At 43.3% G+C, this 288358-nt stretch overlaps 1 protein-coding gene across 6 annotated transcripts; it reads left to right on the top strand.

Moving 5' to 3' along the window:
- Window positions 1-109574: 109574 nt before the first annotated feature.
- LOC124553733 lies at window positions 109575-270778 on the top strand. 6 transcript variants are annotated; one of them, XM_047127661.1, is made up of 11 exons: window positions 109575-109796; window positions 119674-119766; window positions 143786-143935; window positions 158720-158854; window positions 175265-175342; window positions 181863-181940; window positions 198952-199005; window positions 211127-211219; window positions 241499-241600; window positions 251871-251911; window positions 266155-270778. In XM_047127661.1, the coding sequence occupies exons 2-11, from the start codon at window positions 119740-119742 to the stop codon at window positions 269708-269710; spliced, it is 4314 nt and encodes a 1437-aa protein (XP_046983617.1). In that variant the 5' UTR covers window positions 109575-109796; window positions 119674-119739; the 3' UTR covers window positions 269711-270778. The 6 variants fall into 6 exon arrangements, with proteins under 6 accessions (XP_046983617.1, XP_046983618.1, XP_046983615.1 ...); XM_047127662.1 differs by having other exon boundaries at window positions 109575-109936; window positions 211130-211219; XM_047127659.1 differs by having other exon boundaries at window positions 109575-109936; window positions 266155-270777.
- Window positions 270779-288358: the final 17580 nt, after the last annotated feature.

Genomic DNA, 288358 nt, shown 5'->3' with positions numbered 1-288358 from the left:
CGGAGTAGACAGTATTCCATTGGAACTACTGACGGCCGTGGGACAGCCAGTCCTGACAAAACTCTACCATCTGGTGAGCAAGATTTATGAAACAGGTGAAATACCCTCAGACTTCAAGAAGAATATAATAATTCCAATCCCAAAGAAAGCAGGTGTTGACAGATGTGAAAATTACCGAACTATCAGCTTAATAAGTCACAGCTGCAAAATACTAACACGAATTCTTTACAGACGAATGGAAAAACTAGTAGAAGCCGACCTCGGGGAAGATCAGTTTGGATTCCGTAGAAACACTGGAACACGTGAGGCAATACTGACCTTACGACTTATCTTAGAAGAAAGATTAAGGAAAGGCAAACCTACGTTTCTAGCATTTGTAGACTTAGAGAAAGCTTTTGACAATGTTGACTGGAATACTCTCTTTCAAATTCTAAAGGTGGCAGGGGTAAAATACAGGGAGCGAAAGGCTATTTACAATTTGTACAGAAACCAGATGGCAGTTATAAGAGTCGAGGGACATGAAAGGGAAGCAGTGGTTGGGAAGGGAGTAAGACAGGGTTGTAGCCTCTCCCCGATGTTGTTCAATCTGTATATTGAGCAAGCAGTAAAGGAAACAAAAGAAAAATTCGGAGTAGGTATTAAAATTCATGGAGAAGAAATAAAAACTTTGAGGTTCGCCGATGACATTGTAATTCTGTCAGAGACAGCAAAGGACTTGGAAGAGCAGTTGAATGGAATGGACAGTGTCTTGAAAGGAGGATATAAGATGAACATCAACAAAAGCAAAACAAGGATAATGGAATGTAGTCTAATTAAGTCGGGTGATGCTGAGGGAATTAGATTAGGAAATGAGGCACTTAAAGTAGTAAAGGAGTTTTGCTATTTGGGGAGCAAAATAACTGATGATGGTCGAAGTAGAGAGGATATAAAATGTAGGCTGGCAATGGCAAGGAAAGCGTTTCTGAAGAAGAGAAATTTGTTAACATCCAGTATTGATTTAAGTGTCAGGAAGTCATTTCTGACAGTATTTGTATGGAGTGTAGCCATGTATGGAAGTGAAACATGGACGATAAATAGTTTGGACAAGAAGAGAATAGAAGCTTTCGAAATGTGGTGCTACAGAAGAATGCTGAAGATTAGATGGGTAGATCACATAACTAATGAGGAAGTATTGAATAGGATTGGGGAGAAGAGAAGTTTGTGGCACAACTTGACCAGAAGAAGGGATCGGTTGGTAGGACATGTTCTGAGGCATCAAGGGATCACCAATTTAGTATTGGAGGGCAGCGTGGAGGGTAAAAATCGCAGAGGGAGACCAAGAGATGAATACACTAAGCAGATTCAGAAGGATGTAGGTTGCAGTAGGTACTGGGAGATGAAAAAGCTTGCACAGGATAGAGTAGCATGGAGAGCTGCATCAAACCAGTCTCAGGACTGAGGACCACAACAACAACAACAAACATTTAATTTTATATCACAGAAAAGAGAAAATTATTGGTTAACAGGCAATAAAGGGAGCAAATGTTCTGAAATTGCCGCCCGGGGCAGACACCCAGGTTTGGCACCCCACGCCACAACCATCCCACCACTAGATCCGTGCCTGTCTTCGGTTAACAAAATCGTACAACGAATCTGGTTGGGTGTGATTTGGAAAATGCCTTGTCTGTATCATCGAGCTAATACTTTGTTATTAAAATGTTCTATGCTACTTCTTCTTCACGGTGTAAGTACATTTCTCTGCCTGCTTTGCACTTCCTGAGTACTGTTCCCAACGACACACAGTATTTTTCCTCTTACCCAACTTCCTCGAGCGCCAAAATTAACAGTCTTTTAGATCGAGCACTTGGCTGCGTCTTCGGCCTTCGCATTCGTTGCAAAATGTTGCCTGCAGGGCGCTGGCGCGACAATGGACTGCATAATACTGCCCTCGTCTAGAAGAAACTGTAGCACCCACCAACTTCCAACAAACTCTAAAGATAAATTCAGACCATTCTGAAGCTTTTTCTCGCTTTCATCTCATAAAAAAGATGTAAAGAAATGTGATTTATCGCTTACTACATTTCGGGTGTTGGTTTGACAATAGTTCTGTATCACACGTGAGATTTTAATTTATTCTTCACTATTACTAAGGCAATTGGCCGGAAAGTTTGCAGACGTTATCGACGTATATAGGGTGTCCCAAAAAGAATGACCCGATTTTAAACAGAATTATTTATTAGGAAGAAGGGCTTAACACCAACAAATTACATACTAAGTTACTCAGAAAAGACAGAAGTTTGTAAAAATCCATCATAAATGTTCAATATATCCTCCATTGGCTGCATGGACGACATCTAGCCGATAGCCGAATTCATCCCAAACTGAGCTTAAAGTGTGTTCTATCACTGAAGCTATAGAAGCTGATATTCTGGTTTTTAGATTTAGCACGAAATCGAATACGAAAAGCCTGCTGAACTGCGATCACTGATGAGTACGACTAAATTCAATAACACAATACGCCTTCTGTTGCGCGGACGCCATATGGCGCGAGACTGGCTGCACGCTCCAGGTCAGCGCTCGTAGCGACATCTAGCGGAATTTTTCTGAAACTCTAGACCGTGCCGATTTCTGTATCAGTTACCTAGTGACATTTGTATCAATATTATTACGAGTTAAAATCGGGTCATTCTTTTTGGGCCACCCTGTACTATTGAAGACAACTATTAAACTGCACCGTTGTGCGACTCACAGCTTTGGAGGTGTGCCGTGATACAAAGCGCAGCGCAAAAAGTAATTAATGTAGAGTAAACAAATTTCGGAAATACATTTGTCTAGGTAGCATATGTAACTGACTCTCTCTGCAATACACCTATCCTTCCGGCTCCTGGATTTCTCCCTTACCATCTGTGCCCACCCTGTCTGCCTCTCCCCCACCCCCACCTACCTTGGCCTCACCATTGACCGTCGCCTCACCTGGATCCCTCATCTCCGCTCCATCCAATCCAAAGCCCACAACCGCCTCTGTCTCCTCAAAATCCTCTCTGGCCGGACATGGGGGTTGCACCCCTCTACCATCCTCCACACCTACAAATCCTTAATCCGTCCCATCCTCTGTTATGCCAGTCCTGCCTGGATGTCTGCCCCCCCCACCCCAAATTCTATAAGTCCCTCCAGATCCTTGAGCGTCATGCACTCCGCCTCGCCTTCCGTATACGTCTCCCGTCCCCCACGTGGATCTTCTATGACCTCATCCCTTTCCCCCATCTGCTCCTGTACCTCGGACATATCCACATCCTCTACACCTCCCGCCGCCTTGAACCCCCTCACCCCCTGGTTGCTCCTCTCCTCTCCCATCCCCGCCCCCTGCCACGCCTTCACTGTTGTATCCCCCCTACCCTCCATCTCTACACCCTTCATCTCCTTTCCCAAGGTGGCTTCCATCAACTCCCCCTCCTGGATGATGTCCTCTCTCCCTGTATTTATCCCTCCTATCAACTCTGATTCTCACTCCCCCTCCTTTCCTCTGTCCTTTTCCCGGGCTCCCTCTTGCCCCCTTCCATCCTCTTTTTTTCCCCACCTCCCCTCTCTCTGGCCCCCTCTCTCCCCCGAGTCCTTTTGCATTTGCCTCCTCTGCCTCTTCTCGTTCCCTCTCGCATCTGCCCTACCCCCCCCCCCCTTTATGTGTCCTCTCCCTCCTTGGTTCCCCCCCCTTTTCGTTTTTCCTCTCCTTCCTCCTTGTTTTTTCCCCTCCTCCAGGTCGCCCCCCCCCCCATCTGCCTTTGGCTCAGCAGTGTCATATTTGTGCCGCCATTTTCGTGCAGTGTTTTACAGTGTGTGTTTTTCCAGTGAGTGTTCCGTGTTGTGTCTTTAAGGAAGTGTAGTGAACTGTCGCTGGGTGTGATTTTTTTATCTCTTGCGAACAGAAACCAGACTGTCGCTATGTTTGTTAATTGTGTGTCTACTATGTTACTTGTCTGATTCCTGTGTATTTTATCAACACTGCCAACCCCTTTTGCTTTCTGTTTTAACTTTCCGCATTTTTACGCCATTTTACACTTTAAGTCACCATTTTATCAGCTGTTTTTCTTTGTTTCTTTCTTCTTCCTTTTCTTAAAAAAAAGTCTGTAGGCTGTAGACAGCGTACTAAGCTGCTGCCAGCCCGCCCCCTTCGGGGGGAATTGAAAATCAATAAAGAAAATAAAAACAATACATCTAGAGTGTTGGATCCCCTTCTTCGATAAGGACAGACTGCAGAACCTGGGCTACCCTCAGGGTGGATGGAATATCCGTCTTGGAAACTTTGTTGCTGTTGCTGGTGGAGCTTCTGTCTGTCTGCCCATCCATCCGTCCATTGTCCGCCTGTCTGTTTGCCGGATTCAGGGCCGCCACCTTCGTGCTGACATCGTCCAGCTGCTTCCCCGGAGAGATTCACCGGCCCACTTTCATCACCTGCCGGAGGGGCTGCTGCCCCCTCGCGCCGCCGCCGCCGCAGCCGTCACTGTCACCTCTGTTGCTACCTTGCCCCCCCCCCCCCACTCTCGCGAGCCGCCACCATGTACGAACCCACCACCTCCGCTGCTCTGACCACCGCCATTCCCTTCCTTCCTTCCCTCCCTGTCCACCCCACTCATGCGCCGTTTTTGGCTGTAACTACCCCCAACTCTCCCTCCCGCGTCACTGTCACCCCGTCGACATCTGCAGACTTTCCACCGCTCCCTGCACCACCACCGACGGGCTCCGAGCCGGCACAGATTTCGGCTCGCTGTTCCACAGTCTCTGTGCCACTCGCGCCCCCTCCCCCTGCGTCATCCGCTCCTCTGGGCGGTACTGCTCCCCGCCGTCTCCCCTCGCAATGCTCGTGACCCACCCACCCCCGTGTGGACGTGACCCCGGCCCCACCCCTGCCGCACCTGTCGCCCACACCTTTATCCTCTCCAATCCTGACCCTCAATTCCTAGATACCTGCACCCTCACCCTGGCTGTCCGTAAAGACCACCCCGATGCCCGTGTCTCCCTTCTTATTCCTTACGAGGACTCGGTCCTCATTAAATCCCCCAATCCTGCCAAACCGATCTCCTCTCCCGCATCCCACGTATCCAATTTGGCCGACCTGCCACCCTCACCCCCTACCACACCCCATCATTTCCCCGTCAGCCTCGACCCCCCAACGTCCGCCGTGATCACACAGCTTAACCCAGTGGCCACGGAGGCTGACATGTTCACGGAACTCGACTCTCGCCCAGACATCGAAATCCACTCGGCCCGTCGCATCTTTAATGATTCCGGGCCATCTTATCTAATGCGGATATTCACCGAATCCTCCTCATTCATTGACCGCCTCCTCACTGAGCGAGCCCTCAATTACAATTGCCATCACAAAGTGAACCACTCCTGTTCCCCAGTCCAATCATACCACTGCCAATGCCACCTCACGTACAATGACCGAGTTACCTCTGCCTGCAAGAACCCCCTTACCTGTCCCCACTGCAAAGCTTCCCACTTCCTCAAGAACTGCTCGAACCTCACCTCTCCCCCCTCCTTCAACACCTGTAATGAACCACATCCTACCTACTCCTCGAAGTGTAAAGTGAAACCTCCTCCAGTCGCTGCTGCCCATTCCATCTTCCACCTTACCACCTATGCCACCTACTCCCACAACCAAGCCCACTTCACCCCCTCACCACCCTCGTCTAACTGTCCCCTCCCACTCAGTATCCTGTACCACAATATCTGCTCCCTACCCACCCACAAACTCCTCTTCCTCCACACCTTCTATCAGCACCGCATGGGTGCCTTCATCTTAAATGAAACCTTCCTTCAACAAAGTATCTCCATCTCCACAGCTCCTTACACCCTTCACCACACCAATAACCTGTACCCTCTTGTGCGTGGTGGAGTTACTATAGGCCACCTCAAGCTGTTCATCCCCAACCTCTCCTTAATAATCCTGCTGAGCATCTCACCCTCAGCCTCTTCTTCCCCACCCTTACTGTCACCTCTGCCACCATTTATGTCCGCCCTTGCATCCCCATCCCGTACGATTTCCTGGCCCACATCGACCGCACCTTCTCCACCTACGTGATTGCTGTCAACCTCAATATCCACAGCTGTGCTCCTGCCAACCTCCAGTGGTGGCATTGGTTTATAACCACCCTACAGGGAGACCTGGTTCCCCTCCCCCAGCACACCCAACCTGAATTCAACACCACTCCCAATGTGGTCCTTGCCTCTCCCAACCTCCTTGGGCGCATCACCGCAGATGTCCTTGACCTCATGGGCAGTGACCATGCTCCTGTTCTCCTCACTATCTTTAATGGTCACCCTCCCCGCAACACTCCTCGCTCCGACATCCCTCCTAAACTTGTCCATGATTACTCCCGTGCCAATTGGGATGCCTACTGGGACTCCATTCACACCCAGGTTGAAGGCCACGGCCTTACCCTCCAAGCTCCTGATGACATCTCTCGCACTGACGCCGTGGCCACCCATATCCCCACCAAAGCCATCCACCCTCACCGCCTAGCTCTGCCACCACAGGCCGTCCTTATCCTTCGAGAATCCCTATACTGCTCTTTTCTCCACACTCATGACCGGGACACACTTACCCACCACCGGCAATTACAACGACACATCCACAACCAGCTTACTGGGAGGAAACGCCACGCCTGGTGCCAGACATGTACACAACTCAACACCACGCTCCCAATAAACTCTTCCAAGTATTGGTTTGCTTTCCACCGGGTTACTGTAACAACTCCACCCCCTAGTATCCTCTCCTCCTTGATGACTGTCCCTTTCCTGACAACCTCAGTTAAGGCCAACCACTTTGCATTTCATCTATCTGAGGTTTTTTCTATCCCAGATGATCCCCAATTTGATTATTCCCTCTTCCCTCATCGACCGTACCAATACCTCTCTTCCTCCCCTTGCTCCTAGCTTCCAGTACTTGGGCCACACACCACCATCAGAACTTAACACTCCCATCACTACACAGGACATCAGCATCACACTCCGCACTAAACGCAACACTGCTCCCGGCCACGACCACATTACCAACTGCTACCTCAAACACTGCCCTCCCTCCTCCCTTGCAGTCCTTGCCACCCTCTGCAATGTCATCCTTGCCACTGGCTTCTACCCCGACCTGTGGAAAACCTGCCGTATCCTGATGTTCTCCACACCCAACAAGCCTCCATCTGATGCTTCTTCCTATCATTCCGTATGTCTCACCTCAGTGTTCAGCAAGCTCTTGGAATCCATTCATATCCAGTGCATCCATCACCAACTGCACCGAAACCACCTCTTCCCCAACACCCAATGTGGCTTTTGCCTTCCGCTGGGCCTCCCATGTTACCATCCATAATGCCAATTCCCACATCTTCTACCCCTCTGCAGGTGTGCCCCAGGGCTGTGTCCTCTCCCATCTCCTCTACCTCCTGTACACGGCAGATATGCCCCAACCCCCCTCCAGTACATCTCTTGCAGTATGCCGATGACACTGCATTGCTTGCCCTCGCTCCTACCCTCCAATGGTCCCAACGCCTTCTCCAGAATCACCTTCACCTTTTTGCTGCATAGTGTTACCAGTCGCTCCTGAAAATCAATCCTTCCAACACCCAGGCAATCATCGTAGGTCATACCACTCGCTCCTTCCGGCTCCTGGATTTCTCCCTTACCATCTGTGCCCACCCTGTCTGCCTCTCCCCCACCCTCACTTACCTCGGCCTCACCATTGACCGTCACCTCACCTGGATCCCTCAGCTCTGCTCCATCCAATCCAAAGCCCATAACCGCCTCCGACTCCTCACTGGCCGGACATGGGGGTTGCACCCCTCTGCCATGCTCCACATCTACAAATCCTTAATCCATCCCATCCTCTGTTATGCCAGTCCCGCCTGGATGTCCGCCCCCCCCCAAAATTCTATAAGTCCCTCCAGATCCTCGAGCACTACGCACTCTGCCTCGCCTTCTGTATATGCCTCCCGTCCCCCAAATGGATCCTCTATGACCTCATTTCTTTACCCCATCTGCTCCTATTCCTCGAACATATCCACATATTCTACACCTCCCGCCACCTTGATCCCCGTCACCCCCTGGTTGCTCCTCTCTGATCCCTGTCCTCTGCCATGTCTTCACTGTTGTGTCCCCCCTACCCTCCATCTCTACACCCTTCACCTACTTTCCCAATGTGGCTTCTGTCAACTTTCCCTCCCAGTTGATACCCTCTCTCCCTCCAATTATCCCTCCTATCAACTCTGATCCTCACCCCTTCCCCCCCCCCCCCCCCACCTTTCCTCTGTTCTTTCCCTGGGCTGCCTCTCCCCCCCTTCCATCCTGTTTTTCTCCCCAACTAGCCTCTCCCTGCCTTCCTTCCCCCCGAGTTCTTTTGTGTTCCCCTCCTCACCCTTTCCCCACTCCCTGTTGCATCTGCCCAGCCATCCCCTCTTATGGGTCCTTGACCTCCATTGGCTCCTTTCCCCCCTCCTTCCCTTCGTTTTTCCTCCCCTTCCCTCTTTTCTTTCCTGTCATCTGTCCAGGTTCCTCCCATCTGCCCTCAGCTGTGGTATGCCATATTTGTGCCAACTTTTTAGTGCAGTGTTGAAAGGTGGCTACACTGAGTCACAGCGCCAGAGATTGCGCCAAAGAGTATTATTCTGCCATCTCTACTGTAGTAGTAGTTCAGAGGTTGCCGTGGGCAGTGCTTGTTGAGAGGATGTCGATAGCAGTACCAGTTGAGGGCATGTCGTGTGCAGTTGTTCTGTTGGGCGAGATAGCAGATGCTATTTGATTGGGGATGTTGTAATGATCACAGTGTATTTTTCGTCAATATTTCTATGTGCAATTGTAGTATTTATGGTTTTTTAATTACTTCATTGTAAATGGTGTTTAATATATCTTGTCGCATTGAGGAAGAACTGTGCCAGATGTGTACGCTGAATCACACTTCTACACACAGAACAGCTACACTTGCGCTTTGTTGTTTCGTAGCTTTTATAGTTGCTGGTGACTTAATTAATCAATTGTGTTAACGCAAATTTCCTTTCATCCTTTGTTGTTATTCTATGCAGTCAGATTGCGTACTATACCAGACAGGGCCAACCGGACATACAGCTACGACAAATTATTTGCATTTTATTTAGCTAAGCCCCCATGCAGTGTTCAAGTGAATGTTCAATGTTGTGAACAGAAATCATGCTGTCGCTGGGTGTGAATTTTATATCTCTTGCGAACAGAAACCAGACTGTCACCCTGTTTTTTATTTGTCTGTCTATTATTTTACCTGTCTGCTTCATATGTATTTTATTAGCATCATAAACCCTTTGTTCTATGTTTTAAGTTCCACGCTTTTCCTCCATGTTACCATTTAAGTCTCTGATTTTATCGCTTGATTTTACTAGTTATTATCTTCATCTTTTTAAAACAAATTCTGTAGATTGAAGAGCGGCATACTAAACTGCTGCCAGCCCGTCCCCTTCAGGGGGGAATCGAAACTCAATAAAAAAAAAAAGAAACATTGCAATATCGCAGGGTAAGCGTAAGATAAGCCATTGCAAATGTGAAATGCTGGTACATTAATAATCGATGAAACCACCAGAATGTTAAATGCAAGCATACAGATGTGTATGCCTTGTGTCGTACAATTGCCGGATGTCAACCTGTGGGCTGGAGTTCCATGCCTGTCGGTCAGTACAGGGACGGTTACTGCTGTTTGCGAATGACGCTGGAGTTGTCGTCCAGTGATGTCCCACATGTGCTCTGGAGATGGAGCTGGACACACTGTATGTGACATACGCCTGCGTTACTTCGTCGTTGATAGCAGGGCGGTTGTAGTAGTTGGTCAAGGGGGGGGGCTAATTGGAGGGAAGGGGGTCTGGGGGAATGGAGTATCGCTTAGCAAAAGGAGAGCTCGGGTCGTCCACCGACAAATTGATAAAATGTGGTGTTGCTCGAAGCAGTTTGTTTTGGAGTTCAGGGTAAAATGTGTATTATTAAATAATAAGACGCCTATTTTAAGTTTAATGATATTTATTGGTTTAGAGAGTAAGCTATCTGCCGCTCTTATTCGTTTGTTAAAATGTGAATTACATATCGCCTATGTTGCTACATAATTATTTAAAAATGATTGAATCTGTTGGTGTAATATATTCTCTCATTTTTGATGTCATTTTATCCAATGAAATATGATACTCTATTGGAGAGGGGGTGGGCTATAGCTCCCATGGCCTCCCCCACCCCCTTAGCCACCGCCCTTGGTTGATAGTCCTCGGTATCGACATAAGGGCTGAAAAATGGGGGGTGGAAGTTCAACACTGACTACCGTAACTGATGTAGCCGACAGTTGCACAGTTGCGTTTCACACTCCTTTACTTTCACTGTTCACAACCCCCTCCCCCCATATTACACAGTTATGTGGCCAGTTCACTATTGGTAAATGATAAACTGCATTAAATAGCTTGCAGGCTAACATCAGCAAACTGCTAGAACAGTTTGCTGTTGACCATCTATGGGCAGTAAATACTTAACCATACAGTTCACAGCTCTTGCATAATAATAAGGTTGATGTGACACCATTTTTCAAATAAATTGAACAGACACTGTCATTGTTTTAACACACGGCCTGTTTCTGTTACACTAATTCCACCGTTAAGTTAATCCATTGTTGTTACTCTGATACAGACTTCCTGCCTGAAAATCGGCCGTGGACTGACTGTCTCGTGACCGATAATCAGGCGTTTATATATCCTCACAATAATAAGAACTGAAACTATACATTGTTCGATATTTAATTTACAGAAATTACAATTAAAAAACAACTCATTCAATTAGCTGAATACATCGAAGGATTCCTCCTTTTTAACAGTTGCTTCTATCACAAAGGTTAGGCCGACTTATTTGCTTAAATAATGAAACTCACAGATATAGTTGTGCAAATAATGCTTTTGACAAAGCTTTACAATTATTTTGGAATTAATTAAGGGCTGGCTTTGCTAATATGTTCTCGAATGGAGCCAAATAAACACGTTAGTTCTTCTTCCACATGTTCATAATCAGTACAGAATTTATATTTGTTTATAAGTGAACAATAGAATCTGTTTATTGTTGATGTTGTTGTTGTTGTTGTGGTCTTCAGTCCTGAGACTGGTGTGATGCAGCTCTCCTTGCTACTCTATCCTGTGCAAGCCTCTTCATCTCCCAGTACCTACTGCAACCTACATCCTTCTGAATCTGCTTAGTGTATTCATCTCTTCGTCTCCCTCTACGATTTTTGCCCTCCACGCTGCCCTCCAATACTAAATTGGGGATCCCTTGATGCCTCAGAACATATCCTACCTACCGATCCCTTCGTCTAGTCAAGTTGTGCCACAAACTCCTCTTCTCCCCAATCTGTTCAATACCTCCTCATTAGTTATGTGATCTACCCATCTAATCTTCAGCATTCTTCTTTAGCACCACATTTCGAAAGATTCTATTCTCATCTTGTCCAAACTATTTATCGTCCATGTTTCACTTCCATACATGGTTACACTTCATACAAATACTTTCAGAAACGACTTCCTGACACTTTAATCTATACTCAATGTTAACAAATTTCTCTTCCTCAGAAACGCTTTCCTTGCCATTGCCAGTCTACATTTTATATCCTCTCTACTTCGACCATCATCAATTATTTTGCTCCTCAAATAGCAAAACTCCTTTACTACTTTAAGTGTCTCATTGCTAAACCTAATTCCCTCAGCATCCCCCAATTTATTTCGAGTACATTCCATTATCCTAGTTTTATTTTTGTTGATGTTCATCTTATATCCTCCTTTCAAGACACTTTCCATTCCGTTCGACTACTCTTCCAGGTCCTTCGCTGTCTCTGATACAATTACAATGTCATCGGCGAACCTCAAAGTTTTCATTTCTTCTCCATGGATTTTAATACCTACTCCGAATTTTTCCTTTATTTCGTTTACTGCTTGCTCAAAATACAGATTAAATAACATCGGGGAGAGGCTACAATCCTGTCTCACTCCCTTCCCAGCCACTGCTTCCCTTTCATGTCCCTCTTATAACTGCCATCTGGTTCCTGCACAAACAGTAAATAGCCTTTCGCTCCCTGTGTTTTACCATGCCACCTCCAGAATTTGAAAGAAAGTATTCCAGTCGACATTGTCAAAAGCTTTCTCTGAGTCTACAAATGCTAGAAACGTAGGTTTGCCTTTCCTTAATCTATCTTCTAAGATAAGTCGTAGGGTCAGTATTGGCTCATGTGTTCCAACATTTCTACAAAATCCAAACATCGTCCCTGAGGTCGGCTTCTACCAGTTTTTCCATTCGTCTGTAAAGAATTCGCGTTAGTATTTTGCAACCGCGACTTATTAAAGTGATAGTTCGGTAATTTTTGCATCTGTCAATACCTGCCTTCTTTGGGATTGGAATTATTATATTCTTCTTGATTTCTGAGGGTATTTCGCCTGTCTCATACATCATGCTCACCAGATGGTAGAGTTTTATCAGGACTGGCTCTCCCAAGGCCGTCAGTAGTTCTAATGAAATGTTGTCTACTCCCGGGGCCTTGTTTCAACTTAGGTCTTTCAGTGCTCTGTCAATCTCTTTATGCAGTATCATATCTCCCATTTCATCTTCATCCACATCCTCTTCCATTTCCATAATATTGTCCTCAAGTACATCGCCCTTGTATAGACCCTCTATATACTCCTTCCACCTTTCTGCTTTCCCTTCTTTGCTTAGAAGTGGGTTTCCATGTCAGCTCTTGATATTCATACAAGTGGTTCTCTTTTCTACAAAGGTTTCTTTAATTTTCCTGTAGGCAGTATCTATCTTCCCCTAGTGAGATAAGCCTCTACATCCTTACATTTGTCCTCTAGCCATCCCTGCTTAGCCATTTTGCACTTCCTGTCGATCTCATTTTTGAGACGTTTGAATTCCTTTTTGCCTGCTTCATTTACTGCATTTTTGTATTTTCTCCTTTCATCAATTAAACTCAATATTTCTTCTGTTACTCACGGATTTCTACTAGTCATAATCTTTTTACCTACTTCATCCTCTGCCACCTTCACTACTTCATCCCTCAAAGCTACCCATTCTTCTTCTACTGCATTTCTGTCCCCCATTACTGTCAGTTGTTCACTTATACTCTCCCTGAAACTCTGTACAACCTCTGGTTCTTTCAGTTTATCCAGGTCCCATCTCCTTAAATTCCCACTTTTTTTGCAGTTCTTTCAGTTTTAATCTACAGTTCATAACCAATAGATTGTGGTCAGAGTCCACATCTGCCCCTGGAAATGTCTTACAATTTAAAACCTGGTTTCTAAATCTCTGTCATACCATTGTATAATCTATCTGATAGCTTTTAGTGTCTCCAGGCTTCTTCCACGTATACAACCTTCTTTCATGATTCTTGAACCAAGTGTTAACTATAATTAAGCTATGCTCTGTGCAAAATTCTACCAGGCGGCTTCCCCCAATCCATATTCACCTACTACGTTTCCTTCTCTTCCTTTTCCTACAGTCGAATTCCAGTCACCCAAGACTATTAAATTTTCGTCTCCCTTCACTATCTGAATGGGGGACTATGTTACCTCTGGAATTTTTACCCAAGAGGACGCCATCATCATTTAGCCATACAGTAAAGCTGCATGCCCTTGGGAAAAATTTCAGTTTTCATTACATTTAATGTTAAAATGCAGTACCACCACACTTTCAAACTGTAGGTTCCCTCAAACACCTCCATTTTCCTGCATTTATTTATTTCTGTTTATCTTATTGATATTGCTTATGTTCCTTATGTATTCTGTAGTTACATGGATAATTGTCTCTTCTTTTAATTGGTTTGTGTACCACTCTCCATGTTTCATACTTCCAGATGTAGACTTGTCTAGTACTAACTTTATTTTATATTATTAGTTTTGATTATTAATAGAAACTGTTATATAGGCATGGTATTCCTATTTTGTGCTAAAGGTTTTCATGTCTACTCCATTGTTATTTATGTACTGTTCAATATTTACTTTTTCATTGCAAAGATGTTATTGTGTGTTTCTACTTCAGTCTAGATGTGTTACTTCTCCTCAAATGTTGTTTGCAAACGTTTTAACTTCTTTGGTGATAATAGTCAGTAAATGTCTGAAGATGGCCTTGTAAGCCGAAAACTGGTTAACAGGAAAAGTTATATTGTAGAACAAAAGCAAACTGGTGCTTATTATTTCGTGTACGTCTCACCATTCCTCCTTAGTGTCGCGATTTTTTTTATTCCGTCAGAGTATACTGAACAGCGGGGAAAATCAACTTGTCTTAAAAGCTTAAATATTTAATAATTTTTCAGAACATTTCACTTGAAAAAACAGCAGTTTCTTTTTAAAAATGAACATGAACAGTCACAGCCAAAAGAAAATTCTTTTTTATGAGGTCACCACCACCGGCTACCATCCTGGTGGCATGTCTGAAGATGGTCTAAAGCGGACCGCAATCGGTAACCTCACAAAAAGAGAAGTTTCTTCTGGTTGTGATTGTTCATCCACATTTTTAAGCTTAAATATTTCTCTATTTCAACAGCACAAAATTTTCTGTGAATTAGGGAAACGTGTCAGAAGGTACACCCGGCCGTGAAACATGTTACTTGACAGCTCGCGTGTGGTTGGCTATACTGCAATTGCGAGGCTGCAACAGCTGCCACCACACACGCCCACAACTCCGACGTACGTTCTGTAAATGTAAGGTACAATCAACGTTTATACGTAAGTGTAACAAAGTACGTTTTCCTAACAATGGAGGGAACGACGGCGGAGATTAAGCGTATGGTAGTATATGAAACCGGGAAATAAAAACACGTGAAGTTAATGACAATATCTACGAAAAGTCGTTCCAAACTGTTACAGTAATAGCTGCATGTACAACGTCGTATAATAACGTAACCTAAGCATACCAAATAGCACTCTATCCACACTCATAGAAAGAAACAAAGCAAAACATGCATAGCCTACCCGATTGCAGAGAGAAAAAGAATTAATTCTGTATACATTTACACTCACTAATTTACGATGTCATAGGCGGAATTTCATCCAGTTCTCCTTTACTGTCATCGGAATCGGCGCCAAAACCGTTGTCTTCGTCATCATAATCATCGTTAAGAGATATCATTAATTGTTCGCTTTCATTTATAATGCCATCTATCGTCTGTGCTTCTCTTATTAGTTTAGCAATATGGTCTACTTTTTTCCTCCACGAGGTAGCATCTACAGTAGCAAGATCTTCACGCAGCAGGCTTTCCACTTCTGTATAGCAAAAGTCTTGTTGTTACTTCTAATGTACGCCTTGACTTAACTCCAAACCAATCCAATTGGATTAAAATGGCAGTGACAAGGCGGTAGCATAATTACCAAGTGATCCTGTTCGCTTGCAATTTCATCTACAATGTATTTAGGCGTCACAGGCTTATTTTGTTTCACGAGCGAGTATAACAGCAGCTTTGTCATGCTCATGTCTCTCGCCTGCAACCACTGCACCGTAGTTTCTTTACGGTCGCTAGTGGTCGGAGTTTTATCTAAAATCACAGAATGGTACAGTGCACCGTACATCACAAAAACTGTCGGAACACTAAACTGGTGCAACAAAATTTTAAACCACTGTAGAAACCGTGGGTGGTCCATATCCTCATGATAGTCTCCGGTTTTTTTCGATCGAAAAACTAGAAGTCCTTGAGGCACAAAGCCGTTTGAAGATCCTGCATGGGCCACAATTAATCGTGATCCTCTTCCTGTTGGCTGACGACCTCTGCTATTCGGAGTATCATGTGTCCAGTATTTCTCAACTGATTCTCCAGCGTTGACCCAGGTTTCGTCTAACCATATGAATGTCCTTTCCTACAATTTTGTGTAAGAAAATGGTATGAGCTGCAACGACCTGAGCTTTTTCTAGTACTAGTTTTCGTCCATCTCACTTTTTAAAACGGAAGCCCATACTTTTTAGATTAAATTAGATTAATACTTGTTCCATAGATCATGAATACGACACTTCGTAATGATGTGGAACGTGTCAGGTTAATAAAAGATGTCAGTACAAGATATTACATTACATGACACTACATGACACTAATGTTTAAGTTGTTTTTTTTTCCTTATTTTATATCTAAAAATTCAGCCAATGAGTAGAAGGAATTGTCATCTAGAAATTCTTTTAATTTATTTTTAAATGTTAGTTGGCTATCTGTCAGGTTTTTGATGCTGTTTGGTAGGTGACCAAAGACTTTTGTGGCAGCATAATTTACCCCTTTCTGTGCCAAAGTCAGATTTAACCCTGCATAGTGAAGATCATCCTTTCTCCTGGTGTTATAGCTATGCACACTGCTATTACTTTTGAACTTGGGTGGATTATTAACAACAAATTTCATAAGTGATTATATATACTGTGAGGTTACTGTCAGGATCCCTAGATCCTTAAATAGATGTCTGCAGGATGACCGTGGGTGGGCTCCAGCAATTATTCTGATTACACGTTTTTGAGAATGAATACTTTTCTACTCAACGATGAATTACCCCAGAATATGATGTCATACGAAAGCAGTGAATGAAAGTAGGCATAGTAAGCTAATTTACTGAGATTCTTATCACGAAAATTTGCAATAACCCTAATAGCATACGTAGCTGAACTCAGACGTTTCAGCAGACCACCAATGTGTTGCTTCCAGTTTAACCTCTCATCAATGGACACACCTAAAAATTTTGAAAATTCTACCTTAGCTACAGACTTCTGTTCAAAGTCTATATTTATTACTGAAGTTGTGCCATTTACTGTACGGAACTGTATATACTGTGTTTTATCAAAATTTAAAGAGAGTCCGTGTCTGAGAACCACTTAATCATTTTGTGAAAAACATCATTTACAATATGTTCGAGTATAATGACTTTTCTGGAGACTAGAAATCTACTCTGTAGGAATCAGCATGGGTTTCGAAAAAGACGGTCGTGTGAAACCCAGCTCGCGCTATTCGTCCACGGGACTCAGAGGGCCATAGACACGGGTTCACAGGTAGATGCCGTGTTTCTTGACTTCCGCAAGGCGTTCGATACAGTTCCCCACAGTCGTTTAATGAACAAAGTAAGAGCATATGGACTATCAGACCAATTGTGTGATTGGATTGAAGAGTTCCTAGGTAACAGAACGCAGCATGTCGTTCTCAATGGAGAGAAGTCTTCCGAAGTAAGAGTGATTTCAGGTGTGCCGCAGGGGAGTGTCATAAGACCGTTGCTATTCACAATATACATAAATGACCTTGTGGATGACATCGGAAGTTCACTGAGGCTTTTTGCAGATGATGCTGTGGTGTATCGAGAGGTTGTAACAATGGAAAATTGTACTGAAATGCTGGAGGATCTGCAACGAATTGAAGCATGGTGCAGGGAATGGCAATTGAATCTCAATGTAGACAAGTGTAATGTGCTGCGAATACATAGAAAGAAAGATCCTTTATCATTTAGCTGTAATATAGCAGATCAGCAACTGGAAGCAGTTAATTCCATAAATTATCTGGGAGTACGCATTAGGAGTGATTTAAAATGGAATGATCATATAAAGTTGATCGTCGGTAAAGCAGATGCCAGACAGATTCATTGGAAGAATCGTAAGGAAATGCATTCCGAAAAGAAAGGAAGTAGGTTGCAGTACGCTTGTTCACCCACTGCTTGAATACTGCTCAGCAGTGTGGGATCCGTACCAGATAGGGTTGATAGAAGAGACAGACAAGATCCAACGGAGAGCAGCGCGCTTCGTTACAGGATCATTTAGTAATCGCGAGAGCGTTACGGAGATGATAGATAAACTCCAGTGAAGACTCTGCAGGAGAGACGCTCAGTAGCTCCGTACGGGCTTTTGTTAAAGTTTCGAGAACATACCTCCACCGAAGAGTCGAGCAGTATATTGCTCCCTCCTACGTATATCTCGCGAACAGACCGTGAGGATAAAGTCAGAGAGATTAGAGCCCACACAGAAGCATACCGACAATCCTTCTTTCCACGAACAATACGAGACTGGAATAGAAGGGAGAACCGATAGAGGTACTCAGGGTACCCTCCGCGACACACCGTCAGGTGGCTTGCGGAGTATGGATGTAGATGTAGATAGATGTAGAATTACATCACTTAGTTCTTGATTTTTGAATGTTATTACCATACTTGTATCATCAGCAAAAAGAACTAACTTTGCATCTTCATCAATGTGGAATGGTAAGTCATTAATGTATATCAAGAACAGTATATCACCTTAATTGGTGTTTTTCCCCCTGAGAAAAGTTCACTTTCTTTTAAAGAAATTAGCAACTTCGCTATTGTGGGGTATTCTTTCCTTTTATAGTATCCGTATATGTGCCGACGAATTGCATCGGATTGCCTGGAGTACTTAAAAACGCACTGTTTCTTCCTCAAGGGCTTTTTTCCACACTGTTTACTTCACTGTCTTTCCTTTCACTGAATCCTAGAGTTTTCGAGGTACGCTCTAAAACTTTATCGGCAGAAATCGACGCAGGCCCATGAACAGATACAAATCCTTTATCTTGCTCGTAATAGTACCGCGTCATCCGTAGCAATTCCACAGCCTGACTCTTTAGTGGCACTCCACGGCGCAGCGGATTGTCGCTCGGTGAACGACATCGATCAGGTGACATTGTCTAACAAACAAAAACTGTAGCCGAGGCGGTGACACAACACAACAGCAAGCGTTGGCCCACTCGCGCGCAATGTTCACACGGAAGCCGGCAGCGTGGTATCGCCGGCTTTTGTTCGGTGCTTTTATTGGTTCAGAAGACGCGGCACCTCCCGTTCCTCTCTTGTTTGTTAGTTATACTACCAGCTCTACGGCGCTTGGGGAGTGACCTTGAAGTGACATGTTTCAGCGGCCCAGGTATAGCTCTCGCGTAATTCTATCGCTAGAAGTGCCAAATTGTAACACCAGTTTCATTGTAGACGTTGTGACGCCTTAGAAAACTCTTCACGCAGCGTCCTGCGGGCCGCATCCGACAACGGAAACGGCAGTCGTATTCCGCAGCATGCACAGAGTATGCACACCGAAGCGCCAGCGGAGGCATACGTATTCAAATACAGAGATATGTAAACAGGCAGAATACGGACCACGGGTAGGCAACGCTTGTGTAAGGCAAGTGCCTGGCGCAGTCGTTAGATCGGTTACTGCCGCTACAATGACGGGTTATCAAGATTTAAGTGAGTTTGAAAGTGGTGTTATAGTCGGCGCACACATGGGCCACAGCATCTCCGAGGTAGCGATGATGTGGGGATTTTCCCGTACGACCATTTCACGAGTGCACCGGGAATATCAGGAATACGGTAAAACACGAAATCAGCGACATCGCTGCGGCCTGGAAAAATTCAAATGTTCAAATGTGTGTGAAATCTTATGGGACTTAACTGCTAAGGTCATCAGTCCCTAAGCTTACACACAACTTAACCCAAAATTATCCTAAGGACAAGCTCACACACCCATGCCCGAGGAAGGACGCGAACCTCCGCCAGGATCAGCCGCTCAGTCCGTGACGGCAGCGCCTTAGACCGCTCGGCTAATCCCGCGCGGCGCGGCCGGGAAAAGGTCCTGCGAGAATGGGAACAGTGAAAGGTCTCTGTTGGATTCCTTTCATGTTCATTTCTGAAATCTGTTGTCATTTACGGCATAAATTCCTCTTCTAAATTTACTGTGGTGTTTCTGACTCTATCTGGGAGGAGACTGAGTAGTGGAACGTGTTACTTTTACACATAAACAAGAACGATCTGTCACACTACTACACTTTAAAACACAGTTTATATGTAATTCATGTCACACCGTCTCATACGGAACCTACATCCGCTTTGTTTTATATACTGTCTATGATAAGATACTGTCATCCCCCTTCCCTTCTGTGTGAGAGGATGAATAAGCAAATGTATTTGTAGTTGCATGCTTGAGGGTAGCAGACAAGCCTGTCTGCTAGAGAACAGTAGGACCAACGTCGGAACAGGTAGCTACGCTTTCTAAAAGCAGAGAGGTTTCTATTCTTAGTATGGTCCTGTCCGTCCCTTGTCATGTTGGTATAGGACGCTGCCTCTCTGGTCACTTCCGTTTGTATCTGTTAGCACGCTCGGTAGGAGCCCAGGTCAGTCTGTCCGTGGCGAACGTCTGAAGTGGTAAGATCTCCGGCTAAGCGTGTGTCTGCTGAGTCCGTAGGACAATGGATTTCTTAAGTTCATCCTAACTGAAAATTTAATCACCTTTATTTCAGGTTTAGATCTGAAATATCTAATGTTATTTTAAATTGCAATGCAGTGTAATTCGAGTGTGAAGTTCAGAATATCTTCCAGTAGTTGCTTTGTCACTACTTTGTGAGTAAAGTGGAACCACATGTTGATCAGTAACTCTAACTAAGATCATCAATCTTAAATGCGAATGTGCGTGAGATTATAACGTCTCGTCTTGACAGGGTGATTCAAAAAGAATACCACAACTTTAGGAATTTAAAACTCTGCAACGACAAAAGGCAGAGCTAAGCACTATCTGTCGGCGAATTAAGGGAGCTATAAAGTTTCATTTAGTTGTACATTTGTTCGCTCGAGGCGCTGTTGACTAGGCGTCAGCGTCAGTTGATGCTAAGATGGCGACCGCTCAACAGAAAGCTTTTTGTGTTATTGAGTACGGCAGAAGTGAATCGACGACAGTTGTTTATATGGGGCACTGAGAATCCGCGGGAAACAACTCAGTATGAACGTGACTCGCCTAAGGTGAACGTTTTCTGTGCCATTTCAGCCAATAAAGTTTTTGGTCCCTTTTTCTTCGAAGGTGCTACTGTAACTGGACTATAGTATCTGGAGATGTTAGAGCATTGGCTGTTCCCTCAGCTCGAACAAGAAGCACAACAATTCATATTTCAGCAGGATGGAGCGCCACCACATTGGCACTTATCTGTCCGTAACTACCTGAACGTCAACTACCCGAGGCGATGGATCGGCCGCGAGGCAGCCCTTGACAGAGCACTTCATCACTGGCCTCCAAGAAGCCCTGATCTTACCCCCTGCGATTTTTCCTTATGGGGGTATGTTAAGGATATGGTGTTTAGGCCACCTCTCCCAGCCACCATTGATGATTTGAAACGAGAAATAACAGCAGCTATCCAAACTGTTACGCCTGATATGCTACAGAGAGTGTGGAACGAGTTGGAGTATCGGGTTGATATTGCTCGAGTGTCTGGAGGGGGCCATATTGAACATCTCTGAACTTGTTTTTGAGTGAAAAAAAACTTTTTTACTCTTTGTAATGATGTATAACAGAAGGTTATATTATGTTTCTTTCATTAAATACACATTGTTAAAGTTGTGGTATTCTTTTTGAATCACCCTGTATTTTTCAATATAGCAACTTTTCTTTATGTTCAACGCACGTGGGGTGTACTTTGTGAGACCAGTACCACGTGCTTATACAGGGTTATTACAAATGATTGAAGCGATTTCACAGCTCTACAATAACTTTATTATTTGAGATATTTTCACAATGCTTTGCACACACATGCAAAAACTCAAAGTTTTTTTAGGCATTCACAAATGTTCGATATGTGCCCCTTTAGTGATTCGGCAGACATCAAGCCGATAATCAAGTTCCTCCCACACTCGGCACAGCATGTCCCCATCAATGAATTCGAAAGCATCGTTGATGCGAGCTCACAGTTCTGGCACGTTTCTTGGTGGAGGATGTTTAAACACTGAATCTTTCACATAACCCCACAGAAAGAAATCGCATGGGGTTAAGTCGGGAGAGCGTGGAGGCCGTGACATGAATTGCTGATCATGATCTCCACCACGACCGATCCATCGGTTTTCCCCTTACAGAGGCATCCAGAAGCTTTAAACTGCGCATACCATCGCCGAATGCAGTTAGCAGTTGGTGGATCTTTGTTGAACTTCGTCCTGAAGTGTCGTTGCACTGTTATGACTGACTGATGTGAGTGCATTTCAAGCACGACATACGCTTTCTCGGCTCCTGTCGCCATTTTGTCTCACTGCGCTCTCGAGCGCCCTTGCGGCAGAAACCTGAAGTGCGGCTTCAGCCGAACAAAACTTTATGAGTTTTTCTACGTATCTGTAGTGTGTCGTGACCATATGTCAATGAATGGAGCTACAGTGAATTTATGAAATCGCTTCAATCATTTGTAATAGCCCTGTACAATTGTTTGACCCATCAGGTTAACAGTAAGACGACAGTAACCAGTTCGAGTTTTTTTTTTTTGTAAATTGCGTTTCGATGTAATTTATTTTAATTATCAAAATTATTGTGGAGTTACACTCTTTGTGTAAACCAAGTTGACCACGTGAAGCATGTGGTGTAATCATCAAAGTAGCCCTCAGCTATTCTTTTCGGGAAGATTTCACAGAGAGTTAGTATGAATTTAGTGTACCAGTGTGTGGTATTTTCATGAGGGACAGGATTGCGCTACGAACGTAACTTCTTTGGGTGAAAATTGAATCGTTTGGTTGTGGCTAATTTCCTCTTGCATATGTTTCAACGTTCTTCGTGTGTTATTTTATGAATGCAGTGTTGTATGTAGTCTCCCAATCTTGGCTCCCTATTTGATGTGTTCCGTAAGATTACAAACTCACATTTTCACAATCCTAAATAAGGCACCAGTTTAGTTATGAATCAAGTTTGATATGCTGAAATTTTAACGGAACAATGATCAATGTTAAAATAAATGTCCAAATATAAACTGATTTATTTCTTTTTATTTAAATTGTCTTTTTGTATGTATATCACCGGTTATCGTAAGATGAGTACTAAAAGATTATAATTAATGTTAGTCTGGTTGGGAATTTGGTAAGCTAGACTGGATACCTGGTGAAACAGTTGCTCAGTAATGCAAGGTTGACTTCCCCAGACAGCTCACAGCTTTTAACCCACTTTTATTGTCTATCAGCACCGCTTTCATAGCAGATTAATGCAACAACATTACAACAGTGACGGGTGAAGAGAATCATTTAATGTGACAGAAGTGCAACCATTCCGTAAATTATTGCAGATATCAATTCTGGGCCATCAAAAAGTGTCAGCTGCGAACTATTCAACGAAACATAATCGATATGGGCTTTCGGAGCCGAAGGCCCACTCGTGTACTCTGGATGACGGGACGACGCAAAGCTTTCGCCTCGCCCGGGCCCGTCGACACCGACATTCGACTGACTATGACAGGAAAAATGTGAAGACATCGAAAAAGATATGATTGTCGGAAGGACAGACTCAGCATACAGGAAAGCCAAAACAACCTTCGGTGACATTAAAAGCAACGGTGGTAACATTAAGAGTGCAATGGGAATTCCACTGTTAAATGCAGAGGAGAGAGCAGATAGGTGGAAAGAATACATTGAAAGCCTCTATGAGGGTGAAGATTTGTCTGATGTGATAGAAGAAGAAACAGGAGTCGATTTAGAAGAGGTAGGGGATCCAGTATTGGAATCGGAATTTAAAAGAGCTTTGGAGGACTTACGGTCAAATAAGGCAGAAGGGATAGATAACATTCCATCAGAATTTCTAAAATCATTGGGGGAAGTGGCAACAAAACGACTATTCACGTTGGTGTGTAGAATATATGAGTCTAGCGACATACCATCTGACTTTCGGAAAAGCATCATCCACACAATTCCGAAGACGGCAAGAGCTGACAAGTGCGAGAATTATCGCACAATCAGCTTAACAGCTCATGCATCGAAGCTGCTTACAAGAATAATATACAGAAGAATGGAAATGAAAATCGAGAATGCGCTAGGTGACGATCAGTTTGGCTTTAGGAAAAGTAAAGGGACGAGAGAGGCAATTCCGACGTTACGGCTGATAATGGAAGCAAGGCTAGAGAAAAATCAAGACACTTTCATAGGATTTGTCGACCTGGAAAAAGCGTTCGACAATATAAAATGGTGCAAGCTGTTCGAGATTCTGAAAAAAGTAGGGGTAAGCTATAGGGAGAGACGGGTCATATACAATATGTACAACAACCAAGAGGGAATAATAAGAGTGGACGATCAAGAACGAAGTGCTCGTATTAAGAAGGGTGTAAGACAAGGCTGTAGCCTTTCGCCCCTACTCTTCAATCTGTACATCGAGGAAGCAATGATGGAAATAAAAGAAAAGTTCAGGAGTGGAATTAAAATACAAGGTGAAAGGATATCAATGATACGATTCGCTGATGACATTGCTATCCTGAGTGAAAGTGAAGAAGAATTAAATGATCTGCTGAACGGAATGAACAGTCTAATGAGTACACAGTATGGTTTGAGAGTAAATCGGAGAAAGACGAAGGTAATGAGAAGTAGTAGAAATGAGAACAGCGAGAAACTTAACATCAGGATTGATGGTCACGAAGTCAATGAAGTTAAGGAATTCTGCTACCTAGGCAGTAAAATAACCAATGACGGACGGAGCAAGGAGGACATCAAAAGCAGACTCGCTATGGCAAAAAAGGCATTTCTGGCCAAGAGAATTCTACTAATATCAAATACCGGCCTTAATTTGAGGAAGAAATTTCTGCGGATGTACGTCTGGAGTACAGCATTGTATGGTAGTGAAACATGGACTGTGGGAAAACCGGAACGGAAGAGAATCGAAGCATTTGAGATGTGGTGCTATAGTCGAATGTTGAAAATTAGGTGGGCTGATAAGGTAAGGAATGAGTAGGTTCTACGCAGAATCGCAGAGGAAAGGAATATGTGGAAAACACTGATAAGGAGAAGGGACAGGATGATAGGACATCTGCTAAGACATGAGGGAATGACTTCCATGGTACTAGAGGGAGCTGTAGGGGGCAAAAACTGTAGAGGAAGACAGAGATTGGAATACGTCAAGCAAATAATTGAGGACGTAGGTTGCAAGTGCTACGCTGAGATGAAGAGGTTAGCACAGGAAAGGAATTAGTGGCGGGCCGCATCAAACCAGTCAGTAGACTGATGACAAAAAAAAAAAAAAAAAAAAAAAAAAGACAGGAAACGTGTTGCCTGGTCCGACGAGTCTCGTTTCAAATTGCAACGAGCGGACGGACGTGTACGGGTATGGAGACCTCATGATTCCGTGGACCCTGCATGTCAGCAGGGGGAGGTTCAAACTGTTGGAGGCTCAGTAATGGTGTGGGGCGTCTGCAGTTGGAGTGATATGGGACCCCTGATACATATAGATACGACTCTGTTAGATAAAATGTACGTAAGCATTCTGTCCGATCATCTGCATCCATTCATGTCCATCGCGCATTCCGACGGACTTGGGCAATTCCAGCAGGACAATGCGACACCCCACACGTCCAGAATTGCTACGGAGTGTGATCATGTCTGGGATGCCCTGCAACGTGCTGTTCAGAAGACATCTCCAGCCGCTCCTACTCTTACGGACTTATGGACAGCCCTGCAGGATTCACGGTGTCGGTTCCCTCGAGCACTACTTCAGACCTGAGTCGAGTCCACGCCACGTCGTGTTGCGGCACTTCTGCGTGCTCGCAGGGACCCTACATGATATTAGGCAGGTGTGCCAGCTTCTTTGGCTTTTCGGTGTATATCTGTGTAGTGAGCACAGTGTATTGCGCATGTTCTCAGTATGAAACCGGGTTACTGTAATATTAGTATCTGATTCGATAGCTTAAATAAACTCACATTCGATAATCTAACCATGCAGGCTCATAAAAGCCATACAATTTGTGTAAAAATTTCTAAGATCGTGGCTGAGCAGTGACCACCTGATATTTCAAAGAATATCCTACGCACCACGGCGCAGAATACAAATTGTTCATAAATTGTATCGATAGCGATATTTTGTGTTTCTTATTTTTGGACAGCTGAAGAATTGTAATCCTCTTCTGTTACCACAGTCCTGACATGCTTTTTAAAGACGGCGGACGCGTATATGGCGTGGTCGGCAATCACTAATTAGTTGTTATAAAATATTACTATTGTGCAGTGCTGTGTAAGAATTTGTGTGTGCAGCTAAGATGAAATGTCGAAAATGCTAAAGGACTTTATTGAAAGAAACAGCCAGCAAGATATAAAATTGAAATGTACGGAGCCTATTGTTAGCAATACTGACTAAGGTAATTAAATTGGTTATTGTGCTCTCAAATGCTGTAGTGCCTGCTTAGTACTTAAAGTATTTGTATGCTATCCATCTCCTATTAATGCAACAGAAATAACGGTGTTTTTATAGTTTTCATACAGCTACCAGGGACCGACCGCATGTCGGCAAACGTCGCAGTTAAGGCAGGAGGCTCATTGCTATTTACCTTGTTTGTGATTTAAATCCAATTTCTTTTAACGTGTGGTGTAGTATAGCAAAGAAAATTTCCAGCTCTGTCTGGTCCCATAGGTTTCTCTGTTCGTAGTTGCTACGTCTCATATCCGTCCGTGATAGAACATGATCACGACACAAATAAATTAAGTGGCAACGCGAACTCTGTTGTTAAACTTGAGAACGCTACGCCTTCTGCAAACGATTTGAGGTGACATATAAACTATCACATACAGTAGTTAAGTTTTTGAAAAGTCTCTGCTCTTCCCGCCAAGAAGTGGTGCAAAACTCACAACAGATATCTGAATTTTCACAAGATAATAATAATTTAATCAAAATACAATTTTTTTTAAAAATAAAAGCACCACTCTACTCACGTGATTTTGGTATGACACTGCTTGTCTATAGTTTGCGGTAATAGCGAAAGTTGACTAGAACAAGTATTCGTTTTGTTTCGTATACGTTTCTGCACTTTTTAGTTGTAGCGACAGCTGTAGCGCAGTATTTTCGTTGCTACTGATGTAAAGAGAAGTATATGAAAGGAGGACCAGTTGCTTTTCATAGGTAAATACAACAAGTGTGTAATTATAATTGTCATATTGATATGAGGCCCTTTATATGTTGAAAAATATCAAATGGTTCAAATGGCTCTGAGCACTATGGGACTTAACTACTGTGGTCATCAGTCCCCTAGAACTTAGAACTACTTAAACCTAACTAACCTAAGGACATCACACACATCCATGCCCGAGGCAGGATTCTAACCTGCGACCGTAGCGGTCACGCGGTTCCAGACTGTAGCGCCTAGAACCGCACGGCCACTCCGGCCGGTTGAAAAATATCGAGACACGGTATTATAAGGACTCATATTGTGGAGATAATTTCTGCGATTTTATGTCTAGACAAGTGCTAGGTAAGTTTGCAAGTGTGACTGTGTGTGTGTGTGTGTGTGTGTGTGTGTGTGTGTGTGTGTGTGTGAGCAAACTGCTAGTCAGCGTATACATATTGCTGCTACGTTCATACGCAGCTCAAATTATGACAGCCTGATTAATTTCCTCCGATTTGTGCAGGTTCTCAAATTCTTGTGTGTATCTAAGAATTTCTACATGAGACATTTTCCTATGCAGTCTCATTGTAACGTAATTCACTAGAGCAGATTCGAATCTGGAATTCCGGAATAGTCCTGTACTCGGATCTCAGGGGGGGGGGGGGGGGGGACTACCAAGGGGGAGGTGACCGTGAGAAAAAATTTGAATAACCAACGAAAGGATAACGCTCTACGGGTTGGGGCGTGGAATGTCAGAAGCTTGAACGTGGTAGAGAAGCTAGAAAAATCTGGAAACGGAATTACAGAGGCTCAATCTAGATATAGTAGGGGTCAGTGAAGATGACGATTGACCCGCCAAGGCAGCCGAGAGCGCTAATCTGCTGCTTCCTGGACTCTGGTAGGTGCGCCGGCCCCAGATCGAATCCGCCCGGCGGATTAACGACGAGGGCCAGTGTGCCGGACAGCCTGAATGTGGCTTTTAGGCGGTTTTCCACATCCTGCTAGGTGAATACCGGGCTGGTCCCCACGTTCTGGCTCAGTTACACGTGTCGCAGACATTTGAAACACGTTCGCACTATTTCACGCTTTACACTAGACGCAGACAGCTGGGGTACACTGATTCCATCCCTGGGTGTACGGGGTGGCGGAAGGATGGGCATCCGGCCACCCCTAAAAATAACGTTACCAAATCCGCTCTAACCACACCGACCCTGCGATTGCTGTGGGACTATGGCATAAGCAAAAGAAGAAGAAATGAAGACGACGATTAGTTCGGCTTTAGGAGATGTAAAGGCACCAGAGGAACAATTCTGACTTTGCAGTTGATAATGGAAGCAAGGCTAAAGAAAATCAATACACGTTCATAAGATCTGTCGACCTGGAAAAAGCATTCGACAATGTAAAATGGAGCAAGACGTTCGAAATTCTGAGAAAAATAGGCGTAAGCTGTAAGGGAGAGGCGGGTAATACACGTTATTTACAACAGCCAAGAGGGAATAATAACAGTGGACGAGCAAGAAGTAAGTGCATGGATTAAAAAGGGTGTAAGGCAGGGATGTAGTCTTTCACCGCTACTGTTCAATCTGTACATCGAAGAAGCAATGATGGAATAAAAAGAACGATTCAGGAGTGGAATTACGAGGGTCACTCCAAAAGAAATACATACTATTTTTTTTTAATCCTTCTTTTATTCTACATGTTTGAAAGTTTTACAGTGTGTAGATACATCCTTTAGGAGCAATATTTTCATTTCTCCACACAATTTCCATCCCTATCAACTGCCTTACGCCATCTTGGAACCAGCGCCTGTATACCCGCACGGTAAAATTCTGGACCAACCTGTTGGAGCCACTGTTTGGTAGTGTGCACAAGGGAGTCATCATCTTCAAACATTGTTCCACGAAGAGAGTCTTTCAGTTTCCCAAAGAGATGATAGTCACATGGAGCCAGGTCAGGACTGTAAGGTGGCTGTTTCAGTGTTGTCCATCCGAGTTTTGTGATCGCTTCCACGGTTTTTTGACTGACATGTGGCCGTGTGTTGTCGTGCAACAGCAAAACATCCTGCTTTTGCCGATGTGGTCGAACACGACTCAGTTGAGCTCCAAGTTTCTTCAGTGTTGTCACATGTGCATCAGAATTTATGGTGGTTTCACTTGGCACGATGTCCACAAGCAAGAGTCCTTCGGAATCGAAAAACACCGTAGCCGTAACTTTTCCAGCAGAAGGTGTGGTTTTGAATTTTTATTTCTTGGGTGAATTTGCACGATGCTGCTCCATTGATTGCCTCTTCGTCTCTGGTGAAAAATGATGGAGCCATGTTTCATCACCTGTCACAATTCTTCCAATAAATTCATCTCCACCATTCTCGTACCGTTCCAAAATCCTGGGAACCCACCTGGCACAAACCTTTTTTAACGCCAACACTTTCAGTAATCTTCAAACACTTCCTTCCCCTATCCCAGCGTAGCGTGACAATTCGTTCAGTGTGATGCGTCTGTCAGCAGTCACCAATTGGTTAACTCTCTGCACATTGTCTGGAGTGTGTGCAGTACGAGGTCTGCCGCTGCGGGAACACTCCTCAATATTGCCGTGCCCGCTTTCATCACGTAACCTGCTTGCGCACCGACTAACTGTACTGCGAACGACAGCAGCATCTCCGTACACCTTTTTCAACCTCTTGTGGACGTCTCCCACTGCCTCGTTTTCACAGCACAGGAATTCTATGACAGTACGTTGCTTCTGACGAACGTCAAGTGTAGCAGCCATCTTAAAGACATGCTGTGACGGCGCCACTCACGGGAACAGGTTGAACTAAGTTTGAAAACAAGCGGGAAGGATGTATCTACACACTGTACAACTTTCACACTTGCAGAATGAAACCTGTATTTTTACAAAAATAGTGTGCATTTCTTTTGGAGTGACCCTCGTAAAATTTAAGGTGAAAGGCTATCAATGATACGATTCGCTGATGACATTGCTATCCTGAGTGAAAGTGAAGAAGAATTAAATGACCTGCTGAACGGAATGAACAGTCTAATGAGTACACAGTATGGTTTGAGAGTAAATCGAAGAAAGACGAAAGTAATGAGAAGTATCAGAAATAAGAACGGCGAGAAACTTAACATGAGGATTGATAGTCACGAAGTAGATGAAGTTGAGAAATTCTACTACCTAGGCAGCAGAATAACTAATGACGGACGGACCAAGAAGGACATGAAAAGCAGACCAGCAATGGCTAAAAGGGCATTCCTGGCCAAGAGTATCATTAGTATCAAACATAGGCCTTAATTTGAGGAACAAATTTCTGAGAAAGTTCGTATGGAGCACAGTATTGTATGGTAGTGAAACTTGGGCTGTGGGAAAACCGAACAGAAGAGAATCCAAGCATTTGAGATGTGGTGCTGCAAACAAATGTTGAAGATGAGATGGACTGATAAGGAATGAGGAGGTTCTGTGCAGAATCGGAGGGGACAGGAATATGTGGGAAACACTGACAAGGAGAAGGGACAGGATGATAGAACATCTGTTAAGACATCAGGGAATGACTTCCATGGTACTAGAGGGAGCTGTAGAGGAAGACAGAGATTGGAATGCATCCAGCAAATCATTCAGGGCGTAGGTTGCAACAAGTGCTACTCTGAGATGAAGAGGTTGGCACAGGAGAGGAATTCGTGGCGGGCCGCATCAAACCAGTCAGAAGACTGGTGACTCAAATAAATAAATAAATAAAAAGCGGAAGGATAAGTAAAGAAAAATGGACAAGCAAATGGTGCAAATCTCCTACTGCGTTTATTATAATAATTCCATAGTTCCAAATGCTTTGTTTTCTGGCGGCACTTGAAAGAAGCCGTCTATATTGTCATTAGCACTGAAAGACCTGAGTCGAAACAAGGCCCCGGGAGTAGACAACATTCCATTGGAACTACTGACGGCCTTGGGACAGCCAATCCTGACAAAACTCTATCATCTGGTGAGCAAGATGTGTGACACAGGCGAAATCCCCTCAGACTTCAAGAAGAATATAATAATTCCAATCCCAAAGAAAGCAGGTGTTGACAGATGTGAAAATTACCGAACTATCAGGTTAATAAGTCACAGCTGCAAAATACTAACGCAAATTCTTTACAGACGAATGGAAAAACTGGTAGAAGCCGTCCTCGGCGAAGACCAGTTTGGATTCCGCATAAATATTGGAACACGTGAGGCAATACTGACCCTACGACTTATCTTAGAAAATAGATTAAAGAAAGGCAAACCTACATTTCTAGCATTTGAAGACCTCGAGAAAGCTTTTGACAATGTTGACTGGAATACTCTCTTTCAAATTCTAAAGGTGGCAGGGGTAAAATACAGGAAGCGAAAGGCTATTTACAATTTGTACAGAAACCAGATGACAGTTATAAGAGTCGAGGGTCATGAAAAGGGAAGCAGCGGTTGGGAAGGGAATGAGACAGGGTTGTAGCCTCTCCCCAATGTTATTCAATCTGTATATTGAGCAAGCAGTAAAGGAAACAAAAGAAAAATTCGGAGTAGGTATTAAAGTACATGGAGAAGAAATAAAAAGGTTGAGGTTCGCCGATGACATTGTAATTGTGTCAGAGACAGCAAAGGACTTGGAAGAGCAGTTGAACGGGATGGACAGTGTCTTGAAAGGAGGGTATAAGATGAACATCAACAAAAGCAAAACGAGGATAATGGAATGTAGTCGAATTAAGTCGGGCGAGGCTGAGGGAATTAGGTTAGGAAATGAGACACTTAAAGTAGTAAAGGAGTTTTGCTATTTGGGAAGCAAAATAACTGATGATGGTCGAAGTAGAGAAGATATAAAATGTAGACTGGCAATGGCAAGGAAAGCGTTTCTGAAAAGGAGAAATTTGTTAACGTGGAGTATAGATTTAAATGTCAAGAAGTCGTTTCTGAAAGTATTTGTATGGATTGTAGCCATGTGTGGAAGTGAAATATGGATGATAAATAGTTTGGACAAGAAGAGAATAGAAGCTTTTCAAATGTGGTGCTACAGAAGAATGCTGAAGATTAGATGGGTAGATCACATAACTAATGAGGACGTATTGAATAGAATTGGGGAGAATAGGAGTTTGTGGCACAACTTGACAAGAAGAAGGGACCGGTTGGTAGGACATGTTCTGAGGCATCAAGGGATTACAAATTTAGCATTGGAGGTCAACGTGGAGGGTAAAAATCGTACAGGGAGACCAAGAGATGAATACAGTAAGCAGATTCAGAAGGATGTAGGTTGCAGTAGGTACTGGGAGATGAAGAAGCTTGCACAGGATAGAGTAGCATGGAGAGCTGCATCAAACCAGTCTCAGGACTGAAGACAACAACAACAACAACATATTCTCATTGTAACAAAGTTAATTAGAAAAGAGGTTCCGAGAGTGTAAACGTAAAAAAACAAACATTATTGGTTGTCACTTCTTATCCTGTTACTATAAGCTACGATACTGTGGTGAAAAAGCACAATACCATTGCTCTAATACATCTTTAAGGGGAAGTTTACCATCTTTGGCCCGAGACTTTTTCTCGGGATGTTTTATATGTATCATTGTCACATTTGGTCAAAATGTTTATTGATATTTCCTGTAAAAACTGGAATTTTTTCGACCGGAAATGTCGAAGAGCAAAGGTGGAAGTGCCGTCGGAACGAAACAAAATTTCGATGCTGAACTCCACGCGTGGTGTGTCACAGGTCAGCCGGCTCGTCTGAAATCAAAACTGAGTCAACGTTAGCGAAGTATATAAGACTCATCAGGAGCTGTACCTCGCTTATGTTATTTGGACCATAGGAAACGAAATGGCGGAAATTTGAAGAAAAATAGGGTCTTTTTCATCGATTTTTCGAATTCGTCTGCCAAGTAAAAATATTTATGGTTGATGGATCGGAATAAAAGTGGTACAGCTCCTAGACAATTTAGTTAGCTTCGTCGGAAACAAAGAATCACGCCAATCCGTTCAGTGGATTTAAAGTTACCATACCGCGCGATAAAAAAAAAGTCATTTCGAGAAAAACGCCTTTGAAGTTTTGACTACATATAAATGCAGCATTATGCAACTTACGTTCAGTCTGCTACTCCGGGTCAATAAACTAGTTGTTCCTCTTCCTCACAGAGGGCGCTCTGCTCGACCTGGGCCATCCTGCGCTGCTGCAGAGCCGCTCGTACGGCCGGGTTTCGGCGGCTCGAATCCGGTGGTCGTCCGAATGCTTGGCGAACTGCGTCGGATAGAGTCCCAGGGTGACGTCCATCGTTGTCACGGTCTTCAGAATTGCTAAATGCCCTTCGTTGAAGCTGCTCACTGCCAGGAAAGTCGCAATCTCCACAGTATTCGCACCAGAATGCAAATGCTCGGGGGCTAACTTCCAAACACACGCGTTCAAACTTTTTGTGTGTTTCCTTCCAAGCACCGGTACAACAAATCGTCCTGCGAAAGAAAAAACCTGGTGCGCGAAAAAGACCGATTTCCGGCAGGTGCATTCTTTTGTTCAACCGCGAATAACGAACATTTCCGTTCCGTATTCGGAAAAAGTTTCAGGGGTGGATTTTAAACACTTTTATGGATCCAAAAATACAATTTTTAAAAAAATCGATTTTTTGAACCAAACGATAGTAAACCTCCCCCTTCAGCTCATGGTATGAAATTTTGAAGATATCTGTAAAACGGTATAAGAAGTTTCACTGTAATTCTGCAGGAGATCTGTCTGTAGCAACGAAGCGATAACGCTCAAAATACGCTGAGGGCTATACGGGCTAAAATGCGCCGACCCAAAATGATGTGACTTGAGCTGGAGGAAATGTTGAGGACAGTATTCTCGTTCTGCCATCCGAATGCTCACTCCATGGATATTTATAATCAATGGTAGCACGGTGCAATAAATTTGTGCACGTAGTAAACAGGGATGGCGGTTATCGCCGAAAAAACCGGTTTTCGGTTATATCGGTTTCCCCCAATCCAGTTTTACTTGACTGTTAAAACCGCTCAAATTAACCGCTTCTGATCTAACTGGTTTTGGGTTGTCTCATTCCAGTTACTTCCTGTAATAAACGGATAAATCGAAGAAACAGTGAACATTTTTGGCTCTCAGTTTCGAAATACATATAATCAATATGTTAAATTAAGTACGCAAATAAAAGAAAACGTAGTCCGTCTACACTTCGTTGCTTTTCTATGAAACTTCTCAAAAATCATGTTTTAATAGGGGATCGTACCAGTATGTGGGCATTACGAATAGCCAATGTTGAAGCGTGAAAACTAAGGTTGAATAAGTAATCTTGGTGGTAATTTGCCCGTTTTCAAGAGCGTCAACCAGATAAAGGCAAATTGTGTAGGTACAGGCAGCAGATCATCTACCTTCTATATTTTTATTGCGTACTGTGAATGAACTGCTGTTAAGTTTTTAATTTGTTACTGACCCATAATTTCCCCCCTCCCTTATTATTTCATAGAAATGGCACAAAAATATTTACTCTTCTAAAGCAAATGAATCGTGAGTACTTCATTTTTACGTCACTTCGTAAAACTATTTCCAGACCAGGGTTGGTGCCATTCTGAAATACAGCGAATGTCCGCTGAGGACAGCGAGAAACTGCAGTAGATATCTACGCTGAAATTACACGTGTTACCTTAAGCCGCGACACACAGCAACAAGCACATTAATTGTCTCAGGAATGGTTGGCCAAATGCCATGTGTGTTGTTGCTCGTTTCTATCGTCATCATTCTTAAAATAGCATTCATCGCTTTTCCAATTTTCTGTAATAACGCAATATTTCAAACAACTAAAAATTTACGAATAAAAATTGCTCTTTTTCAGAATGATTTATTTAAAAACGAAAAATTTTTAACACTGCTGCTGTGATTATATTTCGGTTTTTTTATTCGGTTATTAGTAAAAAATAAAACAAATGCTATTTGTAACCGAGACCAAACTAATACCGAAGAATACCCGTTATTCCGAACAAAAATACCGATGCCTGTTTTAACCAGTCGGTTTTTCCCATCCGTGCTCTTCTCCGGTTCATCGTAAGAACAAACCATATGTAAACATTACACTCTGTATTCCCGGCGCTTGCTGCGAAGTCATTGGATTTAGTTTCACGTGGAACGGAATCCAAGCTGTCTCGAGTAATACAATGAGGATACGTTTTATGCTGTGCGTTTCGCAGACATAGACTCAGCGACGATACGGGACAACGGCTGTACCGGCGCATTTAACTTGGACAAAGTGGCCAGCAGCGATGTGAACAGGTGCAACAAAGACGTAAAAACAAACGACCGTAGAAACAATATAGCTTTCAATGTCATTTTATTTTTAAACAGAAGGAAATAATTTGTGGCAAAACTCAGATGATACGCTTCTTAGGCGACCGGACGGAAAAAATGACATGCAATCGATGTTAGCTAACGTAGTATTGTAATTAAAAACAAGAGTGGTGAAAATTCCTGACTTTAACAAGGGTAATTTTTCTCCATGAATTACGTGTGGCGTAAAAGCGCACTGCTGGGATTTCACCATGTAGTTAAATATTGAAGACAAATGAAGGTGTTACAGTCAGTCGTCTAGTAATCCCTGAACTCGTTCCATATCGGACTCCGAGGAGTACATTTCAGTACTGCTGCGTAGAAAACCAGGCTATCAGTAGCAGAATCCCAAACAACAAAAAAATCCACATTTCCTTCTCCTCTTTTACGAACTTGCTGTTCTGCATTTTGCTATAATTCGGCAGTGACGCGTCACAAAGCTTCGTACATTAGTTCCCGTACGTTTGGCAGCTTGAATGTTTTATTTCTCGCAACAAATCCCTTAACTTGGCTCTAGATCAGTGCTATTGGGTTCAGATAGCAGTGGTATGGTGACAACTGTAAACATGTGGCATATGTACATTGTGCTCTACGCCATGAAAATGATTGTTTTCCGCTTTTCTACGACATCATTGTGGCCCTTGTGGGATCACATCTGTCATACAAAACAATGGGCATATTCAGATAAAGAGTACTTGATTCTTCATTTTTCTCCAAAACATTTGATTGTGTATGTTTTCTTATCTTCAACTATCTTTTATAAAATATCGATACTTATGCATTTATATTTGCAATGAAAACCAGAATTTTGCGTGCAAAATGCAATTAAAAACTAGAAGGGCAGCATGTTTTTGAAAAACGATGCTTAAGTGTGAGTTAATTAACATATATTGATGAATCTGATATTCAAATGATCTAGGTATTCAAACCGCAAAAAAATTATACACCACAACTTGATTGGAACTTTTGCCTCATACAATACATAGTTGTCAGTCGACAACGTTACCCATGGTGCCTCGCACACAATTTGAATTGCCTTGCTATTTATTGCACAGCTTTTCTTGAGAAACGTCAGAGCTCTGATATTTCTCTGAAAGCATGTGAAAAACATTAAGAAAAATTTGTTTCTCGCCATTGACAGTGTCAGCACGTATGTTTCACTACGAATCAGGAAGCAGTGTCTTCAAATTTTACGGTACGTAGGAACAGCGGGACAATCAGAGCATAAGTAGCGTTAACGGAGACTCAGACTGTACAAGATTTTTGAAACAAAAAATTCGTAGCTGAAATATGATTAAGAAAAACGTCGACGGCTGTTAATAGCGCAGAATATCGCAAAGATTCATTTACAACGGCATAGTAATAAGATATCTAATACATACGTCGGACCTACTTCTAAGAGCGGAACAACACCAGTGTATGAGAGTTACGGCTGCTGACCAATTATCGCGCTTGTTTGTTTGCATCCTATTTATTATTCTGTGAATGAAGTATAGGAAGACGTTTAAACTTCACTCGGCGCACCTGCGCGCTTATATGCGCCTCAGGCAGTCGTGCAAAGTGATGGGATAAACTGCCATTTCCCGGTATCAGTGATTTCTGTGAATGCTACTTTTCAGACTCTGTTATTCTTAACAGTGATTTGTCGCAGTTGAGAATCGCAGTTAACGAATCCAGCTGTTGTATCCTTCCGCACTCCACCGCTGCTATTTCTGCGACTTCTGCGATTTATCACTGTATGAAAAAGTTACTCTTGTCCATACAGAAAATTGCATCTCAAGAAAACTGTCATTAGTAAGCACGTTTTACATTTGTCCTTCAGTTGGCGTTAATTTTGTATTAAACGAACAATTGTGAAAATATTAATAGTGTAATAAATACGTAAGTATCCTTACAGTACCGTTATAGTTCGTGTTTAGGAAACGAATTCTAACCTATTGTTATATTCACAGGTACCTGAACTACGTTTCAGTCACTCAGTATAGCGATAATTCATACCATTATCAATACATGGGGAGAAATTGCCACTGCGTCTTTAGACTGTCTTCGTCCGAGGAGACGTCAATTCCTAAGTGTTTCGATGAACTTAATTACTTAAGTGTTATCGTTCTTGCAAATGTGAAACATGCACCCTTCAGTGGCTTTCATTAGAGCAAATATTAGCAATCTACTCTGTCAACTATATTGCTTGTAATCAGTGACAGCAAAAATGTTTAATAATCCTTGTGATTTTGCAGATGCAGATCCGACTCTGATTACTGGTTGCTGTACGTATCTATCCACATCAAGGCTCTTTAGAGAGAACCGTGAAGATTCAAGACAACACTTGCACCTTAAAAGTGCCATAATTATGAAATAAGTTTGCGGAATGAGTGACTGAACTGTGTTAAATTGAAGTTTCATTTTCCCCATGTTAAGCCGTTCTACACCCATTTCCCATTTAATTATTGGCAAAGACTTGTTGGAGAGTGACAGGCCCCCCCCTCCCCCATCTTGGTGTGGTGGCACTGACCTGTAATATAACATAACCCGAGGTCTGGGGTATGCATTTTGAGGCTGTTGATATGAAAGTGGGAAGTACGTATCTTCCAGTTAAATCAGGAATAGCTTAAGTGCATTACTTGAAGGTAAACCAGGAAAAGCTTACTTATGTAGGTGGTTGTAGTGCCGCAAAAAGTTTTTGTGCGTGCAGTTGCCATGAAGAACATCAGGTGTAAAATTTTTCTCCAGTGTCTTGAACTATCTCGGAACAAACGTGAGGCGTTCATATGACTCAATAATATTGTTTTCATTTCATTACACTTATACAGATGTCGGAGTTCTGCTGAGTTAACATTGCAAAGTCCTGTAGCCATGTGGAGTATTAACCACAACTGTCATATTGGAAGCAGAATCAAACACATTTTTCAGCTGTCTCTAAATGATATTTTCAGGAGAAAAATGCAATGTTGCTTCTTATTGATATTCAGAAAAAAAAATGGTTCAAATGGCTCTGAGCACCATGGGACTTAACATCTGTGGTCATCAGTCACCTAGAACTTAGAACTAATTAAACCTAACTAACCTAAGGACATCACACACGAGGCAGGATTCGAACCTGCGACGTAGCAGTCGCGCGGTTCCGGACTGAGCGCCTAGGATATTCAGTCACAGCTGTGTTTGACCAACCGTAACTGGTGCTGAATGTGCGTGTCGTATTAGTATGCACACGCAGTACATCGATCTCGTGAGGCACAAGGTTCTTATCACAAAGTACGAACGTCGGTCAACAGATGACACTCTGCAAAGAATGTTAACTGCTCTGTTTAATTGCTACTTGCGACTTCTAGTTGCGATTTGTCACGGAAATCGCTCGATAGCGAATCGCAGAGAAAGAGCGTAGTACGAACTTTGGCCAACAGATGGCACACGGCGTTGACTGTTAACTGCGCTTTTTAGTTGCTACTTGCGACTTCTATAAACCGTTCATCATAAGAATACGGCTCGTCATGAAAGAAGAAGAGAAAATAAGTTGATAGGCTCGTTGTCAACGTAGCAAGTAACACTTCCAGAACTGAAATGTATTAACGGATTCGGGTAAGGAAGGAGCTAAGAGATTAGCAGACGACTGATTGTAATTCATACCTTCAGTGGCTTCAGTATTCAACACTACGGTGAAATCCCTGCAGTATGCTTCTGTATTACAAACAGCTCGCTCAGAAAAATTACCCTATGTTTAAGTTAGAAATTTTCATAACTCTTGTTTGTAATTAGAATTATATGTCAAGTGAGAACGAGTCCGGTCGCCTAAGAAGTGCGTGGTAGTGCTGGAGTTTCTCCAAATATTGTTTCACTCTCTTTAAAAATAAAGACATTCGAAGCTATATTGTTTCTTTGCTCGCCTCTTTTTACGTCTGAACTGCAACTGCTCACATCATTGCAAGTTAGTTGGACCGCTGGCTGGCTAGTGCTGTCCTAGTTTAATGCGCCGGTAAAGCATTATCGTTGAGTCTATGTGCGTGTGACACAGCATAAAACGTATCCTTTTGATCGTACTCGACTGTACTGGTCACAGCTTGGCTTCCGCTCCACGTGAAACGAAATCCAATGACATCCAAGCAGACGCGGAAGAATACATGGCGTAATGTTTACATCAGGTTTATTCTTATGATGAACACAGGATAACCGCTACTTGTCACTGAAATCGCAGCTAATTCCATAGCATAACACCAGGTTTACAGAAAGCAGTACGAAATTCGGCCAACAGATGGCACACGGCGTTGAATGTGAAATGCTACTTGCGACTGCTAATTGCGACTGAAATAGCAGTTAGATTCCGTAAAGTTGTTATTGTGATATCTGTGACTTCTCAGTCACTGTGATTTCTAACATAGGTGATTTCCTGCCCACCACTAGTCGTGCACTTACAATCGAATGCGTGAGGGCGCCTGTTCGGTAGCAGGCGTTTCATTGTCCTCTGCCAGGCACTTATGTAAGATTTGCAGAGTGATCATGTAGGCGTGGTTGGACGAAATGCCACTCTAGACACGGCACTGCTGGAATAGTTTGTGTTTACTGTCACAGACGGAGGGCCTTTTTTTTTCCAGTAGGGAGAGATACGAAAACAGCCGACTCACGAACTGGAAGTAGGCAGGTCACGTGCCATCCCCCTGAGAGGGATGTGATGCGGAGCGGTCCCCTCACCCCCCCCCCCCCCCATTACGGAAGACGAACTACTCGCTGTTGAGAGGAATGTCGTTACAGGTATTGCCAAATGCATTGAGGATGACGAACATTATTTTGAGCATTTATTGCATTAGTGGGGTATTTACAGGTAATGACGCTGTAACAGCATGCGTTCTCAGAAATGATAAGTTCACAAAGATACATGTATCACATTGGAACAACCGAAATAAAATGTTCAAACGTACCTACGTTCAGCCGCGAGTGGCCGAGCGGTTCTAGGCGCTTCTATCTGGAACCGCGCGACCACTACGGTTGCAGGTTCGACTCCTGCCTCGCGCATGGATGTGTGAGATGTCCTTAGGTTAGTTAGGTTTCACTAATTCTAAGTTCTAGTATGCTGATAATAGATAGTAACCCGCCAGGGTAACCTCCTGGACTCGGGTGGGTGCGCCGGCCCCGGATCGAACCCGCCCGGCGGATTAACGACGAGGGCCGGTGTGCCGGACAGCCTGGATGTGGTTATTAGGCTGTTTTCCACATCCCGCTAGGTGAATACCAGGCTGGTCCCCATGTTACGTCTCAGTTACACGGCTAGCAGGCATCTGAACACTTTCACACTATTCCACGGATTGCACCCTACGCAGACAGTCGGGTACACTAATTCCATCTCGGGGGGTATGGGGTGGCGGTAGGAAGGGCATCCGGCCACCCCTAAAACATTAACATGCCAAATCCAATTAACAATGGCTGTAACTGCAGGACAAGGCTCAAGCTATAGAATGGTGATAATAGATAGTATGGTATAAATCAAAACATGTGGTGCACACTGACAATTCATTTTGCAACCGAACAAAGTGATTTACAATGCAGTGCACCGTTTGTGACTGTGAAAATGCAAGCATCCTCGAGAATGTATTTCATTGCAAGAAAACTGCTAACACAATCGTGCCAGATGGACATTTCACGCCAACAAACCAATGTGTAATCTCTATTGAAGAAATCATGAAAAAATCATCTGATGATGAACTGTAAAAAAATTCAAAACGGTATAGGTACTTATTGAATAAAGTGATCTAAAATCAATATGTGGCTGGTTTTTGTTTCGCATCAACAATTTATTTTATACAACAGCCACGCTCTTGAATAATGTCTATATATGACAAAATTGCATGGAACTAAATTGCAATTTATTACTTATTATGTTTTTCCATATGATCCGCATTGAGCAAATTCCAAGCACAAGTTTTTCTTCTTTCTTACTCACACGTCTTTCCCTGAAGTTGCAGCATAATCAGTGGGTTTTTTTATTACCTTGCTATCAAATAACAGGAAAAATTGTTTCATATTATCTGTACATATAGAATACCAATTTTTAAGCAGATTACTCACAAATTCGAAATTTTTTACCTGGTCTTCGTGAACACGTGCTGTGGTTTCCGTGTTTTTCTTTATTTTGCGCCAGTTGTTTTTCTTCGGTAGTCTATCATCTGCAACCATAGAGAACATTTACGATGGGGAAAGTTACATTGCTGTGGTCCATGTTATTTTATTCTGTGTGAAACATTTGTGTGTGTATGTGTGTGTGCACTGAGCTTACATTTATTTTCGCAGGTTTCTGAGTTACGTTGACTGTGAAACTACACACACACACACACACACACACACACACACACACACACACACACAATGCTTCACATAGAATATAATAATATTGATCACATAAGTGTAAAGTTTCCTGTCTTAAGTTCTCTGTGGTTGCAGATGACATACTGGGGAAGAAAGCAGCCCTAGCGCAAAGAATAACACAGATACCACAGCATGTGTAAACGAAGTCTAGACAAAAAATTTCGAATTCGTGAACAATCTACTTGAAAACTGGCATTCTAAATGTACAGACAGTATAAAACAATTCTTACCGTTATTTAACAGAACGAAAATAAAAACCCACTGACGATACTGTAACTTCAGCGAAACACGTGTGGGTAAGGAGCAGCAGAAACTTACGTCTTCTAATCAGACTGCGTGCCTATGGAATATCGCCTCAGTTGTGCGACTGGATTCGTGATTTCCTGTCAGAAAGATCACAGTTCGTAGTAATAGACAGAAAGTCGTCGAGTGAAAACGAAGTAATATCCGGCGTTCCCCAACGAACTGTTATAGGCCCTCTATTGTTCCTGATCTATATTAATTACATAGGAGACAATCTGAGTAGCCGTCTTAGACTGTTTGCAGATGATGCTGTCATTTACCGTCTTGTAAAGTCATCAGATAATCAAAACCACTTGCAAAATGATTTAGATAAGATATCTGTATGGCGCGAAAAGAGGCAAATTGATCGTGAATGAAGAAAAGTGTGAAGTTATTCATATGAGTACTAAAAGAAATCCGCTAAATTTCGATTACGCAATAAGTGACACTAATCTGAACTCTGTCAATTCAGCTAAGTACTTAAGGATTACAATTACAAATAACCTAAACTGGAACCAAAGACTGCGATTCATTGGCAGACCACTTAGAATGTGCAACAGGTCTACTAAAGAGACTGCTTACACCACGCTTGTCTGCCCTATTCTGGAGTATTGCTGTGCGGTGTGGGACCCGCATCAGGGGGGACTGACGGATGACATCGTAAAACTGCAAAGAACGGCAGCTCGTTTTGTACTATCGAGAAGTTGGGAAGATAGTGTCACAAACATTATACTCAGGGCTCGCACAAAAAAATTAAGTACTCGTTTTTCCCGCGTGCCGTTCGAGAGTGGAACGGTGGAGAAACAGCTTGAAGGTGGTTCATTCTCTGGCAGGCACTTTATTGTGAATAGCAGAGTAATCACATAGACATAGATGTAATTATAGATGTGTCTGGTGTGTGCTCAAGGCGGATCTCCCCCCGAAAAGCAATTTATTTGTATGCAAACACGGCTACAAGAGTGAGCTTCAATCTCAAGGTGGAGTCTGTGAAATATGTTTTGGAGGTCTTACCACGGGAACAATGAGTAGCTTAATAATACACTTTTGGTTCACACTGAGTGTGTTGTGAATCCTACCTCTTTCCAGTCTCTCTTATTATCTTTGCCACAAAACAACTTGTTACTTTACAGTTGGCGTTGTATAAGGGCATTCAAAAAGTTTTGCACACTCGTCTCTAATTTTTTTCATTTTTTGCAGGAGGAGAATGAAATTTTTCGTGAACATACTTGGAACATTTAGCTATACACTGAGCCTACTCAAGGTAGCCTCCTGGCTGAGCGGTTGTAGGCGCTGCAGTCTGGAACCGCACGACCGCTACGGTCGCAGGTTCGAATCCTGCCTGGGGCATGGATGTGTGTGATGTCCTTAGGTTACTTAGGTTTAAGTAGTTCTAAGTTCTAGGGGACTGATGGCCTTAGCAGTTAAATCCCATAGTACTCACAGCCATTTGAACCAATGTAGCCTCCATCAGCTGTGGCGCATCCGGCCCAACATTCTTTCCATGATGTAAATGCACTTTGGTAAAATTCTGGGGCTTCCCTTTTACACCACCGCTCGACACAGGAAATAAGGTCTTTCTCGCTATGTTTTGCCGCGCTGCTGGGCCTTCAGACGACCAAAGAGGTAAAAATCAGACGGAGCCAAGTCCAGGCTGTAGGGAGGATGAGGAACAATTTTCCAACCCATTTTCGTGATTTTGTCCTGCGTCATAAGGGCTGTACGGTGTCTGGCATTCTCACGGTGTAGTCCGATGAGCTGACCCTGAAGCTGTGGTCTGTGAGTCTTGATGGCACGTCGCAGTTTGTCCAATGTCAAACAGTAACGGTCCCGGTTAATTGTGGAACCGGGTTCCAAAAAGTCAATGAAAATGACATCACACTGGTCCCAGAAGAAGGAGGCCATCACCTTTCGGCCTGCTGTTCGTCAAAGTCTCGTTTTGTTGTACTGAGGGGAACCCGGGTGACGCCATTCCGCAGATTGGGTTTTGCTCTCAGGTTCGGACAAAAACAACCGTGTTTCAAACTGGGTAATGACGCCATCAAAACATTGTTTCCACTCTCCAGTAATGGTCTTCACGAGACCCTCGCACACATTCTTCCTCATCGTCTTGATTTCTCTTGTCAGTGATCCAGGCACCAACGTACACAGATTTTTCTGTACCCTAGTGGCTGTACCAGTGATACCACGCTACCAAATGACAAACGAGTCATTTCAGCAAGCTGTCATATCGTCACACATATGTCATTTTGGATGATTTGCTCTCCTTATTCACATCACTCACTGCCATCGATGGTCTACCGCTTCGTGGATCGTCCAGTAGAGAGAAATCACCTTCTTTAAATCTCAGCAACCACCGCTGGATACTGCTGCGATCCACTGTGTCTTCCACATAAACAGGGAGCAACTTGCTGTGAATCGATGTGGCAGAGTCATCGCCAGTCTTGAAGATGAACTCCACCACCGACCGTTGTCGCAACCTGACATCTGCTTCACGGTCCATTATGGCTCACCTGTAAATCAAAGAAAATACTTTTATACACCACCTTATAGATAAATGTTCCAAGTATGTTCACAAAAAATTTCATTCTCCTCCTGCTAAAAATAAAGAAAAAATAGAGACGACTGTGTAAAACTTTTTTGAATGGCGTGTTTTACATGCATAAAAAGAAAAGAAAACGAATAAAAAATAATAATACGCTTCCAGAATGAAATTTTCACTCCGCAGAAGAGTGTGCGCTGATATGAAACTTGCTTTGATCTGCCAGCCAGTTTTAATAGTACGATTCATCACAGTGGCAGTCTGCACGGTTGACGGGTCTGTCCTCGCTGTGTTGCTGCTGCGCACGACTGACCGCACGCTCGTCGCAGTAGTGTGACCCACAGAAGGCAGGCGGCAGCACTAGCAGTGCAGGATATACAGGGAGTTTCCGCAAGAGCATGCAAAAATTTAATAGTACATAGATGAGAACTGTACCTGTGGTCTAGGGGTAGCGTCTTTGATTCATAATCAAAAACGTCTTCGGTCCCGGGTTCGATCCCCGCCACTGCCTAAATTTTGATAAATAATCAGCATTGGCGGCTGAAGACTTCCGGCATAAGAAGTCGTCAGCCTCATTCTGCCAACGGCCTTGTCAAAGAGGGCGGAGGAGCGGATAGAGGTTCAGGGCACTCTCTTGTCCTAGGGGTGGGAAATTGCCCCTAAAGGCGGAAGAATCAGCAATGATCAACGACATGAGGATGCAGATGGCAATGGAAACCACTGCATTAAAGACACGTAACGTGTATCCACAGGTAATTGAAGAAGTGTCATGATGATCTCTCCATTGGCAAAAGATTCCGGAATAGTCCCCCATTCGGATCTCCGGGAGGGGACTGCCAAGGGGGAGGTTACCATGAGAAAAAGATTGAATAATCAACGAAAGGATAACGTTCTACGAGTCGGGGCGTGGAATGTCAGAAGCTTGAACGTGGTAGGGAAACTAGAAAATCTGAAAAGGGAAATGCAAAGGCTCAATCTAGATATAGTAGGGGTCAGTGAAGTGAAGTGGAAGGAAAACAAGGCTTTCTGGTCAGATGAGTATCGGGTAATATCAACAGCAGCAGAAAATGGTATAACAGGTGTAGGATTCGTTATAAATAGGAAGGTAGGGCAGAGGGTGTGTTACTGTGAACAGTTCAGTGACCGGGTTGTTCTAATCAGAATCGACAGCAGACCAACACCGACAACGATAGTTCAGGTATACAACAGAAGTTGGGAAGGAAAACATAGGTACAAAGAAGGTAGCTGCAAAGAAACCAAGGGTAACAGAAGAAATACTTCAGTTGATTGATGAAAGGAGGAAGTACAAACATGTTCTGGGAAAATCAGGAATTCAGAAATACAAGTCGCTGAGGAATGAAATAAATAGGAAGTGCAGGGAAGCTAAGACGAAAGGGCTGCAGGAAAAATGTGAAGACATCGAAAAAGATATGATTGTCAGAAGGACAGACTCAGCATACAGGAAAGTCAAAACAACCTTTGGTGACATTAAAAGCAACGGTGGTAACATTAAGAGTGCAACGGGAATTCCACTGTTAAATGCAGAGGAGAGAGCAGATAGGTGGAAAGAATACATTGAAAGCCTCTATGAGGGTGAAGATTTGTGTGATGTGATAGAAGAAGAAACAGGAGTCGATTTAGAAGAGATAGGGCATCCAGTATTAGAATCGGAATTTAAAAGGGCTTTGGAGGACTTATGGTCAAATAAGGCAGAAGGGATAGATAACATTCCATCAGAATTTCTAAAATCATTGGGGGAAGTGGCAACAAAACGACTATTCACGTTGGTGTGTAGAATATATGACTCTGGCGACATACCATCTGACTTTCGGAAAAGCATCATCCACAAAATTCCGAAGACGGCTAGAGCTGACATGTGCGAGAATTATCGACAATCAGCTTAACAGCTCATGCATCGAAGCTGCTTACAAGAATAATATACAGAAGAATGGAAAAGAAAATTGAGAATGCGCTAGGTGACGATCAGTTTGGCTTTAGGAAAAGTAAAGGGACGAGAGAGGCAATTCTGACGTTACGGCTAATAATGGAAGCAAGGCTAAAGAAAAATCAAGACACTTTCATAGGATTTGTCGACCTGGAAAAAGCGTTCGACAATATAAAATGGTGCAAGCTGTTCGAGATTCTGAAAAAAGTAGGGGTAAGCTATAGGGAGAGATGGGTCATATACAATATGTACAACAACCAAGAGGGAATAATAAGAGTGGACGATCAAGAACGAAGTGCTCGTATTAAGAAGGGTGTAAGACAAGGCTGTAGCCTTTCGCCCCTACTCTTCAATCTGTACATCGAGGAAGCAATGATGGAAATAAAAGAAAGGTTCAGGAGTGGAATTAAAATACAAGGTGAAAGGATATCAATGATACGATTCACTGATGACATTGCTATCCTGAGTGAAAGTGAAGAAGAATTAAATGATCTGCTGAACGGAATGAACAGTCTAATGAGTACACAGTATGGTTTGAGAGTAAATCGGAGAAAGACGAAGGTAATGAGAAGTAGTAGAAATGAGAACAGCGAGAAACTTAACATCAGGATTGATGGTCACAAAGTCAATGAAGTTAAGGAATTCTGCTACCTAGGCAGTAAAATAACCAATGACGGACGGAGCAAGGAGGACATCAAAAGCAGACTCGCTATAGCAAAAAAGGCATTTCTGGCCAAGAGAATTCTACTAATATCAAATACCGGCCTTAATTTGAGGAAGAAATTTCTGAAGATGTACGTCTGGAGTACAGCATTGTATGGTAGTGAAACATGGACTGTGGGAAAACCGGAAGAGAAGAGAATCGAAGCATTTGAGATGTGGTGCTATTGACGAATGTTGAAAATTAGGTGGACTGATAAGGTAAGGAATGAGGAGGTTCTACGCAGAATCGGAGAGGAAAGGAATATGTGGAAAACACTGATAAGGAGAAGGGACAGGATGATAGGGCATCTGCTAAGACATGAGGGAATGACTTCCATGGTACTAGAGGGAGCTGTAGAGGACAAAAACTGTAGAGGAAGACAGAGATTGGAATATGTCAAGCAAATAATTGAGGACGTAGGTTGCAAGTGCTACTCTGAGATGAATTCGTGGCGGGCCGCATCAAACCAGTCAGTAGACTTATGACAAAAAAAAAAGAGGAGGCTCGACCCAACAATTTGAGGTAGCAAACCTGGAGTCGGAGAAGCCGGCTTAAGCAGATACAGAAGGAGACTTATCTACCACTTTGTCTGGCTTTACTGATTTCCACCTTATTTACAACTAGCATGCGTACACGTTTACACGTGCTGTGTTGTTTATTTACATGTGCAGGCTGACAATTACTGAACTCCAAGGGTGCTTTGGAAAGTTCTCGGAGTCACCACGAGAGGTCAGCGCTAGCGCAACGAGCTGTTCACGTGATATTCATTGGACTGTTGCCTGTAAACACGTGCCACGCCAGTGATCTCGGAAAGGAGCTGTGCCGGTGACGTGGCTCTGTTGTTGTTCTTGCGTAGTGATTTGCAAAGATGGGAAAAAAATCGAGATTCGAGCAGTGATTAAGTACTTCGGAAAGAAAGGTATGAAAGCAAAGGACATTCATGCCGATTTCCAAAATACACTGGGGGACTCTTCTCCTTCATATTCAACTGTTGCCAAGTGGACAAATGAATTCAAAATTGGTCGGGGGAGCTCAGATGAGAGGATCCGCGCAGTGGTCTGCCAAGATGTACCACTGCTCCAGAAATCAAAAGCGCACAAAGTGGTCACGGAGGATCGCCGATTGAAAGTGCGTGAAATTGCTCGCGATTGCCAGATGTCATCTGAAAGGGTGTATCACATTTTAACTGAAGAATTAGAAAAAAAATTATCTGCGAGATGGGTGCCGCGACTCTTGACGCTGGATCAAAAACGTACGAGAATGGACATATCGGAACAATGTTTGGTCCGTTTTAGGTGAAACGAACAAGATTTTCTGTCCAGTTTGTGGCCGCATATCAAACTTGGGTGCACTACTATACAACAGAGACAAAACAACGGTCAAAGCAGTGGAAACATGCTGATTCTCCGCCACGAAAGAAAGCAAAGACAATTCCTTCGCCTGGAAAGTTCTTGGCATCAGTGTTGCAGGATGCGAAGGGGATTCTGTTTGTAGATTATCTCCCCACTGGGAAAACAATTACTGGAGAATACTATACTAACCTCCTGGACAAATTGCAACAAAACATACGCGAAAAAAGGCCAGGTTTAGCAAGGGAGAAAGTCATCTTCCATCAAGACAATGCGAGCCCGTACACATGTGCCGTCCCGCATGACAAAGTTACACGAACTAAGGTATGAACTGTGGCCACAACCGCCTTCTTCACCTGATATGGCTCCTTCAGACTTCTATCTCTTCCCAAAACTGAAAATTTTTCTGGGTGGACGAAGATCAAACAATGAATTTATAGCCAGAGTTGAGAACCATTTTACAGGCCTGGAGAAAACTCATTTTCGAGATGGGATCAAGGCACTGGAACATCGTTGGACCAAATTCATTAATCTACACGGAGAATACATCGAAAAATAAAAAATTTTCAGTGATGTAAGTACTTTTTTTCTATACTGTTCTGAGAACGTTTCAAACCACCCTCGTATATGAAATAAAATTCGTCATAACTTCTGAACGATTCTAGTTAGAACATTAAAACTGTACAGTTAGGCACAGGGCATGATGGGAGTTAATATGTGATGTATGGTTTGGTTTAGCCACGAAGCCCACTTTCATTTGGATGGGTTCGTCAGTAAGCAAAACTGGCGCATTTGGGGGAGACTGAGAATCCGTATTTCGCGATCGAGAAGTCTCTTCACCCTCAACGGGTGACTGTGTGGTGTGCTGTGTCCGGCCACGGAATAATCGGTGCGATGTTCCTCGATGGCACAGTGACTACTGAACGGCATGTGAAGTTTTGGAAGATCATTTTATCCCCAGCATCCAAAGTGACCCTGATGTCGACGTGGTTCATGAAAGACGGAGTTGGACCCCACTGAAGAAGATGAGTGTTTGATGTCCTGGAGGAACACTTTGGGGACCGCATTCTGGCTCTGGGGTACCCAGAGATCACTGGGACGGGCCTCGAATAGCCGCCATATTCTCCGCATCTGAACATATACGACTCCTTTTTGTGGGGCTATATTAAACACAAGGTGTACAGGAATAACCCCAAAACCATTGCTGAGCTGAAAACAGCCATTCAGGAAGTCATCGGCGCCATCGACGTTCCGACACGTCAGCGAGCCGTGCAGAATGTCGCTGTTCGTCTGCGCCACATCATCGCCAATGGTGGCAGCCATATCGAACATGTCATAACCCAAATCCGAATATCTGTACTGACGTTTACATGTTCAATAAAGTGTGTGCAGGCCGTAGTATGTAACTGACTGACGTTTCTTTCACACAGTTAAATACACTACTGGATATTAAAATTGCTACAGCAAGAAGAAATGCAGATGATAAACGGGTATTCATTGGACAAATATATTATACTAGAACTGACATGTGATTACATTATCACGCAATTTGGGTGCATAGATCCTGAGAAATCAGTACCCAGAACAACCACCTCTGGCCGTAATAACGGCCTTGATACGCCTGGGCATTGAGTCAAACAGAGCTCGGATGGCGTGTACACGTACAGCTGCCCATGCAGCTTCAACACGATACCACAGTTCATCAAGAATAGCGACTGGCGTATTGTGACGAGCCAGTTGCTCGGCCACCATTGACCAGACGTTTTCAATTGGTGAGAGATCTGGAGAATGTGCTGGTCAGCGCAGCAGTCGAACATTTTCTGTATCCAGAAAGGCCCGTACAGGACCTGCAACGTGCGGTCGTGGATTATCCTGCTGAAATGTAGGATTTCGCAGGGATCGAATGAAGGGTAGAGCCACGGGTCGTAACACATCTGAAATGTTGTCCACTGTTCAAAGTGCCGTCAATGCGAACAAGAGATGACCGAGACGTGTAACCAATGGCACCCCATACCATCACGCCGGGTGAGACCCCAGTATGGCGATGACGAATACACACTTCCAATGTGCGTTCACTGCGATGTCTCCAAACGCGGATGCGACCACCACGATGCTGTAAACAGAACCTGGATTCATCCGAAAATGACGTTTTGCCATTCGTGCAGCCAGGTTCGTCGTCGAGTACACCATCACAGGCGATCCTGTCTGTGATGAAGCGTCAAGGATAACCACAGGCACGGTCTCCGAACTGCAAACGTCGTCGAACTGTTCTTGCAGATGGTTGTTGTCTTGCAAACGTCCCCATCTCTTGACTCAGGGATCGAGACTTGGCTGCACGATCCGTTACAGCCATGCGGATAAGATGCCTGTCATCTCGACTGCTAGTGATACGAGGCCGTTGGGATCCAGCACGGCGTTCCGTATTACCTTCCTGAACCCACCGATTCCATATTCTGCTAATAGTCATTGGATCTCGACCAACGCGAGCAGCAATGTCACGATACGATAAACCGCAATCGCGATACGCTACAATCCGACCTTTATGAAAGTCGGAAACGTGATGGGACGCATTTCTCCTCCTTAAACGAGGCATCACAACAACGTTTCACCAGGCAACGCCGGTCAACTGCTGTTTGTGTATGAGAAATCGGTTGAAAACCTTCCTTATGTCAGCACGTTGTAGGTGTCGCCACCGGCGCCAACCTTGTGTGAATGCTGTGAAAAGCTAATCATTTGCGCATCACAGCATCTTCTTCCTGTCGGTGAAATTTCGCGTCTGTATCACGTCATCTTCGTGGTGCAGCCATTTTAATGCCCAGTAGTGTATATTTTTCAAAGAAGTTGGATTTTCATAAACGTTTTCATTTATCAGCCGAAAGAATTTCGTGTGCATTTCAAAGTATTACAGCCAGCATTGCACACCTCTGAGCCTGTAGCTAGCATATTCATATCTTTTGTGAGAGACCAGAATATATCGCGTTACTCCGTTGCTGCTCTACAGGTAACACAATTAAATTTATTTGTTATGTGCACAGGGACCAAAATTTATCACCTTTGAACAGGACCAGAGGATTTTATTTTGCAGTGACTGTATTTCGTTATCGGTATTGGGAGTTGCATTGCCCAATCAATTCGTGTAAAGTTTTGCTAACAATAACTCGGAGTAAACACACCACTTGCACTTACAACACGCTATACTACAATTCGAGTTCAGTACTCATTCCACAGATCAGACATTCACTCAACGTAAAGTTTATTATCTCATTTTTTAAAGAACGTTACAAAGTACACAGTAATGTTATTTTATTCCTATCGTCTCCTTAAGCCGGCTTCTCCCTACTTCAAATTGTTTAGTGTAGTTTCCTCTCACGTCCTGTTAAATTTTTGTATGCTCTTACCGAACCACCATAATATTGTCCTCAATTACATCACCCTTGTATAGACCCTCTATATACTCCTTCCACCTTTCTGCTTTCCCTTTTTTGCTTAGAACTGGGTTTCCATCTGAGCTCTTGACATTCATACAGGTTGTTCTCTTTTCTCCAAAGGTCTCTTTAATTTTCCTGTGGGCAGTATGTATCTTACCCCTAGTGACATAAGCCTCTACATCCTTACATTTGTCCTCTAGCCATCCCTGCTTAGCCATTTTGCACTTCCTGTCGATCTCATTTTTGAGACGTTTGTATTCCTTTTTGCCTGCTTCATTTACTGCATTTTTATATTTCCTCCTTTCATCAATTAAATTCAATATTTCTTCTGTTACCCTAGGATTTCTACTAGCCCTCGTCTTTTTACCTACTTGATCCTCTGCTGCCTTCACTACTTCATCCCTCAGAGCTACCCATTCTTGTTCTACTGTATTTCTTTCCTCCATTCCTGTCAATTGTTCCCTTATGCTCTCCATGAAACTCTGTACAATCTGTGGTTTAGTCAGTTTATCCAGGTCCCATCTCCTTAAATTCTCACCTTTTTGCAGTTTCTTCAGTTTTAATCTACAGTTCATAATCAATAGATTGTGGTCAGAGTCCACATCTGCCCCTGGAAATGTCTTACAATTTAAAACCTGGCTCCTAAATCTCTGTATTACCATTAAATAATCTATCTGATACCTTCTAGTATCTCCAGGATTCTTTCATGTATAAAACCTTCTTTCATGATTCTTGAACCAAGTGTTAGCTATGATTAAGTTATTTATGGAAGTGAAACATGGGCAATAAATAGTTTGGACAAGAAGGGAATAGAAGCTTTCGAAATGTGGTGCTACAGAAGAATACTGAAGATTAGATAGGTAGATCACATAACTAATGATGAAGTATTGAACAGAATTGGAGAGAAGAGGAGTTTGTAGCACAACTTGACAAAAAGAAGGGACCGGTTAGTAGGACATGTTCTGTGGCATCAAGGGATCACAAATTTAGCATTGGAGGGCAGCGTGGAGGGTAAAAATCGTAGCGGGAGACCAAGAGACGAATACAGTAAGGAGATTCAGAAGGATGTAGGTTGCAGTAAGTACTGGGAGATGAAGAACCTTGCACAGGATAGGGTAGCGTGGAGAGCTGCATCAAACTAGTCTCAGGACTGAAGACCACAACAACAACAACAACAGCCGAGCCACCCTGTATAGAGTGAGATAAGGGGGACATAGACAACAATGCAATACTTGCGAAAACAGAGCGATTTATCTGACTCGCAGATGGCTGTGATCATTGGCTTTCGTTCCAAGGGTGGAAGCATTTGCGAAACGGCTACGTTTGTGAACAGATCGCATGCCGTTATGGTTAAAGTATGCCGTGTGTGACAAAATGGCGCTATCCAGAACCAGTGTCGAGGGAACTGTGGCACACCACGGGACATACACGGTGATTATAATACAAATTAAACTTTCAAAACGCTGTAGAAATAACACTACTGGTCAGAATGACGTCAAACTGCAACGAAATATTATTGTAGAAGGGGGAAAACGTATGGCAGAAGAAAAAGAATAGTGTGAAAATTGATCTGTATGTGTGAGAATACGTAAATGAAAACACACGTCATGCACACGACCCATTGAAGTAGGTATAAACTCACCGAATACACGGCTTTTCCTCCTTTAGCGGCTGCGACGTTCGCCGTGACTGCCTCAATGCAGGATCGCGCTCTGCTTGTAAACCTGTACTACTAGAATTACGACTGTGCACACGTCGCTCTGAAGAAGTTGCGGACACTTAAGGGTTTGAAAAAAGGCGTTGGTCCGATGACTGCCGTGGGTCTGGAGAAAATGATTCGGAAACTCGAAAAGACGGGTTCTTTTGGTGTGCAACCTGGTAGTAATATACGACAAATCATCGAGTAAAACTGAAGTGATATCAGATGTTCCGCAGGGAAGCGTCCTAGGACCTCTGCTGTTCCTGATCTATGTAAATGACCTGGGTGACAATCTGAGCAGTTCTCTTAGGTTGTTCGCAGATGATGCTGTAATTTACCGTCTAGTAAGGTCGTCCTAAGACCAGTATCAGTTGCAAAGCGATTTAGAAAAGATTGCTGTATGGTGTGGCAGGTGGCAGTTGACGCTAAATAACGAAAAGTGTGAGGTGATCCACACGAGATCCAAAAGAAATCCGTTGGAATTCGATTACTCGATAAATAGTACAATTCTCGAGGCTGTCAATTCAACTAAGTGCCTGGGTGTTAAAATTACGAACAACTTCAGTTGGAAAGACCACATAGATAATATTGTGGGGAAGGCGAGCCAAAGGTTGCGTTTCATTGGCAGGACACTTGGAAGATGCAACAAGTCCAGTAAAGAGACAGTTTACACTACACTCGTTCGTCCTCTGTTAGAATATTGCTGCGCGGTGTGGGATCCTTACCAGGGGGGATTCACGGAGGACATCGAAAGGGTGCAAAAAAGGGCAGCTCGTTTTGTATTATCACGTAATAGGGGAGAGAGTGTGGCAGATGTGATACGCGAGTTGGGATGGAAGTCATTAAAGGAAAGACGTTTTTCGTCGCGGCGAGATCTATTGACGAAATTTCAGTCACCAACTTTCTCTTCCGAATGCGAAAATATTTTGTTGAGCCCAGCCTGCATAGGTAGGAATGATCATCAAAATAAAATAAGAGAAATCAGAGCTCGAACAGAAAGGTTTAGGTGTTCGTTTTTCCCGCGCGCTGTTCGGGAGTGGAATGGTAGAGAGATAATATGATTGTGGTTCGATGAACCTTCTGCAAAGCACTTAAATGTGAATTGCAGAGTAGTCATGTAGATGTGGATGTAGATGTAGAAACGAACTGATTCGACGTCAGTGGAAGCAGTGACCACGGCAGTGCGGGAGGAGACGAGTGGTGGTGTGCAAACGTGTGGTGCACGGAGAACTGCCCGTACATTGGACACACCCGTGAGCACGGTGCGTAAAATCCAACGGGACAGCCTTCTTTACTACCAATACAAAACTACCCATGTGCATGAGTTGCTTCCTGTTGAGCTGCCAGAGACCTATTGTAACATCCACGTGATAAATTTTTGGCTACAGTGCGACGAGAGGAAATTATGCTTGTAACAGTTATAAACATTTTCTATTCGACATACGAAAAAATGTAATTGGACATATCGATGTGTATCATTCAAAGACCATGATAATTGTAAATTCCTTTTATGATCTGCGTTTGTCTTCCCCTTTTTTTTTTTACCTTTTGTTGGATGGCTTTTGTAGGTTCAGCACGCAAGACGCATATCAAACTGAGGTCTGTTCAGAAATTGTAATTATTTGTTAATTATTACTTGAAAATAGAGTTAATTATTATTATAAATATGAGTGAATAATTATTTGTAACTTTAATTCCTCTCTCAGTAACCATTATCTGTGTTAATTATTTCTTTCCGCTGCAACGAGCGCAGCCATTGATGATGGCGATTTGTATCGCGTTTTTGTCTGTGTTTTCCTTAGAAACAAATCAAATGTTTGCGTGATGAGGTCTAAATACTGCACAATACCGAAGTATAGTCTATAGAGTTTAATAAAAATTTTAAATATTTACTTATTTGCTCTAACAATAGAAAGCCTCTATCAATTGTCTGGCGCCATCTTAACAATTATCACAGCGGCAAATTCAAATTACGCAACTCTGCAGACATAAATGCTGAACGTAATACAAATGTGTAAAAATAAATGTGCACCGGTGGTTCCGAACTCATTTTAATGAAAATAATTCGAATCAGATTGGTTCTTTAAAAACAGTGCTCATAGCACGATCGTTATAACAAACTTTTCTAGCTGATATATGGAGCCGGAATTAATTACGCACGAGTTGCGAAGAATATTGTTTCAGGTAACATACGTCAGTGTTGTGCGCGGCTGATGTTCGGTGGTTTTAATGATCATTTTGCTGAGGATAACTGTTTCCATCATAATCTGTTGTATGAACTGTGATTTAGTGACACTTACACAACTTACAGACAACACTTTAACACGACGTTAACTTGGAGTTCTTTAGCAACTTGATCAAATCTTTAGCCGGGAGAAAAATTATTTAGTAATTACTCAATGTAATAAAATAAGATTATCATTTTCATTTACAAGTTAGTTAAATACCAAACCACTGAATAACACAGCGAACGCCACACTATGCTTTAGAATTTCTTGTTAGCATGGAAGAGCACAATGATTGGCCGTGGAAGATTTTGTGAACAGATGAAGCCCACTTCCATTTGACAGGATATGTCAATATGTCGACATGGGCAACGGAAAATCCACACGCGAATCAACCGGTACCACTTCATCCTGAGAAGGTCAGTGTGCGGCGCGGGTTTACGGCATCATTTATCACAGGGCCATATTTTTTTGAAGAGACAGCTGCTTATCGCCATGGTAACCACTACGAGTGCCTTTTGCACATCCACGTCATTCCAGCTCTCCAATATCGTGGATGTGTGGATGCGATGATTTTTATGCAAGATGGCGCACCTCCGCACATTGCAAATCCAGTTAAGCAGCTGCTGAAGCGCCATTTCGGAAATACTAGAATTATCAGCCGCCATTTTCCTACAGCCTGGCCGTGTGACTTCTGGCTGTTGTGCTATCTGAAAGATGTTGTGTTCAGTGTTCCGATTACAAACTTAGTTGTATTGAAGGCACGCATTGCGTAACACATTCTGAACGTGACCCTGGGAACACTTCGATCAGTTGTGGAACATGCTGTTTCTCTACATCTACATCTACATCTACATCTTCATGGATACTCTGCAAATCACATTTAAGTGCCTGGCAGAGGATGCATCGAACCACCTTCGCATTTCTCTATTATTCCAATCTCGTATAGCACGCGGAAAGAATGAACACCTATATCTTTCCGTACGAGCTCTGATTTCCCTTATTTTATCGTGTTGATCGTTTCTGTCCGTGTAGGTCGGTGTCAACAAAATATTTTCGAATTCGGAGGAGAAAGTTGGTGATTGAAACTTCGTGAGAAGATTCCGTCGCAAGGAAAAACGCCTTTATTTTAATGATTTCCAGCCCAAATCCTGTATCATTTCTGTGACACTCTTTCTCATATTTCCCGATACTACAAAACGTGCTGCCTTTCTCTGAACTTTCAGAGCCGAAGGCCCACTCGTGTACCCTCGGCGACTGCACGGCACAAAGCTTTACGCCTCGCCTGGGCCCGTCAACACAGACATTTGACTCTTGATGACTGGAAACATGTTGCCTGGTCGGACGAGTCTCGTTTCAAATTGTATCGAGTCGATGGACGTGTACGGGTATGGAGACAACCTCATGAGTTCATGGACCCTGCATATCTGCAGGAGACTGTTCAAACTGGTAGAGCTTCTGTAATGGTATAGTTGGAATGATGTGGGACCCCTGATAAGTCTAGATACGACTGTGACAGGTGACACGTACGTAAGCATCCTGTCTGATCACCTGCATCCATTCATGTGCATTCCGATGGCCTTGGACAATTCCAGCAAGACAATGCTACACCCCACACCTCGAGAATTGCTACAGAGTGACTCCAGGAACACTCTTCTGAGTTTAAACACTTGCCGCTGGCCACCAGACTCCCCAGACATGAACATTATCGAGAATATCTGGGATGACTTGCAACGTGCAGTTCGGAAGACGTCTCCACCCCGTGGCACTCTTACGGATTCATGGCGTCAATTACATCCAGCACTGCTTCTAAAATTAATCGAGTTCACGCCACGTCGTGTTGCGACACTTCTGCGTGCTCGCGGGGGCCCTACGCGATATTAGGCAGGTGTACCAGTTTCTTTGGCTCTTCAGCGTACTCTAGGGAATTTCTTTGTGGATTGCGCGATCTCGTCATTTTCGGAGGCACAGTGCATCAGAAGTACGCATCTATCCTTGAGGACTATGTCCACCCCTACATGCAGTTTCTTTTTCCTCGGCACAATGGACAATGCAACGTCTCACACAGCTCATAGAGTACGTGCGGAGTTTGGAGAGCACCAGCATGAGTTTGCGATACTCACTTATCGACCCACCTCCCCAGCTGAGAATCTGCAGGACCACCACAATTGGGTTGTTCATGTCGTGGATTCTCAGTTATTAAACCTACGGGTAGCGTCTTTCATTAGTCACAAAAGCGTCCTCGGTGCCGGGTTCGAAGCCCGCCACCGCTTAAACTTTGATAAATAATCAGCATTGCCGGCCGAAGACTTCCGGCGTAAGAAGCCACCCTCACTCTGCCAACGGCCTTGTCAAAGAGAGCGGAGGAGCGGGCAGAATTCAGGACACTTTCCTCTACTTGGGTTGGGAACTGTCCCCAATGGAGCGTCGTGATCAACCGCATGAGGGTGCAGAAGGCAATGGGAACCACTACATTAAAGACACGTAACGTGTATCCACAGGACATGTGGCCTGTAATTTAAGAAGTGTCATGATGATCTCTCCATGGGCAAAAGATTCCGGAATAGTCCCTCATTCGGATCTCAGGGACGGTACTGCCAAGGAGGAGGTGACTGTGAGAAAAATATTGAATAACCAACGAAAGGATAACGTGCTACGAGTCGGGGCGTGGAATGTCAGAAGTTTCGACTTGGTAGGCAGGCTATAAAGTCTGAAAAGGGAAGTGCAAAGGCTCAATCTAGATATAGTAGTGGTCAGTGAAGTGAAATGGAAAGAAATGAAGCCGGCCGCGGTGGTCTAGCGGTTCTAGGCGCGCAGTCCGGACCGCGCGACTGCTACGGTCGCAGGTTCGAATCCTGCCTCGGGCATGGATGTGTGTGATGTCCTTAGGTTAGTTAGGTTTAAGTAGTTCTAAGTTCTAGGGGACTGATGACCACAGATGTTAAGTCCCATAGTGCTCAGAACCATTTTTGAAAGAAATGAAGGTTTTATAGTCAGATGAGTACAGGGTAATATGAACAGCACCAGAAAATGGTATAATCGTAGTAGGATTCGCCATGAACAGGAAGGTAGGGCAGAGAGTGCGTTACTGTGAATAGTTGAGTGATAGGGTTATCAGAATCGACAGCAAACCAACAACAACGGTAGTTCAGGTATACATGCCAACGTCGCAAGCTGAAGATGAAGAGATAGAGAAAGTGTATGAGGATGCTGCAGCGAAAGACAGTACTTAAAGGGAGATAAAAATCTAATGGTCATAGGGGATTGGAACGTGGCTGTAGGGAAGGGAGTAGGAGAAATGGTTACAGGAGAATATTGGGAATGAGAGAGGAGAAAGACTAATTGAGTTCTACAATAATTTCAGATAGTAATAGCGAATACTCTGTTCAAGAACCACAAGACGAGGAGGTATACTTGGAAAAGGCCGGGTGATACGGGAAGATTTCAGTTAGATTACATCATGGTCAGACAGAGAGTCCGAAATCAGATACTGGATTGTGGCATACCCAGGAGCAGATGTAGACTCAGATCACAATGTAGTAGTGATGATGAGTAGGTTGAAGTTAAGAGATTAGTCAGGAAAAATCAATACGCAAAGAAGTCGGATAGGGAAGTACTAAGGAATGACGAGATACACTTGAAGTTCTCTAAGGCTATAGATACAGTGATAACGAATAGCTCACTAGGCGATACAATTGAAGAGGAATGGACATGTCTAAAAAGGGCCATCACAGAAGTTGGAAAGGAAAACATATGTAGCAAGAGGGTTGTTGTTGTTGTTGTGGTCTTCAGTCCAGAGACTGGTTTGATGCAGCTCTCCATGCTACTCTATCCTGTGCAAGCTTCTTCATCTCCCAGTACTTACCGCAACCTACATCCTTCTGAATCTGCTTACTGTATTCATCTCTTGTTCTCCCTCTACGATTTTTACCCTCCACGCTGCCCTCCAACGCTAAATATGTGATCCCTAGATGCCTCAGAACAGGTCCTACCAACCGGTCCCTTCTTCTTGTCAAGTTGTGCCACAAACTCCTCCCCAATTCTATTCAACACCTCCTCATTAGTTATGTGATCTACCCATCTAATCTTCAGCATTCTTCCGTAGCACCACATTTCGAAAGCTACTATTCTCTTCTCGTCCAAACTATTTATCGTCCATGTTTCACTTCCATACATGGCTACACTCCATACAAATACTTTCAGAAACGACTTCCTGACACTTAAATCTATACTCGATGTTAACAAAGTTCTCTTCTTCAGGAAGCTTTCCTTGCCATTGCCAGTCTACATTTTATATCTTCTCTACTTCGACCATCATCAGTTATTTTGCTCCCCAATTAGCAAAACTCCTTTACTACTTTAAGTGTCTACTTTAAGTGTCTAATTTCCTACCAAGAGGGTAACTGCAAAGAAACCATGGGTAACAGAAGAAGTACTTCAGCTGATCGATGAAAGAAGGAAGTACAAAAATGTTTACGGGAATTCAGGAATACAGAAATACAAGGCATGAAATAAATAGCAAGTGCAGGCAAGCTAAGACGAAATGCCTGTATGAATAATCTGAAGAAATCGAAAAAGAAATGATTGTCAGAAAGACTGCCTGAGCGCATAGGAAAGTCAAAACAACCTTCGGTGAAATTAAAAGCAAGGGTGGTAACATTAAGAGTGCAACGGAAATTCCACTGTTAAATGCAGAGGAGAGAGCGGATAGGTGGAAAGAGTATATTGAAGACCTCTATGAGGGGAAAGATCTGTCTGATGTGATAGAAGAAGAAACAGGGGTCGAATTAGAAGAGATAGGGGATCCAGTATTAGAATTTAGGAGAGCTTTGTAGGGCTTAAGATCAAATAAGTCAGAAGGGATAGATAACGTTCCATCAGAATTTCGAAAATTAATGGGGGAAGTGGCAACAAAACGACTATTCACGTTGGTGTGTAGAATGTGTGAGTCTGGCGATACACCGTCTCAGTTTCGGGAAAATATTATCCAGACAATTCTGAAGTCTGCAAGAGTTGAGTGGTGCGAGAATTATCGCACAATCAGTTTAACAGCTCATGCATTCAAATTGCTGACCAGAATAATACACAGAAGAATGGAAAAGCAAATTGAGGATGTGTTAGATGACTATGAGTTTGGGTTTAGGAAAGGCATAGACATCAGAGAGGCAATTCTGAAGTTGCAGTTGATAATGGAAATTGGAACGTTGTGGTAAGTTCCTATGGGACCAAACTGCTGAGGTCATCAGTTTCTAGGCTGACACACTACTTAATCTAACTTAAATTTGTAAGGTGGCTATAGTTTCGCACCTTACAAACACTCATCCACATACTTTGCCCTGATCTACAAATACAATTAGGTATCATGTGATAGGTTGCAGATCGTATATATGAATATATAAAGGAGACTGACATTGTCACGTGTGTCTTGTAAATAATTGTTAACGCTTATTGCATAAAAGGTGACGGAGTGTCTTTAAAAAGGCGTAATGAATGATTGCCTATACTTGTAGAGGTTGGAACGCCAGTGGGAATGAAACGGCTGGCGGAACTGAAGCCCTGGGTGGAAGGCCCACACAGCTGTGTTGGTCCTGCTTAAACACAGGAAATCACAAGACAGACGCCGTAGTACCTAAGCGCTGGAGCACGGTAGAGTCGCGACCGGCCGCTATTGTAGCAGGACCGGAAGGATTATACTTCGGAAACGCTGAAAATCTTGGACGCAGGTGAGAGAAACGAAGAAGCGGCATGTCGGAAACCACGCAAGCTGGGTTATTTCCAAGGATTTTTACTCAGAAGCGTACCGTTGTACGAGTATAGGTTTTTCCTCGCAAACTCTCCGCACTGGACGACAAAAGACTAGAATATGGTTGGTCGGCTTTCGGAAGAATCTGTAGGGATGGAGAATATTCCGTGGTTTCGGGAATATGATTCGTTTTCGGAATTACTACGGTGGGGAGCCGAGCCTTGCTGGGAGTCCAGAGACGAGGCCTTCCGTGTGTGACGGTCGCCCGATATCAGCTTCTGTTGGGACAGACGGACTTGCTGTCTTTGCTCTCACGAGAGTTTATAGCTAGAACAGTTAGGTACTGCACTGCTGCGAACCTATACGATTGTGGACTTCACCTCCGGGTTGGAAGTCGAAGTTGAGTACGCAGCGTTCAGTAATTGAGAGCACGTCCTCTGCCTATACTTACGTTGGGACGTTATCTGAACTCCGTCCTTGTGGCTGGAGGTTCGCGTTTCTCGTCCGTAGAACACAGAGGGGAAAAGATAGTATTAGAGTGTATTAGTCAGAGGACCGCCTTCTGCCGTGCTAGTGTTTGAAAGAGTTTTTATTTTTTGTGGCTGGAGATCTTCCATCGCCGCAGACGAGTACGAGAACCAGCACGCCGACGCACCGGACGCAGTACATACAGTGATACTGCAAACTGCTTCGGCTTATTAGGGCTATAAAGCTAAGCAGCTGTGATCACGCTAGTTTATTTCCACTGGGGTTGCACACCACCGTAGATCATCTTTGAAAGCAGTGTCTTCTAGTGTTTGGTACGTAGACGATGTCAGTCATTTCGCGTTATTGATATTAGGCCGCACAGTCATAATAAGGGGCAGTGTTGGGCAATTGATAAGTAATTTTACTTAGCAAATGTAAACTTTGTAATATAAGGTTTTTTAAATCTACAATAAACATATAAGCAGGAACAACGTTTATCATTTAGTAGGATTAGTTGCCTTCGTCATTCGTTTATGTTTAGATTGTAATTTATAGAATTAAGATATCCTAAGATCTGCTTCAAGGGGTAGTCAGACAGGGCCAAATCTTCATTTTAGCATTTATTATTCTCTGTTGCACACATTCATTTTACACCTGCCTGGAGCAGCATATTGGAAACTAATTTACGCTAAGGACAACACGTACACCCACGCCCGAGGGAACACTCGAACCTCCGACGGGGGAAGTAGCGCGAACCGTGGCAAGGCGCCTGAGACCAATCGGTTACTCCGCGCGGCTGTTGATAAGAGAAGCAAGACTAAAGGAAAACCAATACACGGTCATAAGATTTGTCGACCTGGAAAAACCGCTCCACAACGTAAAGTGGTGCAAGGTGATCGAAATTCTAAGAAAAATCTGGTTAAGGTATGTGGACAGACGGATAACATACAATATGTACAAGAGCCAAGATGGAGTAATAAGAGTGAACGACCAAGAACGAACGGCTCGAATTAAAAAGGGTGTAAGGGATGTAGTCTTTCGCCCCTACTGTTCAATCTGTACATCGAAGAAGTAATGATGGAAATAAAAGAAAGGTTCAGGAGTGGAATTAAAATTCAAGCTGAAAGGATATCAATGATACGATTCGCTGATGACATTGCTATCCTGAGTGAAAGTGAAGAAGAATTACACGATCTGCTGAATGGAATGAACAGGCTAATGAGTACACAGTACGGTTTGAGAGTAAATCGGAGAAAGACCAAAGTAATGAGAAGCAGCAGAAATGAGAACAGCGAGAAACTTAACATCAGGATTGATGGTCACGAAGTAGATGAATTCTGCTGCCTAGGCAGCAAAGTAACCAATGACGGACGGAGCAAGGAGGACATCAAAAGCAGACTAGCAATGGCAAAAAGAGCCAAGTGAAGTCTACTAGCGCCAAACATAGGCCTTAATTTGAGGAAGAAATATCTAAGAATGTACGTCTGGAACACAGCATTGTATGGTAGTGAGACATGGACTCTGAGAAAACTGGAACAGAAGAGAATCGAAGCATTTCAGATGCTACAGATGTTGAGAATTCGGTGGGCTGATAAGGTAAGGAATGAGGAGGTTCTGCGCAGATTAGGAGAGGAAAGGAATGTGTGGAAATCGCTGACAAGGAGAAGGGACAGGATGTATAGGACATCTGTTAAGACATCGGGGAATTACTTGCATGGTACTAGAGGGAGCTGTAGAGGGCAAAAACTGTAGAGGACGACAGAGAGGGAATACAATTGGAAGTGCTACTTTGAGATGAAGAGGTTGGCACAGGAGAGGGATTCGAGGCGGGCTGCATCAAACCAGTCAGAAGACTGATGACCCTCCACCCCCTCCCCCCCCCCCCTCCCAAAAAAAAGAGAACCCTAGCGGAGCACTGGAGTAGGCAGGGCTCCACACCCCTCCCACAACCTCACTTCTCTTTTTCCTGCTCGCCTCACAGCCTTCCCTGCTGCAAAAGGCGGTTATTGGGGGCTCTCGGCCGGTGGTCACCTTAATGTGTCAGTACGGTGTGCTTCATGAGGACATGCAGCTGTACTGGATGGCTTGATGATGAAGATACCCTCTAGCGTCGAATACAGGGTGACACAGAAAAACGGGAATATTTCCACAATCCAAAAAAAGTAGAATTGATGAAGGAAAGAATTTTCATTCATAGTAATTGAAACCTTGCAACTTTGCCATTTACGAAAAATTGATGGCGTTCATCATTTTTCAAAAATTGGGTCCTTTAGAGGTACGAATACATTCGTGAAATCTGCTGTTGAGATTCCTCATTGACCGTTGGAACATCTCAGCTGGGATCCTGTGAATTGCATCCCGAATTCTCTGTTTTAACTCATCCAGGGTTCGTGGCCGAGTCGTGTGGACTTCGGTCTTGAGGTAGCCCCACAACGAAAAAAAAATATCAAGTGGATAAATCTGGCGACGTAGGTGGCCAGCGAATGTTGCCAAACAATTCTCGCACATATGGCATTAATTGCCGTGCAGTCCGCAGCTCGTGGTCGTGCGGTAGCGTTCTCGCTTCCAGCGCCCGGGTTCGATTCCCGGCGGGGTCAGGGATTTTCTCTGCCTCGTGATGACTGGGTGCTGTGTGATGTCCTTGGGTTAGTTGGGTTTAAGTAGTTCTAAGTTCTAGGGGACTGATGACCATAGATGTTAAGTCCCATAGTGCTCAGAGCCATCTGAACCATTTTTTGAATTGCCGTGCAGTGTTGTGATGTCGCTCCGTCCTATTGAAACCAGGCTTCTTGCGCGTTTGGAAAGCTGTTAAATGCAGGTGTAACGGAAGTTCGTAACATCGCCACGTAACGATCGGCATTGGCATTTATTGTGCTTCCCTGTTCATTTAGGAAAAAATACGGTCCGATAATCCCATGTGATGAAACTCCACACCATGCCGCCACTTTAGTAGCGTGTAAAGGGCGCTCATGGACGACATTAGGATTTGTGTTTGGCCAGTAGCGGCAGTTCTGTCTATTCGCGTAACCTCATCTGACATCCACAACTTGTTTAGAAATTCATCGTCGTTGTTTATTTTTGATATCATTTGTTGACACTCTCCTAATCGTAACCGATAACAGTCGTCCTTCAATTGTTGCACCATCTGTAGTTTGTACGGATGAAATTTTAAATCGAGAGGAAGAATTATGCAAACACTCTCCCAAGACATTCCAACCACTGCTGCTTGTTTACGAATCGAACGCTGTGGGCTCCGTAAGACAGCCTCGCGTACGACATCAATGTTCGCTGGAGAATGCACACTTCTCGGTCGTCCTGTTGGTTTCTTCTCGAGGGCAGATCCAGTCTCTTCAAAGTTATTAACCCAACATTTTGTCACGCGTTTCGACGGAATGGCATCATGACGTACTTAATTATAAAAACGTCGAAACTCCCTCTGCGTCGCTACCAAACTGTCATTGTTTTTATAAAACATTTTGTATGGCTAACGCACGCTGTTGTCCGTTCCCCTGATCCATGATTACTGAAATGGCGGACTGTCTGCTCGCTGTCACGAAGCTGCAGTGCTGCCAACTGCCCACGGCTGCCACTACTCATTTCAAACATTCCCGTTGTTCTGTGTACCCCGCATTACGGGGCCACAGTACATCTGCATCTACATCAACATTTATACTCCGCAAGCCACCCAACGGTGTGAGGCGGAGGGCACTTTACGTGCCACTGTCATTTCCTCCCTTTTTCTGTTCCAGTCGCGTATGGTTCGCGGGAAGAACGACTGCCGGAAAGCCTCCTTGCGCGCTCGAATCTCTCTAATTTTACAATCGTGGTCTCCTCGGGAGGTATAAGTAGGGGCAAGCAATATATTCGATACCTCATCCAGAAACTCACCTTCTCGAAACCTGGCGAGCAAGCTACACCGCGATGCAGAGCGCCTCTCTTACAGAGTCTGCCACTCGAGTTTGCTAAACATCTCCGTAACGCTATCACGCTTACCAAATAACCCTGTGACGAAACGCGCCGCTCTTCTTTGGATCTTCCCTATCTCCTCCGTCAACCCGATCTGGTACGGATCCCACACTGATGAGCAATACTCGAGTATAGGTCGAACGAGTGTTTTATAAGCCACCTCCTTTGTTGATGGACTACATTTTCTAAGGACTCTCCCAATGAATCTCAACCTGGTACCTGCCTTACAAACAATTAATTTTATATGATCATTCCACGTCAAATCGTTCCGCACGCATACTGCCAGATATTTTACAGAAGTAACTGCTACTAGTGTTTGTTCCGCTATCATATAATCATACAATGAAGGATCCTTCTTTCTATGTATTCGCAATACATTACATTTGTCTATGTTAAGGGTCAGTTGCGACTCCCTGCACCGAGTGCCTATCCGCTGCAGATCTTCCTGCATTTCGCTACAATTTTCTAATGCTGCAACTTCTCTGTATACTACAGCATCATCCGCGAAAAGCCGCATGGAACTTCCGACACTATCTACTAGGTCATTTATATATATTATGAAACGCAATGGTCCCATAACACTCCCCTGTGGCACGCCAGAGGTTACTTTAACGTCTGTAGATGTCTCTCCATTGATAACAACATGCTGTATTCTGTTTGCTAAAAACTCTTCAATCCAGCCACACAGCTGGTCTGATATTCCGTAGGCTCTTACTTTGTTTATCAGGCGACAGTGCGGAACTGTATCGAACGCCTTCCGGAAGTCAAGAAAAATAGCATCTACCTGGGAGCCTGTATCTAATATTTTCTGGGTCTCATGAACAAATAAAGCGAGTTGGGTCTCACACGGTCGCTGTTTCCGGAATCCGTGTTGATTCCTACATTGTAGATTCTGGGTTTCCAAAAACGACATGATACACAAAAGACATGTCCTAAAATTCTACAACACATCGACGTCAGAGATATAGGTCTATAGTTTCGCGCATCTGCTCGACGACGCTTCTTGAAGACTGGGACTACCTGTGCTCTTTTCCAAACATTTGGAACGTTGCGTTCCTCTAGAGACTTGAGGTACACGGCGCACAGTAGTCCACCACTTGAATCATTTCGGTGAAGTTCCCATCTGAGTGGGCTAAAGCTGCACCCGAGGCCTACCTCGGCAAGAAACACAGCACGCCAGCACATCAGGTGTAGCCCTGCCCTCGTGCAGCTGCCTGCTTCGGGAGGTCGTGCGCCGCACACTGCCCTCACATTTGGATGCACTACTGCAACCGTCTCTGCAGTGACGCACGAATTTTTTCAAACACTCCCGGACCACTCCGTGCAATTCGTCGCTCCAGTTGTCGGTCGCTTTCAGTGGCAGTGCTCAGCACTTCACTTTTGAGGTCCTCTACATGCAGCGCACAAATGATACGGCGGACGGTGCTAGCACCAATTTACGACTATTTTCCGAAGACGTTGTGGTGTCGTCGTCGACTGAATCTTTTTGGTTGGTGCATAAGTTCGTACCGTTTATCGATAAATTTCATAAACACGACAGATACACGGAACAGACTCTTTAGCCGTCAATAATACATTCTCCTTCACAACAGTCTGCCAACGCTGGGGTAACTTTTTCGATTCCGCGACTGTAGAAATCGCGTCCTTCTGAGGCGAACTCGTCGAGCTATTTTCGAAGCGCATTTTCATACGGAAAGGTAGTGCCTTGAAGGCTGTTCGATAGAGAGCGAAAAAGGAGTAAATCTGAGGGCGGAACATCAGCTGAATGAAGTGCGTGCGGAATGGCTTCCCAACCCAACCCCAGGATAGTCTATTTTGTCAGTCTAGCAGATCGTGGGCGGGCGTCATCATGGAATAAGGCTAGGCGCAAATTGAGGCGGGTACAGCACGTGTGACGTACATGTTCTGTACATGTCGCGCTGGTCCAGCACATTTTGCGACGCGCGCACACACACACACACACACACACACACACTATGTGATCGAAAGTATCCGTATACCTGGCTGAAAATGACTTACGAGTTCGTGGCGCCGTCCATCGGTAACGTTGGAATTCAATATGGTGTTGGCCCACCCTTAGCCTTGATAACAGCTTACACTCTCGCAGGCATGCGTTCAATCAAGTGCTGGAAAGTTTCTCGGGGAATGGCAGCCCATTCTTCACGGAGAGCTGCACTGAGGAGAGGTATCGATGTCGGTCGCTCAGGCCTGGCACGAAGTCGCCGTTCCAAAACATCCCAAAGGTGTTCTATAGGATTCAGGTCAGGACTGTGTGCAGGCCAGTCCATTACAGGAATGTTATTTTCGTGTAACCACTCCGACACAGGCCGTGCGTTATGAACAGGTGCTCGATTCTGTTGAAAGATGCAATCGCCATATCCGAATTGCTCTTCAACAGTGGGAAGCGAGAAAGTGCTTAACACATCAGTGGTAGGTCTGTGCTGTGATAGTGGCACGCAAAAGCCGGCCGGTGTGGCCGTGCGGTTAAAGGCGCTTTAGTCTGGAACCGCGTGACCGCTACGGTCGCAGGTTCGAATCCTGCCTCGGGCATGGATGTGTGTGATGTGCTTAGGTTAGTTAGGTTTAATTAGTTCTAAGTTCTAGGCGACTGATGACCTCAGAAGTTGAGTCGCATAGTGCTCAGAGCCATTTTTAGTGCCATGCAAAACAACAAGGAGTGCAAGCCCCCTCCATGAAAAACACGACCACACCATAACACCACCGCCTCAGAATTTTACTGTTGGCACTACACACGGTGGCAGATGACGTTCACCGGGCATTCGCCATACCCACACCCTGCCATCGGATCGCCACATTGTGTACCGTGATTCGTCACTCCACACAACGTTTTTACACTGTTCAATCGTCCAATGTTTACGCTCCTTACAGCGAGCGAGGCGTCGTTTGGGATTTAGTGGCGTGATGTGTGGCTTATGAGCAGCCGCTCGACCGTGAAATCCAAGTCATGCCTGACTGCCATAGTACTTGTACAGGATCCTGAAGCAATCTGGAATTCCTGTGTGATGGTCTGGATAGATGTCTGCCTATTAGACATTACGACCCTCTTCAACTGTCGGCGGTCTCTGCCAGTCAACAGACTATGTCGGCCTGTACGCTTTTGTGCTGTACGTCTCCCTTCACGTTCCCACTTCTCTATCGCAACGGAAACAGTGTACCTAGGGACGTTTTGAAGTGTGGAAATCACACATACAGACGTATGACGCAAGTGACACCCAGTCACCTGACCACGTTCGAAGTCCGTGAGTTCCACGGAGCGCCCCGTTCTGCTCTGTCACGATGTCTGATGGCTACTGAGGTCTCTGATATGGAGTACTGACAGTAGGTGGCAGCACAATGCAGCTAATACGAAAAACGTATGTTTCTGGGGGTGTCCGGATACTTTTGATCACACAGTGTACTTCAAGGCGCACCAATTGGCGACGCTCTGCCCTGACAGAACCAAAGCGCGCAACCTGTTATTTTCCTCAAACGATTATACAGAAACTATTCACTGAAAATATTTGACTTTTGCCTTATTTTATGTTATGTTATTGCAATCCCAAAGAAAGCAGGTGTTGACAGATGTGAAAATTACCGAACTATCCGTTTAATAAGTCACAGCTGCAAAATACTAACGCGAATTGTTTACAGAAGAATGGAAAAAGTGGTAGAAGCCGACCTCGGGGAAGATCAGTTTGGATTCCGTAGAAATGTTGGAACACGTGAGGCAATACTGACCCTACGACTCATCTTACAAGCTAGATTAAGGAAGAGCAAACCTATGTTTCTAGAATTTGTAGACTTAGAGAAAGCTTTTGACAATGTTGACTGGAATACTCTCTTTCAAATTCTGAAGGTGGCAGGGGTAAAATACAGGACCGAAAGGCTATTTACAATTTGTACAGAAACCAGATGGCAGTTATAAGAGTCGAGGGACATGAAAGGGAAGCAGTGGTTGGGAAGGGAGTGAGACAGGGTTGTAGCCTCTCCCCGATGTGGTTCAGTCTGTATATTGAGCAAGCAGTAAAGGAAACAAAAGAAAAATTCGGAGTAGGTATTAAAATCCATGGAGAAGAAATAAAAACTTTGAGGTTCGCCGAAGACATTGTAATTGTGTCAGAGACAGCAAAGGACTTGGAAGAGCAGCTGATCGGAATGGACAGTTTTTTGAAAGGAGCATATAAGATGAACATCAACAAAAGCAAAACGAGGATAATGGAACGTAGTCGAATTAAGTCGGGTGATGCTGAGGGAATTAGATTAGGAAATGAGACACTTAAATTAGTAAAGGAGTTTTGCTATTTGGGGAGCAAAATAACTGATGATGGTCGAAGTAGAGAGTATATAAAGTGTAGACTGGCAATGGCAAGGAAAGCGTTTCTGAAGAAGAGAAATTTGCTAACATCGACTATAGGTTTAAGTGTCAGGAAGTCATATCTGAAAGTATTTGTATGGAGTGTAGCCATGTATGGAAGTGAAACATGGACGATAAATAGTTTGGACAAGAAGAGAATAGAAGCTTTCGAAATGTGGTGCTACAAAAGAATGCTGAAGATTAGATGAGTAGATCACATAACTAATGAGGAAGTATTGAATAGGATTGGGGAGAAGTTTGTGGCACAACTTGACTAGAAGAAGAGATCGGTTGGTAGGACATGTTCTGAGGGATCAAGGGATCACCAATTTAGTATTGCAGGGCAGCGTGGAGGGTAAAAATCGTAGAGGGAGACCAAGAGATGAATACACTAAGCAGATTCAGAAGGATGTAGGTTGCGGTACGTACTGGGAGATGAAGAAGCTTGCACAGGATAGAGTAGCATGGAGAGCTGCATCAAACCAGTCTCAGGACTGAAGACCACAACAACAAGAACATGTTAACCGGGAACGTAGAAACGACGGAGAGGCTCCGTCCCCGCCACAGCCGCAGTGGTCCACAACCCCACGACGACTACCACCGCAGTCCACTTCACCCCTGCCGCCCCACACCGAACTAAGCGTTATTGTGCGGTTCGGCCCCCGGACTAACCCCCAGGGAACGTCTCACACCAGACGAGTGTAACCCCTATGTTTGCGTGGTAGAGTAATGGTGGTGTACGCGTACGTGGAGAACTTGTTTGCGCAGCGATCGCCGACATAGTGCAGCTGAGGCGTCAGACCGCACGGCCAATCCGGCGGGCTGACTTTTGCCTTACTTGTAGCGTTATATGTCAGCTTCGTGGCGAAGTGCTCACCATCTCGCTAATGGTCATGCTTACTGTGATATACACATTTTAGTAAGACGCTACGCAAAACTCAAAAAGTTTGCAATGAAAAATAGGGGTCTCTACGATTTTGGGTTTGGTGCGTATAACACCATATGTTGCTGTGTATGAAATTTGGCGAACATATTGAATTTTTGTTTACACTTGGGAGGAGGTCTCTGTCTCCGATCTCCAGAAAATGGATCCTATGTAGGATCTCCCGACCTCACGCCCACGGGAATGAAATATTCACAACAGCCGTCATATCTCCTAAACCGCTCGAGACATCGAAACGAGATTTTGGCGACTGATGGCATACAAGGAGGAGAGTCCTTTGCCAGTTCGCAAACTCACTGAACTTCCTTACCTGTGACGATATATCAGAAGTTGTACTATCTATTTTATTCTTTTCATTCCAATGACTGTAATTCTTTAAGAATTATCGACAGCTAGTGAGACAAGAGTTTCCTTGTATGAGAATAAACACGAGATTTCTTCTCTATGTTACCACAAACCGACGCAATGAGGTTTTTCGTAAGCTATTACATTTTTAATGAGACACTCTGTTTCAGAATTCTGTCAGAATAGCTGCTGCAAAAATGAGTTTGTGCAAATTGTAGTGTGTTTTGGCAAAAGAAGTACTCTCAAACCTGTCAACAATAGAAATGTGGCCGTTACTCGTAAATGGTGGTGCTTTTCGAATGAGAAAAGGTTAACAATTCACACAAAAATAAATCGTCATTCTGTTGGAATTTTGGTGGAATCCCCGTAACCCATCGTATTTTTAACATTGAGCGAATGGCATGGAAACTTACCAAAGGGTTTTATTCCTTCTCTTGATCTGAGCAGTATTAAAATAATGACGAGCGTTCCTTGAGGTGGAATGATAGGCACATGCCAGAAAAATAAACAATTGGTCTGACGCACAACACAATGGTCAGTGTATTGTCAGTAGCGGAGGATAATGCACGCAACAGAAATGCACAAGCTAACCATGTGTGCCTTGTGAGTTGAAGTTCGAAAAACTGTCATGAAAGTATATCTGCCTTTGTCAGCAGTACATTTCAACAAATTAAATATATCCAAGGATGACACTCTTCTAGGATATTTCTACTTTCGTAATAATACCGACCATTTTCTTCATTTGTGTAGCCTGTTGTTGTGTAATTAGTTTATTAATGCTGATAATGTGCATGCTACAATTGAAATGCTTTTTCTCATCACGGCGAACCAATTAAAACATTATTTGTGACTGCTTTTCAACTGTTTCTAGGTTACAGTGGAAATGTGATGTTCACATGGATGTGGTACAGTGTGTCGTATTACATTATTACATCCATATCAGAGTAATCACAGTGAGACTTCTACAGATCTTGGACGCTTTTTATCAGGAGCACAAAGAGGTCACACCTGTGGAGATTATCCCTTTCCAAATTTTTTTAGCAGAGGAGAAAATTAGAGGCCTTCAGGCTGATTTGAACAGAGCGAGGGAGGAACTGATGAGGTTAAGGGGGGAGGAGGGTAAACGGCGGTGGGAAGTGGTAACTGGGAACAGGAGCCACAGAAAGAGGACAGTGTCTGACAGTTTCCCAATTGGCACAACCAATAGATTTGCCTTGCTACCACAGTTAAGTAAGGAAGAGGCTCCAGTAGAAGTAGATGTAGTTAAGATGCAACAGAATCTCATTAGGAAACCAACTGTTTCAAAAAAAGTAGAAGGTAAGAGGAAAGCTCTGTTGCTAGGTAGCAGCCGTGGAAGAGGTGTGGGCCAGATTTTGCAGGAAAAATTAGGTGACAGGTACCAGGTCACAAACTTTTTCAAGCCAAGAGCAAGTCTTAGCCACGTGGTAGAGGATATAGGTTCCCTGTGCAAGGGTTTCTCAAATCAGGATCATGTGATGATAGTGGGTGGAGTGGGAAACAATACTGATAGGGATCAGGGCTACAGCATTGAGTGTGACCCGGTGAAAATAGCCTCTGCAACGACCCATATCAATGTTGGGCTGGTGCCTGCTTTCGTGCGGCATGATCGGCCCCAGTTGAACCGCTCTGTCAGGAGGATAAATACGGAGTTGGATCAGTTGTGTAGGACGGCCACACTGTCAGACATTGGATTGGTTTCTGTCGAGGATTTCACAAGGCATGGCCTACACCTCAATAGGAAAGGGAAGGGTGAACTGGCAGGGTTGTTAGCGAAATCCACAGGGGGGACACTAGTACTCATGGATGTACCTCTTTTTTAGACTAATATCAGTCTCCAATGAGAAGTTCAGGCAGGCAGCTGCTAAAGAGGTCCGAAACTCACAAGATTCTCACAACAGTAAAGTAAATAATAATGTTACCAAATTTAATCAAAATATTGGTGGATTAAAGAAAAAAGTAGATTCTCACAAAAGTAAAGTAAAAAATATTGTTACCATTTTTCACCAAAATATTCTGGGATTGAAGACTAAAGTAGATTAGCTCCTGGTTTGTTTAGATGACACTGAATCTGATAATGTAACAGATATACTATGCTTGTCTGAGCATCAAATTGTGTCTGATATGGAAAAGGTAAATATCAGTGGCTATAAACTAGCTGCACATATCAGTAAAAAGAATAAGGCGAGAGGAGGAGTTGCCATATATGTCGAAAGTTGTCACTGTGTAAAAACCTTAGATACAAAAAAGTTTTGTCTAGAGCAACATATAGAAGCATGTGCCTGTCAGCTTAAACGGAAGGAGGGCTCTTTTGTAATTGTAACAGTATATAGGTCCGCTTCAGGAAACTTTCGTTTATTCCTGGAAAACTTGGATGCCTTGTTGTGCTATCTGTCAGATAGGGGAAAGCAAATTATTATTTGTGGGGACTTCAATATTGATTCACTGAAAGCGTGTAATAGAAAGAATGACGTGGAAGTCTTGCTCGGTTCTTTCAATTTGACATCTGTCATTGATTTTCCTACTCTGGTAGTAAAGGACAGCAGCACATTGATAGATAACACTTTTATAGACCAAGATAAGTTTAAAAACATAAATTCTTGTCCTGTTGAGAATGGTTCTCAGCTAGTTACAGTATACGACATAGCTCCATTCTGTAATTCAAAACTACCCTGCAAAGTTGTGCATTCAATTAATGACTAACAATTAGAAATTTCAGGGAAAATCTTCAGCAGTTAGACTGGAATGAGGTGTACAAGGAACCTGACGCTAATTTAAAATATAACTTATTTCATGATACACTTGTAAGAGAATTTGAAAACTGTTTCCCCAAGGAAGTGGTTAAATCTAATTATAAGAAACCATGCAAAAAACCTTGGCTTACTAAAGGAATAAAAATATCTTGTAACCACAAAAGGGAACTGTACCTAACAACAAGAAAGTGTAATGACCCAGAAACAGTCAAATATTATAAAAACTACTGTGCGACATTAAGAAAGGTTATTAAAAAGTCCAGAAGCATGTGCATCATGTCTGAGATTAATACCTCTGATAACAAAATCAAAACAATTTGGAATATTATTACAAGGGAGACAGGGCAACCAAGAGTACAGGACGATGGCATCACCATCGATGTGAATGGAAACTTGACAAGCAACAAGCTGGAAGTCGAAAACATTATGAACGTTTTTAAATGTTGTAGAGAACATAGGACCTAAATGTTCATTAGAAAAAGTAAGGCAGTTAATGGAAGAGGCCTTACCCACACCATTTGATACAACTGAAATTCCACCCACTTCTCCTCCTGAAATTAGGAAGATAATAAACTCTCTCAAGAATAAAAGCTCACGTAGAATCGATGGCATTTCCAGCAGGATAATAAAAGCTTGATCCCAAGAGATAAGTGGGATTCTTAGCCACATATGTAATAGCTCTCTGAAGCAGGGTATTTTTCCAGATAGGCTGAAGTATGCCATTGTTAAACCACTGCATAAAAAAGGGGATACGTCTGATGTCAACAACTACGGCCCAATCTCTCTTCTGACTGCTTTATCCAAAATTCTTGAAAAAGGAATGTATTGTAGAGTAGCTTCACACCTTCGTAAAAATAAAGTTTTAACAAAATGTCAGTTTGGTTTCCAGAAAGGTTTTTCAATGTAAAATACTATATATACTTTCATTTATGAAATATTAAATGCTCTGAGTAACCGGAAATCAACCATTGGGATTTTTTGTGATCTATCAAAGGCTTTTGATTGTGCAAATAATGGAATACTTCTAGATAAGTTCAAGTTCTGTTGTATGAATGGGACAGCGCTCAAATGGTTTAAATAGCTAACTGGAAGAGTGCAGAAAGTTGAAATAAACAGTTCACATAATATTAAAAAAACTGGTGACTTCTCAAACTGGGGGACAATCAAGAATGGGGTGCCGCAAGGTTCGGTCTTGGGTCCTCTGCTGTTCTTAATATATGCACTACTGGCCATTAAAATTGCTACACCACGAATATGACGTAATACAGACGCGAAATTTAACCGACAGGAAGAAGATGCTGTGATCTGCAAATGATTAGCTTTTCAGAGCACTCACACAAGGTTGGCGCCGGTGGCGACACCTACAACGTGCTAACATGAGCAAAGTTTCCGATTTCTCATACACAGACAGCAGTTGACCGGCGTTGCCTGCTGAAACGTTGTTGTGATGCCTCGTGCAACGAGGAGATGTGCGTACTATCACGTTTCTGACTTTGATAAAGATCGGATTGTAGCCTATCGCGATTGCGGTTTATCGTATCGCGACATTGCTGGTCGCGTAGGTTGAGATCCAATGACTGTTAGCAGAATGTGGAATCGGTGGGTTCAGGAGGGTAATACGGAACGCCGTGCTGGATCCCAACAGCCACGTATCACTAGCAGTCGAGATGACGGGCACCTTATCCGCATGGGTGTAACGGATCGTGCAGCCACGTCTCGATCCCTGAGTCAACAGATGGGGACGTTTGCAAGACAACAACCATCTGCACGAACAGTTCGACGACATTTGCACCAGCATGGACTATCAGCTCGGAGACCGTGGCTGCGGTTATCCTTGGCGCTGCATCACAGACAGGAGCGCCTGCGGTAGTGTACTCGTCGACGAACCTGGGTGCACGAATGGCAAAACGTCATTTTTTCGGATGAATCCAGGTACTGTTTACAGCATGATGATTGTCTCATCCGTGTTTGGCGACATCGTGGTGAACGCGCATTGGAAGCGTGTATTCGTCATCGCCGTACTGGCGTATCACCTGGCGTGATGGTCTGGGGTGCCATTGGTTACACGTCTCGGTCATCTCTTGGTCGCATTGACGGCACTTTGAACAGTGGACGTTACATTTCAGATGTGTTACGACCCGTGGCTCTGCCCTTCATTCGATCCCTGCGAAACCCTACATTTCAGTAGGATAATGCACGACCGCATGTTGCAGGTCCTGTACGGGCCTTTCTGGATACAGAAAATGTTCGACTTCTGCCCTGGCCAGCACATTCTCCAGATCTCTCACCAACTGAAAACGTCTGGTCAATGGTGGCCGAGCAACTGGCTCATCACAATACGCCAGTCACTACTCATGATGAACTGTGGTATCGTGTTGAAGCTGCATGGGCAGCTGTACCTGTACACGCCATCCAAGCTCTGTTTGACTCAATGCCCAGGCGTATCAAGGCCTCATTACGGCCAGAGGTGGTTGTTCTGGGTACTGATTTCTCAGGATCTATGCATCCAAATTACGTGAAAATGTAATTGCATGTCACTTGTCCAATGAATACCCGTTTATCATCTGCATTTCTTCTTGGTATAGCAATTTTAATGGCCAACAGTGTATTAATGACTTGTCATTCTGCTGGTGCTTTTTGCCGATGATACAAGTATAGCTATCACAGCCAACAGACAAGAATTAGCTGATGAAATTGTAAACGACGTTTTTCAGAAAATCATTAAGTGGTTCTCTGCAAATGGGCTCTCATTAAACTTTGACAAAACACAGTATATACGGTTTCACACAGTAAATGGAATGACACCACTAATAAATTTAGTCTTCGATCAGAAATCGGTAGCTAAGGTATAATATTCAAAATTTCTAGGTCTATGCATTGATGAGGGGTTGAACTGGAAAAAACACACTGAAGACCTACTGAAACGTTTGAGTTCAGCTACTTATGCTATTAGGGTCATTGCAAATTTTGGCGATATACATCTCAGTAAATTAGCTTACCACGCCTATTTTCAATCTCTGCTTTCATATGGCATCATATTCTGGGGTAACTGATCATTGAGTAAAAGAGTGTTCATTGCACAAAAGCGTGTAATCAGAATAATTGCTGGACCTCATCCAAGATCATTTTGCAGACACTTTTTTAAAGAGCTAGGGATCTGCACTGTAGCCTCAGAATGTATATATATATATTCACTTATGAAATTTGTTATTAACAATCCGAACGAATTCAAAAGTAATGGCAGTGTACATGGCTACAACACTAGGAGAAAGGATGATCTTCACTACTCAAGGTTCAATCTGACTTTGGCTCGGAAGGGGGTAAATTATGCTGCCACAAAAGTCTTTGGTCACTTACCTAATAGCGTCAAAAGTCTGAGAGATAGCCATATAGCATTTAAAAGGAAATTAAAAGAATTTCTGAATGGCAACTCCTTCTACTCATTAGATGAATTTTTGGATATAGTAAGTGGGTAATTTCCCCACCCCCCACCCGAAAAAAAATTAAAAATATCAAGTGTCATGTGATATTTTGTGTAAGGTAATATCTTGCATAGACACCTTTTATTAACCTGACACGTTCAACATCATTACGAAGTGTCGTAGTCACGATCTATGGAACAAGTACTACTCTAATCTACTAGGCGGCGAGAAGATAACCTTGTTTTACTTTCCTGCTTTGCTTCTTAATCACACGATTTTATAATACCTCTTGCTTCCTTATTCACTACCCTTTGTCCCTTCTTGCGATCTGAAAACATCGCGGAGGCATATGATACAATTCCAGTGGCCAATGGCTCACCAGTTACTGAAGTATGCATTTTTCTTGACAGAAGAAAAACAAAACAAAGCAAAACTATACAGATACAAATGTATAATGTACTAACGAAAAAAGCTGGAGCGTTTAAATGGAGAAAAAAGGAACACTACACAAAGGAAATAAAATTTAGTATACAGTAAGGCAAAACTTTTCCTATGGGCAATACTACCACTGCTCATATGCGCCGTTCCGATGCGAGCGTATGGCCGGGCTACTCTTCCGCTCCCCGCCTCAAATTTCCCACGGTGCTAGCGAGGCACGCGCGACGCGCGGCGCGGGAAACTGTGCCGCAACCACAACGCCGCGCGACCTGGCGCAGGCGCGTGTCGCGTCCCAGTCGCGTCCCAGTCGCGTCGCGTCGCAGTTTGCGCGGCCCCATTTGAACCCGTGGAGTTACGAAAACGCGCGCTGCGCCGCGCCGCGCCACAGGCGCTGTACGCCTCCAGCGTAAACGCCACTCCACGCCTTGCCTGTACCGAGCCGCTGCTGGCGGACTGCGTTCGCGACACGTCTCAGTTGTTGCCAACACACACAGGTGGACAGAAGTATCCACACACAATCTTGTTTGTAGTAGATCTTGCCTTTATAATGATGGCGATGAACTGTCGATGTTGTTATGTCCATTACTGATTCACTCCATGTGTCCCAAATGTTTGCGTATACACAAATTTAGTTAAATCCAAAGCACTGATTAAAAGCCAGAGACCGGTGCAATGCAAAGACATCGCCACAGTTCCAAGCTGAGTGAAGACAGAAGCAAGATCAGTGGTGTGCAGAACACGCAAATACGCCAGTGACAATTCCGTTAATTAATGCTAAAATGCATTAAGAATAAATTTTCTCTGTGTAAATAAATTTAGAAACTAAGAAGAAAAGAACGTAATTTAATATATATATAGGGTGCGTCAAAAAAATGTATACACACTTTGAACTGTCATAGACAATTTATTTCCCGTTCTACAAGGTTAAATATCTATGAGAAGGTAATGTTATGTTTCTTCAACATGTGGCAGCAGTGGCAAGGAAGTAACTGCAACATAGCGGACGTGCGTTTGAGCTTTGAAGCGCGGAAGCAGATAATTGAGTGGTTCTGGAAGTTTGAAAATGTAGCTGCGGTTCGAAGACAGTGGAGAAGTGAGTATGGTACAGAACCACCTTCAAGGTTAACAATTACACGTCTACGAGACAACTTAGAAATTCGTGGAACAGTGTGTGATGTGCATAAAGGTCGATCAGGGCGACCTCGTACAGCTACAAGTGATGATTCCACAACTGCGTTCGCCTCAAAAATCTTCGAGACAAGCGGCACGTGAGAGTAATGTAAGTGCTAGTACGTAGTGTGCTACGCGTTCTGGAGAAAGGCAAGTTTGGTGTGTACATACAGCTAAGTGACGACGATCCAGATCAAAGGTTAGAATTTTGTGAATGGGTTCAGGAGATGGTGAGACGTGAACCGGGATTTATGGGTAGCATAATTTGGTCGGATGAAGCCCGATTCAAACTCAATGGAACTGTCAATAGGCACAATTGTGTGTACTGGGCTGAAGATAATCCTCACATTACAGTTGAAAAGGCTGTGAATTTGCCTGGTGTAAAAATGTGTGGTGTTGTTTGTCTGCAAGGGGACTCATTGGGCCTTTCCTCTTTAAAGGTACTGTTACTGGAGAAACGTACCTAACAATGCTTGCTGACTCCATATTCGCTGCCATTCGTACGTTATACGGTAATGATGAGTTTTATTTCCAACAAGATGGCGCCCCGCCGCACTATCATAGGGACGTACGAGCATACCTGGATCACAATGTGCCAGGCCAGTGGATAGGACGCAGGGGACCAATCCACTTTCCTGCACGCTCTCCAGACCTCATGCCGCTGGATTTCTTCTTATGGGGCACAGTGAAAGATGAGGTGTACAAACGTAAACCACGTAACCTGGATACACTTTGGAATGAGATTCAGGCGGTGTGTGCAGAAATCTCATTGGACACTTTGGTACGATGTACGGAATCAGTGGTGACTCGTACTCAGAAATGTATTGATGCTGAAGCCCACCAGTTTGAACATTAATCACATTTGCAAAGTACATTTATTTTTCCAATTGGACTTTAAGCTTCCCATTTACAGAAATTTAACATTGTAGAACGGGAAATAAATTTTCTATAACGCTTCAAAGTGTGTACGCATTTTTTCGACGCACTCTGTATTATTACTGTTCATATAAAGAATGTCCCAGAGAAATATTTATATAACGAAACTTGACAAAAGACGCTCTATAAAGCAAGTTGAAGGCAGTCGCCGTAATTTGTTTTGACTGTATAAAAGCAGGATCAGCGCTCCTGTTTTCTCTCTCTCTCTCTCTCTCTCTCTCTCGTTTGTTATTGACTGCTGTCTCATAAAGTTCAGGTGTCGCTCTCGCATCAGTAACGTTTGGTTAAATATTTACGTTTATTTAATGGTCACAGCCGTGTTTGCACCGAGAAACCTAATTTCTTCTTCTATTAATGCCATGTCTCAGTTTCTTATGTTGCATTTTAGAACTTTTTCAGGCTGCAGCGAAGGAGTGTTGCCAATGAATTGTTTGGTGGCCGCAGCCGAACGTTGCTACTGTTGAATCGGCGTTTTCTTTATCAAACTTTTGTTTCAGCGCCCCTGAGATCTCTGTTACCGATCTTTTCTCTTAGTATCTGGGCAATATAACTGCGCAATCTGCGTAATTTTGAGATCAGTCACTGGCCTTTGAACAATACGTTCTCGTCAGGCTGACGGGATTCTGATGCTGGACGATGGACGCAATTAATACTAATAATATTAATATTTAATTGGCGTTAATTAATATTATATTATTATAAATGTGATTAAAATAATTAATAATAATTAATATGAATATTAACAATTATTAAGCTAGTAAAAATTATCTATTCATAGTTTTACCATTTCAGAAGCTTTGCCACCACAAGACCTGATTAAAAGTTTTGTAACACTAATTACTAACTTTTTAACAATCAGTGAGTGTCTTTTGAGATGTTTGATTAATTTCAATAAGGAATGTTTAAAGAAGTTATCAGAAATTAACTTTCACAGCTAATATTAAACTCAATACTTAGAAGTAACTCCCCCACCTCCAAACAATTCTATCTACAGATCTATCTATCGCTTGCGCCTGTGTCCCGCATTGTGCGCGGGGTTGCCGTGGTTAAATCGGATTTGGCATGTTAATGTGAAGGGGTGGCTGGATGCCCTTCCTGCTGCCACCCCATAGCCCCCAGGACGGACTCACAGTACCCCATCTGTCTGCGTCTAATGTAAATCATGGACAAGTGCGGATGTGTGTCAAATGTCTGTGAGTCCTGTAACTGAGGCGGTACGTGGGGACCAGCCGGGTATTCACCTAGAGAGATGTGGAAAACTGCCTAAAAACCACATCCAGGCTGGCCAGCACACCTTCCCTCGTCGTTAATCCGGCGGGCGGATTCGATTCGGGGCCGGAGCGCCTACCCGAGTCCAGGAAGTCTCGGCTAACCTGGCGGCTACCTCCAAACAATTGTAGTATAATATTTTAACATAAGTAAAATTATACTTCGTTTTATTGGGAGACTTTGGGGAAAGTGTAGCTCATCTATAAAGAGTACACTATATACGACGCTCGTGCCACCCATTCTTCAGTACTGCTCGAGTGATTGGGATTTCCACCAGGTCGGATTGACGTACAAAATAAAAGCATTTCAGACGTGAGTTGCTCGATTTGCTACCGACAGATTCGATGAGTACGTAAGTATTACAGACGTGCCTCGTGAACTCAAATGGAACCCCTGGAGGGAAGACGACAGACAATCTTTACGTGAGGCACTGTTGAGGAAATTTAGAGAATCGATATCTGAGGCCGACTGCAGAACGATTGTACTGCCGCCAACGTGCCCTTCGTCCAAGGGTGGTGAAGACAAAATAGAAATTAGAGTTCGTATGGAGGCTTATCCTTGGGCAACAGAAGAGATATTGGATTTAACTGATGAAAGGAGAAAATACAAAAATTGTGTAAATGAAGCAGGCTAAAAGGAATACAAACGCCTCAAAAATGAGATCGACAGGAAGTGCAAAATGGCTAAGCAGGGATGGCTAGAGGACAAATGTAAGGATGTAGAGGCATATATCAGTAGGGGTAAGACAGATACTGCCTACAGCAAAATTAAGAGAGACCTTTGAAGAAAAGAGAGCCACTCATATGAATAACAAGAGCTCAGATGAAAACCCAGTTCGGAACAAAGAAGGGAAAGCAGAAAGGTGGAAAGAGTATATCGAGGGTCTGTACAAGGGCGATGTACTTCAGGGCAATATTTGTGAAATGGAACAGGACGTAGGTGAAGATGAAATGGGAGAAAGGATACTGTGTGAAGAATTTGACGAAGCACTGAAAGACCTAAGTCGAAACAAGGCCCCAGGAGTAGACAATATTCAATTTGAACTACGGATAGCCTTGGGAGAGCCAACCATGACAAAACTCTATCGTCTGGCAAGTGAGATGTATGAGACAGGCGAAATACCCTCAGACTTCAAGAAGAATATAATTCCAATCCCAAAAAAAAGCATGTGTGCAAATTCCTGAACTATCAGTTTAATAAGTCAGAGCTGCAAAATAATATCATAGTTCTTTACAGACGAACGGAAGATTGGCAGAAGCCGACATCGGGGAAGATCATTTTGGATTCCGTAGAAATGTTGGAACATACGAGCTAATACTGAGCCTACGATTTACCTTAGAAGATAGATTAAGGAAAGGCAAACCTACGTTTCTAGCATTTGTGGACATAGGGAAGTTTTTTGACAATGTCGACTGTAATATTCTCTTTAAAATTCTAAAGGTGGCAGGGGTAAAATACAGGGAGCGAAAGGCTATGTGTAATTTGTACAGAAACCAGATGGCAGTTATAAGAGTCGAGCGACATGAAAGGGAAGCAGTGGTTGGGAGGGGAGTGAGACAGGGTTGTAGCCTCTCCCCGATGTCATTCAATCTGTATATTGAGCAAGCAGTAAAGGAAACAAAAAAATTCGGAGTAGGTATTAAAATCCACGGAGAAGAAATAAAAACTTTGAGGTTCGCCGATGACATTGTAATTCTGTCAGATACAGCAAAGGACTTGGAAGAGCAGCTGATCGGAATGGACAGTGTCTTGAAAGGAGGGTATAAGATGAACATCAACAAAAGCAAAACGAGGATAATGGAATGTAGTCGAATTAAGTCTGGTGATGCTGAGGGAATTAGATTAGGAAATGAGACACTTAAATTAGTAAAGGAGTTTTGCTATTTGGGGAGCAAAATAACTGATGATGGTCGAAGTAGAGATGATGTAAAATGTAGACTGGCAATGGCAAGGAAAGCGTTTCTTAAGAAGAGATATTTGTTAACATCGAGTATAGATTTAAGTGTCAGGAAGTCGTTTCTGAAAGTATTTGTATGAAGTGTAGCCATGTATGGAAGTGAAACATGGATGATAAATAGTTTGGACAAGAAGAGAATAGAAGCTTTCGAAATGTAGTGCTACAGAAGAATGCTGAAGATTAGATGGGTAGATCACATAACTAATGAGGAGGTATTGAATAGAACTGGGGAGAAGAGGAGTTTGTGGCACAACTTGACAATAAGAAGCGGCCGGTTGGTAGGACATGTTCTGAGGCATCAAGGGATCACAAATTTAGCATTGGAGGGCAGCGTGGAGGGTAAAAATTGTAGAGGGAGACCAAGAGATGAATACACTAAGCAGACTCAGACGGATGTAGGTTGCAGTAAGTATTGGGAGATGAAGCTTGTACAGGATAGAATAGCATGGAGAGCTTCATCAAACCAGTCTCTGGACTGAAGACAACAACTTGCGGAGTATGTATGTAGACATAATGTATAGTCCGATTAAAACTAGTCGATAGTTGACACTTCACGCATTGCAGCTGGTTTCCTCCAATCAGAGCGCTAAATCCCACCTCCAAACCGTTTGCCGTAGCCGACCCTTCACTTCCACCGGCTTTCTTTCTTGATATGTTTGCATCCCGAATCCTGGGTCTGACTCTTTTATTTCGTATTTCATCACCATGATAACCACACCAAAAACATCACACACTGTCGAAATACAAGCCCAGATCTACATATATGCTCTGCAAACCACAGTGACGTGCTTGGCAGAGGGTATTCCCCACTGTACCAGTTAGGTTTCGTTTCCGTTCCACTCATGTGGGGAGAGCGGGAAGAATGGTTGTCCGGATGCCTCAATGCGTACAGTAATTATTCTAATCTCATCCTCAGGATTCCTATGTGAGCAATGCGTTGTCGCCGGCTGGTGTGGCCGAGCGGTTCTAGGCGCTACAGTCTGGAACCGCGCGACTGCTACGGTCGCAGGTTCGAATCCTGCCTCGGGCATGGATGTGTGTGATGTCCTTAGGTTAGTTAGGTTTAAGTAGTTCTAGGGGACTGATGACCTCAGATATTAAGTCCCATAGCGCTCAGAGCCATTTGAACCATTTGATACGTTGTCACGTATTCCTAGAGTCATCATTTAAACCCGTTTCTTAAGGCTTTGTTAATAGACTCTCTTGGGATGGTTTACGTTTGTCTTCAAGAGTGTGCCAGTTCATTTCTTGCAGTACCTCTGTGACACTCTCCCACAGATTAAAGAAACGTGTGACCATTCGTGGTGCCCTTCTCTGTATACTTCCAGTACCGTCTGTCAGTCTTACCTGGTACAGGTCCCACACACTTGAACAGTATTCTAGGATGGGTCGCACGAGTGATTTGTAAGCAATCTCCTTTGTAGATTGATTGCACTTGCCCAGTATTCTAGCAATAAACAAAAGTCTACCACCTGCTTTACCCACAACTGAACCTATGTGATCATTCCATTTCATATCCCTACAAAGTGTTACGCCCAGGTATCTGTAAGAGCTGGCTGATTCCAACGCTGTCTCATTGATATTATAGTTGTAGAATATTACGTTTTTTCGTTCTGTGAACAATTTCGCATTTCAGATCATTGCAAGCGTGAATCTTTGCCCGACTTTGAAATCTTATTAAGATCGGATGGGATATTTATGCAACTTCTTTCTGATAGTACTTCATTATAGATAACTCAACCATTTGCAAAAAGCCTGATCTTACTATTACACTGAAGCGCTAAAGAAACTGGTATGGCCATGCGTATTCCAATACAGTGATATGTAAACAGGCAGAAGACGGCGCTGCGGCCGGCAAAGCCTAAGTAACACAAGTGTCAGGTGCAGGTTACATGGGTTACTGCTGCTGCAATGGCAGCCTATGGAGGTTTAAGTGAGTGTGAACGTGGTGTTACAGTCGGCACACTAGCGATAGTACACAGCATCTACGAGGTAGCGATGAAGTGGCGATTTTCCCGTACGACCATTTTGCGAGTACACCGTGAATATCAGGAATCTGGTAAAACATCAAATCTTCGACATCGCTGCGGCCGGAAAGAAATCCTGCAAAAACGGGAACCGCTCAACGTGACAGAAGCGAAATCCTTCCGCAAATTGCTGCAGATTTAAATGTTGGACCATCAACAAGTGTCAGCGTGCGAACCACTCGACGGAACACCATCGATATGGGTCTCTGGAGCCGAAGCCCCACTCGTGTACCCTTGATGACTGCACGACACAAAGCTTTACGCCTCGCCTGGGCCCCTCAACACCGACATTGGACTGTTGATGACTGGAAACATGTTGCCTGGTAGGACGAGTTTCACTTCAAATTGTATCGAGCCGATGGACGTGTACGGGTATCTACATCTACATCTACATGACTACTCTGCAATTCACATTTAAGTGCGTGGCAGAGGGTTCATCGAACCACAATCATACTATCTCTCTACCATTACACTCCCGAACAGCGCGCGGGAAAAACGAACACCTAAACCTTTCTGTTCGAGCTCTGATTTCTCTTATTTTATTTTGATGATCATTCCTACCTATGCAGGTTGGGCTCAACAAAATATTTTCGCATTCGGAAGAGAAAGTTGGTGACTGAAATTTCGTCAATAGATCTCGCCGCGACGAAAAACGTCTTCGCTATAATGACTTCCATCCCAACTCGCGTATCATACCTGCCACACTCTCTCCCCTATACGTGATAGTACAAAACGAGCTGCACCTTTTTTGCGCCCTTTCGATGTCCTCTGTCAATCCCACCTGGTAAGAATCCCACACCGCGCAGCAATATTCTAACAGAGGACGAACGAGTGTAGTGTAAGCTGTCTCTTTAGTGGACTTGTTGCAGCTTCCAAGTGTCCTGCCAATGAAACGCAACATTTGGCTCGCCTTCCCCACAATATTATCTGTGTGGTCTTTCCACTGAAGTTGTCCGTAATTTTAACACCCAGGTACTTAGTTGAATTGCCAGCCTCGAGAATTGTACTATTTATCGATTAATGGAATTCCAACGCATTTCTTTTGGAGCTCGTGTGGGTCACCTCACACTTTTCGTTATTTAGCGTCAACTGCCACCTGCCACACCATACAGCAATCTTTTCTAAATCACTTTGAAACTGATACTGGTCTTCGGATGACCTTACTAGATGGTAAATTACAGCATCATCTGCGAACAACCTAAGAGAACTGCTCAGATTGTCACCCAGGTCTTTTATCCCGGGGGTAAGAATAGGCCCGCGGTATTCCTGCCTGTCGTAAGAGGCGACTAAAAGGAGTCTCAACTGTTTCGGCCTTTAATGTGATGGTCCCCTAAGGGGTTTGACCACTCCATTTCTAAATTTTTCCGTTAGTGCGTACCATTTGGGGAAGGACACCTTACGTGGTGCATCTAAAAATCCATCTTGCCCTAAGATCTGGCACACCTGATTTTTCATGTAGTTGGACTTACATCGAGCTTCCGGTAACATCCACTGCAGTGTGTTCCGGGTGGCATACATTCCCTCCATTGTGCACTTCCATCTTTGCCCTCGTGATGTACATGGATATTTCGACACCCGACATCCAGCACGGTAGCCAGTCCGTTGTGGTGGGGTCGTCATGTACCCTCTTGGTGGTAGACCCCTGACTACACAGGGATCGCACTGCTGATGCCTGAGCTGCTACCTCCCCACGTATGCCGAGGAGTAGATGCCTATCCCTCTGGGGCATCGGGACTCCCGGCAAAGGCCATCCTGCCAGGTGGTCTTTGCTGTGGCTGGGTGGCGCCCGTGGGGAGAGCCCCTGGTCGGAGTGGGTGGCATCAGGGTGGATGACCCGCAATGAAGCGTGGTACATCATCTCTCGCTGGTGGGCCTCCACCAGCAGTCTCTAAGCGATCGAGGTCTAACCTCAACGGCAAGCAATTCAATCCGAGATCATTTCCCTCCCTGGCCACTCCATGGGGGGAACGCATGCCTAAAGACAGCAGTGGAGATTATTCACCTCGGTACCTTGTCTGTATGCGGGTCGATAGTGAATCTTTTATGCAAACTAAGCCTCAGTTTTTTGTGGAGCATTTAGAGGACAAGTACGGGGAGGTGGAGGGCTTGTCCAAAATGCGTTCTGGGTCGGTTCTCATCAAAACAGCATCCTCTGCCCAGTCACGGAGGTTGCTCACTTGTGACAGGTTGGGGGATGTTTCTGTCACCATCACTCCCCATAAAAGTTTAAACATGGTCCAGGGTATTATATTCCACAGGGATCTTCTTCTGCAGTCCGACGATGAACTACGCGCCAACCTCGAACGACGAGGTGTTCACTTCATCTGGCGCATCCATCGGGGTCCGAGGGATAATCGGGCAGCAACTGGTGCCTTCATCTTGGCCCTTGAGGGTGATGTCTTACCCGAAAAGGTTAAGGTGATGGTTTACCGTTGTGATGTGAAGCCATATATCCCTCCTCCGATGAGGTGTTTTAAATGATGGAAGTTCGGGCACACGTCATCTCGCTGTACTTCCAGCATCACGTGTCGGGATTGTGGACGTCATTCGCATCCTGATACTCCATGTGCCCCGCCTCCTATCTGTGTTAACTGCGGAGAACACCATTCCCCCTGCTCGCCGGTCTGTAGGATTTTCCAGAAAGAAAGGAGGATAATGGAATATAAGACCCTGGACCACCTGACCTACCCTGAGGCTAGACGGAAATACGAGCGGCTCCATCCTGTGGCAATGACATCAATCTATGCCGCTGCTGCAACGACGGTTCTTCCATCTCCTGTGTCGTCCCATACGGTTGGTTCTATGATTTGTCAGCATCCAAAAGCCCCCTTGATTGTGGGGGGCACTTCACAACCTGTTGCTCCTGCTCCATCTTCTTCAGGAGCAACACCCTCCCAACCATCGGGGACATCGTCTCCCCCTTCCCAGCCGGAGAAGCGTAAGACTTCTTCGGCTACTCTCGTCAGGAAGGGTTCCCTTGGGGACCTCCCTTCACAAGTTCCGACCAGTGGAAAAGCGGACGCCCGCAAGTGGTTGAAACAACTACCAGTCCCTGGTCGTAGGGCCTCACGGTCGTCGTCTGTCCCTGAGACTGACCCAGTGAAGCCCATGAAGCCTGAACCACTGAAGGCACAGCGCGACAAGCAGAAAAAGAAGAAAGTCCCCCAGACCAACGCTATTGCGGTGGCACCCATCCCACCGCCTCCTACAAGCTCTGCCTCTGAGGACGAGGTGGAGATTCTGGCGTCTGCTGAGGACCTCGATCTCGCCGGTCCCTCGGACGCAATGGATAGCATTTGCACGGGTGCTCCATCGGAGGCAGCAGGTGACCCAGCGGCGTAATCTGCCTTCCCAGTCCCGTCACGCCTTTCCCAGCCATGGCCAACACCATCCTCCAGTGGAACTGCAGCGGTTTCTTCCACCATCTCGCTGAGCTCCGGCAGCTTATCAGCCTTCACCATTTCTTCTGCATTGCTCTTCAGGAAACTTGGTTTCCAGCGATGCGAACTCCCGCCCTCTGTGGCTATCGGGGTTATTATAAGAACCGAGCAGCTTATGAAAGGGTGTCTGGTGGCGTCTGCCTCTATGTCCTTCACACTGTGCACAGCGAGTCTGTCCCTCTCCAGACGCCTTTAGAGGCTGTCGCTGTACGCGTGTGGACGCCACAGGCTGTTACCGTCTGCAGTCTTTACCTTCCACCGGATGGTAATGTCTCGCAGCATGGTCTGGCTGCACTGGTAGCCCAATTGCCGCCACCTTTCTTGCTATTGGGCGACTTCAACGCCCATAACCCTCTGTGGGGTGGGTCAGTGGTAACAGGTCGAGGCGCCATCGTTGAGCATTTATTGGCACAGCTTGATCTCTCGCTGTTAAATGATGGTGCCTTCACACACATCAGTGTGGCGCATGGCACATACTCCGCCATTGACCTTTCAATCTGTAGCCCTAGCCTCTTACCATCTGTCCAATGGAGTGTGCATGACGACCTGTGTGGTAGTGACCACTTTCCGATCTTTCTGTCACTGCCACAGCATCACTCTTCTGGGCGCCCTAGCAGATGGGCTATGAATATGGCTCACTGGGACTTGTTCTCCTCCACTGCCGCTATTGAGCCTCCCTCTACTGATGACATTGATGTGGTGGTTCAATCGGTCACCACCGGCAACGTTACTGCCGCCGAATCTGCCATTCTCCGTTCTTCTGGGTTCCCTCGGCGGAGGGCTGTGCCTTGCTTGTCGCCTGAGATCGCTGAAGTGATTAAGATCGCTGGCGGGCGCTCCAGCGTCACAAGCGACATCCCTCCATAGACCACCTTATCGCCTTCAAACGGCTGTGTGCGCAGGCCTGCCTCCTTATCTGCCAAGGCAAGAAGGAGTGCTGGGAGCGGTATGTGTTCACCATTGGCCTCCATGTCACTCCATCGCAGGTCTGGGCCAAGATTCGACGCGTCTACAGCTATCGGACCCCTGTCAGCGTCCCTGCGCTCTCACTGAATGGAGCAGTTTGTACAGACTCCGCCGTCATTGCAAACTGCTTAGCAGAACATTTTGCTATGAGTTCCGCTTCTGCGAATTACCCCCAGGCCTTCCGCTCCATTAAAGAGCGGATGGAATGTCGGAGCCTTTCGTTTCGCACCCACCACCCAGAATCTTACAATGCTCCATTCAGTGAGTGGGAATTTCGCAGTGCCCTAGCCGCTTGCCCTGATACCGCTCCTGGGCCAGATGGCATCCACTGTCAGATGCTGAAACACCTTTCAGTGGACTGCCAGCGGCGCCTCCTTGACCTGTACAACCGTCTCTGGGTCGAGGGTGAGTTTCCGTCGCAATGGCGGGAGAGCATTGTCATCCCCGTTTTGAAACCGGGCAAGAGCCCTTTGGAGGTGGACAGCTACCGCCCCATTAGCCTCACCAACGTTCTTTGCAAGCTTCTCGAATGGATGGTGAGCCGGCGCTTGAATTGGGTGCTGGAGTCTCGGGGCCTTCTGGCTCCGTCTCAGGGTGGGTTCCGTAAAGGCCGCTCCGCCACCGACAATCTGGTGAGCCTGGAGTCGGCCATCCGTACTGCCTTTGCCCGCCGTCAGCACCTGGTCGCTGTCTTTCTCGACATGCGGAAGGCGTACGATACGACATGGCGTTATCACATCCTTTCTACGCTTCATGGATGGGGTCTTCGGGGTCCTCTGCCGATTTTTATCCGCAATTTTCTGTCGTATCGTACCTTCCGCGTGCAAGTCGCAGCCTCATATAGTTCCTCCCACGTCCAGGAGACCGGTGTGCCACAGGGCTCTGTTTTAAGTGTCTGCCTGTTTTTAATAGCCATTAACGGGCTCGCTGCGTATGCTGACGACTTCTGTCTTTACTACAGCTCTACTGGCATTTCAGCTGTTGAACGTCAGCTACAGGGCGCTATCCGCAAGGCGCAGTCTTGGGCTGTAGCTCATGGGTTCCAGTTTTCGGCAGCCAAGACCTGCGTTACGCATTTCTGCCGGCGACGTCCTGTCCACCCGGAGCCGCAGCTTTCTCTTAACGGCGAACTTCTTTCAGTGGTGGAATCCCACAGGTTTTTGGGGGTGATTTTCGATGCCTGGCTGACTTGGCTGCCTCATATCCGGCAGCTCAAACAGGCGTGTTGGCGGCATCTCAATGCTCTGCGATGCTCGAGCCACACCCGCTGGGGCGCCGACCGCTCTACCCTGTTGCGGCTCTACCAGGCGTTAATCCAGTCCCGTCTGGATTATGGGAGCCTGGCTTATGGCTCAGCATCCCCATCTGCGTTGCGGGTGCTGGACCCAATTCTCCACAGCGGGATACGCCTTGCCACTGGTGCTTTCCGCAACAGCCCTGTGGACAGCATACTACTGGAGGCAGGTGTCCCTCCACTGTGGTTACGACGCCAACAATTACTGGCTACTTATGCTGCCCATGTTTTTAGCTTGCCCAGGCATCCAAATTACCGTGTGCTGTCCCCGCAGTCAGTCGTCCATCTGCCAGAACGTCGGCCCCGGTCGGGTTGTCCGATCGCCGTACGCGTCAAGGAGCTTCTCTCCGGGCTTGGATTTTTCCCTGTTCCACCTCCTTTCCAGGCACCTCTGTGTACACCCCCGTGGTGTGTTCCTCGCCCTTGCCTTCGGCTCGACTTGGCACAGGGCTCGAAGGACTCAGTCCCTCCAGAGGCCTTCCGCCGCCGTTTTTCTTCCATCCTGGCTATGTATCAGGGCTCTGGAATTGTTTACACTGACGGTTCGATGGTTGCTGGTCGTGTCGGGTATGCGCTAACTCTAGGGGACCATTCCGAACAACGTTCCTTGCCGGGTGGTTGCAGCGTTTACACTGCTGAGCTGGTTGCCATCTTTCATGCCCTAGAGTATATCCGCTCCTGCTCAGGTGAGTCCTTCGTTATCTGTAGCGATTCCCTGAGCGGTTTACGAGCTCTCGACCAGTGTTTCTCTCGTTCTCGTCTGGTGATGGCTATCCATGAGTCCCTGCATAGTCTTGCGCGTTGCGGCCGCTCTGTGGTCTTCGTGTGGACCCCAGGCCATGTTGGGATACCTGGCAATGAGAATGTTGACCGCCTGGCGAAAGAGGCCACTAGTAAATCATCTCTGGGGATTGGCCTCCCGGAGACTGATTTGCGGGCAGTCTTACGCCGTGAAGTTCTTTCGGTTTGGGACGCTGAATGGCGCAATCTGCCCACGCCCAACAAACTCCGTCCAATCAAGGCGACGACGACTGTGTGGCGGTCGTCCATGCGGGTCTCCCGCAAGGAGTCTGTTGTCCTCTGCCGGCTGCGCATTGGGCACACTCGGCTTACGCACGGCCACTTATTGCGCCGTGAGGGCTCACCTCTATGTCGCTGCGGCTCCGTTTTATCTGTGGTCCATATTTTATTGGAGTGTCCGCTTTTAGCTGTGCTCAGGCAGTCGTTCGCACTGCCTGACACGCTCCCTGCCCTTTTAACAGATGACTCGGCTATGGCTGACTTAGTTTTACGTTTTATTCGGGCAGGGGGTTTTTATAATTTAATCTAAGTGTTTCTGTTTTATCTTCGTGTTTTGTGTTGATTCCGGCCTTTGGCCTCCGGTTTTAAACTGATTTTTTAATGTGTTTTAAGTGGTTGGCTTTTCCTTTTCTATTTCTATGGTCGGCCAACCACCGTCACACTCTGTGTGATTTTAGTTCGTTTTGTCTGGTCTTTATCTCAGTTTCTCTTGCTCTGTGTCGTCTGTGCTCTATTCTGTTACTCTTTTTTATTCTCTGTGGGTGTTTTTAGTACTTGGAATAAGGGACCGATGACCGTAGCAGTCTGGTCCCTTTAATCCCACAAACCAACCAACCAACCCAGGTCATTTATAAAGATCAGGAACAGCAGAGGTCCCAGGACGCTTCCCTGGGGAACACCTGATATCACTTCAGTTTTACTCGACGATTTGTCTATTACTATGATTTGTCTATTACTACGAACTGCGACCTTCCTGACAGAAAATCACAACTCCAGTCGCACAACTGAGACAACCCCGTAGGCCTGCAGCTTGATTAGAAGTCACTTGTGAGGAACGGTGTCAAAAGCTTTCCGGAAATCCAGAAATACGGAATCAACCTGATATCCCCTGTCGATAGCGGCCATTACTTCGTGCGAATAAAGAGCTAGCTGCGTTGCACAAGAATGATGTTTTCTGAAACCATGCTGATTACGTATCAATAGATCTTTCCCTTCGAGGTGATTCATAATGTTTGAATACAGTATATGCTCCAAAACCCTACTGCAAACCGACGTCAATGATATAGGTCTGTAGCTTGATGCATTACTCCTACTACCCTTCTTAAACACTGGTGCGACCTGAGCAATTTTACAATCTGTAGGTACAGATCTATCGGTGAGCGAGCGGTTGTAGGGAGCTATTGTATCAGCGTAATCTGAAAGGAACCTAATCGGTATACAATCTGGACCTGAAGACTTGCCCGTATCAAGTCATTTGAGTTGCTTCGCAACCCCTAAGGTATCTACTTCTAACAAACTGATGCTAGTAGCTGTTCGTGTTTCAATTTCTGGAATATTCTTCGTCTTCCCTGGTGAAAGAATTTCGGAAAACTGCATTCAATAACTCCGCTTTAGCGACACAGTCGTCGGTAACAGTACCATCGGCACTGCGCAGCGAAGGTATTGACTGCGTCTTGCCGCTTGTGTACGTTACATACGACCAGAATTTCTTCGGATTTTCTACCAAATTTCTAGACAACCTCATGAATCCATGGGACCTGCATGTTCAAGCTGCTGGAGACTCTGGAATGGTGTGGGGCGTGTGCAATTGGGCCGATATGGGAGCCCTGATACGTCTAGATACGACTATGACAGGTGACACGCACGTAAGAATCACCTGCATCCATTCATATCCATTGTGCAGTTCCAGCAGGACAATGCGACACCCCACACGTCCAGATTTGCTACAGAGTGGTTCCAGGAACACTCTTCTGAGTTTAAACACTTCCGCTGGCCACTAAACTCCTCAGACATGAACATTATGGATCATATCTGGGATGCCTTGTAATGTGGCGTTCAGAAGACATCTTCAAACCCTCGTACTCTTACGGATTTTTGGATTCGCGGTGTCAGTTCGCTCCAGCTCAACTTCAGACATTAGTTGAGTCTATGCCACGTAGTGTTGCGGCACTTCTGCGTGCTGTAGGGGCCCTACACGATATTAGGCAGGTGTACCAGTTTCTTTGGCTCTTCAGCTTAATATTCTCTGTAAGGTCATAAATATACAACAGGAACAGCAAGGATCCCAACATACTTCCATGAGACACACCTGAAATCACTTCTGTATCTTAAGATGACTCTCTGTCCGAGATAACATGCTACCCTACCAAAAAGTCCTCAGCCACAAATTTCACTTGATACCACTCTCACACTCCTTTTCTCTATCGTCAGACATCAGCAAAAACAGCCTCTGAGTGCGTTAGCATCTATAGAATAAATGATTGGCGTTTCGAGTGGACCCTTATTCTATGGTAGAGCACAACAGTGTGTAGCTGTACACAAATTGTTTTTAATTCAATATTATTGTCAAAGAAGTACACCAACTTAGATGGGTTGCAACAAGACAAAGTTAGGCCAGTTGTCAAGATAACGCATTTCGTCCTGTTTAACCAAAATAACTCTGAACACAACAATATTAAATTTTAACCAGAAGGGCCGGCCGGAGTGGCCGAGCGGTTCTAGGCGCTGCAGTCTGGAACCGCGCGACCGCTACGGTCGCAGGTTCGAATCCTGCCTCGGGCATGGATATGTGCGATGTCCTTAGGTCAGTTAGGTTTAAGTAGTTCAAAGTTCTGGGGGACTGGTGACCTCAGAAGTCGAGTCCCATAGTGCTCAGAGTCACTTGAACGATTTTAACCAGAAGGTTCTCTACAAAGTTGTCCTCACTACTACGTGACGAAGTTGGCCAATATTACGACTAATCATGCGATTCCGGTTCTAAGTTCTGTACTATTTAGCATGAGAATCAAGTCTACAGAGGATGGTTAGTTTTCTGTGACAAGCTGAGCAAAAGATTACTCAAGGTTGCTCGAGTTCACAGTGGACGCAAGCTGGTGAACCAACAAGTTTACGCTTCTGCTAGCGGTATTTACCTCAGCTGCGATGAGCTGTCGGCTGCATGGCTGCTTTCATCGTCTGTAAGTCCTTTAAAAGGTAATCAAAATCTTTAGCGATTTTATCAGCAGAAACTGTCGTATGTTTCTCGTTAGGCGAGAAAACATACACTCATCCCTAGTCTTGAAATATGGTGATATGCACGTGCATGGTTGGAGCAGCATGCATATTACAATGCCCTCTCAGTTCTCGCAAGCACAATTAACTACGTGGCTGTTTCGTTTCTCCACTGTTGGAGCTCAGTGACACTACAGCTAATATCTAGCTGAATGTCAGCCGAAGTGAATGCAGTGTTCACACAAAATTCCTCCTCTGTGTGAAAACTGAGCATTACGCGCCCCGTTTTGCACTTGACGCCGGTTCAGAGGAGAGTCTCCGAAATTTCCGGTCTTGTCTCTCTCATAGCAAAACTGTCCCCCACCTGGGTGCTTTCTTCATGTCATGGCTTTTTCCAACCAATAGGAGCGTTCCTTTCATCTTGAGGAAACTGTCTCTGCCACTCGCAAAGGGCCTACCATCAAACTGCGTCGAAATTTCGGCACTTTACTCCTTCCTAGTCCATTTCAGCCAATCGGACATTTTGTGCCCGCTCCAGACGCCTAAAAGTTACACGTGTAAATCACGTGCCGTTCACGTGATCAACTGCGTCGCTGGTCTGTTTGTATCCATCTGGAAATTCACCAACGCAGTTTTCTAAAGATTCCCCCCGTACCACGCTGCCTCTGGCCCGCTTCGATGAGTCACCCATCGCCTTCGTTGTCGCTCGCCGCTCAGAGCGTTCTGTTGACTCGGGCCGCATCTGCTCCCAAACTAAAACGTTTCTTCCCGCAGCGTTTTTCTTCTCTTGCTCATCGACATGCAGGATTTGGTTCGGTGTGTTAATACTGTCGACTGCGTGTCACCCTTTGCATTGCATACTGTACATTTTAATAGGCAAATCTGCTTATTTTCGCTGACTTATGCCAGGTGACATATTCACCTTCCTGTTACGATGTATAAAAGCTCTCATGTAAGGTGCAAAATTGACATTCATTTAATCTACCACCTTACACCACATATGATCCTACTTTTGACAGTGAGTGTATGTGTGGTACTGTGTCAAACGCTTTTTGGAAATCAAGAAATATTGCATATACCTGGTTTCTTTGATCCAAAGCTTTCAGTATGTCATGTGAGAAAAGTGCGAGTTGGGTTTCACCAGAATCTGTGCGAGTTGACATGGATATCTCATTATGTGTGAGCTAAGGACATGTCCTAAGATTGTACAACAAATCGATGTCAAGGATATCTTAGGGTAGTTTCGCGGCTCACTTCTGTTAGCCTTGTAAAGGGATGTGACGTATGCTTTTTTCCAAGAACTGGACACAGTTTTTTGTTCGAGGGATCAACGGTAGCTTGCAGTTACAAGAGGGGCTAACTCAGCTGCAAATTCAGTGTGGAATCTGATGGGGATTCCATTGGGCCTGGAGCTTTGTTCAGTTTTAATTATTTCAGCTGTTTCTCAATACTACCATCACTTAACCGTTATTTGACTCATCTTTTCAGTGGTACGGGGATTAAACTGGGGCAGTTCGCCTGGGTTTTCCTCTGTAAAGGGACATTAGATAACGGAGTTAAGCATTTCAGCTTTCGCTTTGCTATACTAAAGTTCCGTTCCTGGTGTAAACATTGCACTGTGTATTCTTCCGCGTTTGCTGGAACCTCATTGGATTTCCGTTTCACGTGGGACTGCAGCCAAGTTGTCTCGAGTACGGTCAAGTACGATGATAAGGGTGCGTTTTGTGCTGTGCGTTACGCGCACATCGGCTGGCCGGTAATACGGGACAACAGCTTTAGCGGCGCATTTAACTTGGACAGCACTGGGCAGTCTGCTGCAATGGCGTGGCCAGCTGCAGTTCACACCTAAAAAGAGACGAACAGAGGAGCAATACAGATTCGGATGTAATTTAATTTTTAAGCAGAAAGAAATAATAACTGCAGATCTCCCACAATATGCTCCTTAGACGACTAGACGAAAACCGCAACACGTTATAGTTTTAGCTAACGTACTATTGTAATTAAAAACAAGAATGATGTAAATTCCTGACTTAACCACAGGGTAATTTTTCTGCATGGTTCAAATGGCTCTGAGCATATGCGACTTAACTTCTGAGGTCATCAGTCGCCTAGAACTTAGAACTAATTAAACCTAAGGACATCACACACATCCATGCCCGAGGCAGGATTCGAACCTGCGACCGTAGCGGTCGCTCGGCTTCAGACTGTAGCGCCTAGAACCGCACGGCCACTCCGGCCAGCAATTTTTCTGCATAAGCTGTGTGTAACGTAAGAGAGTACACTCCTGGAAATTGAGATAAGAACACCGTGAATTCATTGTCCCGGGAAGGGGAAACTTTATTGACACATTCCTGGGGTCAGATACATCACATGATCACACTGACAGATCCACAGGCACATAGACTCAGGCAACAGAGCATGCACAATGTCGGCACTAGTACAGTGTATATCCACCTTTCGCAGCAATGCAGACTGCTATTCTCCCATGGAGACGATCGTAGAGATGATGGATGTAGTCCTGTGGAACGGCTTGCCATGCCATTTCCACCTGGCGCCTCAGTTGGACCAGCGTTCGTGCTGGACGTGCAGACCGCGTGAGACGACGCTTCATTCAGTCCCAAACATGCTCAATGGGGGACAGATCCGGAGATCTTGCTGGCCAGGGTAGTTGACTTACACCTTCTAGAGCACGTTGGGTGGCACGGGATACATGCGGACGTGCATTGTCCTGTTGGAAGAGCAAGTTCCCTTGCCGGTCTAGGAATGGTAGAACGATGGGTTCGATGACGGTTTGGATATACCGTGCACTATTCAGTGTCCCCTCGACGATCACCAGTGGTGTACGGCCAGTGTAGGAGATCGCTCCCCACACCATGATGCCGGGTGTTGGCCCTGTGTGCCTCGGTCGTATGCAGTCCTGATTGTGGCGCTCACCTGCACGGCGCCAAACACGCATACGACCATCATTGGCACCAAGGCAGAAGCGACTCTCATCGCTGAAGACGACACGTCTCCATTCGTCCCTCCATTCATGCCTGTCGCGACACCACTGGAGGCGGGCTGCACGATGTTGGGGCGTGAGCGGAAGACGGCCTAACGGTGTGCGGGACCGTAGCCCAGCTTCATGGAGACGGTTGCGAATGGTCCTCGCCGATACCCCAGGAGCAACAGTGTCCCTAATTTGCTGGGAAGTGGCGGTGCGGTCCCCTACGGCACTGCGTAGGATCCTACGGTCTTGGCGTGCATCCGTGCGTCGCTGCGGTCCGGTCCCAGGTCGACGGGCACGTGCACCTTCCGCCGACCACTGGCGACAACATCGATGTACTGTGGAGACCTCACGCCCCACGTGTTGAGCAATTCGGCGGTACGTCCACCCGGCCTCCCGCATGCCCACTATACGCCCTCGCTTAAAGTCCGTCAACTGCACATACGGTTCACGTCCACGCTGTCGCGGCATGCTACCAGTGTTAAAGACTGCGATGGAGCTCCGTATGCCACGGCAAACTGGCTGACACTGACGGCGGCGGTGCACAAATGCTGCGCAGCTAGCGCCATTCGACGGCCAACACCGCGGTTCCTGGTGTGTCCGCTGTGTCGTGCGTGTGATCATTGCTTGTACAGCCCTCTCGCAGTGTCCGGAGCAAGTATGGTGGGTCTGACACACCGGTGTCAATGTGTTCTTTTTTCCATTTCCAGGAGTGTATTTTCGATTTCACCATATAGTTAAATATTGCAGCCACTGAAGGTATTACTTACAGTCCGTCGTGTGGTAATCTCTTAGCTCCTTCCTTATCCGAATCCGAGAAATACATTTCAGTTCTGGAAGTGTCATCTGCTATGTTGATAACGAGCCTATCGACAACAGAATCCACGAAGCCAACCATGCGCAGCATTTTCTAATTTTCTTTCATGACGAGCCGTCCTATATCCCGCCAGCGTTAGGCAGTGACGTGTGAAAAAGCTGCGTGTTTTAGTTCCAGCACGTCTGGCAGCTTGACAGTCTTGTTACTTCTCGGGCCAAATCCCGCAGCTTGGCTCCAGATCAGTTCTGTTGGGTTCATATCGTAATGGTACAGAAGCAAATGTAAAAACGCGGCATTTGTATTATGTGCTCGATGCTGTGAAAATGATTGTTTTTCATGTTTCTACGATACTTATCTACCTCTGTGATATAAATCGATGGACATATTCCGAATAAAGAGGATCTGGGTTTTTATTTTTGCCTTAAAGAATTAAATTGTTATGTTTTCTTAATTTAAACAACTTTTATGAACTGTCTTTCATAAAACATCGATAATAAAGAATTTGTATTTGAAATGAAACCTGGAGATTCGCGTCTAATATACAATTAGAAACAAGAAGATGTGCCTCACTCATAAAAAATGATGATGAGTTTTATAATTACGAGATGTAGGTATTTCAAATTGAACGAGAAAAAAAAAAATGATAGCGGGAAGATTTGAACCATTTGGTTCACATACCATTTCGCTACCAACTGCGCTACACGTTCAAGGTGAGAATATTTATCAACTGCAATATATACAGCATTGTGAAAACTTCACAGCCGATTATCTCCATAAATTTATGAAAAACATTAAGACCAGCCCATTTCTCGGCACTTTTTAACCGTGTTCCACGCGCGTGTTTCACTACGGAACAGGAAACAGCCTCTGCCATTTTTATACTGCGCATTAACATCGCGACAAAAAGGGCACAACGCTGCAGATGCTGTAACTGTATACGATTTTTGAAATAAAAACTACGTAGCTAAAGCGTGATTAAGAAAAACGTTGATGGCCGCTAATACATTTGAACATTTTAAAGTTTCATTAAACGTAACTCAGTAATAAGATATCTATTACATAAGTAGGAGCTACTTCCAAGAGCGTAACAACACCAGTGTACGTGTGCTACGGCTTCTGATCAGTCATAGCGTTTGTTTTTGTTTACATCAGGTTTATCCTTATGAGGAACGGATTATAATATTGGTGCCATGAGCAGCCTTTACATACAATAATAATTTCTTTAGGTTCTGTGAAAGATCATTTAACAATACACACGTTGCATACACAGCACTGACCAAACACCACTACATGTCAGCGTGACATGTGCAGTTACTACAATCACTAAGCTTCACACGATATTGTGTGTAACCTCATTTTTGAAGGCTGAAATTCGTCATTGCAGCTGGTTGGCAACAGTCATAAATATAACAATGTAATGTATGGGCATCCAAGCTTTTAGCTTTTTAGGGCTACAATGGAAGAGAGAGAGTATTTTTGGGTTGCACATAACATACATAACACTAACCACGGAGGGAAAAAGAGAGAGAAACGGTGTGGACCATGACAGAATTGCATCGTGTGATAGGATTTTCAAACTGAAGTTTGTCATAACTTCAAACAACCGGAATTTTACGGATTTTTTTTTTTTTACCTGTTATGTGATAGATGCTCACTTTTTAGGCTGTACTGATACGTACTTTGGCGTGCATGCACCCCTGAAGTAATGCAATATAGAGGCGTAGCACAGTGGCTAGAGTATAATATTGAAACGTAGAAGGTTATAATTGAATCTCATAACGTGCAGTGAAATTTTAATTATTTGTAAATACAATAAAAAGACACTGATTATTATTTTTATTCAATCAATTGGTTTACACGTTACTTCTTATTTTTAATATTTTGCGGCATAATTTTCATTATCGTATTCACATTTTTATGTTCTCTAATTTTTTCCTATGGCTCATTTTTCGCTTGGAATCTGCTTGTGCCGCCTATAATCTACAACCGAGTGCCGATCAGAACTACTCGTGTGTTGGTAATGCTGCATCGCGTGTGGCCACTGTGAGCATAGTTTGAGGTGCCCAACGGCAGCGAGAAATTACAGGATGCTTTTAGCGCTTTATGTTTGCTCGTAGAAGTTAACTTTAATCATTGTGAATGAAGCTAGAGCGATTTTAGTTCTGCCGCAGATGGTCGATGCCATTTTCTCGGACACCTTGCACATCACGAGGTTGTGGTTAGATTATGACGTGACTTTAAATTCAGGGATACAAAACGTGTTGTCTGCCACAGTGCCGTCATTGGCCACTTAACGTCAGCTCTCGACAAAGCGTATAAATTTCCGTCGTATCACGCGAAAAACCCATGGCTGTGGAGTGAGCATTCGGATGCGCACGACTGTACTGTCCGCGGTTTCTCCTGCAGCTCAAGTCACGTGATTCTGGAGCGGCGCATTTCACTGTACACAGCGCTTCACGTGTTATGAGTGTTATTATTTTGCTGCTACACGTAGATCACCTTCAGAAGAACAGTGAAACTTTGCAAAATTTCATGCCACGAACTGAAGTCGGCTTAAAGATGTGTCAGAGTAATGGTATTGTGGTTTTTCGTCACAGTATCGTAGCTCAGAGTCCACTTTCTTCACGTTTTCTCGGTAAAAGGATAAGAAGTGACAGCCAACAACTTCTTTTTTACTTTTTCTATTGTACTTACCCAAACTGTCGAACCTCTGTTCTAATTAACCCTTAACTCACGAGTAGGGTGACCATATTTTCTTCGGACAAAAGTGGGACTTTCATACATTTTCTTGGCCAAAAAGTGGGACAATTTTTATTTCTCGTTAAATATCACTTTTAATGCTAAAATTTCTTCTTCCTCTGCAAATATAGCCTTCACTGATATTTGTGTGTCTGTGTGTGTGTGTGTGTGTGTGTGTGCATGTGTGTGTGTGTACAAAACCAAACAAAGAATGGAAAGACTGGAAAGAAGTACATTTCTAGTTTTCAGAAATTTACTTATTAAGAAATGTGACATTTATAACAGAGAATGTAGAAAGACATACAGCAACAATCACTACAAAAAAAGTTCTTAGTGAACACAAGTTATTTACGGTTTTGTGGATTCCACACTGCAGTCATATTTCTTCGAAGATGAAATTTCATTCAGCAACTCAGGTTTGCCTAGTAGGTATGAATAGAAGTCAGTGCAACTGTATTTACTGAAGTTTAAACAGATCAGTAAAATATACTTAACGCTCCTTTCATCTGTCCACTGTGACGATAGTAAGCTGAAAACTCTTCCAACATTTGCATTGTGGGCAGGGAGTGAAAAGAATTACTGCGCTATATTAAGCGATTCTCTGAACTGTTTATTACACTGGCAAGATCTGAAAAACCTACACCATTTTTCATGTCCACTGTCTGTTTCCACTTGTTGTTTTACAAATGACTGTATATGAACTATTTCATCAAAAAAGAGGCTGTCAGTTACTAGAATGCCCTTTTCATTTAATCACATTAAACTATTTTCAACTACTGACCATTCTGGTGGTTCAGTGAGCATCATCCATGAGAATACAGAAAACGCAGCTATTTCCTGTAACCATGTGGATAAATAGTCTACTGAAGCATCATAAAACATTGATACTGCTATGTCAAATTTCTTAACAGACTAGTCATCACAATTATTCAGCAGTTTTTTTACACTTAATGGTATAAAAAGGTTCATTTTTCCTTGAATTTAGATTTGTCATAGCTTTATTTAAGACTGCTAATACTTCACATAGGGAATTACTCTGTTTCTCAATGCTCAGAATGGATTGTTGGAAAACACTAATTTGTGAATGTACAAAAAGTAAATAACATTCATTTATAGGATCACTGAAAAAACTCTTTATGATTGCAGGGCAGTTTGAGTTAGACTGTGACAAAAAGTAAGATTTCAAAGGTTCATACATTTTCGAGATCCTTTCTATGGCTGGCAACAATGAAAGCCACCTTGTTTTGGAAAAGGAAAGTAAATTTTTGTAAGTGACACCAACAAATTCACAGAATTCAGTGAGTTCTGCAACACGAATAGAAAAAATATGAAAATGGTTGTACAACTTCATGACAATGCAGTCAATGTCAACAGGTAAAACATCACAAGCCCTTTGAAGTGTGTTATGAACAACATGTGCTGGACAACCTATGCCAACAATGTTAGAGTTTTTTTTAATTTTTCTTTCAGATGTGTGAAAACATTATTACCCTCTTTCTTCATGAACACCACCCCCCCCCCCCCCCCAAAAAAAAAAATTACAGTTAGTATTGTCTGAACCAAATGCAACACACATTGAGATGATACTGAATAACTGTATAACATGAGAAAGACTATTGGAAAGTGTTTCGGACTTTTCGTTCTGCAATTCATCAAGATCAAGCAACATCTTGGGTTGTCGGGTGTTCTACCGGATATCAGCGTCGTACTTGCACGATATTTCGGTCACGTAGCTCGAGACCTTCATCAGGTCGCACCTGATGAAGGTCTCGAGCTACGTGACCGAAATATCGTGCAAGTACAACGCTGATATCCGGTAGAACACCCGACAACCCAAGATATCATTAGATCGCCGGGAAAGCCTGAAGAGTTACAAGATCAAGCAATTTCGTCTGCAGTCCACCCACACTTACAGAAAAATACTGAACTATCACAGGAAAAATTTTCTGATGCCCATGGTTGCTAGCATCAGTAGATATTGAAAAGTATTTTGCACTGTTTACAGCAGCTACTACCTGTTTCTGGGAATCCGGACCTATAACATTGTTGATAATTGAAACTTCCTGGCAGATTAAAACTGTGTGCCCGACCGAGACCCGAACTCGGGACCTTTGCCTTTCGCGGGCAAGTGCTCTACCATCTGAGCCACCGAAGCACGACTCACGCCCGGTGCTCACAGCTTTACTTCTACCAGCTCAGATTGTAGAGCACTTGCCCGCGAAAGGCAAAGGTCCCGAGTTCGGGTCTCGGTCGGGCACACAGTTTTAATCTGCCAGGAAGTTTCATATCAGCGCACACTCCGCTGCAGAGTGAAAATCTCATTCTGGAATTGTTGATAATTGCTTCACACTTTGTTCTTCCACACGAAACATTTTCTACAATCTTAGAATCAGAAATTTTTGTTTGTTTGGTTGAACACTGCAGTCATTGGAACGATAGCTTTGGTGGCGTTTAACAACATGGAATGACAGGGTTTCTTCTGCTGCAGCAACGTTTTTCTGTTCATGTGTATTTGAAGTTACAAAATATCTTGTCATTTTTTGCGAGGAACCTGCCGATCGAAGATTCTTCCTGTGTTTCTCTGATTCCATATGATGCTTGAGATGTGCAGCACCACCATTAGACACGGATACAGCACAGTTACATACGTTACATTTTGCTGAACAGCCATTGTCTGTAGCAGTGAAGCAAGGAAATTTCCTCTGAAGCTCTTCCGAAAACTGATTTTCGTTTCGGCATCGCCACGATGTGCTAGCACTTCACGAAACTGGCAACAATGGCAAGCAAAAGCAAAGAAAATAATGGCACGCAACAATTATAGTGCTTAAACTGTACATTATCAGGGGGTATCAACGTACGGTATGTCAGTTTCAATTGATGGGTTATAAAATCGACACTCAGAACATATTTTAACCACTTTGTAAATGTCTGAAAAAAATCCTTGAAAGTCGGGACAAATTGCTTGTTTTTTAAAAAAAGTCGGGACAAATTTTTGAGCCTCAAAAAACGGGTCAATCCCGATTAATCGGGACGTATGGTCACCCTACTCAAGAGGTGCGGTCTCTCAGACCTCGCGAAAATTTTCGAGCTCGCTCTCCAAGGCCAGTTGTGGTGTAATGCTTCTATACTCCCCGTGCCCTCTTTAAACTGACAGGCCTACGATGTTTTGCAGTCGCCTTCTGTGTTTAATGTTGACACGTGTTATCCCGTAACTGGTACACCTGGGTCCCAGGGACCCGAGCGAAATTTCTTTTTTCCAGCTCCGTGATGTGTGTGGTAGCACTGACTTCCCTCTCCCTGTACTCTCCTAACAATCAACTGGCTACCAGCCCACAACATTGTTGCAGGCGTTTCTTTGTTAGTTTTGTTTCTATAAAGGTGATCGGGTCCCGTGGACCCAGGTGTACCGTTAGTGAAAGTTTTCTTTTCGTGGCATTATTTCCGGTATCTTGGATTTACGGTGTAGTGCTTCAGAAAAATGAGCGAGGAAGATACTACAGATAATCTGAACGAACCATTGGACAGTGATATTGAAGACATAAGTGGAAGCGACAGTGACTATGAAATTAGTGAACATGAAACTGGAAGTGATGAAAGTGATGATGGAGACAGTAACAACGAACAATCTGGAACTAATTATATCTATGGAAGAAACAGATTCAAGTGGTCAACAACACCCAGCATACGTGGAAGAACCTCTCAAACCAACATCATTGCTCCAATTCACTTTCCTGGCATACGTAATGCAGCTAGACAGGTAACAGAAAAGACCCCTCTAGCATTTTGGGAACTACTTTTCAGCAAAGAAATGATTGCAGAGGTAGTACTCAGAACCAATGAAAAGATTATGTCATTGCCACCTGAGTCAAAAAAGAATTCTTTTTCAAATCTAACAGACAGTACTGAAATAAAAGCTGTCATAGGTCTTTGTTATTTGTGGGGAGCCTTCAAGTCAAACAACGAAGATCTGAATGGTTTATATGCTACAAACGGCACTGGTAGACCAATTTTTAGGGCAACTATGCCCTTGAAACGTTTGCTGTTTTTATTACGTTGCCTTCGTTTTGATGATGCAGCAACCCGTGACGCAAGGAAACTCACAGATAAACTGTACCACATCTCTTGGCTCTTCAATTCATTGATAGAAGCTTGTCAAGAAAACTATTCAGTCGGAGAGTACGTCACTGTTGACGAAATGCTTGTAGGATTCCGTGGTAGATGTCCATTTAGGATGTACATTCCATCCAAGCCACGGAAATACGGTATAAAAATATTTATTCTAGCTGATGCCAAAATGCACTACTGTTTGAATGCAGAGATATATTCGGGAAAATCAGCTGTAGCCATCCCGCGCCGTGTCCTCTTACCAACAGCTGTTGTCATGCGGTTGGTTGAACCAATCAAGGGAAGTAACAGAAATGTGACAGGGGACAACTGGTTCTCAAGTGTGGAGTTGGTCAATGAGTTGTCGAACTGTAATTTGACTTATATTGGCACCATGAGAAAGAACAAGGCTGAGCTACCACCAAGCTTTTCAACAGCAAAGGGCAGAAATGTGTCTTCTTCAATCTACGGATACTCTGGTTCTGTAACAATACTTTCACACGTCCCCAAAAAGAACAAGGTTGTCAACCTGATATCGACAATGCACCATGGAGAATGTATGGTGGAAAATAAGCCTGAAATAATCCATGACTACAATAAAACAAAAGGTGGAGTTGACGCACTTGACGAAAAGACGCATAATTACACGACTTCTAGAAGAACAAGGCGGTGGCCTATGGCAGTCTTCTACACTATGCTAGATATAGCAGGTGTAAATGCTTTTGTTTTGTACCATGGGAAAGAAGATACTGATGATGTGACACGCAGAGAATTCCTCATTGAACTAGGTACACAACTCATAAGTGATTGTATGAAAAGAAGATTGGATTCTCCATTTTTGAGAAAAGATATCCGAAATTCCATTTGTGATATTCTAGGCATGACCCCCTCCAAGGCATCAGGAACATCCCAGGTTCACAGTGAAGCTGGTGCTACTAAATCGAAGAGGAAAAGATGCTCAGTGTGCCCATCTAAAAAAGACAGGAAAGCATCCCGGGCGTGTGCCAGATGTCGAACACCATTATGTTTGGAATGTTCCACTGCTTTATGTCCAAACTGTTTCGGTAGTCTGGATGAATGAAATAACTGAAATGGACTGGTGAAGATGCTGTATAATTGAAACCTAATATTTTGTCATAATTTCTGCTATTTTCAAAGATCACATAGTCATTTAGCTGAGAAATGTACTAAAATTTATCCAAAAGTTGTGCCTGCAGAAATTTTTATATTGATTTTGAACTTTTCTTCTGGCTTACTGTTGTGAAGCATAGTACATTTTGTGTTTAAACGTGAAGTTTCAGTTGTCTATCTTACTATTTGTAACTGATGTGCAGGACTTTCCAAAAGTATATTTTTCACATTTCGTATTTTATGCAGTTTATTGTCCTTTTTTGTAACATCTTTAAGGTATGACCATAAATGAGGAATGTGGTTTTAAAACATTAGTAACAAAACATTAATAAAAGTTTCATATTTAAATTTCATTTAAATGTGTTTTTTTTACCAAAATATACTCAAAACTTGGGTGGGTCCCGAGGACCCAGATGTACCTTATGTGTTACAATTTATAGGTGTACCAGTTACGGGTTATTGGCAGGTGTTGGTGTCTCCTAGACCGCGCCTCGTGAAATGCGTACCTGTTTTCTTCGTTACGGCTACCGTATAGCTCAAAATGTGTTGGCACGGATGTGTCATTTTTAGCTATCCCGAGTTTGATGAAAATGTTAGTCGGTCTATGGAGGAGGGTGTCAGTGATATAGATCAAGAAATAAACGAAAAAGACGAGGATTTTACATTAGACAGTGATCACAGTCCTGCTCTCGAACAAGAATATCATTCGAAGGAAGAACTCCAGGAAAGCTGTGATGGGGATCTGTCTGTTTCTTCAATGAAATACTTAGTGTTTGTTAAAATCGAATGTGTTCTGAGTGGTGATAAAAATGTAGTTCCCAGCAATGAATGTCAATTTGGCAGAATTTCTTTTTGTACCTGTCGGGTGGAATTTTTGTGCGCAAATTTAAACCCAGGAATTTAATTTTATTTGGAAACATATTTGGTACAGATATTGTATAATTTTTCAGAATGTAAAATCCAGTACTCTAACAGTCTCTTTATGTGTACTATTTAAAAGAACCGCACAAAATTATGTGCTATTGTGCGATAAATAATAAAATGCTGCAAGCTTTGTTTAGTGCAATAAAATACATTAGAAGCATGTAAACAACACTTAAATAATTGTAAAAGTAAATGTTATATAGCATATATTAAAATTTTTTCGTTTGTGTGTACATCTACCAATTTCCGTCGAGCAATTCCTTCATGCTGCATCGTCTTTTTTTCCTAGTGTATTTTCTATTCTTCAGCCGCTCCTCATTCCACATATAAAGTTTACCAGTGTGTGGTAGGTCGTGCGTGAAATTGATGCCGTGTTACGTGGGGGCCTATCGAAAGGTTCACATTTCATATTTATACTAAATAACAAAAAAGTCCCGTCTTCTACCCCTAGAAAGGTCAATCGAATCCGACCGACCGCCGCGTCATCTTCTGCCAATAGCATCATCGGATTTGGTATAAAGGGGCATGTAGTCAGCACACGGATTAGTTGATCTCGGAACAGCTGCAAAACTGTTGACTGTCATCTACAATGCAGAATCCAAATCTATGAGGACGGTACAGCGGAATTTCGACACCTGTATGACAGAACACCACAGGCCAAAATAAGCGTAACGAAATGATCAAATCCCGGAAAAGGACTGGCAGTGTCGTTATGGTTCTACAACCATGACTCCCTCGCTTTACCCATGTCACGCCATTAGATTTCTTTCGTATGGTTACGTTTAGGGTAGCGTGTACACGTCACAAGTCAATGACATTGCTACCCATTGTGCTCGAATTAATCAAGCAGTGAGAACTATTGATACTACTAAGCTGACCAGTACATGGACAAAAGTCGATTATCGCTTTGATTTTCTGCGGAGCGCCAAATGGTGCATTCTGGCATAAACACTAGGCCTAATATCAGAAATTGAGTCCGCCTTTGCATCAAGGCGGACTCAATTTCTGATATTACTGTTTTTGTATGCAAACACGGACCAAATGGAAGAGTTCCAAGATAATATTATTGTAAGGGAACCTAGCGATGTGTTAAACGATTTACAACAAATCACGATGCTCAATCTCTAATAGTGTCCAAGTTATAATTTTTTGAAATGATAGCGGGACTTTGTGGACACCCTATCGATTAAAACTATTTCCAGTCCTCAGTGCATGGCTAAGAAAATTTATAATAAATTAAAGGTGAGGAACTATTACGGCGTGGAATTAGGTTTGCTGAAAAGAAAGTTATATGCTATCCTAGTGTAAAAACGTTATTATTCAGTTACAGAAGTTTTAAATGACTATTATTAGTTAATAATTTAGAGTACTGTAATGTAATAAACTTGTACCGATTGTTGTAGATTATGATTAAAGTGTTTTTGAAGCTTTGTATGTGTCTCAGTTATACACTTAAAATGACGTGTCTCCTGCACATTGAATCCTTGATCTATGAGTGTACGCAATGGGATGATAAAATTATGATACCGATGCATCCAAATGGGCAGCGACTGGTTGCGTCAAGCGTTTACATCCGTTTTTTTTTGTTGTTTTTTTTTTGTTTTTGGAAGACACTGCCGCCAGGCGGCACAGAATCCACTGTGTAGTTAATAGAACTTCCGACGTAGCGCCACCGTCGCAGTAATCCGTACACAAGTCGTAAAGATTGGTTGCCATCAGACTGTCGCAAATGTTTTTCTTCTGCTTCTCCCGCTTCGCCATATCAGTGGCCTTAGAGCCGGCGAAAATACCGTAGTTTGTTTATCTTGCGGGAAAACAGTTCACTTACAGAAAACGTGTCGGGAGACGTGGTATTTCAATCTAGTCGTCTTTCTTAGTGAAATTAATGTGGTACCAGAAGCCGGAAGTTTGCGAACAATGTACAAGTAAACAAATGCCTCTGGGTTTATTTGTGTATATCGTGTTTGAGAGTGTTTTTCTTTGTTGTATTGCAATTTTGCGGGACATTTTTGTATCTGAAAGGCTCTTTGAAGCACACAGGATGTAAAGACGTGTTGCAGAACAGGTAATTCTTCACCTACAAAAAACCAAATTGGCGGTGAATAGTTTATTGCAGTTGTATTAATTTTGTCGTGTAGACTCCGGTAACCGGTTTTAACAGAAGACATTAATAGAAAATAAACATTACAATCGACGCGAACGACGTAAAAACTGCATGGTTCTCAAAATGAACAAATTGTGATAGTAATCAGTGCATGCGCATCTAGTTGGACGCGTATAGCAAATGGACTCGCCTATAATACAGGAAAGTCAGCAGCGCACTGAGGCGTGGCCATTATCTGACATCGCAGGTGCCACTCGATCGTTATCAGTATCGACTCTGAATGAAAACAATGGATGATTGAATTTAGTACTACGATTTCATTATAACATAGAATTGGGCGTGTTGTAGATGCTGACAACAATGACGTTCTTTTCTTTGTTTCATAGGTCACGGATGGAGGGGCTGACTGTACATTGTCGTGCAATACGCCTATTTGTGAATTCTGTTTAAAGTGAGAGTAGACATATCAGAAGAGCGCTTGGATAGTGTGTGTATGTAATAAGATTTACGTTTCTCTTAAAATATGTTTCATATATAAAATTCCGCCCAGAATTTGCTAATTTAAACACCTTTAATTTGACAATATCGAATCAGAAAAAACGCGCGGAAAGACGCACATACGTTGCTACACAGAGAATGAAATTGGTATACGTAATAAACTGCTGTCTTTGTTAAGGTATGTTTACTCCTTTGAGGACATGTTGAAATTAAGCCGCAGTTATTTCTGTGGGTGTGATCTGCCCGGTTTCTGTTAACTGAGTACATAGTTGGCGTTTAAATAGCAGCGCAGGTTTTCAATTGACTTATCGTTTCCTCGTTTATGCGGACTTAACATTCGTTAACGAACATTAAAGCTAGTACAGTAGTGGGTTAAAATATGTCTTCGGCCACCCTAATCTAAGTTTTCTGTAGTTTACGTAATAGAAAATACTGGAATGATTTGCAAACACGACAGGTCATTCAAAATTTGTTCTCACTGCCGGTGTCTTTACGAAAGAAATAGCTTACATACGATTTAGAAAAGCAGGTTGCGAGTAGAATCAGCATGTATATTTTAACAACTCAACTGTAATAAAAAACAGTGCATAAATTTTCTTAAAACCGCACAATTTTAGGAGTGAAATTTTACTAAAATTGAATAATGAATATAATCTACAGATTAAAAAATTTTGAGTTTCTCATTACTGAGTGTAGATTTTTTTTTTATGATTTAGCGTGTTCAGAAGCGAATGCTACCGTCTTCACAACAACAACAACAACAGCAATAATATTAAAGCTCGCACTGTTACTGACAAACTTTTTGTTTTTTACATTGTATACTTTCCCTGTTGTATTATGGAATTTTCGTCTGCGACAGTGCATTTAAAGAAAATAAAAGTATTTATTCTGGAGAAGCGAAAAACGAGACTATTGTGTAAAGTGGTACGCTAACTGTACTTGTTACAGAAGACGTTTTAAAGAACTTTGAATTATTCTTCTAACTCCCAGTACATTTACTCCATAATGGTTTTCTTTACTGATGGTAAAATAAATTTGAGCTGAACAGCGGTTTGCACAATCACAATACAAAAAACAAAAAATAGAACTTTCGTGTAAACTTTGCCTCCTTGCCTACAGTGCAGAATGGAGCTAAGTAATCTGGTAGGAAGATATTCAGCAAGATCCCACGCAGCATAAACCAAGAGTTTAAAATCCACCACCGATTGAAAAGAAAATTAAAAGCTTACCTCATTAGCCACTCTTTCAACAAATAATATATATTCACGGGACTGAAAATTTGTTAAGCTAACTACTTTGGTGAATAAATAAATATATGTAGCAGTGTTTCTAGTAAAGCTGCATAAGAAGTAGTAATGTACTGGAAGTGTGGTTCATTATCTTATTTGTTTTATTATATTTTATTCCGAGTTCCGTTGATCCTGATAGCAACGGAGTTGCAAGGATGTGGATTAAGTCAGTATGTTTACAGTGTTAACAATACATCAGCACACAATATGGTTTATTCATGACTAGACTCATAGTAACTACATAGGACACTAGAAGAATTAAAAACATATTACATACATCAGAAATGATACTTACATGTACACATTCCGATTAACAACATCAAACTATTTGAGCAACAATATAATGTTACAGCAACAAATAGTTTACATTTATCCTTACGTTGCATGGCTAACTCAGTTGTATAATAAAAACTTGCTCATATGCACAAAAAAATTCACTAACTGAATAGAATGACTTTTGCATTAGGTATTCGTTCAGTTTGCTCTTGAATTTTGGTGTTTCAGGAGCAAGACTTTTGATGACACTGGGTAGAGCATTGTAAATTTTGATTCCTGTCTAACTTTCTCCTTTCTGTACAAGGATATAGTTAATATAATAATAATAATAATAATAATAATAATAGTAATAATAATAGCTTTATTCAACATCGAATGGTACACTGCACATGTACAAAGAAACAGTAATGATTAAAGTTATTTGTACAATACACAAGACACATTCTTTTGAATACGTCATTAATTTACAACAAAATTACAATAAGATGTTTACTGATTTCTATTCACATAATTTCATAAAGCATTTGTTGTTCTTCATATAAGTATGGTACTCTTCTAATGGGTAGAAAGGGTGTTTTACTAAAAATTTCTTAAGCTGACATTTCAGTTTAATTGTAGGAAGAGCCATGACTGCACTAGGCAGTGTGTATTAGCTAATTTTATACCTGCATATTGAGGCCCCTTTTCGTAAAGTGCTGTTATGTGGCTGCCAACGTAAAATTATTCTTTATTTCTAGTATTGTACTGGTGGAAATCTGAATAAGTGTTTGGGGCAGTCTTTTCACAAGCAATATGGCTTTTAGAATGTATGTGTTTATAACAGTTCACACCTCTGTTTTTGGAAACAAGTTGCGACAAGATTCCCTATATTTTGCTCCACACCCCTTTTTTGAAGAATGAGTAGCTTATCTAGATTAGCTTTGATTGTTGCCCCCCCCCCCCCCCCCCCCCCCCCAATTTCAATACTGTAGTTCAAGTGAGAGGAGAAACGAGCAGTCTTTAAGACTACAGTGTCTTTACAGAACTTACTAATAGAACTGATTGCAAATATATTTTTGACAACTTAGTTGCTAAGGAGTCAATATATGTGTCCCATTTGAGGTTGCTTTGTATTGTTACGCCAAGGAATTTTACACTAGACTCTTTCTTTACCAGTTCGTTGCCATTGTATAATTTAATTTCATTAGGGTGAAGTGGGGTAAGTGTAACCACATTTTGGCGTAGTTCAACTTTGACACCATATTGCCAACTTGTTATTGAAGATATGATTTTGAAATTTCTCATGCTTAAAGTTTGACTTATTGACTTTTAAACAATATACATTTTGTTTTTGAAAGAAAAAATTATATGGTCAAAAAATTGTTTTCCAAATTTTGTGTTGTGAGGTTACACTTGCCCCATGGTTCGGGGCAAGTGTAACCCCGCATTGTTGTACCCATACAGAGCATTGTAAAAGAGACTTGAGGTAAGTGACCTGACTACCCAATTTTTACTGAATATGAGGATTTTTAAATTATTAAAATATCTTAAATTTTACTCAAGATATGAACTTTTTTGCACACATCTCTTTGTATATTATGAAATACACAGAAAATGTTAGCTAAACTAAAAAATAAGTGTTAGCCTAAACCATAAAACACTGAAACAGAATGCATCATAGATGATTTATTTTTGTTCTAGGCCAGTAATTTATTAGTTTAAATTCTACAAAAGTAATATTTTTTTCTTTAGTAGGCAATTTAACAAAACAATAAAATATCTAGTCTCAAGAGAAAAGAAAAGATCACTTTATAAGTCACTTTGTATTATTTTTCATGGTAATTGAACTAAAATTGTTGGCAATTTGTGTTTAACGCTATACTGCCCTAATTCAACTTGTTGTATGAATCAAATGTAACACCAAATGTCAGGTCTCCCTTGTCACCCAAAGTAGGCTCAGGCAGCACAGAAATGACATCAGAGGAGGGAACTTGCATCTCATCTCTTCTATCAGGCCAATAGAATGTGGTGCCATGCTTTGTCTTATTTTTCCATCTGAGGAAAATCACTTCTGGATTTCCTAAATCAATAATTTTGGTAACTTGGCCAATAAAATGAACTTTCTTACATTTTGTTGCAAAAGCTACCAGGACATAGTTTCCAACTGTAATTTTATCTTTGGCTTCAAAAAAGTTTGCCTCTTTCTTTTTCTTCTTCTTCTTCTTCTTCTTCTTCTCCATAGCTTATCGTTTCTTTCCTGAGATCATCCAGTGTTATCACCTTCATCACTACATATTAAAGATAGGCCTCCTTCAGTTTCACTTTCTTCACTTGTTGATTGAACTTCCAGTCTTTTTTTCTTGTTACCCACATGAGCAATCAGGGATTTTTTTTCCACAACATTCTGAGATGCCATTTCAGATAAAGTAGCAGCACTTTGTTGGGAAGATTTACTTTTCATTACCAAGCCCTTTTTATGCCGATAACGCTTTTTTGTTTTGCTTTCTCCTTATTATTCTTGTTTCCTTTAAAATCTTTTTCTTTATAGATGGCATCTTGAAAACTGATAACTTCAGCTCCTGGTGCACTCCTTTTCTTCTTTGTTTTACCTGTGGGACTACACTGTTGGACTGTTTCCAATAATAACCTTTCAAACGACAAATCAGAAGTTCCAGAACATAATGAAACATTGGTTAGCTTGGGAATGGTTGAGAAAGAATTCTGGTACTGGGAGAACTACAGGGCTCAGTAGATGTAGGCCTATAAAATTCTGGAGGTTGTTCAGCAAAATCTGAGTACTTTCTGTTAGAGACGTAGCTTCCACACAGTGTATGGCTGCATTATCGTGAGCTGGCAATGGATTTGTTTCTGCCAAAGATTTGGGATGAGCTACATATCTTTTATATGCCTCCAGATCATATTTAGTTTTATCAATTACTTCTCTACTGTAAGGGAATATTCCTGCTTTTTGAAAACCACTTTTCAACAATTCAGGTGGTGTTTCATTCCATACAGCAGTGAGGAGATTGGAAAAGTCACGTTTGCTAATTTTTACCCCTTGATGATGTCTCTGGTGATGAGTTAACTTTTGGTCCCAAGTAGATTTCACACACAAGAAGGCCAGTTTAGTTGATCTAGAGTGATGACAAAAATGGGGTTACGGCTTAAATAAATAAATATGTTCCGGTAAGTTTGTTTGGGGCAAGTGTAACCCCCCTGGTTACACTTGCCCCACATGGGAAAAAGTTGGGGTAAGTGTAACCATGCCTGGCATATCAAGAGCTTTATCAGTAGAGTAAAACGAATCTCAAATTGGAAATTATCATGCAAAAGTTAGTTTGTAACCAAAAAATTGTGCAGTTATCTTTAAAACTGCAAAAATGACAGACCACCAAATTCTGAGCATGTCACTCTCTCGCAGAGTGAAAATGTAGACGTCAATTAAAGTCCAAAAATTAATTACCAATTTATGTCAGATTTGACAACTTGTGGTTAAATATAACAAAGAAAGGAGTAAATTAACATGTGTGATAGGTCAGAGGTAAAAATACAGATTCTTTAAGGCACTATAAGCCGTGGTTACACTAACCCCACGGTTACACTTACCCCGCTTCACCCCATTCAAACTACTTTTCTTAAACTCCATCAAACATGTTTTACTGGTGCTTACATTTAAGTGGCTTTCATTAAAAAACTGATTAATTTCTTTCATCAAATTATTACACTTGGCCTCTAGTTCATTACATGATTCATTTTTACGCACAATGGACGTGCCATTGGCATACAGAACAATTTTGGAATTTATAGTACAGTATTTAATATCATTTACGTAGATCAATAACAGAAGGGGGCCCAACACCGAGCCCTGGGGCATGCCATACTTTAGGCAAGTGATCTCTGATTTGTAGACACCACTTTCCGTTCAAGTTTGACTTGTTACTATGAAAGTCCTCTTTTCACCTTGTGTTTTGACCATGATATTCACTATTGGTTTTGAAGAGAGAGTGATTTTTATTAACGAAACATACAAGGGAATATATGTACTGAGATATCATCGTAAATACCTGTAGTTTCCTAGACAGATTCCTGCACGAGTGCCTTGGATGCGCACCTCATGATGTGTAGCTCTCTTCTGAGCAATAAAAAGTTTTTTTTTGCCATGGCTGGATGCCCCAAAAGATGATTCTGTAAGACAAAAGGGCATGGAAATATCCGAAATAGGCAGCTCTTGTGGCCTCCTCATGTGTGTTTGATGCAATTGTGCTTAAGTCAAATGTTGCAGAATGTAGCCTTTTTTCTAGACCGAGGATATGGTTGGACCAATTTAGTTTGCAATCTATGTACACACCCAGAAACTTAGCTGAGTTTACTTGCTTTATTTGTTGTCCATTACATTCTATTTATATCCCCCAGTTCTTTATGCGCCATGTGAAACTGTACATAATGAGTTTCAGTTACATTCAGAGAGAGTCCATTACAATTAAATCATTTCAGAATTTCATCAAATGCATTGTTCTCAGATGTTTCCCAGTTGCTCCCTGTTGCTTTGTCAACTGGAAGAGAAGTATTATCAACGAATAGGGTGAACTTGCTCACTGACGTGGTGCAGTGTGGAAGGCCATTTATAAATATAAGATACAGTACCGTGCCTTGAGACACTACAGTGTTGACAGTGCCCCACTCGGATAAAGCTGGGATTCCAATACTGTCAGTAATTATTACCCTTTGTTTCCCATTTGTAATGTAGGATTTAATCCGTGTCCCCATTATTCCATCTGAGATGTAAGAAAATATTTTATGTGAAAAATACCATTGTACTCAAGTAAAAATTGATAGGCTATATGAATAGCAAATAAACTAAGGAGGCGTCCATGATGTTTCGTCCCACATCTGTGAAATTTCACTTTGTTAATGGGATTAACGGAACATGATAAATTAGGCAAGTGACAGTAGAAATACATTGTCCTTTTCCGAGACATGTTTATATTACATATAACTTACAGCTTTATTTATGCGCTGACATGTAAAATTTGATTGTATTTAAAACACAACAACCAGTCTTTGTGTGCTGTGTTTATTGCACTGTTCAGTTACTTCACGAGACACAATCTGCTCTGCTTACAATTCATAAAAACTGATGTACGCACAGTACGGAAATGCTGCCTATCGCCCCTGAAAGGTATTGAAATGAATGCAATATTTTTCCGCGCAGGCTGTTACTTTTTTAAACTTTTCAGTTAAAGTGTGAGACTGGACGACTCCAATTCGTTGATGTTGTGACAAGACTGATCTGTAACGTAGCCCGAGGTCTAGGTTAGGTTGAAAGGTGATAATTTGGTTGTGAGTTGACAAAGGTAACAAATTTGAGAGCCGAATAAAGGTTGTGCTAACAGATGGACCTTTAGTGTAGTCTAATTTTTACATTTGTGTGAGGTTTAATGCACCTTTTGGCTTTAAAAACTAAAAATGCAAAGTAAGTTAAAAAGTGCCGTATTGTATTACGGACAAGTCTCCGACGGGTATTTTGCTGCATATTATTTATATTGTTTATGCATGCAGCACGGCCGGGTAGAGCAAACTCCAACCTCCCAGTGTCTTAACAATTGCCCTGTTTCAGTCGTACAGTCCCTATGGCACAACGTTCTTCGATGGAGATGCGGTGTTGTCTGTGTTGCAACACGCACTTGACTACACCCGCCGGTGAATCTGGAACCGTGAACGTGCTGCAGTGCCCTTTACCTGAGCTGACTCCAGGTCGATAAGTGTGCCACTATTCCCCGTGCTTGCCTTAATGTCCTCCTGGCAGTCCTCTTGTAAAACTGAGGCAGCATCCCCCTGTCTCGAGTGAGATGTTAAAACTCGGGAAGATAATGAGACATTACTGTTGCGCACCATAGGGTTTGGGGCACTATTTTCTTGCAAAAGCTTTACAGTAATGTAATGCGAGATGGTGTTGTTATCGCCCGTTCACAATTAGCCGTTACTCAGAATCTGGTCCGGCTGTTGCTGATCTCCAACCGATGGAGTGGAATTACGTAGGATGCTGCAGGAAATCCGTTACTCGTTCTCGGATAGTGGGCACAGATGTGAAGAAATTGCCATATGCTCAGCGTACAGTACGACGATTCTTCCCTGTGGTGGGCAGAGGTGTTCCACCGGAACCTTTACGACAGGTGTACCTTCTCTCAATTTCCCACACAGCCTGACAGTGGGCCGTAGTCACATCTGAATGCCGCACAAATCTGGATATTGCACGATTCGACCGACTGAATGAAACCGTGTCAGATGCTGATAATGCTTTTCACACAAGTATGCAGCATCTCCGTGTCTTTCACCTCGATCACTGAATGTCTGACATTACAGTGCTGGCTCGATGTCGGTGCTGTTCGTTGTCCTCGTATACCCCACTGAGCCTAGTAATCACTGAATGTGAACAGTACTAATGCATTCTGGTGGCTGTTTTACCAGTCACAGAAAGTTGCAGCTCTAATCATTACACACGCACCAGTGGTGTGCACATGTATGAAGTTACGTTGACAACTGACCACGTTCTGTATATTGCTGACACATTGTCAGTGGAATGGCAACCGATCCCCTACTGAAAAAGTGGACGTTTGTGTCTACAGTCGGAATTTATTTATTTTGCCTGGTGGCTACCAGTTTAGATGCACGGTACTGTCCTCGGGCCATCCTGTGATCAAAAATTCAATTAGGCCTACTTACTCAGTAGGCCTACAGCAGTGCAAGACAAATTTACAAAAATATTTGTGACAGCAAATGCGTGACGTATAGTGAACCTTAAAATGCATTGCTAGCATCTTAGGTACCCCTGACATGCAGTTGCCACACTTTCCAAGTAGGTGTGCTGAGTATTAAAAGATAAGGTCAGTTTTAAGATTTAAATATATGTAAATTGTAGCCAACAGTGCCCCAACAGAATTGCAGATATGTTTACCCAAGTTTACATTTTTGTTGTTACATACAGTTTATTTCTTAATTTCAAATACTATGCCATTTTTCATATTTTTTACATTGTGACCTTTTAAGAAGTACAATAATAATAATAATAATAATAATAATAAATAAAATGAACTCTGTATTTAGGGGCACTTTTATTGCTGCTGGTTGCAATTTACATATATTTAAAGCCCAACACTGACAAAATCTTTTATTGGTTGATGCACGTACTTGGAAAGTAAGTGTGATGCATGTCAGGGGTAAGGTGTCACTTATGCATTTTAAGTTTCACTATGTATGATGTGTTTGTTGGAATAAAGGATAGTATATTTGTAAATTGCTCTTGCACTACAGTTCTGAGTATGTAACTGAATTTTTTTGAACACAGCATGGCCTGAGAATGGTACTATGTACTGAAACCAGTAGCCACTGGGCAAAATATATGAACTGGAACTGTACACACAAGCATGTAGGGTACTTTTTCATGTCTTCTGGGTGGGGTGATTCACTTTTATTGTTGGACAGTGTGCTAGTCCCACGAGGTATGCGGCAGAACTGCTTGAGTGTCTAACAAAGTAGGGGAGAGCTACTGATGGGATGGAAGTGTGGGCCAGGTAGTTTGTTTGATAATAGCATTGTTCATGAATAATTTGTAACCAAGTTTGAATTTTGGTCCCAAGTTAAGTTATTGTGTTTCAGGGGTCTGGCCCCTGAATTTTATCTATACAAGAGGTATACTGCTGTCAACTGAGGAGGGGGAAGGAAATGCTTCGTGTAGTTCCGGAGGCTGAGGTAAGCTATAATTAGTTTTCTCTATAATACTTGTCTCTATAGTGTGTTTTAATACTTTTTATCATTACTTATCTAATGTTGCTACAGGCAGGTACAGTACTTGATAGTGTTTGTAATGTAACTTACTGTTGCAAATTTCATAAAATTTGTCAGTTCGCAAGCAATTTCTAGAATACTCCTAGTTGCCTGCAATTCCAACAAGTAATTGGTGAATTGTTTCATATGTTAGCAATTTTTTCAAAATATTTGTCACATACATGTAAATTGTTGGTTGTGATGTGCAAAGGTAATGCAGCAAGTAAAATTTTTGAATTGTCTTGGAAATTGTATAAGTTGTTTAGACGATCAAGTTGTAAATAAAGAACTTTAAAAATTGTGTTTTATGTGTAGGGTACAGAACTTAAAAAAATTTGGATGAGGATAGAAACTAAAGTTGAATAGCGGGAAACCCAGGATGGAATAATGACAATATTTATGTAAAGGAGAAGTTGCCACTCACCATATATAGTCCAGTAGGGTTAAACCTAAAAATTAGACAAATCGAAAATAATTCCTACTAAAGGTTTTATTGTTTTAATGGCTTCATTTGCGGCCCAATATGACTATCCTTGGTTTTTCCCCCTCGGCGAAGTTGTGGAAAAGTGGTGGGGGGGCAAAAATGTACCCGAAAAAGGGGTATTTTTTCGGTTTTGTGATTATATCTCGTAAATGACTCACAATATCGAAAACATAGTGTAATTAAAAATTGTAGAGCATGAAATTCTGCATTGAATGAGACCATCTGCATATTTTTTGCACCACCCATTTCTATACTAGTGCTCTTCAAAATTGGACCAATTTTACATGTTCATGAAAAATTTTAGTTTTAACATCTGTTTTTTGGTAATATCGTTGAAACTAACCCATCAATAAAGTGGTTCGTGCAAGTGATATGTAGGAATAAATTCTGTGTTTGATGAGACCAAAAATGAAATGGACCACCCGTACCTGTACACCTAAGTTTGTACTTTCATTGCTATGCATGTAAGGTTCTTCACATTTACAAATCTAGGTTTCTAGATCAGTTTTACGCAGATAACTCAAAAATTACATTATCATGAGTAAAGATTGAAAAAAAATTAAAGAACTATTCAAAGTTTAATTCTGACCATGCCAACTGTTTCTACAGTGACCCAGCAGGTTGAAGAGTTTTGTGGGGTATCACTCACTACCTCAGAGCAACATGTTGATGCGAGGGATGCTAGAGTTCAGCATGACAATGCAGACCTTCAGAAATTTATTGAGTTGTTTCAATCCCATGATCCTTTTCCTGTTACTAAATGTGTTAGGTCCATCAGCACAGAAATCATCAGAGATGACTCAGTCAACTGTCACAGAACCCTGAAACCACATTCCACTGGGTAGCACTCCTCAAGAAATCTGCCGAACAGCTTAGAGAATCCAGAATGAGATTTTCACTCTGCAGCAGAGTGTGCGCTGATATGAAACTTCCTAACAGATTAAAACTGTGTGCCAGACCGAGACTCGAACTCGGGACCTTTGCCTTTCGCGGGCAAGTGCTCTACCAACTGAGCTACCCGAGCACGACTCACGCCCTGTCCTCACAGCTTAATTCTGCCAGTACCTCGTCTCATACCTTCCAGACTTACAGAAGCTCTCCTGCAAACCTTGCAGAACTAACACTCCTGAAAGAAAGGATATTGCGGAGACATGGCTTAGCCACAGCCTGGTAGAGCACTTGCCCGTGAAAGGCAAGGGTCCTGAGTTCGAGTCTCGGTCCAGCACGCAGTTTTAATCTGCCAGGAAGTTTCAGCTTAAAGAATTCTTCCGATATGAGCTGGCACCCTATCCTCTCTCTCTCTCTCTCTCTCTCTCTCTCTCTCTCTCTCTCTCTCTGTTCGATACATCTTGGATGAGGAAGACTCCCAAGTTAGTATTATATGACTTGTTCACACCACTGAATGATGATGTAAACCTGGAAGAAGCAGCATTTGTCATCAACGGTGGATTTCTTTTCCACCAAGTTGTGTGGAAGAGTGGTGAAACATTCCAGTTAATGCTAACCAAATACATTGAATATTTAAAAAGACACTACAGCGGAAGTGCGACAAGTCTGCTGTTCGATGGCTACACAGAAGACCTGCCCACCGAGAGCATCAAATATGCCGAGCGCCTCCACCGAAGCAAAAGACGCACTACTCCTGAGGTCATCTTTACCGACTTAATGATGGTGACTCTGACACGGGAGCAATTCCTTTCCAATGACAGAAATAAAGCGAGTCTCATTAGCTTGCTTATTTCGAGGCTTGAAGGTGAAGGCTTCTCAGTAAAGCAAGCTAATGAAGATGCAGACCACCTAATTGTTGCCACAGTGCTTGAGGTATCAGAGGAACATGAGAAGGTTGTGATTGTTGGTGAGGATACGGACCTTCTCATTGTGGTCAATGGCCTAGCCACGCCATCAGCGAATATATATTTCTTGAAACCTGGAAAGGGAAAGACTTCATCAAAAGTATTTGGTTCCAGCAGTTTCAAACTGGCAAATAACATCAGAAGGCCCACTCGTATTTCTCCATGCCATAAGTGGATGTGACACAACTTCGGCACTCTTCAGTCAGGGCAAGAAGAAGGTGGTAAATCTACTGGTCAAAAATAAATGTCTTCTGGAAGATATCAAACCTTTCTTAGAGCATGACACTCAGGCTGAAGCTATTGTCAAAGCTGGCCTCCGATTTTTAACAACCCTCTCTGGAGGTACGGCAGGAGACACTTTAGACAAATAGCGATTCGACCTGTTTTCCAAATTCCAGATTCACCCTATCATCCCTACCACCGACATCAGAAGCAGTTCGCCAGCATTGCTTGAGGACCTACTTACAAGTACAAATGTGGATAGGACACCAGATGGATCCGCTCCTCTGGGGATGGCAGGCTTCAGAGTTTGGTTTTGGCTCTGTTCCTACCTCCAAAGAACCAGCTCCACAGTCTCTTCTCTCAACAGTTTCCTGCAAATGCAACAAGGGCTGTGCACGTAGTTCTGCGTGTCGGAAGGCTGGTATTAAGTGCTCATAAATTTGTGTCAATTGCAAGGGGAACTCGTGCACTAACTTACTACAACCAGATGAAACTGACGAACCAGATGTTGACGAAGACCTGGACTGTATATATGAGGTGACGAAAATTACTGACTTTGAGGAGCTGAGTGACAGGGCGTCGGACTCGGAAATTACAGTGGTGCAGTGACAGTCAAACGTCGACGCATGTGAAATTTGTGTACGTACCTACTTTTACCTTTTTCATCTCATACATTTATGTAAAATTTTGTAATTTCGAAATATAATAACCGCTACTTAATTTCAAGGAGTGTCGCTCCCTTCCTGCCTCCTTCGTATCAGTTGAATGGGTATCACTATATTATATCGAGGGTTAAGAACGGAGACCACGTATCTGACAAAAGACAAATTTTACAGGGGATCTAAAAAATGTAACTTTTTAATAAAATTTTTGATTGCTTCGATTTTTTATTTAGAGCATAATCGTTTATTACTCTCAGGTTGTGCATTGTCTTTTTTGCTTCATTTTGTTATAAAATATATTTTTTCACTTACAAGTTTTTTTGAGCCAGGACTTTCCCTGACATCTGTCAGATGCCAGGTCTCCGTTCTTAACCCCCGATATATGAAAAACTTTTTTAATATTATTTTTCAAATTTTACAAAATTTTAATATTTTATTCTATTACTATATTAAATAATTACAAGACAGTGGGTTGCTATAGTTCTGTATTTAAAAGAGTATACATAAGAATTACTGAAGAACTACATTTGAAATTGTATTAATTGATGATGAGAAATGGTCCAACTTCAGTGAGGAGCTGTACCCAAATGGGTGGTCCAATAAATTCACTTTTGTTTTCATCGAATGCAGAATTTATCTCTCCATATCTTTTTTATTGATAGGTGGGTTAGTTTCAACAATATTACCAAAAAACTGAGGTAAAAACGAAATTTTTTCATGAACATGTAAAATTGGTCCAATTTTGAAGAACACTAGTATGGAAACAGGTGGTCCAAAAAATATGTGGATGGTCTCATTCATTGCATAACTACATGCCCTAGAATTTTCAATTCCACTATGTTTTCGATATTGTGAGTCACTTCCGACATAATCACAAAGCCGAAAAAATACCCCTTTTTTGTGTACATTTTTGTCCCCCACCACTTTTCCTCAACTTCGCCGAGGGGGGAAAACCTAGGATAGTCATACTGGGACACAAACGAAGCCATTAAAACAATATAACCTTTTGTAGCAGTTATTTCCAATTTGAATGCTAATTCTACTGGACTAATAGTGGAAATGTTGAACTGCAGACACGCACACAAAAACTACTAAAAGCGTAAGCGTTCGACTGGAAGGCATTATTCTGAAATAGGCAACATACACAAATGTTTGTGCAAATGCATCTCTCTGTCACTGTCTCCCCCCCTACACACACACACACACACACACACACACACACACACACACAAAGTGAAGGACAGTGGTCACGTGTGTGAGCTGCGTTTGTATGAATGTGTGTGAATGTTGCTATTTCGAAAGAATACCTTCCGGCCAAAAGCTTATGCTTTTAGTAGTCTTTTTGTTGTGACTCAACATCTCCACTATACGGTGAGTAGCATTCCTTCTTTTTCATAATATTTTTTAAATTAAAATTTAATAATGTGAAACTGTGGGAGTTCCTGTACTTCTGTATAAATGAGCAGAATAAGATTCAGGCATGTGAAATGAGATTTTGAAAAGCTGTGAAAGGATTTACAAAAATGCAGGGCAGTTCAAAGTAAAATAAATATAGCAATACATCTATGAAAATTACAGAGAATGTATAATGGGCATTCTGCTCTGCAAGCAGTCAGTGGGAGCAGGCCTGTGAACTGTGAGCACTGTATCCCGTACAGTGGGAAGCCATGTGGAGACTTGTGTAAACAACGAAATTGCTCCTGAGGGGAGTGCTTCAAGAAACCTAGATTGTCTTTATATCCTCTGTCACATTACACATCTGCATCCACACTCTGCAGACCACTGTAAAGTGCGTGGCAGAGGGTGCAGCCCACTGTACCCGTTAGTAGGGTTTTTCCCATTCCACTCGTATGCGGAGCACGGGAAGAATGATTGTTTAAATGCCTCTGTGCGTTTTGTAATTGATGTAATCATTTCCTCACAATCCCAGTGTAGAAGATGCCTAGGGGCTGTAGTGAATTCCTAGAGACATGTATGTAGGCTTTTTTCAGGGGTCTGCCAGTTCAGTTTCTTCAGCATCTTTCTGACTTTCCCAACAGGTCAGGCAAACCTGTGACCATTCCTGATGCCATTGCCTGTATGTGTTGAACATGCTCAGTTAGTCATATTTGCTGCAGGCCCCACACACTCGAGTAGTATTCTGAGGTGGGTCACACAAATGATTTGTAAGCAGTCTCCTTTGTAGAGTGATTGAATTTCCCTAGTATTCTACCACTAAACTGAAGTTTGCCACCTGATTTGCTCACGGCTGAACATATACACTTCGTGGTCAAAAGTATCCGGACACCCACAAAATCATGCGTTTTTCATAGTAGGTGCATTGTGCTGCCACCTACTGCCCGGTACCCCTTATTAGCAACCTCAGTAGTCACTAGACATTGTGAGAGAGCAGACTGGAGCCCTCTGCAGAACTCACAGACTTCAAACCTGGTCAGGTGATTGGGTTTCACTGGTTTTGTGCGTCTGTATGTGAGACTTCTGTACTCCTAAACATCCCTAGGTCCACTGTTTCCAATGTGATAGTGAAGTGGAAACATGAAGGGCCACATACAATACAAAAATGTACAGGCTGACCTCATCTGTTGACTGACAGAGACTGCTGACCGTTGAAGAGGGTTGTAATATGTAATAGGCAGACATCTATCCAGACCATCACACAGAAATTCCAAACTACATCAGGATCCACTGCAAGCACTATGACAGTTAGGTGGGAGGTGAGAAAACTTGGATTTCACGGTCAAGCGGCTGCTCGTAAGCCACACATGACGCCAGTAAATGCCAAATGATGCCTCACTCGGTGTATGGAGCGTAAAAATTGGATGATTGAACAGTGGAAAAAATGTTGTGTGGAGTGACGAATCACGGTACACAATATGGCGAACCGATGGTAGGGTGTGGGTATGGCAAATGCCCGGCGAATGTCATCTGCCAGGGTGTGTAGTGCCAACAGTAAAATTCGGAGGCGGTGGTGTTATGGTGTGGTCGTGTTTTTCATGGAGGGGGCTTGCACTCCTTGTTGTTTTGCATGGCACTATCACAGCACAGGCCTACATTGATGTTTTAACCACCTTCTCGCTTTCCTCTGTTGAAGAATAATTCGAGCATGGCAATTGCATCTTTGTACACGATCGAGCACCTGCTCATTATGCACGGCCTGTGGCGGAGTGGTCACAAACAATAAAACCCCTGTAATGGACTGGCCTGCACAGAGTCCTGACCTGAATCTTATAGAACACCTTTGGGATGTTTTGGAATGCCAACTTCGTGCCAGGCCCAACCGACTGACATCGATACCTCTCCTCAGTGGGGCACTCCGTGAAGAATGGGCTGCCATTCCCCAAGAAACCGTCCAGCACCTGATCGAACATATTCCTGCAATAGTGGAAGCTGTCATCAAGGCTAAGGGTGGGAAAATGCCATATTGAATTCCACCATTACCGATGGAGGGCGTCACAAACATGTAAGTTCTTTTCAGCCAGGTGTCCGGATACTTTTGATCACATAGTGTACGATCATTCCATTTCATATCCATACATAGTGCTACACTCACATATTTGTACGAGTTGGCAGATCACGACTGAGTCATTGCTATTGTGGTGCTAGGATACTACAATTTTTTCATTTTGTAAGTGCTCAGTTTTATATTTCTGAACATTTGAAGCAAGTTGCCAACTATGAAATATTATTAAGAGCTGCGTTAAAATTTATGCTGCAGCTTCTTTCAGCTTCATTGTAGCTAACTGCATCATCTGCAAAAAGTTTGTGAATACTATCAATGTTGTCCAGAAGGCTGTTAAGGACATGAACAGCAAGAATCTCAACAGACTTCCCTGGCGCACACCCAAGTTAATTTCTACATCTGATGATGACTCTTTCTCTGAGATAACATGCTGTGGTCTCCCTGCCAAAAAGTCCTCAGTCCAATCACAAATTTCACTTGATACCCCATATGGTCATACTTTTGACAGTAAGCATATGTGTGGTACTAAGTCAATTGCTTATCAGAAGTCAAGAAATAATTCGTCTACCTGACGGCCTCAATCCATAGCTTTCAGCACGTCATGTGAGAAAAATGTGAGTTGGGTTTCGCACGATCAGTGGTTTCAGAATGCGTGCTGGGTGACACGGGTATATCATTACGTGTGAGCCGAGAATATGTTCTAAGATTCTACAACAAATCGATGTCGAGGATATTTTACGATTGTTTTGTGGATCTTTTCTATTATCCTTGTAAAGGGATGTGACCTGTGCTTTTTTCCAAGAACTGGGAATGGTTTTTTATTTGAGGGATCGACAATAGATTATAGTTGGGCTACCTCAGCTGCAAATTGACCGTAAATCTCATACGTATTCCATTGGGCCCTGGAGCTTTGTTCAATTTTAACGATTGCAGTTGTTTCTCAACACCACTTATTTGTCTCATCTTTTCAGTGGTACAAGGATTAAACTGGGGCAGTTCTCCTGGGTTTTCCTTTGTAAAGGAACATTTGAAAACGGAATTAAGCATCTCAGCTTTTGCTTCGCTTGCTCAGTTTCTGGTCCTGTCTCATGTGATAGGGCCTGGGCACTAACTTTAGAGCCACTAATAGCCTTTACATATGATCAGAATTTCTTGGAGTTTTGTGAAAGATCATTTGACAATATTCTGCTACTGTTGTTATTGAAGGATTTGTGTATTGCTAGCCGGCCGCAGTGGTCTAGTGGTTCTAGGCGCTCAGTCCGGAACCGCGAGACTGCTACGGTCGCAGGTTCGAATCCTGCCTCGGCATGGATGTGTGTGATGTCCTTAGGTTAGTTAGGTTTAAGTAGTTCTAAGTTCTAGGGGACTGATGACAACAGATGTTAAGTCCCATAGTGCTCACAGCCATTTGAACCATTTTTTTGTGTATTGCTCTCCTGACAACCAAACACGTTTCATTAAGCATCTCTCTATCTATAACCCTACGCTTTGTTTGACACCTTTCGTGCAGTGCTCTATGTTTCTTTAGAAGTTTCCTTACAGTGACTGTATACCACGGAGGTTCGCTCCCCTCATGAACTGTTCTACTGGATACATATCTACCCAGTGTATGTGCAACTGTTTTTTGAAACTTGAGCCGTAGTTCCTCTACATGTTTCTTCCCTGTGCTGAAAGTTTCAAATTCCACGTTGCAATATGACAGATCGATTACTTCAAGCTACGGGTCAGAGCACATTGGGCACTGGATTTTTTTTCATTTTCCCATTCAGTTGGTCTATGAATCCTGATTCCCCCCCTCCAATAACTGGCAGTTTGTTTGTAGACACAAACTGATAAATTCTGCACCGAACCTATATTTTCTACACACTCTTCGCCAGTAATATCTACACTTTCGTGGAGTCCTAAAGAGTATGTGACAAATTCTGTACAAAAATCGTGTGAGCCTCATCGGCTGTAAGTGTTGGTGGGAAGGATCCATATGGAACAGGCTGTGAAGCAGTCATTAAGATTCCCACCAACACTAGCTTTTCTGAATTGCGCAGGTGGGAACTTTCCCTGCAATACATCCTACGTTCCCGTATCCCTCCCGGCCTCAACTTTCGTTACTCACTGTCCTCACCCATCCAGCCCCCTCCCTGTTCCCATTCCAGCACTACACAGCCCTCATTCCACCACCACACCCAGTCTTTTAATTTCTTTTATTTCTCTCCTTTCCACTACTTACCCCCTCCCCCCTCTGCACCTTCTCTCCTGCCCTCCGTCTAAACTGCAACACTTCACTGTCCACCACTCCCACCGTACTATCCCTCCCCCTCCCCGCCCCAGCCTCCTCCTTACCCCCACTCAGTTGCCACTCCCATCATGCACTGGTGCTGCTGCTCGCAGTGTGGTCTCAGCTATCTGAGACTGCAGATGTGTGTGCAAGTTGCGTTTGTGTGTGTGTGTGTGTGTGTGTGTGTGTGTGCGTCTACTGCTGAGAAAGGCGTTAATGGCCGAAAGCTTTAATTGTGTGAATCTTTATGTTGTGTGTATCGCGACTCGGCATCTCCGCTATATGGTGAGTAGCAACTTTCATTCTCTGGTATTGTTACAATGTATCATACATATTTATTGTTGCTACTCCTAGCAAATTTCTTAACTATAGATTTTAGTTTATTAACTATTCATACAACCTTTTAGATACATTAATATATTTTATCCATTTTACTCTCTCATGTGTTTTACAAACAGCTGTGTATTACATTTCACTCGAGTCATTTGAAGCTGCTAGATGCACTTAGCGCAGGCGATTTCTGTTTTACGCGCACATTTTCCGCACGCAGCTTTGTGGCACTTTACGCAGTTTTCGCTGCTCTTGTTGCCTTTGCAGAGGCTGATTTTGCACTTCCTCCACTTTCTAGGTGATTTCAGTCTCATATCTCCTTCCTTTGCCTGACGTTCTTGCTCTGCCGTTTCCTCGAGTTCATTTGCCAGTTGAAGTATGAACTGCTTTTCCATTTTCTCGTTCGTTACTATGTTACAGATGACTCGTGTATTTATTGCCGCCATGTCCAGTATGTTGTAGAAGGTGTGCATTGGCCATCTCCTATGTGCAACCTTCAAATATATGTACGGGTTATTTGATCATCCACATCCACCCCGTACTTTGTCGCATTGTGGAACATTACGGTTTCAGGTTTTTTCTTTCCTTCCTTGCTGATTGCTACTTCAGCATGCAGCGTACTCAGAAGAATGACATTTTTATTCTTCTTTCTTTGGTATTCAGACAAGGTGCAGTCTATGTTGCCACTATTGGGCAGTATTGTGGTGGAGTGTATTTCAGCATTGGCTTCCTGATTTCATCGGGGATTACACGGCAGATCTTGTTCGTTGTATCAACTAATGAAGTTTTGTTTTCTTTGAGTTTTTTAGCAAGTTGAAGAGATGTAAAGAAGTTGTCTGCGGTCACATTTCTTCCTCAGTTTACAAATGGCTCCACGAGATCCAGAACGATGTACTCTCCAAGTGGTCAGTTCTCTCTATGCGTGTCCTCTTTGCCAAGGTGCGGGAAAGCATTACGTATATACAGGGTGTTTCAAAAATGACCGGTATATTTGAAACGGCAATAAAAACTAAACGAGCAGCGATAGAAATACACCGTTTGTTGCAATATGCTTGGGACAACAGTACATTTTCAGGCGGACAAACTTTCGAAATTACAGTAGTTACAATTTTCAACAACAGATGGCGCTGCAAGTGATGTGAAAGATATAGAAGACAACGCAGTCTGTGGGTGCGCCATTCTGTACGTCGTCTTTCTGCTGTACGCGTGTGCTGTTCACAACGTGCAAGTGTGCTGTAGACAACATGGTTTATTCCTTAGAACAGAGGATTTTTCTGGTGTTGGAATTCCACCGCCTAGAACACAGTGTTGTTGCAACAAGACGAAGTTTTCAACGGAGGTTTAATGTAACCAAAGGACCGAAAAGCGATACAATAAAGGACCTGTTTGAAAAATTTCAACGGACTGGGAACGTGACGGATGAACGTGCTGGAAAGGTAGGGCGACCGCGTACGGCAACCACAGAGGGCAACACGCAGCTAGTGCAGCAGGTGATCCGACAGCGGCCTCGGGTTTCCGTTCGCCATGTTGCAGCTGCGGTCCAAATGACGCCAACGTCCACGTATCGTCTCATGCGCCAGAGTTTACACCTCTATCCATACAAAATTCAAATGCGGCAACCCCTCAGCGCCGCTACCATTGCTGCACGAGAGACATTCGCTAACGATATAGTGCACAGGATTGATGACGGCGATATGCATGTGGGCAGCATTTGGTTTACTGACGAAGCTTATTTTTACCTGGACGGCTTCGTCAATAAACAGACCTGGCGCATATGGGGAACCGAAAAGCCCCATGTTGCAGTCCCATCGTCCCTGCATCCTCAAAAAGTACTGGTCTGGGCCGCCATTTCTTCCAAAGGAATCATTGGCCCATTTTTCAGATCCGAAACGATTACTGCAATACGCTATCTGGACATTCTTCATGAATTTGTGGCGGTACAAACTGCCTTAGACGACACTGCAAACACCTCGTGGTTTATGCAGGATGGTGCCCGGCCACATCGCACGGCCGACATCTTTAATTTCCTGGATGAATATTTCGATGATCGTGTGATTGCTTTGGGCTATCCGAAACATACAGGAGGCGGCGTGGATTGGCCCTCCCTATTCGCCAGACATGAACCCCTGTGACTTCTTTCTGTGGGGACACTTGAAAGACCAGGTGTACCGCCAGAATCCAGAAACAATTGAACAGCTGAAGCAGTACATCTCATCTGCATGTGAAGCCATTCCGCCAGACACGTTGTCAAAGGTTTCGGGTAATTTCATTCAGAGACTACGCCATATTATTGCTACGCATGGTGGATATGTGGAAAATATCGTACTATAGAGTTTCCCAGACCGCAGTGCCATCTGTTGTTGAAAATTGTAACTACTGTAATTTCCAAAGTTTGTCTGCCTGAAAATGTACTGTTGTCCCAAGCATATTGCAACAAACGGTGTATTTCTATTGCTGCTCGTTTAGTTTTTATTACAGTTTCAAATATACCGGTCATTTTTGAAACACCCTGTACTTTGTCATTACATCAACGGCCAAGCAGAATTTGAGACCATATTTGTCTGGTTTGTTGGACCTGCATCTTGCTTTACTTGGTAACAGTTGCTCATCGGTGGTTATATATTTTCTCCTGGGCGGTAAGTGCGAGTACAGTTTTCAATGAACTTTCCCCAAATTTCAGGTACGAGAGTGAATTTGTTGGCTGCCAGGCGTTCAGTTCGGGGTGATTTTTCATCAAAACGGAGAAATCTGAGAATCTCCTGAAATCTCTCCTCGATACAAGCAGGCACCCGAGAGTGCGGCCAGAAATCATCCACAGGCATACCTCTTCTGCACGATACACCCCGAACGTACACGATGGCTATCAGTTTCTCCAGCTCCTCAAGTGACGCAGTCCAGTCATCGTTTTTTAGAGTACTTTTCGAGCATTTGAGTCTGTGTATTTCTTCACAAAACGTAGCATTGCTTCGTCAAAAATAAGACGGTAGGCATTAATGACAGAGCTGTCTAATCGTTGACAATCGTAAGCAGTGGGACCTCCTCTCTCCTTCAGAACATTCACAGCTGACTGCCTTCTAGAAGATGAATAATTTCCAATCCCCCACACGGTTCCACCCCTTGCAATCATCGTCGTAGATGCTTCCGGTTGTACCTGCTGTAGTGAAAGAGGTGATAATTGACGTATATCAGCATCTGAATCCTCTTCCACTAATCGTGCCTCGTTCACAGTGTCTTCATCTTCACTTGTGTCAGGTACGTAATCGTCATCTTTGTCACTGAAATCAATTTCTGATTCTTTAAGAGATGTAACACTTCTTCATCACAAAATCTACGCTGACGATGTGTGTTCGAAAACGTGTTTCACGGACAAAGATTGCTTGAGTGACACAACATAAGCTGTGGTGGGCTGGAATGTACACATGCCAAGTTGTAACAATGAGGAGCAACTGCTCTGCGTTACTGCTCACTGTATTGTTGGATAATTTACTTATATTCAGAAGAGAAATTAAAGTGGGGTCACATTGACTCCTTCTGCCGTACTTGGGATACTAAGTGAAATGTCTAAGAAAATTCAAATATTTTGTAAACACTAAAACAGCTTCAGAAAGAGGAGAAAAATTTAGAAAAAGTCATATAATTTCATTAACGAAATAAACAAATTGGATATGACAATGGATGAAAAATGTATGACGGGGTCATTTTAACCCCTTCTGCTGTTCTAGTGTTATAACCTCTTCCGCTGTTCTAGTGTTAATAAGGTAAGTAAAACAATAAGGAATTTTCATCAGGTTGGTTTCCATTAGAACTGCTGTGCACAGTGACGGTGATGTAATTCAAACAGGGAATTCGGGAATTACTGCAGTTCAATCTGTACTTTAGGATTTCAGCTACAGTATAGCTATCATCAGTGATTATGCAGTGTGTTGTACAGATTCGACAGACTTGTGTACCTTAGAATGTATGTAACATAATTCAATTAGTTTGAATTAAGCTGTGTACCTGCTATGGTCATATAATATGTGCATTTACTAGTCTGTTGAGTCTATAAGAGTCACTTCATGTGCACTGATGATAGCTATATTGTAGCTGAAATGTAGATCTGCAATAAAGTACAGATTTAATCCCAACCGATTGCTGACTTCCTTCCTGTCTATAAGGAATAATAGCAAGGTACTCAAATAAATATCTCAGATGGCCCGGTTTAGTAAAGAATTAAAATTTTAAGACTCATTGTCCCCAGTGAGACTGGTGCAAATTCATCTCACGTGACACGTGTTTACAGTCAGGTGCGGGACAGAGCTTTATTTTGAGGCTTCAGAGTCACAATGCGTTTGTGGAAACCCAGCATGAATTGACCAACAGGGGGGGGGGGGGGGGGAGCAGATAAAGATATGTAGCATAATTCGTGGTCAACAGTCCACACTGATTTTTGTAATCTTAAGAAGGAACACTGTAGTTGCCCTAAGATTGCATTTGCTACATGTTCTTGATGCTGCAAGTATATTTGCTTCAAATGTTTATATGACAAGTACCATCCTGGTAGTTGTTCGAAGGAAAGAGAGGACGTGGAAGAGAGCGAGTGAAAAGTCCACTGTAAAGGAAGAAGTTGTTTAAGAAATTTATTAGCCTGTGTTGTTGTTATTCCTTAGTGTCCCACTTACCTTATTAACCCTCCTAATTGTACCAGTTTTCATACGGATAAAAGCACAAATGAAAAAAAGCTGTAAAATGTATTTGGGAATCAAACGTGGGTCCTCTGCTCTGGAGCCAGATATCTTAGCCATTTTGCCAGAGGCACTTCCACTGAACGGTGGTTATGCTGTGGGTACATAAGCAGACCCTATATATATGATGAAGAAAAATGCTCAGTTTTTAATTGTTTATTGATCCCTAAATTTTGAGTCAATTGTGATTCATGAAGTTTAGGAATGGTGTTCTTAAACTCTGGGGTTGGTAGGGGTAGGGGCTTGAACCAAAATATCTTACAGCCTTTCGCTTTAGGTTGTATGTAAGCAACTTGACAAATATGAGATGAATTAGTCGGCTGTGTCTGACGCCTTCCTCTTGTTAGTGCTAACAGTGTGAATCTGGGGCAAGTCTGTAGTAGTACATACGAGGGGCGTTTGAAAAGTCTGTTCAAAAATAAAAACTACTTATGTGTTTGGGGTAAACCTTTTTTATTTTTCAACATGGTCTCCTTCTAGACTTATACACTTCATGCAACGCCGTTCTAATTTGTTGATCCCTTCCGAATAATAGGAATTGTCCAAGTCTGCAAAATAGCTATTATTTGCTGCAATCACCTCCTCGTTTGAAGAAAATCTGTGTCCCGCCAGTCATTTCTTAAAATTGGGGAGCAATTAGTAGTCTGAGGAAGCCAAGCTTGGAGAATAGGGGGAATGTGAAACAAGTTGGAATCTTATTTCCATTAATTTTGCGACCACAACTGCTGAGGTGTGTGCTGGTGCATTGTTGTGATGGAAAAGGGCTTTTTTGTGGCCCAATCGTCAGTGTTTTTCTTGCAGCTCGGTTTTCAAATGGTCCAATAATGATGAATAATATGCACCTGTAATAGTTTTACCCTTTTCCAGATAGTCGATGAGGATTATCCCTTGCGAATCCCAAAAGACGGTCACCATAACCTTTCCTGCCGAAGGAATGGTCTCCGCCTTTTTGATGCATATTCTCCCTTGGTAACCCATTGTTTAGATTGTCGTCTCATCTCAGGGGTATAGTAATGTATCCATGTTTCATCCACAGTGGCGAAATGATGCTTCCTCTGGATTCTTCCTGAACAGCTGCAAACAGTCCTTGCAACACTGCACACGATTCCGTTTTTGGTCAAGTGTGAGCAATCGCGGAACCCATCTTGCAGATAGCTTTCTCATGTCCAAATGTTTATGCAAAATATTATGTACCCGTTAATTGGAGATGCCTACATCACTAGCAGTCTCACGCGTCTTAACTCTTCTGTCATCCATCACCATATCATGTATTTTATCAATGATTTCTGGAGTCATAACCTACACAGGGTGTCCAGAACCTTCAGCATCACTTGTACCCATATGGACACTCCAGAAATTATGAAACCACGTATAAACTGTTCTAATCGAAGGTGCAGAGTCACTGTAATGTTTTCAAGCTTGTCTTTAGTCTCCTGAGGCGTTTTGCCTTTCATGTAATGTTTAATCACCAAACGAAATTCTTTTTTGTCCATTTTTTGATAATCACTTGACTTCCTTGATTCACACGAATGCCAAACACGAAGAAATTGACCAATATGGCTGAAACTTGGCGTGCATTCTTTCCGAAGATTGCTCCGAACTAAACATGACCATCTCTAAGATTTTCCACGGATTTTTCAAACGCCCTTCGTAAAGTTGGTAACTGGTATTCCCAATACAAAAGTGAGTGTGAGTGAAGCCTTTTCAATGTGAAAAAGAGTAAAAACTGTAGATAAGCTAGACGTGCACTATTGTAGAAGCAGGATAGATAGCACCTGCCAGCAGACTTGATATTCGAATAGCAAACGGGTAGCTGCTGGTTGCAAGTGTAGACAAGAGTAAGACAGTAGTAAAAGAAGCCCCCATCTAAGTTCAAAAGTTTGAAAACAGCGAGAAGAGGCATCGTAACAGATCGAAATGTACTTTCAGAAAGGTTTCCATAATAGGAAGCAGTTTCATTTAAAAACTGACATGTGTGGTGTCTTTTTTATCCAAGTATATATTTTAAGCTCTTCAAGTGTATCCAGGGGTCATTTTTTTGGAATATAATGCCACATTTGAAGACTTAGAACTGTGTGTCCTACCTTATGTCGACATTTAAAAAAAATTAGAACCAGTAGTTGTTTTATTGCTAGAAATGTTGCGTGTAGCCAGTGCAAGCCTCGTAACTGCCTTTATTGTTGTGTTACACTTGCAACTTGCTGAAGAAAATAATTACCTATATTGTGTATCTATTGACTCAATACATAAATGAATGGGTGGTTATAATTAAACTTTCCTTATTTAACACTTTATAACGTGGAAACTAACTACCATTCGAGTACCAAACTTGGTAGGATTAACGTCCAAAGTATGGGGTGCACGATTTCCGTGCATCACAGTGCCATTCTCCAGTTCCAGTTACAGCCACCAGGTGCCACGATCAGTCGTCGTGATTCATAGTCTCACACACCTGACCAGTCAGGCTGCACTTGTAGACGTGTCTACACGAGTTCGGACATAAGAAACAGGGCATTATCGGTGAAGCTCTATTATCAAAACAACAGTAATGCTGCAACTGCACATCGAGAAAATTGCCTGTTGAAAGGATTACGGAAGGGTCCTCTTCCTCCACCTGCTGTGCGGAGAACGGTGAAGAAGTTCAAATCGACTGGAGAACTGGGCGTCGCTCCGGGTAGAGGCCGATGTCCGGTTGCACGACAGGTGATTGACGAAATTGCTGTTGCTAGGACAGACAATGTGTGCAATTCCCGATCGTCAGGCAGTGCACGTGCTGTGTCACGACAGTTGAGCTCCCGTGGTCCACTGTACGGAAGGTCTTTCGAACCGTTCTCAAATGGTACCCTTACAAAACCCGTGTCGTACAGCAGCTTGCACCACGGGACGCACAATGACAACTTCTCTCTCCGCTTTCTCACGAGGATTAAAGTTAACTAGGGCTGGCCCTGGACCATCCTGTAGACAGATGAAGCTCGTTTTTCTCTGACGGGTGAGGTGAACACACAGAATTGCCGAGTGTGGGAATCTTCACCTTTACTCACTGTGCACGAAGTTCCTCTGCACGGTGAACGTGTCACCGTCCGGTGTGGCTTCGCTGCTACGTTTGTCACTGGTCCATTCTTTTTTGAACAGGTTGGCACTCGAGGAGCGAAGACGTGCAGTGTGACTGGCCAGCCAGCATTACAGTTTTCACGCAAGATGGGGCCCCACCGCACATCGCTCGTGAAGTTCACCTGCTTCTCACAAACAAGTTTGGAAATGATTGAATTGTCAGGCGATCGTTTGCAATTGCTTGGCCGGCACGATCACCTTATGTCACTCCCTATGATTTCTGGTTGTGGGGCTACCTGAACCACTGGGTTTCCCGGGAGAACATTCGCACATATGCACTAATCTGAAACGCAGCGTATCGAGAGAGGTAACTGGCATACTTACAAACACGGTTCGTTCTGCTGTGCAGAATGCGGTCGTGCGCTCAGACTCCTCTGGACACTGATGGGTGCCATATCGAGCCCATTTTGTAGTGGTAATGGTACCGGTATCTAAATGGTATGATGTTCCGTAGCAGCACATTAAAAGTGTTTGAGTCTAATTGATCTGCATTATTTCTCTTTCCCGTGTCCTCGACATTAATGGTACCAAGTTTGGTCCTCGTACGGTAATTAGTGTCCGTGTTATAATGTGTTAAATAGGGAAAATTTAATTATAACTACTCGGTACATCAGAGGGATACTTTCCAGAAAGCTGAAAATATCTAGGGTGGTTCCTGTGTATAAAAAGGATGACAAAGACAACCCTGCAAGTTTCAGACCAGTATCAGTAGTTCCGGTCCTGACCAAAATAATAGAATACATCATTTACCATCAATTGTTCACTTATTTTGAAAAACTTCACATATTTAATTGTGGACAATATAGTTTTAGAAAAAAGATTATCAATAATTGGTGCAGTAGACTCCGTAATTAAATATGTTCTTATAGTGTTTGAGGAGAAGGGCTTTGCTCAGGCCATTTTCTGTGACCTCGGTAAACCATTTGACTGTGTAGGACCTATAACTGCTGTAACGTAATATTTGCGGCAGTTCCCAAAAGATGTTGCTTGACGATATTTAGTCTAATTTTAAATCACCAAGAACACACGTCACTTGGCCTGCTTGAGACTTCTTTATTGACTTTACTTAGCAGCTATCCCAGAATCATCACATCTTTACTACCAAAGAATAAACAAAAAAAAAAAAAAAAAAATTTTAAAGATATTACATCATGTTATCAGTAATGAACTATAACTATTAACGGTCTTGGCAATAAAAATTCCATTTAGATTTCATCACTGTTGCCTTTGCACTACTCCCCCACCAGTAACATGATTACGAATTAATACATGGTGATGAAGGAATTTTCTTAAAAAAAAAATCTGCACAACATTAACATAAAACAATAAAAAAACATATTGGAATGACAAAAGATACGATACAAAATAATTAAAAAAACTTTTTACAATGTCTGGTATGATATTTGATTAATTCTCCACAGACATCTGCTCCAAGAATCGTGGTGGGAACCTTCGATACTCTGGTATTCGGAGATGGTTCCTCTGTGGGATGTTGTGGTTCAGTGTCTCTGGAAAAGTTTGGAAGTTCCTTCTCTGATTCCCATTCTTCTTGCAGGAGATAAGCTGGTTTAAGTCTGTCCACTGACATATTTATATGTTTGTACTTCCTTTTAATGGTGAAATATTTTTCATGTATTGAAATGACAGGAAAGGGACCATCATATGAAGGTTCTAGTGGTTTTCTAACCCTGTCACATCTCAGGAAGACATGGGAACAGGTTTGCAGATCTTTTGGAACAAATACTGATCTTGATTTGCTTTGTGTAGGCCTACTAGGTTTCAGATGACGCATTTGCTTTTGCAAATTAGATACAAATGAATCAAGGTCAATCGTTGTAGTGGGCTCTTCAAAAAATTCACCAGGAAGTCTTATAGTTTTTCCATATACCATCTGTGCAATGGAATGGTTCAATGTTTCTCGCACTGCAGTGCGCAAACCCAATAGAACAGTAGGCAGAATTTCTGTCCAATTAGAACTGTTATGGTCCTTGATTGCAGACTTCAGAGTTTTGTGTAGTCGCTCAATTTTACCATTGCATTGAGGATGATATGGCGTTGTGTGCTGAAACTTCATTCCGCATACTATGCCCAAATTATTAAACAACTGCGATCTAAACTGTGTTCCTTGGTCAGTGATTACCTGTGATGGTACACCAAATCTTGCAATCCAGTGCTGGTAGAAGGCTGTTGCCACTTTTTCAGCTGAAATATTTTCAAGTGGTATGACTTTCATCCAAGATGTGAAACGGTCAATACAAGTTAAACAATAAGTCATGCCATTAGAAGGAGAAAAGGTCCGATGAGGTCAGTGTGTACAACACTGAAACGTTCATCAGGTTCTTCAAACTTCTCTAGCAGTGATTTTGTGTGGCGAGTGACCTCGGTTTTCTGACAACTGCACAGGATTTAGTCGACTGTCGCACATCACTTTTGATGTGTGACCAAATGGCTCTGCTACTCAACAGTTTCACTGTTGTCTTTATGCCAGGATGTGCTAAACCATGAAAATGAAGAAATATTTAATAACGAAAAGATTGAGGAATATAAGGTCTGATACTTGCAGTGGATGTGTCACACCACAATGTTTTCCCTGATGGAAATTGATATGACTTGAAGTTTAAGGAGTTGTTCCCTGTTTGCAGTTAATGTAGTTCTTGATCTTGTTGCTGGTTTTTGGCAATTTCATCATAGTCCAGTATTACTACATCAACTCTGGATAGGGTATCTGCAACAATATTGTCACAGCCACTGACATGACGAATATCGGTCGAAAATTGTGAAATGTACTGCAACTGTCTCATCTGTCGAGGAGATGCCTTTTCATTGTTTTGCTTGAAAGCAAATGTGAGTGGCTTATGATCAGTGAAGATTAGGAAGTCTCTTCCTTCCAGTAAATGCTTAAACTTTTTTTACAGATAGGTAAATTCCCAATAATTCTCGGTAATAAGTACTGTAACCGTTCTGTGATTTACTCAGTTTCTGTGAAAAGAATGCAACAGGTCTCCAATTTCCATTTTCCAGTTGCTGGAGCACACAACCAACAGCAATATCTGATCCGTCTGTACATAATGTTAGGGGTAACTCCGAGTTAGGAAAAGCCAATAATGCAGCATTTACTATATCTTGTTTAGATTTCTCAAACATTTTCTTTGCTTCTTCAGTCCACTGAATTTGTCTATTATCCTTCTTTCTTGCTCCCTTAAGATAGTCGTGCAAAACAGTTTGAGTCTGTGCCACATCTTTCAGGCAGCGACGGTAGTAATTGACAGTGCCAAGAAATCAGTGGAGCTCAAACAGTTTGGCAGGTAACTTATACTGCAAAATTGCTTGCACTTTCTCAGGTAGTGGACGGGATCTCTCTGATGTTATCCAGTACGCCAGGAATTCAGTTTCATTTACTCCAAAGGTTGATTTTGATATGTTGATTCGAAGTCCATAATTAGATAATCACTCCAGGACTAGTTTCAGGTGTGTTTGGTGTTCTTCAATACTGGATGACGCAGCGATTAAAATGTCGTCGAGGTAAGGAAACACAAAATCTAGCCTAAACATAACTTCATTAATGAATTGCTGGAATGTTGAAGGTGCATTCCGCAGGCCAAAGCTCGTGACATTAAATTCGTACAGTCCAAATGGTGTGACTACAGCTGTTTTGTGCTTATCTTCTTCAGAAACAGGTATTTGATAATAGGCCTTAAAGAGATCGATTTTAGAAAATATGTTTTTGCCTTGAAGAATACAATGGAAATCTTCTATTCTAGGTACAGGATAACGGTCTGGAATTGTTCTTTCATTTAACTGTCTGTAATCTCCACACAGGCGTATTGAGCCATCCTTCTTAGGTACAATATGGAGAGGACTTGCCCATGCAGATTTAGATGGTCTAATGATGTCATTGTCTAACATGGATTTAAATTCTTGTTTTGCCATCGCCATGCGCTTTGGGTCTAATTGTCTTGCCCTAGAAAACAAAGGCGGGCCTTCAGTGGTAATGTAGTGTTTGACATCATGTTTAATTTTGCTAGGTACCAAATTAGGTTTAGCTATGTCTGAATACTGTAACAGTAGATCTGTAAATTTTGTGTTTTGGCTCATGGTGCTCAGGACGTTTTCCTCTGAGATGACATAACTTTACCCTCAGCATTGAGCTTGGTTACATCATCTATTAATCTTTTATTATGGACATCTACTAATAATTGAAATTTATTCTAAAAATCGGCACCCAATATAGCTTTATTGATCTTCGCAACTATAAATAGCCATTGAAATTGACGTCACAGTCCCAGATCAATAGTACGAAGTTCGATTCCGTATGTAGGAATTTCGGTACCATTTGCAGCATACAATTTATATGGTGACTCACCATTAACATTTGCGTGAGTGGCAATTACAGAAACATACGCCCCACTGTCAACTAAAAATTACAATCCCGTTTTTTTGTCGGTTACAAATAAGCGGGTCTTGCGGCAATGGACTTGGGCAGCAGAACTTGCCGCTAATTCAGCTGCTGGGTCGCGTTTCCCTTTTCAGTCCAGCTACATGGAGGTGTGCATTTTTCAGGCTTGCAGTTCTGCCCAAAGCGAAAGTGGTAATAACAGTACTTGCCCTTGGGGTTGTATTTATTTTGAGACTTACTATGACTTCTTTTACATTGACAATCACAGCTTCTGTTAAGAGACCTGCCTCGATAACCAGTTGACAGCACGGCCATTTGTTGCTCTTGCCCCGAAATTCTTGCCATCAAGTCACCCATTGTTATCAAAACATCCTGTTGGCTACAAGCACCAATTTTTGTGACGAACAATTTGTTACGGGGATTTATTTCTGTTATTCTATCAGCCATTATAGCCACCTTTTCGAGTCCCTCGTCACTGACAATTGAAATGTTCCTTATAGAATCCGGAAGTTTTTTTAGCCAAAGTGTCTTTAGGACTTTTTCTGCCACATCTACCCCTGCCAAGGCTTGCATTTTGCGTAATAACTTACTAGGTTTTTGGTCTCCCAAATCAATTCCAGTAACTAATATCTTAATATGCTTATCTTCACTTTCTTTGAAAATATTCAGTAGACTAGATGTTCCTTAGCCAACAAATATTTATTCGCATCTGTACCACAAATAATGTCCCAAATATTCTCAATGTATTTTGGTTTTAATTGTGACACTAGGTGGTTAAATTTAGTTTCTTCTGTGACAATTTTGCAAATGCTGAACTGTGCTTCTACTTGATAGAACCAAATTTCGGATTTTTCACTCCAAAAAGGCGGAATTTTGATGCTAACCTTGTTTGCTTCCAGGCGATCTTCGGAAACGCTCTCGTTTGTCGTCATATCTTCTTATTATCACGTCGGGGTCACCAAACATAACTGCTGTAACGTAATATTTGTGGCAGTTCCCAAAAGGTGTTGCTTGACGATATTTAGTCTAATTTTAAATCACCAAGAACACACGCCACTTGGCCTGCTTAAGACTTCTTTATTGACTTTACTTAGCAGCTATCCCAGAATCATCACATCTTTGCTACCACAGAACAAAAAAAAAAATAATTTTAATGATATTACATCATGTTATCAGTAATGAACTATAACTATTAATGGTCTTGGCATCGGCAACTTCATAAAACATAAAAATTCCGTTTAGATTTCATCACTGTTGCCTTTACAGGCCTGACACACCTCTACAGAAGTTCCATTTCTGTGGCATCAAGGGTGACAACCTAAAAGTATTAACCTCTTATCTCCGAAACCGTAGGCATGTTGTGTATTGACACAGAAAAGTCTACTGAGAAACAAACTAAGGTGTTAGTTCCACAGGGATCTGTATTTGGACCATTTTTGTTTTTGGTAATGATTCATGACCTACCCTCCTTTATAAACTCCAGTATGGTGCTGTTTACAAATGACAGTGTGAATTATAACTCTGATCTGAATAAACTAATAGATTTGGTTAACAATACAAATGTGTTTCTCCTGAACAATAATAAAACACAAAAAAATGTATTAGTCTAAAGGACAAGAGTCCTTTTAATGATCCCAGTTACATGAAGTTTTTGGATGGTATACTTAGATGACAAATTGTCCTGGGAGCAACACATAAAATACATTAGTGTTAAATTGTCTAGAAAAATTTACGTACTAAGATGTCTTATGAAATCTGTACCTGCAATGTGTGGAGAACGTCATATTATGGAAAACGTTGTCTATTTATTTTTTTGTTTGTTTGAAGTATTATGTTGTATGGAAGTAATGTGGGGAAACTAGCTGTTTCATAACATATTATTTCTGCAGAAGAAAGCAATCAGAGTCATTACACGTTCTCAACATAAAACACATTGTAAGCCCTTTTTCTCTGACTGTGAAATAATTACTGTTATAAATCTGTGTATATATGCAAAGTGTAAATCTATACAAAAAAGAATTTGCACAAAGTAAAACATAAAAACAAAATTCTCGATCATAAGAGAAACTGTGTGTCATACCGTAGACTAGCAGACTAGCTATGAGGAAATGCACCAGAAATGATTTAGTAAGCTTCTGCAGATGGTACGAGATCTTCCAGGATAGGCACTTAGCAAAACTTTAAACAAATGCCTTGTTGCCAACCCCTTTTGTTAATTAAAAAAGTTTTTTGACTGCAACACAGAGTTGTAAGCTAATAACTAACATGCTGCACTGTCCTGTTTACTAGTGTAATGATTATACTGCAGAAAAAATTTGTCTAATGACGATAAAATTATCTTATCTTGTAAGCGATTACAACAGTGGATTGCACCTGCACGTGTAGTCCACAGCTTGCAGGTATTACGGCAGTGGTGGGGCGGCTTTTCAGGACCGCGGTGCCGCTTCGGTGGCCCTTTCTCCCTACCCACTGCTGTCCGGCCTCCTAGACACCAGCCTCCAGAGAGCCGGCGTCGGGTTCGACATCCTCTCGTCACCGCGCCGCGATTCGGAAGCCTCCGAACCGACAGGAAACACCGATGTGAGTATCGAATTCACAAATATGTATGTAAAAATTTTGCAGTATTAGATTTGTTGAAATGTTTGTCCCTGCTACTTATTTACTGGGTGTTACCTGCAGTTGCTCTCGGATATCAGTAGTTCCGTTATGACGAGTGACTGTGAGTTAACGAGTTAGTGTACGTGTAGTGATGGCAGCTGCTCTCACGTGTCTGCCTGTTCTGGTAAGCATAGTTCGTGACGAGAGCCCACCGACGCCACTCAGCTGCACTGAGACGTGACGTGGCAGCACGTGCATTGTTGCTGCCGAGCTGTGTGTGTGTGGTGGTGGGGGGCAGTAGTGTACATATGTACATCGTGCTACTGGTTTTAACTATACATCATATGATGTGGATATTCTGCAACAAATTTCATAAATTTTAACCTAGTTAGGTTCACTGATGAACAAAATTAAGTGTTCTATCCCCTTCTTACCTCTGTTAGGGGTCACTTGTTTCCTTCTGCTTACTTTTTTTTTATTTTTATGTATTCATTTAAAAGTAACCTATGCTCTTCCTCAGGGTCCGAGCTTTCTCTCTAGTAAATTTCATTGAAGTCATTTTAGCAGCTGACTTGGGAAAATGCAACAGACAGAGTTACTTTCACATTTAATACTATTAGTTTGGAAGTACGGATGAAACATGTCGGAGACCGAATAAGTGTTGCATTCCTTACGTTGAATCGTATTATATAGAACAAATGTATTGATAAAAGCATTTCCACAAATATGATGCAGCTTGGACATAAGAGGGTTAACAGTTTTTTCAGAGAGAAAATATGTTTCACTGTATGATTGTATTACAGTACCTTTTTTCCACGATCGTTTTTTGATGAAATATAACCTATACGTATCCCCGAGCCATGCTCAAGTTATCTGTGAAAACTCCTGTAACGGTTTTGGAGATTATTGCGTTCAAATAGATGTGACAGGTTTAGATAAAACCTTAAATCACATTTTTTTCCTGTTTAGATCCTGATTAAAGCTTATTTGTAGCCCCAAGGTACATCGAGTTACCCGTGAAAACGCAGTGAAAATTAGTCTAATAGTTTTGCAGAGTAGTGTGTTCAAGCAGACAGACACATCAGTTTTACAGTTGTGTTATTAGTATAGATAGATATAGATTTAACTTGGCAAGATTAGGGCCATCTGACCAGACATTTTACATACACTATGTGATCAAAAGTATCCAGACACCTGGCTGAAAATGACTTGCAAGCTCGTGGCACCCTCCATCGGTAATGCTGGAATTCGATATGGTGTTGGCCCACAGTTAGCCTTGATGACAGCCTCCACTCTCACAGGCATACATTCAATCAGGTGCTGGAAGATTTCTTGTGGAAAGACAGCGCATTCTTCAAGGATTGCTGCCCTGAGGAGAGGTATCGATGTCAGTCAGTGAGGCCCGTCGCAATGTTGACGTTCAAAAACATCCCGAAGGTGTTCTGTAAGATTCAGGTCAGGACTCTGTGCAGGCCAGCCCATTACAGGGTTGTTATTGTCGTGTAATCACTCCGCCAAAGGCCGTGCATTATCAACAGGTGCTCGATCGTGTCGAATTGCTCTTCAACAGTGGGAAGCAAGAAGGTACTTAAAACATCAATGTAGGTCTGTGCTGTGACAGAGCCATACAAAACAAGGGGTGCAAGACCCCACCATAACACCACCTCCTCCGAATTTTCTTTCGGCACTACACATGCTGGCAGATGACAATCACTGGGAATTCGCCATACCCACACCCTACCATTGGGTCGCCACATTGTGAACCGTGATTCGTCACTCCACACAACGTTTTTCCAATGTTGAGTCATCAAATGTTTACATTCCTTACACCGGATCTTGATGCAGTTTGGAATTCCTGTGTGATGGTCTGAATAAATGTCTGGGTATTACACCTTACGACCCTCTTCAACTGTCGGCGGTCTCTGTCAGTCAACAGATGAGGTCAACCCCTGTACACTTTTGTACTGTTCATGTCCCTTCATATTTCCACTTCAGTATCACATCGGAAACAGTGGACCTAGGGATGTTTATGAGTGTGGAAATCTCTTGTACAGATGTATGACACAAGTGATACACAATCACCTGACCACGTTTGAAGTCCGTGAGTTCTGCGGAGCTCTCCATTCTGACCTCTCACGATGTCTAATGACTACTGAGGTCGCTGATGTGGAGTACCTGGCAGTAGGTGGCAGCACAATGCATCTAATATGAAAAACGTATGTTTTGGGGGGTTTCCGGATACTTTTGATCACATAGTATACATTATTCTTCATATAACATGCTATAAGTTGCATCAACTGCAGAGTGCAACATTTAGAAATTACAAAATCAAACAGTCTACGCTCTTTCACGATAAGCGTAACAAATTGTATGACGGTAGATTTAAAGTATGAGCAGTGGCAGCCCGGGCACGAGAGAAGGGCTGAAGGAGGGGGAGCGATAATAATGTGAGTGATGAAGGCAGTCAAAAAGAAAATAATGGGAGTTAGCAATAAATAGAAAGAGTCAGAAGTGTTAACTCGACAGAGGAGAAAATGGGCTGTAACCATTAATTTTCGGAGAATCGTTACAAGGTCAGTGTAAGGAAGTGCCTCAGATGCTTCTTAAAAGTAACGGGGTACAAAATTGTGCACAGAGTGCAGGGTAACTTCCTTCAGAGGCAAATGACAGTAACAGAAAAAGTGTTTCGAAATGTTCTCTCTTTACGGACAGGCACAACGAGCACGCTAGATGAGTGAGATCTCGAGCTGTGATAAGAGGTACTGGGGAGCTTGTGCATTGTGACGTAATAGGGTGAACACAGCTGGAGGTAGTCACTTTACTTCTCTGGCTAAAACTGATCTAACTGGGCACGTGGAGCAGTGGCACGGTCCTATATACTGGACGACAAAAAAAGTGGCTCTTCGACACACCCGGCAGATGTGGTCTGATGTCATAACTTTCTATTCTTTGGCTTGAATGCTACTAGATCTTTAGTTCACACCCTTTTCTAATTGAAATTCACATTGAGGTGGTTAGTCAACAATAGATAAAAAATAATTACAGCATCCTATTAATTTTTAAATTTTGGACTGTCTGACTACAACTGAATGAAACACGGTTTTCGTGCCATAAACATTTCGCCTTTTTATCAGCAAGCTATTTTTAGTGGCAGCTTCGATGATTTTCTACATATTATGTTTATGTTCCATTTTTGGTACTGTTTCTCTTCATATAATTGCTGCTTGGGGTTTTTTCCACTTTTCACAGCACTAGGAATTGAATACTTGTTTTGATGTCCACGCAACCTGCCACCGAAGATGCTTTGCACAGAATTAAGGCGAAACGCGTACGGCACGAAAACTGTGTTTCATTCAGTTGTAGTCAGACAGTCCAAAAAGTAACAATTATCAATATACCATAATATTACATGAAACTGAGGAAGACAGGACTACAAAAGTTGAAGATGTTGAAAAAATAATGTTCGCCTCTACTTTTGCTAAAGGTTGACGCGTTACAACGTGTATGTGCTTTTAATATTTGTAGCTAGGGTCATTGTGAGCGTAGTATCGATTTGTTTTGAAATTGCATACACACACAATTACAAAATGCTGATTTGTGGAAATGAATTTAATCTGAAAGGCAATCAGTATTCTTTTACAAAATATGGCAGGTTCTATTTCTAAAATACTAAGAAAGTGAAAATGGAACTAACTAGTACTCAACAATGGCTTTGTTAAAATTACGAACTGATACTGTTTATGATAGATGGCAGCTTTTAAATTTATTCAGAAAATCATTGTACTGATATGGTGTTTAACTTTAAATCAGTAACGTGACACGTATTTAAGAAAAAACGATTGTTGTTGTTGTTGTTGTTGTGGTCTTCAGTCCTGAGACTGGTTTGATGCAGCTCTCCATGCTACTCTATCCTGTGCAAGCTTCTTCATCTCCCAGTACCTGCTGCTACCTACATCCTTCTGAATCTGCCTAGTGTATTGATCTCTTGGTCTCCCTCTACGATTTTTACCCTCCACGCTGCCCTCCAATGCTAAATTTGTGATCCGTTGATGCCTCAAAACATGTCCTACCAACCGATCCCTTCTTCTAGTCAAGTTGTGCCACAAACTTCTCTTCTCCCCAATCCTATTCAATACCTCCTCATTAGTTACGTGATCTACCCACCTTATCTTCAGCATTCTTCTGTAGCACCACATTTCGAAAGCTTCTATTCTCTTCTTGTCCAAACTGGTTATCGTCCATGTTTCACTTCCATACATGGCTACACTCCATACAAATACTTTCAGAAACGACTTCCTGACACTTAAATCTATACTCGATGTTAACAAATTTCTCTTCTTCAGAAACGCTTTCCTTGCCATTGCCAGTCTACATTTTATATCCTCTCTACTTCGACCATCATCAGTTATTTTACTCCCTAAATAGCAAAACTCCTTTACTACTTTAAGTGTCTCATTTCCTAATCTAATCCCCTCAGCATCACCCGATTTAATTTGACTACATTCCATTATCCTCGTTTTGCTTTTGTTGATGTTCATCTTATATCCTCCTTTCAAGACACTGTCCATTTCGTTCAACTGCTCTTCCAAGTCCTTTGCTGTCTCTGACAGAACTACAATGTCTTCGGCGAACCTCAAAGTTTTTACTTCTTGTCCATGAATTTTAATACCTACTCCGAATTTTTCTTTTGTTTCCTTTACTGCTTGCTCAATATACAGATTGAATAACATCGGGGAGAGACTACAACCCTGTCTCACTCCTTTCCCAACCACTGCTTCCCTTTCATGCCCCTCGACTCTTATAACTGCCATCTGGTTTCTGTACAAATTGTAAATAGCCTTTCGCTCCGTGTATTTTACCCCTGCCACCTTCAGAATTTGAAAGAGAGTATTCCAGTTAACGTTGTCAAAAGCTTTCTCTACAAAATTTTATGTTGTTCTCAAATTGCAACACTTTCTAAGCTTTTCATGTTAATTAAGGCCATATAAGCACAGTCTTTTTCTAATGTACTTCTGACCAAAAGGCGATTCTGGTAGCTGGAGTCCAGAGTTTTTGTTAATCGTGTCTTTTGCGTTTTAGTGGGTTATTTTCGTAGCAACTTTCATCCTCTAACAAGTTTTTTGTTATATCTAATTGATATGTGAAATACCATTTTTTATGAATGTGGCTTTAAAATATTTTTAATGTAGTGAAATACTTTCTTAAAATTGCACTCCCTTAGAGGTTGAATGTCCAGAAACACTGAAAATCGTATTTTTTTAATGTCTAACGAAGAAGCCAGATATCAGTTATCATAGATGTAGCCTTAAAAATCATTCAGTGGAGTGGAATTTCAGACAGTCCTTTAGTAAATGATGCCTACAGTATAAGATCCACACCCTCTCCAAACTTCAAGTTCCTATCCTTAACGGTTTGGGATGAATGATGATGAGTCAGTGAATCAGTCTGACCCCATTTCACCCCCTTTGGGATTTAATTTTCAAAATTGGTGAAACATGTATTTTTTTAATCTCTTAATTGAGAAGGCAGACACCAATTTTCAAAAATTTAGCTTTAAAAATTGTTGTACAATGAAATATTTTCGTAAAACTTTAACTCTTGTTTCACCCCCTTAGAGGTTGAATTTCCAAAAGCAGTATGATGCCTATATTTTATTTCTAACAGAGAAGTCAGATACAAATGTTCATAGATTTAGCTTCAAGAATGCTTGCACAATGAAATATTTCCAAAAAAAACTTTCATCCCCAATTCACCTCCCATAGGAATTGAATCCCCAATAACATTGAAACATTTTTTTTTTAATTGAATTTGTAGAGGGGAGAAAGGAAAAGGAAGGGAAGGGAAGGGAAGGGAAGGGAAGGGAAGGGAAGGGAAGGGAAGGGATGAAGGGATTATTGTAGTCAGCTGCTTTGGGACACGAAGCGGAATCAGTGGTGATGAGTGAAAATTTGTGCCGGACCAGGATTCGATCCCAGGATCTCCCACTGACTAGGCAGTTGCATTATCCAGTGCACTACCTGGACCACAGTGCTAATCACAACTGCGCAGACTATCTCGCTCGACCCACACTCCCGTCTAGTGTCACCAATCTGCAGTCCACCACACCTTTGTATATTTCTAACTCAGAAATATTTCCATAAAAACTTTCATCCCGTGTTTCACCCCTGTAGGTGTTGAATTTCAAAAAACAATGAAACTCTTACTTTTTTATCTCTTAACTTATAAGCCAAATTTAAATGTTCGTTGATATGGCTTTAAAAATGCTTTCATAATAAAATATTTCATCCAAATATCTCATCCCTTATTTCATCCCCTTAGGTTCAGTTTCACAGAAACACTGAACTAGTATTTCCTTTTGTTTGTAAGAAAGAGGTCATGCACCAGTGTTCTATTACTACAGCTTTTTTTTTTTTTAAAAAAAAAAAAAAAAAAAAAAAAAAAAAAAAAAAAAAAAAAAAAAAAAGAAAAAAACTTCAGTGGTGCTTTAATAACGATATATTTTCAAAAGAAGCTTTCATACAGTATTTCACCCCAAATTTCCAAAAGTTCTGTAACAGGTATTTCTCTATTTATGACTGAGAAACCAAATACGAATTTTCATAGGTCTCACTTCAAAATTTCCTTAATAGTGACTTTTTGTTTTTAAAAGACCTCAATCCCCTATTCCACCCCCTTGGGGTTGGAATTCCAAAAAATCCCTTCTCAAATGACTCCTATAGTTTAGGATACACACCTTTTCCAAATTAAAAGTTTCTATTCTTACAAGGGAACCTCCCCATCGCACCCCCCTCTGATTTAGTTATAAGTTGGCACGGTGGATAGGCCTTGAAAAACTGAACACAGATCAATTGAGAAAACAGGAAGAAGTTATGTGGAACTGTGAAAAAATAAGCAAAATATACAAACTGAGTAGTTCATGGGAAGATAAGCAACATCAAGGAGATTACGAACACAGGAGCGCCGTGGTCTCGTGGTAACGTGAGCAGCTGCGGAACGAGAGGTCCTTGGTTCAAATCTTCCATTGAGTGAAAAGTTTAATTTTTGATTTTCAGTTTATGTGACAAACTCTTATGTTTTCATCACTTTTTTGGGAGTGATTATCACATCCACAAGAAAACCTAAATCGGGCAAGGTAGAAGAATCTTTTTACCCATTCGCCAAGTATACAAGTTAGGTGGGTCGACAACATATTCCTGTCATGTGACGCACATGCCGTCACCAGTGTCGTATAGAATATATCAGATGTGTTTTCCTGAGGAGGAATCGGTTGACCTATGACCTTGCGATCAAATGTTTTTGGTTCCCATTGGAGAGGCACGTCCTTTCGCCTACTAATCGCACGGTTTTGCTATGCGGTCGCAAAACACAGACACTAAACTTATTACAGTGAACAGAGACGTCAATGAACGAACGGAGAGATAATAACTATGAAAAAATAAAGAAAGTAAAATTTTCACTCGAGGGAATACTTGAACCAAGGACCTCTCGTTTTGCAGCTCCTCACGCTACCACGGGACCACAGCGCTCCTCAGGTCACGTTGTCCATGATGTTGCATATGTGGCCCATGGACTACTCAGTTTCTATATTTTTCTTATTTTTTCACAGTTCCACACAACTTCTTCCTGTTTTCTCAATTGATCTGTGTTCAGTTTTTCAAGGCCTATCCACTGTGCCAACTTATAACTAAATCTGAGGGGGGTGCGATGGGGAGGCTCCCTTGTTAGTGATTTGGGCTGGATGGTGATGAATCAGTCAGTCTGTCAGGACATTGCCTTTTCTATAAGAGATTATTGTCATATGATATTTATCTTACAAATTGTATATGTTATATACGAAAAAGGGGGTGCTAGAATGCCCCCTTGAATTTTGTGAATAGATATGCTTGCTTGTCTCATTCACAAAATTCAACCATAGCAACAACATTATTCAACAGTTGCTTTACATAGGTGAAATTACATGTTCTTCAGGTTCTCATGGGTATTAAGTTGATTTTTACTCCCGAATGTTTGATACTTTTAGTTATCCTGTTATTACAGTTTCCCAGATATTTCATTGTACATTGATACATAGTAATTGTGGGAGTGTTGTTTGTTCAGTTTGTTAATTATTCATTGTGGCTGTGGGTTATTGATTTCTACGTTTGTGTTGTCGTTTTGAGCACCTATCTCAAATCCGATTTGCGTATTAGTGTATTGCCTCTTCATTTGTCATTGTTGCTCATTTCATCTGTAACGATTACTGCCTAGGTACACGGTGTGTAATTGTCTTTTGTGAGTGTTTTTCGTGAAGCTTTGAATTTTTAAATTTCCACACAGTTAACGTAGTGCGACAACAGTTTGAAGTAAGCATTGAGTATCGCCACATTCCGCTGGCACAGTCTGTTTCAAAAATGACTGCACGTGGCAGGCAATACAGTTATATGTGGGGGACACGGTTCGTGGGCACTGCTCGTTCATCTCGCACACATTCAGCGAGGTATGTTGTACCCTCACTGCAGATAAGGCAAGTGCCAAGAATTGTCGTTTCTACATTTCACACTATATTTGCCATTCATTTCGACATACTAGGTTCACGTTTTCTGACACTTTGCATCACAAGATTTTGTGCTATCACTCACTGAGATTTGTATGTCCCCTCCCCATTTTTAATTGAAATTTGTGTTGAGATGGCTAGCCAACAATAGATAAAAAATAATGGTCTCCTCTCCTTTTGCTACAGGTCGATTTGTGACGGCTTGTACATGTTATTAATATTCACAGCTTGCTCAACACCTGTTCAGGATCGATTCGTTTTGAAATTGTATACGTGTGCAATCACAAAATGATAATCTGTGGAAATGAATTTCATCTGAAAGGCAGTGGGACGTCTTTAACAAAATTTGGCATGCTGTACTTCTGAAATACCGAGAAAGTGAAAATGGAGCAAAACGCACTCGACGTTGACTATGTTAAAATTACGAATCGATACCATTTGTGGAAGGTGACCACTTTTACAGTTATTCGGAAAGTCGTTGAACTGACAGGGAGGGTAATTTTAATTCAGTAATACAACACATATTTAAGAAAAATCGATTATTATTTCAGTAATGTGAATCACTTACACAAAGTGTGACACCCAAAGCAATACAAGAATCTAATCAGCTTCAGAGTCAGGATCAAAGAGAGCTCAACCTTAATAATATTACCGCTTTTATAGGCCAAAAGCAAAGATCATATGTCGTCGTTCAGTTATTGTACTTGGCATTTCTGTTTTCTCTTCGGATTTATTAATTTGATTACTATCGTACGGTATATGTATTACAGAAGAGGTACACTGTACGAGAAAAAACGGACTCGAGAACTCAGTATGTGTACACACCATTTCCGTCTATGCAAATGGTTAGAATTGCAATTCTCTGTGACAAGTAGAATGGACAGTGGAGTAAAATACTGTCATACGTGTTAAGTGTCGCCAACTGGCCCGGAAGAATATACCAGGGGCCAAACAGCGCCACGTGTCGAGTGGTCTCACGCACCTAGGGACAGTGTTACAGGCACCTCACACAATTTACGAGGGCCTCATTACCCATTTCACGAATTTGTAAACGGCTTCTTCACAGATTACTGTTGGCAGCCGGTCGAATTGTGCAGTATCCCGATTCGTGGGGTGTCAGGAAGTGGCAGTGGCCCGACATTAGACTGTACGAGAATGTGAAACCGGGCTTACTCGTCATCAGTGTGCGGTCGTCACGAGAGAGAATCACTGTACGAGCTCAAAAGGCACCGTCGCTCTGTCCGGTCTGAGCCTCGCTTTCTAAACCGAGTAATGAAATCCACGCGACAGTCTCTGTCGTCCAGCACTGCCGGTCAGAGACTGGGGAATTCTGTCGCACGTGCAGGCGGGCATTAACGACACGACACGGAACTGTCGTTCGGAGTGGTGCCGTGACCGGAAAGCACAGAGTGCCGACGAATGGCACCGCACCGTGTTTAGCGGCGAATCGCCACTCTTTACCGCTCCGGACGACCGTCGGTGGCTACCTAGGGAGAGGTCCTATTCTTCCGGTGCACTGTTACTCTCAGTGTCGGGCCAGGAGGAGCTACCGGGTACGACTTCACATCACGGCCGGAGTCGATCGAGGGGCTTGAGTGGTGTGACGGTACACTGTATTCACCCCGCGTACTCGCGCGTTACCTCTCACGTGACGGTACGTAAGCAGAATCGCTCGACGGGACGGTGCCCGTCTGCACGCGACGAGTGTCTCCGCAGACTGCTCGTGCGGTGTATGGGCTTTCCTGCAGCCGAGATTGCCAGATCTGTCCGCGACAGGAAAGGTGCGCCCGGCTCGTACGTCGGCCCGTCCCGGTGCCAGTGTCCGAAAAGTCGAGGGCCGGATACGACAGTCCTGAGCCCCTTTGCCTCTGGAGAGAGTACGGTAGCTGCACGGTGCACTTCTCGAACGAATTAGTGCGTACATCTGGGCCCGATCGGGTGTGACGTCGTATCGACAAGTGGGCTCGTACTCTCAGGTTCTTCACAAGTTTGACTCTATTTTGTAATCACTGAAACTACATCACGTACCCTCCCTGTATGTTTCGTTTTGTGTCCTCCTCCCCTTCTGCTGGCTCCAGTTTCTTTGTCGGGCAGTGTAGACGGTTATTGCAGGTGTAATGCACATCGGTATTTGTGATTACTTCTGTACGTCTACAGTTTTGACTACTAGTGCTGTGGTGGATCACATCACAATAATGGAGGTTCTGTAGAATGAGTGATTGGAGAAGTTTGCATTTCACATCCTGTGGTAATATGTTCCAAAATTTTTTGAAAGTTTAGAGGCAAGCAGAAGTCTTCCTGCATGTGGCAATAGTATTTTCTACCCAGTCGACACGCTTCTCCGTAGTTATACTCGAGTCGTTCACCATTTTGTGACAGGTATCGGAATACTGTCGAGAAGAACGGTAGGCATTCGTTCGCAGAATTCTGAACGTATTAATTTCTGACAGAATACTGACAAGTAAACCTACCCGAGGGATACACTTTAATTCTGGCCGATTTTGAATATGTTTTAGTGTAGAGCAAAATAAGACACACAGATTTTTTATACGTGCCCGTAGGGCCATTAGGGGCATGAAACACCCCCTTGCAAAAAACTGAGTTTAATGTTTCTGAATGAATACTGTTGACACAGTAATAGATTTTAAAAAAGTCAACCTTGAAATAAATCTTCCATGGTATTTAATGTACATTACAGTGGTGCAACCAAATTTCTCTAAAAGCCGTTTTCTTTTAAATCTCCTTGCCCCTCTACCTTGTTTTTCATTTCAATATTTGACTAGCAGTAAAAAGTATAGCATCATTAATACCAAAGTCACTAATATATGATGAAGTGGTATTCCAAAAATGTGTATGTCAGATAAGATATAAGTATTTCTGTGTAGCTGTATGTGCCCTATATATGTCAATTTAATGCCAGTTGCCAGGGTGGTAGTGGTGGTGGTGGTGGTTTTTTTTTGAGAGAGAGAGAGATAGAGAGATATTTGTATTTCTGTTTTCTTTCTATATTTCATGCATTTTTTGTTTTCAAGTTGTAACCTTTTCAGATTTAATTACGTTATATTTGAAATTGTTTGTACATTATTGTTGTAACACTATTGTGAATCTGAACAGTAATGAGAAGGTGCACAATTGTTCAGGTCAAAAAAATGCCGAATGCAGATCAATTGTTCAAGGAGGTGCTTCACCCCGTTTATGGCTGTGTGGGCACACTTAAACAAATATATTTTTAGAATATTCAAATCTGATTCAAATTGAAGTGCATACCTTGGGTAGGTTTACTTGCAAGATTATTTCGGTTTTGCACGCATGTAAGCGCTGAATACAAGTCATCATTCATCTAGACCGGGGATACACAGACCGTGAGCTGCATGCGGTCTGCCATTCATTTCGCAGTGGCTCACTCCTTAGTGTTCCTTGTTGCAAATTTTTTTCCCTCATCCCTCCCAAAAAGGTGAGGGCAGGCTGTTGTGGAACTTTGTTCTTCTGACACACGCCAGTCTAAGTGGAATTCGAGCACCTGGATGCCAATCTGTAATAACAACTCTCACAGCATGTTATTTTTGAACTTCCGCAACAATTCGGTCACAGCAATAAGAGCTATACACGGACCTGCAGGGACGACATTGTTCAGTCGTCAGTGGCTTGTGTATTCTACAGAACATATCTTATGTCAGTGAGCTCCTTCAACTTGCTCATTTGTGCATTGAACTTTTTTTGACAAGGGTAACCAACAATTTTATGAATTTATTTCTGTGAACCTGTAAGCATGAAGTTCACTATATCAGTCGATAATAATAAAAGAAAATATATAACTGAAATAAAATGGAAGATTTGTGAAACAAATGGTATGAACTAATAGTACAAGGCATGCTCACAAATTAAGTGTACTGTGACCATAACGGATTCTGGTTTTTTGGTTTTTGTGGGTTGGCAACAAAGCTGAACGGTAGAGGGGGATCTCCCAACCAGAGTGAGCATTTCGGGAACACAGTAGTATGTAAACTCGTGCAGTAATGTCCAGTTGCAATATATGTTGGTAAGAAATCCAGACAAGTGGGAGCTGTAACCTACATTTTACTTAGGAGAGGAATAACACACACTGAAATCTTCTCGCAAATCAAAACGGTTTACGGCATAGGCGCTATGAACAGAATGAATGTATTTAAGTGGTCTAGAGAATTTGGTGGAGGCTGAACAAATGTTCATGAGGAACAGACAACTGGAAGACCTGTTCCGGAAGAGTGCAAATTGACAGTGGACAAAATTTCTGCAGTGTTTCTGCAACTCTCCAGAGCTCTCTTGTACGAGACATCCACAGAATTGCTGGGATACTGGAAACTGTGCACAGGATGGGTTCTAAAACAGCTGACAGAGCAGCACGAGAAAAATCGGGTCAGTAGTGCCCGCGAGCTCCTCGAGTAACTCGAATTGAAAGGTGAGGAGTTTCCGAGCTCAATTGTGACCGGCGATGAAACGTGGGTGGCTCATTATGTGCCAGAGACAAAAAGATGGTTGTCACAGTGGCATCAGATCCATTCCCCATCTGCTGTAAAATACAAAACCACAATTGTGGGCAAAAAAAAGTACAGCCTCATTGTCTACGGAGTATTGCCTCAGTTGTGCGACTGGATTCATGATTTCCTGTCAGAAAGGTCACAGTTCGTAGTAATAGACAGAAAGTCGTTGAGTGAAAGAGAAGTAATATCCAGCGTTCTCCAAGGAAGTGTTGTAGGCCCTCTATTGTTCCTGATCTGTATTAACGACATAGGAGACAATCTGGGTAGCCGTCTTAGATTGTTTGCAGACGATGCTGTCATTTACTGTCTTGTAAAGGCATCAGACGATCAAAACTACTTGTAAAATGATTTAGATACGATATCGATATGGTGCGAAAAGTGACAATTGACACTGAATAAAGAAAAGTACTAAAAGAAATCAGCTAAATTTCAATTACATGATAAGTCACACAAATCTGAGGGCTGTAAATTCAACTAAATACTTAGGGATTACAATTACAAATAACCAAAATTGGAACGATCACATAGATAATACTGTGGGTAGAGCAAACCAAAGACTGCAATTCATTGGCAGAACACTTAGAAGGTGCAACAGATCTACCAAAGAGACTGCTTACACTACGCTTGTCCGCCCTATTCTGGAGTACTGCTGTGCGGTGTGGGATCCACATCAAGGTGGGACTGACGGATGACATCGAAAAAGTACAAAGTAGGGCAGCTCATTTTGTATTATTGTGAAATAGGGGAGATAGTGTCACAGACATGATACGTGTATTGGAGTGGCAATCATTAAAACAAAGGCGTTTTTCGTTGCGACGGAATCGTCTCATGAAATTTCAATCACCAGTTTTCTCCTCCGATTGCGAAAACATTCTGTTGGCACCCACCTACATAGTGAGAAATGATCATCAAGATAAAATAAGAGAAGTCAGGGCTCACACGGAAAAATTTAAGTGCTCGTTTTTCCTGTGTGCCGTTCGAGAGTGTAACAGTAGATAGACAGCATGAAGGTGGTTCATTGAACCCTCTGCCAGGCACTTTATTGTGAATAGCAGAGTAATCACGTAGATGTAGATGTAGATGATGAAAAGGCATCATTTTGGTCAAATTTCTGACTCCTAGATACTGTCAGGGCACAATAATATTGTGATGCCCTAAAAAACCTCAAAAAGAAGTGTTGGAAATGCTGTAGGAGAGCTTAACATCTTTTTACCTCCCTGCAGGTGCACACGAGAGAAATTAAAATTTCAGCCAAAGAGTGGAAAGCAGTTACGAAGTAGGGGAAGGATCTGACCGGAGAGTTTTTCGAAGCTCGTGCTGCAGTTCACTACGTGCACTGAACAGCAAAAATAGTCAGCCAGTGTATCAACAATGTCCTGTATTTTTTTTCCAAATACACTTTTTCTGAAAAAAAAAACCTTAAAAATCTAGCACACTTACTCTCTGAACAAGCCTCGTAACAATATTTTTTTTCTGTGACCCGTACGTAATCACAGTGAGCGCTTTGCAGTGTGCGGTACTAGTGATGTGGTGCACCCCACAACTAGACTATCACAGTACCGATACCTTCAGGTTTGCAATTTAATTTAGAACTAGAGGTCACGGGCGTAGAAATAATATTCACATTATCATAAAATCGTACAGCATTTAAAGGAAGTGTGCCATCTTATTTTACTCTGTGCTCGTGTTTCACAGCACGGGGTGGTTTTTCAGGACTGTGGCACCTCTTCCCGCGCGCCGCTGTCGGGGCTGCCGGAGGGCAGTCCCGAGCGAGACGAACTCGAGTCGAACTCCCCGTCACCGTCGCACCGCAGTCCGGAAGTCTCGGAACCGACAGGAAGTGCCGATGTGAGTATCGGAGGTGTAAATATGCGTGTAAATTTGTGGGATTGCTCGACCCGCTCGTGACTGCGGGAGCTTACGTAGCACTTTTAATAAAAGATTACAGTCTCAGATTTTTGTTCCATCTCAATGGCATTTATTTAACGTGGCAAGTTTAGGGCCATTAGCAGCTCTCGCACACCCGAACTGGTGATCTACGTATTTTACACGACGTGTACAGTGTCCACTCACATTCGTTTGACCGCCTGTCGATAGCTTGAGTAGCCCCTTTTTGCAGCGTGGACTGCTGTGAGATGTTCAGGAAGAGAGTTAACTGAGGTTCCGGAAGGCGGCACCTACAGAGGTGCAGAGCCATTTCAACTCCGGTGCCGCGGCCACCTGCGATAGGTTTCTCGGTCGAGGACACTTGGCGCCGACAGCCGTATCGATGTAATCCCACAGATTCTCGACTCGGGAGTTCGGTGACCGAGGGAGTACGGTAATCTGGTGCCGGTGCTCTCTGAACCACACGTGCACACTTTGATCTGTGATACGTTACATTGTCGTGCCGGTAGGTGCCATCGTGCCGAGGAAAAAGGAACTCCACGTAAGTGTGTGTGTGGTCCTCGAGGATAGTTGCGTACTCGTATTTATTCGTTGTGCATTCCAGAGTGACAAGACTGCCACAAAAAACCACAAACTTTCACCAGACCGTAATGCTCCCTATACCGGCCCGTACCCGTCTGTCGATTGTTGTGGGGTGTTCGCTTTCGGACATTGCACGCCGTACATCCCGACGACGCGATTCGTTCGAAAAGGCCACGTGTCGGCAGACGTCATGTTGAGGTATCCGTGTGCAAATTCTAGCCACCGAATCACAGTCGGTGTGGGTGCAGGAACTGGGTGCCTGCTTCGGACGCTCTTACACGGCAACATCTTCTAAATGATCGTCGAGCAGACACTGTCGTTAGCCTCTCGGTTCGTCTGGGTGTTCAGTTGTGTGGCAGTTGCTCGTCTATTCCCCTGTACACGTCTGTAGCTGTCGTTCACCCCTGTTGTCTACAGCCCGTGGTACTCCACAATTGCCTCGGCACCTGCTTTTCTCAGTATCATTTGGCCACGTACGGTATACTTTAACCACGGCAGCTCACAAAAAGTTACAAACTTGGCTGTTTCGGAGTCGCTTCGACCCTCGGCCCGGAAGCCGATAATCGTACCCTTTCGGATGTCAGATAAATTGCTCCGTTTCTGCATTAACGTGACAACTGCACCGTTTCCCACATTGTGCGGACACCTTTATGTACCCTCTATCACCAGATGTGTGACCTGCCACCTGCGAGCTCTTCTCGCATGCTGATGTCGACCTTAGCTCACAGTAATGTGACCGGACTGTGTATTACGATACTTCTCTGAACGTACTAGGGAGTCCGGGAAGAGCCATTCGGTCCTAGACTCAACGAAAAGAAAATCACGACGTCGTATCCACTCGGCAGAGAAGGGGTGACGCTCGAGTCCCGAGTGACAGACGGTGCAGGGACAGACTATCTCCTGGAATAAGGATGCTCACTGTCACCGAAGCTACTCGACGTGTACGGAGAACAATCGTAGGTGAGCCACGAAGGATACGAGAGGCATTGTAACTGGAGCAGGAAGGACGAAGACTGCGGTCAAGCAGAAGAGAAGCTGTAGAAGATGGAGAGTCGCCTTTTGAAGCCTGTGTAATACACTAAAGACAAAGATATCATGAGAAATGTGTCACAAGTTACACCTAATATGAAAGACAACATTTAGAGATTGCAGAGTCATACAGTTTACATTCTTTCATGTTAAGTGCACAAATAACTATGAATGACAAGTACGTACACTATTTCATCAAAAGTATCCGGACACCTGGCTGAAAATGGTTTACAAGTTCGTGGGAACGTCCATCGGTAATGCTGGAATATGGTGTTGGCCCAACCTTAGTCTTGATGAAAGCTTCCACTCTCACATGCATACATTCAATCAGGGGCTGGAAGCTTTCTTGGGGAATGGCAGCCGATTCTTCACGGAGTGCTGCACTGAGGAGAGCCATCGATGTCAGTTGGTGAGACCTGACACGAAGTCGGTGTTCCAAAACATCCCAGAGGTGTTCTATAGGTTTCAGGTCAGGACTCTGTGCAGGCCAGTCCGTTACAGGGATGTTGTTGTCGTGCAACCACTCTGCCAAAGGCCGTGCATTATGAACAGGTGCTCGATCGTGTTGAAAGGTGCAACTGCCGTCCCCGAATTGCTCTTCAATAGTGGGAAGCGAGAAGGTGCTTAAAACATCAATATAGGCCTGTGCTGTGATAGTGCCACGCCAAACAACAAGAGGTGCAAGCCCCCTGCATGAAAAACACAGCCACACCGTAACACCACCACCTCCAAATTTTTCTGTTGCCACTACACACACTGGCAGATGACGTTCACCGGGCATTCGCCATACCCACACCCTGGCATCGGACGGCCACATTGTGTACGGTGATTTGTCACTCCACACAATGTTTTTTCACTGTTCAGTCATCCAATGTTTACACTCCTTACGCCAAGCGAGGCATCATTTGGCATTTACTGGCGTGATGTGTGGCTTTTGAGCAGTCACTCATCCGTGAAATCCAAGTTTTTCTCACCTCCTGCCTGTCATTGTACTTGCAGTGGATCCTGATGCAGTTTGGAATTCCTGTGTGATGGTCTGGACAGATGTCCGCCTATTACACATTACGACCCTCTTCAACTGTCGGTGGTCTCTGTCAGTCAACAGACGAGGTCGGCCTGTACACTTTTGTGCCGGACGTGTACCTTCACATTTCCACTTCAGTGTCACATCGGAAACAGTGGACCTAGGGAAGTTTAGGATTGTGGAAATCTTGTGTACAGATGTATGACACAAGTGACACCCAATCAGCTGACCACGTTTGAAGTCCGTGAGTTCTGTGAGGTGCCCCATTCTGCTCTCTCACGATGTCTGACGTCGCTTATATGGAGTACCTGGCAGTAGGTGGCAGCACAATGCACTTAATATGAAAGATGTGTGTTTTTGTGGGTGTCCGGATACTTTTGATCACATAGTGTCGGTTTAAACTGTGACCACTAGCACTGATGAACGATAAAGAGAGGGGTGATAGAGTGAGGGAAAAAGCAATGTTATAAAATACAATTAATGAAGTAACGTGACTGGTTTATAAATGAAAAGATAATGAAGTGTAACCAACAGAAGATTGGATTATTACCCGTACTGTTTGACAGAGAAGAAACAGGCCACACACATTACTTTTTTGGGGAAACTGCATGCTGGTGAATTAAACCTGACACAGCATGAATTGTGCAAAGAGTGCACGGTATTTTGTTCTGGAGACAGACAACAGCAACGGAGGAGGAATTTGCAAATGTTTCTTGTTTGTGGATGGACACACCTAGAATACTAGATAATTAGGACTTTGTGTTTCATTACATGAGGAGCTGACGAGGTAGGCACGATGTGCATTACTCGCATAACTCAGCTTGCCACGGCCGACCTGACCGGTCGTGCGGGTCGTATGTACGTACATCACTGTACAGATGATTTAAAAAAGCCGACCTCACCATTGGGGATCTCTCCGTGTAAGATTATTACTGTCATTGGCTTCTATAAATCTGTTCTTTCAGATGCATGTAAATGGTCTTTTCCTTTTTGTTGATGCTATTGTTATGGTCTTCAGTCTGAAGAGTTGTTTGATGCAGCTTTCCAAACTAGTCTTATCTTGTGGAAGCATCTTCAACTCTGCATTGTTACAGAAATCTACATCCATTGGAAACTGCTTACTGTAATCATCCCTCGGTCTCCCTCTTCAGTTCTTACCCCACGCTTCACTTCCATACCGGATTGACAATTACTTGATGCTTCAGAATGTGTTCTGTCAATAGAGCGCTTCTTTTTGTCTGGTTGTGCCATTCATTTATTTTTTTCTCCCCAGGTTAAATTTAGTACCTCTTCATTAGTTACTTAGTATATCCATGTGATCTTCTGTGGTTATGTACAGTCAAACATTACAAATGCAGGTATGTCATTAAAGGTTCATCGCGCTGTTGTAATTTGTGTACACAAAATTTTTGAAAATTTTGAATTTCGCATTTTCTTAATGAGATCATACCCTCTAATGAAGGTTACAGTGAGAATGAATGAAAATGTTTGAAACTAGTCACGAAAGAAAATATTATATGCAACTCTGGTGGAAAGCTTAATTAACCCTTTTGCCACTTCAGATGAGCTCTTTGCATCCCGTGCTGAGGCGGCTTTCATTATGCCTGTATTGCTCTCCAAATGTATGTTAAGAAATGGCATTTCGGGTGATATGAAATACTTATCACCCGATTTTGTGAAAACTATTTGGTGAAAAAAATTGACTTTTGCACGTCGTACAGTATACCTTCATTCGATAAAGAACTGAATTTGTTTTTGTTACCCATCATACTTACTGCGTTGCATCACATTAATTAAAACATTGCACAGAATTTTAGAAAGTTCGCAGTGGTAAGAATACGTAACATAAACTTTGTGTACAGTTGATTTTAGCTCACACATTGTTGTGAACAAAATGTAGGCAAGATACCGAAATTTTATGTACGATTGTGATCAGAAGGATATCTCATTTCTTTCTAGAGTTATTGGGGTTTATATCACATCCTTGCTCATGGTGAATTGTCTTATCGTAACAACTGTAATATCTCATAAACGATATGAGATATTGATGCAAGGTTTTCTGTGAATGGTAGCACGCATTGGGTCACTTATGTCGTATGATAAATAATTGAAACTGTTTTATTCACGGTAGTATGGAAGTAACTTGTCCACAGCAGTGGGAGGTCAACGGCTCGGGGTGCATATACACGTCCACAACACCTGCGGAATGGCGTAGCAGGACATATATACGTGCCCACAGCAGCAAAAGGGTTAATATATTACAAATATATTGAGTTGTTGATCCTGATACCGACACAATTTTGGAATTACGTGAAATTGTTTCTCCAGCAAATTCGGTGGCAAAATAGGGCAGTTTCATTCCGTGATAACTCCCAAATAGTTACACTTAGACCTGTTCTGACTATGGACCCATCACAAATGAGACAAATGAGTAGGAATTATTTTTCCCGTATTGTATTAGTATTTTTTTACGATTGCTTTGCTGTGATAAAATGACAGTAAAAATTTCATAGCTGTACGATTAGGAGCATTTTAGTGAGAAAAACAGGGATTCTGTAGCTCTGCTTACAGAACAGATAAAAGGTAAATACCCAAAAATATTAGAGCTAGAGCTGTGGTATTTGATATCATGCAAAACAATAACTGAAATGCTTTTACTTTAGGGACACAAGTGAATTTAACAAAATTTACTCCCATTCGTAAACTTTCTTTGAATGTTGTATGTTTTTGTGGGTTGATTTGTACCGGACTGGCCAGGCTTATTCTGCAACACTGTTACACGTCGACAGTGTCATCAGTTTCTGGTCGAGAGCCGCAAGTGCTACCAGTGATCTGGTTCCTGGCTTCCACCTCCACACTGCTGCTTATATGTACGTATTGTACCTCATGCTGTATGATGAGTTTGGATGTACCTGCTTGTGCATAAGATGACGGTCATGAAGTTGGATTTCTGCCGGGTTTTGGACGAAGTTGTTTTCTGGAGTAAAAGACATTCAACATTCTCAGTGGGTCAGTCAGGTGGGCATCAAATATTCAAAAAAATTTCTTTTACTCTCTAAGACCAGATTGTCGGTATAAAGGAAACTTCTCGCCAGAAGTGATTTATCTTTAGTATAGATGTTAAATAACAGTCGTGAAAGACCATTTCTTTATGGGAAGCCATGTCGTTGACATATCCATTGAGTATGCTGGAAGTCCGCATTATATCTCCTGTTTTGGAGCAAACTTACGACGAGTTTGGCGAATTCGTAATCTTTCATTATGTCGTAGATCTACTGTGACAATACACGGTGACTGACAGTGTCCTAAGCAGCTGTCAGGTTGATAAAAGCTGGATTTCGAAGCAATCCCCAGTAACTGAATGATGTTGAGGACTTGAGATGTACAGTCTTTTTCCTGCTCTGAAATTTGCTCGTGCTTGTATTAGAACTAGCTGTACAACAAAAATCAAACTGTTCAGCAACATCCACATGAAGATTTTGCACAGATGGTATTTACAGCTAATGAAAACAGTGAATGTAGGACAGACTCCTACACTATGAGAAGTAAAAATATTTTCCATATGGGCTGTAAATCCCTTTGTATAGCTCAGAATGGAGTTTCATATGCTGGTGCAAAAATTCTTTTTAACAAATCGCTGCTAGACATCGAGCAGGGAACCAGAACAACACCAGACAGAAAAAAAGTACCTCATTAGTGGCTCTTTCTAAAAGTTTATGAGAATTTTGTTTATCACTTATTTTTAACTTTCTCAGTATATAGGCATGTGGTCTTTGAAATCAGTTAAGTCATAGACTGCTTAGTATGCAGTAGTAGAAACAAATAGCAGCTAAGTAAAACAGAGGCCTGTGGTGGTACATACACTATGTGATCAAAAGTATCCGGACACCCCCAAAAACATACGTTTTTCATATTAGGTGCATTGTGCTGCCACCTACTGCCAGGTACTCCAGATCAGCGACCTCAGCAGTCATCAGATATCGTGAGAGAGCAGAATGGGGTGCTCCACGGAACTCACGGACTTCGAACGTAGTCAGGTGACTGGGTGCCACTTGTGTCATATGTCTGTACGTGAGATTTCCACACTCCTAAACATCCCTAGCTCCACTGTTTCCGATGTGATAGTGAAGTGGAAATGTGAAGGGTCACTACAACACAAAAGTGTACAGGTCAACCTCGTCTGTTGACAGACAGAGGCCACCGACAGTTGAAGATGGTCATAATGTGTCATAGGCAGACATCTGTCCAAACCATCAAACAGGAATACCAAACTACATCAGGATCCCCTACAAGTACTATGACAGTAAGGTGGCAGGTGAGAAAACTTCGATTTCATTGTCAACCACCTGTTCATAGCCACATATCAAGACAGTAAATGCCAAATGATTCCTCGCTCGGTGTAAGGAGCATAAGCATTGGGCGATTGAACAGTGGAAAAATGTTGTGCGGAGTGACGAATCACAGTACACAATGTGGCGATCCGATGGCAGGGTGTGGGTATGGCGAATGCCCGGTGAACGTCATCTGCCAGTGTGCGTAGTGCCGACAGTAAAATTCGGAGGCAGTGGTGATGGTGTGGTCGGGTTTTTCATGGAGGTGGCTTGCACCCCATGTTGTTTTGCATGGTACTATCACCACACACACCTACATTGATGTTTTAAGCACCTTCTCGCTTCCCACTGTTGAAGAGCAATTCAGGAATGGCGATTGCATCTTTGAACACGATCGAGCACCTGTTTGTAATTCACAGCCTGTGGCGGAGTGGTTACATGACAATAACGTCCTTATTGATTGGCGACTCCATGGAGTGTCCTGTGCACCACGACCGGATAATGGATATACTTAGAAGGAGAGACAGCATTGGTCGTGTTTTTTGTTTTATTAACCACAAAATTGATTTTCGGTCACTTAGTGACCATCCTCAGTGCTGTAATATATAATATAAATTGGTAGGCACTGGTGTCAACAAGCTTAGAGCGATCACATAAACTGAGAACTAAGCTTGTTGCTAAGCTTGTTGACACCAGTGCCTACCAATTTATATTATATATTACAGCACTGAGGATGGTCACTAAGTGACCGAAAATCGATTTTGTGGTTAATAAAACAAAAAATACGACCAATGCTGTCTCTCCTTCTAAATAACGTCCTTGTAATGGACTGGCCTGCACAGAGTCCTGACCTGAATCCTATAGAACACCTTTGAGATGTTTTGGAATGCCAACTTCGTGCCAGGCCTCACCGACCGACATCGATACCTCTCCTCAGTGCAGCACTCCGTCAAGAATGGGCTGCCATTCCCCAAGAAATCTTCCAGCCCCTGATGGAACATATGCCTGCGAGAGTGGAAGCTGTCGTCAAGGCTGAGGGTGGGACAACACCGTACTGAATCCCAGATTCACGGATGGAGGGTGCCACGAACTTGTAAGTCATGTTCAGCCAGGTGTCCAGATTCCTTTGATGACATGGTGTACCACTACAGAGGAGGGATGTGTAACTGCACATCTACTTACTGATGGATGGTACTTGTAGCTAAAAGTTGTAAAATAAGATGTCAACTGTAAAGGTGTAGATATTGTGTCAGGGTGTTATTTTTGTTTTGCATGTAGAGAGTTATATTGAGGAACAGAGTGTGTCACTATGCATGACAGTGGTGGCAGCACCTCGGGAATGTGCAGTGTTCCAAAGCATAAGTGAAGCGCGGCCAACCTCCGGTGACTCGCCGGCCTCATTCGTGTACTTCATTAAGTTTGTGGGGCTCCTCACCATGTGACAGTAACACTCCTAGAATATAAAGTCAAAAATGTACCATCTGTGGGGCTTTATGGGCTTTTGTTAAATTCTCTCGAGTCCCTAAAGTGTGTTCTTTTCATTTGAGAAACCAGGAGGGCACTAGCAAGGTGGAAATAGTATGGTCAGGGTCGAACTGGAACACTACGGGACTCCAAAATATGTAGGACTGACACTTGACACGTGTCTCACTTTCAGAAAGCACTGCATGAAATGGAAGTTGAAAGTTTCCACCGGGATCAATCTCCTACGGAAACTGGCCAGATCACAGTGGGGTAGTCAATCTGAAACAATCCGATCATCTGCAGTGGCAGTATGCTATTCTACGGCAGAGTATACCTGTCCTGTTTGGTATAATTCAACTCGTGCCAAACACGTGGATGTAGCTCTAGACGAAACCTGCAGAATTATAACAGGCTGCTCGAAATCCACTCCAGTCGAATGGCTTTACCGTCTCACGGGAATAGCACCACCACCTGTTCGAAGAGAGACAGCTGCAAACAAGGAAAGAAAGGGAGTGGAACGGGAAGCTACCCATCCTCTGTAAGGGCACGAACCGCATCTGCAACAACTAAAGTCGAGGAAGTTCATCAGAGGAACTTAGAACCACAGCTGAAAAAGCTAGTTTACAGCTAAGGAGGGCTACGACCCACCTTCCCCTGGCTGGAAAAGAATTGTTGTAGCTTTATCTCCAGGCCATGACGGGGAATGGACGACGTGGCAGTCCCTGAATAGACTGAGATCCAGAGTTGGAAGACGAATAGCTAACTTGGCAAGATGGGGATACACTGATACAGATGATATTCGGTGTGACGGTGGAGAAGAACAGACAGTTTGGCACTTACTTTGGTGTCGATTGTGCCCAGTCTTGTGTACAGAAGACGATCGTCAACAAGCGACAGAAAATGCACTCGAAGTGGCCAAGTTTTGGTCAAAAGTACATGCGTGTACCTGTATGTTTCTGACACGAGAATAATAATAGTAGGCTAATGAACCGATATCAAATGGAATCCCTTTTCTGAAAAGCCACACTAACAAATTATGCCTCAATACACACATTTTTGAAAATACATTCACTTTACGTTCCCCCAAAAAACAGTAAAATTGATGCCACTGGGAACAAAGATAACTAGTTTGTTCACCGGGTTAAGACCCCTGTTTCTAGGCCCCTGTTTCCATTGTTCAAACCGGCATGTCTGCTTGTGTCTGTGTATGTGTGGATGGATATGTGTGTGTGTGCGAGTGTATACCTGTCCTTTTTTCCCCCTAAGGTAAGTCTTTCCGCTCCCGGGATTGGAATGACTCCTTACCCTCTCCCTTAAAACCCATATCCTTTTGTCTTTCCTTCTCCTTCCCTCTTTCCTGACGAGGCAACCATTGGTTGCGAAAGCTAGAATTTTGTGTGTATGTTTGTGTTTGTTTGTGTGTCTATCGACCTGCCAGCGCTTTTGTTTGGTAAGTTTCATCATCTTTCTTTTTATATATATTTTTCCCACGTGGAATGTTTCCCTCTATTATATATATATATATATATATATAATGGAAGGAAACATTCCACGTGGGAAAAATTATATATAAAAACAAAGATGAGGTGACTTACCGAACAAAAGCGCTGGCAGGTCGATAGACACACAAACAAACACAAACATACACACAAAATTCAAGCTTTCGCAACAAACTGTTGCCTCATCAGGAAAGAGGGAAGGAGAGGGGAAGACGAAAGGAAGTGGGTTTTAAAGGAGAGGGTAAGGAGTCATTCCAATCCCGGGAGCGGAAAGACTTACCTTAGGGGGAAAAAAGGACAGGTATACACTCGCACACACGCACATATCCATCCACACATACAGACACCTTACCTGTGGGAAGCGGCTAAAAATGATCAGTGGTGTGGGAAAAACGGAAATGGAAATAAAGCGAAAGTTATTAGAACTGGCCGAAATGGTTGTTTAAAAGGTGAAAGGAGCTGTTTGTGAACTAGAAACGGTGGATATTATAGCGGCGGTAGTGCTGAAAGCGGCAAAAAAAATTTTTTTGGTTATGGTTTGGAAGTGGGTTACGTATTATTGAGTATATATATAGGCGGGATAAAATAGTATAGCAGATTACGGTAAAAAGGAGAAGGTGAATACAAAGTGAAACTACTGGCAAAAACAGAAAGAGGAAAATAAGACGACAGAAAAGATTTCGAAATGCAACAGTGACAATAACAAACGTAATTGTTGGATTCAAATTAATGATATCAATATAATGGAAGGAAACATTCCACGTGGGAAAAATTATATATAAAAACAAAGATGAGGTGACTTACCGAACAAAAGCGCTGGCAGGTCGATAGACACACAAACAAACACAAACATACACACAAAATTCAAGCTTTCGCAACAAACTGTTGCCTCATCAGGAAAGAGGGAAGGAGAGGGGAAGACGAAAGGAAGTGGGTTTTAAAGGAGAGGGTAAGGAGTCATTCCAATCCCGGGAGCGGAAAGACTTACCTTAGGGGGAAAAAAGGACAGGTATACACTCGCACACACGCACATATCCATCCACACATACAGACACCTTACCTGTGGGAAGCGGCTAAAAATGATCAGTGGTGTGGGAAAAACGGAAATGGAAATAAAGCGAAAGTTATTAGAACTGGCCGAAATGGTTGTTTAAAAGGTGAAAGGAGCTGTTTGTGAACTAGAAACGGTGGATATTATAGCGGCGGTAGTGCTGAAAGCGGCAAAAAAAATTTTTTTGGTTATGGTTTGGAAGTGGGTTACGTATTATTGAGTATATATATAGGCGGGATAAAATAGTATAGCAGATTACGGTAAAAAGGAGAAGGTGAATACAAAGTGAAACTACTGGCAAAAACAGAAAGAGGAAAATAAGACGACAGAAAAGATTTCGAAATGCAACAGTGACAATAACAAACGTAATTGTTGGATTCAAATTAATGATATCAATATAATGGAAGGAAACATTCCACGTGGGAAAAATTATATATAAAAACAAAGATGAGGTGACTTACCGAACAAAAGCGCTGGCAGGTCGATAGACACACAAACAAACACAAACATACACACAAAATTCAAGCTTTCGCAACAAACTGTTGCCTCATCAGGAAAGAGGGAAGGAGAGGGGAAGACGAAAGGAAGTGGGTTTTAAAGGAGAGGGTAAGGAGTCATTCCAATCCCGGGAGCGGAAAGACTTACCTTAGGGGGAAAAAAGGACAGGTATACACTCGCACACACGCACATATCCATCCACACATACAGATGGATGGATATGTGCGTGTGTGCGAGTGTATACCTGTCCTTTTTTCCCCCTAAGGTAAGTCTTTCCGCTCCCGGGATTGGAATGACTCCTTACCCTCTCCTTTAAAACCCACTTCCTTTCGTCTTCCCCTCTCCTTCCCTCTTTCCTGATGAGGCAACAGTTTGTTGCGAAAGCTTGAATTTTGTGTGTATGTTTGTGTTTGTTTGTGTGTCTATCGACCTGCCAGCGCTTTCTTTCGGTAAGTCACCTCATCTTTGTTTTTATATATAATTTTTCCCAAAAAGGGGAAACATCTGGTGGCAGGCAGAGCATCTGGCCACCCCTCAAATTAACCTTGCCAAATCCGATTAACCATGCTGACCCTGCGTCACTGCGGGAAAAAGGCACAAGCAAAAGATATAAAGAGGAAACATTGTTAGCAATATCTTGAAAAATTATTCACCGATTTATTTCAGATACTTACTAAATGTTCAGTTGGACATCGACCATATATTTCTTTAAAATATATGGTATATAAGTATATATACCATATCACGGGGAAGTATTTTTAATAAAAATCTTGAAAAGTTCTCAAATTCTTTATTTCACAATTTTTGCACAATAGTCTAATAATATTTGGATGGACATAGGCTAAATTTTTATAAATTCGCATTGTAACTAAATGTATATACAACATATAAAAAGGTCTCCAAGAGTTCTTGACTAGTTATTTTCAGATTTTTACGCTATACTTTAATAAACAAATATAAAAATGGTAAAGGTTGTTAGCAAATTTCTTAACAGGTTTTGACCAATTAACTTCAAATTTTTACATTGTACTCATGTAAACATTTAGATGGACATAGGCTATATAATTTTTAACCCACATTGTACGGGTTTTCTGTTAAAATCAGCTGCAAGAAAGAAAATTCTGTGCAGTGCAAATGTGCAGTTTCATTTTCTTTCTTGTAGCAAGTTTTAGTTGCAATTACAGGGCATTAAAACCATTAGACAAAGTGTTGTTCCCATATACAGAGTGTACATAAAGTCCGGGAACACTTTCAATTATTTATTGCACAAGAACCAAACATTTTACAGATGTCATACATATGTCGTTTTGAAGAGAATCCCTGATAGTTTTTTTTTTTTTTTTTTTCATATATACCGCCACAGCATAGTTTGGTAATTTGCCGACAGTCAGCAGTGGTCGCAAGCATGGCGAGTTCAGGTGCGGAGTGAGCTTTCTGTGTGTTGGAGTTTGACAAAAACGAGTGTGCTACAACTGTTCAACGGATGTTTAGAACGAAGTACGGTAAGAAGTCACCAATAAGGAAGGTCATTTACCACTGGCACAACAAATTTGTTATGTAGGGTCGCTTGTGCCTGGCAAAGAGATGTGGACGTCCCAGTGTGAGTGAAGTGAATGTGGAGCACGTACGAGAGAGATTCGTAAGGAGTCCAAAGAAATCGATGCGTCGTGCATCCCGTGAACTCGAAATGGTTCCAATGACAGTGTGCAAAGTCCTGCGACAGAAGCTGTCAGTGAAACCATTCAAATTGGAGCTAGTGCAGAAGCTCAGTGATGACAAAGACAAGCATTTTGAGTTTTGTTCGCAGTTGCAACAATTGAATGAGGATAGTGATGGCATTGTTGATCTCTTAATTTTTAGCAACGAAATCACTTTTCACACTAATGGGAAAGTGAACAGGTATAATTGTCGAATCTGGGATACAAAGCATCCGCACGAATGCGTTGAATTCGAGCGTGATTCCCCAGAGGTAAATGTTTTTTGTGCCTCGCCACGTCAAAAACTTCTTCGCCGAGAGCACTGTCACTGGATATTTCTACTTGGAAATGTTACAGCAATGGCTGATACCTGAAATACAATCGGACTCTCCCTTCATCTTTCAGCAGGATGGGGCTCCACCCCATTTTTGTCTCGAAGTTTGTGGGTACCTGAACACAGAGCTGCAGCATCGACAGATCGGCCGTGCTGCAGAATGGGACAGCTATTTCACGAAATAGTCTTTCCGATCACCAGATCTCGCTCCGTGTGACTTTTTTTGTGGGGACACATTAAAGATCTGATGCGTGTGCCGCCTCTAGCACGTGATGTGGAAGAGCTCCGGGAGACAGTTCGGGAAGCGACTGCCACAGTCGACGATGCCGTGCTGGGACGGGTACGGCAAGAATTCAGTTACCGTATTGACATCTGCCAGGTCACTCGTGGTTCGCGTATCGAATGATTGTAAAAACGACTTTCAGAGTTTCTTTTCAATATGCATCTGTACAATGTTTTGTTCTGGTGCAATAAATAATTGAAAGTGTTCCTGGACTTTGTGTACATCCTGCATATTCTTTTCCCTTATATAACAATGGAAAATTGAGAATGGAATGTAACAGTATTACAAAAACAAAAGTTGTTCATCACCGTATAGCAGAGATGCCGAGTCGTAGATAGGCCCAACAAAAAGACAATTTGTGACAGTCTTTTTGCCGTGCCTATCTGTAACTCAGCATCTCCGCTATAAGGCGTGTAGCAACTTTCCTTTTCATAATATTGTTACTTTTCCCTTATATATAATTTTAAAGAAAAATTGTGTACTCATCTACGTGTCATTTTTGTTTTCTTCCCTGCAGTCGGTTTTAAAAGAAAGTGGATAGTTATTGGCTTACGATTACAATACTAGTCTGAAACTTTTGAATCCTATCCGTTTGCAAATTAAAGCTATGCAAGACATTGCGTAGAAGGTACTATACTCACAGGTCTAGGAACGGAGTACGACACCCGGGCGTCCGCTCCGTCACGGGAGGGCGGGCCACCGTATTGCCCGTGTCCCGTTCCACTGCCCTCCGGAGCCGCCACAGTGGGCCGGGAGGCAGACCGTCGACGGAGAAGTACAGAGTCCCGAGAGGAGGACTCGGGACTAATGCGAGGTACGGCGGTGGAAGCCCAGGCTCGTAGAAGCCGCGTGCCGCCCCGTGTCCAGTCGGTCCTCCAGCGTGGCCCTCTCGTCCCTGTAGACGCTGCTGGACTGTGCTCAAATGAGGGTTTTTTACGCTCGTACACGGTCAACTCGTGTCAGCGTGCCGTCTCCGACTGCACTCAGAGCCACACATCTGTGCCCGAGGGTTCGGTAACGGCTTTCCTCGCCCTGTCAGAGTTCCGTCTGCTGCTGCGGTTACAATTTGGAATGTTTGTCCTTCCATTGCCATTTTTTAAAGATAATACTGGGTTCCAGAGTACCAGTCATTTAAAATAGTAAAAATGATAGTAAAAGTGCCCATTGACTCTAAATCTGAATGAGAAAGTATTAGCAATTTATTCATTCTGAAGTGGAAAAGAATCGTGTTTTAAAGCTCTAACTCTGTGGATTTTCTGCTCGAAGTTGATTTTTAGACAACTACACTTGTATTTTTACGGATATCGAAGCAGTTTTCACTGATTTTACTTTGTTTACACTTTAATGTTGCATTCGAGCGTATACGTCGTGTATGAAAAGTAGTAACTGTGAGCAATGTTTTTCAGCCGTTAAACGGGCACTGGTCAAAAATTGAACTATATACCATCGGAGGTCTAGAGACTACTCTTTCTAGGTATTTCGAGATAAAAGAAGATTAAAGAACGAACAGATGAGATAATGGGCTCTCAGAACTACCCAGAATTGGGCACCCATAACATTTTCACCAAATTTGCAGGCGCATGTGTTTCTATAGGGATGGACTGAAGCTGTCGTACAAAAAGCACAAGGAGACAGCACGACTGTGTATCATATTACCTTTTCTTGACTGAAGGGTCCATAAAATTAAGATTCACACCTGATAAAAGATGGGCTCTTAAAGATGCACAATGAATTTTTTCTCATTTTTGGAGATGTACAGCTGTCACCGTACACACTTAAAAATCTCATTAGCAGTATACTGTAATTCAGCACTGAAATTTGTTTAAATGTACAAAAGCAGGGACTTGTAAGTTAAAAAAGTACCTTTCACAGAAGTTAAACAATGTAAAATCCAGCATGGAATGTAACAATATTTGAGAAGGAAAGTTGCTACTCACCATATAGGGGAAATGCTGAGTTGCGATAGACGCAACAAGAAGATTCACACAATTATAGCTTTCGGCCTTTAAGGCCTTTGTCAGCAATAGACACACGCACACACACACACACACACACACACACACACACACACACACACACACACACAAGTGCACACGTGTGTGTGTGTGTATGTATGTCTATTGCTGACAAAGGCCGTAAAGGCCGAAAGCTATAATTGTGTGAATCTTCATGTTGCGCCTATCGCAACTCAGCATTTCCCCTATTTGGTGAGTAGCAACTTTCCTTCTCAAATATTTTCACAGAAGTTATCCGAAGTCGGCACTTCGTCACACGTGTAGAAGGCGTAGGCTTCGTATATCTCACTACGATAGGCTGTAGAAATGGAACCGGAGGAGTTATCGAGCTGAAAGTTTGTACGTATCTGTCAGAGACATAGGGGAACATTCCTGAGAAGTTTCATCGGATTCAGAGGTGGTCGAGCGGGGACCCGTGCTCCACTTGGCACGGAATGACCCTACTGTACTTCTTTATGTGTATATTGTTAAATAATGTAGTGGAATTTTGTGGCGTGCATAGTAGTTAAGCAGCTGTCGTCGTTAAAAGCATTGTGCTACAGGGTGTGTTTGTTTTGTCTGCAGGTCACCTGGAGTGACACGATGAAGTCGCCCGAATTTTACGACTGCGGAGACGAGCTCGTCGGTGACCTGATGTCCAAGGTAAGGCGACTGCACGATAGTCTTGTTTCCACACCGGTACTTGTACGTCCTACTCTTCTTTTAATTGCTTTCCTGTACCAAAGGAACCTTCAGAAGTTCTAAGAGTGATGCATACAAGTTTTTATTTAATGTGAGAGTTTTTAAAGCACACATTCCTTTTCTTGGTGTCTCAATGTCTGGTGCCAGGCATTTTTTATAGACGAGACTAGAAAATTGAAACTGTATAAACATAGGCCTCTAAATGTAATCAGCAATAAAGTGAAATACGTAAAATGGCATACCTTATGAAAGTGTAATGCTGAAGAACGAACAGGGACGAGCGCTGTACACAGAGTATCGTGGTAAGATATTTAAGATCGTAATCGCCCACCTCGATCAGTAACGTAACTACCACGTTACTGCTGAGAATAAAATCTGTGTGTCGACCAGTGCACCGTTCGTATTGTCGTGTCTGGTGAAGGACAGTGGTAGATGCATGTGACTTCACTTTGTAGAAGTGCTTAGTGGCAAGTTTGTATGTCTGTGGGCAGAAGCATCATTAATTAGTTTATTTATTAAACATTCATTCATCAAATATTTGGTATGGGATATAGCTTGTTTTGTTCATTAGTACAGCTAATGCTTGGAGGACAGTGAGGGTTAGTTTCATTCCAGAATTACTGGCAATGACAAACTAATACTTGGGTGGTTTCGTAAGCCCGGTAAATATTCATGAAAGAATTTTACATTTTTGATGTGCCTTTGTGATTAGTTGGCCCGATCTGTTCAAATCGATCAGTGTGTCGACTCTGATCGAAAGTGCAGGAAACAGAGTTTTGTGGTGTTATTAAAAATTTCATTCGAAGCATTGGACTGCCTCACAATTCAATACAGAATTGGATAAAGTTCATTCGGACTCTGCACAGTCGAAGATCTTTCACATTCGGATTAACAAATTTAAACAGGATCGGACAAGAACCGAAGACGGAGTGCACTCCGGCTATCGGATTGAGGTCACTGCAAAAGAAACCGTTCGTAAAATCCACAATAGTGGTAATGCGAGACAGCTGAAAAAAATTGAGTGTGTGCTGAGACCGTGGGCATCTCAACTGAGCAAGTGCACAATATCCTGCACGGAGGGTTATCTGTGAAGAAGCTGTATGCGAGGTGCGCGCATACCGTCGACAGAAAGTGAATCAGACTCAGCGATTTGGCACAATGTCTGGTGATGGCGAATCTCAATCCGCAAGACTTTTTATGCCGGTTTGTGGCTCTCGTTGAAACCAGAGTCAAAACATCGGTCAGAACAATGGACAAAGGTCGGTGAAAGTGCACCGAAGAAAGCAGAGACCGTTTCGTCAGCCGGTATGGTGACGGCAACTGCTTTTTCGGATTCCAAATGAATGATCCTCATAGTTTACCTGGAAAAAGTAGAACTGTAACTGGATCCTATTGTACCTCATTGTTAGATTGTTTGAAACTTATGTTGGCTGAAAAAAGACCAAGGTTTAACTTCTTCGTGTTCTGTAACTTGGAACTTAGACTTTGTAGGAAGAAATTTTCATAAAATGAGGAAGTGATAAATGCAGTTAACAAGTGTTTTGCAGAGTTTGACGGAACCAATTTTTTCGATGGGATGAAAAAGCCAGAGGATTGCTGGAACGAGTGTATACCCCTCAAAGGAGACTGTGTGTAGGTGTAAGGTGAGTTGTTTACAAAACAAACATTTATTCTTCTTTTACCAGGCTTATCAAACCACCCTCATAGACTGGCCAAGTCTATGTCCTAAGCATCACTAAGGCAATTTTAAAATCTGAACTATTTAGCTAGATCAGGAGGCAGCATGTAGAATATTGTACTAGGAGGCAGTATGTAGAATATTGGAGTACGATCCAAAAACGTGGCACGCTACCGATGCCGAAGCTGTGTTTCAAACAGAAGTTGTATAATTCTGAACCGGAATGGAGACAGAGTAAACCTGTGATGGGACTCGTGACTGCTCGTGGGAACTCTGAGTAACACTTACACACGATGGGTAAGTGTAGTCTGACAAGGAGAGGTCTCTAGCAGTGCAATCAACTTTTTGAAACTATCTGTACGTTTGATGTAGGTTAAGATCCCCAGGTATCATACACTGCAGCCATTTACCACCAGGGCCCTCGTTTGCGAGTAATTGAAGAAAAAAAATTCGATATTTTGCGCGACACTCGGTAGCCCTAAAATAGTCTCATTGTGTGGTGTGGTTGTGTTGTATAATGGACAGGATAACAGCTTCGCATGCAGGAAGTTATACATTCGAAACTTGTCAGGTGCCGTAAGTTTATTTATTTTTAAATTTTTGTCAAAATGACTTTGATCGTCATTTTTATTCAGATAATTGATTTAAATGTAATTTTTTAATGTCAGTCCTTCATCACACAACTTTTAACATAATACCAACTTCTTCATTTGCTTTCATTTTTCTTCCTATCCTCCTTTCTCCACTTGAAATCTTTTTTCGTGTGTCTAAACAAACACATAGGAGCACTACTCACTCACACACACGAGGCTACTGTCGTCTCCAGGCACTAACGGAAGAAAGACTCGATTTCATAGTTTAGCCTACTTTTAAACATACCTGTCTGCTGCTCAGTGTCACCTCTTTGTGGTTAATAGCAATCTACCCTTATCAGTATTGTTGTTATTTCGTCCCAGGTTTAACAGCAGACCGGGATTAGGACCGAGATTTACCACTTGTCGCCGTTTTAGCTCCACACTCGAGAAGGCAGTGAACTGGAGAACTGCAGTGTAGGAGCCGAATTGCCCTCTGTACTGCATACTCCAGCAGGGGAGGCAGTGCAGACGGGCCTGTCGTGGAAGGGTGCCCAGTCACACGAGGCGGTCGCCGCATACTGTCGTACCACTAGAACACCGGTACACACACAATGTCCCCGTTTGCCTGATGTTTCTCGTGTGTCCTTCCAATCGTTGAAACGTTCATTTTCAAAGATTTTACACCCCCACATTCGAGTGGGCATACTTTCCTCGTAATGCATCTCTGGCAATACGATCATATGATCGTGTTTGCTCCTTATTCTCTTTTCTTGCAGTTTGTCCTTATTTAGCAAAATCATTAGGTCGATCAATATTATCGAGAATTTTTAACTCTTGTTGTTGTTATCTTCAGTCAGAAGACTGTTTTGATGCAGTTCTCCTTACTACTCTGTCCTGTGTGAGCGTCTTCATCTCCAAATTACTACAGCAACGTACGTCCTTCTGAATCGGCTTACTGTATTCGTCTCTTCGTCTCCCTCTATGATTTTTCCCTTCCCACACTTCCCTCCAATCCCTTGACGTCTCAGAACGTGTCGTGCCATATCCCGATCCCTTCTTTTGGTCGAGTTGTGTCACAAAATTCTCGCCTACCCTATTCAGTACTTCCCCATTAGTTGCACGATTGACCCATCTAATCTTCGCCATTCTTGTATAGCGTCACATTTCACAACCTTCTATTCTCTTTTTATCTAAACTGTTTACCGTCCATTTTTCACTTCCGTATGTGGTTACACTCCGGGCAAATAACTGAAGAAAACACTTCTGACACTTAAATCTAAATTCAGTGTTACCAAATGTGTCGTAACAGTGAAAGGAACGGTCACGGGGTTGCCGCTAACGAAAACGCAGCGGGACCGGACGGGAGCGGCCCGCGAACAGACGAGACGGACGAACGGGAATGGGAGGACGGGCGCGAGGACGGACGACCGAGCCGGACACCGAGATCGACAGTGGCACACGTGACGTAAACACGATGTCTGTAAGCGAAATACCGAAAGACTCGATGCGAATACCGGACTGCTTCGCCGAGTGAGAGGCGGGCGACTTCATACCCAACAGGGTACGTCGCTACCGGCTGCCGGGACCACGTGCTCCACAGTGGCGTCCTCACGTTAGACTCGGGGCCGGGATCGCGCGCAGCCACGGCGTACGGCGCGACTGCTGCAGAGACCTCTAGCGGTCGTCGAGTTCCGTGCCGTCCGGCGCGGATTCGAAACCCGCGGCGCTCGGTACCAGACAATGCATCTTCTTTAGAAAAGCTTTTCTTGCCGTCGGCAGGCTACATTTTATATCCTCTCTACTTCATCCGTCGTCGGTAATTTTGTTGACTAAATAGCAAAACTCCTTTACTACTTTAAGTGTCTCATTTCCTAATCTAATTCCCTCAGCATCACTCGATTTAATTTGATTACATTTCATTATCATTTTGCTTTTGTTGATCATCATCTTATATCCTCCTTTCATGACACTGTCCATTCTGTTCAATTGCTGTGCCAAGTCGTTTGCTATCTACGAGAGGATTACAGTGTCATAAGCAAACTGCAAAGTTTTGATTTTTTCTTCCTGTACTTCAATTCCTACTCCAAATTTTCCTTTGGTTTCCTTTACTGGTTGTTCAGTGTACATATTGAATAACACGGGGGATAGGCTACACTGTCAAAAGCACGAATAATCGCCTTTCGTAGTGGGGACTGCTACGATACGTGCGGGAAGGTGCGTACTCGCTTCCGGAGTGACGAGATCACTGAGGTATGCCACGAAAACATTCCCCAGACTGTAAAGTAAAGCTCCCTCCTCTGCTCTGATCCTTCACTTTAAGACGTTTTACGCTGTGTGCGCCAGTGGTACACGTCCATTTGTGATACTGACTCGCGAATTCCGGCCTCCGTCACGGATGGACGGCAGTTGGCACGGCGCACGAATCGGGCACCTGCCGCGGAGGCCCGTGCCCTGCGACGTTCACTGAACGGTTGTCGGGGCGACACTGTCAGTAGTGCCTCGGTTCAACTGGACGGTCAGTTGCTCAACATTCGGACGTAACTTCGCCTGTAGACGTCTGCCGCCGCCGTTCGCCCCTACCGTCTGCGGCCCTCGGAGGAACACAGGTGCCACGGCAATGTGTTTGGGCAGCACTATTTTCCCGTGCGCGGTACGCTTTTACTGTGGCGACACGCAAACAGTTTACGGACTTAGCTGTTTCAGAAATGCTTTCACCTTGGCCCAAAAACCAGTGACGGTGCCTTTTGGACTGGAGATAAATCACTCTGTTTTCACATTACGACGAGGAATGCACTATTTCCAGTCACCGTCCCCCCGTCCCTGACATGCTTTATTTGCCTCCCGCACTAGGGTTGCCTCCTGTCATCTGAGAGTGGTTATTGCACGTCAGCATCGAATATAGTCGGTGAACACGTTACTGTCACTGGACTGTGTATCAGGAGTATTATCACTGTGACAAATCACAATTTTGGTAGTGATTTAGGAAATGATGTAAGTTGGATTTTGAACAGGAGAATGGTGTCTGTGGAAAGATAGTTGGCACAGCATTTTCAGTCAATTCAGCCATATTCCTAGGAAATTCTTTCAGTTCTCCTTTGTCCACAACAGTCGGTTTTATTGATACGCGATGCAGAGAAATGTTTTAACCGTGCCCCGGGATGTTTGAAATCGGAAAAGTCCGTTGGGATGTGACGCATTTGGACACTTTGTCGAATGACGTCAGTTGGCGGTGAAAATATAGTCCTCCTTCCAGGTTTCGAGTCAGTATTTCGATGTCAGAGGGCACTACACTTGTATGACATTTTACCCTAGGGTAAACATGGCACAGAAGCCACAAATTGTGCTAGGGGTATTTCACTGTGTAACAGAGCTGGAGCAAACATGATTTAGAAATTGGTATATAACAACATTTTACTTTATCTGCTGTAGTTTTTTCTCCCCTAATGTCCTTAATAGAGCCAACTTTTTCAGTGTTAATGAAAGCTCTCTCTCTCTCTCTCTCTCTCTCTCTCTCTCTCTCTCTCTCTCTTTTAATGAAAATGTTTTCATTTCTTTCCAAAGTTCTTCACAGCATAGGCTTTTTCATTTTCCAGGTAATGTAAAACGTAAATCATTTTTAGGTTTCAGATATTTGGCCTTTTCTGTGGAAGAACTCTAATAGGAAAAAAAGATATCCAAGTCTTCGTGTAAAATGTAACGCAAATGAGTGTGGCAAGAATAAGCTGTCTTCAGATGTTAGCAGACATCATCACTGTCTTTCTTGTGGTGTCAGTGCCAAAAACAAACCCTTCCCTAGTAACCTGTGTTGACGATCAATCTGAATGCCACCATTTGAAATACATTGCATAATGTTTGGACATCTTGTTCCATTCCTAGGAAACAAATTAACTCCTCTGATGCCATTTGGAAGAAGATATTTTGGAAGGTTTAGCTTCTCACTATTAGTGATTGAAGGCCCTGGATGAAATAATTCTGTGAAAGGTTTTCCCTCTGTCTTTGGTCCTAAGTGTGTTAAATGAGTTTCCTCACTGATAATTTATCAATGTGGTGACGGTAAAACATCATTTGTACAAAACTTCGATGATGTTAGCTACTGTGCAATTGGAATTCTTGTTTACATGTGAGAGCTTGTCTTTATCATTCCCGGTGTTTATTACTTGCTATGTTGCTTACAGAGCAAATAATATAATTTTTTGATGATTTTTTAATGTAGCACTTTATGTCACAGGAACCCGAGTGTGTTACGATGCAGAAAGAGAAACCGTGTGACGATGATGTGCAACCTGGAGAGCTGGACCCTCCACAGGTACGGAAGTCCTCATATTCGCAGTCACTTTATTCATTTTCCTCCTTGTCCATTTTATTTCTGTTTTCAAGGTACAGTTCTAGAGCACCCAACAGGACCGGATACTGATCTTTTATTGTGATCTTTTATTGCACTTTAGTGTGTGGTTTGTTAGGCTCAAGCCGAGATTATTTTGATCCACAGAAGAGCACTACAGAGAGTGTGGAAGTACCCAAAAGGAAGATGCTTTGAAGGTAGGTGCCAAATGTCCCACAAAAGCTCGCTCGCAGCATTTCGGGAACCGATACAAAGTATAAATCTCAGAATATGCTAGTCCCCCAAAGTATCAGTCCCATTGATGAGACCACGAAGGCGAGTTTAGACTAATCGCAGAGAACGTGAAGCGATTTGAGATGTCATTTGTCACGCACTCTATATGAAGTTCAAACAGGAAGAAATCCTAATACACTGTACGCTGGGAAGTACCCTCTCCCTATTACTGTGCAGTGGTTTGGATAGTGTATATACAGATGACATACAAATTTAAAATTAGAAAAAATGGATATATCACATATAACTTCTTCAGATGACATAATCTTTTCACTTTTTCCAATAAAATGTTTATTTCCACCTTTGGCAAATAGGAACAGAATCAAAGTCTACCACTACACTGTCGCACGAGTCCCGATGCTCAACTAATTCCAAAACCCGTTACAAGGTGGGGTCGGGATACCTAAGAATGTATTATGTAAATTTAAGGTGAAGGGGCAAGAAAGGGAAGAAAAGAAAAGAAACTGTTTACGTCAACTGCATCGGAAGTTTATGCGAAATCAGCGGTGACGAATGAAAATTATGCCGGGCTGGGATCTCCCGCTTACTAGGCAAGTGTATTAACAGTTCTGTCCGTGTCCTCTGTGCTCGCTACTCTGAGATTCCTCCAGGAGGTCGAACGTAATTGTGTACTTGCACTGAAGGTAGGTGGATTCGTTGCCCATCGAGGCAGATCGGTTGTACGAATGTGTGGTGCCTGTTCACTTGTCACCGCTGATTCTGCATAAAGTCCCGGTGTAGCTGGCGTCGGCAGTTCCTTCCCTTCCCTTTCCTTTGCTTTCTGCCCCCCCCTCCCCCCCCCCCCCCCCCCTCTTCCTCCAATTTACACTATATGTAGCACAGCTGCAGTTTCTGCTTGGGATCTGTTCTTTCGGAGATGTCCAAAAGATTTGTTTTGGTGGACAACGAATCCACCACCTTCGGTGCGGATGCACAGTTATATCGGACCTCCTGCCGGAATGCTAAAATAGTGAGCACTTAGGACACAGGTGGGAACTGCAGATAGGTGCTGCTGTGTGGGAATGCAGGTCGGGGGGAAGGTGTGTCGAGGTAGTATGCGCAGTTGCGTTAAACTCCGCAGTGGTTGACGCAGCTGCCTAGCGAGCTGGAGATCCTGGGTTTGCATCCCTTTTCAGCACATTTTTTCACTCGTCACTGCCAATTCCGCATAAAATCCCAATTCAGCTGACGTCGATAGTTCCTTGCGTGACCTTTCTTTTCTCCTTCTTTCACCTTCAGTTTATGTAATACGTATCACAGCTGCGGATTCCACGTGGTGTCAGTTCTTTTGGACTTGTCCGAGAGACCGGACACCACGCATACACGTAACTTAAAAATCTGTTCATGTATGCGAGGATCTGACACCTCATTAATCTGTTTGTCATAGTATTTGTCTGGTGCAGCAATTAGTTCTTTGTAAAAAAAATTTTCAGGGTGGGTGGTGGGAAAAAGTCTGCAGACTAACGGGTGTACAGACACACAAACTGTCACAAGAAAACGAGGTTGCCGGATCCTACTGTCAGTGTGATACGCTGTGAAGTGCGAGTCGAGCTCTGCACAGTATTCGAACCGTTCGTCTTGTCGAGAATCGAATGCGAGGAATGGCGGTACATTTCGCTGCGGCAGTGTCACGGGTGCCAGGTACGGCGCCGCCTTGTCTGTTCGTGTGGTGAGCAGTCTGGGAATTGTGTCCAATAACTGTTGTAGCCTCTGTGCCTGAACTCAACAATCTGAGTTACTAGTTCTCGGAGGGGTGGGGATCGGGGGTGGCCACGATGAAACACACACACACACACACACACACACACACACACACACACACACACACACATGCAAAAGAAGGCTTGTACAAAAGTAGAGTGCAATCACTAAGCTATGCTGGAGGAAAGTATGAATGAAAGTCACTATAAGTGTCAGCCTATGAAAAGTGCAAAAACCACAGTCAGTTGCAGGACGAACATTCTGAAACACACAGGACACTGAAGCAGTCCAGTGCGTGAGCACGTATAATGACCACAGTTCTGCAAGAAATACACACAATAAATGCCGTCGCCAGTTGTCTGTACGGCAAGAGGTAGAAGCGAGGAGCAATCGGTCGTAGTTTTTCCTCGTCACCTTTTCTTTCGTTGTCTCGTCAGTGGACGACAGAGAGCAAAATAGTAAGTTGCACACCTAGTGTTTAATAAACTTATTTTACTTAATTTGCAAGGCCCGGTCAGTATCTGGAACGAGTCCTCGAGATGGGGTGAGCCCGATACCCACGATAGGAACAGAGGCCGAGTGCCGACACTTAGACTAGACAGACGGAGCCGAACAGACTGACCTAGAGTTCAGTGTGGCGTCCTCCGAGTCGGCTCCGTGACGGTGCCAGCCGCACGGGCCGAGGAGGGTACGCCTCGGGGCCGGCCGCCGATTGGCGGCACGGTCACACGTTCGCTGTCGACTTCTGAATGTGCGGGGTGAGCAGAGTATCGGTAGCACACGACACCTCACACACTGTGTAATAATTTGAAGCTGCACTTTCAATACGTACAAGGTGTGTCGGTAACGCGAGTTGAAGTTAACGCTTTTAGTGGGTTCTGTGGGGTCCCGCCCACTCGTCTCTTATAGGATGCCTAAAGGATGCCACTTTCTCGGATAGCTGTACGATAATTCGAGCAAATCACATTAATGGTTTTTGTTACAATAAATGTAGATTGACAATACTTAACTTTAGTTTACAATGTCCTGTCACGAGCTATTGGCGACGTGCAAATAATCGGCATCTTTCACTGCATAGAATGTCTGCAAGTAATGGGTACGGATCACAAGTAACAGCTCTTCTAGCACTCTCTTCTCATCTGGGTCTACTAGTGTCCCTCCTCTACTGTCCGTCTGAGCCTTTTCGGATAGAGGCCGCTCGTGTCGTGGCGCGGTCCTAGTTGGCGTGCTATTGGCTGGTGCCGTCTCGCAGCCTACTCTGCTCTCGTTTTCTTCACCTCTGTGCCGGCGCTGGCCAGAACAGGTTCTATAGTATTTGTCGGTGTATCGATTTACGCAGCGTGGTAAACCTTCTAATAAAGACAACTTTGTCGAAATACCTCTGGTTACAGATTATCTGGAGGCAATAAAAATGAGCGAAGGTGTAAATATACATTTCAAACTGCTTCCAGGTAGAAGACATCCCTGGTGCTATTAATTTTTTGTACACTGTACGCAGTCCAGTATTTATAATTGTTTCGTTTGAAACAAAGGTTATGGACAACAGATACAAAATTTAATAAAAAGGGAAATACTTGAATCACAGACATTGCAAATGCCTGTCCTTTCCATTCGAAAAGACAGAAACGGCAAACAGAACTACGTACAAAGTGAAGTCCTCTCTCGCCTCGATGAATCCCGTCTCGTATTACGTCTGTTCTTTCGAAAATGTGCCTTTTCACTATCGAAACTGAGGTCGCACGTTCTGTTTTTTGAAACCTGCTTGTCCCTCGGAGCTACTCCATAAGTCCCCATTTCTGGATGCAGTCCTACCCTACACCGGGCTCTTCACAGTTTCAAATACAGCAGTCTCTTGCTCTTACATGCCTCATCAGCAAATTTCCACTCTACCAGACAAAAGCTGTCCCACCTTTTCCTAAACTACCTGAGCAGTGGTGTTTCCCTCCCTGTCCCTCTGCAGCTCCCTAAGCAGCCACACCTTCAGCCACCACCACTCTCCTAGAAACCGACCTCGCCCAACCTCCTGAACATCCCACAGGCTTCACCACTGCCTCCCACACTGAGAGTAACCCATAATCCCGTGAACTGGTCACAACGGTGCAGTGTCCTTAACCTCTCATCTGAAGCACTCTCCCCCCCTCAATTATCTGTATTATCTACAGGCCTCACTATCAGCCCTAAATCTGTATTTGACTGTGCTGCTTTGGTGAAGGACCTCCTTTCCTCCACACGTAATATCCATAGGAAATATCACTTTGCAACCCAACACCGAAACCTTTCCGACAGCCAGCCTGGCATTGAACTGTGCCTCGAACAGTTCAGACCGCGATCCCAACTTAATCTGCCACCACTACCTCAAAATCATCTCTTACGAGTCTTCGCCGGCCGGAGTGGCCGAGCGGTTAAAGGCGCTACAGTCTGGAACCGCGCGACCGCTACGGTCGCAGGTTCGAATCCTGCCTCGGGCATGGATGTGTGTGATGTCCTTAGGTTAGTTAGGTTTAAGTAGTTCTAAGTTCTAGGGGACTTATGACCACAGCAGTTGAGTCCCATAGTGCTCAGAGCCATTTGAACCATTTTTTTCTTACGCGCCTTCCAGAAATTCCTGACACCCAGCATTGCCTCACATCCCTTCCTCAGGTCTCTACAACACGACCCTAACCTGTCCTCTGCAGATCTCCACGCTCTACGTCCCCTAAAAGCTGATGACTCCATCACTATTGTACCACTGTAGTACTTGACCGAAAGGCGTATGGTAGTGAAGGTCTACACCAGCTGCCTGACACCTCTACTTGCAGCATCTGCCATCCAGATCCCATCCCTGTGATTCAGACTGACCTGCTGTCCCTCCTTAAAACCTCAGGCCCCTCACAAAGACTAACACCTCAATCCGTACAACTTCTCTCCCCACCCGAATAACACACCCCCACCTTTTACCTTCTTCCTAAGATCCACAAACCCACTCATCCTGGCCATCCTATACCCACCGAACATATATCTGCCTTAGTTGATCGACACCTGCAACCCGCTCCTCTCCTACATCAAAGAAACCGACCATTTCCTAGATCGTCTGAAATCCGTGCCTGTCCCACTCCCACAACACACCTTGCTTGTCACAATTGATGCCACCTCCCTCTATACCAACATCCCCACTACACGGTCTGTCTGCTGCTGAACATTTCCTTAGTCAGCGTCCATCTGATTCCAAACCTGTGACATCCTTTCTACTCACCTTAATCAACTTTATACTTACCGACAACTACTTCACCTCTGAGAGGCAGACGTACAGGCAGATCGTGGGTACGGCCGTGGGAACCTGGATGGCTGCTTCCTATGCCAACCTTCCCGTGGGTCGCTCGGACGGGGTTCTCCTGGTATCTGTACGTCTTCAGTCCCTGGTTTGGTTTTGATACTTTGATGACATAGTTACCATATGTACTCGTGGTGAGGCTGACCTTCTAAAATTCCTGGAATCTCTGAATACCTTCTCCCAGTTAAATTTTACATTGTCCTATTCCGAATCCTGTGCCACTTCCCTCGATGTCGATCTCGTCCTCACCGAAGGCCAGCTGAAAACCATAAATCGGTCTTTCCTTCTCATCCCGTACGGTAAGTCTCCCCTGACCTGTGGTTCAGGATGACTTTCCCAAAATCTACCCCTTTTCTTAGACCTCTCCAGTCCTTTTCCTTCACACTTCTTCTTTCCTCTTCAACCCTTCTGCCTGAAGCCACCGACTCCGAAAGCTCGCCAATCACAACAGTTTTGTATATGTGTGTTCTGCCGCTGCTTGGTGAGCAGATTTTTTATCTGTCCACTTAAATTATTTTATGAAAGCGAAAAATTGTTAGAGAAGAAAGTGAAAGAATGAAACTGTAGTCTCCAGAATATACAACAGACCAAGCTCCATCAATGACAGACTTCCTATCAGAGATTCATTAAGCAACCATCAGAAAAGGAGGAAGTCACATTACTTTTGGAAATAGGGCCAAATTGATCACGAAGAAAGTTCTCCACCACAGAGTCAGAAATATTTGTGGAGATCAACAAAATTGTCTCTCTCTTACGAAAAGCACACACCGCCTCCCCCCACCTCCCACCCTCCACACACACACACACACACACACACACACACACACACACACACACACACACGGAGAGAGAGAGAGAGAGACTGCATATCCACAACTGGCCATTAAAATTGCTACACCACGAAGATGACGTGCTACAGACGCGAAATTTAACCGACACGAAGAAGATACTGTGATATGCAAATGATTAGTTTTCAGAGCATTCACACAAGGTTGGCGCCAGTGGCGACACCTACAACGTGCTGACATGAGGAAAGTTTCCAACCGATTTCTCATACACAAACAGCAGTTGACCGGTGTTGCCTGGTGAAACGTTGTTGTGATGCCTTGTGTAAGGAGGAGAAAAGCGTACCGTCATGCTTCAGACTTTGATAAAGGTCGGATTGTAGCCTATCGCGATTGCAGTTTATCATATCGCGACATTGCTGCTCGCGTCGGTCGAGATACGATGACTGTTAGGAGAATATGGAATCGGTGGGTTCAGGAGGGTAATACGGAACACCGTGTTGGATCTCAATGGCCTCGTATCACCAGCAGTCGAGATGACAAGCATCTTATCTGCATGGCTGTAACCGATCGTGCAGTCACGTCTCAGTCCCTGAGTCAACAGATGGAAACGTTTGCGAGACAACAACCATCTGCACCAACAATTCGATGACATTTGCGGTAGCATGGACTATCAGCTCAGAGACCATGGCTGCAGTTACCCTTGACACTGCATCACGACGGGAGCGCCTGCGATGGTGTACTCGATGACGAACCTGGCTGCATGAATGGCAAAATGTCATTTTTTCATATGAATCCAGGATCTGTTTACAGCATCGTGATGGTCGCATCCGTGTTTGGTGACATCGCAGTGAATGCACATTGGAAGCCTGTATTCATCATCACCATACTGGCGTATCACCCGGCGTGATGGTATGGGGTGCCACTGGTTACACGTCCTGGTCACCTCTTGTTCGCATTGACTGCACTTTGAACAGTGGACATTACATTTCAGATGTGTTACGACCCGTGGCTCTACCCTACATTCGATCCCTGCGAAACCCTATATTTCAGGAGGATAATCCACGACCGCATGTTTCAGGTCCTGTATGGGCCCTTCTGGATAAAGAAAATGTTCGACTGCTGCCCTGGCCAGCACATTTTCCAGATCTCTCACCAATTGAAAACGTCTGTTCAATGGTGGCCGAGCAAATGGCTCGTCACAATATGCCAGTCACTACTCTTGATTAACTGTGGTATCGTGTTGAAGCTGCATGGGCAGCTGTACCTGTACACGCCATCCGAGCTCTGTTGGACTCAATGCTGAGGCGTATCAAGGCCGTTATTATGGCCAGAGGTGGTTGTTCTGGGTACTGATTTCTCAGCATCTATGCACCCAAATTTCGTGAAAATGTAATCACATGTCAGTTCTAGTATAATATATTTGTCCAATGAATACCCGTTTATCATTTGCATTTCTTCTTAGTGTAGCAATTTTAATGGCCAGTAGTGTATCTATATATCTGAAAATACTAAAACAAGCCATAAAGTTATCTTTTTAGAGTTTTTTTTGCAGTAATAAAACAAAACCTTTCTGGAAAGAATTGCAAATCAGTGTTATGATGTGGAATTTGCTGGGGACGAGTTCCAGTTTTAGAGTCTATCTTTGCATCAACAGCAAATAGCACATCATTTTTTAGTCTTAATTTTCTTATATTTTCCCAGACTTGCATATGGATATCGTAATAGCTGGCCCCACTTAATAATCAGTAGGATCCAGAGCATCTCTTGAGTTTTTCTGATTGAAATTTACGTAGCAAATTGTAGTCCTTTCTATATCTTTCAAACAAATATGGAATTGTTTGAAGGGAAGGGTCTGTTATTAAAACAAAGGCTGAAATGCTTGTGAGGACAGAGTGGCATTTAGTGAGACTGGCAGTTGCTAGTGAAGTTTTGAAGAATTCTGACAAGTGGAAGACCCATAGTGAACCGTCCACCCGTCCACATGGCTTCTACGAGGTCCCAACCCCCCCCCCCCTCCCCGCCACCCTCCCCCCTCTCACACACACCAACATCTGATCGCTTAGTATAGAAGGTATGAAGCAATGTGAGTGGCAGAAAGTGAACATGCGCTGTAGGCTAATGTGCAACTCTCACACTACACACTCCACCATTGCCGACCTCAAGGCATCAATCAGTCTGCGTTGCACTACAGCCATGTAAACATGGTTGCCATCATTAATAACTTCGTGACTGACGGTGTGGTGCGTGAATGGTGCTGAAAGTTTAAATGTGGCCAAAATGTCGTGGACCGTGAAGGGGGCTGAGAAACAAGTCTGTCATTACAGCCGACCTTGTTGAGCGAGTTGACAGAATGGTTAGAGAAAATCGTAGGTTCAGTATAACTGCTTTGTCTATGGAAATTCTGGAAGTTTCAAGATCTGTCGTACGCTCTGTCATTACTGAACATTTAGTCTACAAAAAACTTTGTGCTCGTCGGGTTCCAAAAATGTTGACAGACGCCCACAAAAATCACTGAATGACACTACTTTGAATTTCCCGGACCTATATCACGATGAAGGAGAGAACTTTTTGAAATCAATTGTTACTGGAGATGAAACTTGGATCCGATGCGACACACAGGAAACGAAACGACAGTCTCAACAGTGGGTGCATCCAAATTCACCAAACAAAACAAAAAAATTCAAACATTCAACAATAGAAAGGTTATGGCTACTGTGTTTTGGGACCAAAAAGGTGTGTTGCTTGTAGAGTTAATGCAGCCCAGAACCACTGTCAAGGCAGCTGCTTATTGTGAAACTTTATGACATTTGTGGAGAGCCATTCAAAACAGACGAAGAGGAATGCTTACATCAGGAATCGTGTCGATCCGTGACAACGCTCGTCCACACACTGCTGGCACAACCCGACAGCTACTCGAACAATGTCAGTGCGACATTTTTGATGATCCGCCGTACAACCCTGATCTGGCACCCGGCGGCTTTCACATGGCTTGGTGGGCAGCACTTTCTAACCAATGAAGATCTGCAAAACAATGTCAGTGCTCATTGGAAATTGTTGTTGTTGTTGTTGTTGTTGTTGTTGTTGTGGTCTTCAGTCCTGAGACTGGTTTGATGCAGCTCACCATGCTACTCTGTCCTGTGCAAGCTCCTTCATCTCCCAGTACCTACTGCAACCTACATTCTTCTGAATCTGCTTAGCGTATTCATCTCTTGGTCTCGCTCTACGATTTTTACCCTCCACGCTGCTCTCCAATACTAAATTGGTGATCCCTTGATACCTCAGAACATGTCCTACCAACCGGTCCCTTCTTCTAGTCAAGCTGTGCCACAAACTTCTCTTCTCCCCAATCCTATTCAATACCTCCTCATTAGTTACGTGATCTACCCACCTAATCTTCAACATTCTTCTGTAGCACCACATTTCAAAAGCTTCTATCCTCTTCTTGTCCAAACTATTTATTGTCCACGTTTCACTTCCATACATGGCTACACTCCATACAAATACTTTCAGAAACGACTTCCTGATACTTAAATCTATACTCGATGTTAACAAATTTCTCTTCTTCAGAAACGCTTTCCTTGCCATTGCTAGTCTACATTTTATATACTCTCTACTTCGACCATCATCAGTTATTTTGCTCCCCAAATAGCAAAACTGCTTTACTACTTTAAGTGTCTCATTTCCTAATCTAATTCCCTCAGCATCACCCGACTTAATTCGACTACATTCCATTATCCTCGTTTGGCTTTTGTTGATGTTCATCTTATACCCTCCTTTCAAGACACTGTCCATTCCGTTCAACTGCTCTTCCAAGTCCTTTGCTGTCTCTGACAGAATTAAAATGTCATCGGCGAACCTCAAAGTTTTTATTTTTATCCCTGGATTTTAATACCTACTCCGAATTTTTCTTTTGTTTCCTTCACTGCTTGCTCAATATACAGATTGAATAACATTGGGGAGAGGCTACAACCCTGTCTCACTCCCTTCCCAATCACTGCTCCCCTTTCGTGGCCCTCGACTCTTATAACTGCCATCTGGTTTCTGTACAAATTGTAAATAGGCTTTCGCTCCCTGTATTTTACCCCTGCCAGCTTTAGAATTTGAAAGAGAGTATTCCAGTCAACATTGTCAAAAGCATTTTTTAAGTCTACAAATGCTATAAACGTAGGTTTGCCTTTTCTTAATCTAGCTTCTAAGATAAGTCGTATGGTCAGTTTTGCCTCACGTGTTCCAATATTTCTACGGAATCCAAACTGATCTTCCCCGAGGTCGGCTTCTACCAGTTTTTCCATTCATCTGTAAATAATTCGTGTTAGTATTTTGCAGCTGTGACTTATTAAACTGATAGTTCGGTAATTTTCACATCTGTCAACACCTGCTTTCTTTGGGATTGGAATTATTATATTCTTCTTGAAGTCTGAGGGAATTTCGCCTGTCTCGTACATCTTGCTCACCAGATGGTAGAGTTTTGTCAGGACTGTCTCGCCAAGGCCGTCAGTAGTTCTAATGGAATGTTGTCTACACCTGGGGCCTTGTTTCGACTCAGGTCTTTCAGTGCTCTGTCAAACTCTTCATGCAGTATCGTATCTCCCATTTCATCTTCATCTACATCCTCTTCCATTTCCATAATATTGTCCTCAAGTACATCGCCCTTGTATAGACCCTCTTTATACTCCTTCCACCTCTCTGCTTTCCCCTCTTTGCTTAGAACTGGGTTTCCATGTGAGCTCTTGATATTCATACAAGTGGCTCCTTTTCTTCAAAGGTCTCTTTAATTTTCCTGTAGACTGTATCTATCTTACCCCTAGTGAGATAAGCCTCCACATCCTTGCATTTGTCCTCTAGCCATGCCTGCTTAGCCCTTTTGCACTTCCTGTCGATCTCATTTTTGAGACGTTTGTATTCCTTTTTGCCTGCTTCATTTACTGCATTTTTATATTTTCTCCTTTCATCAATTATTTCAATATTTCTTTTGTTACCCAAGGATTTCTACTAGCCCTCGTCTTTTTACCTACACGATCCTCTGCTACCTTCTCTACTTCATCCCTCAGAGCTACCCATTCGTCTTCTGCTGTATTTCTTTCCCCCATTCCTGTCAATTGTTCCCTCATGCTCTCCCTGAAACTCTGTACAACCTCTGATTTAGTCAGTTTATCCAGGTCCCATCTCCTTAAATTCCCACCTTTTTGCAATTTCTTCAGTTTTAATCTACAGTTCATAACCAATAGATTGTGGTCAGAGTCCCCATCTGCCCCTGGAAATGACCTACAATTTAAAACCTGGTTCCTAAATCTCTGTCTTACCATTGTATAATCTATCTGATACCTTGCAGCAATATTTTTTGAAGAGGGTATTGCAAAGCTTGTCCACAGGCATGATAAATGTCTCAATCTATTCGGTGATTATGTTGAAAAGTAACCAAGTGTACAAAACTTTTGGTAATAAAATAATTGTTTTCTATGAACTTGTCTTTTATTTATAGCCTGTCCGCCCCCGTAGCTGAGTGGTCAGCGTGACAGAATGTCAATCCTAAGGGCCCGGGTTCGATTCCCGGACGGGTCGGAGATTTTCTCCGTTCAAGGGCTGGGTGTCATGTCGTCCTCACCGTCACCATTTCGTCCGTATCGATGTGCGAGTTGCCAGAGTGGAGTCAAATCGAAAGACTTGCACCCGGCAAATGGCCTACCTGACAGGAGGCCCTAGTCACACGACGTTTATATATATATTTATAGCCTATCGGAGGTTGAAAAGAAAAAAATGGCCCTCGTACGTGAGACACTTGTTAATGTGACGTGCTGTGATTGAACCCTCAGTTGTGGAAGAAGAAATTGTAGCGGACTTCTGTAAACATTTGTGTGCAGTATATAGTAACGATGCAGTTAATTGGAGTACTATTCGGTGTCGGATGCTCGGGCTTCAGGTGATGCAGAAACTGAGCGCCGTGGTTGGCTGCTGTGTAGCCCAGACCTGGTGCCCTCCAATTTCCATCTGTTTTGTCCAGTTTATCGTACTCTACGTGGGACACACTTCGAAGAAGATGAGAGCGTAACTCGTGCAGCGAAAACGTGGCTACGAGCACAGGACGAGAGCTTCCGTTAACGGGATTTACGTGCTCGAAGCAGGGCTGGCGTAAGGCTGTAGAGTGTGCTGGACTCTCTGTAGAAAAATTGTGTGGAGGGGATTTTGCTAAATGGGGGCACACTGCAACAACAGTCCACGAAAGGATAAGGGACGAAAAAGGTCGTACGGGTGTACGGCCGGAAATGCGTTTCGAGGGAGGTAAACCTACTTTTGAAGGTCTTTGACTGTACACTGTGAGGTGACAGAAGTCGTGGGATACCTCCTAACATTGTGTGGGACCTCCTTTCGCCCGCCGTAGTGCAGCAACTCGACAGGACGAGGGCTCGACATATCGTCGAAAGTCCCCTGCAGAAACTTTTGGCCCTGGCGCCTCTGTAGCTGTCGGTAACTGCGAAAGTATTGCCAGTGCAGGATTATGTGCGCAAACTGTCCTCTCCGTTACGGGCCACAAATCTTTGACGGGATTCGTGTCGGACGATCCGGACGGCCAAATCGTCCTCGAGAATTGAAATGTTCTTCGGAGACGTGATGCCCACGAATGGCCGCAAATGCTCTCCCCGCACCATTGCGGAGCCACCACCGGCGTGCAAAGTGCCTCGTCGATAACTCGAATCTACAGCTTCGTGGGATCTGTACCGCACTCGATACCACTGGGTCTCACTAACGAAAATCGTATCTCGTCTGACGGGGCCACCGTTTTCCTGTCATCTAGGCTGCGACCTATACGGTCGTGAGCCCGGTAGCGGAACTGCAGGTGACGTCGGCAGAGGCACTCGTGTCGGTCGCCTGCTGCCCTGTCACAGTAACGCCAAATTTCACCGCCCGTCATAAAGGGTACGTCAGTTGTACGTCCCACTTTGATTTCTGCAGTTTTTCTCGCACTGTTGCTCGTCTGTTAGCACTGACAACTCTACACGAACACTGCCGCTATCAGCCGTTAAGTGAAGTCCGTAGGCTCTCGCGTTGTCTGTGGCGAGTGGTAATGCTCGAAATGTGCTATTCTCTGCACACGGTCGACACTGTGGATCTCGGAATATTGAATTCCCACTGTAGATCTCGGAATATTGAATTCCCTAACGATTTCCGAAATAGACTGTCCGTGCGTGTAGCTCCGACTACCGTTCTGTGTTCGAAGTCCATTTGTTCCCGTTGTGCAGCCATCTGTGTAAGAACCTTTTTCACGTGAATCACCTGAGTACAGATGACAGCTACACCAGTGTCTTTTATACCCCGTGTTCGTGATAGTATCGCCGTCGTTAGGCGTGCGTACTACTATCCTGTGAGTTTTGTCACCTCGGTGGATGCTTCAGTGGCTGCAAGCACACATAAGAATACACCAGACATGTGGGAATTTTCTGTCAGTACTCATGGTTTGGTGATACGTTGGCAGTGAACCACCAGCACCACCACCAGTTTAGCCAAATGTGTTGTCAGGGTAGATGTTTTCGAGAAGTGTCCACACGGCATTGCAGGAGTGAGCTGGAGCACTGTTGTGCGGTGACCACATTACTCTTTGTTCCGCTAAATGCTCATCTTCGGCTGGGGAGGCAGCGTCAGATACGCCTCCCCTGTGAGGTGTCGTTAAAGTGTGACCGATCCCACGATTCCGTCACCGAGAATCTGGAGCCGCACACCGGGGCCTAACCGCTTCCGTCGGCTTGCTGCCGGTGTACCGCTGAGACACGAGTACTGACAAGAATGTTCCCACTTGTCTAGTATACGTGCTTTCAGTCATTTGAAAAATACACCGTCAGAGACGTTCGAATGGGTGTATCTCCCTAAGAACACATTTCTGGCCACATGGCTCTCTACACCTAGTTACAAGAATTCTATACGTCCGGCAGACCTGGACGCCATTGGAAGAGCTACTGTGAAGTCTGTAGACTCCCGTCTTGAAATTTATCTACCGTATCGACAAATTTCAGCTATTTCATTGTTTAAAAAAATATTCTTTTACTAAAAGAGCACTATATGTCAAACAAAGATGCTTCTTCCCGTGCCGGATGCCTGCCCTCCTGTCTCTACCCAGTCGGATTGTGTATATTTCTTTTAGAAACTAAGGTCATGCTGCCTTCTTTAATTTTGGATTTGACAGTGCTGTATGTTTTTATATTTTATCTGTACAGGTTGTGCATAAAGTCTGGGAACACTTTCAATTATTTATTACACAAGAACTGAACATTGTATAGATGTCATACATATTGCATTTTGAACAGAAAAACTGATAGATTTTTTTACAACTGTTCGATATGCGAACCACGAGTGACCTTGCAGATGTCAATACGGTATTAGAAGTCTAGCCGTACCCATCCCAGTGTGGCATCGTCGACTGTGGTAGTCGCTTCCCGTATTCTCTCCCGGAGCTCTGCTACATCACTCGGTAGAGGCAGTACGTACACCAGATCTTCATATGTCCCCGCAGAAGAAAGCCACACGGAGTGAGGTGTGGTGATCAGGGAGGCCATTTCGTGAAACAGCTATCCCATTCTGTAGCATAGCCGATCCGTCGATGCAGCAGCTTCTGCACTAGCTCCAATTCGAATGGTTTCGTAGACAGCTTTTGTCGCAGGACTTTCCACACTGCCATTGGAGCCATTTGGGGTTCACGGGCCTGCACGGCGCACCTATTTCTTTGGACTCCTTACGAATGTCTCTCGTGTGCACTCCACATTCACTTCACTCATACTGGGACATCCGCTTCTCTTTTCCGGGCACAAGCAACCCGTCGTAATAAATTTGTTGTGCCAGTGGTAAATGGCCTTCCGTGTGGCTTCTTACCGTACTCGGTTCTAAACATCCGTCGAACAGCTGTAGCGCCCTCGTTTTTGTCGAACTCTCGACACACGGAAAGCTCGCTCCACACCTGAACTCGCCACGTTTGCGACTATCGGCAAATTGTCAAACTATGCTGTGGCAATATACATGGGGGAGGGAAGGGCTCTCAGGGTTTCTCTTCAAAATGTCGTATGTATGATATCTGTACGATGTTTGGTTCTTGGAAAATGTTCCCAGACTTTATGTACACCCTGTATTTATCTTTCTGCTGATGTATGCCCCCTCCCTGCTCTCCCATCACCCCTTTCCCATACACCCTCAAAAGAATTGTGTGATTTGTTGATGATATATTTTGTTTGTGTAGGCTTTTATTCATTTCCTTTCAGTTTTCCTAACAGCTGTTAGGCTCTGTTTATCTTTACATTTTTCTAATATTATTTTGTTATTAATCTGTCTTATTTATTTTCCTTACATTCTTGTAATTCCAATGTAACTATTCCATCGGGTGGCATATATTGATCACAGTTAGGTCACGTAACGATGACTTGCCACCGGTCGAGCACGACTGTCGAGAATATACAGTGTGGTGCTGTACTTTGTGTGAAGATACTTTGGTATGACGACTCATTTGTAATTTTTATTTTTAAACACCTTCTAATATTTTTACTGATAATGTTTACTATACATTATGCTTGTGTTTCTCGAATGTTGTATTTCATTTGGCAGATGTTCTGTGGATGGGCTAAATGTCAGATGCGGCAAAAATTATTTTTAACAACGAGGAATCTATTCTTCTTAAGCGACCCATTACAGCAGTGTATAAGGAGTGCTCACAATCTTCATAGCCGATGTTTCACCCACATCGGAGCATGCTGGTCCACAAAGTTCATTAATATATTTAAAAAAATAGGTACATAAACAGATTTTTAAATTTTTTTTTAAAACAAGGCTTCATTTTCTGTTTTGAGATTCCTCGAGGCTCTGTAACATTTTGATTTTCTTCTTTATAACAAATCCTACGGCTGTAATTGATCCCTGTTCCATCCCTCTGTCGTAAAACACTAAACCACGTGAGCCGATTTTAATTCTACTCGAGTTTTTTCCATTGCACTTTTGATAACCGTATTTTGCCCCATTAGATCTCACGTAGAGCCTGTTTCAACTATACTAGACTATGAAGGTAATCCCAAAAGTAAGATCTCCTATTTTTTATAAGTACATAGACCTATTTAGTTCTACAATCGTTTACATCAGTTTACAGCTTGAATATTTAGCTATTTTTCGACACAATCACCATTTCTGTCGATGCATTTTTGTAGACGCTGTGGCAGTTTTTGTATGCCCGTGTCATACAAGCTCGCCGCCATGCTGTTCAGAAAGTTATGAACCTCTTCTTTCACCTCGTCATCCCAGCTGAATCGCTTTCCGGCCATATTTTCTTTTAACCTAGGAAACAGATGATAGTCACTAGGCGCCAAGTCAGGACTATAGGGTGAGTGGGCGATTATGTTCCACTGAAACTGTTGCAGGAGAGCAACGGTTTGCCGAGTGAGTGTTGCCACGGAGAATGTGTACGTCCTTGCTCAACATTCCTCTTCTCCGGTTCTGAATTGCCCGTTTGAGTTTTTTCAAAGTCTCACAGTAGCTGTCAGCGTTAATTGTGGTCCCAGCAATTCAGCTCCGACGACGAGGTGAAAGAATAGGTTCATAACCTTCTGATCGGCACGGTGGCGAGCTGGTATGACACGGGCATTCAAAAACTGCCACGAGGTCTACAAAAATGCGTCGACAGAAATGGTGATTATATCGAAAAATAGCTAAATGTTCGAGCTGTAAACGGATGTAAACGATTGTAAAAATAAACAGGTCTATGTACTTATAAAAAAATAGGAGACCTTACTTTTGGGATTACCCTCGTATATTTTGACCCTACAGTTTACTGTCCCTGAATATCACATATTGTCTACTACGAAATGTTAATTCCAAAGAGTACACATGGCCTGTTACCTTCGTGGTGCACTGTGTGACGGCTGCTGTTTGGTTACAGACGAAACAGCCCGAGGTGATCGAGCTGCCGAGTGAAGATGACAGTGGGGAAGAGGTGAGTACTGCTACAGCAAAGTTGTACTGTTCTGTAGAAATAAGGCTGAGGGGGAAGAATCTGATGTAGAAGGTTACAGTGGCTCCTACAACGGGAAAGAACTGACGCTACATGTGCTTGATGCCGGTTTTGAACTAGAACTTAAAACTGTACCGGAACGAGTGACAGTGTTTTATACAGGTTGACGTACGTGGGAATAGAGTTATCGATTCGTCCTAACCTTTTTTTTTTTTTACATTTTATATGTCACAGTCAAATAAGCATTTTGCAAATATGTATTCAGTTTGATGTGCCAGTGGTCATCTTCAGATAGAGAAAGGGAAGGGGACGAGACAGAGAGAGAAGGTGGACGGAGTTCATTCTGCCTGTGAAAACTCTACTTCTATCTTTGGTATGATTTTATTTACGAGGGCGGTTCAGAAAGTAACCTCCGAATGGTCACAGTGCGGGTTGTGGGGGGAGTAGCGACGCCATCTGTGCGTTCACGCACTCAACAGGTCAGTCGGCATCAAGCCGTGGTCGAGTGAACGTCGTACCTGCGCTAGTTTAGTTTTTGTGGCAGTTTGAAATGTGTGCTGCAATAGAAAACCTCACCAAATGTGAAGTGCGTGCTGTCATAAGGTTTTTTACAGCCAAAGGATATTCTGCAGCAGCTATTCATGCTGAGCTTTGTGCCGTGTACGGACCAAGAGTTATGAGTGAAGGAGTTGTCCGTGAATGGGTACGTTTATTTAAAAGTGGACGAGAAAACGTTCATGATGAAGAGAGGAGTGGTAGACCACCATTGGTGACTGAGAAACTCGTTCAGACAGTTGATGCAAAAGTTCGTGAAAATCGACGTTTCTCAATGTCGGAGTTGTCTACTGGTTTTCCACAGATTTCTAAGACTCTCTTGTACGAGATAGTGACAGCAAGATTGGGTTACCGTAAGTTCTGTGCACGATGGGTGCCCAAAATTCTTACCGACCACCACAAAACTCAAAGAATGGCCTCTGCATTAGACTTTCTGTCACGTTATGAGGCCGAAGGAGAACCATTGTTAAACAGAATCGTGACCGGTGACGAAACCTGGATTAAGTACGTGAACCCTGAGACAAAAGAACAATCAAAGATGTGGGCACATTCAAATTCGCCTACCAAACCAAGAAAAGCCTCGCAAGATTTTTCTGCCAGAAAACTGATGGCAACGGTGTTTTGGGATGCCAAAGGGGTGTTGTTGGTTGAATTCATGGAACATGGTATGACCATTAATCAAGACGTGTACTGTGAAACAATAAAAAAGTTACGACGGGCTATACAGAACAAACGCCGTGGTATGCTGACTTCCGGTATCGTTTTTTTGCACGATAACGCCCGTCCTCACTCTGCTCGCAGAACAACGGCCCTTCTTGAGTCCTTCAAGTGGGACGTTATCAACCATCCACCTTACAGCCCAGACCTGGCGCCAAGTGATTATCACCTCTTCATGCATTTGAAGAAATGGCTCGGGTCACAGCAGTTTGATGACGACGAAGAGCTCAAAGGTGCGGTCACAGGCTGGCTCCAGGCACAAGCGGGTGATTTTTATGCAGAAGGAATTTCAAAGCTTGTGAAGAGATATGATAAGTGCCTCAATCACTATGGAGACTATGTAGAAAAATAGTGCAAAGATGTAGTTGTAAGATGTATATATTAAAATATTTTTATTTAACTTGGTGTATTTTTTTAAATCAACCAGAGGTTACTTTCTGAACGGCCCTCGTATTTATTATTACTATTATTATTATTAGGTAGATTGTTATTTTCAGAGTTTATGGATTTTGTGACAATTCTTTGTCTCCTCTTTTTGTATATTTACAGTGCGTAGAAGATCCCCGGTAGTCAAACCGGATTACGGCATTGAGAAAAACAAATATAAAAAATTAATGTTTTGTACAAGGGATGCCCTGCAGCTCGAAAATGCATCACATTACTAAAACCCGACACGAGTCTGTAAGGGATACGCAGTATCCGATCGAGAGTACGTGAACACCTATTAGTGGACACCAATACGGGTGTGTCGCCCAGTGTGGAGTGTGTCGAACCTCTACCTTTTGACGGCTCAGACTGTGCCGGGGCACTTTCGGTAAACTGTGTGCGTGTCTGTGGAGGAGATAGCCCGGTCGTCCTCGAGAGGAGGTAGTGACGTCGGATGTCGGGTCGGAGCGAAGTCGGCATTCCGACTCGTCCCGGAAGTGTTCCGCCGGGCACTTGTCGGGACTCTGGGCGGGCCAGTCTATTTTGGGAATGTTACTGTCCACGAACTGTCATCTCACAGGTGCCGCTTTATGACAGTGCACTGTTATGCCGATACGGGCAGTTGTTGCTTCCGAACTGTTCCTCTACTGCAGGGGTGGGCAGGAATCCTGCACGTGTGCGGTGCACTTGCACGCGTGCAGTTAACAGGTGTTCTGCGTGCACACAGGGGCAAGCTGGCCACCCACTTCTCTCCCCTGCCCACCGTACCGTCTCCGACTCCGTCCTCTGTAATGCGTTTGTTTCCTAGCTTGCTTTATTGAATGAAGGCATAAGGTTGGTAGGAGTGCTTGAAAGAAATCGTGCTATGAAAGAGTACCTATTACCTACGATACGTTTTATTTAATTATCACAGGTGGAGTTTTCAATACGTGTAATGTCTGGAACAAAATTTCTACATACAGACAAACGCAAACAGTTACGTAAATTTTCATCACTGATGTTTGCTTTTAACCGAGACTTATTAATTTTCATAACAGAAAAAAATCTCTCACAAACGTATGTCAAACCAAAATTAACATTATCTTCGCGGCTTCACGATGAAGGCGAGGAAACTCTTGCCGTGTAAAGTCTTGATAAGAGTCTATTAGACGTCTTGCCAAAAGGAACTTGTCTCTCAGACGAGAATTACACTGTAGATCTGCCTGAGAAATTCCTCTTTTATTGCACTAAGTACGGAAACATATTCTTTGCAATTCTGTTCTCGCACAGTAGACAGAGTAGGGAAATGCAGTGCGTTCCCTGACGAGGGCTGTCATTCCCGTAGCTCGAGCTTGCTGGTGAAAGCTTGCACCTTTTCAGCCATTTCACAAATTAGCTTATTTTCTACCTGCAAACTTGTCTTCAATGCATTCATGTGTCTGGTAATGTCCACTAAAAATGCAAGGCCGGCAACCCACTCTGGACCTTCTAACTTGAGATCGTACCTTCCTTTGTCCTTTAAAAACTGATTTATTGGTATTCTCAGCTCAAAAACTTTTTTGAGTACATTACCGAGGCTAAGCCAGCGGCCTTCACTGTGGTATTGCAAGTCACCGTACTCGTCCCCATTTTCATCTAAATATGTGTGAAACTATGTGTAATCCCGTGGGATCTCAAATAATTAACTGCTCGAATAACCACAAGCATGACGTCCCCCAGTTTTGGTTCTTTTACACAGAGTACTTCTTGGTGCAAAATGCAGAGGATTCTGCACAGTGACTCTTCTGTACGCTGAGGCTTTTCTCTTAGTAATCCAACACATCCCATTTGTTCCCCTTTCTGTGCAGGTGCTCCGTCTGTTGTCAAACGTTCCCAGTTTAAGCCAGTTGAATCGACAGCTTCTTCAACGGCTTTTAGGATGTCCGTGCTGGTGGTCGTGCTTTTTAAAGATATCGTATCTAAAAAATCCTCTGCTATATGCATAGCAGTGTCCACGCCGCGCACATAAATCACTAATTCTGCGGTGTCTATAAAATATATACAGACTCGTCAAGTGCGATGGAAAATGCGATAAACTCCTGCACTGTACTCTTCAACTGACGGCGAACATCACCTGGCGCGGCACTTACGAGTCTGCCGAGAAAGAGTGGTAGCTGGAAAATGATTTGTATTCAGTGGGAAAAGTATATCAGCAACATCATTGATGCACTCCTTTATAAACGCACCTTCAGCAAACGGTTTTCCAGCTCTCGCTAATTAAGCGCAATCTTATAACTTGCACGTACCGCTGGGCTATCGTTGTTGTCGTCCTGAAAAATTGGAAACAGTGCTCCATAAAATGTTAAATCAGTTAGACGAGAGACACGACGAAATACGACGTCCACTACGTAGTGGTCGCGCTTCGCATCGACGTCCGCAGCTTAGCCCGGTACTACCCGCAACCTACCGGCTGTCGCCACCGCCACGGTCGACAATTGCACGCGAGCAGCACACGTGCAGCGCTGTGCGCTCGTGAGCCTCGTGCAACGTTTGCCCGCCTCCGCTCTACTGTGCACAGTACACGACACCGTAAAATGTGTTCGTATCCTCCCACATTTAGTGTTTCCTCGAGCACCGAGCACGAGAAAGGGGTCACGTCCCGACCACGACGAACGCCACCGTACCGTAATCCACCTCCTCTGCACTTCACACGGTGGTAGGTAATGTTCTCCAGGCATTTGCCAAACCCAGTTCCTTCCGTCAGACCGGCACGGTGGTAGTGCAGGTCAGCACTCCGTGCCACTCGTTTCCGGTCGTCCACCGGCCGGTGGCGTCGCTCTCTGCGCAGCCGCCGCCTCCGCCAGTGCGTAGTGTCGACTATCGAAGTGCGTAGCTTACGGGGAGCTGCCCGACCGTTATACGCCGTCCTGTTCGACTTTCTGTGCGCGGTAGCACTTTGGAACTCGCGAGTGATTCCTTCTGCCAATTTTGTGCGATTTTATCTAATCGCTCTCCGGAATGTTCGACGGTTCCTTTCTGTCGGTACGTGAGGACTTCTCCGTCTCGGTTTAGCTGGGATCGTACCTTCGCGTTTTGACTCCACAGCCACACCGCCGACTGTCGATTCGGGCCCCTCTGGAAGCATTGAAATGTTTCCTACGGAATTGTTACGCCAGTGACGTTCGACGACTGCAGATTTGGATCTGTCGGGGTCACCCGACTGACTCGATCTGCCCGTACTCTTCTCTGCTGACAGTGAGACACTCCCTGTCTCCTTTCATTACAGTGGGTCCACCTCCAGTGACATACATCTGTCAGTTCGACATTACGTAGGGGAGTCCCGATACGTTCTATCAGATAGTGTCGTATACTGACCTAATACACTGTGTCTAATCTCGTCCTAACTGTACGTGGGCCCCTTTCGTCCGAGTGAGCTGACCCTTTTCTGTAACCCTCCTCGAACTGTGCTCACCCCTCCCAGACAGAGGGAAAATGTTGCATATTTTCAGTATTAGTAGTATAAAAATAAATGATAGAAGACATGAACTTTTACAAATAATGCATGGATGTAGCAGCCACGAATTGCAATCTACCTGTTCACTGCTGGCCGGTAAAATTCTGACATCACTTAGAATAGCAAAAAATTAAATTCTGCTTAGTGTGTGTGTGCAGTATACTCTGTGTCAGTCAGTGATCCTGTGCTGACGCGCTATGGCAGTCTGTAAATATTGCACTAAAATTCCGTGCCTACCTGTATTTATCTGCAGGAATTCTATCTGCCTTAGTGAGTGTCCACATGAGTAGTTTTTCATGTGATGTTCAGTCCATCACTTACTCCCAACCTGAAGTTTTAAGTTATGGTGTACAACTTTGATTTCGTGAACAGTAAGCTGATAATTCTGGAGGTACAGAAATACCTGTGTGAAATGTGTTAATGATATTTGTTACTCAGACCATAAAAGCAGGAATACAAAGACTGAGTAATGTAGAACTTACAGGGGACATTTGGCGGGTGGGGGGATGTCGGAATTGGAAGAAGGAAATAAAGTTTATAGTTTCAAAAAGTACGAGAATGCTTTAGTTTTTTACTTCACATTTGTGTATACGTGTGCAATTGAGCTCTCGTTCGTATTTTGATTAGGGCAAACATCTTAAATTTTACTCCTTAAAGCAGATTTGCCAAGCCACTGATCTCTGAGTGGAACAAAAATAGTATGCAAAGTGGTCGCTGACAAATTTTGTGCTCGTGTCGCCTCTAGTTCTGCGCACAGACATACTTGTCGTGAATACGTCAGTGTATCCTCGATATTGCATTCGTCAGTTCTGAGGTGCACAAAATGTAATTATAATGTCAACAAACTCGACACACCTCTGTAGTCTGGTTGGAGATCTTGCCAAATTCGTGATCCACAAAACACCTATCTGCTGATAATCTGTAGTTGAAAAACAGTTTATGATGCATCAACTCCTTTTTCTGGAAAGGCCTTATGATCTTCTGACATAGAGCAGATGCCTCACGGGGCAACAAGTACAAATGGAAGAGGTGTGCGGGTAGAACAGTTTGTGAGAGGTTTCAGTCGAGGCAATTTTGCATTAGTTCCTAAAGTGAGAGAAAAAATTCCCTTTCCTCAACTTACCGCCATTTCCTCTGCTGTTTTTGACTTTGACAACAATTAATTGGTAATAAACTTTGTTTGGAAATCGTCACATCAATGTATTTATATGAGTTGGCTGATTCAAATTGTGACAGCAGTCGTAAGATACCACATTTTTTTCATTTTCTAAATACACAGTTTTACATTTCTGAACATTCAAAGCACGTTGTCAATCTTTGGACTATTTTGAAATCTTTATCGAGATCCTATGAAATATTTGTGTATTTTTTTCAGACAGTACTTCAATATTTCGAGTATTTCACAATATTTTGACGATTTCAAATTTGAATAATACACAAAGTAACGAAACAAAGTTAAACACTTCACGCTAGGTACATTTATTCAAGTTTACTCACGAAATACTATGTTGGGCAAATGACAACCGTTTGCATCTACACAATACTTGAGGCATTTCATGCAGTTTTTGGAAACATATATCATAACTGCTGGAGGAATTCTGGAAATTTCATAATGAATTTGATCTTTTAACTGTTGCAACCTTCTCAGCTGGGCGGACTACACTCTCACCTTCAAATAACCTCATAAGGGAAAGTTTGGCACGGATAAATGGCGCGAGCGAAGCGGCCGTTTGACACGAGTGCCTTCGGAAATTATGCAGTTACCAAACATGTTACGGAGAATGGAAGTTTGTGGCCACATTCAGTATAAACAGGAATTGGATATCTCAGCTAACTCTCAGAATGATTGTGAAAAGCACACTGCACGTCCACAATAGATTCGCCATAGGGAAAAGAGCTTTCTACCGTGAACGCACAATGTTGCTCTGACCACTACAATGCGATTACTGGCCTGTGTGTGTGGGATGAAACGCGACACTCCGCACTACTAATAGACAGCACCACCGTCACTGTATCTTGTTTTTAGCGCGCGTTATTAAACTTAGAAATCGTCAAAACATTGTGAAACAATCTGTAGATAGCTGCACCATCTGCAACAGTCTCAGGTTAGTCTTAATATTGTCTGCAAGGTCATTAATATACAACGTTAATAGCTAGGGTCCCAACACACTTCCCTGCAGTGCACACGAAGTTACTTCTACTTTTGTCAATGGCTCTCCATCCGAGATAACATACTGTGTCCTTACTTCCAAGATACCCAGCGTCTAGTCACTAATTCAGTTCGATACACCGTGTAAATGTACTTTCATAATAAATGTTCATGTGATACTACATTGAGTGCATTTTGGAAGTCACAAAATATTGCATCTGCCTAACTGTCTTCATCCGTAGCTTGCACAGTGATGTTTTTGAACTGACAGAACTGAAGTTCTCTCCTCGCCCTCAGAACAAGTACAAGGTGCATTCGGGTTATAACACCTCTAATTCTTTCCTCATGTCTGGAAACAGATAGAACTATACAGTTCATTTTAAAATATGTAAGCGCTTGTTGTGAGTGTGTGGCAGAGATGGCAGTGCTGCACGGCACAGGCATCTTGAGCAATAGTGGTCAGAGTGAGCTCAATTTCTGTTACTAAAAATGAAGACTTTTTCATTAAAACGGCAGCGTGCAATCATTCATTTTCTCCGTTTGTACGGTGACACTGATCGAAATTTGCCACCAGTCGAGTGAGATGTAGTGACTATATCACGGACGTGTCTCACGTGTGTTCGCAGGTGCGGCAGTTAAAAAAGGCAGAACATTGTGCAACTACAGACCGAAACGATCTCCCCTGTCCCTCCGATGACACGATCGAGCGAGTCGAGAAAGTTATTTTTGCCGGCTCGCCGAACGAGTGTGGAACACGTCGCGTCAAACGTCAGCATTTCCGTGGGATCTGTGCACGCGATCCCGTACGGAGACTCGAAAATGTAAAAAGTATCTTCCAGGCGGCTCCCACAAATACCGACAGACAATCTCAAGCCCGCGTGTTCGGCACGTCGGTGTGCGTTGAGGTATCATTACGGCACGAGTTGGCCTCTCTTTTTGTCGACTGTGACAGTTTACGAGACACTGACGCTGTTTTTTGATCCTAAAAAGGAGTGGCAGTCAGCTCAGTAGAAGTGTGTGTACTTACTGCCACAAAAAAATTTTTGAGTAAGCACCGGTACTGATAAATTGATGATGACCACACATTCTGGGACAAGTGTGAATTCCGAAGGGCACTACGGTGACAGGTATGTCCTACTAAGATGTTTTGAAGAGTGAGTTCCTTCTGGCATGCCTTGTAAAACAGCCGGAAAATGCTGCTTGTGTGCTCATTCATTGAGATAACTCACCAGCGCTTCTGCCAAATGTGACACCACAATTTCTTTATGTCGACAACTTTTAAATGATTTCTCATTCTCTCTATTCACCCAGACTGGATCCTAGAAATTTTTGACCATTTTTGCAGTTGCAGATTCATAGCCATTCCACTGTTGTGTCAGCTAGTTTGAAAAAAAGAAAAATGGGGGTTTTATAAATTGAATGCATCTCTTACAGCGTTGAATGTACTTCGTACGGCACATAATGGTAGAACAGTAACAGTTTTTGTGTTTGACCCGAGAGTTATTTCTCTTGAAGTCTGGGCTGTCTCCTAAGGGTAGTCGTAAAGTTCTAATTTACGAGAAAAAGATCAAGCTACGACAGTGGAGATCGGTGACGGTGTCAGACCTTCACCATACCTTTACGCTTCAGTGAATTAAATTTTTATCGACGATGGATCACTCGGCAGAGACGTCGGTTGTAGAAGTCTGCGTTTCGGCAGTTCAGAAACTGTCCACCTTGTAAGTCACTCGGTAGTCGTTCTGAAAACGCTCTCGGTCCAAAGAAAGGGGAAGAATGTGTCGAGAGAAACTTTGACAGCTAAAAGAAACAGCAGCCGTGGCTGTCGAGTGCAGAACGAACTGCGGTGTCATCGTGGAGCAAACGACACCCCACTGCACAGTTACCTGCGACACTCTGTCTCGACGGCCTCTTTACTGTCTTACAGTACATTTATTCACTGCCTGTTTCGATTGTGGACCATCTACACGGTGGAAAAATATCTATTGTGACAACTTCAAATGGTATAGTTGCTGTTTAGTTGGGAAAGTATACACCATTGCTGATTTGAAAAAATAAGAAATTTGGTACAGCAGAGTCCCACTAATCCAAACCCTAACAAGAAAACATTAGGTTTAAACAGTGCATAACAATGAAAGAAAAGCTGTCGAACTTACTAAAATACAGTGGACATTTTATCCCTACTTTTTAGACGACAAAAACTCAGTCACTGTTTTTTGGCATAATGACGACAGTCCGTTATGCGACGCAGAGTCCCCGGTCCAGTCCTTCCACTCGACTCCGAACCAGAGGGCCACGATCAGTTCTGGGGAAAACGCTGCAAATCGTGAGCTCCATTGAAACTCTACGGGTGAGGCTGGTCTTCTCAACTTTCCCTGCCTTTCGCTGGAATGGCAGAGGAATAACCTCGGAGCCCAGATGACACGTGTTCCAACGTGTGCCACAGTCTGCACCTGGTTGAACCTCGTTCCCTCAGTGGCTGCCAGAACAGCCTCTACGTGCCGAACGAGGCCCCGAGACGTGCACACTGCTGCCCTTTGCTGACATTTCCCTAAAGGGTACCACCATTTGTCATACATTTCAACTGCCGTGAAAGGCATTAAGTACCAATTTCCTTATATTTTCAAGTCAGCAATGGCGTATACTTTCCTGGTTAAATAGCATGTATGAAATGTGAAATTGTCACAGTAAATATTTTTCCACTGTGTAGATGGTCCAGTGATCGAAACCAGTAATGAATAAATGTACTGTAAGGCAGCACAATGTGTGTCACACGTTTCTCCAAGTACAGGGTGTTTCAAAATGAACATACCAGTTTTAAGGCTTTGTAGCATTTATTATGTTCAACTTACAGTTGTAAATAATAAACCAAATGAAAGAGGAACTCAAACAGTTTTGTTTGTATACCTGCGCACAATGGAAAGAGTGTGGAATCATAAAGAGTGACTGAAAAATGTGTCGAACGAGTGTGAGTGTTTCGTGCTTAGCCCTAAGAAATATCCCCGTGGAAAGTTTATGGGTCGTTCTTTTTCAGTGAATCGACTGTAATTGATGTTTGTTATCTCGATGTGCTACAGTTATATCCTGTGCCTCAATGGGCAGAAGCTGAACGACACATCTTTATTTGGGAGCAAGATGGTGCACCACCTCAGTGGCATTACTCAGTACGCATCTGGTTAAAAGGCGTCGTCTCCGACTGGCGGATTGGGCACGAGGGGCCGATTGACGCAGCATTTTATGCGCGACCTTCACTTTCACCCAGGATCTGACGCAATTGCGTGTATGCGCCTCCGATACCAACTGCTGAACTGCTGTATCCGACTTTAGAAACAGTGTTATTGCAACAGTTACCTGACACATTGATCGAGGTTGCGGAACAACTCGCCTATCGACCTTATGTGTGATCGGTGTTCACACTGAATTACTGTAAGAAAAACTATTTGTGTTTCTGTTTCATTTGGTGTATTATTTGTAATTGTAAGGTGAGTGTAATACGTGCTACAAAGCTTTAAAACTCGTATATTCATTTTGAAACACCCTGTACATCAATACTGTTGACAGCTGCCTGAAAAAAACAAAACGTGTTACGAATTAGCTTTGTGTAAATTTATGAACTGGTGTTGTGTGGATATGTGCTTAGCCAGGATTTAGGTGTCATCGTAAAGATCTTGCAGAGCTCTGCTACGACCAAATTGGAGACAATAAAAATATTCAAAGGAACAAGGAATGTAAATCAAAATCGATATTAAATTGGAAATTATAAAATACTGAAAGACACTATCTCGCACAACTCGTAAATTTGCTCATAATTATAGGAAAGGCGAGCCAGAGGAAAGCTCGCTCCGGAAGGAAGCCGTAAAGCCTTAGAATTATAGTGGCGAGTGAATGCGGCTTCGAAAAGGGAATGAAAAAATGGTACAGAGTAAACCCGTAGCTGTTCGTCGGGCATAGAGTGGCGAGTGACGGTCCTGACTGTGATCCGTGTGTTCTGTAGCCATTGTGCTGCTCGGTGTAACTGTTGTACGAAAGAGATTGACGATTGCAGTAATGATGTTATGCTGACATTTCCACAAAAAATCTGTGCATAGACCCAAACTGCACAAACAGACTTTTTTCAATGTGTGGATCAGTCACAGAACCCGGACTGCGTGATCCAAATCTTATGCGAGATGTGAAAAACTGATCTACGACCGATCGTATCCACTGTCACCTCTGTCGAGGTACGCCGGTTTCCAAACGCCGGGGTTCCACTTCCCTTAGAATTCCCGGTTGTTCGTCATTCGGACTCGTTTCACTACGCTGGAAGTGACTGTGACACCTGACCACTGTGTCGTATGATGATGCTGTACACCTCCGGCAACTCACTGTAGGTTAATGCAATGTCTTTCCCCTTCAGATACTGAAAACTAATTGCCACGTGATACTCCACTTTACTGACGGACTGCAGGCACATACGGCTGAACAAAAAAAAAAGTAATTAACTAACTTTACTTGTAAAGGTTCTTTATGGCTATCGCTTGTTTCCTCTTATTCCTCTTCTGCATTCTCCCCCACCTTTCGATCTGAGACGGGTGTCTTCACCCTAGTCAGACTGCAGTGTAGGGAAAGTACAGTTGCACGTCTTTCTCAGTGCACACTCGCTTTCACGTATGCTCCGGAGGAGAACGTACGAGGAAGAGGGGCCCGTACCTACTGTCTGTCCGACGAAACCGCCGTGTTTAACTGTACCGTCGTTAGTATTTCGGCCGAGACAGTACTGCCTTGTCCTGCTGGCCTTTCATTTTCAGAAGACTGCTGTTCCAGTGACGGACTTCCAGAGAGCCGGGGCTGTCGACGGAGGGCGGCACGACGACGACGTGGTGGTGCTCTCCGACAAAGAGGTTTGAGCTACATTTACTGCACCACTTCTTTTGTTTGGTTCACACATGTTTTTAAAGAAAATGGAGGCTCTAGTATTTTGCTCCTCTCTCAGTGCTCGCAGACACACGTGTTCAGTAACTACAGTACTCTTCCGTGGCACATATCAGTCGTCGCAGTGAGACATTTTGCGAAAACAGACTAGAAATAGATATGTACCGAATGGGAGGTAGATTTTTCCTGTCTCAATGCAGTAGCAGCCCACTGTGTGTGTGTGTGTGTGTGTGTGTGTGTGTGTGTGTGTGTGTGTGTGTACCTTAAAAAAGTCAGTAGATTCTTAACACTGGAAGGAAAAGATAGATTGATGCTTACCGTAAAGATGACACGTTAAGTTGCAGACAGGCGCAACTAAAACACACTTACACTTAAGTGTTGGGCCACAGCCTTCCATCAGGAAAAGAAACACGTACACACATTCATTCACACAAGAAAGTACAGCTCACGCACATGTCAATGCCACCTCCGGTAGCTCGGACCCTCCGGGATGTATCTGAAAGCTAAGGTGTAAGTGTCTTTTAGTCGTGCCTGCCGACAACTTAATGTGTCATCTTCATGGCAAGTAGCAATCTATCTTTTCCTCACACTGTCGATACTCGAGCGTGGAGTTGCAGTTCTTTGGTAGGTACTCGTTGCTTTATTACCCCCATTAAAATAAAAAAGAGTACGATACACGTAGATCTACAGTGTGCTGGCCACCGTGAACTACACGGCAAAGGGTGTGTCCCATTGTACTAGTCATTAGGGTTTCTTCACATTCCGTTAACGTATGGAATGGGAATGTGGGAACAGTGATCATTTGAATGCCTCTGTGCCTGCAGTAATTATTCTAATCTTATCCTCACGATCCCTATGCGAGTGATACGTAGGGAGTTGAACTCGGGTCTTGGAACTTTGTTAATAGACTCTCTCGGGATGGTTTGTCTGTCTTCAAGAATCTACCAGTTCAGTTCCTTCATTGTCTGTGTTATACTCTCCCAGGGGCTAAACAGACCTGTGACCATTTGTTTTGCCCTTCTCCGTATACGTTCAATATCCCCTGTCAATCCTATCTGGTACGGATCCCACACGCTTGAGCAGTATTCTAGGATTGGTTGCACGAGTCAGTTGTAAGCAGTTTCTGTGTAGACTATCGCACTTTCCCGGTATCCTACTGTCGAACCAAAGTTTACAACCTGCTTTACCCACACCTGATCCTACACGATTATTCCATTTAGTATTCCTATAAAGTGTCACTCCCAGTTAATTGGCCGAGTTGACTGGTGACAGTTGTGACTTGTCGATACTGTAGTCGTGGGATACTGTGTGTGTGTGTGTGTTTTTTGTGAGGTTGTAAGGGGTCCGTAGGCCCTTACTATAAGTTTTGCGACAGCACAGGTCGACAGGACAAACAATCGATAGTGTGCGTCGGGTGGCGAGAGCGAGAGCGAGTGTTGAGACAGTAGAGTGTGGTACGCGCTGCGGGCCGAGCCGGGTGGAGGTGTGTTGCTGGAATGCAACACCGTACCGACAAAGGGAGTGGCCATCGCCGTGGTTTAACCCCTTTGTGTTAGAAATATTCGGGAAAGTGAAAAAGTATAATTACTAGTGTGATTCAGTGATATTTTTGTGCCGATATTTGTAATTACGCGTCTACCACGCTGGCATCATTTGGATTGCAGTGTTGGATTGCAGTGTTGGATTGTAGTGTTGGATTACAATGATTGAAATTGCGTATGACGATAAAGAATAATGAAAGGATCTGTGCTGAGATTAGCCGTTATTAATTCTGTACGACGAAGGCAGTGGCTGTCTCCTTACTTTGTGTTTTTGTGAGAATATAAGTCGTTGATTAATGAAGCTGTGTTGTTGTTCTTCCTGCCACCAGACGTTTCATTATTACAGCATTCGAGAAGGACAAAATGGAATGTAACAACTCCGTAGCAGTCCAATCCGATTGCCAGCCCCATTAGGTACACGGTCACATTAGTTATTATCTATTTGGGCTGCTATCAGATCCCGGTCGAGCGGGATAAGTCAGTAAAATAAACCGGAGTGTTGCAAGGTGCACTATTTCACATTCCTGGACATTTAAAGCAAGTTGCCAATGTTTGCACTACTTTGAAGTCATTCGAGATCCGACCGAATATTTCCCCAGTATTCTGCAGACAGTACTTCACCATCTGAGAAAAGTCTCAGCTTGCTATTAGTGTTGTTCGCAAGGCTATTAATATAACATATAAGCAGGAAGGAATCCAATATAAAACACGAGCAGGAAGTGACCCGACACATCACACTCGAAGTTACTTCAACATCTGTCGGTGACTCTCCGTCTGCGATAACGTGCCACTTCTTCCCTACCGAGAAATCCTCGGTCTAATCACAAATTCGGTTTGATACCCCAAACGTTTGTACTTTCAGTAATAAGCATTGATATCGTAACGACTCGAATACTCTTCGTGATCCGTGGCTCTGGAAGGGCACACCTGATTTCCTTCCCCATCTTTGAAACAATTGAAGCTCGTGCTATGTCTCCGGTGACCTCAATGTCGGTAGGATTTTAATTTCTAATTTTTATTCCTTCCTTCCCACTATTTGGAACTACAGTAGAGACTCGATAGTTCTAGTTTCCAATAATCCGAGCCTCCAATGCAATCAACACCAACGATCAGCTCGCTGCCCTGTTGCACGAACATCTGTTCTCAGTGTGGCATGAAATACCCCGACTACTGCCTGCTGCAACCGATCAAAACTGGGGAGTTCATACGCCGCCGTAGTTTCCAGCACCTGTACTGTACAGTGCTGTGCGTCGTTTTGTTTGTTGGCCGTGTGTTCTGTTGTACACCTTACAAAGATGAGTGCTGTAACAAAAAAGACGAAATCTGTGCCTTTGCATCTGAAATTAGAAGCACTAAGACGACTTGAGAAAGGAGAAACAATACAAAACCTCGCTCTCGAATATGATGTCGGTGATGTTACTGTTGGTGGCTAGCGAAGAAACCGACTTAAATTGGAACAGTTTTCTTCACAGAAATACTCAGACGAATCTCTCAGTTGAAGAAGTACATATAAAGAAGTCAGACTTCGAAAAAATGAGTGAGGCATTGTTTATGTGGTTTACCCGACAGAGACAGAAGGGTGCTCCGATATCTGGCCCAATCTTGCAGGAAAAAGGTTTGTTTTTCAGAAACCAGCTGCAGGAAGGAGATGACAATTTCGCCGCTAGTGTGGGCTGGCCCGACAAGTGGAAGAAAAGGTACGGAGTGCGTCAACTAGACGGGTACGTGGAGAAAAACTCTCTGGTGACGCTCAGGCCGTTTCAAAATTTATCGTCGAGTTTAAAAAAATAGGTGACAAAACTGGGCTAAATTTTAAAATGTTACCAGCGAGAACACCTGCATCTTGTGAAGAAAAAAGTGCTCCTGGGCACAAAAAAAGCAAAGAGCGGCTCACAGTTATGGCAGCACAAATGCAGCTGGAAACCACAAACTAAAACTAGTTGTGATTGGGAAGTTTGCCAAATGTCTAAAAAAAAAAAGTATCGACGGCGATTGCTACAGTCAATCGTGCATTCCTATGACAACGAAAGCATTGTAGAAGCTTTGAAGAAAGTGACTTTGAAGGGCGTCGTGTACTGGATTAGCGAATCTTGGAGCGAAATAAAGTCGGACACAATTTCTAAGTCGTGGAGGAAAATTCTACAGGAAAGTATGCCAGACACAGAAACTGAAGATTCAGCAGATGAGGACGATCAACGACTGTGTAATTTAATCAGTGGATTGCCAGGGTGTGAAGAGGTGGAAGGAGGCAAGTGGTTAAGTCCGGACCAACAGTTGGAAGTGACAGACTCTTCTGTAATTGACACGGCTAACATTCCACGGCAGTGCGAGGGTGACGAGGCAGCGGCTGCACCGGTGACGAGTCACACGGATGGCCGCGCTGCCCTCGAGGCCGCCATATGCTCCGTGGAACAGCAGCCTGAGGCGACACCGGTGGCGTCACACTGCCGCGAGCAAACGTCGCACACACTTCGCTATTACTTGGCTAAATAAATAATTCTGCCAATGCAAATGCGTGTGTAAATACTTTTATATAAAAACAAAGATGAGGTGACTTACCGAACGAAAGCGCTGGCAGGTCAATAGACACACAAACAAACACAAACATACACACAAAATTCAAGCTTTTGCAACAAACTGTTGCCTCATCAGGAAAGAGGGAAGGAGAGGGAAAGCTGAAAGGATGTGGGTTTTAAGGGAGAGGGTAAGGGGTCATTCCAATCCCGGGAGCGGAAAGACTTACCTTAGGGGGAAAAAAGGACAGGTATACACTCGCACACACACACACACACACACATATCCATCCACACATACAGACGCAAGCAGACATATTTAAATATTTAAATATGTCTGCTTGTGTCTGTATTTGTGGATGGATATGTGTGTGTGCGCGAGTGTATACCTGCCCTTTTTTCCCCCTAAGGTAAGTCTTTCCGCTCCCGGGATTGGAATGACCCCTTACCCTCTCCCTTAAAACCCACATCCTTTCAGCTTTCCCTCTCCTTCCCTCTTTCCTGATATTTAAATATGTCTGCTTGTGTCTGTATGTGTGGATGGATATGTGTGTATGTGCGAGTGTATACCTGCCCTTTTTTCCCCCTAAGGTAAGTCTTTCCGCTCCCGGGATTGGAATGACCCCTTACCCTCTCCCTTAAAACCCACATCCTTTCAGCTTTCCCTCTCCTTACCTCTTTCCTGATGAGGCAACAGTTTGTTGCAAAAGCTTGAATTTTGTGTGTATGTTTGTGTTTGTTTGTGTGTCTATCGACCTGCCAGCGCTTTCGTTCGGTAAGTCATCTCATCTTTGTTTTTATATATAATTTTTCCCACGTGGAATGTTTCCCTCTATTATATTGTAAATACTTTTATTTTAATAAAGTTCACATTTTGACCTGTATTGCTTACAATATCATAATATTTCTTATTCCCATTTAAATTTTGATAGTCCCAGTTTTCGATAGTTCGAGGTGGTTCCGGTCCCGTTCACCTCGAACTATCGAGACTCTACTGTATCAATATAGTTCGGTTTACAAATTTATAGATGCACTGAACACACTGTTGCCTGCTAGCTAAGGTGGACAAGAGCCTGGGAAAATAACTCACATTTTTATTGTAACTTGTGCATTGCCCTGTCACCCTGTTCGATTTTGATAATGTACGGCTGAGACTGGAGCTTACCAAAGGATTTTCCTTTTTATCTCAATGATCAGTGAAGTATGAATAAAATTCTCAGTAAATAATGTTCAGTCTTTGTTTTCTATCTCTTTACAAACTGAAGGGCTGATTTTTAATCCACGTCAGTATCCTCCAAACCAATGTGAAGCACATGGCAGAGGGTATGTCCCATTGTACCGGTTATAAGCCCTGTTACCTATTCCAGTCTCACATGGAATGTAGGAAGAGGGCTGCCTAAACACCTCTGTGTGTGTGTTGTTATTAGTCAGATCTTATCTTCACGATCACTATTGGAGTGCTATGTAGAGAGCTACAGTATATTCCTAGACTCATCATTTAATATTATATGTTCCTAAATTCATTCGATACTATTTCTCGAAATTTTGCTAGTAGGTATTTGCGGGATAGAAGTGACAGAGTTTGAAGTGTCCCTGAAAAGCAGTAGAGCTCACATAATAATGGGTATAAAAAGCTGGTTGAAAGCTGAAATCAATAGCAGTGAGATTTTTGGGGAAAAGTTGAGTGTATATTGAAAAATAGGCAAATGGGAAATAGAACTGATGTATTTGTCACAATAGACAAAAAACTCTAATCCATTGAGATAGAAATTGAAGCTCCTTGTGAGATTGTTTGGGCCAGACTCAGTATCAGGGCTGAGCATAAAATGATAATTGGATCCTTCTATCGCCCACCAGATTCTTCTTCTGACGTAACAAAAAATTTAGAGAAAATCTCAAATCATATGTGTGCAAGTTCCACAATTGTACTGTAATCATTGGTGGAGACTTCAATCATCCAACAGTTAATTTGTAAAATTAGTTTTGTTAGTGGTGGGTGTGATAAGACATCTTGTGAATGTTACTAAATGCCTTCTCTGAAAACTACCTGGGACAGATTGTTAGGAACACCACTCACGATGAAAATATGTTGGACCTAATGGCAACAAATAGACCTGATCTCTTTGAGGATGTCCGCATTGAAAATGGTATCAGTGTCCGTGATGTAGTTGTGGCAACAACTAAATAAAGCACGAAGATATAAATGTCGAGTAAACCAGATAAAAAATCAGTAGTGCCATATCTCAGTGAGGAACTAGAAACTTTCAGCGCAGGGCAGGAGCACGTAGAGCAGCTGTGGCTCAAGTTTAAAAGAGTAGTTGACCACGCACTGGATAGATATGTACCCTGTACAGAAGTTGATAAGAGGAGGAACCTTCTGTGATTTACAGTCCCTGAAGGAAATTTCTAAAGAAACAAATTGGTGCATAATAGGTGTAACACAAAGCGTAGACGGAGAGATGCTGCGCGAGATGTGTTTGGCTGTCAAGAGAGCAATATGTGATGCCTTCATTGGCTTAACGTACCAGAATATTGTCGAGTGATCTTTCACGGGACCCGAAGCAATTCTGGCTAGTGGTACCAAAGTTAGTGATCAGTCCCCAGCGAATCAGACAGGAATTGAAGTTGAAGGTAGCTAAGCAAAAACTGAAATTATTAACTCCTTTTTCAAACATTCCTTTATAAAGGAAAACCCAGGAGAATTGCCCCAATTTAATCCTCATACCACTGAAAAGATGAATGAAATCAGTATCAGTGTCAGTGGTATTGAGAAACAAGATTAAATCGTTAAAATTGAATGAAACTCCTGGGCTCGATGGAATTCCTGTCAGCTTCTATACTGAATTTGCAGTCGAATTAGCCCCTCTTCTAACTGTAACCTATTGTAGATCCCTCGAATAAAACGCCGTGCCCAATTCTTGCAAAAAGGCACAGGTCACACCCGTCTACAATAAGGGTAGTAGAAGTGATCCACAAAACTACCACATCCCTCACATCCCCCCCAGGGGATCCACAACTCTTTTGTGGATACGTGCGTAGCGAGCACGGGGCCCCGAGCTAATGTGGCCCTTTCCGCATCCTTCCCCATCCCCTGTCTTCACCCCCCCCCCCCCCCCCCCCCCACCTCTGGCTCTTTCCTTCACTTTCTCCCCCTCTGGGAGTATGGTTTGCGCCTACGTCCGGAGATGGACGCTTGTAAATGTACCGCATTCTTCTTCTTCCTTGCTTGTATGTCTTCTTCCTTCCTTTGTCCTTCTCTTTTCCTTACCTCTTCTCTTTACCCTTTTCTCCGCTGCGGCGTTTGAGACCCCCTCTTCTTTCCTTTCCCTTTCTCTTTCTTCCTCCCTGTGCGTGTCTGAAGGCCGACCCACGCACTTCCATGTGTAGCCGGTGACGGGGTAACGCGTAATTCCCCGCCCCGGGTAGACAGGTAGGACACGTACGTACCCCCTGGTAAAGGCCAGGCCCAGGGAGGGGTGATTACCCGAGCTGATACCTTCCGAAAGTGCCGATTGGTCCCTCCGTCCGTTTGTCGGGAGGTGTGACCTGAGGTGTGAACAATCACCTAAGGCGGGTGTGCCCTCGGTGAGGGCCCCCACAAGGGAGGAGCGCGCCATCGGAGACGCCGGTAATCATGGGGGATTCTTCCGCAATGGTTTCCTCACCTTCCACTCTGTCTGCTCACAAACGTAAGTTCACTGAGTCTCAGCCACAGACGGTTCTTCCATCGTTGCCACAGTTCCTTGTTGTTTCTCGGTCTGACGAAGGTCACGACTTTTCCACGGTCAACCCTTTCATTATTCAGAAAGGTGTCGACGCAATTGCGGGTCCTGTAAAGTCTTGTTCCAGATTACGGAATGGTACCCTGTTGTTAGAAACACACAGTGCCCTCCAGGCTCAAAAATTGCTGCGTACTTCTCTGCTCCACACCTTCCCTGTCCGGGTGGAACCGCACCGTACCTTAAATTCCTCGCGTGGAGTCGTTTATACACGCTCCCTCGATGGATTGTCTGACGAAGAAATTCAGCACTACCTGTCTGACCAGGGCGTCACGGCTGTTCATCGGGTTATGAAAAGGGTTGACTCGAACATCATTCCAACCCGCACTGTCTTCTTGACATTTGACAAAGTTCAACTCCCATCAAAAATCAAAGCAGGCTATGAGATAATTTCCGTTCGCCCTTATGTCCCAAACCCTACGCGTTGCTATCGATGTCAGCGGTTCAATCACACCAGCCAGTCCTGTTCCAATCCGGCCAAATGTGTTACGTGTGACAAGGATGCCCATGAGGGTGCTTGTCCACCTCCATCCTCTCGTTGCATCAACTGTATGGGTGACCACGCTGCTTCCTCTCGAGATTGCCCCATTTTTAAAGACGAAAAGCGTATCCAGGAAATCAGAGTGAAGGAAAAGGTGTCGACCTGTGCTGCTCGAAAATTATTCGCCAGCCAACAGCCCACCGTGCCTCAGACAGGAAAATACAGCACTGTCCTTGCTTCTCCTCGGCCAACAAAGGAGGCGGCCACGCAGACTTGCGACCTCACATTTAGTACCACGGTCGTCAGATCGGCCAGCGCAAAGATCGCCCGTTCAACCTCACCACTTTCGCCTGCCCACTCTATGGCTCACCCTTCGTCGGGTTCTGCTAAATCTCGAGCCCAAAAGTCAGACGCCAAGTCTTTGAGAAAAGAGCATTCTCGTGAAGAGTTTTTACGTACTGCAACTTCACAACCATCGGTTCCTCCTTCATCTAAACATCATACCTCCAAGAAGGCTACGAAGAAACACAGTTCCTCTCCTTCTCCGCCAAGGCGTGTCCCATCTACAGCACCACCTGGCGGAAATCGCCCTCGGCCTTCTTCTGTGTCGCCGAGGCGCACTGCTGGCGGCCGATCAACTGGCCGATCGCTGGTGGCAGGAGCTGCTCCTGACCAACCTATGGATCAGGATCTTCTGCCTTCGACTGAATGCCATTCCATGCTGTCGGTCGCAAGCTCTGAGCAGTCGTTGAGTTGACAGCACCCTTGGTCACGTTTCTCCATTTTCTGTTCACCCTATGTCCATTATCCACTGGAATATCCGCGGCATTCGCGCCAATCGGGAGGAATTGTCGATCCTCTTACGATCCTACTCGCCGGTCATCTTCTGTCTTCAGGAAACAAAGCTGCGTCCCCATGACCGCTTTGTTCTCCCTCATTTTCAGTCCGTCCGATATGACCTCCCCTCTGTTGAAGGCACTCCAGCCCATGGAGGACTCATGATTCTGCTCCATGATACTCTCCATTATCACCCAATCCCCTTAAACACTTCCTTCCAAGCTGTCGCCGTCCGTCTTTCCCTTTCTGGATACACGTTCTCTCTATGTACGGTATACATTCCATCGTCTACACCACTGGCACGAGCTGATCTCCTTCATCTTCTTGGTGAGCTTCCACCCCCCTATTTGCTGGTTGGGGACTTCAATGCCCACCACCCGCTTTGGGGATCTCCACATCCTTGTCCACGTGGCTCACTATTGCTAGACGTCTTCCACCAAGCGGATCTAGTCTGCCTCAACACTGGGGTCCCCACATTTTTGTCTGCCTCCACGGCAAATTTATCTCATTTGGACCTTGCGGTCGGTACTGTTCCGCTAGCCCGGCGCTTCGAATGGTTCGCCCTTGATGATACACACTCGAGTGACCACTTTCCATGTGTCCTTCGACTGCAGCCTCAACTGCCATATATGCGCTCGCGACGCTGGAAGTTTGCCCAAGCCGATTGGACACTTTTTTCGTCTCTAGCGACATTCGATGACCGTCGCTTTCCCAGCGTCGACGATGAGGTCACACATGTTACAGACGTTATTCTCACAGCTGCGGAACGTTCAATACCACGCACCTCCGAATTGCCCCGGCGCCCCCCAGTTCCTTGGTGGAACGAGGCATGCCGTGACGCAATACGTGAGCGGCGACGTGCTCTTCGCATTTTCCGTCACCATCCAACTTTGGCCAACTGTATCCGATATAAGCAGCTCCGTGCGCGATGCCGTCGCGTCATCCGCGATAGCAAGAAGGCAAGTTGGCAATTCTTTATTAGCTCATTTAACACCTTCACTCCCTCCTCGGAAGTTTGGAGTCGGCTTCGACGGTTCTCAGGCGCGCCTAGTTTCTCCCCGGTCTCTGGGCTCACTGTCGCGCATGATACCTTAGTGGACCCCGTCGCAATTTCTACCTCATTGGGTCAGCACTTTGCTGAGATTTCGAGCTCTTCAAATTACCCGCCAGCGTTTCTCCCGAAGAAACGTGCAGCGGAAGTGCGACATCTTGCTTTCTCCTCTCAAAATCGCAAAAGCTACAATACTGTTTTCTCCATGCGCGAACTCCAACATGCACTCTCTTCTTCTCGCTCCTCCGCCCCAGGACCGGATGGTATCCATGTCCAAATGTTGCTGCATTTATCAACCCATAGCCTGCGCTACCTCCTTCGCCTTTATAATCGAATTTGGACCGACAGTACCTTTCCCAGGCGATGGCGGGAAGCTATTGTCGTTCCAGTTCCGAAACCTGGAAAGGACAAACATCTCCCCTCTAGCTATCGCCCCATTTCTCTCACGAGTAGTGTCTGTAAGGTTTTGGAGCGTATGGTGAATTACCGTTTAGCTTGGTGGCTGGAATCCCGCAGTCTTTCAACACCAGCCCAATGCGGATTCCGACAACATCGTTCTGCCGTTGACCATCTTGTTGCTCTCTCCACTTATATCATGAACAATTTCCTCCGGAAACGCCAAACGGTAGCAATATTTTTTGATCTGGAGAGAGCATACGATACCTGTTGGAGGACAGGCATCCTCCGCACACTGTTCTCTTGGGGCTTTCGAGGCCGGCTGCCCCTTTTTCTTCGCGAATTTATGGCAGAGCGCACATTTAGGGTGCGGGTGAACACTACTCTATCCCGTACTTTCTCCCAAGAAAACGGGGTACCCCAGGGCTCCGTGCTGAGTGTTGTACTGTTTGCCATTGCCATTAATCCAATTATGGATTGTCTCCTTCCTGATGTCTCGGGCTCCCTCTTTGTGGACGATTTTGCGATCTACTACAGCTCTCAACGGACCAGCCTTCTTGAAAGACGTCTTCAAGGATGTCTCGATCGCCTCCACTCGTGGAGCATCGAAACCGGCTTCCGTTTCTCACCCAGTAAGACCGTTTGTGTTAATTTTTGGCGACGTAAGGAGTTTCTTCCGCCCTCCTTACATCTAGGTCCTGTCAACCTTCCGTTTTCCGACGTCGCTAAATTCTTGGGTCTTATGTTTGACAGAAAACTGTGCTGGTCCTCCCACGTTTCCTATCTTTCGGCTCGCTGTCTGCGTTCCCTTAACACCCTCCGTGTCCTGAATGGCACCTCTTGGGGAGCGGACCGAGTGGTCCTTCTCCGCCTCTATCGCGCCTTAGTGCGCTCGAAATTGGATTATGGAAGCATAGTCTACTCCTCTGCTCGGCCGTCTATTCTTCGGCGTCTCGACTCTATCCACCACCGTGGATTACGTTTAGTGTTTGGAGCTTTTTACACTAGCCCTGTGGAAAGCCTTTATGCTGAGACTGCTGAACCTCCGCTGTCCAATCGGCGGGCAGTCCTTCTGAGTCGTTATGCTAGCCATTTGTCTTCCATGCCTGCTAATCCAGCCCATGACCTTTTTTTCGACGCCTCCCTTGATGTCGGGTATGCAAGCCGCTCCTCCTCGCTACTACCCCCGGGAGTCCGCTTCCGTCAACTACTCCATTCTCTTTCCTTCCGCTTTCCTAAAACCGTCTTGACAACTTGGGGTACAGCACCGCCTTGGCTCCGTCCCCGGATCGACTTGCTCAGAGACCTATGTCAATTTCCCAAGGATGGTACCCCTACACTTGTTTACCGTCGGGCATTTGCTGCTCTATGTGCACAAATGACGGAAGCCACATTTATTTACACCGATGGCTCGAAAACATCGTTAGGTGTAGGGAGTGCCTATATTGTTGGCGACACCCCAAATCACTTTCGGCTTCCCGACCAGTGTTCGGTTTATACTGCGGAGCTTTACGCTATTCTCCAGGCTGTCCACTACATCCGCCGCCATCAGCGGATACAGTACGTAATCTGCTCAGATTCTCTCAGCTCTCTCCTAAGTCTCCAAGCTCTTTACCCTGTGCACCCTCTTGTCCACCGGATTCAGGACTGTCTGCGCTTGCTCCACCTGGGGGGCGTCTCAGTGGCGTTCCTCTGGCTCCCAGGACACGCTGGTATCTGTGGAAATGAGGCGGCCGATATAGCGGCCAAGGCTGCAGTCTCTCTTCCTCGGCCAGCTATTCAGTCTCTTCCGTTTACCGATTTACGGAGCGGTTTATGTCGCCAAGTTGCTCATTTATGGCATGCGCATTGGTCAACACTTCCCCATAATAAATTGCGGGAAGTGAAAGCCCTTCCTTGCGCATGGACCTCTTCCTCCCGATCGCGTCGTCGGGAGGAGGTAATTTTAGCTAGACTCCGGATAGGGCACTGTCTTTTTAGCCATCGACATCTTTTAAGCGGTGATCCTCCCCCACTCTGTCACCACTGCTCTCAGCCGTGGACGGTCAGACACCTTTTAATTGAATGCCCCTATTTTAATCCGTTACGCTCCCGTCTACAGCTATCGCCTGAGCTATCGTCGATTTTAGCAGATGACACGCGCTCAGCTGACCGCGTTCTACAGTTTATTAGTGACAGTGAAATGACGTCAGTCATTTGAAGCCTTTTTTTTGGGGGGACAACCAACCCCTTTCTATAGTGGATTTTTAAGCATTCCTTCTGCCTTTAGTTTCTCAAATTTTATGACTTTGTTCCCATTGCTGCTGATTTTAAATTTCGTTTTTTTCCTGTTTTCTACGTCACGGGCTGGGCGCTAATGACCATAGAAGTTTTGCGCCCTAAAACCACAAACAAACAAAAAAAAAAAAAATCCCTCACATCGATTTGTTGCAGAATCTTGGATCATATTGTGAACTCAAACATACTGAGGTATCTCGAACAGAACGACCTCCTCAATGCCGACCGGCACGGATTGCAAAAACGTCGATCACTTGAAACCCAGTTCACACATTTTTCATACGATGTACTGAAAGCTTTGGATCGAGGCAGTCAGGTAGATGCACTATACAGGGTGTTTCAAAATGAACGTACCGGTTTTAAGGCATTGTAGCATTTATTATGTTCAACTTACAATTGTAAATAATACACCAAATGAAAGAGCAGCTCGAACAGTTTACTTTGTATACCCGTGTGCAATGGGAAGAGTACAGAGTGACAAAGAGTGACTGAGAAACGTGTCGGACCAGTGCGAGTCTTTCACGCTTAGCCCCGAGAAATATCCCCGTGGAAAGTTTGTGGGCCTTTCTTTTTCAGTGAATCGACTGTAACTGTTGTTTCTTATCCTGATGTGCTACAGCTATGGCCCTTTTCTCAATGGGAAGAAGCTGAATGACACATCTTTATTTGGGACTGAGGTGGTGCACCGCCTCACTGGCGTAACTCGGTACGCGTCCGGTCGAACGACGTCGTATCCGACCGGTGGATTGGGCGCGAGAGGCCGGTCGACACAGTATTTTACAGGAGACCTCGACGTTCGCACACCGTCTGACGCTATCGTGTGTGTGGGCCTCCGATATCAGCTGATCTGTCCGACTTCAGAAACAGTGTTTTTGTAACAGTTACTCCTGACACATTGCTCAGGATTTCGTAACAACTTCGCCTATCGACTCGATGTGTGATCGGTGTTTACACTGAATAATTGTAAGAAAAACTGTTTGTGTTTCTGTTTCTTTTATTGTATTATTCGTAATTGTAAGATGAATGTAATATGTGCTACAAAGCCTTCATTTTGAAACAGCCTGTATTTCCTAGAAGTAGCTTTTGGTGTGCCCCAGGGGAGGGTGTTGGGGCCCTGGGGCGAGAATGAAAGGCTCAGATTGAGTGAGAAAATCGTTGTGCAGTGACGTCACTGAAGCGAGTGGCTGTAGTAATACAGAAGCTACTGCTATTTTGGAAGCTTAGATCCTGTCTGTGGTGCACAGAAAAGTTTTGTTTCATTTTTCACGTGTTTCACACCAAAAATACTGGGGTATGTTGTCAGCGGTTGCTTGTCTTACAAAGAGGAAGACAAATTAAATTATCTACCATTAGTTCCACAGGGACATATTATTTCAACAAGTGTGAATAGTAAAGTGCTACCAAAAAGACCATATTAATGTATCAAATGGTGCTGTTTGTTAACAGCATTTTCAGTCAGATGATTGCGTCTGGGACTTGTGAGCAGAGCTGTCGATATACCTGCCAGAAAAGTTCTGAAACCAGGTGCTGTACTGTGTGTGAATCTTCCATTTGGTGTCAATGTTGGTGCACGTGCTAAAATACAATTAAAAGAAAGCAGGGAAGACAGGTGGCAGGCTGTAAAGGACCCTGAAACATTTGAGAACTTGACACCCAAGAAACTGAAGGTCAATCAGTACATGTTAACCGATTTCCCGAACACGGAAAAAGAAGAATTGCATCAACTCGGGGTCGAGTGAAAGAATTAGAGGATAAGAACAAAAAACTTGAAACTGTGAGCATTGTTTTGAAATTGAGAGAGAGAGACACGAGAGAGAAACTGGAAGTCTTTCATCACAGACAAAGGGAGAGTCGATTGGCTACAAATAATGTATAATGGGCGTGCAAAAAGAAACGAGCCGGAGGCATAATTACAGAAACCAGTACCTGTATGTGAGAAGTACTGACCCTGGCTGTTGAGACACTTGCCCCACTGTGACACGAGGTGCCGAATGGCTGTCTCGTAAAATTCCGGGGCTGCGGTGTTAACCAGTTCTGCAAGTACAGCCGGATAACGCTGTCCGAGGTGAATCGTTTGTCCGTCAGAGCCTTTTTGAGGGGATTGAGATGGCCCCTTCTGATTCACTTCCTGCAGCACGGGACAACAGTGGGTGCCCAGCGTTACTCGCAACCCTCGACCGCCCTCCGTCAAGCGATCAAAGCAAAACGACCGGGCAATCTCACCCGTGGGGTCATTCTGCTCCACGACAGTGCAAAGCCTCATATGGCCAACACAGCCACTCTCGTAGAAATTCAAATGGGAGGTTCTGGGCCCCCCTCCGTACAGTCCGGACCTCTCTCCCTGCGATTACGCCATTTTAGGTCCCCTCAAAAGGCTCTGAGGGGCAAACGATTCACCTCGGACGACGATGTCCGGCTGTACGTGTGGAACTGATTAACATCGCAGCCCCGGAAATTTTATGATACAGCCATTCACTGCCTTGTATCACAGTGGGACAAGTGTCTCAACAGCCAGGGTCAATACTTCTAACATACAGGTACTGGTTTCTGTAATTATGCCTCTAATTATGCCTCTGGCTTGTTTCTTGAACGCCCCTTATATATCTAATGAAGAGAAGGATGTTTTGAAGAAGGTTTCCTCTGGAACTCAAATAAAATGTTCACTCTTTCGAAAGAAGAAAGGCGAGTGGAAAAGAGAGGACGTATGCAAAGCAGTGACTATTCACCCTCTCTCTAGTTGGTGCTATACCTTTTTAAGGGACAAATTCAATTTTCCAGTCCCTGAAATTTCCATTTTAAAGACATGGTCCTCACATTTGTTCCATTGTGGAACTGGAATGTTGAGTGATGTGTTAAATTGGATGAAAGCTAAGAGACTGCCATTTTCTGACGTGTGTGTGTGTGTGTGTGTGTGTGTGTGTGTGTTTTGATGAAATGAATGTCAGTGGAAATGTGACATTTGATGAAATCGAGGATTGTATTGTAGGCCCACAAGAAAGTGCCTGTTGTTATGGTTCATGGACTTCATTTCAGATGACAGTGAAATTGCTAAACTTAATAGATTCGTCACTTCATAAGATACATTACAGTGTTGTTGCAGTCATTTCTGAACACGGGCCTGACAGTCGATGTACCTGGAACGAACTGCCTATTGATAATATCAGTTCATGTTTCCTGAATTCACAGAATGTAAAAAAAAGAGTGTGGGTTTTTTAGATGTCCCCCATCACCTGTACAAATTACAAGGATTATTTGTAAAGTAAGGTCCAATTTCTTATCAAACATAAACCGTCACAATGTTTTCAAAAGACTGTTTTCATTTATTTCCTTAAAATGTTGTTCTAATTTTCTATGTGGTTTCCATATTTGTTTAAACATTTGTCATAATGTTCTACAAGCTTTAGTTTCCCAAAGTCATAGAAATCTGCCGCCTATGAGGATAACTGCTCTTTAACTGCTTCTTTCGCCGTGTCGTCTATTGGAGTGTGCTCGCTGCTGAGAAACTCCTGTAGGTAGCTGAACGAGTGAAAATTGCTCAGTCTTGACAAATCTTTTCATCCACAGCTACGACCAAATATTCTATCACTGACGGTCGAACTGATTGCAGTTCATTGTGGACATTTTTCCATCTACATATTCTCGAAATCTCTCACCAACTAATGCACTTTGCTCTCACCTGTCTCATTGGAGCTGTACACCCCACTTACCTGTCTCGGCATTTCCACTGCTGCAATGTTCCTTGCTGTCAAAAACCGAGTCACCAATGGAATTTGACAGTTGAAAGGTTTATCAATTGTTGTAAACATTTTGAACTGACATTGCAAAAAGTACACTGTTACAGTACCAATGCAAATTGTGTTGTTTGACGAACAGTGCCTGCCGCGAGTTGGTATGTGTGAACATTTTGATGTTCACATGACTTTTGATTAGCTACAGCGATCCAGACCTTACTTTCCAAATAATCTTCATATTTCACAACCACTTTCTTGGCTGTGACATAAAGCTTTCCAATAGGCAAGTAATGACGAAAGTGCCAATCGAGGAACTGCTATTGTTAGATAATGCTGAAATTAAAATGTGCCATAAAGTATTGTAGTTTCGTCTCACTGTTAACAGCAGAGAGCACCAATGTGTGTATCCAGCCCTGTGACTTTTTTTGAATGCAGTGGTGGCAGGAGAAGAGCTAACTGCAGACTTCTTTCGGCTTGTCGGTAACTCATTTGCCATTCCGAATTCTTGTAAAATGGTCAACTAGGAAACATTAGTGTGCAACTTCAAAAAATGATCCACGATAAAGTGTATTTTTGCTGTGAGAAAAGACAGACTGGCAACAGGGAGCAGCTACTACCCTTCCAGAACTGACTATTAATGTCAATTAATTCTTTATTTGGTCTTCATTATGGCCTTCTGTCACTCGGCATTAAGTGTATTTTAATGGGACGGCTGAACCGGGATTGCCTCGAAAATTTGTTTTCACAGATTAGAGGTATCTGTCATTTTTATTGATGTCTGCCTCTGAAAAGAATTAAACATCACCAGCATTTGTCTCTTCTGGCCAAGAGGTGTCCATGACATTCTAGTGTGAAACACATCATCTGAGGGCCTTCAAGACAACTGGCAACAGTTTGCCTCACGAAGTTAGCTTTTCGGAAATTTGCCTGACACAGTCCGAAGCAACAGCCACGCTTTATGGGGAAGCAGAGATACGTGACTTAAGTTTCGGTCGCAAGGGTGCTGCACACTGTGCTGTGATAGATGATGTCGAATGCTCTACACGAAGATTCGGGCATCTGGCAGCTTATATTGCACATTTTGCTGCCAAATGTGATAACCGACTGGGGATTGTCGAACGAATTGCTTTGCCCCACACTGGTGTCCCTCTCAGAATACGGATGGCCGGATTTTCTATAACGAGGAAGTTTTAAATGCTATCTGACAAGTGAATGCAACAGATCTCTTAGGGACCGATGACCTAGCAGTTTGGACCTTGCCCCCCACCCCCTCCTCACCTTCTTTTTAAACCAACCAACAGATCTCAGAATTTCAGCTCCTGTTCAGTGAAATTAACGGGACTGACACACTGTCTAAGGAAAACAATATTTTTTAAAGATATTAGGACATTTTGTGTGCCACTAGAGATAATTAAAATATTCTAATGGGCACAAATTTTTATTAGACTACGCTACCTCAATATGAAACTGACAGAGCACAAACTGCATCACATGGCACTCCTTAGTGGTCGGAAGGATCTAACAAAGTAAGTAACAGCCACAAATAGAAAATTTTGTGCATTAAGTAGTCTCATTTGCAACGGTGCAGTGCAACTTCACATCCCTCGCACACAGTTCTGCTTTGCCACTGACATAATTTCGACAGCCGGCAGAAGGTTGTTTCACTTCGAGTCCAGCCATTACAGAATGACCTCGAGTTTACCATTTATGAAATATACTTACAGGGTTATTACAAATGATTGAAGCGATTTCACAGCTCTACAATAACTTTATTATTTGAGATCTTTTCACAATGCTTTACACACACATACAAAAACTCAAAAAGTTTTTTTAGGCATTCACAAATGTTCGATATGTGCCCCTTTAGTGATTCGGCAGACATCAAGCCGATAATCAAGTTCCTCCCACACTCGGCGCAGCATGTCCCCATCAATGAGTTTGAAAGCATCGTTGATGCGAGCCCGCAGTTCTGGCACGTTTCTTGGTAGAGGAGGTTTAAACACTGGATCTTTCACATAACCCCACAGAAAGAAATCGCCTGGGGTTAAGTCGGGAGGGCGTGGAGGCCATGACACGAATTGCTGATCATGATCTCCACCACGACCGATCCATCGGTTTTCCAATATGCTGTTTAAGAAATGCCAAACATCATGATGGAAATGCAGTGGAGCACCATCCTGTTGAAAGGTGAAGTCGGCGCTGTCGGTCTCCAGTTGTGGCATGAGCCAATTTTCCAGCATGTCCAGATACACGTGTCCTGTAACGTTTTTTTCGCAGAAGAAAAAGGGGCCGTAAACTTTAAACCGTGAGATTGCACAAAACACGTTAACTTTTGGTGAATTGCGAATTTGCTGCACGAATGCGTGAGGATTCTCTGCCGCCCAGATTCGCACATTGTGTCTGTTCACTTCACCATTAAGAAAAAATGTTGCTTCATCACTGAAAACAAGTTTCACACTGAACGCATCCTCTTCCATGAGCTGTTGCAACCGCGGCGAAAATTCAAAGCGTCTGACTGTGTCATTGGGTGTCAGGGCTTGTAGCAATTGTAAACGGTAATGCTTCTGCTTTAGCCTTTTCCGTAAGATTTTCCAAACCGTCGGCTGTGGTACGTTTAGCTCCCTGCTTGCTTTATTCGTCGACTTCCGCGGGCTACGCGTGAAACATGCCCGCACGCGTTCAACCGTTTCTTCGCTCACTGCAGGCCGACCCGTCGATTTCCCCTTACAGAGGCATCCAGAAGCTTTAAACTGCACATACCATCGCCGAATGGAGTTATCAGTTGGTGGATTTTTGTTGAACTTCGTCCTGAAGTGTCGTTGCACTGTTATGACTGACTGATGTGAGTGCATTTCAAGCACGACATACGCTTTCTCGGCTCCTGTCGCCATTTTGTCTCACTGTGCTCTCGAGCGCTCTGGCGGCAGAAACCTGAAGTGCGGCTTCAGCCGAACAAAACTTTATGAGTTTTTCTACGTATCTGTAGTGTGTCGTGACCATATGTCAATGAATGGAGCTACAGTGAATTTATGAAATTGCTTCAATCATTTGTAATAGCCCTGTAGATACAGAAACTAGCCAGATCGGTACAGACCAACTTTCACTATAGCTTCTGCAGTGGGAACAGAGAAGCCCGTGTCCAAAGCTGATATGGCCACTCCACATCGGCACAAATAGACACCCTGCAAGTGCATTCATGAAGTAACTATTAGTACTGGCCACACAGCGATTTATGTACCGTCAGAGGTCTGACACTATTTCGATCGAATTCGGTCGTACTCCACGTGAGCAGGGAGCGAAGGAATAAACGATCGGTGTCTACTTTTTCAGGGTAACGTCACTTCCTCGACTTTCACTTTCTGATGCCGTCGATATGTCGGTAATCCGTTTTCACTTTGATAGACTGTTACATTGGGCTTGTGAAATAACAACAGACTTCTTGTCACAACTTTATTAATCACCTACGTGCAGATATCGATCGTGTTCTTTTAAATTGAACTGCACGTCCTACAGTGTCCTCTAGTACCCACCGGATCGGTAAACAGCTGCTTGTCTCATCTCGCCCGACTGACCGGGCCCATCTCCGGTGCCGTACTGTCGAGAGTGCTGCGTCGTCTGTCAGTGCTGCAGGGGAACTGGTTTCCCTTCCTCTTCTGCTGTCCCTCTAAAGTATAAACATACACCACCGGATCAGAAATCGCACAGTACTAATTTGGTAACTGCTGTATCGAAAGTGCACACAAAATACCAAATGAAAAATCTGTTTGTACTGAAAAAAACGAGCTGTTTGGAATCGATAAATAACTGCTCCAGTTGCTTTATTTTACTCCACTCTGAAACCAGCCTTGTTACTGAAGCCATTCTCTATTGAAGTCTGGAAGTGTCAATGAAAATATCACCAGAAGTCGTACATAGTGGTGTTATGAATATTTAAATAATTTACAGGACAAGAATGTAGGCTCTGAGTGTGGAACACTTTTAAGTTTAAATATGTACAGCAAAAGTACAGGAAAAGACGAAGAAGGAGAAGAAGAAAAACGTAGCTTACATAGTGATGTGCTGAAGCAAAGTCAGGTGATAACAAAAGTAAGGTCAGTTAGATTTAATAGTGATGTGATCAATAAAATTGTAGGGTAATTGGCCACATCACGGTTATAAATACTGTACTTTTTCGTACATAGAAAGTATCGGTGTGACCTCCTCTTCTCTCGTTTCTTTCGCTGATCTTTCCTGTTCTTTCTTCCTTCTTCGTACCGTGGCTATATCTCAAGATTTTCAATGCAGAAATGTAGTGAAAAAGGGGCACACATGTGCGGTGATTCACGATATCGTACTGTTGTCAGGGAGCATCACTCGTGCCTCTGGTTTGAAAATACTGGTGACTGAAGTACGAACATTTCACAAAAGGAAAACATGTATGTGTTCTCTTTTCTTTTAAAACTATAAATAGTAGCATAGCTAGTACTATCTATTGCTCTACTAAACTGAACATGCACGACACCATTGATGAAGTTTCAACCTCGAATGAAGTTTATTAATATCAATTAACTGAAATAAAAGATAACTCGTCCAATCCAGAAGTCACTCACAGTTAGAGTAATTAGTTTCTGGTATGTGTGTAGCGGTCGTCAATACTTAAAAGATTGTTTCAGTAATTCTATGACTGTTTGTTTACGAGTTGCTAAGCGACGTATGAACGAGCTGGCTGTGCAATGATTAATATTTGTCGTATCCAGACAGTAAATTGCTTCTCGCTTGCTTTGAGCATCAAGACAATTACTATATCTAAAAACAAAGATGATGTGACTTACCGAACGAAAGCCCTGGCAGGTCGATAGACACACAAACAAACACAAACATACACACAAAATTCTAGCTTTCGCAACAAACGGTTGCTTCGTCAGGAAAGAGGGAAGGAGAGGGAAAGACAAAAGGAAGTGGGTTTTAAGGGAGAGGGTAAGGAGTCATTCCAATCCCGGGAGCGGAAAGACTTACCTTAAGGGGAAAAAAAGGACGGGTATACACTCGCACACACAATTACTATGCCGCTCGTGTAAGTCTTTGATAGTTATTATCAATCTAATGTCCGCAAATTGCGGTTAATGTTACTGAATCACACACGCGACGATAACGCCCGATATCCAGTCGCGTATCTTAAACTCCACGCCCATATTTGAGAGTTTGCACGCGATTTGTTTGCTCCAAAGTCGGGCCGTGGTTCCCTAAATAATTTTTAAATCAACTCTGGGTTGTAAATTAACAATTCTATGCCCATTCATGAAAGTTACAGAAGATCCGCATTCGACGACTACTTGATCACGCACTCGAGCAACACAGAAGTTTTCGTTCTTGCATAACGCAATAAGGTGATTTTCTATGCCAAAACATATTTATATCCCTCTCATTAAAACTCGTTACCTATTAAATGTAAATAATTAAATTATTTACTCTGCAAATAATCAATAAAGTTTAGAAATGAATTACATATATAAAAAATCTCAAGTTGATATGACGTCCTGGGTCACTACTTGTTTCGACTCCCCTACACTCGTGTAACGCAAAGTAGATCCGACTATATTGGACATTCCCATCTAATGTTACATTGGCTTGCTTTAGTGTTATAAGGAATTATATTGTGTTCTTCGAATTTTCAAAATGCACGGTTTTCCAATGAAATGCTAAAGGTAATTGTTTAGTTTTAATAAAATTGTTGTAGTTGCAGTGGACCGTGCATCTGCTTCAAGTGTGCATGAGTGGGCAAAAGTTAGAACACAGGCAACTGTAGAGCCCACTAATGTGGCATGTGGAGTGCTGACAAGAGAAGGACAAATTTATTAACATTTCAGTACAGCCACAAAATTTTGGAATGCCTTTAAGGGACAGCATATACTCATATACAGGAAACTTCTGTTTCATAGTGTGCACTGCTTGTTCCCTGAATCTTTGCAAGTGGACATAAATTTATATTTTTCCATATATATCGATAATGTATGCTTGCTCCATTGTGTGAAGAATTATAAGCTGATTCACTGTGTATGTTCATGATGGGTAGAGACCACAAACCCAGTTTCAAGAGATTTAATTCCATCTGTCACATTCCTATTCTGTATGTGACGAATGCTGACATCAGCCACATAAGCTCACATCCTTTTTACTTATATTAATAATGTTTACAATAGCTATGTTTTCAGCACCTTAACCAGTAGAAAATGACAGAAGTCAAAATTGCAATGGTAGAAATTATTATTGTAACTAGGTAAGTCAGTGGCGAACACGCCATCGTGTTAAAACTTAAATCCTTTATTCGTGTCCTGAAAGGCACATTTTACAAATTCTATTATGATTGTGGACTGTGTGACATTTCAGTGTTTCCTTGACTGTCCTTCAAAGTAAGTCATTAGAACATCGATTAATTTGTTTCTAGAGCTCCAGAATTTTAAGTTAATACATATTTGCTGTCAAAGTGTCACACATCTGCAATAGAAATGAATATGTAACACATCAAATCTGAATTGATACAAAACCTGCCATTTCCATTGAAGTGAAACATCTCAGCCATCATCAACTGCCTTCTGACGACACGTATCGGGTAAAGCCCCCTGCAGGCTTCACGGTGCATCTGCGTCACTCCCATACATGTTGTGATATCACCAATGTACCTCCCATTGGTAGTTGTCTGGGTGTTTTCTCACTTGTCATCACCTGGCAGAGAATCCCTCCCTCTGTCTCTCACCCATTCTCCTTACTTACTTCGTGTTCTGCCCACCTCTGTTACATTCCCATTATGGCCATAATCACAGTGGTTTTCGGTCTGTCTCACAGGGAACAAGTATTTCTGTCACACTCTCAGCACTATCCATCTTTATCCAAGCCCTTTCTATTTCTGTAGTCTTCCTTCCACATAATTTTCTAATCTTGCACCATTATTTCTCACTTTTTCTCTGACCGGTAACCTTCTTCTTCACATTAATTCCTTCTGAACTGCTGTCACACATTTGTGTTCGATGTCATTACTCAAATTCAGCAAGTATGCTATGAGGAAATACCATAATGCAACATTGATATTACTGACACATTGTGAAGTCCATATATTCATTATTATTATTATTATTATTATTATTACTGTTATCATTATCTTACAGTAATAATAATAATAATAATAATAATATATTAATGAAATATTATCTTCTGTCAGAGACAGCAAAGGACCTGGAAGAGCAGCTAAACAGAATGGACAGTGTATTGAAAGGAGGATATAAGATGAACATCAACAAAAGTAAAACGAGGATAATGGCATGTAGTCGAGTTAAATCGGGTGATGCTGCAGGAATTAGATTAGGAAATGAGACTATTAAAGTAGTAAATGTGTTTTGCTGTTTGGGGAGCAAAAGAACTGATGATGTTCGAAGTAGAGAGGATATCAAATGTAGACTGGCAATGGCGAGGAAAGTGTTTCTGAAGAAGAGAAATTTGTTAACATTGAGTATAGATTGAAGTGTCAGGAAGTCGTTTCTGAAAGTGTTTGTATGGAGTGTAGCCATGCATGGATTTGAAATGTGGACGATAAATAGTTTTGACAAGAAGAGAATAGAAGCTTTCGAAATGTGGTGCTACAGAAGAATGCTGAAGATTAGATTGGTAGATCGCATAACTAATGAGGAGGTATTGAATAGAATTGAGGAGAAGAGAAATTTGCGGCACAGCTGACTAGAAGAAGGGATCGGTTGGTAGGACATATTCTGAGGCATCAAGGGATCACCAATTTAGTATTGGAGGGCAGCGTGGAGAGTAAAAATTGTAGAGGGAGACCAAGAGATGAATACACTAAACAGATTCAGAAGGAAGTAGGTTGCAGTAAGTACTGGGAGATGAAGAAGCTTGTACAGGATAGAGTAGCATGGAGAGCTGCATCAAACCAGTCTTTGGACTGAAGACCACAACAACAAGAACAAGAACAACAACATTATCTTCGTTTTATGTTACTCATGTACTGTACGAATTGCAATGTTGACTCACTGTGGGTAGATGTAAGAGAAGTTCACAACGCCCTAATCTTGTGAGGTGAAGTACACGGATAAATAGATAAATAAATACATCTCGAACTGCATGTTATTATGTTATGTACTATTCTTGGTTTTCCTATCTGTCCTACTAATTCCAAACTTGCCTCTCTCCATTGGTATCTCAGCAACCCCTATTTACAATCATCACTCAACCGACTTTTTGTATTATATTGCATCTGACAGAACTAATAAATTTCGAGAGTGTTCTTCTCTTTTTAGGGCTCCAGCATTTTCAAGTTCATGCACCTTTACTGTTATAGTGTCACTCATCTGCAGTATAAATAAATCTGTAACACATCACATCTGAATTGATAAAAAAATCCACCATTTCCATCGAAGTGAAACATTTCAGCCATCAGCAATAGGCTTCTGGCAGGAAGTACTGGATACATTAGCAGTCTCAAATGTTTAAATGTTATGATAGGTAAAAAAATTACTATCACAAGTGCAAAAATTCAAAGTGAGGGGGAAAAATGAGAGGAAGAAAAACTAAGAGCAATTGAAAAAGTTATTACAGTGATAAAAATGATGTGACACAGGAATAGAAATAAGAAAAATATTACACTTAACCTAATTCATTGACAAAAAAATAATGACCAGACTCATTTTGATAAAGATTTAAAAATAAAAAATTTCTAAGCACCTGATGAGATTTAAAACCACAACTTTTTGCATAGAAAGCCTGTACCTCAACTGTTATGCTTTGCAACCAGCCTGTTAAATGTTCCTTCCTTAAAGCTGTAGAGTAGGGGTGTCCATTGTCAAGTCCACGGCCCATATGCAGCCCAAGAAGTGAGCATCTATCATGTGAATGACAAAAGAAAGGACAAAAGGAGAGAGAGAGAGAGAATTCCTTTAAGTAAAGTTACAATAAACCAAATATTTTCAATTGTAAACTTGTGCCATATGAAGCTCACATTAGATTATCTCTCTCTCTCTCTCTCTCTCTCTCTCTCTTTTTCTCCCCCCCTCTCCAGCTCTCTCTCTCTCTCTCTCTTTCTCCCCCCCCCCCCTCTCTCTCTCTCTCTTTTTCTCCCCCCCCCCCCCTCTCTCTCTCTCTCTCTCTCTCTCTCTCTCTCTCTCTCTCTCTCTCTCTCTCTTTCTCTCCCCCCCCCTCTCCATCTCTCTCTATCTCTCTCTCTCTCTCTCTTTCTTTCTTTCTTTCTTCCTCCCTCCCTCCCTCCCTGCCCCCCTTTCCCAGCCGTTATTGTTAGTGTTAAGTATATTACCTGGCTCAAAAATACTCATCTTCTTCGAAAGTGACCCATTTAAGCCAAAAGGTTGAACGCCCCTGTTGTAGAGCATCAAACAAAATCATGAAATTTTTTTCCATTGATTACTTGCATACAAGAAGGGGGGAGGTCTCATTTGAGAGTAATCACAGGGTGATTGGCTGCAGGGCGTGATACGTGGGACTAACATGCATCGGCATATAGTTTGTTTCAGTTGATCCCACTGCTGAGGACTTCTCCTTATAAGTGAACATTATTGTGGACCACCAGCATACCTTCATGCTAGGTGTCTTCCCTATTCCAGCACTATAACTGTCTAGTTCACAAAGCCAGAATTGTGCTGCAGTGGTTTGAGGAGCACGATTACTAAACTTACACAGATATTTCGGCCATTAAATTTGGCTCGTTTGAGCACGATGGACTACGTCTGGTACATTATCGGGTGCCAGGTCCGCACTCAAAAACCACAGCCGTGTGGTGCCACATTCCTCTGACAGCATACCGAGGACTCGTCAAATTCGTGAAATGCTGCCGTATTACGTTCCGAAGGTGTGTTACACAATTGTGCAAGTGGTTATAATGTTCTGCCTCAGTAGTGTGTAAACTCTATCCTAGAATTAGGAACGAATAGTTCCTTCTTTGGGGAGGAGAGAGGGTTGCAGTGGAGAAAATTTAGAAGGAAGGGCAGTTCCTTCAGATCACAAGATGAGAGGGAAGATGAAACTTTTTTTCTTTATTTGTCAACCCTTTTTTTTGTGGGGGGGGGGGATCTTTTCATCTCCATTTTGCACTGTAGATGGACATATGTCAACTTTGAGTACACTATTACTGCTGTCTGTAGATGTTGGCTGTAATATTTTTTCCAGCAACGCTTTAAAGTTGGTCAATAATTTGCTGATTTTTTTTAATGGTAGTAAACAGCTAGCTGTCAGACTTGAATTGCTGCAATTATCAGAGTAAAGAACTTAACATACGTGCAACAGCAAATTGTCGAACAACTTTAAGTGTTGCTGAAAAAAATATTACATCCGACAACTACAGACGGTAATAATGGTTTACTCAAAATTGATACGTCCATCTACAGTGTCAGGACATGTGTTTATGAACGCAATAATGCTGAAGTAAGCTTTCGTGCTAAAGTAAAACGTGAAGCAGCTTACTGTCTTCTAGTTCTCTGCGTAAGAAGAAACAGAGCTCGGAGGAAGAATTTGACAATATTTCCCCCCTACTAGAGTACGATTGACGTGTTTTGGCACACTGTGACTGGATCTGAAGTCCTACAATATGTTTGTTTACAATAATTGCGACTTCACTGAATTCAGCTCTTGAAAGTTGTGCTCTGTATATGTCACTAAAGTACAAATGCCTTAAACTACTAATTTGTTATTCTATCTTGTTGTCATGGGTTTGCATTATTACAGTTGCCCCCAACATAAAGTGTGTCGTTTTCCTTATTTAGTGATTGACTCCCATTTCCTTCCCATCCGATTTTGTGTCCGGTGCTCTCGGCAGTATATTTAATGGCACGCTTGCCTGTTGTTTCCTGCACATTCTTTTGGTGTCCAATTTGGCTGTCTACAGAAACCGTTCACCCTGCTCTATTTTTCTTTGCTCTCTCCAGTAGGTGTCTCCTCGTCCTTACTACAGGTGCTACAGGTGTTCCCCTCTCATCCTGGGGCCTCGGTGAGGTGAGTCCCGAAATTCGATAAATATATATTTTAACGTAATATTACGAACAATCCGTGTACAAATGATTAACATTCTTCAAAGTGCTCTCCACGGGCATCTACGCATTTTTTCCACAGACTCGCACGTCCCCGGCGTTCCCCCTCGAAAGCCTAGTTTTGTGGATCTCTTTCGAGGCTGTCGTCACAGCCGTTCGGACAGCCTCGTTGCTGTCTAAAAGGTGTCCTGCGAATACTTTCTCGATCTCGAGAAGTTGCCAGGAGCGAAGTCGGGACTCTGGATTGGCGTTGCCACATTATGTTTCACCAGAAACTCACAGATGCACAGAGATGTGTGGCCAGGCTCATTACCGTGATGTGGCAGCCTGGTAGAGGCGAGTCCTTTCCGCAGTCTTTCGGGAACACCCACAAACCGGGCAACGTTAACATTCTGTCTAAAACGTTTCTTCCTACATTTCCAATTTTGGTAATAGGTGTTGATATGTAAAATAATTCATTAGTTGATCTGTAGAATTTTTGTAGGTCAATTCTTCAAAGTACTCGCAATGTATTTATGGGCCACCGTATTTCTCGTGCCGAAAGGATACTGCTAATCGGCGCCCCTCTAACTGCGGATCAGCTCTTCGTAGCGGACTACTACTACTTTTGCGTCAAAATGTGCCAAAAGAGATTTCCGTCATTCGATGTATCGACTAGAATAACAAACTGAGATAGCTCGAACTGATGTATTGACTATAATATACAATTCTCGACTGTGCCAGATTGACTACATCTGCACGTATTCCAGTCGGCGAGGGAATACATATCTGTCGAGAGTCCGTCACCACAGTAACACTCGTTACAAATACTTGTATATTTTGATGTTATTTGTTTTCTGGCGAGTATTTTCTTTGACATCACAGAGATCACATTCTCCCCGTGCCCTTCGTCTGCAGCACCTGAGAACAGATGACTCCATCCGGAAGGCAGAAGTGTCCGTTCGCAGCCTGCCTCAGCGGTAGCACGGGATCGGTACAACTCCGATTCGCACAGACTGTAAAATGCTCCCTCAAAGTGGAGTGCTTCCCAGTTACCAAATACCCTAACTTGTGAACATCTTTTGTAAATTGACGGAGAGCAGGGAAGTGGAACATCTCAGTAAAAAGTGTCAAATCAAAAGTCCTTCAGCTGTGTAAATTTCCAGTTTTGTTTTATTTGTGCTACCAATTTGTGTTACATTACACCATCTGCATGCTCTCTGACCAACATGTAGGAAGACTTCCAGCTTCAGTACAATCAAAATAGGGGCAGCCTTCAGTCAGTGGTATCTGTATATTTCTTCTCGACACAGCGATCCGTTTGATCCTCGCTCGAGACACAGTATTATGGCACGTACCTGTCTTATCGGTTAGCGGTTTCATTTAACAGTTGTGCTATAGTGTTCGAAATGAAAGTCTGCAATATATTTGTATGTTTTAGACACATTTAACTTTTACTAGTGACAAATTGGCCTATACGATCAGGTACGCTTTTTTGACGAGGATTCGTAATTCATACCAGTCTGATCTCATTTGACATGTAAATAAGTTTTTGTACTTGAAAATGCCCTAAGCTGAAATCTGTGTCATATAACAGTAAAATAAAAATTATTTCAGTCAAATGGTGGCAACACCATTCGATAAAGCATATCAGTATTTTCAGGACGGCGATACGCGTCTCATCGGAAACGAGCTTCGTGTCCCACTGCCGTCTCGTCCACAGAGAGTGTTCCGTCCGACACGAGCCACTTTCTGAGCCTAATTTAGAGGAGGAGCTCGGAGAAGCCTTCCGGCACCTAAGCCCTGCTCACGGAGCCTATTTCGTGCCATGTGTGTCGACACCTGCACTCCTGTAATCGTTCGGAACTGCCACACGTGTGTGTAGCGTAGTGCACAGAACGTCCGCTTGCCACTGTATGCAGATATCTGTCCCACACGGCTGCCATTTTTCTTCCATTGCCCGTTACGTGATAGTCGTCGACCGACCCTGTCGCTAGAAACTCGTTTCAGATTCTCGAGATGTCACTTTGATTTGCGGTGGCATTCACTGCGGCATCCACCTGTCTCGTCCGTGCTCCGTTAGAGTGGGTATACGGAGCCTCTGAGCCACGTGTCACTGTCGTCCGAGCCGTGTCGAAGTGACGGCACGAGTTCTGCGGTGTCTACAGGTGACAAAGTTGCCGAAGGCTGCACGTAATCGACCCTCCTGGCAGAAATATGGACGGTTTCTGCCAAAAATTACATTACAGAGGAACCGGTGTACTGATATTGTAGCGTATTTGTGGATCGCAGTGTCCAGTATTAAAATTTCACCAGTGTTCAACATTTATTTTGACCACTGTATTTGATATACTGAAATATTATCTCTGGAAAGTAACTGACATCAGCAACTTTTGCTCATAATTTTAAACCAAGTACACAGATCAGTTAAGTGCCAGCCATAAACGCTAAATGAAACCCTACCAGTCGAGCAACTGTAAGAGTACGAAAAAACTGCACGCGATGATGTGGACTGCCTCTTGACTGTATTGTGCAAACTTCTTCGTAGTGATTGTCAGCGTGCTAACAGTTGTAACCTGGTGATATCAGATGTAGGTCAGTCGTGAGCCTTATCTTCTGTCTCCCATTTTACTGTCTTTTTCCAGGGAGCTGACCACCCAGACGTTACCTGTGTCGTGAGGACAGAGGAGAGAGACAGAGAGGAAGTGGGCGACATCGTGATTCTGGAACCGACGACAAATAGAGAGGTTCGTATTGTAATCGGTTAAGAGTCTCATATAGTAAGGAAAAATTGATAAAATGGGGAAGGCTAGAAAAAGGGCAAGTCACTAAGACCTACAAGTTGTAAGGCGGAGACTTTCTGCCCTATTATTTTTCTTTTTTTCTCGGCCAACTACAGGCCGTGTGGACCCGTAAGTTTTTTGACCGCTGGTTTCCTTTCTTCCCAGAACCTTCTCGTTCTTTCACTTCTTTCCTTTTTCTCCTGCTCAGAAATGTGATGTGTGGGCCTCCTTTTTAGTTGCTTCTCTTCAAATGATTTTATGCTGTTGACTTTGCTCCTGAATTTTCTCTGTTTTGAATCATCTGTAGTGTAATGCCAGTTTCTTGTGCATCTCTTTTCACTACTTTTGCCCACTTGGACTGCAATAATGTGATGCAATTGAACATCTTTTGCTCACTAAGTTTTTGTCCCTCCTCAATAGTTGTCCATAAAATTTTTACAGTTATTTTCAAATTGTTTCTGCAACCTTTACAGTGTACTTGTGAACCTCCTCGCTTTTTATATTCTTCCAAGTTTTCTGGTGAGCCAGAGTTTTCCTGAGTGTATTCTTTTAACTCTTTCCAAATTTTCCCAACTATTTGTTGTTGTTGTTGTTGTTGTTGTGGTCTTCAGTCCAGAGACTGGTTTGATGCAGCTCACCATGCTACTCTATCCTGTGCAAGCTTCTTCATCTCCCAATACTTACTGCAACCTACATCCTTCTGAATCTGCTTGGTGTATTCATCTCTTGGTCTCCCTCTATGATTTTTATCCTCCATGCTTCCCTCCAATACTAAATTGGTGATCCCTTGAGGCCTCAGAATATGCCCTACCAACTGATCCCTTCTTCTAGTCAAGCTCTGCCACAAATTTCTCTCCAATTCCCTTCAGTAACTCCTTATTAGTTATGTGATCTACTCATCTAAAATTCAGCATTCTTCTGTATCACCACATTTCGAGAGCTTCTATTCTCTTCTTGTCTAAACTATTTATTGTCCGCATTTCACTTCCATACGTGGCTATACTCCATACAAATACTTTCAGAAACGACTTTCTGACACTTAAATCTATAATCGATGTTAACAAATTTCTCTTCTTCAGAAACGCTTTCCTTGCCATTGCCAGTCTACTTTTCATATCCTCTCTGCTTCAACCATCATCAGTTATTTTGCTCCCCAAACAGCAGAACTCCTTTACTACTTTAAGTGTCTCATTTCCTAATCTAATTCCCTCAGCATCACCCGATTTAATTTGACTACATTCCATTATCTTCGTTTTGCTTCTGTTGATGTTCATCTTATATCCTCCTTTCAATACACTGTCCATTCCGTTCAGCTGCTCTTCCAGGTCCTTTGCTGTCTCTGACAGAATTACAATGTCATTGGCGAATCTCAAAGTTTTTATTTCTTCTCCATGGACTTCAATTCCTATTCCAAATTTTTCTTTTGTTTCCTTTACTGCTTGCTCAAGATAGAGATTGAATAACGTCGGGGAGAGGCTACAACCCTGTCTCACTCCCTTCCCAACCACTGCTTCCCTTTCATGCCCCTCAACTCTTATAACTGCCATCTGGTTTCTGTACAATTCGTAAATAGCCTTTCACGCCCTGTATTTTACCCCTACCACCTTCAGAATTTGAAAGAGAGTTTTCCAGTCAACATTGTGAAAAGCCTTCTCTAAGTATACAAATACTAGAAATGCAAGTTTGCCTCTCCTTAATCTCTTTTCTAAGATAAGTTGTAGAGTCAGTATTGCCTTACGTATTCCAATATTTCTACGGAATCCAAACTGATCTTCCCCGAGGTCAGCCTCTACCAGTTTTTCCGTTTGTCTGTAAAGAATTCGTGTTAGTATTTTGCAGCCGTGACTTTTTAAACTGATATTATACATCTTTCTCACCAGATGGTAGAGTTTTGTCGTGGTTGGCTCCCCCGAGGCTGTCAGTAGTTCTAATGGAATGTTGTCTACTCCCGGGGCCTCGTTTCGACCCAGGTCTTTCAGTGGTCTGTCAAACTCTTCACGCAGTATCGTATCTCCCATTTCATCTTCATCTACGTCCTCTCCCATTTCCATTATATTGTCCTTCAAGTACATAGCCCTTGTATAGAGCCTCTATATACTCTTTGCACCTTTTTGCTTTTCCTTCTTTGCTTTTCCAACTATCCCTTCTTATTTGCGATAAGACACTCCAAAGCATAGAGTTGTTCCGGTTTCATAAATGAATTATAACGCTCAGTTTCGGCCTCATAGGATATAACTCGTTTGTCGTACCTGTTCCATTTGGACTGTAAGCGAAGCCTAATTTTACATTCTTCCTTAGACTTCCTCTTTGTTCATTTTATCGGATCAGACACATTCCCTCATTTTTCTGTATTTCTAAATTCTGTCCGAAGAGGTCTCAGAATGCCAACGGAACCAGTCAACCGCCGTGTCACCCTCAGTCGACAGGGGCCACTGGATGCAGATTGCACAGGCATGTGTTCAGCACACCACTGTCCTGACTCGTGTCAGTTTTTGTGACCAGAGCCACGCCGAGTAACTCCCCACACACACACACACACACACACACACACACACACACAAAATATATTATGGAATAGTAGTTGTATTTGCAGATAATTTTATTATCTATTACATTTTGCACATCCCTGGGTAAGTAAGTGGCCAGAGGGTTTAAGGCTGAATACCTCACTCTCTTCTGTGCAACACTAAAGCTGAGACACAGATTGTGTAAGTCATTTCACCTTGTAGTATTATATTTATGAATTTTACAGTTATTTTCAGACTCTGATTGATTGTTGACAAACATCATAAGCGAGACTATAAATGTACTGTGAGGCTGATGTCAATAGTTAGTTAATTAGTAACTTGTTGCTCGACGTTTGAGCACCTATTTTATCGAAATGATGTAGAATGCATCAGTTTACAGACATCATTTGTGATTTAAAAATGCTTTATTTATTAGTCCTACTTGGGCAACTACACTTAAAAACAATGTCTATCCACTATCAGTTTTTAAATAGAAGTTCGCCCATTGAGTAGGAGGAGGTTGTCCTGGAGAAATGATTTTAGGTTATACAGAAGGCTTGCTTTGCTGTTTAAATAACTATCTGCAAGAGGTTCCGATGTAGACACAGCATATTATCCTTATTACTTGCTTCTATGCAACAAGCATTTTTGTCCTCAACAACCCCAGCTTTATAACTTTTTCAGAGTCAGCTATGACAAACTTTGGAGAGCTTAGATATGCCAGATGATATCTATCTTTTAGTTTAGGTTCGTGTCAGGATAAACACGAGAGAGTTCGGAATATTCTCTGTCATTTATTGATCTACCCTCAGCACTATTTATAATGGTATTGCCGGGGCCTTGAAATTCTATGCATTGTGTTTTATACAAGCAATGGGCCATATGCTGAGAAACAGTTAATAATTTAGAAGAAAATGTTATTTATTTTTCAAACTGTTGAAGTTTCTCCATTGAACTAAATTTTAATACTTGCATCATCATCAGCAAAGATAACTATTCCAGCTTTCGGATAATATGGCAGATCATTTATACAACAAGCTTCCAATTATCTGGTTTGTAGATTATGTATACGTAATTTGGGAATTAAAAAGAAGATATATGAAGCCTGAAGTATTTTAATACAGTTTGAGGAAATATTTTCATTTAGAATACACTACCATACATGTGATTCACGATTTGTTGCTAGAAGACAAAGCTGGCCCCAATCCTATTTTCGGACATCACTGAAAGATTTTTCTGTTGCAACATCTGCCACTGTTTTGCAGCAGCTTCTACTGAAAGTGCCTTTGGGAGCTACAGTAGTGAGGAATGTAATGCTGTTACATGTCTGACTGATATTGTGAAACCAATTTGTGGTTGTGGAAACACAGAGTGATTAAATAATAATGACAGTGGAGAGGAATTAGATCAGCTAAGTGATGCAGGTATGCTGAGCAATGTGTGTTCAGTAGAGGTAACTGAAGATGAGTTGATTTATGAAATTTTTGCTGCGCACATTGAGGTACTGAAATGTGTCAACCAGTTGTTAGAGTACGTAAAACAACACTCGTTTGAATATACTCATTTTCTCTGAGAAATGAGAACTATCGTCAGGGAAAAAGTGAATGAAAGCCGAAACAGAAAAAAAAATGGATGATTATTTTCTAAAGTGAAATGAAAGCAAGTAATACAAAATACAATTGTTACATTCCATCCTGTATTTTCCATTCTTTAATACAAAATACGGTGTGTTTTAAGTGTGAGCTTTTAAATAAGTTGCCAGTTCGTTGCGAATAATGTAAAAGTAATGCAGTGGACTTTCAAATGTGTACTCTGTATACAGTAAATGACAGTTTCCAGTAAAACTGTGCCCAATTTGGATTACTGGATTTTTGGTTATCCGTGCAATTTAAGGTCCACATTAATCTCAGTAATCAGGAACTTGCTACAAACGGTAGAGACAAGTGGGAACCCAAAATTGGAAAGTGCCATTTTGTGATGTAGTACAAAATGTGCGAGGCTAAACATGACGATGAATAGGATTTAGGTACTGCGTGAAGTTCAGAATAAGCTGTTGCTCCCTATCACCAAACAGCGTATTTGTATCTGAAATGAATGGGCGATTAAAGAATCTTCAGTGCGATTGTGAAAATATTCTAGACTGTCCCGAAAGTCAAATATTGATGAACGATGAAAATGTTGCCAGTGTCGTCGTGAAGAGAGATTCTCACGAGAATGAGGAAGAGTCTGCTGATGGTGACAATAATGAAAAAGAACCGTGCAGTGAAGAAGCTATTCATTCCTTTAAGATGCAAAGTGGTCAGGACTGCAGTTTGCAAAATGAAAAAATGTAGTATCCTATTGTGTTGGGTGTAGCACTTCGTAGGTATACGAAATGGATTGATCGCATACGTTCAGTTGTGGGTAAAGCAAGTGCTAGACTTCATTTTACTAGTAAAATACTGGGGAAGTGCCGTCAGTTTACAAAGGAGATTGCTTATGTTGTGTACATAGTTCCGTGTAGTCAGCGTGTAGACAACTTTCCCACTAGAGCGCGCCCCGCTAAGCACAACAGCACAGGCGCAGCACTCGTCCGTCTCCGCACTACGAGATGGCGCTGCCTTGGAGACGGACCAAATTCTGCTTCCGCCGATCCGCATATTAATATGTAACGCAGCCAATGAGATTGCTGCTAACGTAGAACGTTTTCTCCTCGCGGATCACACTCGTGAAGTGATACCTGAACGCACGAGGTATTATAATGAGTGTACAGACCTCTGATTAGTCAGTCTGCGTTTGTCTGTACCAGTCTGCATTTGTCTGCAGCAGTCTGTACCAGTCTATAGTCAAGTTTCAGTCTGCGCCTTATAAGATTCGATATTCCTGTACATAGCCATGAAGATAAAGGAATAGATACTTTGTCAAGTATCAGAGATATGTGAGAATAAGATTAATGTACCAAGATCAAAGGAACTTCAGATTGTCAATTGTAAACAGCATCCAGAATCAAGTTACGTAATGTCTATGCTTTTTATTATTTTAATAAATGTGTGTGAAAATTAATCAAGTTCTGTTTAAAGTTGGTCACCGTCAATCTGCTACTCTAAGCGTGCAAGTGGCTTTTCTATCATCTGACCTAATGGCAGAAGATAAACACGTCACAATAAGCCCACGAGACATATTGCTGACACTCGCCTACTTCGTTAGAGCGACAAGTCAAATAATCTGACGGTGTGTGTACTGAAGGTCTTACAGTACGCACACCACAGCTTATAAATCACTTGTGCGACTGGTTCTAGAATATTGCTCAAGTGTGTGGGACCTGTACCAGATAGGACTAACAGAGGATATTGAACGTGTACAGGGAAAGGCAGCTCAAATGGCCAGAGGTGTGTTTGATCTGTGGAACTGTGTCACAGAGATACTGAAGGAACTGAAACGGGGAGACTGTTGAAGATAAACATAAACTATCCCGAGAAAGTCTATTAACAAAGTTTAAGGGATCAGTTTTAAATGATGACTCTAGAAATATACTACAACCCCCTACGTATCACTCATGTAGGGGTTGTGAGGGCAAGATTATTAGAATAATTACTGCAGCTGCAGAGTCATTCAAACAGTCATTCTTCCCTGACTCCGTACACGAGGGATGTTTACCGTGCCGTGCACCTCACGGAAGTTTGCGGAGTATAGATGTAGATGCAGACTGTACGAACCGTGTGATGCCGTATATTTGCCGTCTTTAATGTTTGTGGGATTTTGCGGCAAAGTAACAAGTAAAAGCTCGGGGGCAAAACCGTATTTTGGACAACTGACCGGGTGGGTTTGCTACCGAGTGGTTAAGTCACAAAAATTGAAATCTGGACTGACACTACTTCTTATCATTGCTAGGCTGGCAGATCTTTGTATACGACAAGTGGCGTGGTTCTTAGTTCAGTAGTTCACTCACAGAGCAGTGAATGTTATTTCACTGAACTAACCTGCTAAGCACCTCGGAAATCGAGTGGTGTACAGCCGAGCACTGGCGGCAGGCAGGCCTGCTACCACTACCTGATAACATCGATTACTTGTGTGCTCTGTCGCACGTGAAACATTAGTACTATTGGGTTTGTGCTGGTTTGAGATTAAAACGATGTGATGTGTTTGTTAAAGATTGTAGAAATACGGATGTGACTGTTACAGTTCCACGGTTCGAAAAGATTGGAAGGTATGAGGGACACTGTGTTGCAAGAAGGTCAGAAATTGGGGGTGAATTGCAAAAGAATCATTCAGGTAGACTCATGCCACCTAAAGTGTTTAATAATGTAGGCTACATGTGTGATAAACAATGTTTTCAGTAGAATTATGCATTGTAATTGAAAGTTTACATTTACAAGTTAACTGCTATGCCATAATTCACTCAGGAAGTAGATAATTAGGAATTTACAGTCGGATAAAACTTTAAATTTCCTTTTCCAAAAAAATGTCTTTCGGACGCACACGAATTGGCAGCCGACCCACCGGTCTGTAGTCCTGCTTTGATGACCGTTTGGAATGTTCTGAACTAGACTGTGTGGTCAGTTCTCTGTGCCATTTGTAAGACGTGCGATACAAATTTTTTGGGTCTATCTATTATTTCTCTGTCTCGTATTCCAGTGAATACTGGTACAACATTTTTTGGTAGATGTTCAGTTGTCATAAAGTATCAGTTATTTGAACACCTTTGGTCCCAGTTGTTTGGGATAATCAGTGCTCTAGTGTAGTTGGAGGATGTGCATCAGAATTTGGAGTTCGAGCTGCAAAAATGGACCTACAGGTGATCCGTCACGAGCAGGCAGCTCGTGACGTCATAGAAGAAGCGCCATTTGAACAGACGGAGTCTCTTCCACCGTAACTATGACATTAGACAGATTTTCATACGCACGAGTGTTAAATTTTCACTGTGCACCTCCTCTCCCTCGTGAGTCTGGCACTGTACCGCACGGGACAGATGCGGCTGCAGTGGTGACGGTGCTCGAAGGACGTACTTCAACGGAGTGAGGCGGTTAAACCTCAGTCGCACAGACACCTGTATTATTGACAGTACGAGTGAGGATAGATTGATACTTACCACTCGGAGGAAGTGTCGAGTGGCAGACGGGCCGATAGCTTAGTCTGCTTTCGAGCGTACGTCTAAATGTGCTCGTCTACCACTCGACGCCTCTCTGTGTGGCGAGAAATGATCTGTCCTAATTCGTATTGTTGTTATTCCGTTCCAGGTTTTCCATTGTTTATGTACGCATATTAGTGCAATTTCAGTATAAAATTAACAACATTTTAGCACCAAAAGTAGACATCAGCCCTCAAGAGGGTGCACCGGTGTTTGTAACAAGAGCCGGTGTGCGGCGCACCTTGTATGTGTGTAAAGAATATTTTTCTTTATGTTACCGAGGTAAATGTGTATAAGCAAAATCACAGTTTAATCTTAGTTTAATTCAAAAATGATTAAATAAATTTACATTATATGGGCGAAAGTGCTGTTTAAACAATAACAGAATAAACTTTCGTTATATCACTCTTTTGATGTGTGCAAGTGTTGCCCCACAGTAACGACCCACTTGAAGCATTAAATGGCACATTTGCTTCAGATTTAGCCGGCCGTGGTGGCCGAGCAGTTCTAGGCGCTCCAGTCCGGAACAGCGCTGCTACTACGGTCGCAGGTTCGAATCCTCGGGCGTGGATGTGTGTGGTGTCCTTAGGTTTAAGTAGTCTAAGTCTAGGGGACTGATGACTTCAGATGTCGAGTCCCGTAGTGCTGAGAGCCATTTTTGAACCATTTTTAAGCTTCAGATTTGAGCTGACCACTTATTTCTAATTATCTTGCAGACAAGTGCTCTGCCTCATTATGGGACTGTGCTGCTAGCTATTAATCTGGGTCATTTTCTTGCACGGATCGTAAATTATTTCTCACGTCGCCCGCAGTTTATTTTATATTACTACTGTTTACTTGAACGTATGACAACACAGCTTATCATTGTGTTAACTGATACAATAATGAAGAAATAGGTATGGGGTCACAGTTGTAAAACAATAGTGGAAAGGTACAAGACAATTTTCTTTGTGGTTGGCACACTTAATACCTTGGTGCACCTGCTCAAGTGTTAAGAGCAAAGTGTGTAAAAGACATTGGGGTTGAGTTGAATAACAAGTTAAAATGCAGTGGACATGTAGATTAACTAATCGAGATACTTTGTTTGGTAGCTAGTTAGTTAGTTAGATAATTGTTCCATAGATAATTTGAATGAGTCAGATTACTGGATATATGCACATAATTAGTGTTAGCATTAATGAACATATTGTTTTTTAAGTTCTGCTTCTGCAAGTACACTTAAGTGTTGTTGTTGAAGGGGTTGGCCAGAAGCAGTGGTTTCAGGTTGGATTTAAAATTTGCCTTGCATGTTATACCTTCTTAGAAGCATCTGGCATTGTGGTGACCTAAAGGTGGGAGAGTTGGCTTATTTAGTATGTTGTCGACTCTCCGTTGTCTGATAGAATTATCTTCTGGGCAGTGCACCTAAAATGTGTGTTCAGCAGAATTCGGCAATAAGGATATTGTGTAAAGTAAATAACTGTACATCTTGCAGAATTCTTTCTAAGGATCCTGGAATTCTTACACTCACTTCCTTAATGGTTTATGTTGCAGATAGTGAAAAGCCGTTTTCAGCTACACTGTGATAAACACAATCACAATACAAGACACAAGAATAATTTCCATTTAGACTTTATCTTGTCTCCAGGATGAAGCTGTACACTCTGGTGGGAAGAAATTCAACAGGCTCCGATCAAATATAAATCAAGAAATTTTGAATCCCTATGAATTAAAAAAAAAAACTAAAAACATATGTCATTAGCCACTCTTTCTAAAAATTATTTGCACACCTAGAGTCACGAATTGAAAAGTTCTGTCAACTCTGAGTCAAACAGCAGTGTTTGTTAAGAAGTTGTATGACAAGTAATAATATAGTATAAATAGGACTCAGTATTAAAAGGTGTAAAAATACTCCTCTGAGAAATATCATTTTGATCAAGTAAATATTAAACTACTAATAATAGATAAGCAGCTGTTATACAGTAAAATTTGGTGGCACCAGATTTATCAGATCAGCAGATTGCTTACTAATTTACACGATTCAGTTTAGCTGTAATAAGCACAAACAGAATCATAATTTTATGAAAAGCATAGATTGCTAATCATCAAACAGCGGAGATACCGAGTCACAGATAGGCACAACGTAAAGACTGTCAAACAAGTAAGCTTTCGGCCGAAAAGGTCTTCATCGGAATTAGACAATGTACACGCACACGTACCCGTGCAAATGCAACCCACACACGAGCGTCCACAGTCTCCGGTTGCCGAGGCCTGTCTGCGACTCGGCGTTTCTGCTGTATGGTGAGCAGCAATCTATCCTTTTCGTAATATTGTCATTATTCCATCCCAGAGGATAGCTGTTAATACACTATACAGATTAAGTTGTTAGGGTTTCTTTCTGTTCTTTTCTTAATGCATACATCGTCTTGTACCAAATCCCTGAAAGATATCCTTATTGGAATCTACAGAAGTGAGGGCACGAATTTGTCTTCTGCTCAGACGCCACCTTATCCTATTTGTGCTGTATGAGCTGTCATTATCCTCTGGTAATTACTGCTAAAAAAGTTTTGAATGAGGTTTTTGCTGTTGATAAGTTTATCGCGTTTGCTGTAGTTAGTAATGTTCACTGAAATTGTTGCAGGTGCCTGCTTCAGTTTGCAGAGAATCCAGTAGTAGCCCAGGGTAAGAGAGACACTTTCATTTTTAGTAAATTAGTGTCAATGCTTTGCTGTATCCATAAGTAGTTCTGATTGGTCCACAAGCATCAGATGAGTGTTCTACTAATAGAAAATTACAAAATAACAGTATCATTGTCCGTGTATCAACCTTTTTACTGTCAACGAGCTACAGTACAGTGCGAGTTACGTGACTTCAAGCAGTCTAGCAGTTCTTATTGCCCGACATCTCTTTCTGTGGGAATCCCTACTGTACCGTACCTTCGGGATACGACAACACCTTCTATTGTCACCTCTTAGGCATAATCCGGGAGCTTCCGCCTGTATGTGGTATAGTATTGCTCAGATGTATTTTGTGTCTCCTGTCAGTACGGCAAGTAAAAGGAAGCCGAGTCATTTCTACGGAAGACGGGCGGAGTGTATCGAAGAGACCGATCGGAGGAAGACTCTTCGAAAACTGATTTCACTTTACGGTGTCGGATGTGTTACTGTTAGTGACTGTAAAAAAGACGTTGCAAAAATTGGGGAAAAACTGAAAAGAGTTGAACTTGTGAATCAATAAGGGGCACACTTAAAGTTGAAAAAACAGTGAAAAATTGCGACTACGAATGAAGAGTTGAAGGGTCATTTTTACGATTTGTTTAAAAACTAGAAAAGGGCTTGCCGTAACTGATCCCGTCGAGATTGAAGAGGCAGTATTTCTCCGGGAGACTCCTACTTTTCAGGGAGAACGAATAAGTGACATGTTTTTAGAGGAAAAATTTCAATTGTGGCTCCGAGTGTAGAGGTTCTCTGTGCACAGTACAGGGGCCGTCCTGCGACCAGTATCTGCAGTTCTGGGAGTTAACGTAACCTGAGAAATCGAACTGAGCCTCACCCGATGTGAAGTAAAGCGAGGGATCTCAGTAACTGTTAGCAATCGGTGTTCACAGCCAGTTACGGTGACGAACTATTTTTTCCCGCTCCTCAAATTTCGACTCTCGCACCACACTCACCCGGTAGTCTCGGAATTTCATATCTTCTAGTACACGGTGACAGGAGATACAAGATATACACCGGTCTGCTGCGATAACGTCCTTACCGACTCGTGAGGACTTCACGTAATGTGTGTCCAAATTCTATCTATAGTTTCAGCAGTCCCCACTGTCAGTCACCTATTCCTCTGCACGTTTCGAGTGGGATAGCAGGATAGCAGGCGTGCGGAGGGCCGGAGTGTGAGCGAGGAAAGGGGTAGGGGCAGGTGGAGGATAGGGAGTAGCGAAGATAGAGGCGGGGAAAGAAGTAAGGATATGTCGCAGAAAAGGTTCTGCCCCCACTCCCAGTGCAATTGTGAAAAACTGGTGCCCGTGGGAAAATCGAGATAGCACGGGCTGCGCCCCGTATTGCGTGCACAGCTCGCTCGGCAACTGTAGGGTCTGACCGTCTCTCGGCCACGGCGTGGCAGTGGCCGTTCGTGCCGGCAGACGGCTTGCTGGCAGTTTTGTCCACGTACGGGGTGTAACGAAAAGGGTGGCCAAACTTTCGGGAAATGTTTCTCATGTGTAAAGAGATAAAATGTGTTATAAGGAATGCGTAGAAAAATAATACGTATTATATGGAACGGGTCCAGAAATGCTTTATTTCCGTGTTAGAGCTCATTTTCTACTCGTCTTCATAATTACACGAACAGAATGAAGCACTATTACGTGGTATGTTTAAAATAAAATTGTGGCTTTATTCAGTTAAATTGTACAGTAAGCTCTAATTCATAGGTCCACCATCAGGGTTTGTTGTTCCAATTGGAGGAAAGTAATGTTGAAATGTGTCTTCGTTGCTCGGGTTGAGATGTGACAAACTTCATTGCTGTACCAGTATAAAGGATACTGCATCAGCTGTTTAGTGTTGGTCACGGATGCGGGATCTGGTACAGTGCACTGGAAGTTTTTAGTTGAACGCAGAGTTGGCAGATGGCCATTTGGTGTACGGATTAGCTGACGGTAATGACCACGGTGCCCAGTGTTTATGTCGGGAGAGATTTCCGGGACGACAGTGGCCCGACAGGACGTCGTTTGAAACAATTGAGCGTCATCTTTTGAGCCTACTACTTACCGATAGGGCAGGCTTAGAAAGATGAGGACATTTTGGCTGTAATAGAAATTTCTTCAAGAAGTTGATGACAACGCTAGTGTCAGTATAAGACGATTAGGTGTAACATGTAATGTTGCGCACACGTTTATCTGGCGAGTGCTACACGAGAACCTTCTGTACGTTTGCCACGTGCACACATATCGGCAACTGACTTTTCCGCAAGAGTACACTTTTGCAAATGGTGTATTCAGCATTGTCAGCCCTCATTTTATTGCTCAGAAATGACGCTCCATTTCAGAGTAGATTATTAACGCGTTGAAGCGTTGTAGAACCTTTGTGCTAACGTGGAAATAAATTGTTTACAGACCCACATCCGTATAACATACGAGGACTATCCAGAAGGTACCAGACTTTGATTTATAGCGGCAGTAGGCGAGGCTACGGCAGGTGTCTCAGTGTCGTAACATTCCTACACTCGACATGCATACGGCAGTGGTAGTGAGTCGTTTGAGTCTCTTCTGCTTTACTTTTTGTGCTGCGATAGAAAGTCTCGCCACTTGTGAGATGCGTTCTGCGATTAGGTTTTTGTTAGCAAAAAACTGCAAAGCGATTGAAATTTATTGCGACCTTTTTGATGTGTACAGAAAAACAATAATGAGTGAAAGCCGAGTGAGACAACGGTGCGTCGATTTTAAAAATGTCCGTACCAATGTTCACGATGCAGCCGCAGTGGTAGATCTAGTCTTGTGACTGAATGGACCAGTGATGAAAATTGGCAACAAATTTCACAACTACAGAACATTCACTACATGTTCCCCAAATTTCGTGGAGTTTGATGCGTGAAACTGTGGTGAAGAAGCTCGGTTACCACAAATTTTGTGCAAGACGTGCTCCAAAATCCTAATGGAAGACCACAAAAACAGAGGGCTAGCAGCAGCACTGACCTCCTTCAAAGATAACAAGAAAAATGGTAACAAAGTTATTGATAGTATGATAACGAAGAATGAGACTGGGTGAAGTGCGTCATACGGGAAACAGAGAGACAGTCGATGGAATGGGGACACACAAATTCTCCCAAGAAACTGAGGAAGTGTTCGCAAATGCCATTAGCAATAAAGATTGTGGGTACTATGTTTTGGGACGCTAAGGGAGTGATTCTTGTTGATCTTCCTTGAACTTGACACAACAGTTACCTTAGAGAGATATTGTGAAACACTGGCAAAGTTAAGACAGACAATAGAAAACAACCATCAGGGAAAACTTAGCACAAAATGAGAACTTTGAGAACTTTTAACATTGCTGCGTGTCAGCAATCGTGAATAATTTTTACGATTATTGCCTCGACTGCAAATAGAAACCGAATGTCGACCTATATTTCGGCACAGATAACCATGCCTTCTTCTGAACACACTAAAACTACAACCTGCCTAAAGAGGCACGGTCAAACATTAATACAGAACGCCCAAAAGGGCAAAAGACTCGCATGAAATGTAAACTAAACGGTACGTGTGTGCCGTGTCAATAGCTGTACTCAGCTCAGACGTCAGAAGCGTGCTTCCTCACCCCGGCCAATGTTCGGTGGCTCTCAGGTAAACTGAGGTGGCGCCGGCAGCTAGGCAGTGAGAATGTCGGAAAGGAACGCGCGTGCGCAAATTGAGAAATCGTCTTCTTCCACGTGATTGGCATAAAATGTGTTACGAAAGTGATCCGATGACAGGGTCGAAGGCGCAGGAAGTTAATGAGTGTGTACGTATAATGTCCTAGCTCGAGCACAATTTTATAGAACTATAGACCGTGGATAGGCTAAAATTATATATGTGGAATAGCAAATTACACGGTCGGTCAAAACGCGTGCACGCAGGACAAACAAAATACCGTCATCTAGAAGCAGGCTAAAACTGTGGGGGTGAATAACCCATTTTTCAATTACTTGGGATCGGTGAGAGTATTTGGTGACTACGCTCGGATAAGCGTGTAAAGTTACTGTAATAAATTCTAAGTGCTATTGACAGGAAAAGGGTCAAATTAGTACGACAGGCTTAATGTAATTGCGTGAAAGGATGTGCAACGTCGCCACCATCGCCCTTAATATCTAATGACTAAGAGAGGTCATTTTGAATAGTGCTATCAGATATGTACCAAAATAGTGTAAAAAGAACCTAAAGCCAAACTGTATGCTATATGTGTTCACAGACCTCACTCGATTAAGCTCCAAGGTTCAGTACCTCGAGTACCTGATTTTAAGAAGCTAGTTTAGCTTTAGGTTCTTTTTACACTATTTTGGTACATATCCGATAGCCCTATTCAAAATGACCTCTCTTAGTCATTAGACATTAAGGGCGATGAAGGTGACGTCGTACATTTCTGTCAGACTGACGCGAGGCACATTCGATATGCTGTCCACCGTTTCCTGTCACGAGTTAAAATAGAGAACCGGCACGTTCCACAAGAGATCGCAGTGTCGCAGGGGGTCACGTTTAGAATGTGTTGCGCATTGTGTGCCTTCAGTTCAGCTGTGTTCATAATTGGAGCACTGCTTACCTTCCAGATAATCCTGCAGCCAGAAGTCTCACTGGTTAAGATCAGGTGATTCGGACGGTCACGCCGTAGGAAAATGACGGCCGATAATTCTACCGTTTTCGAAGTGCCTCTGTGGTGGCTGCTCTGTCGGCTGTGCAGTGTGCGGACGAGCACCTCCTCCCATTAAAATGATCCCACTCGCACTGTCGGAGGGTCGGATCGGTGTCAGTGAGCGAAAGCCTCTCGTGGCACTTACCGGTGACGGTACGGTTAACTGGACCGCCGGGACTCGTCTCCTCGAAAAAATACGGCGCTACGATAAACGGTGCCGTTGACCCATTCCGTTCCGTCACCTCTGCAGAATGCAGTGGCACCGTTTGGTGTGCCTGTGGATATTTTGTTGCCCTATCCTGCAATTCAGCGTATTGGTGCGAGTTTGGAGATGGAAATGGGCTCTGTCTGTCCACAAAATGTTCCGCGGCTACTCATTTTCCACTTCCGTGCGAGCGAGAAATTCCGGAGCGGACGTGTGTCTTGCTGGCAGATCGGCAGGAAGCCGACTGCTTTCCCTCCTCTGCCTCATTACACTACAAAATGACCTGTCTTTTTTTAATTTTGTGATCATTTTCTGCAGACCCTTAGCAGACATTGGACTGGTGCCTTTTTTCGTATCCTCGAGTATCCGAAACGTCTGCGAGGCTACTGGTGCAGTGACCGTTCTCATTGAAGAACTTTGCCAGCCTCGTGTGACACTTCACGGAGACAGTAGAGTTGGACATCTCGAATACAGACAGCCGTGTGCCGCGCACGTGTCGGTGTGCGTATTCTGATCCCTTACGGCGTCAACTTATATCGTCCTCGGCAGCGGTTCTCTTTCGACGGCATTTTGAAACTGACTGTGGACACCTTGTATGTGTGTTGATTTTGCACTATTTGAAGATTACGGAAATGTTCCTAAAGCACCTCTGATAACAAAATCAAAACAATTTGGAATATTATTACAAGGGAGGCAGGGCAACCTAGAGTACAGGAAGACAGCATCACCATCAAAGCGAATGGAAACTTGACAAACAACAAGCCGGAAGTCGAAAACATTATGAATAATCATTTTTTAAATGTTGTAGAGAAAATAGGATTTAAATGTTCATTAGAAGAAGCAAGGCAGTTTATGGAAGAGGCCCTACCCACACCATTTGATACAATTGAAATTCCACCCACCTCTCCTTCTGAAATTAGGAAGATAATAAACTCTCTCAAGAATAAAAGCTCACTTCCAATTAATAGCATTTACAGCAGCATAATAACAGCTTGTTCCCAAGAAATAAGTGGGATTCTTAGCCGCATATGTAATAGCTCTCTAAAGCAGGGTATTTTCCCAGACAGACTGAAGTATGCCATTGTTAAAGGGGATACGTCTGATGTCAACACTATGGCCAGTCTCTCTTCTGACTGCCTTATCCAAAATTCTTGAAAAAGTAATGTATTGTAGAGTAGCTTCACACCTTTGTAAAAATAGTTTTAACAAAATGTCATTTTGATTTCCATAAAGGTTTTTAAGCGGAAAATGCTATATATACTTTCACTAATGAAATATTAAATGCTCTGAGTAACCAGAAGTCACCCGTTGGGATTTCTTGTGATCTCTCAAAGGCTTTTGTTTGTGTAAATCGTGGAATACTTCTAGATAAGCTCAAGTACTGTGGTACGAATGGGACAGTGCTCAGATGGTTTAAATTGTATCTAACTGGAAGAGTGCAGAAAGTTGAAATAAGCAGTTCACATAATATGCAAAAAAACTTGTGATTTCTCAAACTGAGGAACAATCGAGAATGGGGTGCCGCAAGGTTCGGTCTGGGGTCCTCTGCTGTTCTTAATATATATTAATGACTTGCCACTCTGTATTCATGAAGATGCAAAGTTGGTACTTTTTGCCGATGATACGAGTATAGCTATCACACCTAACAGACAAGAATTAACTCGTGAGATTGTAAACGATGTTTTTCAGAAAATCATTAAGTGGTTCTCTGCAAATGGGCTCTTATTAAACTTTCACAAAACACAGTACATACAGTTCCACACAGTAAATGGAATGACACCATTAATAAATATAGACTTCGATCAGAAATCGGTAGCTAAGGTAGAATATTCAAAATTTCTAGGTGTATGCATTGATGAGGGACTGAACTGGAAAAAACACACTGAAGATCTGCTGAAACGTTTGAGTTCAGCTACTTACGCTATTAGGGTCATTGCAAATTTTGGCGATATATATCTCAGTAAATTAGCTTACCACGCCTATTTTCGTTCTCTGCTTTCCTATGGCATCATATTCTGGGGTAAATCATCATTGAGTAAAAGAGTGTTCATTACACGTACCCGGCCTCCGTGCCGAGGCGGGGGACCGCCACTTACAGTCCGTAACCGGCTCCTCGTGGTGCATCGGGCGAGTAAATTTTCGCAGCCCCAGCTTCAGCCACACACCGTGCTGTTGCTCGTCCATCTCCGGAGCACATTTTTTCTAGTGTCCATGAGCCACAGTGCCTTTTGGGATCTGCTTGCAGCATGTGCTGGAGTCACTCAGAGTGGAAATAATCCCAAAATCCAGGATTTTAACCGTCTGCCGCCACGGTTACTGTAGAGGCCTAGAGTGGTTTTAGATTTGGTGCGGTTTCTCACGCAATATTTTCTGACATTTTATCTGAGTACTGTGACTCTGTCACAGTATTTCCGGATCATGTCCTCGACGTCCGAATGCCTGAAGCCTTTACTGTCTTTGATGCAGAATTGTATGCCACCTTGCGGACACCAGAGCAGATGAGACTTTCTTCGAGTGCTAAATTTTTTGTCTGTTCTGAATCTCTGAGTGCCCTTCTTTCTCTGAAACATTTGTACCCAGCATATAAAGTCGTCCAGTATATCGAGGACGCCCTCCTCCGACTACGGCGACTGGGAAAGGAGCGTCTTTCTGCCGGGTACCTGGGCAAATTGGAACTGTGGGAAACGAAAGGGCGGATCGAGCAGCAGAGGAGGCGTGTCGCGATTCCGAGGTCTTTCAGCACGCCATCCCCCTGCATGCTACCGCCTCGCTGTCAAGATACGGAGTCGCGTATCGATGAGAAGACGAGTGGGTGGAAGTGATTGACGATAAGCTCAAGCCCACGACTTGGCCGTAGAGTACATTCTCCCAGCCACGTCGACGGGACGAGGTCGTCCTTACTCGTCTTCGTGTAGGACACGGTCCTGTGACGTGTGGATTTTTACTCCGGCAAGAGGAGCTTCCAATATGTGGTGCTTGTGACGTGTGGGTCATAGTGCACGACATTTTATTGGACTGCATTTTATTTGCTGACCAGCAGACTGCAGCGGATTTGCCCCCTATTTCGAACAATATTCAAATGAATGAGGTTCGAGTTTTAAAGTTTTGTGAATTCTCCAACATTTTTAAGAAGAGTTTAGGCAAACGTGTTTAATGTGTCGAAAGGGAGACTGGCTCACCCAAGTGTTTTGAAAGTAGTCACCCACTCACATTTCCCTGTGCCCGTCTTTTAGCTCTTCTGTGTTTTAATTTCTCGATTAGCTATCTTCTCTCCTAATTGGTTTTAGTGCACGTGACACAGAGTGCCTGTGTAGTCATTTCGAGTGCACGAGTATACAACAATCTCAGTTCATCTCCACATTTGTTTGTTTTAATAAGTGTAAGGGCGCTGATGACCTCGCCATTGGGCACCCGTAAAATCCATAAAACACACACACACTCTTTATGATCCCTAAACAAATATCACAAAAGATAATAAATGAACTTTTCTGATATTGTCAGCTGCTTCATCTAACTGTAGAGGAAACTGCATTTTTGTTGAGCTTTCTATAACATTACTGTGAATGTTAGTTGATAGTCCACAATACACTAACAAACTACATATGTGCCAGAAGGGCTTAATCTGAGAATTTTATTTGTTTTACCCACCATCACAGAAGATTCTCGAGGGGAATTTTACGTATGTCGAAAATACTCTCGCAGTTTTCGAGAGAAACTGTGATGGTTTCATTCCAAATGCCCTTGTCGTCCTCACCGGTCCACATTAATTCAAAATTTATATATTTTTCTTTGTAGTTACAGTTACGCTGGACCTTATTCGATCGTGGTTTTATGTTTTGCTGGTTAGTAGGTGATGAAGGTACAGCAATTAATGTTCTCTGTCAAATATTAGTCCATTCATCTTCATTCTTCTAAGATGTAGAAGAGCTGGCTTTCTTTTTCATTATTACAACTTTGTCCATGATGAAAAGAGTGCATTGGCAACTAACAAACACATCTGGTTACAAAAAAAGTAAAACAACTGAAAAGTTGATGTCGGCCCTCTTAGTATTCGTTTTTTACTGACACAGCCGATAAAAGAGCCACAGATAACTGTAGTCGCACCAAAACAGAATCAAAAGATGTCACCCTCCACAAGACTGGGACCTTGTTGGTGAAGATTATTTGTGGAATGAGGGATCACTCGTTTTACAGTTGAATGCAAAAAATATATAATTATTATGATACAATACATGTTTAAATGCGTATAATTATGTATAATGACGGATGATGTCTTGTAAAGTGGGCTACTCCAGGAAACTATGTGGCAATAAATATTTTGTATTCTAGATATTTTATCTGTGGAAGATTAGGTGACGTTAAAAATCTTGCGACATACCTGACACGTATTCGTGATGCGCCATTGTGTTGTGGTATGCCAGTCGAGAATTGAAGGTTTAGACTAATAGGGTCCAAATTTACTTTAAAGAACTGACACACGAAATAAATGAAAGAAAAACGTTAAGCACTAATAGCTGCGAAAACCTAGCTAGTTGTCAATATTTGCTGTCCATTCTTACGGTTAAGGACTTAACTGCTATCAATATTTTAGTTTGTTGTGTATCTTTTTGCCATCGTATTCCATATATACGACGAGAATGATTTAATTTACTACGGTAATAACGAAATTTCACTCAGATATAGAGTTCGTCAGCACAGAGGAAATTCCATTCAACTATTTTATTTAAGTAGATGTTACTATTAAATGTAACTCAGTGGTGTCTGTTTGGTGTGTGTTTAGGAAAATGTTAAATTGTCAGAGGTGCTGAGCTAAAGTCTTCATGACATTTTTACAGTGGGAAATATTTGCTCCAAAGGAAAAGCAAAGGTAATTTCAAAGTTGTCGACAAATGGTCACGGGAAGGATATATTATGTCGAGTCTCATTTAGCTGGGAATTTTACAAAGTGAGACATTTTACTGTCGTCTCTCCCAAAGAACTTTCGGTGATTACGCACGTGAATGGAACGTATCTCGCTAGGTATATTAAGGCTCGTGAGTCGTGTCTTACTGACGCGAGTCAAACCACTGGTGTCATAATCGAGAGTCTCCTTCACTCTTCATACGATAAGTGAGTTCTAATTTAAACAGGGAGTTGTTTCATGTTTTTGTGCAACATTTTTTGTTTTGAAATGTATCATCTGTGTTTTGACTCTTTGATAGAAACGGTAATTTCTGCCACTAAGCAATTTTATTCTTTGCGACGGCTTATGCTTTCTTCAGTTTCTTTACCTCTAGTTAAAATGTATTACTGGTAGTAAGTTAACCCAAAAGTCAGTGTAGGAACCCTGTTTGCAATAAATGGTCAGGTGTGTTGAGAACAAATCTTTGTGTTAATTGACATTAATTTTGTCTTCTCGTTTACTACCAGGTAACCATTTCTGTCAGATCTCCGAGTCTTTTAGAAGGTGACTGTAAACTGTGTCCTCAATTCAACATTCAGAGTTATTGGCCTTAATGACAGTACGACCCACATCGACTCGCATTACTCGCTGAATGAATAGAGTTCACGTGACTATAAAAAAATAATTTGGTAGTGAAGTACACAACACATTACAAATTACAGACAAAGAAACCGGCACAAAACACACTCGATGAAGGCGCACCGTTAACTGTAGTACTTCAGCGGTTGCTGTGGAAGCCCTAGAGACTGGGCGACCAGAAGTGGCATGGGAAGATGGGACACTGTCGGTCACGTTTATTGGTAGTGACAGCATGTATCACTGGGAGTTTGTCCCTAAAAGTCGAATGATAAATCCTGAATATTACAAGAGACAAATACTCACTGCTATGTGTCGAGCTTTGCAGGTTGCGAAAATGGAGCCCGCACGATGACGCACACCGCCCAACTAGAGTCCCCGTGCGCAGCTTCTCAGCTGACCGCAGCATTCGTTGAACCGCCTATTCTGGAGCCTTCGGACTAGTGTCGTCTAGGATTCCTATGGGGGCGAGGAAACTGCCACGTTCTGCAGATGAACTGTACGCCCGAAGATGTGTAACAGAGTTTCAGGCCACGGGAAGCCAATGCCGAAAGTTTACAGCAGCTTTTTACCCTTTGCCAAAAATGTATTGGGGTTAGTGGAAATTAACTTTAAATATAAATAAAGGTATCACAGTTCTCATTTCTGTTTCAGACTAACCATCGAGCATTGATTGTAGTCACATTTTATATTAGTAACACTGAATAGCATCCTGTAGTGTGTTCCAGTGTTACCTTTCTGCTATTGAGAGCAGGTTATCAGACAATTGGAAATAGGTGTCGACAGAAATGTTCTTCTAAGCTTGTCGTGAAAATTGTCAGCATAACTTCAGATACGAGGCAGGGTGGCAATTATTCTGAAAAACCTGGGAAAATTTCATAAAATCTCTGGGTATACTCCTTTTTAACCTACCATTGCAATTGGATTTTATTGAGTCTTATAAATGACAAATTTTAAAATATTTAATATGTCAAAGTGTGTTAATTAAACAAATATTATTCCGCATAAATTATCGATGTTTAAAAACTGCAGTTAAACTTCTCCTTATGTCTGATATATAGATCAGCTGAGAGGAAAGAAAAGTCATTATGGGGGTATGCTGCCCTCATTCTCCCCACTCACCATTAATTTATCAGGACTCCTTGACACAGTCTTCCTCCTCACATCGGGAATTCTCGCAGATTTTGTTTCATTCTTTCTGTCTGTCTTTCTTTTTTAGAGTTTAAGTAGCCACCCTGCCCTGCAAGAATAGAATAGAATAATTTTATTGCCGCTAGGCCATGAAGGCAATAGACAAAGTCATACATATAATATAATATAATTCATGTTGCAATAGAACAATAGGTTTGTTATTACAGCGTAATATTACAATTGATGAAATTACAAAGTCATACTTATAAAACAATATAATTCCTGTTGCAAAAGAGCAATAGGTTTGTTATTACAGCATAATATTACAGTTGACAAGGTCATGCATATAATACAATATAATTCATGTTGCAAAAGAACAATAGGTTTGTTATTACAGTGTAATGTTACGATTGGTGAAATCCTACAATGCCATACTTATATTACTACGTAATTCCTGTTGCAATAGAGTAACCGGTTTGTTATTACAGTATAATATTACAACTGATGAAATCCTTTGTCGTAGAATGGGGTGGGCAACTAACCAGTCGTACAGTGCTTGATTGAATGGTTGCTCTGGTAAATCGTTTATAGCTAGTGGAAGTTTATTAAATAATTTGCGCCCCATTAGTTCATAACTGTTTAGTGATTTTGAGTGTCTGTGGAATGGAATATAAATGCATCTATTCAGCCTAGTGTTGTAGCGGTGTATATTTTCTCTGCGTTTAGCTTCAGGTAGCTTCTTTTTCGTATAAATTAAGACATACTACCGTCATAATTTTTTGCTCAGAAAACAAAAGTTTACATTGTGTCTTATATCATGGGCCTGTAATTACCCTAATAGCTTTCTTCTGCAGTAGAAGGATGTCACGCACACAACTGGAGTTCCCCATAAAATGATACCGTAGGTTATTATGCTTTGGAAGAATGAGAGATAGAATATTCTAACATAATTTTTAGGTACAAAATCCATTAGTCGTCTTAACAGATAGAACACCCTAGACAACATACCATTAAGATACTTGACATGTTGACCCCAAGATAATTTGTCATCCAAATATACCCCTAACATCATCAGATGTTAGCTTGTCTTAGACTAAATACTATGTGCTGAGTTTTATTTTCATTAAGCAAAAATCCATTTGCTTTAAACCAGCATCATGCTTGAGCAGTTGTCTCTGTAACACAAGTTTTAAAGCTATTGAGGTCATGAATGCTGTTCAGAAAAGTTGTATCATCTGCATATAGTACAGTTTTTGATTTAATACATGCCGGAAGGTTGTTAATCATTATCAGGAACAGGACAGGGCCCAGTACAGATCCCTGTGGGACACCTGCCTTAACTTGTTCTTTGCCAACACAGACAGCTTGCTTACGGTTCTGTAAAAATGATCTTAATAGTTTAAGGCTATTACCTCTAACACCATAGAAGTCCAGTTCTTCGAGTAGTAGCGTATGTTCTACACAGTGTGCTGAGTGTACCAACTTATTGAGTGCCATTTGCTGTCCTGACAATGTGTGCCCTGTAATCTCAAATAGCAGTTGACTATGGTGTTGCTATTTACATTCTCGTAAACATTCCAAAGAATAATGCTTGTATAATGCAGTGCTTACAGGTAAAGCAAACTCTGTCTGGGTGCAGATAATCAGTGCAATTGTTTGGCAGTTTTTGGAAAAAAAAGATAATAAATAAATAAATAAATAAAAATTGAAACTTGAAGTATTCCCACATAATTCAAACAGATATTTTCGTTTGGAATTACAATTTGTGATTGTGGAGATGTAGATGACCAGATACTGCAAGTGGTTAAACGAGATGCCTACAGATTGGAGTCCCAGATTCTGAGTAGGTAGGTCGCACAATACAATGATCCGAGTGCACTGAGCAGAGTGTGAGAGAGATAGAAAGCGAAGACGAGGCAATTGGGGAACCCGTTATCACGTAAATCGCTACACTGAAGTGTATTGAGTTATTGTTCGAATAAGCGTAACAAAATTCATTTGTTTGTACAGGTGTTTCGGTTCTCTGAAAAATGAGAACTACCGTCAGGAAAAAAGTCCGTGTGAAACAGAAACTGATAAAATTGGACTGTTATTTCTCAAAAGTGAACTGGATGCAAGTGATACGAATTACAATGTGATTTAAATGTTATATTACAAAATAGGTTGTCAGTTTCCAGCGAGTAGTGGAAAAGTAATACAGATTTTAAAAGTTGCACAGTTTGCAAACACACAAAAAAAAAGCAGTTTCTGTTAATTACGTGTGTATTTCCAATAATATGTTCGTGCAGTCTTGTGGTCTGCATTAACCTGGATAGGCAGGAGCTTGCTGGCTCAAATTGATTTTTGTGAGGCTCTCGGACAGTTTTGGACAGTGTATCAAAAACTGTGTAATAATCTGATAGAACCGTAGCTTTTCGTCTCAGTTCGGTGACAGAGAGCGGAGAGGAGACAGGCGGGGGTACAGGCAGTCCGCGCAGAACACTAATCGTACCGTCGCCGACAGTCGGTGATGGCACCAAATGTGACGAGCGGATACCCTGTCGAAACACTGTGAAGTTTCTGCGACGCCACAGGAGAGACGTCGGAGTGCCTCAGAAATATTTGCTCCGTCGGGGAAATCTCGAGTGGCTGTCGGCAATTTATTTTGGTGTTTTAAGTTTTTCTACGTTTCTTTGTACGTATTTTATTTATTCTACAGATTGTCTGAGGACTGCGCCACCGAACCGTCCGATCTCTCGGAGGACGCGAGTGCCCGCAGAGGACAGGTGACGGGGAGCGCCGTCAGTAGACCGTCGCAGCAGTCGGCGCCCTGCGGGCGGCGGCAGTCGGACGGCACTTCTCGCGGGAGGTGGCGGAAACTGGCTGCGGGGAAGCCACTGTACCAGCTCACTTGCAGCTCGTGTCTGAAGCTGTTTTCGTCGAGGTACGAGCTGATCCGGCACGTGTTCGTTCATGTCGAAGGTGTAGAACCTCCTCTGCACATCTGTGTCATGTGTGGAGAGGTGTTTGCTAGTGACGAAGAAGTAGCAGCTCACCAGACGAGTACTAGAGCGCAGTGTTACGCATTCGTGCGAGTGGAAAAGCGTGCGGGAACTCTCGAGAAGGTGTGGTTCTGTACCACTTGCGAGCAGACGTTCGAAACTAAACGCCGACTGGCAGTTCACGAGGCAGAGTGTCACGTCGGGGTCGTCGTCGTGGCCCGCACGGGACTGCCCGTACCGGTGACAAAATTCGGTGACATTCCTCAGGTACGTATCGACAATAATCTGGCAAATTGCCACAGTAGTAAATACGAAAGAAAGCGGGAAAGACCTCTGGGGATATTGCGGCAAAAATCTTCCGGTACCGACGTTAAGAGAAAGCCGGGCAGACCTAGAAAACTTTTACAGGAGACTTCCCGTAACGATCCCAAAAGAAAACTGGGAAGACCTCCAAAAATACAGTTGGGAGATGCCCTCCGTTCGAATGCAGATATAATTGTAGGGGAGTCCGAAGTTACGGTCGGAGGGCTCGTGGACCGAAAATCTGACGTACCCTCGGGAGAACCTTTCGAGAGAAAATCTGAATCAAATTCTGGTGAAATGCCCAGAAGAAAACCGGGAAGACCTCGTGTTAGGAAACCCACAATAACTCCAGCAGAGCCCAGCAATAGCTTACCACCGGTAATGTCGGAAGAATATGTCGAAAGAATACCTGAAATGAAACTGGCAGAACCTCTCGATAGGAAGTCGGAAATTCGATCTGGATTTGCTGCTGACGGAGTACTAGAAATTACAAAGGGAGATACTGTCAGTAGAACACCTCAAATTCCATTAGGACGGATTCTCAATAAAAAACCCAAACTTCCGTCAGGGGAGTCTGTCGATAGAATAAATGAAGTGGTACCGAGAGAGCCTCTCAATAGAATATCGGAAACTGCACGTGGGGAGATTCACGACAGAAAGCCAGAAACTGCGTGTGGAGATACTCGCGATAGTGTACCAGAAACTGCACGCGGAGAGAATCTCGACAGAATATTACAAAACGCACACGGAGAGCCTCTCGGTAGAATGCCGAGAACTGCACACGGAGAGACTCTCAGTAGAATATCGGAAAGTGCACCTGGAGAGGCTCTCGGTCGAGTACTGGGAATGGCACAGGAAGAACCTGTAGGTAGATTGTCTGAATTGTCACCGAGAGTAACTCTCAGTAAATACGAAACAACACCGGAGCCCCTCAAAAATAAATCGGGAATAATGCCAGGAGAACCTTTCGGTAGTCGACCCGGTACGGTGCCAGATTGTCTTACCGGTAGCAAACCCAAAAGAAAACGAGGAAGGCCTCCTGGAAGTAAAAACAAAATACCGGGCAAACCTCGCGGTAAAAAACCCAAAATGGTACCGGAAGAGCTTCTCGACAAAACACCTGGAATGACACGAGGTAAAACTGTCCACGGACTACGAGAAATGAGACCGGGAGAGTGTGTAGATCGATTATTAGAAATGACGTGGGGAGCACCTCCGGACGAAATGAGTTCGGGAGCACTCTCGGACGGACAGTACGAAATGAGATCCGAAGAATTTCTCGATCGACTGTTCGATCTGAGACCGGGAGAGCTCCCAGATAGACTGCACGAAATGACACTGGGAGAACACCTGTACAGACTATACGAAATGGCACCGCAAGATCATCACTACAGATTGCCCGAAATGGCACCGGGAACGCCTCTCGACAGTAACTTCGGTGCGTCACCACGAGAGTCTCCCGATAAAGTGCACGATACGACGCAGGGAGAGTCACTGTACAGATTGCACGAAATGACGACAGTAGAGTCTGTACACAGACTTAGTGAAATGTCACCAGTAGAGATCCTCTATAGGAAGCACGAAAGTGCACCAGAATCTCCTCTGGATAGAATACCTAAAATGGCAATAGCAGAGCCCCTGTCTAGGCTACACGAAATTACTCCAGTAGAGATTGTCTACACAGACCTCGAATCTAAGTGTCAGGAATTGCCTCTGGATCCAATACCCAAAATATCATCAGGAGAGCCTTTCGGTACACTAACTGAAATGACACCAAGGAAGCCTCTCCAGAGACTATCAGATGTGACAGCAACAGAGACCCACCGTAGACTGACCGAAATGGCACCGGGAGAAATTCTCCGTAGACTGTCTGAAAAGGGACCGGACGAGACCGTCCGTAGTCCGTGTGAAATGACACCGGGAGAGATCCTCCGTAGACCTTCCGAAATGACACGGGGAGAGACATTCCGCAGATCCCCCGAAATGGCATCGGGAGAGACCCCGGGTAGATCCTCCGAAACGCCACCGGGAGAGGCTCTTCGTAAACTGTCACCGGGGGAGCTTTTCCACGGACTGCCCGAAATTGGACCGGGAGAGCCTCTCCACAGACTTTCCAAAATAGCACCGGGAGAGACCCTTCGTAGGCCATCCGAAATGGCTCTGGAAGAAACGCTCCACAGGCCATCCAAAATTGCATCTGGAGATCCTCTCCACAGGCTATCTGAAATGGTACCAGTAGAGCCTTTCCATACAATATTTGAAATGGCATCAGCAGATCCCTTCCAAACATTATTCGAAATGGCACCGGAAGAATCTTTCCCTGTACTACCCGAAATGGCACCGGGAGAGCTTTACCGTAGACAGTCTGAAATGGCACCACGAGAGCCTCTCGACAGCAAACCCGAAATAACACCGGGAAATTTTATCGACGGCATACCCAAAAGAAAACGAGGAAGACCTCCTGGAAGTAAAAACAAAAATCCGGGAAAACCTCGGTGTAGAAAATCCCAAACTACACCGAGAGAGCCTCCCGATACAGACGCTAAAACTACGTCGGGAAAACCTCGAGATAAAATGCCCGAAAAGCCACTGCGAGAGCCTCGGGATAGTGTACCGGAAATGTCACCGGGAACCGTAAGTGATGGCGTACCTGATATTCTGTTGGGAGAGCCTGGTGATAAGAAATCCAATAAAAAAGCGGGAGAGACAGAGAAATGGCCCTGCCATTTTTGTCAGCAATTATTTTGTTCTCTTTCTGGCTTAAAGAGACACCTGGTCAGACATACGGGGGAGCGCAACTATGTGTGTGATTTCTGTGGCAAGTCTTTTGCTCGTTCAGACAATCTGAGAGTGCACAAGTATACCCATACGGGAGGCCTGCCGTACAAATGTAATGTCTGTGGTAAAGCTTTTGGCTGGGCATGTCACCTCAGGGATCACAAACGTAAACATATGCCGGAGTCCTCGTAAGTATGTAAAATATGTAACGGTGTGTTCTGAAGTTCTAGGGCTCTGACAAAATACACTTCCGCACACAGAGATACTGTACGAGAACCTTCCCGCCACGGGGTGAATGTCGATGTTCCTGTAAACTGACCGAATGTGAATACGAGTGATGGTGATACGTGAAGAAAATTCTGAAGAAATGCTACTATTTCTGATCTCTGTGATTTCGCTCTTTGTCCGTACGGATCGACACTGCCAGCATTGTGTTGCTTTTAAAATGTTCTCATCTAAAGCAGTTCCCACACCATTGAATAGAAATTACCAGTCGAGCTGGAAATATATGCATCTGTTTCCTTGAGGCTTTTATGAAAGACCGAAAAGTTCATACAAATGATGTTCCTTACACTCACTTATAATGTGTGAGTTACAGTTTTAAAGAAATATTAGGGTTATGATAAACTGGACAAGGCTGGTGAGCTTTGAAACAAAACAAATTTAAATTGTAATTAAGTGTACAAAACAGTTCTGTCTTAAATGGCTGTACTCTTCTCTTTCAAAATAAGTAATAATTAGCAAAATTATATGTGATACAAACATCCTCTCTGAGCCGTGGTGCTGCAAAGAAATTAATGTCACAGAGGGGTGTTTTTTTTTTCTTTTGTGATAGCTGATGTACTGTATTGGAAGAGACCAGAGTTGGATCGTGAGGAAAGCAGGTGTAACTAAGCCAGATACTGATCTTCCTGAAACATTTTGTACTCCACATAACTTGTGCATATGCCCTAATTTTTATCTTCTGTAATGTAAAGTGCCTGCTAATTATTTATAATGCGTACACGTAGAACCTGCCGCAGAAACAATTTTCACTGTGTTACTGTGATCTAGTTATTTTGTATGGTGTAAATGATATATTTTGAAACACTCTTTTGTATTGTTCTTGTAATGATATGTTGTATTTAATCAAAACATGATATAGAATAGGAATCTTATAATGTGTTTATGACATCCATCTCGGTCATCTGTATATCTGAAGCAACCGTGTCCTAATTCGAGAGACTGAAGAAATAATGACCTTTTCAAAGAAAATATATTAAAGAAATCCTTTTTTTATAAAAAAAACTGAATTACTCCTAGATTATTATTTGTGCAAGGGACTGTTGTAATTTCTCCTTTCGTTCAGCCCAAAATGTTTTAAATTACTGCCTCTGCGCCTCACACTCCCAATATGTTATTTGCAAAGCTTGACATTTTTTGCACTTTCAGGAAAGACTAGGACTTGTGTTGTATATTTACTGCCGTTTGTAAGTTTACGATAGATATGGCCGGGTATGACATTTGTGTCAAACATTGAAACAGAAATATTGTCTGTGTGTCGTGTGACATACAAACAATACTGTACATTGTATATGCTGGAAATAACATATTCGTAAATCATCTAGAAGCCTTACTATCCTATTTAAGAATTTAAAAAAATGTGGTTGCTGGTGATTTTAACCTAGCTCTTCTTCAAAACTCTTCCAGTAGAAGTTTGACAGTAACATTTTCTTTCAGTCCTCCTACAGTAAACTTTCCAACTAGAATAGTAAAGATAGCCATTGATAAATCCTTTACAGACAAATTAAAGGAACAAAATTGTGCCACAAAACCATTAATTGACAGCCTTTCAGGCCATAACATACGACTCTTGTTCTAAGTGTAAATACTGTGCAGGTTGAAGTACACAAAATTTGAGTGTAGGTGAGTAATTAATCTGCCAAAAACTGAGTATTTTAGGAAAATGCTCAAAGATATGAATTGGAGAGAGCTTACAGAGCTTGTTAGCTTGTGACATTAATGAAAAATACACTGATCAGTCAGCACATTATGGTCACGTATCCAATAGCTGGTACATCCAACAGTGGTGACACATCAAGGCACGGAAGCAGTGAGGCGTCGGTAGGTCGGTGGGGGGCGTTGTCCACACAGGTCATCTAATTATTGTAAAATCCAGTGCGAGGGGGAGGGGGGGGGGCGATGAGCTCCCACACATCCCAGATGAGTTCGGTCGAGTTCAGATCTGACGAGTTGGGGGCCGACACATCGACTGTAACTGGCCACTTAGTTCCTCGAACCACTCCGTCACACTCCTGGTCTAGTGACACGGCACATTATCTTGTCGCAAATTGCTGCAGCCATTGGGAAACGCGACTGTCTGCAACCGGTGCACGATACTCCTCGGCCGTCACGGTGTCTCTCGCGAGCACCACTGCACCCGTGGAGCGTAACGGAGCCACCACCGACTTTCCTCCGTCCGGCAGTACAGGTGTCGAGGAGCTGTCCCCCCTGGAAGATGACAGATTCGCACCTTTCCCATTGGCTCGGTGAAGAAGATATCGGGATTTGTCAGACCGTGTAATGCTCTGCCACTGCACCGGTGTCCGTTGCCGACGGTCGTGTGCCTCCGAAGTTGTCGACAGCGCGGTGTTAACGTCGGTACGTGCACGGATCGTCAGCTGCGGAGGACCGTCGTTAGGAGTGTTCGGTGCACTCTGTGTCCGGACACACTTGTACTCTGGCCAGCATTAAAGTCTCACATTAGTTCTGCCACAATACACCGCCTGTACCGTTTTAACAGTCCGCCCGATCTACGGCATCCGACATCTGTAGCGAGGGGCGGCTGCCATATGCCACGACATCCGGACACAGTTTGACCTCGTTTCGCCACGTGTCGAAGACCCTTACCGCGACACTCCTCGAACAGCGCACGAGTCGTACAGTTTTCCAATGTTCGTGCCGAGCCTCCGGGCGTCTCAATCTGTCCTCGGCCGAACCCAGACGGATCGTACGCCTTCCCCACTCTTCACACGGGTAGCACACTCGCTGATGAATACGTACACTGTGCCCGTGTCTGACAAGCAGTCATTCCTCGGCAGGTGACGCTGGTATCGTCCGGACAGGTTTGTATGGACAGTAGGTCGGTGGTCGGAATGTTCTGGCTGATCACTGTTTAACACACTAATTAATAAAGTCATTACCTCAAATGAAAACTTCCTTCCTCCAAAATTAATTCAAGGAAAATAGAAGTGTACAACGAGGAATATAGTTCTCTCGTACGACGAGTGGGAAACCGCGGCAGCCAGTGACAGCTCCGATGTTAACGACTTGAACCTTTACGAGGAATACTACAGAATATTAAGGAAAATAATCGAGATATCTGAGCAAATGCACCGTGTGAAGAACGTAACTATATAAGGGAACAAATAGAAACAGTACGTGTTGTAGAGAAAAAAAGACTAACTACTGGGTGGTTGTAATTAAAATGCAGTTACTCTCAGAGGTCCAGTGTGGGATGTAATTATTGTATAGCAGTGAAACTTGGTAGATATTAAAAGATAATTAGTTCCAATTTTGGCCACCATCTGCAAATCTGGTGTTGTCAGTGCAAGAAAGATGCATAGAAATGTTTCCAGATGTAATGGATTAGGAATGGGATGTGGAGGAAAAGGTCAGAGCAAGTGAGAAGTACATAATTTCGATTTTATTATTAACTGCTACTCACACAACTTGTTCATCATTAGTACCCGAGACACAGACGAGATGCTGCATCTGTAAAATTACTCGACCGACAGTCGCTCGTAGCAGTTCCGGTGGAATCTGAGCAAAGTGTTCCTGTGTATTGACCTTCAGAGTAGGTAGAGACCGAACGTGTCCCTGGTAAATGTATCCTTTTAGATATCCCCAGAGGCAAAAGTCACGTCAATTCGGATCGGGTGATATCGCCGGCCTTCGGAGGTAACACATTCGCGGAATGTCATATTAATCCGTCCTTCACTGGGCCGAGCAATATAAGGTGTTGCCCCACGTCGCATTAAAACAGTGGTTTCCGCAAAGTTGCGCCCTTCCGAAGTCTGAATCACGTGGCGTACGACGAGGTCTCGGCAATGTCCAGATGTTATGGTACGCCTGACCGATCCCCCTGGGTATTTTGTCCTTCCAGAAGTGTGTACCGAGAATAAAGGTGCTCGTCGAATCCACACCAAATGATCACAAACTGCAAGTGCGTGGCTCTTTCTGTACAATTTGTGGGTTAGCAGTACCCCAAATTTGGCATGTCTGTATCTATTGCACCCTGTACTACAAAATGCACCTCGTCGCTCGGCCACTCGTTATCACCTTCGATCTGCGCCAAAACCGAAAGCAAATTGACATTGTTGCCGTGGATCTTGAGGTTTCAGTCATTGCAGTGTCTGGATCTTGTGCCAGTGTAAAATAGACAACAAAACTTTCTGATAGTGCCGAACCCAGAATGAACCGTTCTTGTGACACTGCACGAGCACTTGCAGTGCTGCGAGGTCAGTTACAGCAATGGCAACCTCGTCAATGACTTCCACCAGGTGCCACATCCAGCTCACTCCCGTTTTTGAACTTCTTTAGACTATTTAACGACATCGGGCTTCTCCTCGGACCTTTCGGTCAGCAGTACTCTTTCAGTGCAGCACTGTAACTACTGCTGTGTACGTAAAACAGTTTCACTGACAGTGCACGCTCCCTCTTCTGGACAGCAGTACCGTTCACTCATGCTGTGGCTCGTCAAATGGCAGTGTGAATGTCGTACTGTCATACAAACAGTGTACTAGATTACACCTGACGGCCAAAATTGGAACTGATATTTGTCCGTAAAAAATTGGTTGCTCATTTTCTACCCAGTTTCGTGCCGTACGATAATTACAACCCACTCTGGACCTCCGTCAGTAGCTGCACGTTAATTGCAACCACCCGATAGAAAGGAACGGGAGCAGATAGTCGACAATACGGTGGTAACAGATGAGCGTAGTGTGGCAAGTCTCTGTTATGAGGCCTTTGTGTCGGTTACTGATGCACTGTGTGATCAAAAGTATCTGGACATCCCCAAAACATACCTTTTTCATATTAGGTGCACTCTGCTGCCACCTACTGCCAGGTACTCCAAATCGGCGACCTCAGTAGTCATTAGACACCGTGAGAGAGCAGAATAGGTCGCTCCGTGTAACGCACGGACTTTGAACGTGGTCAGGTGATTGGGTGACACTTGTGTCACACGTCTGTACGCGAGATTTCCACACTCCTAAACATCCCTAGGTCCACTGTTTCCAATGTGATAGTGAACTGGAAACGTGAAGAGACACATCCAGCACAGAAGTGTACAGGCCGACCTCGTCTGTCGAATGACGGAGACTGCCGACAGTTAAAGAGAGTCGTAATGCGTAATAGGGACATCTGTCCAAACTGTCACACAGGAATTCCAAGCTGCATCAGGATCCACTGCGTAAACATTGGACGATCGAACAGTGGAAAACATTGTGTGGAGTGACGAATCACGGTACACGATGTGGCGATCCGATGGCAGGGTGTGGGTAAGGCGAACGCCCAGTGAACATTATATGTAGTACCGACAGTAAAATTCGGAGGCAGCGGTGTTACAGTGTGGTCGTGTTTTTCGCGGAGGGGGCTCGCACCCCTCGTTGTTTTGTGTGGTACAATCGCAGCACAGGCCTACACTGATGTTCCGAGCACCTTCTCGCTTCACACTATCGAAGAGCAATTTGGGGACAGCAATCACACCTTTCATCACGATCGAGCACCTGTTCGTAATGCACGGCCTGTTGCGGAGTGGTTACACGACAGTAACAGCCCCGGCCCGCACAGAGTCCCGACCCGAATCCTACAGAACACCTTCGGGACGGTTTTCGAATGCCGACTCCGTGCCAGGTCTCGCCGACCGACGTCGGTACCTATCCCGAGTGCAGCACTCCGTGAAGAACGGGCTGCCAATCCCCGAGAAACCGTCTGGCACCCGACGTAACGTATGCTTGCGTGAGCGGACTCTGTCATCGAGACTGAGGGTGGCTCGACACTGTATCGAATTCCAGCATTACCGATGGAGGGTGCCAAAAACTTGTAAGTCATTTTCAGCCTTCAGCCAGGTGTCTGATACTTTTGATCACATAGTGTATGTGATTCATCAGAGAAGTCCACCTGTCACCACTCAGTTGCGGTACTGGCACGCAAATTGCAGACTTTCTCGCCACAGGCACAGGTCCGAGAACCCGGTGCCCGCTGTGGAGGCCCGTGCGCAGCAACGTTCGCCGAACAGTCGTCTACGAGACACAGTCGATACTGTCGCTCTGTTCCTCGGAGCAGACAGTTGCACGTCTATTGGCCCGTACAGGCCTCTGCAGCCGTCATTCGCCCCTATCGTCTAGGGCACACGGTTGCTTTGGCACCGGTTTAGGTAGAACCGTTTTGCCATACGGGGCGTACTTTTAACTGTGGTGGTTCGTGAACTTTTTACAGACTTAGCCTTTTTGGAAATGCTTCCACATCTGACCCAAAAGCAGTGATCGTGCCCTTTTGCGTGTCAGACAAATCACTCCGTTTCTGCATTATGACAAGTGCAACGTCATCCGTTGTGCCCCCCGGCACACTTTGTATACTCTCCACTGCCGGTGCAGCTACCTGACGTCTGTGAGTGGTTATTGCAGGTCGGCATGACACATTCGCGTTAGTCGCATTAATGTGACTGGACTGTGTGACATCTCAGTACAGGTTCGCACGACGGAGAGCCTAATTCGATCTGTGAAACTGAACGAAAATATTATTGAGCATAGTATATGGACCACATCCTCGGTACAGAAATTTTAGCGTTAGCAAAAGGTTATACTTGCAGTCGGACTAAACTGTTAATTGGATCGTTTTACCGACCCTCTGACTCGGAAGATATACTTGATGAACAGTTCAAAGAAATCTTGAGTCTCATTTCAAATAGGTACCTCACTCATACAATTATAATCAGTGGCGACTTCATTCTACCCTCGATATGCTGGAGAAATTATACGTTTAAAGCTGGTGACGGGCATAAAACGTCATCCAAAATTGTACCGAATGCTTTCTCAGAAAATTATTTTGAACGATTAGTTCACGAGACCACTCAAAGCGTAAATGATTGCGAAAGCGTACTTGACCTCGTAGCAACAAATAATCCTGGACAAATAGGGAATATTGTGGCAGATACGGGGATTAGCGAACACAAGGCAGTTGCTGCTACGCTGAATACTGTAACACCTACAACCGTCAACAAGAAACACAACGGACATCTATTTAAAAAAGCCGATGAAAATGCTTTGAACACCTTTTTAAGAGACAATATCCACTCCTTCCGATCTGATCACATAAGCATAGAAAAGATGTGGAATGATTTCAAAGAGATAGTATCGACGGCAGTCGAGAGATACGTACCACATAAATTAATAACTGGTGGTACTGATCCCCAATGGTACACGAAATGGGTCAGGTCGCTGTTGCAGAAGCAACGAAAAAAGAATGCCGAATTTAAAAGAATGCAAAAACCTCAAGATTGGCAAAGTCTTGCAGAAGTTCGAAATCTAGCACGTAGAGCAAACCAGAGACTGCGATTCATTGGCAGAACAATTAGAAGGTGCAACATGTCTACTAAAGAGACTGCATACGTACACCACTCTTGTCCGCCCTGTTCTGGAGTGTTGCTGTATGGCGTGGGATTTGCATCAGGTGGGACTGACGGATGACGTCGAAAAAGTTCAATGAAAGGTGGCTCGTTTTGTACTATCAAGAAATAGGGGAGATTGTGCCACGGACATGATATGTGAATTGGAGTGGCAATCATTAAAACAAAGGAATTTTTCAGTGAGAAGGGACCTTCTCATGAAATTTTAATCACCAGTTTTCTCCTCCGATTCCGAAAACATTCTGTTGGCACCCACCTACATAGGGAGAAATGATTGTCACGATAAAATAAGAGAAATCGGGGCTCGCACACAAAAAGTTACGTGCTCGTGTTTCCCGCGTGCCATTTAAGTGTGGAATGGCAGAGAGACACTTGAAAGTGGTTCATTGACCCTTCTGCCAGGCACTTTATTGCGAATAGCAGAGTAATCAACAAGATGTGGATGTGGTAAGTTTTACACCAACATAAGATATTTTTTGCTGAATGTCACTAATTACACAACATTTTAGAATATTAAGGCAAATAGGACTATTTTCAGTTTGAAGTAGGGTTGTCTTGTTGGGAGATCTGAGTTGGGGCACAAAGTTACTGCCTGTGCAATCACTATTTGTTTCCGACCAGTAACATCTGCTGGTAAACGTGATTTGATAACAACGCAATGTTGCAGACTAAATAGTTGGCCTACCTACAGTGTTTGCCCATTTTTATTCTGAGGTGCACATTTCACTATACACTCAGAAGTTTGATCTCTGAACTGAGCTCTGGCACTGCATACGTCGGTGGCAAAACTGGTTGTTACCTGGAAACCACGTTTGATAAAAGATCCGCATCTGTGACGGTACCATTTCATGTATTGGGCCAAAATATATAGGAAACACTAAGTTAAATCTTTAGGTGATATCTGTATTTACTTTTGGGAAGGTATAAACAGCTCAAACCAGTTCTGTAGAACCTGCAACCTTGAAAACACATATAGGCTTGGATTAAATATACTGTAATGGTAATGAAAGAATAAGCATTATGAAACCAAATTTTGTGCTTTTGTAAGGGCACTTCTGTGACAACAAAACCTGCTGCTAGCTAACGTTCACACCACACGTGCCCCATAACACTCAGAATGCCCTCGACGAGGCAGTTCAGACGTTACCGCTCGAGCGCATCCCACTCTTTGACGCAGGGCCTCTCGATTTTGTTATCCTACGTGTAAGGAGGGTCCTACAAGAATTAACTGGTCTCGAGCCTCTGCAGTTAGGTCTATGTGGACAGATACTGTGGGGCATTCCATTCAGTTGATTCTTGCTTCCTAGATGAAGGAATGCTAAAACTATTTTTAAATTCCATCAAAGCCTATCGGAATTTTTTATGAAGGTGAACTGGCCAGGGTAAAATGTGACCCTTTTCAAATGCAGTATGTATGTCGTGTAGTAAAGTTAATCTATGAAAAAGTGACTTCAGCATGCAGTAGACATTCAAAATGGTTTCAGCATGCGACGTTAGGTGGAAGAATATGTCTCGATGCTGTGTGAGTGTACCGTCATTCCACCTTACACAGTCTTTGAACATTTTAGCAGCGCACTGGCACTTTTAACTTCATTTGAGTCATAATCACCAGCACAGACGAGATGGGTTCACACGTGTCGGAAACTGTGTGGGCAACTAGACAGTGCCACATCGAGAGGTAAGTCACGTGATGCAGAATGTGATAACGTTTTTACAAATGCTTCAGTGTGATGTGGCTTGAATATTGTGAAGAATCAGATTAAAAGTATTTTTATAGAAGTGTACTGTATTTGCTGACAAATGCAAAAGTGTTGTTGCTCATCGTGTTTGCATATATGTGAGCATAAGTTATTGGGTATGTGTAACTCTGTCACTGAGAAACTTCAGCAACATTACTAACCTGAACAGTGTTTCTTGTGTGCAAATGTGTTTCCTGACAGTATGATACTAGTACTTATAAACTTTATTACATTACTAAGTTGCAAAATATTCTGAACTTAATTGCTAAATAAGGAACAATCAAGACTTCCAATCCTGGTCACATGTGTGATTAACTGTTATACAATTTAGAGTGTAATTGGTTGTTTCACTAAAGGCTTATCGTAATATACGTGTGAATATTTTCAAGCTTGTGGCACGTTATTGGAGTCATGTTGCTACCTACATAGCTAATACCTTCAGGTACAGTGTGGACAGTGAACATAACGTTACATTACATATATAGTTTTCCGTGTATCAGAAGGTGAGTGAATGACTGACATAAACTATCACGCTCTAGTTGGTGATCAGTGAATGAATGTACAAGTGCACCACATTTCAATTTGTAACATGTCACGTACAGGATAGGTACTGCAGTCAAATAGTATAATAAAATACAATACACCCATACCATCAAATTTTGTTACGACAGGCACTGGTCTCAAATTACCTTCAGTACTTTGATAGGCATCCGACATCACTAAGCGATACTGACCCAAAATTTGACCGATCCACGTCCTCACCAAAGCTGTGGGATTGCTTTCTCGGCCACCTGCACGTTCTTCTGTAACGATATCGAGGAACCGGACAAATCCTGCAGTCGTCAGTGAAGAGAACCGGTCACCGTCGATTCCGTTCGGAGTGTTCCCTCGCCCGTCACAGTGCTGTCGCTCTTAACGGACACTTACCTATCGAAACAGTTGTGTCCTAGATGCCGACACAGACGAGTCGACACGACCGGTCCAGAAGGCAGTGTGCAGTTCTGTCGCATTCTCCTCGGGGGACCTACGAGCCGTAGCGCGTAGGTGACAATCCACAGCCGGTGTCGTCGTCCACAGACGACCGTTATGAGGGTGGCGTTTGATCTTTTGCGTTTCACTGTAGTGATCGAATGTCAGAACGGTGTCGCTGTGAATTGCGCCAATTTGGTGGGCAACTTCCCATTGCTGACAACTCTTCTTGCGGTAAAAGGACAATGTGGAAGTTACTGGCAGATTAAAACTGCGTGCCGGGCAGGACTCTGACCCGAGACCTCTGTCTTTCGCAGGCAAGTGCTCTACTGACTGCTCTGTCTGGACACAACTCGAGACCCTCCCTCACGGCTTTACTTCCACCAGTACCTTATCTCTAACCTTCCAAACTTCACAGAAGGGTTCCCACAGGACTAGCACTCTGTGAAGGGAGGGCACTACTGAGACACGGCTTTGTGTAGGATAGGCGAAGGTGTCGGGCTCGAGTCTCAGTGCGGTGCACAGTATTAATCTGTCAGGAAGTTCTAAATGAGCACCTACTCCTCTGCTGCAGAGAGAAAATATATTTTAGCACGGACAATGTGTGCACAACTCAGTTTGAAATTACCCTCGTAGGCCCGTCGACAGGTCAAACTTTACACGAGCCGCACTGTCCAGTTTGAGACGAGACACAGTAAGCTCTACTGACTACATAGATGTACGTCTATTTAGTTACACAGGTGGTTGTACGGAGTGATCTCTTGTGTTCACAAGAGGGTTGAGAAAGGGGCTTCTGATTATTAACATTTTTTGAGCTATAGTGTGGGAAGCAATATTTTTTGGGAAGTTTATTTTATGATGCTGTTGTGGTTCCATTGAAAACAACACTGCAAATTCCCTTTCCAGAGCTTGTGTTCCATCTTGTCAGTGACATGCTAAACTGCTACCTTCCTTCCTTTTTGTAACATGTTTGAATTATACTAACACAGTATAAAAATAACTTCACAGGTAATTTCTCACACTGCCTCTAGCCTCGTGTTCACACAGGTCACTTACAGGCAACTGTGCCTCCAGCCCACTGATACACAACTTAGCTGCAATTTTTGAAACGAAATGCAACTCGGTGCATGAAATTAGTTATCTGATCAAAAGCAGACCGTTAAATGTGGAACTGCTGTGGCTGTAAACATTTGCAGTTTTTGGTTGAAAGCTGCTCTTCAGAGAGAAAAAAAGAATTGTTCTGGAAAGGTTAGTATTCTTTGTTTCAAGCAGTTACCGAATGAACATTTTGGACAGATTCGAGTGCAGGAGGGCGCTGTTCACCGCTGGGTGAGGGTTCCCACACCGACCTTTCCAGTGCGACACTGCCCTGTATCTCATCCTACCGACACCTCTCACTCTTCTCCACTCTATCCCAGATCGCTCCCACAATTTCACCTCGTCCAGTCACATCTGTCATCCTCCCTTCTTCACACTTATCTACCCTCAGACCTGCTGCTACCCACAGTAAGATATATTTTTTATTATGTATGTCTTTTCTTTGATCTCATTGTTACTTCACGCCAATTTTAGTGAGTGTTTGCCTTTCGCTATCGTCGACTCCCTCAGATTTCATCTTGTTTTTCCACTTTTTCATCCGCTTCTTCCTTCTCGTGATTTTTCCGACATTTTTGGGTGTATTTTTGCGGATTTTTTCAGACGTAATTCTACGTTATTCACATAATTTTTCCTACTACCATATATTCTTGCTCCTTCCATATGCATCAATACCAAAAAGTTTCCTTATCCCTAGCCAGAACCCAGTCCCACATACTGTTCCTGCGTTGTTGCTTGGCTCGTGGAATTCCCCCAAATGATCTTACTATCAAATTACCCATCTCTGGCTGCCACCCTTCCTTCCACAATGACCTCCATCTGTTCAGATTCCATCAACCCTTAGCTCTCACCAACGTAGTCCTGCAAAACTGTATCGTAGTCCTGCAAAACCGTTTTAACTGAGCCGTATCCTTACAATACCTTACCTCCAGGAACTAGGGCAACATGCACAGTGCCACCTCAAAAAACTCTTCATCCTGCTCACTTCCTACTCTCACTTTGGAGTACCACTGTCTACGACTACCTCCAAACCTCCCCCACATCCCCTCATAGCTGACAAACCTTGTCTCAAGGACCTATTACATTTACCCCACCGTCCAAAACTCCCTCCCACCACCACACAGACCAGAAACACACTTGTGAACCTTTCCTCCGTAAGCCTTAGTCTCACATAAATATCAGTCCTTTCAAAAAGGCCCAACCTTTTGCTCCACTCGCAAATTCGTACACGCAGTGCTTGTCAAGGACCTTCTCCCAGTCCCTACAATGGAAACACATTTTCTCCACCAACACTACCAATCAGACTCGACCAGAGGCCAATGTTGAACCCTGTGTGACTTAGTTCACTCCTCCATCCAACTGTGATCCACTCCCACTGCCCCCAAACCACCCCCTGTTAACTTTCCAGAATTTCTTAACCTCGAACTGTGTGTCACCGTCATTCCCCAAATCCCTCGACATGCAAACTAACCTTACATCCACAGAAAGAACTGCACCACACCATCAAAAAGCTGATCTTGACATTATGATCCTACCTGCAGACAAAAGCTCCACCAATGTTGTTCTGAACTGCAAGGATTACCTGGACGAAGGACTCCAGCAGCTGTCAGATACATCCACTTATAAACCTTGCCACAGTGACCCCATTCCAGAAATCCAGCCAGGGTCTCCAGTCTCTCCTCAAATCTATAGGTCCATCCCAGAACCTCTCCTCAGAGTCCATCTCTTTGCTCACCCCTACCACTACCCACACTCCTATCTTCCGCGAGCTTCCTAAAGTCCATAAACCCAACCACACAGGTCGCCCTATTGTGGCTGGTAATTTTCCATTCACTGAGAGAATCTCTGCTCTCATTGACCAACACCTTCAGACTATTTCCCTGGACCTACCCTCCTATATAAAAGATACCAACCATTTCCTCCACTGACTCTCCTGTCACTTTACCACACAGTGCTCTGCTCATCATGTTTATGCCACCTCCCTTTACACTAACATCACTAATTCCCACAGCCTTACTGCTGTGGAACATTACCTTTCCCAATGCCTGACAGAGTTCAAACCGACGACTTCCTTCCTAGTCACCGTGACCTACTATATCCTCACCCACACTTACTTCTCCTTTGAAGGCATTATTTACAAACAAATCCGAGGTACAGCTATGGGCACCCACATGGCACCATCCTCTGCCAACCTATTCGTGGGCCATCTGGAGGAATCCTTCCTAAACACCCAGAATTCTAAACCCCTCATCTGGTTCCGATCCATTGACGACATCTTTGCGATCCAAATCGAGGGTGGGGACACTGTATCCACATTCCTCCAGAACATTAACAGCTTCTCCTCCGTTTGCTTCACCTGATCCTACTCAACCCAACAAGCCACCTTCCTCCACCTCAAAGATGGATACATCAGTACCTCTGCCCATATCAGACCTACTAACCACTTGCAATACCTCCACCTCGACAGCTGCCACCTGTTCCGTACCGAGAAGTCGCTTCCGTACAGCCTAGTCACCCGTGGTTATCACGTACGCAGTGACGAGCAGTACCTCTCGAAATATACCGAGGGTCTCACTGAAGGCTTCACAGACTGTCATTATCCTCCCTACCTCGTAAAACTGCTTAGCACGCTGACCGACAGGACATCCTTCATTTCAATGACTGCTTCACAGTCTGTGCCACGTGGATCCTTTCCACCAACTTTTCCGAATCCTACGTTCCCGTAACCCTTCTGGCCTCAACCTTCGTTAGTCATTGTCCTCACCCTTCCAGCCCCTTCCCTGTTCCCATTACAGTGCAGTCCTTTTACTTCTCTCCTTTTCCACTCCCTTCCCCTCACCTCTCCCGACTGCACCTAGCTCCCCTATCCTCTCTCCACCTCGTCCTTGCAGCACTTCGCTGTTCCCGCCCCACCCTGCTAGCCCTCTCCCTCCCCTCCCCTCCCCAGCCTCCTCCTCACCCCCACCCATTTGTTGCTCCCATCGTGCACTGCTGCTGTTGCTCGCAATATGGCTTCAGCTGCAGTTGTGTGTGTGTCGTCTATTTTCGACAAAGGCCTTGTTGCCCAAAAGCTTACATTGTGACAGTTTTTTGTAGTGCCTATCTGCGACTCAGCGTCTCCGCTGTGCAGTGAGTACTAGCATCTCTCCTTTTCCTGATATTGTTACAATTTTTACCTTAGTTACACTGTAAATAAACTGAAATAATGTCCCGTACACATTGATGGAAAAAAAAAATCACAACACCAAATATAATGTAGAGTAACAAAAACTCGGGAATTTACTTGTCCAGTTAACATTCCTAAGTGAGTAACACTACAAGATCAAAGTTATTATGAAAAAATATTTCAAAAAACTTTACACTTTGCGAGTTTCAAAAATAGCTGCCAGAATTGGACTCCGTGTTAAATGTGATTTCTCTTTGCCAATTGTATTGCCACTCTTCACAAGTCATTGCTGGTTAAACTTGAGGAAGCAAGCCTCTTTAGCGTAACACTAAACCAGTTTTCTTCAATATCTGCCTCTTTTTGTTTTTGCTACTTAATCAAGCATAGTGTACTTCTTGTTGGACACCCTCATAACAGTTGCTTTTGGAACATTTAACTGTCCACTGATCTTCTTCCAGCTCATCTGTTATTGAACTACATCAATACCTTTAGTCATTTTAGACAGACACCATTGTCTTTGATCAGTCCTGTTCCCTCAATTACCCTCGTGGAATCTGCAAGAGAATAAGTGTGCATGCTAATACAGAAAGACGTAAAATGTGAGGGGTCCAGTTTATGTAACTAAAACTTACATTTTGTAACAATAATTTTTTAACCAAACATTTAAGTAAAAATGTATAATTTTTTAACCAAACATTTAAATCAAAATGTATAATTTTTTAACCAAACATTTAAATCAAAATGTTAAGGTATTTGATACAAATTATGAAAGTAAAACAGATACGCTGTGTGTGAATACTGTAGCAGACATTACTATGACAAATATCAGTTTTTCATACAAGGGTACGCGTTTACACTCTGTGTAAATAACTGCACTTCAAGTAATTTATGTAGCACCCAGCATTCACGATACAGGTCTCGTTTTTATCACTGCACTAACAATCATTCAACTGCAAAGTACACCAACTATTGTGGTAGAAACTACTCTAAAAGCTGCATATTTCATCTCGTACAGTCATAGTTTATCCGATTTCACTGTATAAAATACACTATGTGATCAAAAGTATCCGTACACCCCAAAAAACATACATTTCTCATATTAGGAGCATTGAGCTGCCAGGCACTCCATATCTGCGACCTCAGTAGTCAATAGACATCATGAGAGAGCAGGATGGGGCACTCCGCGGAACTCACACACCTCGACGATTGGGTGTCACTTGTGTCATACACCTGTACGCGAGATTTCCACACTCCTAAACATCCCGAGACCCACTGTTTCCGATGTGATAGTGAATTGGAAACTTGAAGGGAGACGTACAGCACAAAAGCGTACAGGCCGACCTCGTCTGTTGACTGACAGAGATCGCCGACAGTTGAAGGGGGTCATAATGTGTAATAGGCAGACGTCTATCCAGACCATCACACAGGAATTCCAAACTGCATCAGGATTCAATGCAAGTACTACGACAGTTAGTCCCTAAGCTTACACACTACTTAACCTAAATTATCCTAAGGACAAACACACACACCCATGCCCGAAGGAGGACTCGAACCTCCGCAGGGACCAGCCGCACAGTCCATGACTGCAGCGCCGTAGACCACTCGGGCTAACCCCGCGCGGCGTGCAGCTGCTCATAAGCCACACATCACGCTGGTAAATGCAACGATGTCTCGCTCAGTGTAAGGAGCGTAAACATTGTACAATTGAACAGTGGAAAAACGTTGTGTAGCGTGACAAATCTCGGTACACGATGTGGCGGTCCGATGGCAGGGTGTGGGTAAGGCGAATGCCCAGTGAACATTATCTGCCAGCATGTGTAGTACCGACAGTAAAATTCGGAGGCGGTGGTGTTATAGTGTGATCGTGTTTTTTGTGGAGGGGGCTCGCACCCCTTGTTGTTTTGTGTGGCACAATCACTGCACAGGCCTACATTGATGTTCCGAGCACCTTCTCGCTTCACAGTGTCGAAGAGCAATTGGGTGATGACAATTGCATCTTTCAACACGATCGAGCACCTGTTCATAATGCACGGCCTGTGGCGGAGTGGTTACACGACAGTAACATCCCTGTAATGGACTGGCCTGCACAGAGTCCTGATCTAAATCCTATAGAACACCTTTGGGGCGGTTTTCGAATGCCGACTTCGTGCCAGGTCTCGCCGACCGTCATTGATGCCTATCCTAAGTGCAGCACTCCGTGAAGAATGGGGCTGCCATTCCCCAAGAACCCTCCAGCACCTGATTGAACGCATTCCTGTGAGAGTGGAAGATGTCATCAAGGGTAGGGCTCCACAAACTTGTAAGTCATTTTCAGCCAGGTGTCTGAATACTTTTGATCACATAGTGTAGCAATACCAAAGAAACCGTTAGCATAATTTTCACACGTAAGTGGGCAAATTTTCGAAGAAGAGGGGGTACTTTAGATGGTCAACTTAAATCAGCTGTTTCCATTTTGGAAGCTAACTCAATTTACACATATGTGGGAGAAACATAGCACTTTCCCATTGGCCTTCCAGTTATGATTTTTCATTGGTCGCTTGGTTAGAGCTGATGGGACGACATGGTGGCAGTAGTGCATAACCCTGTGTTGTTTATGTTCTCCCTGTTCTGTCGACAGTCAGTGTGAATAAAACAGATTTTTTAGCCCATACTGCGTTTTGTCGACAGTCAGCTTGGATAAAATAGATTTTTTATTGCCCATATTGACTGCATTAATTTTTTAAAGTGTCAGGTTTCGGTTCAGCACGATCTGTAGACAACAGTAAAAGAATCACTGAAGTAATACTTAATGAAATTCATAATGTTGTTTTACCACACCTTCATCAAATATGAGCCTCAATGTACCCGATTGCATTGCTTACAAGAGAAACCCGTCAGTCTATCAGTAAAATTTACAAGCTACACCACAGGATAAAACAATGCTTTGTTTTAATCCACACAATGAATACAGTGCACAAGGCGATTGCCAACAGTTGGAGCGTGATACATTTGTAACATTTGAATAACACATGTACACCTGCTCTGAATTAATGATTTTTCTTAATGAGAACACCATTCTTACAATCCAGATGGGCAGTAAAAAAATCGAACATCTCGGGGTGTCAGGTGCTCCCGAGGGGCCGTCCACACACAATAATTCGAAGGCGAGACTGACTGTCTTCTTCATCAGATACTAACTGAGGCTGCTCGTCGAATATTTTATTTTTTTTTATTCATATATAGGGGGGTGGAGTCGCCCCCCCCCCTTCCCCCTCCCAAGCACGACCACACCAGCATGATGGCCAATACAACAGATCTACTGCCATCTGTGCATATTGGTTAGTTTTCACTAAGTGAGGTCTCGTAGGATGTGGGTACTGTGATGTTTGCGTATTTCTGGTTACCATTCCTGTTTAGTTGTATGGTGAGTTTGTTTGAATACTACTTTGAGGGTTTCAAGGCAGTATTCATTGTCAAGATCCACAGTATGGGTGTAGCATGGAGCATTGCTAATGATGCATAGAACTGTGTTCTGTTTGTATACATGCTCCTCTGGGGGTAGAGTGGGTTGAAAGTTGAATGAAGGGTAGTGGTTGGAAGGGCAGAGGAAAATAAAAATGCTAAGGCAAGAGCAAAGGGAATAAAAACCTGCGACAGGTCGTGCAAGAGTGGGTTTTGTTAGTAGTGGGTAACATGCAGGCGGATACCTCCGACGTTTTGGAGTGATGTTACTCGGCAGCTGGCTTCTCCTACAGCGTCGGCACACCTATAACAGTTGGGTTCATCATCGGTTAGTGTCCAATAGCCGATCTATCGGACTCACAGTGTAGGATAGTGTTGGCAGTTAGTTTGTGCGTTAGTGTGTGTGCTTGTCGGTCCGGTGGCCGCCTGCGATAGCAGTTGGCACAGTCAGTGTTTCTGACGTGCAGGAGCTTGCCGATGTTGTCACTTGCGGGTGTACGTTAGCTTGCCATAGGTGGTTATGCCCTAGCTAGCAGTGTCTTTGGACGCTTGTGCTTCCACCTATGCTTGTGGTCATAGTTTACCAGAGTAAGGCTGAAAGGATTGTTCAAGCGTTTTGAGTTGCTGTATAGTTGTGTGGCGACTTTTTTTGACTACTTCCTTGAAGGTTTCGAGGCAGTAATCATTGCGAAGATCCGCAGTGCGGGTGTAGTGTGGAGCATTGCTAATGATGTGTAGCACTTTGTTCTGTATTATCTGCA

The sequence above is a fragment of the Schistocerca americana genome, chromosome 11, assembly GCF_021461395.2.
Source record: "Schistocerca americana isolate TAMUIC-IGC-003095 chromosome 11, iqSchAmer2.1, whole genome shotgun sequence".
NCBI lineage: Eukaryota > Metazoa > Arthropoda > Insecta > Orthoptera > Acrididae > Schistocerca > Schistocerca americana.
The sequence above is the reverse complement of the archived record's forward strand: the minus strand, read 5'-3'. Positions and strand labels throughout refer to the sequence as shown.

Bases quoted from the DNA above. Each gene is read 5' to 3' on its own strand.
- LOC124553733 (XM_047127661.1), top strand. From the start codon at position 119,740: ATGCTTCGTGTAGTTCCGGAGGCTGAG. The intron at 119,767-143,785 runs GTAAGCTATAAT...GCGGCTTTTCAG, and splicing joins GTGTAGTTCCGGAGGCTGAG to GACCGCGGTGCCGCTTCGGT. The intron at 241,601-251,870 runs GTTCGTATTGTA...AAATTGTTGCAG, and splicing joins AACCGACGACAAATAGAGAG to GTGCCTGCTTCAGTTTGCAG.